Source organism: Ranitomeya imitator, chromosome 2 (assembly GCF_032444005.1).
Source record: "Ranitomeya imitator isolate aRanImi1 chromosome 2, aRanImi1.pri, whole genome shotgun sequence".
NCBI lineage: Eukaryota > Metazoa > Chordata > Amphibia > Anura > Dendrobatidae > Ranitomeya > Ranitomeya imitator.
The window spans coordinates 641,795,461-642,083,818 of NC_091283.1; the positions used below are offsets into that span (position 1 = coordinate 641,795,461).

At 45.1% G+C, this 288,358-nt stretch overlaps 2 protein-coding genes and 1 long non-coding RNA gene across 5 annotated transcripts; 2 read left to right on the top strand and 1 right to left on the bottom strand.

Moving 5' to 3' along the window:
• Positions 1 to 39,366: 39,366 nt before the first annotated feature.
• LOC138665382 (uncharacterized) lies at positions 39,367 to 101,411 on the bottom strand. Of its 3 annotated transcripts, none has more exons than XR_011318456.1 (4): positions 101,375 to 101,411; positions 57,337 to 57,419; positions 50,605 to 50,679; positions 39,367 to 40,591 (listed from the first exon to the last, which is right to left on the bottom strand). It is a non-coding gene; the product is annotated as an uncharacterized lncRNA (long non-coding RNA). The 3 variants fall into 3 exon arrangements; XR_011318455.1 differs by having other exon boundaries at positions 57,301 to 57,419; positions 101,375 to 101,396; XR_011318457.1 differs by lacking the exon at positions 50,605 to 50,679 and having other exon boundaries at positions 57,301 to 57,419; positions 101,375 to 101,396.
• A 21-nt stretch (positions 101,412 to 101,432) lies between these two features.
• On the top strand, positions 101,433 to 230,358 carry LOC138666771 (zinc finger protein 585A-like). Its single transcript, XM_069754944.1, has 14 exons — positions 101,433 to 101,514; positions 105,631 to 105,792; positions 149,358 to 149,504; positions 167,668 to 167,844; positions 167,925 to 168,048; positions 168,128 to 168,225; positions 168,889 to 168,958; positions 171,560 to 172,838; positions 207,949 to 208,027; positions 208,152 to 208,331; positions 208,413 to 208,536; positions 208,617 to 208,714; positions 223,810 to 223,900; positions 228,671 to 230,358. Exons 2-14 carry the CDS (start codon positions 105,775 to 105,777, stop codon positions 230,173 to 230,175), a joined length of 3,990 nt encoding a protein of 1,329 aa, XP_069611045.1. The 5' UTR covers positions 101,433 to 101,514; positions 105,631 to 105,774; the 3' UTR covers positions 230,176 to 230,358.
• On the top strand, positions 115,415 to 121,135 carry LOC138665376 (uncharacterized). The gene is made up of 6 exons (XM_069752805.1): positions 115,415 to 117,356; positions 117,417 to 117,506; positions 117,702 to 117,788; positions 117,870 to 118,080; positions 119,658 to 119,815; positions 119,931 to 121,135. Exons 1-6 carry the CDS (start codon positions 117,312 to 117,314, stop codon positions 120,015 to 120,017), a joined length of 678 nt encoding a protein of 225 aa, XP_069608906.1. The 5' UTR covers positions 115,415 to 117,311; the 3' UTR covers positions 120,018 to 121,135.
• Positions 230,359 to 288,358: the final 58,000 nt, after the last annotated feature.

Sequence of the window (288,358 nt, forward strand, 5' to 3'; positions counted from 1 at the left end):
ATATGAAAAAACACATGAGATTCTTAGCACAAGATTTGGCCAAAAGTTGTGAGCCCATCCACCAATCGTCAAGGTAATCTCAGAACGGATGGGTACCTGAGCTGACTGCCTAGTGTGAACACTTACCTATGGCTAATAACGTGGTAAAGCCTGCTTATATAGGAAGCTCAGAACCAACTGTGCTTGGATGTAATTAAAATCACAGCATGGTGAAGGGCGGAGCGTTCAAGTCAGAAAAAATAGTACATAGTAAATATGGCAGACGCGGTACTGTATAAGGTGCGCGTCTCTGACTGGGGAGCACATAGAGAGCAGCATGAAAAGGTGGTCTGTGCCAGATCCCCCCTAGCATCACTCCCCTTAGTGATGCATTAATGGGAAGACCCCCAGCCGGCCAGTGGGCACTAGAGGGGAGGGGTCCTACGGCCACTCCTACAGGGGTTAAATCCAGGTGTCCGGCCGAGAACTTTCTCTTTCACTCTCGGCAGGACACCTGGAAGCTTTTGTCTGTCCCTGCTGTGATGTCGGACCCCCTTCTTGTTGAGGCCTTGCTGAAGAGAGCGGTGCAGGAAGGTGAGTTCTGGCTTCAGGCCGTTTTCATAGGCATCAGGGCTCACCTCCCTGTGCCCTCTCCTGACCCCCTGCTCACTGTTCCCTTATCCGGTCCGGAAAATTTGTCCTCCCTCCCCCCCTGCGTCTCCGGGTCCCCCCCCTAGGCCTAGCTCACCCCCGCTGCGTGCCAGCCCGCCGGCTCCCGACGGGTTGGAGGTCGGAGCTGTCCAGAGCCATGTGCGAAGGCTCTCTGCTGCCGGCGGTCAGGTGGCCTCCAGAAGGCGGCCCTCAGGAAGCGGCGGGGGAGGGCCGGGCGCCGCACTCATCGCAAACGAGGGGTAATCCCCCGGGCGTCGCGGCCCGCGCCGTGCAGCTGGCAGCATCGCCTCCTCCCCCTGTGCCTCTGGTGGCCGGCGGTGTGCTGGCTAGCGGCGCCGGGCGGCGTGAGGCTTCGCCTCCTTCCCTGGCCGCTCCGGCGGGTGCCGCGGCTGTGCGGGGGGGAAGGCGGTCTGCCCGCCTACCCCGCGCCCCGGAGCGGCTCCAGGTCGGTGAAAGGGCGGCCTCGCCGCGGCCGGCGTCCTCGGGCACCGCTTGCTGCATCGGTCCGACGCTCGGTGGAAGCTCCGCCCACCGACTTCTTGTCCCCGCCCACGTCCGGTCACCGCCTCTCATCAGCGCTGGTAGCAGCGCCGGCCAGGCCTCTGTTACTTTCCCTGCGGGCACATAAATACCGCCCGCAAGGGGTAACCTGGAGGCTACCAATAGCGCCCCACGGTCCACAGATTTCTCACCAGGTCTGACCTCCTGCCCACCCCCGGCAGACGTCGCGCTGATGCCTGCTCGGGGGTATCAGGGGTCGGGACGAAGCGGTTACAGCGCAGCTGGAGAGCGCATTGTTCGGTCCCATAGGACCAAGCAGGGCGCTCAACAGCTGCACAACGGGAATCACTGCGTAACTAGGCCTGACCCCCAGCCTACCCCCCGGCAGACGTTGCACTAATGCCTGCACGGGGGTATCATGGGTCAGGCTGTACAAGGCTCAAGGCATCTGAAGAGCGCATTGTTCGGTCCAATAGGACCGAGCAGGGCGCTCAACAGCTGCACAACGCGAATCACTGCGAAATATCAGTAAAAGCACAAAAAACATGGACACATTCACACCTCCCCCCACAGCCCAAATTCATAATAAAGATTATCCGTTAACCGCTGCCCCGTCAAAGCCCAGCAATGGGATTGAATACAGTTATCTCTTAACATCCCCCCCCCCTCCTCCTTCTAATTAGTACTACGGGGCCATATACTGTCATTTAATCCCCCTTGGAATAATGTTAGAATCCCCCCCGCTTAGTGACGACGGAAGAACGTCTTCCCAATCCTCATATGATAACTCCCGTCGCCATCCGCTGTACCCCTCTAAACACCCCTCCCGGCGCAGACGCAGCTCCCATACGAGCCGCCGCAGATCGCGGGCCTCAGGATAGCTGTCATCAGCAACATCCGAGGGGTCCGAAGTATCGCAGAGCCCGTATAGGAGTTATCGTGCACGTGAAAAAACCCGTAAATCACGCTCACATGCTAGGGCTATCAGCCAGGGAAGGACAATCCCCCGCGGCTTCCAGCCACGACAACTGCAATGCAGTCGCTGAAGACAGAGCCATTAATCCGCCACCACGTGGTAGTAATCGGGCTCCAACGCACGATACTCAGTGCATCGGACAGCACATCGGCCAATCCCTCGCTGTAGCGGGAGCCAGAGTTTCCCCGTCCTGCGACATCACCCCGTCAACATCTGCGGGGGTTCCTCCAGGATCGGAGCACACTCGTCCAGAGTCACACAGCGGTGAGTGGGCCAAGGGTAACGAGGAAATCTTACGCTACAGGGTTAACATAAAGGAAATGGAGCTAACTTCAGCGGTAAAGGAGTTGAGCCTACAACTATCACATCCAAACGGAAAAGTGGTGAACAAATGATCTGGATCAAAAATAGCTTTAATTATAGATCAGGAAATTAGACAGAAAATCAAGGGCAACGATTATATTGACATATGGTCGCTGTTATCAGCGGACCAACAAACGGTGGATAAAGCTAACGATAGTGGTTTCGATAGGGGGAGATCAAAAATCGGATTAACCATGAATAATTGGCTCCAGGCCTTCGCAGTATTGGGCTGTATTATGGGTGGCCCCCTGGCTAAAGCTCTACCCCAATAAGGAAGCGGCTCAGCAACTGCAATCAGGCTTCTCCGACGGGTTCTTTATTCCCTTTAGACTAACAAGAACGCCAACCCTATCCGATAACCTAAAATCGGCTCGCGAATTCCCCAAAATTCTTAGACAAAAAATTGGGAAGGAGGTAGAATTGGGTAGGGTAGCAGGCCCCTTTAAGTCGCTCCCCTTCAAAAACATTAAAATTTCTCCGTTAGGCATCATACCAAAAAAGGAACCCGGTAAATACCGTTTAATGCATCATTTATCTCACCCAAAGGGCGATTCGGTTAACAATGCTATTTCCCCAGAAGAAGCTTCTGTCTCGTATGCGTCTTTCGATAAAGCGGTAGAACTAGTCCGGGCAGCCGGACCCGGCGCCCTGCTAGCAAAATCTGACATTGAATCGGCATTCCGTTTACTACCCGTGCACTCCGAATGTTTCCACCTTCTGGGCTGCAAAGTGGACCAACACTATTACTTCGACATGTGCCTCCCGATGGGATGTTCCATCTCGTGTCACTATTTCGAGCTGTTCAGCACCTTCCTAGATTGGTAGTTCAGTACGAGACGAACAGTAAATCCCTAATTCACTACCTCGACGATTTCCTGTTCGTCGGCCCCAGTGATTTTAATCTCTGCTCCGATTTACAAGAAAAATTCAAATCTATCTCACTCAAATTCGGCGTGCCATTGTCACCGAAAAAAACGGGGGGACCATGTAATGTATTGCCCTTCTTGGGCATCGAAATAGATACCAACATGATGGTGTTCCGCTTACCAGAGGATAGAATACAAAAAAAAACAAAAAAAAAACCAACAAATGTTGAAAGGCTTCCGCGAAGTTAAGAAGGTAACCCTACAGCAAATGCAGGCGTTATTGGGTCTATTGACGTTCGCCTGCCGTGTAATGCCTGTCGGCAGAGCATTCTCACGCAGACTATCTCTGGCAACAAAAGGCGCTTCTCAGCCCGGCCATAGAATTAGGCTCACTCGTTTGCTAAAAGCTGATCTGCTGGTATGGCAGACGTTCTTACAATCGTACAACGGTCACACGGGCGTCATGGTTAGAGAGATCACAAGCAAAGAATTAGGGCTGACATTAGGGTGGAACAAAACAGAGGGTTTTGGCAACAATCTATAAAAAACAATGGTGCCAATCTGGTTGGCCAGAGAAATGGACGACAACAAAGTGGGGGCAAGACCTGGCCCTACGGGAATTGTTTGCGGTAGTAGCAGCGGTGGAGATCTGGGCCGATCAGTTGAGAAACATGAACATTCGTTTCCAAACTAAAAATACGAAAACAGCGAAGAGTTTAAATCACATGTCTTCTTCATCCTTGCCCATACTCGCTCTCTTGCGCCGGCTAGCGATGATATGCCTTGAAAACAATATCTGGTGTAGAGCCACCGTGGTGGCGGAAGTAGACGATAATATCATTAACCCATTGTTGTTTTCCAATTGGCAGGCTTTCAGAATCCAGCAGCCCAACGCGCAACCCCGGGGTATTCTGTGTCCACTGTCCCTGCGGGACACAGTGGCCAAACATTGATGCCCTTAATCCGGGCCTAGCAGGTGTATGGTAAGGCTTGGGAGGAGTGGCGCTCACTAATTCATCCAGTTCAGCTGAAGGCTGAGTGGTTAAGCTCTTTCACTGAAGAGTGGGAAACATGGGTTCTATCCCCAGTGAAAGTAAATTTCTTCTTTATTTATTGGTAGGCCAGTCGACGAATGCGACAGAGCACGAAGCGCGGTTACAAGTGAATTTTTATTACGGATGAGGGAAGGCTGGGCGTCGGGTACCTCGGCACAACGGAAATTATTGGGGCTAGCATTTTTCTTTCAACTATTGGGATGGGTAGACGTAACTAAGTCCTTCTGCATAAGACAAGCCATAAAAGGTGGGAAAAGGCTTCAGCCAAGCCAGGAATGTCGCCGCCCCATTTCACTGAGACTATTGCAGGAACTGATTGCGATATCCCCGTCAGTCTGCTCGTCGCAATATGAGGCGGCCCTCACAGTGGCAGCTTTTGCGACCGTTTTTTTTTTCGGAGCACTGTGTATCAGCGAATTGCTACCGCGGTCAAAAGATGCGTCGGAAGGAGGCCTAATTAATGAGGGCATAGTTATATGCAGCGACGCCCTGCGCATCAGGGTTCGAAAGTCCAAATGCGATCCCACCGGTAGGGGCACATGGGTCCTAGTTAACTACAGATGGCCCAGCTTGTCCGCTAAAAATGGTTAGAAGATACGCCGTGATAAGACACGCTGGTAGATTTTTTCTTCACTCATAAAGACATGTCACCTCTGACCAAGTACCAATTCCAGGCGATGTTCAAGCTATGCTAATCCAAAGGAGTACGGAACACATTCGTTCCGCATAGGGGCGGCCACAGCGGCAGCTAAGGCAGGAGTGTCAGAGGCCGAGGCGCAGAGAATGGGTCGTTGGAAGTCCGCATACTTCGCCAGATACATAAGACCTGACTTGCTTAATTAACATGTGTTGTCTCTTACAGGGGTTGAAGTTTGGTTTGTAGGAGATTCCTACGTTTACTGGGCCAAGGAGAGGGCCAAACTGCGGCCAGGAGGAACAAATCTTTACCTCCTGGGCATAAAAGTTAACTGGAGGGGTATCAGAGGCCTCCAGTGGAAACAGGTGTTCAAGGAGATGGTTGGCATAGCAAGGAGGGCGGAAAGCCCTGTGGTAATGGTGATACACGCGGGTGGCAATGACCTTGGCAAACAAAAGGTGGCCGAATTGTACAAATGGGTGGCAACGGATATGCATCGGTTCAGCTGTCTTTACAGGAACATGATACTGGTGTGGTCGGATATAACACCACGGGCCGTCTGGCGAGGAGCAAGAGATAAAAAAAAAAAAGCCATAGAACGGACAAGGGGTTAATTCAATGCTCGGATTGGAAAATATGTGAGAGGAAGAGGCGATATCGTGATTCGTCACCTCCCGTTACAAGGGGATAACACGCCACAATTAAGACCGGACGGAGTTCACCTAACGGACATTGGCCTCGATATTTTTCTGTCTGATTTACAGGATGGGGTTGAACAGGCCCTAACATCGAGGGGTGGGGTCGGAGTCCCGCGTAGTTAATACACGGGATCCTCCGTGGCGGAAAAAGCGGAGGAGGGCAAAGATCGTAACTGCTCGTTGGGCCAATTACCCTGTCGATCACGGACAGGAGCTCGGCGCGAGCCGCTCGTTACGATATGTAATTGCCCTTTCTCCGATTATTTAATTAATAAACTGTGACCGACCTGTTCAACCCACCTAGGACTGTGTGTGTTTCATTACGGGGCTGATGGGAGGGGGGAAGGCACTGGTTACGACACCCAGGTCTCCACAGTCTGGCAGACGCGGTACTGTATAAGGTGCGCGTCTCTGACTGGGGAGCACATAGAGAGCAGCACGAAAAGGTGGTCTGTGCCAGATCCCCCCTAGCATCACTCCCCTTAGTGATGCATTAATGGGAAGACCCCCAGCCGGCCAGTGGGCACTAGAGGGGAGGGGTCCTACGGCCACTCCTACAGGGGTTAAATCCAGGTGTCCGGCCGAGAACTTTCTCTTTCACTCTCGGCAGGACACCTGGAAGCTTTTGTCCCACCCACCCTCCCATTTAAAGGCTGATTATGATACTAACCCGCAGGAGAATGTAAATGTGTGAATTATGTTGTAAGTTTATAAAAAAAAAAAAAAAATTATTACTCATGTTGATAGAACTAACCCCTGGTAACCTTTATTAAGTCACAGCGGAAAAAGCGGAGGAGGGCAAAGATCGTAACCGCTCGTTGGGCCAATTCCCCTGTCGATCACGGACAGGAGCTCGGCGCGAGCCGCTCGTTACGATATGTAATTGCCCTTTCTCCGATTATTTAATTAATAAACTGTGACCGACCTGTTCAACCCACCTAGGACTGTGTGTGTTTCATTACGGGGCTGATGGGAGGGGGGAAGGCACTGGTTACGACACCCAGGTCTCCACAGTCTAGAAAAACTGACTGAACAGCAATCTAATCTGAACTGGTGCATAACCAAAAAAAAGTCATATATCAAATAGATTAATGGCTGCACTCAAAATTAATCTGTGCTAGAGCAAGGAAATGTGCGATACATGAAATGGGAATAGCATAATGGCTTGTGAAATATATGAAAAAACACATGAGATTCTTAGCACAAGATTTGGCCAAAAGTTGTGAGCCCATCCACCAATCGTCAAGGTAATCTCAGAACGGATGGGTACCTGAGCTGACTGTCTAGTGTGAACACTTACCTATGGCTAATAACGTGGTAAAGCCTGCTTATATAGGAAGCTCAGAACCAACTGTGTTTGGATGTAATTAAAATCACAGCATGGTGAAGGGCGGAGCGTTCAAGTCAGAAAAAATAGTACATAGTAAATATAGAAAAACTGACTGAACAGCAATCTAATCTGAACTGGTGCATAACCAAAAAAAAGTCATATATCAAATAGATTAATGGCTGCACTCAAAATTAATCTGTGCTAGAGCAAGGAAATGTGCGATACATGAAATGGGAATAGCATAATGGCTTGTGAAATATATGAAAAAACACATGAGATTCTTAGCACAAGATTTGGCCAAAAGTTGTGAGCCCATCCACCAATCGTCAAGGTAATCTCAGAACGGATGGGTACCTGAGCTGACTGCCTAGTGTGAACACTTACCTATGGCTAATTACATTAATTACATTACATTAATTACATCCAAACACAGTTGGTTCTGAGCTTCCTATATAAGCAGGCTTTACCACGTTATTAGCCATAGGTAAGTGTTCACACTAGGCATTCAGCTCAGGTACCCATCCGTTCTGAGATTACCTTGACGATTGGTGGATGGGCTCACAACTTTTGGCCAAATCTTGTGCTAAGAATCTCATGTGTTTTTTCATATATTTCACAAGCCATTATGCTATTCCCATTTCATGTATCGCACATTTCCTTGCTCTAGCACAGATTAATTTTGAGTGCAGCCATTAATCTATTTGGTGGATGACATAGTGACTGACCCAACCCAGCAGGAGGACATGCATAGCGAGGACAGCAGCACAAATGGGGAAGGAGGCATATCCCTCCAACAAGCAGGAAGAAGCAGTGTGGTGGCCAGACAGAAGGCGTGCATCCGTTCCCTGTAACACCAACATGAGTGAAGTTCTCATTCCACCTGTGAGATCTTCCCAAGTCTGGTTATTTTTTAAAGACTCTGTCGATAACCCCAAACAGGCCATTTGCAGCACCTGCCATGCCCGCATCAGCAGGGGTCGTAAAACAACCAGCCTGACCACCAGCATGATCAGGCACATGCAAGAAAAGCACCCGACTGTGGGCTGAACCCCAGGCTCTGGGACCACTGCCTGCTGGTCACACCACTGCTTCCACTGTTTTGCGTAGAAGCCAATCCCCAGTACACCGTGCATGTGAAGATGCCTCTAGCCCTGCACCTGTTGTGGCCCACAGTCAAGCAGCACCATCAGCAATCCCATCCACGTACTTGTCCCAGTACAGCGTTCAATTGTCTATAACCCAGTCTTTGGAATGCAGGCGGAAATACCCAGCCAATGCCCGACAGGTGTTGTGAATTCTGCTCTTGGGCTCCCTCCGGTGGTTATGAGTGGTAGTGCTGCGATAGTTGGATCGCAGCATTTATCAGGTGTATCCATTTTTTGCCATTTGGGCTGGGCTATTTAAGTCCTGCTTTATCCTTTAGTCAGTGCCAGTTGTCCATTGTTTTTGGAGGATTCACATCCCTTCTGGTCTCTCCTGTTTGCGGTGCTTTTCTTCAAAGATAAGTCCTGGCTTTGTTTTTGCTGTCCACCTGCTGTGGACCTTATAGTTCTGTGCATTTTCATGTTTGGTCTTGTCCAGCTTTGTCTGTGAAGGATTTTTTTGCAGCCAAGCTGTGTATCTGGAGATGCAGATATACCCTCCATGTCTTTAGTCAGATGTGGTGATTTGTATTTTCTGTGGTGGATATTTTCTAGTGTTTTAATACTGACCGCATAGTACTCTGTTCTATTCTTTCTTTTTAGCTAGTATGGCCTCCTATGCTAAATCCTGATTTCATGTCTGCGTATGTTATTTCCCTCTCCTCTCACAGTCAATATTTGTGGGGGGCTATCTATCCTTTGGGGATTTTCTGTGAGGCAAGATAGGTTTCCTGTTTCTGTATTTAGGGGTAGTTAGTTCTTAGGCTGTGTTGAGGGGTCTAGGGAGTGTTAGGTACCCCCCACAGCTACTTCTAGTTGCGCTGCTAGTTCAGGGTTTGCGGTCAGTACAGAGACCACCTTCTCCAGAGTTCGTCTCATGCTGCTCAAAGGCCACCAGATCACAACAGTACAACTGGCCAACAATGAGTTAATTGCATCTCAGAAGAAGGGAGGAAAGGTTTTGAGCCATTTTTTTTTCCTTAGCCTGTTCCTCCCTCTTAATCTCTGGGTGGCTGCGGAACCTAGTAATAACATGAGTGTTCAGGAGTTAGTTTCTCGTGTGGATCAGCTTGCTGCTAGGGTACAGGGTATTTCAGATTATATTGTTCAGACTCCTGCCTTAGAACCTAGGATTCCCACTCCTGATTTATTCTTTGGTGACAGATCCAAATTTTTGAGTTTCAAAAATAACTGTAAACTGTTTTTTTGCATTGAGACCCCGGTCTTCTGGTGATTTCATTCAGCAGGTTAAAATCATCATATCTCTGCTGCGTGGTGACCCACAGGATTGGGCATTTTCCCTGGAAACTGGCAATCCTGCTTTGCTTAATGTTGATTCTTTCTTTCAAGCATTGGGGTTATTGTATGATGAGCCTAATTCTGTGGATCAAGCTGAGAAGATCTTGTTGGCCCTGGGTCAAGGTCAAGAAGCGGCAGAATCATATCGCCAGAAATTTAGAAAATGGTCTGTACTGACTAAATGGAATGAGGATGCCTTGGCGGTAATTTTCAGAAAGGGTCTTTCTGAATCCGTTAAAGATGTTATGGTGGGGTTCCCCACGCCTGCTGGTCTGAGTGATTCTATGTCTCTGGCCATTCAGATTGATCGGCGCTTGCGCGAGCGCAGAGTTGTGCACACTGTGGCGTTGTCCTCTGAGCAGAGCCCTGAGCCTATGCTGTGTGATAGGATTTTGACTAAAGCTGAACGTCAAAGATTCAGGCGTCAGAATAGGTTTTGTTTTTACTGTGGCGATTCTGCTCATGTTAATTCTGATTGCCCTAAGCGTACAAAGAGAATCGCTAGTTCTGTTATCAGTACTGTACAACCTAAATTTCTGTTATCTGTGACCTTGATCTGCTCATTATCATCATTTTCTGTCATGGCATTTGTGGATTCAGGCGCCGCTCTGAACTTAATGGACTTAGAATTTGCCAGATGTTGTGGTTTCCCCTTGCAGCCTTTGCAGAACCCTATTCCTTTAAGGTGCATTGATGCTACACCGTTGGCTAAAAATAAACCTCAGTTTTGGACACAGCTGACCATGCGCATGGCGCCAGCCCATCAGGAAGATTGTCGTTTTCTGGTGTTGCATAATTTGCATGATGATATTGTGCTGGGTTTTCCATGGTTACAAGTACATAATCCGGTGTTAGATTGGAAATCCATGTCTGTGACTAGTTGGGGTTGTCAGGGGGTTCATGGTCACGTTCCTTTGATGTCTATTTCCTCTTCCCCCTCTTCTGAAATTCCAGAGTTTTTGTCTGATTTTCAGGATGTATTCGATGAGCCCAAATCCAGTTCCCTTCCACCGCATAAGGACTGTGATTGTGCTATTGACTTGATTCCAGGTTGTAAGTTCCCTAAGGGCCGACTTTTCAACCTGTCTGTGCCAGAATATGCCGCCATGCGGAGCTATATTAAAGAGTCTTTGGAGAAGGGGCATATTCGGCCATCTTCTTCACCATTGGGAGCAGGTTTTTTTTTTGTTGCCAAGAAGGATGGCTCCTTGAGACCCTGTATTGATTATCGCCTCTTGAATAAGATCATGGTCAAATTTCAATACCCTTTGCCTTTGCTTACTGATTTGTTTGCTAGGATTAAGGGGGCTAGCTGGTTTACTAAGATTGACCTTCGAGGGGCATATAATCTTATTCGTATTAAGCAGGGTGACGAATGGAAAACTGCATTTAATACGCCCGAAGGCCATTTTGAATACCTTGTGATGCCATTCAGACTCTCTAATGCCCCATCTGTGTTCCAATCCTTCATGCATGATATCTTTCGGAATTATCTTGATAAATTCATGGTTGTATATTTGGATGATATTTTGATTTTTTCCGATGATTGGGAGTCTCATGTGAAACAGGTCAGGATGGTATTTCAGATCCTCCGTAATAATGCTTTATTTGTGAAGGGGTCAAAGTGCCTCTTTGGAGTGCAGAAGGTTTCTTTTTTGGGCTTCATTTTTTCTCCCTCATCTATAGAAATGGATCCAGTTAAGGTTCAGGCCATCCATGATTGGATTCAGCCCACATCTGTGAAGAGCCTTCAGAAATTCTTGGGCTTTGCTAATTTTTATCGTCGTTTCATTGCCAACTTCTCCAGTGTGGTTAAACCTCTGACCGATTTGACGAAGAAAGGCGCTGATGTGACGAATTGGTCCCCTGCGGCTGTTTCTGCCTTTCAGGAGCTTAAACGTAGATTTACTTCTGCTCCAGTGTTGCGCCAACCGGATGTTTCTCTTCCATTTCAGGTTGAGGTTGACGCTTCTGAGATTGGGGCAGGGGCCGTTTTGTCTCAGAGGAATTCTGATGGTTCCTTGATGAAACCGTGTGCCTTCTTTTCTCGGAAGTTTTCACCTGCGGAACGTAATTATGATGTCGGCAATCGGGAGTTGTTGGCTATGAAGTGGGCATTTGAAGAGTGGCGACATTGGCTTGAGGGGGCCAAGCACCGTATTGTGGTCCTGACCGATCATAAGAATCTGATTTACCTCGAGTCTGCCAAACGGCTGAATCCTAGACAGGCTTGATGGTCCCTGTTTTTCTCCCATTTTGATTTTGTGGTCTCGTACATTCCTAGTACTAAGAATGTTAAGGTGGATGCCCTCTCTAGGAGTTTTTTTCCTGATTCCCCTGGGGTTCTTGAGCCGGTCGGCATTCTGAAGGAAGGAGTGATTCTTTCTGCCATCTCCCCTGATTTACGACGGGTTCTTCAGGAATTTCAGGCTAATAAACCTGACCGCTGTCCAGTGGGGAAACTGTTTGTTCCTGATAGATGGACTAATAAAGTGATTTCTGAGGTTCATTGTTCTGTGTTGGCTGGCCATCCTGGGATTTTTGGTACCAGAGATTTGGTTGGTAGGTCCTTTTGGTGGCCGTCTTTGTCGCGGGATGTGCGTTCTTTTGTGCAGTCCTGTGGGACTTGCTGTTCCTCTGTAGTACATGCCTGCACAAGGTAATCTTGCCTTGCGCAGGCATGTACTATGGAGGACAGAGAATGAACTTCAATCCAATATTGCAGCCTGCATGCAGCCAGCGGGTAAGGAAAGGGTGAATCAAACACCCAAAAAACCCGCCTCCATGGCTGAAGATTGTTCCCTCCAAATTCAGCTGACAGTGTCCCTTTAAATTGAACAGGCTAATGTCACTCCTTCTCCCTTCTGAGCAGATTTCCAGGAGGGAATCCCTTGTGCCTATATCAACGGAGATCGGTATTGGTATGAGGGGCACTACGCAACAGGCTTCGCTGTGTGGTTCCCAGCCAAGCAGCTGCTGCTGCAGTATAGACTCCCAGGTCACTTCCCTGCCCACAGAGCTGAATTTGAAGCAGCTCTACTGGTTTTTTGTTTCCTCCCTCACTCTGTATCTCAATGTTTGGGCCCTGAGGGGGATGGCAGAGTCACAAAATAAGCCCTTACAACATGCAGATATTCTCAGACATATTGTGTAGCAGGGGCAAAGAATTCCCAAATTTATGGTCTTTCTGTAAAATTAAAAGGTCACCAGAAGCTCACTCCTGCCCCCCACATTCTTGGCAATGCATATGTGGATCACACAGCCAAAGCTGCCCTTACAGTCAGTGACAAATATCCCCTGTCGTTGCAGTCACTAAAAAGCCCCAAGAGCCCCCCGTGTTTTTTCTCCTTTTCAAAGACCTCACAAAGGCACAGGTGAAGGATCGAGACTCATCCCTATTCAATTCCTGTGAGTCCCTGCCCATTGAAAATGGGGAGTGCCTGTATTTCAAAAGGGTTAATGACAGGCTGGTGCCTTACATCCCCACAATGATCAAGCCTTTGATTAAATTTAGCCATTCAGTTTTTGCTCATCCAGGACCAGAGGCTTCACTGGAGCCACAAAATGTGGCATCCCCAATTACGAGCTTTGTGCCAGGAGATACATGATGAATGCCTTATTTGTTTACAGAACAATCCCAAAGGAAAAGGCAAGCCTCATATCCGCAGAATACAAGTAGCGGGGGTCCCTGTCAGTCTATCCAAATTGATTTCATTGGCCCCTTTCCTCCTGCTAAAGGTGGATTCCGATATGCCCTGGTCTTAGTGGATTTCTTTTTTAAATGGATAGATGCACTCCCGGCCACTAACAATACTGCCCTTACCACGGCCAGACTCTTGTTGAAAAATGTTTTTTCACATTGTGGTTTCCCTAAAATAATTGAAAGTGACAATGGCCCTCATTTTGTGGAGCAGGTTATGACGCACATTTGTGCTCTGTTGGGGATCCAGTAGTGGTTTCATGTCCCTTATCATCCGCAATCTGCAGGGATGGTAGAACGCATGAACTGGACCCTAAAGTCCAAATTGTCCAAAATGATTCAAGAAAAAGGTAATCACTGGGTTAATAACATCAAGTACAGCAGCACATTAGACACCTTCAACATTATGCTGCTTTTCAGATGGCAAAAAGCTGTGCAGATCCTACTGAAGAATCCTATGACTCTAAATTTGTTACAGGAGCTCAGGTCATGGTGAAAAATTTCAGAAAGACGGGACCCTGGAGCTAATTGGGAAGGTATCTTTGTTACTCAAAAGAATTGGCCTCACAGTTTTAAGGATGCGCAAGGTTAACAAATCAAGGCGCAAAGGTGTTAAAATTGTTCATTTTGATCAGGTGGTACACTTCCTGATTATCCTACTGAGATTTCTGGTAAGGACTGATACTCCACTTTTTTTCTATTTTCTCCAGGTGAGCCGAAGATTTTCATATTTGACTCCTGGGACCATTAACCTACTGGATGATCGAGGGAAGGAGCTTCACACTATACAGTGGGACTCTGCTAGTGTGAGAGGGGGAAAAGATCGAGAAAATCCAGAAACCAAAGAATGAGAAGAAAAAGACAAAGCATGGACCAAAATACTTAACTATTATGGGACTTTCATTTTTTAGACTAAAATTTGAATGACTTTTTATTCTGTTTTTGTGCTGTTTTAGGGATATTTGCCCTTATGCACACACATCACTGTAAAGGTTATACTCTGGACTTGTAAGAGAATAAGAATAAGAAGTCCTCATATCCTGAGCCGCCATGTTGGCTCTAGCAGCCATCTTGTGCAAAGTTAGAAACCAACTGATTCTGCTTCTAAAAAGCTAATAAGATGTACTTCTGGAAGCCCTAGACAGATTATAGACACCAGATAAGATCATAGCTATTAGCAGGTATAGTGGACATACACACAGGTTAAATGGATTAGCTGCAGGACAATGAGATAATAGAAAAATGGTAACATACGGTAATACATAAGTGTATTCATTGTAGTGATATTGGAAAATAGACATACAGTTAGGGCCAGAAATATTTGGACAGTGACACAAGTTTTGTTATTTTAGCTGTTTACAAAAACATGTTCAGAAATACAATTATATATATAATATGGGCTGAAAGTGCACACTCCCAGCTGCAATATGATAGTTTCCACATCCAAATCGGAGAAAGGGTTTAGGAATCATAGCTCTGTAATGCATAGCGTCCTCTTTTTCAAGGGACCAAAAGTAATTGGACAATGGACTCTAAGGGCTGCAATTAACTCTGAAGGCGTCTCCCTCGTTAACCTGTAATCAATGAAGTAGTTAAAAGGTCAGGGGTGGATTCCAGGTGTGTGGTTTTGCATTTGGAAGCTGTTGCTGTGAGCAGACAACATGTGGTCAAAGGAACTCTCAATTGAGGTGAAGCAGAACATCCTGAGGCTGAAAAAAAAGAAAAAATCCATCAGAGAGATAGCAGACATGCTTGGAGTAGCAAAATCAACAGTTGGGTACATTCTGAGAAAAAAGGAATTGACTGGTGAGCTTGGGAACTCAAAAAGGCCTGGGCGTCCACGGATGACAACAGTGGTGGATGATCGCCGCATACTTAATTTGGTGAAGAAGAACCCGTTCACAACATCAACTGAAGTCCAGAACACTCTCAGTGAAGTAGGTGTATCTGTCTCTAAGTCAACAGTAAAGAGAAGACTCCATGACAGTAAATACAAAGGGTTCACATCTAGATGCAAACCATTCATCAATACCAAAAATAGACAGGCCAGAGTTAAATTTGCAGAAAAACACCTCAAGAAGCCAGCTCAGTTCTGGAAAAGTATTCTATGGACAGATGAGACAAAGATCAACCTGTACCAGAATGATGGGAAGAAAAAAGTTTGGAGAAGAAAGGGAACGGTACATGATCCAAGGCACACCACATCCTCTGTAAAACATGGTGGAGGCAACGTGATGGCATGGGCATGCATGGCTTTCAATGGCACTGGGTCACTTGTGTTTATTGATGACATAAGAGCAGACAAGAGTAGCCGGATGAATTCTGAAGTGTACCGGGATATACTTTCAGCCCAGATTCAGCCAAATGCTGCAAAGTTGATTGGGCGGCGCTTCATAGTACAGATGGACAATGACCCCAAGCATACAGCCAAAGCTACCCAGGAGTTCATGAGTGCCAAAAAGTGGAACATTCTGCAATGGCCAAGTCAATCTCCAGATCTAAACCCAATTGAGCATGCATTTCACTTGCTCAAATCCAGACTTAAGACGGAAAGACCCACAAACAAGCAAGACCTGAAGGCTGCGGCTGTAAAGGCCTGGCAAAGCATTAAGAAGGAGGAAACCCAGCGTTTGGTGATGTCCATGGGTTCCAGACTTAAGGCAGTGATTGCCTCCAAAGGATTTGCAACAAAATATTGAAAATAAAAATATTTTGTTTGGGTTATGTTTATTTGTCCAATTACTTTTGACCTCCTAAAATGTGGAGTGTTTGTAAAGAAATGTGTACAATTCCTACATTTTCTATCAGATATGTTTGTTCAACCCTTCAAATTAAACGTTACAATCTGCACTTGAATTCTGTTGTAGAGGTTTCATTTCAAATCCAATGTGGTGGCATGCAGAGCCCAACTCGCAAAAATTGTGTCACTGTCCAAATATTTCTGGCCCTAACTGTATAATGGTCAATATAGTGGGAATTATGGGACAGGGTTAAGAAGTGTGATGTGATTAACGACAGTGGCTAAAGATACCTTCACACATAACGATTTCGTTAACGATATTGTTGCTTTTTGTGACGTAGCAACGATATCGTTAACGAAATCGTTATGTGTGACAGCGACCAACGATCAGGCCCCTGCTGGGAGATCGTTGGTCACTGGGAATGATCAGGACCTTTTTTTGGTCGCATCACCCGCTGTCATCGCTGGATCGCCGATCCAGCGATGTCTTCACTGGTAACCAGGGTAAATATCGGGTTACTAAGCGCAGGGCCGCGCTTAGTAACCCGATATTTACCCTGGTTACCATTGTAAAAGTTAAAAAACAAAAACAAAACAGTACATACATTCCTGTCACGTCCCCCGGCGTCAGCTTCCCGCACTGACTGTCAGCGCCGGCCGGCCGTAAAGCAGAGCACAGCGGTGACGTCACCGCTCTGCTTTACGGCCGGCGCTTACACAGTGCAGGGAAGCTGACGCTGGGGGACGTGACAGGAATGTGAGTATGTACTGTTTTTTGTTTTTTTTTAACTTTTACAATAGTAATCAGGGTAAACATCGGGTTAATAAGCGCGGCCCTGCGCTTAGTAACCCGATGTTTACCCTGGTTACCCGGGGACTTCGGCATCATTGGTCGCTGGAGAGCTGTCTGTGTGACAGCTCTCCAGCGACCACACGACTTACCAACGATCATGGCCAGGTCGTATTGCTGGTCGTGATCATTGGTAAATCGTTTAGTGTAACGGTATCTTAAGAGGAATATGTAGATTTACGAATTCTAATGAAGTTTAGGATAAAAAGCCTTAATATCATTACATTTAACCATTGTATGCTTTGTTCTTGAATATATTATTATTTATTTATATAGCACCATTAATTCCATGATGCTGTACATGAGAAGGGGTTACATACAAAGTTATAGATATCGTTTACAGTAAATACATTTATGATGACAGACTGGAACACAGGGGAGAGGACTCTGTCTTTGCGGACTTACATTCTACAGCAGGGGTCTCAAACTGCATTCCTAGAGGGCCTCAAACCATGCGTGTTTTCAAGATTTCCTTCTCATTGTACAAGGTGCTGGAATCATGTGTGTAGGTGATTAAATTATCACTTGTGCAGTACAAATAAATCCTGAAAACATGACCTGTTTGCAGCCCATGAGGAATGCAGTTTGAGACCAGTTCTACGGGATAATGGGGAAGAGACAAGGTTGGGGGTGCAGCAGCTCTGGTGGTGGTGAGGTGGCAGCTCGTGTGGTGGTGATGCAGCAGAATGGTTATTGCAGGCTGTAATCTTTCCTGAAAAGATGGGTTTTCAGGTTCCGTCTGAAGGATCCGAGCGTGGTGGATAATCGGACGTGTTGAGGAGTGGAATTCCAGAGCATGAGGGATATTCTGGAGAAATCTTGGAGGCGGTTGTGTGAGGAACGAATAAGTGTGAAGGAGAGTAGGAGGCCTTGGGAGGATCGAAGATTACGTGAGGGAAGATATTGGGAGATTATTGAATATATGTTTTTCTCCGAAGTATGAAGTTATCATGTACATGACATTTTGCTGCAATGTGCTTTCTTTGTATCATGTATAAAAAGCCCCAGTTACTGCTGTTTGGGGCCACAACATCGCCAGTCTGCTGCCAGGCCACAACATCACCAGTCTGCCGCCATGCCACAGCATCACCAGATATCTCAGTGTTAGTTTATCTGTCTGTTCATGCCTGCATTCTTTGTTTCGCTGACTTTTCCATGTGCTGTTCTGCTGCGTATCTCCGAATAAACTTCAGTCTCAGCTTGATAAGAGGATTGTCTACATATTTTTCCCGGCTCTTCCAGTTCTCAGTAAGGACTTTTCTTTACTGTGGGGATTTGCTTTGCACTGTTGGAACGCGTGTCTCATTAAGGCTGAGGTTGAAGGCGCAGGTGGAGGCCCTAGAGAAGGCAGAAGCAGTGGAGGAAGTGTGAAATATAGAGGTTTGTCCTGCAAGCCTTGGGGATTCCAAGACTTGAGCAGCACCTGCCCCCACAGCCACCAGACTCGCCCAGTGTCCAGTCAGCAAGATGTAACGCCCTTGGCCATGCTTACTCGTCCAAGTGGCTGTGGTGAAATGTACCCTGGCAAACATAGATTTAGTCAAGGAATGGGTGATGTTGTCTGCAACATGTTAGTGTAGTGCAGGCACAGCTTTCTTAGAAAAGTAATGGCGACTGGCCAATTGGTACTGGGGACTGCAACTGCCATTAGCTTTTGTAAACTGTCTGTATCTACCAGGCAGAAAGGCAACGCTTCCATGGTCAACAGATTGGAGATAGTGGAATTCAAGCTCTTAGCATTGTCATGTGTAGGAGGAAGCAATCTTTTAGGTGACAACTGTGGGACCATGGGCTCGCTGCAGTGCAGAGAGAGGGCAGAGTATGGTGAACTGGACAAACTACTGGACCGTGAGGGAGGTGCAGCTGGAGATGTTACAGTGGATTGAGAAAGTTATGGTGTGCTTGTTCTCTGAGATCAGTCAAAAAGAGCAGGCATGTCCGCTTCCATTACAGTTGACGGTGGGGTCTTGGTCAGCGTGACTGGAGCAGGTAAAGAACCCGAGGTTCTGCGATCAGAGACCTGCTTCATAGGAGGAGGAGGAAGAAGCAGCAGGTGCAATTGATGGGACAGCTGATGGTTGTTGAGGTCCCCTGGTCCACATTTTAACGCAGTGGGGTTCCCAGAGTAACGCATGTTCATTGCGCATGTGAAAATTCATACATGTAGTAAAATTATTGCACTTTTTCCCTCTACTCAGTTTTTTCTTACAAAGTTGGCAGATTATGTGAGTTGGTTTATCTTTTGCAGTGTCAAACAAGGTGCAGGCTAGGCAACGTTGCCACCCCTACAAGCTGCAGATCCACTAACGCTGCCGGTCACAGCCACAGTTGTGACTAAGGATGCATTGGTCAGCAGGTTGAGCACTGTTACTAGAATATTGGATGGTGCCCTTGTCTTAGTAGTTTACTAGTGTACTTTTTTGGGGTGGTTTTTGTGACCCCCGCTTCTTGAGTGTTGGCACATCTGTACTATACTATTATTGTAGCTATTGCACTGAGTAGAATCACATTATGGATCTGACAGCTAGGGAGGATGCTTGGAGCCAGCAGGCACATGGTATTTTTTCAACATCTTGTGATGGAGTTATGGCGTTTGGTGGTAATCCAGAATTTCAAACAGTTTCTTTGGAAATTACTAACTTGCATAAGACTTTGACCCGTGTATGGTGGAATCTGAGAAGCCTTGGGGAGTATAAGAAAACAGGTTTAGTGCCCAGGGGCCTGCGGGTGCAGATCTTTCCGGCTTGGGAGGTTACGGGGTCATTTAAAAAGGTCTGGGAGACAGGGCTTTTGCAGTGTTCTGGGATTCTTATGGACATGCTCATTGAACATGATCAAATGCTCCTAACAAAAATAAAGGAGGATATTAAAACTAGTGAAAGCAAACTGGAGGCTTTTGATAAAGAAACGTTGGTCAACCCTTTCCTTGTAAAATTAAAGAAGACACTGGACGAGTTTGAGAAAAATATCATCAGTGGGAAGAGGAACAAATTTTACAGGGATAAAATGGACTTCGGTAAAGATCAAGTTTTCAAGTGGGTACATCATGGTAACAGACGGTACACTGCCAAAGCCCAAGCAGGCCCTAGTGGCAATGGATCCGTGCAACTGCCCAGATGTGAACTGTCCTCCAGTGATTTTTTGTCCTTGGACATGAGCGACCTGGAGGGAGCCGGAGGCGGCGTAGGAGGAGGAGGGGGAGACGTAAGTCACGGACCCACACGACAAAAAGGCAAGAATCGCCACAATTGGTCACCAATACACAAGAGAGAGACGAGATTCAATCGGAGGCGATAGCCGTGGAGAGTACATCAATACACTCCAAGATTGAAGAATTACAAATTATTAATCTTTCCTCTCATGTTTTGTCGGACTCAGAAAAATCTGTTTTGATGAAAGGACTATCGTTTTCACCTACGAACCACTTGGACAAATTCACGCTAGTTAAAGACTTGTCCCTGTTTTGTCGGAAGATGACGTTTAAACTTCTGTATCATAAACCCTCTCTGGTGGACTCACTCCCTGAAGATGAGAGACAAACATTTAGGGATCTCCTGGAACTGCTACAGGAAAGCGACAGCACACCAGATCGGACTAGGTTTACTAGAAGGTCTTTCCAGCTGTACAGATTTTCTTCGAGAGTGTCTGCAGAGACATCGAAGATTTAAAACTGGACAACTTAAAACATAACAACTTAAGTGTTGGAGAAAGGAGAGCCTTGAAGGAGCTGAGTAACAACACAGAGTTCCTAGTCCGTGAGGCAGACAAGGGAGGGAATGTTGTTCTTTGGCCTCATGAAATGTATTCGACTGAAGTGCTGCGTCAATTAAACAACACGAACAACTACCATGTTCTTCCCTCAGACCCCACATGGGTATTCAAGGGCAAATTGGATCATCTCATAAAAGAGGCCACTAGAGAGGGTATTCTGAACAAGAGGGAAGCGGAGTTTCTCGTTACTCATTATCCGGTGGTCCCCACGTTCTATATATTGCCGAAAGTGCACAAGTCACTTGACAGGCCTCCGGGGAGGCCGATAGTATCCGGCATTGGGGGCATCATGGAAAGACCCTGTATCTATTTAGATCATTTCTTGCAACCTCTGGCCCTCTCCTTGGACTCCTACATAAGGGATTCAGCACATCTAATGATGCATCTTGAAGACTTGACGGTTCTGGAGGGTACCCTGCTGGTTGGTTTGGATGTTGAATCCTTGTACACGAGCATAGCCCATGATCTCGGTATTCAAGCGATCTCCTTCTACCTGAATAAACAACATGGGAATGGTGAGCATAATCTCTTCCTATTGGAATTGCTGCATTTTGTCTTGGATAAAACTATTTCGTCTTTGATAGAAAATATTATAGACAGATTTCCGGGACCGCGATGGGGGCGCGGTGTGCGCCCTCTTACGCGAACATCTTTTTGGGGTGGTGGGAGGAGACCGTGGTGTACCAACATGTAATGTTTTCGAGTAATGTTGCCACTTGGCGACGTTATATAGATGACGTGGTGTTTTTGTGGACAGGGTCACAATCTGCATGTGAGGAGTTTATTCAGGATCTGAACTCAAATATGCTCAACATTAAACTGACTTCTGTAATTTCCTCACAAACCATAGACTTTTTGGACATCAAGCTTACAATAGAAGAAAATCGTGTCTCCTCCTGTCTATATCGGAAATCGACAGCTACAAATAACCTTCTTCATTATTCCAGCTTTCATCCGGTGCATCAGAAGAAAGGTATCCCTAAAGGTCAGTTTTTGAGACTCCGCAGGAACTGTAGTTCTACTGATGATTTTTTAAGACTGGCGGGAGATCTCACTACACGCTTTACCAGCAGGCAATACCCGCGGAAAATTGTATCTCGGGGTTTTCAGGCGGCGAAGCAAAAGGATAGACCTAGCCTCTTTGGTCGACAGGAGCGTGAACTAACTCAACCACTTTGTTTGATTACCACTTATAACAATCAGTGGTCTGAGATATATAGAGTTTTGAATAAAAACTGGAACATCCTTCTCAGTGAGCCCAAATTGGCATTACACATTACACCATCCCCTAAAGTGGTGGCAAGAAGAGCCACTAATTTGAAAGATCAACTGTGCCATAGTCACTATCAACGCCCCAAAAGTAAACTAAGGACGGGTCAGAAGATTAGGGACACGTTTCCTTGTGAGGGGTGCAATGTGTGCCAATTTATGATTGCACAAGAGGAAATTTCAATTGATGTATTACCATCTCCGCTTAAGTGTAACTTTTATTTCAACTGCAGGTCAACAAATCTTGTGTATGTGCTACTATGCGACTGCCCCAAACTATATGTGGGCCAGACATCCCAACAACTGAGGAGGAGATGCCAGCAGCACATCTCGAATATCAATATGGCCAGACAGGACCTCTCAAGGGGGAAGAAACTGACATCAGTGGCGAGACACTTTTTGGAAGTGCATAGTGATAACCCTAGAGGCCTGAAAGTGATGGGACTTGAGAACGTGAATGCCACCATCAGAGGAGGCAATTTGACCAATCGTTACGTTGTGAATCCAAATGGATCTATAGACTGAAGAGTCTCGCACCGAGGGGATTGAATGAGGAACTGTTATTTACGGGGTTCTATAAACAACTTTAAGATGTATCTGTTCTCTCTTTTTCATGGTTACATTTTCTCATTTTTCAGTATTTTCACTTTTTTCATTTTTGTGATGTCTGATGCTTAAGACTCTGTTTGAACATGAGCATAATGACAAAACCCTTATATGAAGTAGTCTGGGCATGGTTGCACTGCTGTAATACCCTTTGAGATATGGTACAGCTGGGGAAAGATCTTTTGGTTAATTTTAACTATCGCCGCTTTGACATTATTATATGTCTTAGTGGTTTGGCCAGAAAAGTGTGAAGTTATATTGGTCTCCTGCCGCACCCTCTAGTACGGGATTTATAAAAACTATACAAGATAAGAAAAAGAAGGGTATGGGTTTTTGCCGGTCTGAGCTTACCTTACAGGGTTTTCCCGTTTAGGACCTCTATTCACACCCTGCGATAGTTAAGTTTTGTGGAGCAATAGGATTTAGTGAGGCAACTGGACCCACTTTGATGGGTCTCTGTATATCTCTTTATGTCTACTTTTTGGTTACTGGTTAGATACTAAATAGAGGGGCTGCAGTGGTTATGATTTAATGTATGCCCCACCTCCCCCATCAGTATTGTGTATGTGGGGCTTATACTTGCCTTTGTTTGGGGATTTAAGAGTCTGATGGGAGGAGTTTTTGCTAATAGGTTTTCCTATTGCATCCAGGGATGGATACTCAGCTGATATCTTTGAGGTTGGGCCAATTGTGGGCGGTGCGCATGCGCGATGGGGCCCCGTCGTAGCGGCGCACCGTCCCGATGTTTGTCCCCCTCTCTATGTACCAGTAGGTGGTGAGCTCGGGTGCTGGATTTGCGGCGAGGGGCTGGAGTTTGCGCACAAAGGGCTATTTGGTGTGTCACCATGGAAACTATTCCCCTGCGCTGCGGGGACATGGGACACTTCCGGTCTTGCGCAATGGTACCGTGTGCCCGGGGGCACTTGACTGGTAATACTTTGAGGCAATTTACCTCTAGTGGTGCGGTTGACTGGGTAGATATCGCCAGTTACCTGGGATATCGGTTTTCATTACATCTATATATGTGCGCATTGTATGGTGGAGTCATGTTGCCTAGGCGACCACCTGGCATGCGCAGTTAGGACTTCCGGGACGCTGGCAGTCTGTTACCGTGTGGTGGCGGCTGGTGCCTTGCAGGAATCCTTACACAGCTGTATGTGATCGTTAAGTAAGTAACTACTATATAATCTAGCGTATGCTAGCCACATTATCCTTGTTACCCCTGATGAAGTCACTATTGTGACGACACGCGTCGGGTTGACCACATGGGAACCGGCTCTCTCCTCGCTATATGTCCTCCTGAGCGGTATGATTGAACCTTGATCATGTAATATGAGCCTGTCCATTTAGGGTGTACTATGATTATGTGTATCGTGGGTTCTTTATAGTGATATGTCTACCTCCCTTCTGGCTCTGTAATAGCTTTGTCTTTACCTGCATTACTGCCTTATTAGTATCCCTTTCCTTGTATTGGAGATTTTTGCTCATGTTTGTATTTGTGGGTACTATAATTATAGGTATACCGGGGCAAGATATTGCTTGGTGATATTTGTTGCCAGATTATTAACAGGAAGGGTTTAGCTCTAGTGAGGAGTAAGGTGGGGCCTGGGAATTCTGTGTGGTTTTTCTTGGGCTAACTAGTATTATTTCTGTTTGTGTTGGTTTTTTAAGTGTTTTTAAATCTTTATATGTGGCTTAAGACATGTTATTAATAAACTTTGTTACATTTTTGTGATCCCTGCGTAGTTGCATGTTTCTTTTCTTTTTGTTTAACGACTAAGGATGCATTGGTCATCATGGCTGCATCACTATGTGTCTGCGACAAACAGCGCAAAGTGTTATGAAAGGTAATTCAGTACCACAATGGACATAGAGGTCAGCGCACATACAGTGACCTGGCAATAACCCAAAAAACAAAAACGAGCTCTGAGACGTGGGAACTCTGTTGACCGCAATCCCTAATCCTCTCCAACCACACTAAAGGCAGCCGTGGATTGCGCCTAACGCTGCCTATGCAACTCGGCACGGCCTGAGAAACTAGCTAGCCTGAAGATAGAAAATAAGCCTACCTTGCCTCAGAGAAATACCCCAAAGGAAAAGGCAGCCCCCACATATGACTGTGATTTAAGATGAAAAGACAAACGTAGAGATGAAATAGATTTAGCAAAGTGAGGCCCAACTTACTGAACAGACCGAGGATAGGAAAGGTAACTTTGCGGTCAACACAAAACCCTACAAAAACCACGCAAAGGGGGCAAAAAGACCCTCCGTACCGAACTAACGGCACGGAGGTACACCCTCTGCGTCCCAGAGCTTCCAGCAAGCAGAAAAAAACAAATTGACAAGCTGGACAGAAAAAAACAGCAAACAAATAGCAAAGAGGAACTTGGCTATGCAGAGCAGCAGGCCACAGGAACGATCCAGGAGGAAACAGGTCCAATACTAGAACATTGACTGGAAGCCAGGATCAAAGCACTAGGTGGAGTTAAATAGAGAAGCACCTAACGACTTCACCACATCACCTGAGGAAGGAAACTCAGAAGCCGCAGTGCCACTTTCCTCCACCAACGGAAGCTCACAGAGAGAACCAGCCGAAGTACCACTTGTGACCACAGGAGGGAGCTCTGCCACAGAATTCACAACAGTACCCCCCCCTTGAGGAGGGGGTCACCGAACCCTCACCAGAGCTCCCAGGACGACCAGGATGAGCCACATGAAAGGCACGAACAAGATCGGGAGCATGGACATCAGAGGCAAAGACCCAGGAATTATCTTCCTGAGCATAACCCTTCCACTTAACCAGATACTGGAGTTTCCGCCTTGAAACACGAGAATCAAAAATCTTCTCCACAATATACTCCAACTCCCCCTCCACCAAAACCGGGGCAGGAGGATCAACAGATGGAACCACGTATCTCCGCAACAATGACCTATGGAATACGTTATGTATGGAAAATGAATCTGGAAGGGTCAGACGAAAAGACACAGGATTAAGAACCTCAGAAATCCTATACGGACCAATAAAACGAGGTTTAAACTTAGGAGAGGAAACCTTCATAGGAATATGACGAGAAGATAACCAAACCAAGTCCCCAACCCGAAGTCAGGGACCCACACAGCGTCTGCGATTAGCGAAACATTGAGCCTTCTCCTGGGACAAAGTCAAATTGTCCACCACATGAGTCCAAATCTGCTGCAACCTGTCCACCACAGTATCCACACCAGGACAGTCCGAAGACTCAACCTGCCCTGAAGAGAAACGAGGATGGAACCCAGAGTTGCAGAAAAACGGTGAAACCAAGGTAGCCGAGCTGGCCCGATTATTAAGGGCGAACTCAGCCAAAGGCAAAAAGGACACCCAGTCATCCTGATCAGCAGAAACAAAGCATCTCAGATATGTTTCCAAGGTCTGATTGGTTCGTTCGGTCTGGCCATTAGTCTGAGGATGGAAAGCCGAGGAAAAAGACAAGTCAATGCCCATCCTACCACAAAAGGCTCGCCAAAACCTCGAAACAAACTGGGAACCTCTGTCAGAAACGATATTCTCCGGAATGCCATGCAAACGAACCACATGCTGGAAAAACAATGGCACCAAATCAGAGGAGGAAGGCAATTTAGACAAGGGTACCAAATGGACCATCTTAGAGAAGCGATCACAGACCACCCAAATGACTGACATCTTTTGAGAGACGGGAAGATCTGAAATAAAATCCATAGAGATATGTGTCCAAGGCCTCTTCGGGACCGGCAAGGGCAAAAGCAACCCACTGGCACGAGAACAGCAGGGCTTAGCCCGAGCACAAATCCCACAGGACTGCACAAAAGTACGCACATCCCGCGACAGAGATGGCCACCAAAAGGATCTAGCCACCAACTCTCTGGTACCAAAGATTCCAGGATGACCAGCCAACACCGAACAATGAACCTCAGAGATAACTTTATTCGTCCACCTATCAGGGACAAACAGTTTCTCCGCTGGGCAACGATCAGGTTTATTAGCCTGAAATTTTTGCAGCACCTGCCGCAAATCAGGGGAGATGGCAGACACAATTACTCCCTCTTTGAGGATACCCGCCGGCTCAGATACACCCTGAGAGTCGGGCACAAAACTCCTAGACAGAGCATCCGCCTTCACATTTTTAGAGCCCGGAAGGTATGAAATCACAAAGTCAAAACGGGCAAAAAACAACGACCAACAAGCTTGTCTAGGATTCAACCGCTTGGCGGACTCGAGATAAGTCAAGTTCTTATGATCAGTCAAGACCACCACGCGATGCTTAGCTCCTTCAAGCCAATGACGCCACTCCTCGAATGCCCACTTCATGGCCAGCAACTCTCGATTGCCAACATCATAATTTCGCTCAGCAGGCGAAAACTTCCTGGAAAAGAAGGCGCATGGTTTCATCACCGAGCAATCAGAACTTCTCTGAGACAAAATGGCCCCTGCTCCAATCTCAGAAGCATCAACCTCGACCTGGAACGGAAGCGAAACATCTGGTTGACACAACACAGGGGCAGAAGAAAAACGACGCTTCAACTCTTGAAAAGCTTCCACCGCAGCAGAAGACCAATTGACCAAATCAGCACCTTTCTTGGTCAAATCGGTCAATGGTTTAGCAATACTAGAAAAATTGCAGATGAAGCGACGATAAAAATTAGCAAAGCCCAGGAACTTTTGCAGACTTTTCAGAGATGTCGGCTGAGTCCAATTATGGATGGCTTGGACCTTAACAGGATCCATCTCGATAGTAGAAGGGGAAAAGATGAACCCCAAAAATGAAACCTTCTGAACACCAAAGAGACACTTTAATCCCTTCACAAACAAAGAATTAGCACGCAGGACCTGAAACACCGTTCTGACCTGCTTCACATGAGACTCCCAATCATCCGAGAAAATCAAAATGTCATCTAAGTACACAATCAGGAATTTATCCAGGTACTCTCGGAAGATGTCATGCATAAAGGACTGAAACACTGATGGAGCATTGGCAAGTCCGAATGGCATTACTAGATACTCAAAATGGCCCTCGGGCGTATTAAATGCAGTTTTCCACTCATCGCCTCGCTTAATACGCACAAGATTATACGCACCACGAAGATCTATCTTGGTGAACCAACTAGCCCCCTTAATCCGAGCAAACAAATCAGATAACAATGGCAAGGGGTACTGAAATTTAACCGTGATCTTATTTAGAAGACGGTAATCTATACAAGGTCTCAGTGAACCATCCTTCTTGGCTACAAAAAAGAACCCTGCTCCCAATGGCGACGATGACGGGCGAATATGCCCCTTCTCCAAAGACTACTTCACATAACTCCGCATAGCGGCGTGCTCAGGCACAGATAAATTAAACAGTCGACCTTTTGGGAATTTACTACCAGGAATCAAATCGATAGCACAATCACAATCCCTATGCGGAGGTAGGGTATCGGACTTGGGCTCATCAAATAAATCCTGGTAATCAGACAAGAACTCAGGAACCTCAGAAGGGGTGGATGACGAAATAGACAGAAATGGGACATCACCATGTACCCCCTGACAACCCCAGCTGGACACAGACATGGATTTCCAATCTAAAACTGGATTATGGACTTATAGCCATGGCAACCCCAACACGACCACATCATGCAGATTATGCAACACCAGAAAGCGAATAACCTCCTGATGTGCAGGAGCCATGCACATGGTCAGCTGGGTCCAGTACTGAGGCTTATTCTTGGCCAAAGGCGTAGCATCAATTCCTCTCAATGGAATAGGACACTGCAAGGGCTCCAAGAAAAACCCACAACGCCTAGCATACTCCAAGTCCATCAAATTCAGAGCAGCGCCTGAGTCCACAAATGCCATGACAGAATACGATGACAAAGAGCAGATCAAGGTAACGGACAGAAGAAATTTTGACTGTACCGAACCAATGGTGGCAGACCTAGCGAACCGCTTAGTGCGCTTAGGACAATCAGAGATAGCATGAGTGGAATCACCACAGCAGAAACACAGCCCATTCAGACGTCTATGTTCTTGCCGTTCAACTCTGGTCAAAGTCCTATCGCACTGCATAGGCTCAGGTTTAAGCTCAGGTAATACCGCCAAATGGTGCACAGATTTACGCTCGCGCAAGCGTCGACCGATCTGAATGGCCAAAGACATAGACTCATTCAGACCAGCAGGCATAGGAAATCCCACCATGACATCTTTAAGGGCTTCAGAGAGACCTTTTCTGAAAATAGCTGCGAGCGCACCTTCATTCCACTGAGTGAGTACAGACCACTTTCTAAATTTCTGACAATATACCTCTATTTCATCCTGACCCCGACACAGAGCCAGCAAATTCTTCTCTGCCTGATCCACAGAATTAGGCTCATCGTACAGCAATCCGAGCGCCAGGAAAAATGCATCGATATTACTTAATGCAGGATCCCCTGGCGCAAGGGAAAATGCCCAGTCCTGAGGATCGCCACGCAAAAAAGAAATAACGATCCTAACTTGTTGAACTGGGTCACCAGAGGAGCGAGGTTTCAAAGCCAGAAATAGTTTACAATTATTTTTGAAACTCAGAAATTTAGTTCTATCTCCAAAAAACAAATAGGGATTCTCGGTTCTAACATAGAATTCTGAACCACAAAGTCTTGAATACTTTGCACTCTTGCCGTGAGCTGATCCACACATGAAGACAGACCTTTAATGTCCATTGCTACACCTGTGTCCTGAACCACCCAAATGTCTAGGGGAAAAAAAAGGCAAAACACAGTGCAAAGAAAAAAAAATGTTCTCAGAACTTCTTTTTTCCCTCTATTGAGAATCATTAGTACTTTGGCTTCCAGTACTGTTATGAAAGGTAATTCAGTACCACAATGGACATAGAGGTCAGCGCACATACAGTGACCTGGCAATAACCCAAAAAACAAGAACGAGCTCTGAGACGTGGGAACTCTGTTGACCGCAATCCCTAATCCTCTCCAACCACACTAAAGGCAGCTGTGGATTGCGCCTAACGCTGCCTATGCAACTCGGCACGGCCTGAGAAACTAGCTAGCCTGAAGATAGAAAATAAGCCTACCTTGCCTCAGAGAAATACCCCAAAGGAAAAGGCAGCCCCCACATATAATGACTGTGAGTTAAGATGAAAAGACAAACGTAGAGATGAAATAGATTTAGCAAAGTGAGGCCCAACTTACTGAACAGACCGGGATAGGAAAGGTAACTTTGCGGTCAACACAAAACCCTACAAAAACCACGCAAAGGGGGCAAAAAGACCCTCCGTACCGAACTAACGGCACGGAGGTACACCCTCTGCGTCCCAGAGCTTCCAGCAAGCAGAAAAAAAATTGACAAGCTGGACAGAAAAAAACAGCAAACAAATAGCAAAGAGGAACTTAGCTATGCAGAGCAGCAGGCCACAGGAACGATCCAGGAGGAAACAGGTCCAATACTAGAACATTGACTGGAAGCCAGGATCAAAGCACTAGGTGGAGTTAAATAGAGAAGCACCTAACGACTTCACCACTCACCTGAGGAAGGAAACTCAGAAGCCGCAGTACCACTTTCCTCCACCAACGGAAGCTCACAGAGAGAACCAGCCGAAGTACCACTTGTGACCACAGGAGGGAGCTCTGCCACAGAATTCACAACAGCAAAGTAACCTCGTCTTCCTCCTCCTCAGATGACCTACTTGGCTGTGTGCCTCCATGATCACGCCAACTGGGATCTACCACCTCATCATCATTCTCTGTGTTGTCACATTCTTGCTCTTAGAGTCACCCTCTTCTTCCTGCGTTCCTGACAGCACAGTACAGTCCACGTGAGCCTCAGATATGAGTCTCATCAAGATCACCCCACCACCTCCTGAGATTAACATCTGGTGATGAGGGTTAGGATGCTGCTTGGACCCTACTTTATCCTGCTCGGATCCAAGCTAAAAAAAAGTTTGGCCATCAGTGCAGATTTCCTCTTGACTCTGTGAAGCTTTTGCGTACACTTCTGATGCCCATGGCATACAATGTGTGAATCGGTCTTCAGACTCACCCATCTGTGGTTCCTTACAGTCAGTTGTATGGTTGGAGAGTTGTGACGCGGGGGGAAGCAAGGGTAATTTGGGTGCCACCTCTGTGGACTGTACTGCGTGTGATGTTGAGGTGGAGGAAGAGGAAAGGCCACTTGAAGCTGCACTTGCCATCCACTCGAGCACATGCTCTTTCAGGGCCTCATCAGCCAGGTGTACTGCTGTGCTTCTGCCAAAGAAAAGTAATAGAATAGCCCATCCAGTAACAGAAGTTGTCAGTTTTCTTTGTATAGGACGTGACGTTGTTGGTTGACTAGTACTATCACAAAAAACGTTACCACCTACCCCACGTACACTTTGAACACCAAGCCTGATCCCTCTTCCACCACAACCTCGCTTTTCCCCAGTCATGTTGCTCAGTGTGGTAGGAGCACAGTATTAGAAACAAAACATTCAATTTTAACCCATTAATGACCGCCAACATGTCCTTGTACTGACCTGAGATATGAGAATAGAATGCCCATACAGGTGACAATCCAGCAGCTGTAGGCTGTACACTATAGCTCACAATTTGCTGCATTAGCCACAATGAGTTTTGGCACCGACCATACAGGGTGCATCTCCCAAAATTAGAATATCATAAAAAAAGTTAATTTATTTCAGTTCTCCAATATAAAATGTGAAACTCATATATTAGGTAGTCGTTACAAACACAGTGATGTATTTCAAGTGTGAAATGAAAACCCAAAAGTCATTATCTCAGTAAATTAGAATACTTTTATAATACTAGCTTGAAAAAAATGATTTTAAAATCTGAAATGTTGGCCTTCTGAAATGTATGTTCAGTAAATGCACTCAATACCTGGTCGAGGATACTTTTGCATCAATTACTGCATCAATGCAGCATGGCATGGAGGCGATCAGTCTGTGGCACTGCTGAGGTTTTATGGAAGACCAGGTTGCTTTGATAGCAGCCTTCAGTTCATCTGCGTTGTTGGGTCTGGTGTCTCTCATCTTCCTCTTGACAATACCCCATAGATTCTCTGTGGGGTTAAAGTCAGATGAGTTTGCTGGCCAATTAAGCACAGGGATACTGTTGTTCTTAAAACCAGGAATTGGTACCTTTGGCAGTGTGGACAGGTGCCAAGTCCTGCTGGAGAATTAAATTTCCATCTCCAAAAGCTTTTCGGCAGAGGGAATCATGAACTGCTCTAAAATTTTGCGGTAGACAGCTGCGCTGACTTTGGTTTTTATAAAACACAGTGGACCTACAACAGCAGATGACATAAGTCCCGAAACTATCATTGATTGTGGATACTTCACACTAGACCTTGGAAATCAAGGTCCCAGAGTCTGGAGGAAGAGTGGAGAGACAGATAATCCAAGCTGCATGAGGTCTAGTGTGAAGTTTTTCCACACAGCAGTTTTCAATATGTTTAGTGGTGCTGTTTTTAAAATGGTATAACTTTTGGGGGTTTCCAATATATATAGGTTCTCCAAAGTCCCTTCAAACCTGGATAAGCCCCATAAAAAATAATTTTGTACATTTCCATGGAAAAAAGCAAAAATGACTGCTACATTTTTAAATATCCTAAAATGCTAACAAAATAATATAACGTTTTACAAATGGTGAAGATGTAAAGCAGACATGAGGGAAATGTTATTTATTAATGTTTTGCTATGGTATATCTACCTGAATTAAAGGGACAATCATTCAAAGTTTGAAAATTGCAATTTTTGTTTACATTTTTGTCAAATTTCTGATATTTTTAGAAATAAACACAAAACATATCAACATAAAATTTACCATCATCATAAAGTACAATGTGTCATGAAAAAAACAATCTTCAAATCATTGGGATATGTTGAAGAATTCCAGAGTTATTACCACATGAAATGACACTGGTCAAATTTAAAAAAGTTGACCCAATCATTAAGCTCTGAATTAATAGCAACTGAATTTCAGCGGCAGTAAATAACAAGGTGAAATATGGTAAGCTGAATCGTGTTAATCACAGAAGAAAGAATTGTTTGAGTGTGGATGAGGCCTGCATGACAAAGAAAATATGCTCCAAATAATTTTAAAATTAAATTTCCCCTACTGTATGATGTTAGTAACAAGAAATATTTTTGGGCCCGTTTTAGAGGCCTGTATAACATAAGGCTAGATGCTACAAACAATTTAAAAGCGAGATGTCCCCTATTGTATGACGTTAGTAACAGAAGATTTTTTTTAGCCTGTGGAAGAAACCTATATAACAGGCTAGATACTACAAACAATTTGACATTGAGATGCCTGCTACTGTATGATGTTAGTAAGAGAAAAAAATATTTTTGGGCCTGTGGATGAGGCCTGTATCACAAACTAGATACTACAAATAATTTCAAAGTGAGATGTCCCCTGCTGTACAACGTTAGTAATTGAACACATTTATTTTAGTGTGGGTGAAGCCTGCATAACTTAGAAGATATGCTCCAAATAATTTCAAAATCAGACTTAGCATCACGTTTGTATCACGTTTGTAAACCCCTCAAATTATTTTTCTTAAGTGCAGCAGCTCTGCACACACAATTTCACCATAAAATTACAACATGGGATATGGCGGGCTGTATCATGTTTAGCAACAGTGCCTGGAACTTTTCCACCTTTTCCCACATATCATGCTTCAAACATAAGGATACCAAATGTAAATTTTTGGTGAAGAATCAACAACAAGTGGAATGCAATTGTGAAGTTAAAAGAAATTTATTGGTTATTTTAAGTTTTTGTGGAAATTCAAAAACTGAAAATTGGGGCGTGCAATATTATTCGGCCCCTTTGCTTTCAGTGCAGCAAACTCACTCCAGAAGTTCATTGTGGATCTCTGAATGATCCAATGTTGTCCTAAATGCCTAATGATGATAAATATAATCCGCCTGTGTGTAATCAAGTCTCCGTATAATTGCACCTGCTCTGTGATAGTCTCAGGGTTCTGTTTGAAGCACAGAGAGTATCATGACGACCAAGGAACACAACAGGCAGGTCCGTGATACTGTTGTGGAGAAGTTTAAAGCCAGATTTGGATACAAAATGATTTTCAAAACTTTAAACATCCCAAGGAGCACTGTGCAGGCGATCATTTTGAAATGGAAGGAGTATCATATCACTGCAAATCTACAAAGACCCGGCCATCCCTCTAAACTTTCATCTCAAGCAAAGAGAAGACTGATCAGAGATGCAGCCAAGAAGCCCATGATCACTCTGGATGAACTGCAGAGATCTACAGCTGAGGTGGGACAGTCTGTCCGTAGGACAACAATCAGTCATACACTGCCCAAATCTGACCTTTATGGAAGAGTGGCAAGAAGAAAGCCATTTCTCAAAGATATCCATAAAAAGTGTCATTTAAAGTTTGCAACAAGCTACCTGGGAGACACCAAACATGTGGAAGGAGGTGCTCTGGTCAGATGAAACCAAAATCGAACTTTTTGGCAACAATGCCAAACGATATGTTTGGCATAAAGGCAACACAGCTCATCACCCTGAACACACCATCTCCACTCACTGTCAAACGTGGTGGCAGCATTATGGTTTGGGCATGCTTTTCTTCAGCAGGGACAGGGAAGATGGTTAAAATTGATGGGAAGATGGATGGAGCCAAATACAGGACCATTCTTGAAGAAAACCTGTTGGAGTCTGCAAAAGACCTGAGACTGGGACGGAGATTTGTCATCCAACAAGACAATGATCCCAAACATAAAGCAAAATATACAATGGAATGGTTCACAAATAAACGTATCCAGGTGTTAGAATGGCCAAGTCAAAGTCCAGACCTCAATACAATCAAGAATCTGTGGAAAGACTTGCAAATTGCCTCTTCAGAGAAAAAGAGGACTTAAACTCTATAGCGCCACCTGTTGGAAGTTGCGATCTTACAATTCACAGTCAACCCTTTAACGAGTCGTGCAATATAACTTAGGATAAAAGCCAAATCAGTATCTCAATTCGCAGACTCTGTGTTTCGGGCTGTTGGAAAGAGTTGAAAACTGCTGTTCACAAATGATCTCCATCAAACTTCTCTGAGCTCGAGCTGTTTGCCAAGGAAGAATGGGCAAGAATTTAAGTCTCTCGATGTACAAAACTGATAGAGACATACCCCAAGTGACTTGCAGCTGTAATCGCAGCAAAAGGTGGCGTAACAAAGTATTAAGTTAAAGGGGCCGAATAATATTGCACGTCCCACTTTTCAGTTTTTGAATTTCCACAAAAATTTAAAAAAACCAATAAATTTCGAACAACTTCACAATTGTGTTCCACTTGTTGATTCTTCACCAAAAATGTACATTTGCTATCTTTATTTTTGAAGCACGATATGTGGGAAAAGGTTGAAAAGTCCCAGGGAGCCGAATACTTTCGCAACGCAGTGTGTTTGGGAGGTGATTTTAATTTGTTTTTCCCAGCATTAAGGGACAGGCTTTCTGTCTTGACTTTGACTAGACAAACAAAGGCGTTCCGTGTAGTGGAGTGAGCACTAAAATACTCGGATGCTTGTTGCTCGGGTCGAGCAAATTGGAATACTCGGGTACTCGACCCGAGCAACGAGCCCAATGTAAGTCTATGGGAAACCCGAGTATTTTTACCATGATCCCCCCGGGGGTCCTTTTAAGGTCTAAAAACGTCTGAAAATGATGGAAACACTGCTCAAATAACATGGGAACATGATGGGGATCGCCCCTGGAAGTATTTCTGACTCTAAGGCCACAGCTGTAAGCAATGTTGTCAGAGTTTTACGCCATTTGTACAGGTGCACTAAAAAACATACAAAAACAAAACCAAAATGGATTTTGCTGGGAAATATGTTAAGGTACATCCTTTCCAGGGTATTGACTTGTATATAAGGCAAAATAATTAACCCCAGACCAAAATGTTCCTCCACCACTTGGGCTGTGTTCAGACACAGCGTTTTTGATGCGTTTTTCAATTATAACATTGCTTTCAACCGATACAAATGCATTTACTGGGAAATGTTATTGTAACATTTAACAACCCTAGCTGGCCATGTGGTGTGTGACACATAAGGAGACACATCTTGTTTCATTTATGAAGGAGGTACTCTTAAATTCACAAAGCCTATTTTTAGAGGGGCATCAGGCGGCATTAATATACTTAATGGACCAATATTAAATAGTGGGTCTCCTATGCTGTTATTGCCTATGCAGTGAGTGGCTGGGCTGCGAAGAATTACATCGCACCCCAATACCCCTTTCACGAGAGGTACAGGAGTGCCTCCTGAAAAAATGTTGCACTGAATGCAAGGCCTGCCCTGCTATCAAGTCATATGCACCCCAATAAGCCTTTGAACCCAGGTACTGGATGGCCACAGGAAAACCCACTTCACATTCTTCAGTTGTCCTGCCATACTGTTTTCAAATGTATTACCTGCAAGGCCTGCCCTGCTATCAAGTCATGTGCACCCCAATAAGCCTTTGAACCCAGGTATTGGATGGCCACAGGAAAACCAACTTCATATTCTTCAGTTGGTCCTGCCATACTGGAAGAAACATGACAAACATTTCCCCATGGGGGCTAAATTTGTAAAAAAAATATACCATGGGCATCATAGACACTCTTGTCAAAAATTGACAGCATGGTGATCTAGTGGTGGACAATGATGAGACATTGCTGAAGGCCTCATTAAAAACTAGGCCCAATTTAAAGGAGCTGGTCTCCTAGACCATGGGGGGTACTATTTTAAAAATATACTATGGGCATCATAGACACCCTTGCCAAAAATGGACTACCTGTAGCGGCACAGAAGACATTAAGCCTGGTGATCTAGTGGTGGAGATTGAGGAGACAAAGATAAATAATAATTAAATCAAACAAATAAATAAAAAATGTGAATCCACCGATGAAAGTAAATAACAAGAGGCAAGGGCGAACACAGGTTCATAGATTTTAAGCCAGAATGTGTCCAACGAGATATGTTTGTCCTAAGCAACAGCTCAGAGACAGGGCTATAAATAAAAATATAATATAAAAGTCTTTGAATAATTTTCTATTGTAGAGGTATACACTACCTCATTACAGGACTGTCCAGAGATAGGGAAAATGGAAAATATAAGAATAAATGGGAATAATAGACGTACATCTCTTTTTTATGACATTTCCCCCTGTGGGAGTAACATTTGTTTTGGCTTCCAATTAGTAACGGGCATTCTAAAAACACCCTTGCACAAAAAAATTGTGACTTTGGCATCATGGAATCCGTTTACCCTGGTGTTCTTCTGGTTGTGGATGATGAGGATAAGGAGGAGGATAACAACAATCAGACCAAATCTGGAAGCGTATACCCATGTGTGGTTGTGAAGAGGTGCATGAGAATACACCTCCCCAAAAAAGAGAATGTATTAGAGGTTATGTTTCGCTTTTTTCACTTGGTGGTGTACAGAAGTCTTTCCCAATCCAGCACTTGTTCATTATTATAAGAATCAGCCTGTCAGTATTTTCAGTTGACAGGCGGATGCACTTATCTGTTATAATTCCACCAGCGGCACTAAAAACCCTGACTCTGACAGAACGCTAGTAGCAGAGCAGGCCAGGACCTCCAAGGTGCAGAGAGCCAGTTCAAGCCATGTGTCCAGCTTGGATACCCAATAATTAAAAGGCACAGAGAAATCCCGGAGGACATTACTTTGTGTGTCGCCGAGGATGGCTCAGTTGAAACTGATTTGTACCGTAAAGAATCTTCTGTCATCTCTCTGTTGCATGCCTCCTCGGCACACAATTATTCTATTATTAAAGCCATCCCAGTTGGGCAGTTTTTGAGGACGAGGCGGGTATGTTACACGGAGGCCCGCTTCGAGAGACAGTCCGCTATCCTTACGGAGCGTTTCCAGGCTCGGTGATATAGTCGCAGATGTGTTAGGGCAGGGTATAGAAGGGCTAGGTCCACACGGAGGGAGGATCTGCTTTCACAGCCAAAGAGGTCCAGATCGGACAATGAGTCTGAGGTAAGGTTTATTTCAACCTCAAACTGCCAGTGGGGTCGCATCCGGGAGGCACTCAACAAACACTGGTCTGTTCTACAGACAGACGGGATTTTGGCCTCACATTTAACAGAGTCCCCTCTGATGATACAACGGAGGGGTAGGAACTTGAGGGACACTCTGGTGAGAAGCCATTATGTGACGAAAAATACTGATAGAAGCCTCCTGGTTGCGACTAGCCCAAGACAGGGCTGTTTTCCTTGCGGCTCATGTGTCGCGTGTCCGAACATTCTCAGATATGGGACCTTCAAGACCTCAGATGGGAGCAGAGAATTTAAAATACGGGAATATATTTCATATAGTACAACATTTGTTATATATTACGCTACCTGCCCTTGTTCCTTGGTCTATGTCGGTCTCACATCTAGGGAACTTAAAGTTCAGACACGCGAACATGTAAGAGACATTCTAGCCGCTAAGGAAGCAGTAGACGTATCAAGTCTTAAAACCTTGCCAAGACACTTCCGGCTCTTCCATGGCTCGGATCCTCGAGGCCTCAAAGTTAGAGGCATCGATAGGATACACGGAGGTATAAGGGGTGGCAACATGATTAAATTACTAGCGCAACGAGAGTGTAAGTGGATCTTCACTCTTAATACCATGACTCCGAAGGGCCTAAATGAAAAATTGAGTTTCGCCCCTTTCCGTTGACTGATCTGGCCTTGTGGTACTGAGGTATTATGTTCCACCATTTCGTTGCCTCGTCGTGCCTGTGTGACATAGATATTATGGGGGACCTGTCTCCTTTTTCTTCTCTCTCTCTGGTGTCAATATATCCGCAATTCTTTTTATTATATGTCGTTATTAATTGTTTTGTGTCTTTCATTTTTAGTTCACTTCCTTATATGACCACGGCTTTTGGATGCTATATGGCTACATAGAACTCCTTTCACCACAGATGAACGTCACAAGACATTGAAGCCGTCATCTCTATTCATTTCGGCCGAATTTTTCAGCACATTAATTGTTGCACTGTCACTTTAAATGTTCACCTTATTGCTCACCATTATATTAGTGTTTGAATCCAATGAGGGGTAGATTTTTAGACTCCTGTCCGTTATATGTATGAATTATGATGCCTTTTAATGTAATATACATATTAATTTCACTGTTTTCTATCTTGAGCACTTATATGAAGATGTAGCGTTTTTATCTTCTTAAAAATGGCCGCTACTGTGGTCTTCTTAAAGATGGCCGCCGACAGTGCGCATGCCCGGTGTGGCCTGGGTCACTCGTCTTCGCTGCCGTCGTTGCTTAGCGCTGGGCGTGTGTGTTACATGATGTACGGCGGAGTTCCACCCACACACGCTTCCAGCCGCAGCGGCCTCGGCGATGACGCACGCCGGACGCCACGGCGCATGCGCCGATATGTCTGGCGCTACTTCCGGGTCTAGTATTATTTAAAGCAGCATAAGACAAGCTATAGACGAACCCTGTTGAAAAAGCCATTTGGCGAAACGTGCGTTCGGGGGCTGTGAGGAGGAGGTGGGCTTCCAGACACGTAAGATGGGTAAGCCTGCTCTGTGTTACCAGTGATATCCTGCTATTCATGCATATGGGATACCTGTGGAACCCTTTACAGCATATGTGCACTAGCGCTCTATAGCTATTTATGGATACATAGGGAGCATGTTCCCCTTCCCTTCTCATTTTTCCGTCATGTTTCTTCCTTATTGTTCCTCCTTAGCTTGCATGGTGCATACAGCACTTGGTTGCAGCATCTGACCTATTATGTATATGTTTTGTTATTTTTTGTCTTTAATTAAAATAAGATTGACATTTTTATAATAATTATGTCTTTGTGGACTTTATCACTATTTCTTTGTGTTAAAATGCTCTAGTAACAGTAGTACTTTTTTTTCTGAAATTAAAACCATTGCAAGTAAATTGAAAATTTTATTATTATATTTCTATTTTTTTAAAAACTCAGTCCGCTGAACAAGATTGATGGTGCAATCATTAGATTTCCAGTAGCATACTGGCCGATGTTTGGCTGTCTTTCAAAAATCTTAAATTTATGCCCATGGAAGAACTTACCACTCATTTTACAGAATGATCCCTCAAAAACTTTTTCAAAAAGGAATAAACTGTTGATTGACAGTTTGGATCATGTTGACATTTCTGATCAAATTATTGAGGCAGAATTCAAATAATAAACTTTTTCTGTCCAGGACAATCTGTTCCTTGGTAAAATTCTTCACTGTAACCGGATGTAAGTTAGACAAATCTTTGAAAAGAGGTGCACACGTCAGATTCTTCCAAGCTTTCTAGATGCGGTACGTGGTCAGAATCTTCAACCAATGGTGGTGGTTCTGTGGAATCTTCTAAGGTAGTATCCATAAAGTGAGGCACTGTGATTGGGTTAACCAAATCTTGAGATAATGAAGACTGAAATAGTAAGGTTCTCACATCTTGGATTTTTTTTCTTCAATGGTGAAGAGAATAAATTACTGAAGAAGAAAGTCCCATCTGCTTATTTTGGATTGGTGTTGAAGTACTTTGAGGGATTCAAAAACTGTGTGGAAGGTTTTCCGTTAATGCATCTCTGCCAGATTCTGTATTAACTTCTAACTTGATAAATGTTGAGTTTGTCAGCGAGCTGCTGGTTTGAGTACTAAGGTTTCTGAAGCCTGGTTTGCATACTTCATCTTCCTGAAAGTTCAATTGTTCAGGCTGTGCTGCTGCTGTATGGCGACCTTGGCTGGCAGAAGAATAAAACACTCTTTTTCTTTTGCCTCTGCTACGATCTTTATTAAAAATTTCTTCGATCATTATCTCTCCATCACTGACTATAGGAAATATTGTTGGCACGGCATTAGCTTTCAAAGTTTTCCCTTTACAGTGGTAATCATAACTGTCCGAACTAAAATGTCCTGAACATAGCGCATATTTACCTCTTTTTCTTAAAGCCATTATTTTCATTGCCAACGCCTGCAAGTCAATGAACTGCTGTCCGGTGTTCGCCAACCATGCAATTATTTTCTCAATCTAATTTGGGAATTTGTGCAACATTATATCTTTGCTTTGACCCTTGCGGCCTGTTTTGTTTGCACACTGGTTAACAATGCACGAAGGCATTTTGTAAGACAGCAAAAAAAGAACAAAAACCTAAAATAAAAGAAAAAGAAAAATTACATAAGTATATTGTTATCACCCATTTTAAGATATTATCAAGTCATACAGTTACAAATTGAAAGAATCACAGCCCGTTTCTATTGTGTCTATAAAATCTATATATACATATATATATATATATATATATATATATATATATATGTCTACGGGTCACTTCCATCTGTTTGTCTCTCTGTCTGTCTGTCACGGATATTCATTGGTCGCGGCCTCTGTCTGTCATGGAAATCCAAGTTGCTGATTGGTCGTGGCAAAACGCCCACGACCAATGCCACGACCAATCAGCGACGGGCGCAGTCCGGCAGCAACATGGCCGCTCCTACCTCCCCGCAGTCAGTGCTCATACAGGGTTAATGGCAGCGCTAATGGACCGCGTTATGCTGCGGTGTAACGCACTCCATTAACGCTGCTATTAACCCTGTGTGACCAACTGTTTTACTATTGATACTGTCTATGCAGTATCAATTGTAAAAAGATCTAATGTTAAAAATTATTAAAAAAATAAATCATCATATACTCACCTTCAGGCGCCTTTCCCGCTCCTCGCAACGCACCGGTGACCAGTCCATACATTGCGATCTCGCGAGATGATGACGTAGCGGTCTCGCGAGACCGCTACGTCATCATCTCGTGAGACCGCAAAGCACTCTTGAGACCGGAGCGCGCGAGGAGCATCGGTAAACGCTTCCTGGATCGAGGGGCCAACGGAGGGTGAGTATTTAACTTTTTTATTTTAATTTTTTTTAACAGGGATATGATGCCCACATTGCTATATAATACGTGGGCTGTGCAATATACTACGTGGGCTGTGCAATATACTACGCGGGCTGTGCAATATACTACGCGGGCTGTGCAATATACTACGCGCGCTGGGCAATATACTACGTGACTGGGCAATATGCTACGTGGCTGGGCAATATACTACGTGGCTGGGCAATATAGTACGTGACTGGGCAATATAGTACGTGACTGGGCAATATAGTACGTGACTGGGCAATATACTACATGGTTGGGCAATATACTACGTGGCTGGGCAATATACTACGTGGGCTGTGCAATATAGTATGTGACTGGGCAATATACTATGTGGCTGGTCAATATACTACGTGGCTGGGCAATATAGTACGTGACTGGGCAATATAGTACGTGACTGGGCAATATACTACGTGACTGGGCAATATATTACATGGTTGGGCAATATACTACGTGGCTGGGCAATATACTACGTGGGCTGTGCAATATAGTATGTGACTGGGCAATATACTATGTGGCTGGTCAATATACTACGTGGCTGGGCAATATAGTACGTGACTGGGCAATATAGTACGTGACTGGGCAATATAGTACGTGACTGGGCAATATACTACGTGGCTGGGCAATATAGTACGTGACTGGGCAATATAGTACGTGACTGGGCAATATAGTACATGACTGGGCAATATAGTACGTGACTGGGCAATATACTACGTGGCTGGGCAATATACTACGTGACTGGGCAATATACTACGTGACTGGGCAATATACTACGTGGACATGCATATTCTAGAATACCCGATGCATTAGAATCGGGCCACCATCTAGTTATGAATAACAAGCCAACAACCAATCATTGGTCCCAAATGGCCTTTTATAAAAATATATTTTTACACCATAATAATTTTAGTAATTAGCTTGATTTTACAAGGACTTTAAGTTCTCCCTATCATGCTAATCACTAAATGTGTTTTTTAACTTTACTTCATGTGATATTTCTCAAACAATTCATCATCAGGGGCAGAGATGGACACAAGCAACGTTTCACAGTTTCTAGTACTGTACCTGATGGAGATTGGTTTAAGGTTGGTGCCAGAAGCTGTGAGACGGTGCTGGAGTCACTCATTGCGTTTACTTCTGCCCCCTGATGACGTCTTGTTTCACAGTTAAAATTGCAACTGAGATGTCATTGCTATCACTCTGCTTTCATCTAAATTTCTATTACTTAAGGAAAAAGAATCCAGGGATACAAATGAAGTATCGGGATTGTGGTGGCTGTATCAGCACTGCCAATGGTGTGAATACGCAATCTCAAGGAAGATTAACATATGAATGAATCTTTATTATTGTGCTACATGTTTCAGAGCTGGTCAAGTGCCTTCATCAGGCAGGTATAGTGGATACAAAATACAATTGAATAGTTATATGCACTTCACAGAAGGTGGCACTGAATAGGCTTAACATTGCAATTAATTAGTTAATTGTCACCTGTGAGTTGCAACTGATGGATAGCAAGTCTAAAGGCCCCTTCACATTAAGCGACGCTGCAGCGATACCGACAACGATCCGGATCGCTGCAGCGTCGCTGTCTGGTCGCTGGAGAGCAGTCACACAGACAGCTCTCCAGCGACCAACGATGCCGGTAACCAGGGTAAACATCGGGTAACTAAGCACAGGGCCGCGCTTAGTAACCCGATGTTTACCCTGGTTACCATCCTAAAAGTAAAAAAAAACAAACACTACATACTTGCCTTCCGCTGTCTGTCCTCCAGCGCTGTGCTCTGCACTCCTCCTGCTCTGGCTGTGAGCACAGCGGCCGGAAAGACGCTCACAGCCAGTACAGGAGGAGTGCAGAGCACAGCGCTGGAGGACAGACGGCTGTAGGTAAGTATGTAGTGTTTGTTTTTTTTTACTTTTAGGATGGTAACCAGGGTAAACATCGGGTTACTAAGCGCGGCCCTGCGCTTAGTTACCCGATGTTTACCCTGGTTACCAGTGAAGACATCGCTGGATCGGTGTCACACACGCCGATCCAGCGATGTCAGCAGGAGATCCAGCGACGAAATAAAGTTCTGGACCTTATTCAGCGACCAACGATCTCCCAGCAGGGGCCTGATCGTTGGTCGCTGTCACACATAACGATTTCATTAACGATATCGTTGCTACGTCACAAAAAGCAACGATATCGTTAACAATATCGTTATGTGTGAAGGTACCTTAAGGCTGGGGTCACACTTGCGAGTGCAGTATGAGAATGTACAAGTACAAATTTATATAACAAAACTAGAACGCTATTCCTTACTTGTGTTATCTAAGCATTCATTTAGACCATCAGGTTTGAACGTTGCCAACTTAAAGATCCAATAAGACTCATGTATAATGCCACCAGTGGTCACTGTATTACCTGTACACTATATACAGAGCTCATGTGTATAATGTCATTGGTAATCACTGCTTTATCTGTACACTATACACTGTATAGTATATACAGAGCTCCTGTGTATAATGGTTCTGGTGATCACTGTATTACCTCTACACTGACACTATATACAGAGCTCCTGTGTATAATGTCACTAGTGATCACTGCATTACCTGTATACTATATACAGAGCTCCTGTGTATAATGTCACTGGTGATTACTATATTACCTGTACACTTACATGATATGTAGAGCTCCTGTGTATAATGTCACTGGTAATCTAATCACTATATTACCTGTACACTAACACTATATACAGAGCTCCTGTGTATAATGTCACTGGTGAGCACTGTATTACCTGTAAACTTACATTATATATAAAGCTCCTATGTATAATGTCACTGGTAATCTAATCACTATATTACCTGTACACTTACATGATATGTAGAGCTCCTGTGTATAATGTCACTGGTAATCTAATCACTATATTACCTGTACACTAACACTATATACAGAGCTCCTGTGTATAATGTCACTGGTGAGCACTGTATTACCTGTAAACTTACATTATATATAAAGCTCCTATGTATAATGTCACTGGTAATCTAATCACTATATTACCTGTATAATGTCACTGGTGATGACTGTATTACCTGTAAAAAAAGACACTATACACAGAATGCCTGTGTATAATGGCACTGGTGATCACTGTATTACCTGCATACTATATTCAGAGCTCCTGTGTATAATGTCACTGGTGAGCACTGTATAACCCATAAACTTACATTATATATAAAGCTCCTGCGTAAAATGTCAGTGGTGTTTACTAAATTACCTGTACACTGAAACTAAATACAGCGCTCCTGTGTATAATATCCCCAGTGGTAATATTAGTGTTATTAGTACTGTGGTTTTTATCAATGATCAGTATTGTAGCACTTGGTCACCATGTGGTGGTAATACGTGATCTTATCATGATGTGGTGATATTTCTCTCGCATGTGGTATTCGGTCACTATATGGTCTGGTCATGGTGTGACTGTATTTGTCCCTTTTATGTGGTATTATTTAGTCACTATGTGGTGGTAATATGTGGTCTGGTCATGGTGTGACTATTTGTCCCTTGTATTTGGCATTATTCGGTCACTATGTGGTGGTCTGGTCATGGTGTGTTGGTATTTGTTCTTTGTATATGGTATTATTTGATCACTATGTGGTGATATGTAGCTTGGTTATGGTATTATGTTATTTGTTCCTTCTGCGTGGTATCATTCAGTCACTATGTGGTGGTAATATGTGGTCTGGTCATGGTGTGGTTGTATTTGTTGCTTTCAAGTGGTATTATTGATCTTGGTATAGGGAATTGTGCTGTGTATGGAGGTCACGGTTAGCTCTGATATCAATAAGAAGATTCTTGATGTCCAATAGAGATTAAATACTTCGATGTTTAACCCCTCCCTGTCCTGTGACTATTACACAGTAGAAAATATGCACTTATAGGGGTTCTACGGTGAAAACAAATAATCACCAATTCTAAGGCTATGTTCACACATTCATTATTTGGTCAGTATTTTGTCTAAGTATTTGTAAGCCAAAACCAGTAGTGAGAGATAGAGGAAAAGTATGTCAGAATATTTATAAATAATGCACTTTTTATATGTCAGAATATTTATAAATAATGCACTTTTTATATTTGCCCTATTCTTATATTTATATAATTGTTGTATACTTTCTTATGTTTACGACAAATATATGTTAAAAGTTAGCACGTGTTGTATATCTATTTCACTTTTTATATTTTGGCACTAGGGTAAATATATATATAAATTTTTTTATATCATGGTGGTACTTTGATCCCAGTATGTTTATTATGCCATAAGATCCAGGCTCACCTTTTTGGATAGGCTTGCCCACACTGTTGCCCTTTTCAGATATGGTCTGAGCGGTGCTGTGCACGTCTTCTGTTCCCGTGGTGTGCACGCCTGGCATCCTGGGTCTCGCTTGCGGCGTCATTGGTCGTGCGTCGGCGCGGCTTTGTGACGCTGCCCCGGGATGCAGGATGGGGGCGTTGTCGCCGTGGCAACATGAGACGCGCCGTTATATATGCACAATATCCTTACATAGCTAATACAGTGCTAAGCGCGTCTCCTGCTCCAGTGGTGTGCGCGCCTCCTGTCCTGTGCCTCGCCTGTAGCGTCATGGATCGTGCGATAGCGCGTCTCTGTGACGCTGCCGCGAGATGCGGGGTAGGGGTGTTGTCGCCATGGCAACATGCGACGCACTGATACCAATGCACAATACTTAATATGGCCATTACAGTGCAGTGCGCATCTCCGGCTTCCCTGGTGGGCGCATGCTCCGTCACGTGCTTGGTTTGTGACGTCTCGGGTGGCGCGACGCGCCTCCTTGGGACGTCACTGTTAGGCATTGGGCGGGTTTGTTAACACCGGAGCGGCGTGCGATGCGCCGCCATGAATGCACCTTAATTGGATTGGCTCTAGCCCGGACCTTTTTTGGTATATAAAGCAGTAGCATAACCTCCCTCACATCACTCCCTGAAGAAGCAGAACGTGTGAAACGCGCGTTGGAGTGTGAGGAGGCAGCTTGGGCACATTCATCATGAGTACTGGTTAGTATTATATACACTTTTTGCACGATGCACTTTCTAATACCTGCGAAAAGCTACTTTACGTGGAGGATATGTGCAAATATATGAAAGGCCATTTACCGGTATATTGTTTTTTGTTAGGCATATATATTGGTTTGTTCTTTTCCTCATTAACGTCCCATTGTGGATATCGGCCAATGCGGTGTTGTAGCTATAAATGACTTTTTTTCTTACTGCTACCAGTACTTAAATATTACAGAAGGAAATCTTTCTTTATATGTATTTAGTGATACTATGAATGTCCAAGACTGTCCCTCTTGTTTTTAATTTATCTTTTTTTTGTGTATTGTTCTAGTGGTGTCAAATAAAGTATTTTGAACTTTTAGATATTTTCTCTTCAATTATTTATTTTCAAGTAGTTTCTTGATTGGTTAAAAGGTGTTGTACCTACTTGAAGTGTACTTATTGTAACTTTGGGATTTTTTCCTTGTTGGATTAAAGTAAACTCTCAGCAATAAACCTGAGCTATGTCCCTCTAGTACATAACACATGATCATGCAAATATATACATGGTTAATACATACAGAAGAGTGAACAACCAAAATGCCAGCTTTGTGAATATAGGATGCTGCCCTTCCCGTGGTTGTTCCTTCCCGGGGAAAGGCCTGGCTATTCACTGCTTGCGTCGAGAAACACGTGATGGTGTCTCCGCAGCTTCTTTACATGCATCTGCATATTTCCCACAAGGGATGGGGGCAGTGTTCTGGAATCACTGCGTTGAGAAACACGTGATGGTGTCTCCGCAGTGTTGGATGTTTTGGTCTCCCCGAGGCCAATCATCTGTGCCTTTATAGCTTTGTGAATATAGTCATATGAAAAATCTCATCCCATTTGCAGTCATGTTTGTGGGATTGTTCTGGCAAATTAGACAGTTGGCAGGATCATATAAGTACACATTTATATATGTGACCACAAACATATGTCCTTTGGGAAATAAAGGATGTACATGTCCAAATCACAAAATATGTAAACTTTATTGTAAACAATTTAAAAGATTGACAGATGAACAATGAAGAATAAAATTTCACAAAACTATGAAACTGCTGTTATGCAAGACGCAACCCCCGCCCCCCCAAAAGAAAAGGTTAGAGGGAACCCCACCAAAAAATATACTATCTCTAATATCCCATTATACAAATCCATAATAACACATATCAATCAGTGATTGCACATATAGCAAAACAGATATAGGGTAATAAAGATGTCACTATTGTTCAAAGATCATAATGGCATAATTTATTAGTTCCATTAAACCTAATTATGGACCATGCCATTAATCACAATCAACGGGGAAAATCTAATCCTATACCTACATGTAAAATGCAAAGTGGGGACCCAGCGGGAATGTGTGCCCGCCCCAACGCACATTTAGGTCTTGTCTTCGTCATTTATATATGTGACCAGACATTATGGGAAATCTGATAGTTCCAGATTCTAAAGGTTTCAGTAGGATGTGGATAATAATCATAGGTCTACTGATGCTCCATATAACCTCATGCAGATGATAGCATGGTGGTCTGATACCAGAAAGATCAGTATACAGCACTGATAACAAGGTGGTCTGATACCAGAAAGATCAGTATACAGCACTCATAACATGGTGGTCCGATACCAGAAAAATCAGTATACAGCACTGATAACATGGTGGTCTGATACCAGAAAGATCAGTATACAGCACTGATTACATGATGGTCTGATACCAGAAAGATCAGTATGCAGCACTGATAACATATGGTCTGATACCAGAAAGATCAGTATACAGCACTGATAACAAGGTAGTCTGATACCAGAAAGATCAGTATACAGCACTGATAACATGGTGGTCTGATACCAGAAAGATCAGTATACAGCACTGATAACATGGTGGTCTGATACCAGAAAGATCAGTATACAGCACTGATAACAAGGTGGTCTGATACCAGAAAGATCAGTATACAGCACTGATAACATGATGGTCTGATACCAGAAAGATCAGTATACAGCACTGATAACAAGGTGGTCTGATACCAGAAAGATCAGTATACAGCACTGATAACAAGGTGGTCTGATACCAGAAAGATCAGTATACAGCACTGATAACATGGTGGTCTGATACCAGAAAGATCAGTATACAGCACTGATAACAAGGTGGTCTGATACCAGAAAGATCAGTATACAGTACTGATAACATGGTGGTCTGATACCAGAAAGATCAGTATACAGCATTGATAACATGGTGGTCTGATACCAGAAAGATCAGTATACAGCACTCATAACATGGTGGTCTGATACCAGAAAGATCAGTATACAGCATTGATAACATGGTGGTCTGATACCAGAAAGATCAGTATACAGCACTCATAACATGGTGGTCTGATACCAGAAAGATCAGTGTGCAGCACTGATAACATGATGGTCTGATACCAGAAAGATCAGTATACAGCACTGATAACATGGTGGTCTGATACCAGAAAGATCAGTATACAGCACTCATAACATGGTGGTCCGATACCAGAAAGATCAGTATTCAGCACTGATAACATGGCGGTCTGATACCAGAAATATGATATATCAGTATGCAACATTATCAGCATACAGAACTATCAGTATACACCATGCAGGCTGATTAATACGCTGTATGCAGAAAGCTAGGCATGAGGAATAATGAGATGAGTAGATTCTCTATACAGGCCCATCGTCTATGTGGCATTTCCCTATCTCCTGGCCGCTCCTCTCCCACCAGTGTCTGTAACACGGGTGTCCTCCCTGCTACAGTTAGTGATGGGCCTTCTGGCTCTTATGCCGATCTGGCTCACTCAGCTCTGCTCATCAAAGAGTCAGCTCTTATGACTCAAAAAACATCTGCAAATAGTATTAGGCTATGTGCACACGTTCAGGATTTTTAGCGGTTTTTAGCGTTTTTTTGGCCGTTTTCAGCTAAAAAAAAACACTTGCATAAGCATCCCATCATTTTTAATGCATTCCGCATTTTTTGTGCTAATGCTGCGCTTTTTTCTGTGGCGAAATCGCATTTCAGAAAAAAATTCAGCATGTTCATTCTTTGTGCGGAGTCACGGGGATTCCGCGCACATAGGAATGCATTGATCCGCTTACTTCCTGCAAGGAGCTATGCCCACCATGCGGGAAGTAAGCGGATCATGTGCGGTTGGTACCCAGGGTGGAGGAGAGGAGACTCTCTCCTCCAGGGACTGGGCACCATGGTCATCCTGTGTAAAAAAAAAAAAAAAAAAAAAGGAATGATATTCTCACCTTCCAGCGGCCCCCGCAGCCTTCCCACTCCCCGCGATGCTCCCGTTCCCAGTAATGCCTTGTGACAATGCCTTGTGATGACGTAGCGGTCTCTTGAGACCGCTACGTCATCTGGGGTCATGCCGCGAGGCAATACTGGGAACGGGAGCTGCTGGGAGCACCGCGAGGAGCGGGAAGGCTGCGGGGGGACGCTGGAAGGCTGCGGGGGACGCTGGAAGGTGAGAATATCACGATTCTTTATTTTTTAAATTACTTTAACATTCTATCTTTTTACTATTGATACTGCATAGGCAGTATCAATAGTAAACAGTTGGTCACACTTGTCAAACACTATGCTTGACCAGTGTGACCAACCCGTCAATCAGTTTTCCAAGCGATGCTACAGATCACTTGGAAAACGCTAGCATTCAGCAAGCGAATTACGCTTGTAAAACGCTAGTGTTTAGCGGAAAAAACGCATGCCAATTCTGCATGCGCATTTCCCACGGCAGGAGTTGCAGAATTGCAACGCAAATTTCCGCGGCAATTCTACAACGTGTGCACATAGCCTTACTCTTCACACTGTTGTTGGAGCGCCCCCAGACACAGGGCCACGAGTTCTCGGTACCGGGCCTCTCTGGTTCGGTTCTGAGGCTGTCACGGTGGCTAGACCCGGTCCGTGACCCTGCTAAGGGGCGTCCAGTAAAGGGATTTGTACAGTCTGTAAATGGTTCGTGACGCCACCTGTGGTGTTCGGTCAGGGTGACCGGCGCTGCTGTGGGGTCCACTGGGGTGATGGAATGGCAGCTGGATGATATAACTTCCCACAGGTGAAGTATGTCCCCAGGGCTTCCCAGTAAGGTGGATGGTGATGGTGTAAGGCGCAGTCAATAACGAGGACACAAGGTTGCAGTCTCTTTACCTCTTTACTGAAGGCTTCAGGATCCTCAGTCCAGAGCACGTTCAACCGGGCTATCAGAGACCGGCCTGTTATGACCTGGTGGTAAGGACAATAATGGACCTGATGGTTAAAAGCACACAGAATGACCTGATAGTTACTAATAATATAGGACGAGCTCTGAGACGTGGGAACTCTGCTGACCACAATCCCTAATCCTATCACACACACTAGAAATAGCCGTGGATTGCTCCTAACACTCCCTATGCAACTCGACACAGCCTAAGAAACTAGCTAGCCCTAGAGATAGAAAAATAAAGCCTACCTTGCCTCAGAGAAATTCCCCAAAGGAAAAGGCAGCCCCCCACATATAATGACTGTGAGTAAAGATGAAAATACAAACACAGAGATGAAATAGATTTAGCAAAGTGAGGCCCGACTTACTGAACAGACAGAGGATAGGAAAGGTAACTTTGCGGTCAGCACAAAAAACTACAAAAAGACCACGCAGAGGGCGCAAAAAGACCCTCCGCACCGACTCGGTGCGGAGGCGCTCCCTCTGCGTCCCAGAGCTTCCAGCAAGCAAGACAAAATCAAAATAGCAAGCTGGACAGAAAAATAGCAAACCAGAGAAAAGCAAGCAGGAACTTAGCTTCTGCTGGGAAGACAGGTCACAAGAACGATCCAGGAGAGAACAAGACCAATACTGGAACATTGACAGGTGGCACGGAGCAATGATCTAAGTGGAGTTAAATAGAGCAGCCAGCTAACGAATTAACCTCGTCACCTGTGGAAGGAAACTCAGAAGCAGCAGCTCCACTCACAACCACCAGAGGAAGCCCATGGACAGAACCAGCCGAAGTACCATTCATGACCACAGGAGGGAGCTTGACAACAGAATTCACAACAATACCCCCCCCCCTTGAGGAGGGGTCACCGAACCCTCACCAGAGCCCCCAGGCCGACCAGGACGAGCCAAATGAAAGGCACGAACCAGATCGGCAGCATGAACATCGGAGGCAAAGACCAAGGAATTATCTTCCTGACCATAACCCTTCCACTTGACCAGGTACTGAAGTTTCCGTCTCAAAATACGAGAATCCAAAATCTTCTCCACCACATACTCCAACTCCCCCTCAACCAAAACCGGGGCAGGAGGATCAACGGATGGAACCACAGGCGCCACGTATCTCCGCAACAATGACCTATGGAATACATTATGGATGGCAAAAGAAGCTGGAAGGGTCAAACGAAACGACACAGGATTGAGAACCTCAGAAATCTTATACGGACCAATGAAACGAGGCTTAAACTTAGGAGAGGAAACCTTCATAGGAACATAACGAGACGACAACCAAACCAAATCCCCAACACGAAGTCGGGGACCCACACAGCGCCGGCGGTTAGCGAAACGTTGAGCCTTCTCCTGGGACAATGTCAAATTGTCCACCACATGAGTCCAAATCTGCTGCAACCTATCCACCACAGTATCTACACCAGGACAGTCCGAAGACTCAACCTGCCCTGAAGAGAATCGAGGATGGAAACCAGAATTGCAGAAAAACGGCGAAACCAAAGAAGCCGAGCTGGCCCGATTATTAAGGGCGAACTCAGCCAAAGGCAAAAAGGACACCCAATCATCCTGATCAGCAGAAACAAAGCATCTCAGATATGTTTCCAAAGTCTGATTAGTTCGTTCAGTTTGGCCATTTGTCTGAGGATGGAAAGCCGAGGAAAAAGAGAAATCAATGCCCATCCTAGCACAAAAGGCTCACCAAAACCTCGAAACAAACTGGGATCCTCTGTCCGAAACGATGTTCTCCGGAATGCATGTAAACGAACCACATGCTGGAAAAACAATGGCACCAAATCAGAGGAGGAAGGCAATTTAGACAAGGGTACCAAATGGACCATCTTAGAGAAGCGATCACAAGCCACCCAAATGACCGACATCTTTTGAGAGAAAAGGAGATCCGAAATAAAATCCATAGAGATATGCGTCCAGGGCCTCTTCGGGACCGGCAAGGGCAAAAGCAACCCACTGGCATGAGAACAGCAGGGCTTAGCCCGAGCACAAGTCCCACAGGACTGCACAAAAGAACGCACAAAGAAGGCCACCAAAAGGATCTAGCCACCAAATCTCTGGTACCAAAGATTCCAGGATGACCAGCCAACACCGAACAATGAACCTCAGAGATAACTCTACTAGTCCATTTATCAGGGACAAACAGTTTCTCCGCTGGGCAACGGTCAGGTCTATCAGCCTGAAATTTTTGCAGCACCCGCCGCAAATCAGGGGAGATGGCAGACAAAATTACCCCCTCTTTGAGAATACCCGCCGGCTCAGGAACACCCGGAGAGTCAGGCACAAAACTCCTTGACAGGGCATCAGCCTTCACATTCTTAGAGCCTGGAAGGTACGAAACCACAAAATCAAAACGGGAGAAAAATAGCGACCAACGAGCCTGTCTAGGATTCAACCGTTTGGCAGACTCGAGATAAGTCAAATTCTTGTGATCCGTCAAGACCACCACGCGATGCTTGGCTCCTTCAAGCCAATGACGCCAATCCTCGAATGCCCACTTCATGGCCAACAACTCTCGATTGCCAACATCATAATTACGCTCAGCAGGCGAAAACTTTCTAGAAAAGAAGGCAAATGGTTTCATCACCGAGCCATCAGAACTTCTCTGCGACAAAACAGCCCCTGCTCCAATCTCAGAAGCATCAACCTCGACCTGAAACGGAAGCGAAATATCTGGCTGGCACAACACAGGGGCAGAAGAAAAACGATGCTTCAACTCCTGAAAAGCCTCCACAGCCGCAGAAGACCAATTGACCACATCAGCACCCTTCTTGGTTAAATCAGTCAACGGTTTAGCAACACTAGAAAAATTACTGATGAAGCGACGATAAAAATTAGCAAAGCCCAGGAACTTTTGCAAGCTCTTCACAGATGTCGGCTGAGTCCAATCATAAATGGCCTGGACTTTAACAGGGTCCATCTCGATAGTAGAAGGGGAAAAAATGAAACCCAAAAATGAAACCTTCTGAACTCCAAAGAGACACTTTGACCCCTTCACAAACAAAGAATTAGCACGAAGGACCTGGAACACCATTCTGACCTGCTTCACGTGAGACTCCCAATCCTCCGAGAAGACCAAAATATCATCCAAATATACAATCAGGAATTTATCCAGATACTCTCGGAAGATGTCATGCATAAAGGACTGAAATACTGATGGAGCATTGGAAAGCCCGAATGGCATAACCAGGTACTCAAAATGGCCCTCGGGCGTATTAAATGCTGTTTTCCATTCATCGCCCTGTTTAATACGCACAAGATTATACGCACCACGAAGATCTATCTTGGTGAACCAACTAGCCCCCTTAATCCGAGCAAATAAATTCGACAGCAGGGGCAAAGGGTACTGAAATTTGACTGTGATCTTATTAAGAAGGCGGTAATCAATACAAGGTCTCAAAGAACCATCCTTCTTGGCCACAAAAAAGAACCCTGCTCCCAATGGTGACGACGACGGGCGAATATGACCCTTCTCCAAGGATTCCTTTACATAACTCCGCATAGCGGCGTGCTCTGGCACAGATAAATTGAACAGTCGGCCCTTAGGAAACTTACTACCAGGAATCAAATTGATAGCACAATCGCAATCCCTATGAGGAGGTAGGGCACTGGATTTGGGCTCATCAAATACATCCCGGTAATCCGACAAAAACTCCGGGACTTCAGAAGGGGTGGATGACGAAATAGACAAAAATGGAACATCACCATGTACCCCCTGACAACCCCAGCTGGACACAGACATAGATTTCCAATCCAATACTGGATTATGGACCTGTAGCCATGGCAACCCCAAAACGACCACATCATGCAGATTATGCAACACCAAAAAGCGAATATCCTCCTGATGTGCAGGAGCCATGCACATGGTCAATTGGGTCCAGTACTGAGGCTTATTCTTGGCCAAAGGCGTAGCATCAATTCCTCTCAATGGAATAGGATACTGCAAGGGCTCCAAGAAAAAACCACAGCGCCTAGCAAACTCCAAGTCCATCAAATTCAGGGCAGCGCCTGAATCCACAAATGCCATAACAGAATAGGATGACAAAGAGCAAATCAGAGTAACGGACAAAAGAAATTTCGACTGTACCGTACCAATGGTGGCAGACCTAGCGAAACGCTTAGTGCGCTTAGGACAATTGGAGATAGCATGAGTGGAATCACCACAGTAAAAACACAGCCCATTCCAACGTCTGTGTTCTTGCCGTTCAGCTCTGGTCAAAGTCCTATCACATTGCATAGGTTCAGGTCTATGCTCAGATAATACCGCCAAATGGTGCACAGCTTTACTATCACGCAAGCGTCGATCGATCTGAATGGCCAAAGACATAGACTCATTCAGACCAGCAGGCATGGGAAATCCAACCATGACATCCTTAAGGGCTTCAGAGAGACCCTTTCTGAAAATTGCTGCCAGGGCACATTCATTCCACTGAGTGAGTACAGACCACTTCCTAAACTTCTGACAATACATCTCTACCTCATCCTGACCCTGACACAGAGCCAGCAAGATTTTCTCTGCCTGATCCACTGAATTAGGTTCATCATAAAGCAATCCGAGCGCCAGAAAAAAGGCATCAACATCACGCAATGCCGGATCTCCTGGCGCAAGGGAAAATGCCCAGTCTTGAGGATCGCCACGTAACAAAGAAATAATGATTTTCACTTGTTGAACAGGGTCACCTGAGGAGCGAGGTTTCAAAGCAAGAAACAATTTACAATTATTTTTGAAATTCAGAAACTTAGATCTATCCCCAAAAAACAAATCAGGAATTGGAATCCTAGGCTCTAACATAGGATTCTGAACCACAAAATCTTGAATGTTTTGTACCCTTGCAGTGAGATTATCCTTACAAGAGGACAGACCTTGAATGTCCATATCTACACCTGTATCCTGAACCACCCAGAGGTAAAGGGGAAAAGAGAGACAAAACACACTGCAAAGAAAAAAAAAATGGTCTCAGTACTTCTCTTATCCCTCTATTGAGATGCATTAATACTTTGGGCCACCTGTACTGTTATGACCTGGTGGTAAGGACAATAATGGACCTGATGGTTAAGAGCACACGGAATGACCTGATAGTTACTAATAATATAGGACGAGCTCTGAGACGTGGGAACTCTGCTGACCGCAATCCCTAATCCTATCACACACACTAGAAATAGCCGTGGATTGCTCCTAACGCTCCCTATGCAACTCGACACAGCCTAAGAAACTAGCTAGCCCTAGAGATAGAAAAATAAAGCCTACCTTGCCTCAGAGAAATTCCCCAAAGGAAAAGGCAGCCCCCCACATATAATGACTGTGAGTAAAGATGAAAATACAAACACAGAGATGAAATAGATTTAGCAAAGTGAGGCCCGACTTACTGAACAGACAGAGGATAGGAAAGGTAACTTTGCGGTCAGCACAAAAAACTACAAAAAGACCACGCAGAGGGCGCAAAAAGACCCTCCGCACCGACTCACGGTGCGGAGGCGCTCCCTCTGCGTCCCAGAGCTTCCAGCAAGCAAGACAAAATCAAAATAGCAAGCTGGACAGAAAAATAGCAAACCAGAGAAAAGCAAGCAGGAACTTAGCTTCTGCTGGGAAGACAGGTCACAAGAACGATCCAGGAGAGAACAAGACCAATACTGGAACATTGACAGGTGGCACGGAGCAATGATCTAAGTGGAGTTAAATAGAGCAGCCAGCTAACGAATTAACTTCGTCACCTGTGGAAGGAAACTCAGAAGCAGCAGCTCCACTCACAACCACCAGAGGAAGCCCATGGACAGAACCAGCCGAAGTACCATTCATGACCACAGGAGGGAGCTTGACAACAGAATTCACAACACCGGCCGGTCCAATGGGCACATCCAGAGTTTCCCTCGCAGATGGAAATCGTTGCCTACCAATAGCGCCTGTGTGTTGTAGTCCTACCCTGCTGAGCATTCGGAATAGTCCTCACAACTGCTGTTCTCGTTCGTTCGTTCTCTACAGCTTTCTCTCTCTCTCTCTCTCTCTCGTTCTTTGGTTCCAGATGTTGCTAGTTTCTAACGTCCCCCAGATATGTTATGGCTAGGTCGCCACCCGTTTGACGGGAAGGCTTGGAGGTCTTCCGGGACCCTAGAGACGCCCCTCTCCCAATGTTGCCCCCTATGTCTTCGTAGGTGTAGAAGGTAGACAGCCAACCTATGATTAACTGTCCAGCGGAATTTGAAGCAAGGCCTGAAGTCAGTTACTCCTACGGTGATCCGGCCACCGACTACGCGCCTCAGTAAGATGTTGCCTTCCTCTCTCGGCGCGACTCTTACTGGCTCTCCTTTGTGCTGATCTCGTTTACACTGTTCCACAATATTCTTCCCTTCGTGTCTCTCTCTTAGGATACCGCCGCAAGGTGTGAAGGCGCGGTTCCGTAACGTTCTCTTCTGTTCGCTAGGCACCTGCCAGATTCCCACGCCTGACAGGGACCCCCCTGTGCCTTCTCCCTGCGACACCCCCTGCCACGGGATGTTGCCTGGTTCCAACCCAGTCAGCTTCTCACTAACTTCCTCCCCAGCCCCTAGTTTTACCAGTGTGAGGAGTGGCCCAATAAATAAAGCCCTTTTCTCCCCCTAGTGGCCGGAGTGTGAAGTGTAATGTGTTCTGGTGATACCTGGTCAGGAGAACTCTTTAGTGCCATCGGACGTACCGCTACTCGCCTTGGGGCCATACTGCAACGACCAGATCTCTGGAGCTCTGCACTCCCCCCCGGTTAAATCCAGTACTCCTGGACTGGGAAGAAGAACAACAATATATTGCAGTTAAAGACATACAAAATTTTGAATGCTAAGAACAAGTAAATAGAAAAGGTGCTTCCCTTTATGGGAGGTAAGGACACTTGAACGTTACAAACAAAAATAACAGTTAAATAGTTTTAAATAACATTATGACTATGAATAACTCTCAGTACCCAGCCGGGTATGCTACTAAGTGCAAATTTTTATATATTTTTTTTTTGAACCATAAACTAACTCTTCCTTTAAGGGCGTATAAGCTGAACCCACTAAAGGCCTACTATCAAGTACTACAACAACTCAACTTTCTTTTCCGTTCTCATTTCACCAATGCAGGACCTCCTAGCTCCTTGGCTGGGCCTACTGTCATTGTGCCGACCATCTTCCTACAGTTCTCAGGAGGAAGGATATAATGGAACTAGAGAGAGTACAAAGGAGGGCAACAAAATTAATAAAGGGGATGGGAGAACTACAATACCCAGATAGATTAGCGAAATTAGGATTATTTAGTCTAGAAAAAAGACGACTGAGGGGCGATCTAATAACCATGTATAAGTATATAAGGGGACAATACAAATATCTCGCTGAGGATCTGTTTATACCAAGGAAGGTGACGGGCACAAGAGGGCATTCTTTGCGTCTGGAGGAGAGAAGGTTTTTCCACCAACATAGAAGAGGATTCTTTACTGTTAGGGCAGTGAGAATCTGGAATTGCTTGCCTGAGGAGGTGGTGATGGCGAACTCAGTCGAGGGGTTCAAGAGAGGCCTGGATGTCTTCCTGGAGCAGAACAATATTGTATCATACAATTATTAGGTTCTGTAGAAGGACGTAGGTCTGGGTATTTATTATAATGGAATATAGGCTGAACTGGATGGACAAATGTCTTTTTTCGGCCTTACTAACTATGTTACTATGTTACTATGACTCCCTCTCTAACCCCTACGGGTTCACTTTAAGCTTTCCTGTCCTCAATCTCTATCAACATTATCTAAATTTGAACATCATTAACATTTTAACTTTTATTGCAATCATGTAAACATTCCCTTTAAGAGGGACCCAAGTCTCTAGTGCAGACTCTTTCTCTGTCTGCAAGTTCCCGGAAAGCAAGACCGTCTGCGTCACGTCCAGCAGCATTATCTTCGCAAAGTCTTCTTTCCCTTGTAAAACCAGTAGGGAGCACCTTTAAGAAGGTGCAAACTATATACAAAACAGTTCTGAATCATTCACCGTCCATGATCCGGTAGTCTTTAAACAATGATGAACTTGTACAAAAGTAGAAAAAGGAATAGAAGACAATAGGGATCCCGGGTAAACAAAGGGATGCCTAGGAGTTAACCCTGGACGGGTTTAAAGTAGCAGCAACAGCAGGAAACAGTTAACTATTTACAGTTGTCGGGGTTTCGAGGTTTGTTACTGTAACTCAGGGGGTAGCACCAGGTCGAAGTAGCCCAGCTTGATACTTGCGGCTACCAGGCACCACATAAGGGGCTCCCTCGCTCCAGATGGGGGCCTTATGGCTTTGCATATTTCTTTTCTCATCCGATGCAGTACCAATGTCACTAATCGGTTGTTCAGGTATAATCTGGGTTCGAATGTCAATTTTGGTAGTAGATTCAGTAGCGGCAATAATGCCCACTGTGGTAGTAGTATCAGGATTCGTCAGTTCAAAGTTAATCTTAGTCATGGCAGCAGGTGGCGCTGCTGCGGAGCCTATCAGTAGGTCTTCTGTCATTGGGGCAGGGTCGGCGTTCTTACCTGCCTACCACGGTGTCCTCGGGGTCGGCCGACTCTGCCGACAGCGGGCTCCGGAACGCTGACTGCGGGGCCTTGCGCTGTGGCGTTGTCTTCTCTGTTTGCAGTAGCTTGCTTTCCGGCAGGACCTTGCTTTCTGGCTTCGGAGCGCTGGAACTTCTTTCTTGCTCCGGACCATACGAGGCTGCCGACAGACGTCTGGTGAGGCCTCCTGTGACGGTCTCCTTCCGCCCGGCCTCAGTGCTCAGCTGCATCCGCCGGAGTCGATCACTGAGCTCGTCCACTCTGGCCTGCAGGAAGTCGGGGCTCACAGGTGACGCTTGGCCGCGGTATCTCCCTGGGTAGCTGGGGGAGTCCTCTGCTCCGACCTCATGCTCCGATCCCGATCCCGGTCGGCTGGCCATGGCGTCTCTCACGTGGTTCACTTCTTCTCCCTCCTTGTCCTTTTCCCGCTCTCTCCTTCGTGGGCGGTTTCGTTTTCTTTGTCTCCGCCCTCCACTGAGGATCAGGAGGCAGATCTCGGCTGCTGACGGACACGTCCTCAAAGTACAGAAATATTTAGACTGGGCGGCCATTACTTTTCGCGCTCTTCAGCTTGCTCACGCCCACTTCCACAACCTTCTTCTTCTCCTGCGCTCTTCGTGGCGCGGCAATGGCGGCGGTTTTGGCGGGAATCTTGCGGCAGATAGCAATACACATTCTTTGCAATAAATCACAGTCCAACACGTTTCAATCACAGTTCCCAGGCACACATGACCCAATTCTTCAGGTTTAAGTACGATCCTGTTCGTGACGCCAAGTTGGAGCGCCCCCAGACACAGGGCCACGAGTTCTCGGTACCGGGCCTCTCTGGTTCGGTTCTGAGGCTGTCACGGTGGCTAGACCCGGTCCGTGACCCTGCTAAGGGGCGTCCAGTAAAGGGATTTGTACAGTCTGTCAATGGTTCGTGACGCCACCTGTGGTGTTCGGTCAGGGTGACCGACGCTGCTGTGGGGTCCACTGGGGTGATGGAATGGCAGCTGGATGGTATAACTTCCCACAGGTGAAGTATGTCCACAGGGCTTCCCAGTAAGGTGGATGGTGATGGTGTAAGGCGCAGTCAATAACGAGGACACAAGGTTGCAGTCTCTTTACCTCTTTACTGAAGGCTTCAGGATCCTCAGTCCAGAGCACGTTCAACCGGGCTATCAGAGACCGGCCGGTCCGATGGGCACATCCAGAGTTTCCCTCACAACCACCAGAGGAAGCCCATGGACAGAACCAGCCGAAGTACCATTCATGACCACAGGAGGGAGCTTGACAACAGAATTCACAACACCGGCCGGTCCAATGGGCACATCCAGAGTTTCCCTCGCAGATGGAAATCGTTGCCTACCAATAGCGCCTGTGTGTTGTAGTCCTACCCTGCTGAGCATTCGGAATAGTCCTCACAACTGCTGTTCTCGTTCGTTCTCTACAGCTTTCTCTCTCTCTCTCGTTCTTTGGTTCCAGATGTTGCTAGTTTCTAACGTCCCCCAGATATGTTATGGCTAGGACGCCACCCGTTTGACGGGAAGGCTTGGAGGTCTTCCGGGACCCTAGAGACGCCCCTCTCCCAATGTTGCCCCCTATGTCTTCGTAGGTGTAGAAGGTAGACAGCCAACCTATGATTAACTGTCCAGCGGAATTTGAAGTAAGGCCTGAAGTCAGTTACTCCTACGGTGATCCGGCCACCGACTACGCGCCTCAGTAAGATGTTGCCTTCCTCTCTCGGCACGACTCTTACTGGCTCTCCTTTGTGCTGATCTTGTTTACACTGTTCCACAATATTCTTCCCTTCAGGTCTCTCTCTTAGGATATCGCCGCAAGGTGTGCAGGCGCGGTTCCGTAACGTTCTCTTGTGTTCACTAGGCACCTGCCAGGTTCCCACGCCTGACAGGGACCCCCCTGTGCCTTCTCCCTGCGACACCCCCTGCCACAGAATGTTGCCTGGTTCCAACCCAGTCAGCTTCTGACTAACTTCCTCCCCAGCCCCTAGTTTTACCAGTGTGAGGAGTGGCCCAATAAATAAAGCCTTTTTCTCCCCCTAGTGGCCGGAGTGTGAAGTGTAATGTGTTCTGGTGATACCTGGTCAGGAGAACTCTATAGTGCCATCGGACGTACCGCTACTCGCCTTGGGGCCATACTGCAACGACCAGATCTCTGGGGCGCTGTACTATCATTCCAGTCCCTTATTATACAGCTGTACAGGCATCTAGTGACGCAGTATAGATGGCTTTATAGCATTGCCATTCCCTCAGATTGTCAGCTCCTGTGCACAGGGCACTCACTCCTCAGTGTGTATTGCCGACCTGTTACTTTCTGATATCTAATATTGTTTGTCCTTTCTTAATTAGTAAGTGCTGTGATCTGTGCTGGCACTGGATAAGATTAGAATTCTTAACCTCTTCCCGACCAATGAGGTATATATATGTCATGACGATGGGCACAAGGGGCTGTATGTGGGCAATCGCCGCCGGGTGTCAGCTGTCAGAATCAGCTGACACCCAGCTCCAAGTGGCAGGAGCAGTGCCAGCACTGATCCCGGCAGTTTAACCCCCTAAATGTTGCGATTGCAGCATCTAACGAACAACTAGAGGGAAGAAAGCCCCTCTGCCCTTGGATCGGAGACCCCGTGACGTCATTGTGCTGTCCAGATCGTTGCCATGGTGACCCAATGTCAGCATGATGACATCCGGATCACCAGGCACTAGAAAGTTACTTAGATCATGTGCAGTGCATGATCTATTTAACTTGGGTCTACAGGGTTGACAGGTTATAAGGCATAGCAATGCTCCTAGCAATGCTCCTACATTGTTGTACCTTATAACTGAGATCAGCCTGCAGAAAGTGAAAGTCCCATAGTGGGAATCAGTTATAAAAAAATAATAATAAAACAAAAGTAAAAAAAATGTGTACCCATAAACAATAAAAGTATACATATGGAATCGCCGCATTCGTAATGATCCAACCTATAAAACTTTCCAACTAGTTAACCCCTTTAGTGACCACTAACTAAAAATAAATAAAAAACAAGGCAAAAAACAATGCTTTATCATCATACTGCCGAACAAAAAGTGGAATAAAACGCGATCAAAAAGACAAATGTAAATAAAAATATTAATCGCTGAAAACGTCATCTTGATCCGCAGAAAAAAACATGCCATACAGCGGAAAAATGAAAAAGTGATACCTCTCAGAATAAAGCGATGCAAAAAAATTATTTTTTCTATAAAATAGTGTTAAAGGGAACCTGTCACCCCCAAAATGGAAGATGAGCTAAGCCCACCGGCATCAGTGGCTTATCTACAGCATTCTGTAATGCTGTAGATAAGCCCTCGATGTAACCTGAAAGATAAGAAAAAGAAGTTAGATTATACTAACCCAGAGGCGGTCCCGCTGCGGTCCGGTCCGATGGGCGTCACAGTCCGGGACCTCCCATCTTCTTACAATGACGTCCTCTTCTTGTATTCACGCTGCGGCTCCGGAGCAGGCGTACTTTGTCTGCCCTGTTGAAGCAGTGCAAAGTACTGCAGTGCGCAGTCGCCGGGAAAGGTCAGAGAGGCCCGGCGCCTGCGCACTGCAGTACTTTACGCTGCCCTCAACAGGACAGACAAAGTACACCTGCGCTCGATCCGCAGCAAGAAGAGGACTTCATCCTGTGAAGATGGGAGGCCCCGGATCAGACCGCCCCCCAGGTGAGTATAATCTAACCTCTTTTTCTCATCTTTCAGGATACATCGGGGGCTTATCTACAGCATTATATAATGCTGTAGATAAGCCCCTGATGCTGGTGGATTTAGCTCATCTTCCATTTTGGGGGGTGACAGGTTCCCTTTAATTGTGTAAAAGTGCCAAAACATAAACTATATAAATGGGGTATCACTGTAATCATACCGACCCAAAGAATAATGCCGACTTATCAATTTTAAATAAAACCAATTCTTCACTTGCTGTTGATTTGGTCATTCTGCCTCACAATGATCGCAGTAAGGCTCGGCTTTATCCTGCGCTCTACACTGAGCACTTACACCAGGGTTTCCGTATAAATCTCTGAAATACGTGATTCAGATGGAACCCCAGTGCAAGATTCCCTATAATGAGGCAGATAGAGGCACTGTGGACGCCATCTGACCTGTGATCCAGTGGTGTCCATCATTTTATTAGGAGTGCATAAAATTGCCAACTGTCAGTTTTCTGCACCTCTGAAAAAAAAGGCAATGCTGAAATAAGGCCAGATGGAGTCGAGAGTAACTCTGCTGCTGCATTATAGTGAATGTCTCCCTCAGGGGTTTCATCTGAATTACGTCACTAGGAGATTTAAATGGAAACCCCAAAGTAACATATATACTCAAGTATAAGCCAACCCGAGTATAAGCTGAGGCACCCAATTTTACCACAAAAAAAACTGGGAAAACTTATTGACTGGTATGCATGGTCCCCTCATCCCCATCCTGGTATGCATGGCCCCCTCATCCCCATCGTGGTATGCATGGCCCCCTCATCCCTATGCTGGTATGCATGACCCCCTCATCCAGGGTCGGGTTTAGGAGGTGGGTGGCCCGGGGCCCATTTTGGAGGGAGGCCCATTTTTCAAGGTGCTGCAATATGTAATGCAAAAACACGAAATGAAATGAATGCAAGTTTATTTTCAAAAATCATTTACACAGAGTAATTCAAGAAAAATCATTCATTTTTTACAATTCGGGCACTTTTCTTGATTTTTGTGCTGCAAAATCACTAATGATGTCACTAAAGTCCAATTCACGCAGTATATTTGACCCTGTCAACCCTTAAAGTCCTGAAAGGGCGTTGAAGATTAAAATATGTACATATGTATGTATGTATGTATATTGTAGAAATCTGGGCTATCTATATCAAAGACTGCTGCTGGGCTCTATATGTATGAGAGGCTTCTGCTGGGCTCTATATGTATGAGAGGCTTCTGCTGGGCTGAATATGTATGAGAGGCTTCTGCTGGGCTGTATATATATATACGAGGGGCTTCTGCTGGGTTGTATATATATGAGGGGCTTCTGCTGGGCTGTGTATATATATGAGGGGCTTCTGCTGGGCTGTGTATATATGAGGGGCTTCTGCTGGGCTGTATATATCAGAGGCTGCTTACCTGTATATATCAGAGGCTGTTGCTGTACTGGCTGTATATGTATGAGAGGCTTCTGCTGGGCTGTATATGTCAGAGGTTTCTGCTGGGCTCTATATGTCAGAGGCTTCTGCTGGGCTGTATATGTATGAGAGGTTTCTGCTGGGCTGTGTATGCATGAGAGGCTTCTGCTGGGCTGTATATATATGAGGGGCCTCTGCTGGGCTATATATGTCAGAGGTTTCTGCTGGGCTCTATATGTATGAGAGGCTTCTGCTGGGCTGTATATGTATGAGAGGCTTCTGCTGGGCTGTATATGTATGAGGCTTCTGCTGGGCTGTATATATATATATATATATATATATATATATATATATATATATATTGTATATATATATATGAGGGGCTTCTGCTGGGTTGTATATGTATGGGTGACTTCTGCTGGGCTATAATATATATATATATATACTAGATTGTGGCCCGATTCTAACGCATTGGGCATTCTAGAATATGCATGTCCCCGTAGTATATGGACAATGATGATTCCAGAATTTGCGGCAGCCGATGCCCGTCGCTGATTGGTCGAGGCAAAGTTTATGACATCATCGTCGCCATGGCAACCATTATGACATCTACGTCGATACTGTGCCTGGCGGCCTCGACCAATCAGAAACGTGGGATGTCTACGTCCTTTATGACATCATCGTCGCTGTGCCCGTCGCTGATTGGTCGAGGCCTGGCGGCCTCGACCAATCAGAGACGCGAGATTTCCTGGACAGACAGACAGACAGAAAGGCAGACAGACAGACAGACGGAAAAACCCTTAGACAATTATATATATACTAGATTGTGGCCCGGTTCTAACGCATCGGGTATTCTAGAATATGCATGTCCCCGTAGTATATGGACAATGATGATTCCAGAATTCGCGGCAGACTGTGCGCGTCGCTGATTGGTTGAGGCAACCTTTATGACATCATCGTCGCCATGGCAACCATTATGACATCTACGTCGATACTGTGCCCGTCGCTGATTGGTCGAGGCCGCCAGGCTCTACGTCCTTTATGACATCATCGTCGCTGTGCCCGTTGCTGATTGGTCGAGGCCTGGCGGCCTCGACCAATCAGAGACGCAGGATTTCCAGGACAGACAGACAGACAGAAAGACGGACAGACGGAAAAACCCTTAGGCAATTATAGATATATATATATATATATATATATACACACACACAGTATATATATACATATATATGAGGGGCTTCTGCTGGGCTGTATATGTATGAGTAGCTTCTGCTGGGGTGTATATGTGTGAGAGGCTTCTGCTGGGCAGTATATGTATGAGAGGCTTCTGCTGGGCTGTATATATATGAGGGGCTTCTGCTGGGCTGTATATGTATGAGAGGCTTCTGCTGGGCTGTATATGTATGAGAGGCTTCTGCTGGGCTGTATATGTATGAGAGGCTTCTGCTGGGCTGTATATATATGAGGGGCTTCTGCTGGGCTCTATATGCCAGAGGCTTCTGCTGGGCTGTATATATATGAGGGGCTTCTGCTGGGCTGTATATGTATGAGAGGCTTCTGCTGGGCTGTATATGTATGAGAGGCTTCTGCTGAGCTGTATATGTATGAGAGGCTTCTGCTGAGCTGTATATACAGTTAGGTCCATATATATTTGGACAGAGACAACATTTTTCTAATTTTGGTTATAGATATTACCACAATGAATTTTAAACAAAACAATTCAGATGCAGTTGAAGTTCAGACTTTCAGCTTTCATTTGAGGGTATCCACATTAAAATTGGATGAAGGGTTTAGGAGTTTCAGCTCCTTAACATGTGCCACCCTGTTTTAATAGGGACCAAAAGTAATTGGACAGGTTCAATAATTTTAAATAAAATGTTCATTTCTAGTACTTGGTTGAAAACCCTTTGTTGGCAATAACTGTCTGAAGTCTTGAACTCATCGAAATCACCAGACGTTTTTCCTCCTTTTCGATGCTCTGCCAGGCCTTCACTGCGGTGGTTTTCAGTTGCTGTTTGTTTGTGGGCCTTTCTGTCTGAAGTTTAGTCTTTAACAAGTGAAATGCATGCTCAATTGGGTTGAGATCAGGTGACTGACTTGGCCATTCAAGAATATTCCACTTCTTTGCTTTAATAAACTCCTGGGTTGCTTTGGCTTTATGTTTTGGGTCATTGTCCATCTGTAGTATGAAACGACGACCAATCAGTTTGGCTGCATTTGGCTGGATCTGAGAACACAGTATGTCTCTGAATACCTCAGAATTATTGGCTGCTTCTGTCCTGTGTCACATCATCAATAAACACTAGTGACCCAGTGCCACTGGCAGCCATGCATGCCCAAGCCATCACACTGCCTCCGCCGTGTTTTACAGATGATGTGGTATGCTTTGGATCATGAGATGTACGACGACTTCGCCATACTTTTCTCTTTCCATCATTCTGGTAGAGGTTGATCTTGGTTTCATCTGTCCAAAGAATGTTCTTCCAGAACTGTGCTGGCTTTTTTAGATGTTTTTTAGCAAAGTCCAGTCTAGGCTTTTTATTCTTGATGCCTATGAGTGGCTTGCACCGTGCAGTGAACCCTCTGTATTTACTTTCATGCAGTCTTCTCTTTATGGTACATTTGGATATTGATACGCCGACCTCCTGGAGAGTGTTGTTCACTTGGTTGGCTGTTGTGAAGGGGTTTCTCTTTACCATGGAGATTATTCTGCGATCATCCACCACTGTTGTCTTCCGTGGGCGCCCAGGTCTTTTTGCATTGATGCGTTCACCAGTGCTTTCTTTCTTTCTCAGGATGTACCAAACTGTAGATTTTGCCACTCCTAATATTGTAGCAATTTCTCGGATGGGTTTTTTCTGTTTTTGCAGCTTCAGGATGGCTTGTTTCACCTGCATGGAGCGCTCCTTTGACCGCATGTTTACTTCACAGCAAAACCTTCCAAATGCAAGCACCACACCTCAAATCAACTCCAGGCCTTTTACCTGCTTAATTGAGAATGACCTAACGAAGGGATTGCCCACACCTGTCCATGAAATAGCCTTGGAGTCAATTGTCCAATTACTTTTGCTTCCTTCAAAAACAGGGGGGGGGGGGGAAATGTTAAGGAGCTGAAACTTCTAAATCCTTCATCCAATTTTAATGTGGATACCCTCAAATGAAAGCTGAAAGTCTGAACTTCAACTGCATCTGAACTGTTTTGTTTAAAATTCATTGTGGTAATGTCTTTAACCAAAATTAGAAAAATGTTGTCTCTGTCCAAATATATATGGACCTAACTGTATATATAGGGCTGCTGCCGGGCTGTATATATCAGAGGCTGTTGCTGTGCTGGCTGTATATAGAATAGAGGCTGAGGGGCTGTATAAAGTGTATACACAGCAATACACTGTAAACAGGTCCACACTACATACATACAGTATACACAGACACACTGTAATGCAGGATATAGTGTGGACTTGGATATACAGTATGGTACTATGTAGGACAGGAGCTGCAAGAAAGATACACAGACAGACAAACAGACACACACAGAGATCATACTCACCCACCGCGACACTGTGAAGACTGAACCACTTTACCTCTGGATCTTCAGTGACTGAATATCCAGAGTGAAGTCCTGCCGCGCTCCGCGGTGGAGAATCCTCTTCTTGCGCCCACCTCATGGCTCCACCTCCTTCCTCAAAGGTAGCTGAACAAACTCTCATCTGATCTAATCTGAGGGAGCGATAATATAGCTGAATAGGTAGCGCCTAGAAGCTTCTGTTGGGATTGGAGAAGGCTGCCGCATGCCATAAGCTAAGCATTAGGTACAGGGAGGGTACTAAGGAAGTCTGGCTAGGCTAGCCAGGTCAGTGGATGCTGACGCAGGTCAGGTGCCATGACTCTGCCTCTCTGCGCCAGCCACTGAGATATAGGACCGTAGCCAGGTCACTACACTTTCAATAGTTTCTCTTTTGTTAAATATTCCTTATCATTAGAAATGGTTCACAGCAAAGAGACGTGTATTTTACATGTTTTGAGATATTTATCCCTATATTGGTGGGAGGCCCCCGCTTGGTGGGTGGCCCAGGGCCCGGGCCCCTTGGGCCCACCCCTAAATCCGGGCCTGCCCTCATCCCTATGCTGGTATGCATGGCCCCCTCATCCCTATGCTGATATGCATGGCCCCCTCATCCCTATCCTGGTATGCATGGCCCCCTCATCAAAGTATTGCATATAGAACAGGTTTTAACATTGATGGCCTAGCCTTGGTATAGGTCATCGATGTCTGATCAATGGTGATGCGACACATGGCACACCGCCGATCTGCTGCAGCCTGTCCACCACAGAATCCACACCAGGACAATCAGAAGGCTCAACCTGCCCCGAAGAAAAACGAGGATGAAAACCAAAATTACAAAAGAAAGGTGAAACCAAAGTAGCCGAACTAGCCCTATTATTAAGGGCAAACTCGGCCAACGGCAAGAAAGCCACCCAATCATCCTGATCAGCAGACACAAAGCATCTCAAATAGGTTTCCAAGGTCTGATTAGTTCGCTCAATTTGGCCATTAGTCTGAGGATGAAACGCCGAAGAAAAAGACAAATCAATGCCCATCCTAGCACAAAAGGCCCGCCAAAACCTAGAGACAAACTGAGAACCTCTGTCAGACACAATATTCCGAGCGCTTGAAAGAATGCGTCTACATTCAGCAATGCCGGATCCCCTGATTCAAGGGAGAATGCCCAGTCCTGAGGATCACCACGCAGCAAGGATATGATGATTTTAACTTGCTAAATGGGATCACGAGAAGAACGGGGTTTCAAAGCAAAAAACAATTTGCAGTTATTTTTAAAGTTCAAAAACTTGGATCTGTCCCCAAAAAACAAATCAGGAGTAGGAATTTTAGGCTCCAAAGCCGGAGTCTGGACAACTTGGATACTCTGTACTCTTGCAGCAAGTTGATCCACACGAGAAAACAAACCCTGAACATCCATGCCAGAGCATAAATCCTGAACCACCCAGAGATCAAGAGGAAAAAAAAGACAAAACAGAGCACAGAAAAAAAAATGGCTCAGAATTTTTTTTTCCTTCTTTTGAGATGCATTTAATTCATTTTTGGCCACTTGTACTGTTATGAACTGGTGGTTTAGGAGCAACATGGGACGAGCTCTGAAGGAGGTGGTACCTGTACTGACTGCAGTCCCTAAGCTCAACACAACACTAGAAGTAGCCGTGGGATGCTCCTGTCACTCCCTAGGCACCTCGTCACAGCCTGAGAATTAACTACCCCTAAAGATAGAAACAGGAAAACTATCTTGCCTCAGAGAAAATCCCCAAAGGATAGATAGCCCCCCACAAGTAATGACTGAGTGGAGAGGGAAAAGACATACACAGAATGAAACCAGGATATAGCACAGGAGGCCAGTCTAGCTAGATAGATAGGACAGGATAGAATACTGTGCGGTCAGTATAAAAAACTACAAAAATCCACACAGAGTTTACAAAAATCTCCACACCTGCCTAAAGGTGTGGAGGGTAAATCTGCTTCCCAGAGCTTCCAGCTTAACTGAATTAATCCATACTGAGAAGCTGGACAAAACATAGAATGCACAGAACAAATAAGTCCACAACATGTGGACAGAAAAGAGCAAAGCAAGGACTTAACTTTGCTGAACTGGTCAGGATATCAGGGAAATCCAAGCAAAGATGTGAATCCAACCAGGAACCATTGACAAGTGGCACTGGCTGAAGGGAAGAGCCAGGCATAAATAGCCGAGCAGAAAGACAATCAGTGGAAGCAGCTGCAGACTGCTAAATCCAAGGAGCAGCCATTCCACTTAAAACCACCGGAGGGAGCCCAAGAGCAGAACTCACAAAAGTGCCACTTACAACCACCGGAGGGAGCCCAAGAGCGGAATTCACAACAGCTAACACCAAACACAGTTGATCAGGGAGTGGGCCGGATGTCACACCACCACCGGTCAGACATTGATGAACTATAATAAAGATAGGCTATCAATGTTAAATTCGTGGACCTCTTTAAAGGAACTGACAGAACAAAATGACTGTTCAAACCAAGTACCGGCTCTCTGTGCTTAACCCCTTAACGTCCAATGACGGATATATCCGACATTCGACACCTCCCGCTTTGGTGCTGGCTCCGGGATGAGCCTGCACCTTTTCCGGCACATAACAGCTGACTTGATTAGCTGTCATATGCCCCTAACAGCTGCTGGTGAAATCGTGATCCACCCGCGGCTGTTAACATGCTAAATGCCACTGTCAATCTCTGACCGCAGCATTTAACGTGCACGCGCAAAAAGCGTGTCAGATGAGCACGGGTCACCGATGGGTTGACATGACAACCCGAGGTTATTAAGATCCACAAAACATCAGGCTCAGCCGTGAACTCAAAATCTGCAAAAGAAACAAAACAAAAAAAAAACAATGTCATTTAGGGGGATGAATACAGTTTCCTGGCAAAAAAACACGGTGCTCCGGTGGATGTGGACATTACTGGGATCCAAAGCCGGCCATGCTGGACAGCTGTTGTCCAAAAGCGGGTTTAGCCACCAGTTATGTAGACAAATGCATGATAATGGTGTGATGGTTATACCTGTATAAACTGAACGGACACGATCACACTCTTGTTGCAACAGCTCAAGCCAGAAGCCAAGAATATAAGTTCTCCATCTTATGTTGTGCCAATGGAACTAAAGTTGCCCAAGGGGTTGATGCTCCACAAAATATCACGCTCATCAGTGAACTCAAAATCTGCATAACACCAAAAAAAACAGAAACAACTACGTCATTAATGGGAAGAAATGCAGTTTGCTGGCACTGCGTATAATGCTCACTGCTAGGATTCATCTGAGCACTACTCCTAGATGCATACTTGCAGTCATGAGCCAAGCACTTTCCTCTTCTGCTTTTCTCAGTAGTCCAAATTGAGAAGCAGAAGCTGTACTGCTGAATGCTGGGATTGCAGAAACTGATGAATCCTATCAGAAACTACACACTGTTAGGATTCCATTCTAGATGCTAGACTCCATGCCATATTAATAAATATCCTGGACAACACCTGTAACTAGGGTTGAGCGACTTTTACTTTTTTAGGATCGAGTCGGGTTTTCCAAAACCCGACTATCTGAAAAGTCGAGTCGAGTGAAATCGGCCGATTATTGCGAAAAGTCGGGGATCGACCGAAACACGAAACCCAATGCAAGTCAATGGGGAAGCATAGTCGGCAGTGAGTTGAGGCCAGGAAACACCTACAGAGCCCATTTAAATGGCAAAAACATCCATTCTTGGTACTGAAGCTTGTCAATCTTAATTTACCTTATAACAATAGTTAGGCATTGGACATTGGGGGTCATTTGGCTAAAGTTGTGGGGGGTATAGCTGGTTCAAGTATTTAGTGGGCCCAGGAAACGTGGACCACGTCACGGCAGTGGAGCAGGGAGAGGTAAGTATTTCAACTTTGCAAGGGCTGTAATCCTGAGCAAGCAGGGGGGGTCACTCGTTCGCATTGGCACTGGCACAGGGCCCCTCAAAGTACGGCGGTGTGTTTGCACGGCGGGGTCTGTTATGAACAGGTAATTCAGAACCACAATGGACCTTGAAGTTCAGAGCACTCAAAGTGACCTGACATTTACCAAAAACATATGACGAGCTCTGAGACGTGGAAACTCTGCTGACCGCAATCCCTAATCCTATCACACCACACTAGAGGTAGCCATGGATTGCGCCTAACGCTCCCTATGCAACTCGGCACAGCCTGAGAAACTAACTAGCCCTGAAGATAGAAAAACAAGCCTACCTTGCCTCAGAGAAATTCCCCAAAGGAAAAGGCAGCTCCCCACATATAATGACTGTGAGTAAAGATGAAATACAAACACAGAGATTAAATAGATTTAGCAAAGTGAGGCCCGACTTACTGAATAGACCGAGGATAGGAAAGATATCTTTGCGGTCAACACAAAAACCTACAAACAACCACGCAGAGGGGCAAAAAGACCCTCCGCATCGACTAACGGTATGGAGGTGCTCCCTCTGCGTCTCAGAGCTTCCAGCAAGCAAGAAAAACCAATATAGCAAGCTGGACAGAAAATATAGCAAACAAAAATAACATAAGCAGAACTTAGCTTATGCAGGATAGATAGGCCACAGGAACGATCCAGGAGGAAGCAAGACCAATACTAGAACATTGACTGGAGGCCAGGATCAAAGCACCAGGTGGAGTTAAATAGAGCAGCACCTAACGACTTAACCTCATCACCTGAGGAAGGAAACTCAAAAGCCGCAGTACCACTCTCATCCACCAAAGGAAGCTTATAGACAGAACCAGCCGCAGTACCACTCACGACCACAGGAGGGAGCTTGGCCACAGAATTCACAACAGTACCCCCCCTTGAGGAGGGGTCACCGAACCCTCACCAGAGCCCCCAGGCCGACCAGGATGATCCACATGAAAGGCACGAACCAGATCGGCAGCATGGACATCAGAGGCAAAGACCCAGGAATTATCTTCCTGACCATAACCCTTCCACTTAACCAGATACTGGAGTTTCCGTCTCGAAACACGAGAATCCAAAATCTTCTCCACAATATACTCCAATTCCCCTTCAACCAAAACCGGAGCAGGAGGATCAATAGATGGAACCACAGGTGCCACGTATCTCCGCAACAATGACCTATGGAACACGTTATGGATGGAAAAAGAAGCTGGAAGAGTCAAACGAAAAGACACAGGATTAAGAACCTCAGAAATCCTATATGGACCAATGAAACGAGGCTTAAATTTAGGAGAGGAAACCTTCATAGGAATATAACGAGATGACAACCAAACCAAATCCCCAACACGAAGTCGGGGACCCACACAGCGCCTGCGGTTAGCGAAACGTTGAGCCTTCTCCTGGGACAAAGTCAGATTGTCCACTACATGAGTCCAAATCTGCTGCAACCTATCCACCACAGTATCCACACCAGGACAGTCCGAAGACTCAACCTGCCCTGAAGAGAAACGAGGGTGGAACCTAGAATTGCAGAAAAACGGCGAAACCAAAGTAGCCGAGCTGGCCCGATTATTAAGGGCGAACTGTTATGAAATGTAATTCAGTACCGCAATGGACAAAGGGGTCAGTGCACATACAGTGACCTGGCAATAACCCAAAAAATAAGAACGAGCTCTGAGACGTGGGAACTCTGTTGACCGCAATCCCTAATCCTCTCCAACACAACTAGAGGCAGCCGTGGATTGCGCCTAACGCTACCTATGCAACTCGGCACGGCCTGAGAAACTAGCTAGCCTGAAGATGGAAAATAAGCCTACCTTGCCTCAGAGAAATACCCCAAAGGAAAAGGCAGCCCCCACATATAATGACTGTGAGTTAAGATGAAAAGACAAACGTAGAGATGAAATAGATTTAGCAAAGTGAGGCCCAACTTCCTGAACAGAGCGAGGATAGAAAAGGCAACTTTGCGGTCAACACAAAACCCTACAAAATCCACGCAAAGGGGGCAAAAAGACCCTCCGTACCGAACTAACGGCACGGAGGTACACCCTCTGCGTCCCAGAGCTTCCAGCTAACAGAAAAAACAAATTGACAAGCTGGAATAGAAAAAACAGAAAACAAATAGCAAAGAGGAACTTAGCTATGCAGATCAGCAGGCCACAGGAACACTCCAGGAGGAAACAGGTCCAACACTAGAACATTGACTGGAAGCCAGGATCAAAGCACTAGGTGGAGTTAAATAGGGTAGCACCTAACGACTTCCCCATATCACCTGAGGGAGGAAACTCAGAAGCCGCAGTACCACTTTCCTCCACAAACGGAAGCTCACAGAGAAAATCAGCCGAAGTACCACTTGTGACCACAAGAGGGAGCTCTGCCACAGAATTCACAACAGCGAACTCAGCCAAAGGCAAAAAGGACACCCAATCATCCTGATCAGCAGAAACAAAACATCTCAGATACGTTTCCAAGGTCTGATTGGTTCGTTCAGTCTGGCCATTTGTCTGAGGATGGAAAGCCGAGGAAAAAGACAAATCAATGCCGATCCTAGCACAAAAGGCTCGCCAAAACCTCGAAACAAACTGGGAACCTCTGTCAGAAACGATGTTCTCTGGAATGCCATGTAAACGAACCACATGCTGGAAAAACAACGGCACCAAATCAGAGGAGGAAGGCAATTTAGACAAGGGCACCAAATGGACCATCTTAGAGAAGCGATCACAAACTACCCAAATGACCGACATTCCCTGAGAGACGGGGAGATCCGAAATAAAATCCATAGAGATATGTGTCCAAGGCCTCTTCGGGACCGGCAAGGGCAAAAGCAACCCACTGGCACGAGAACAGCAAGGCTTAGCCCGAGCACAAATCCCACAGGACTGCACAAAAGAACGCACATCCCGCGACAGAGACGGCCACCAAAAGGATCTAGCCACCAAATCTCTGGTACCAAAGATTCCAGGATGACCAGCCAACACCGAACAATGAACCTCAGAGATAACTTTATTCGTCCACCTATCAGGGACAAACAGTTTCTCCGCTGGGCAACGGTCAGGTCTATTAGCCTGAAATTTTTGCAGCACCCGCCGCAAATCAGGGGAGATGGCAGACAAAATTACCCCCTCATTGAGAATACCCGCCGGCTCAGACAAACCCGGAGAATCGGACACAAAACTCCTAGACAGGGCATCCGCCTTCACATTTTTAGAGCCCGGAAGGTACGAAACCACAAAGTCAAAACGGGAGAAAAACAACAACCAACGAGCCTGTCTAGGATTCAACCGTTTGGCAGACTCGAGATAAGTCAAGTTTTTGTGATCAGTCAAAACCACCACGCGATGCTTAGCTCCTTCAAGCCAATGACGCCAGTCCTCGAATGCCCACTTCATGGCTAGCAACTCTCGATTGCCAACATCATAATTTCGCTCAGCAGGCGAAAATTTCCTGGAAAAGAAGGCGCATGGTTTCATCACCGAGCAATCAGAACTTCTCTGCGACAAAACAGCCCCTGCTCCAATTTCGGAAGCATCAACCTCGACCTGGAACGGAAGCGAAACATCAGGTTGGCACAACACAGGGGCAGAAGAAAAACGACGCTTCAACTCCTGAAAAGCTTCCACAGCAGCAGAAGACCAATTGACCACATCAGCACCCTTCTTAGTTAAATCAGTCAACGGTTTAGCAATGCTAGAAAAATTAGCGATGAAGTGACGATAAAAATTAGCAAAGCCCAGGAACTTCTGCAGACTCTTCAGAGATGTTGGCTGAGTCCAATCATAAATGGCCTGAACTTTAACAGGGTCCATCTCGATAGTAGAAGGAGAAAAAATGAACCCCAAAAATGAAATCTTCTGAACACCAAAGAGACACTTTGACCCCTTCACAAACAAAGAATTAGCACGCAGGACCTGGAACACTGTTATGGCTGGCAATCAGGCAACACAGCGTGCAGTAATCAGCGCACATACAGAGATCTGGCAATAACCAAAAACAATAGGACGAGCTCTGAGACGTGGAATCTCTGTAGACTGCAGTACCTGATCTATCCTCACACAACTATAAGCAGCAGTGGATTGCGCCTATTACTACCTATGCAACTCGGCACTGCCTGAGGAGCTGACTAGCCTGAAGATAGAAATACAAGCCTGACTTACCTCAGAGAAATACCCCAAAGGAATAGGCAGCCCCCCACATATAATGACTGTTAGCAAGATGAAAAGACAAACGTAGGAATGAAATAGATTCAGCAAAGTGAGGCCCGATATTCTAGACAGAGCGAGGATAGCAAAGAGAACTATGCAGTCTACAAAAAAACCCTAAAACGAAAACCACGCAAAGGGGCAAAAAGACCCACCGTGCCGAACTAACAGCACGGCGGTGCACCCCTTTGCTTCTCAGAGCTTCCAGCAAAAGTTAATAGCAAGCTGGACAGAAAAAACAGAAAACAAACTAGAAGCACTTATCTAGCAGAGCAGCAGGCCCAAGGAAAGATGCAGTAGCTCAGATCCAACACTGGAACATTGACAAGGAGCAAGGAAGACAGACTCAGGTGGAGCTAAATAGCAAGGCAGCCAACAAGCTCACCAAAACACCTGAGGGAGGAAGCCCAGAGACTGCAATACCACTTGTGACCACAGAAGTGAACTCAGCCACAGAATTCACAACAGTACCCCCCCCTTGAGGAGGGGTCACCGAACCCTCACCAGAACCCCCAGGCCGACCAGGATGAGCCACATGAAAGGCACGAACAAGATCTGGGGCATGGACATCAGAGGAAAAAACCCAGGAATTATCTTCCTGAGCATAACCCTTCCATTTGACCAGATACTGGAGTTTCCGTCTAGAGACACGAGAATCCAAAATCTTCTCCACAATATACTCCAATTCCCCCTCCACCAAAACAGGGGCAGGAGGTTCCACAGATGGAACCATAGGTGCCACGTATCTCCTCAACAACGACCTATGGAATACATTATGTATGGAAAAGGAGTCTGGGAGGGTCAGACGAAAAGACACCGGATTGAGAATCTCAGAAATCCTATACGGACCAATAAAACGAGGTTTAAATTTAGGAGAGGAAACCTTCATAGGAATATGACGAGAAGATAACCAAACCAGATCCCCAACACGAAGTCGGGGTCCCACACGGCGTCTGCGATTAGCGAAAAGCTGAGCCTTCTCCTGGGACAAGGTCAAATTGTCCACTACCTGAGTCCAGATCTGCTGCAACCTGTCCACCACAGAATCCACACCAGGACAGTCCGAAGACTCAACCTGTCCTGAAGAGAAACGAGGATGGAACCCAGAATTGCAGAAAAATGGAGAGACCAAGGTAGCCGAGCTGGCCCGATTATTAAGGGCGAACTCAGCCAACGGCAAAAATGACACCCAATCATCCTGGTCAGCGGAAACAAAACATCTCAGATATGATTCCAAGGTCTGATTGGTTCGTTCGGTCTGGCCATTAGTCTGAGGATGGAAGGCCGAGGAGAAAGATAGGTCAATGCCCATCCTACCACAAAAGGCTCGCCAGAACCTCGAGACAAACTGGGAACCTCTGTCAGAAACAATATTCTCAGGAATGCCATGTAAACGAACCACATGCTGGAAGAACAAAGGCACCAAATCAGAGGAGGAAGGCAATTTAACCAAGGGCACCAGATGGACCATTTTAGAAAAGCGATCACAGACCACCAAAATGACCGACATTTTTTGAGAAACGGGAAGGTCAGAAATGAAATCCATCGAAATATGTGTCCAAGGCCTCTTCGGGACCGGCAAGGGCAAAAGCAACCCACTGGCACGTGAACAGCAGGGCTTAGCCCTAGCACAAATTCCACAGGACTGCACAAAAGCACGCACATCCCGTGACAGAGATGGCCACCAGAAGGATCTAGCAACCAACTCCCTGGTACCAAAGATTCCTGGATGACCGGCCAGCACCGAACAATGAAGTTCAGAGATAACTTTACTAGTCCACCAATCAGGGACGAACAGTTTCTCAGCCGGACAACGATCAGGTTTATTAGCCTGAAATTTCTGCAACACTCTCCGCAAATCAGGGGAGATGGCAGACACAATGACTCCTTCCTTGAGGATACTCGCCGGCTCAGATAACCCCGGAGAGTCGGGCACAAAACTCCTAGACAGAGCATCCGCCTTCACATTTTTAGAGCCCGGAAGGTATGAAATCACAAAAACAAAACGAGCAAAAAATAACGACCAACGGGCCTGTCTAGGATTCAAGCGCTTGGCAGACTCAAGATAAGTAAGGTTCTTATGATCAGTCAAAACCACCACGCGATGCTTAGCACCCTCAAGCCAATGACGCCACTCCTCGAATGCCCACTTCATGGCCAGCAACTCTCGGTTGCCCACATCATAATTACGCTCAGCAGCAGAAAATTTCCTGGAAAAGAAAGCACATGGTTTGAACACTGAGCAACCAGAACCTCTCTGTGACAAAACCGCCCCTGCACCAATCTCAGAAGCATCAACCTCGACCTGGAACGGAAGAGAAACATCAGGTTGACACAACACAGGGGCACAGCAAAAACGACGCTTCAACTCCTGAAAAGCTTCCACGGCAGCAGAAGACCAATTAACCAAATCAGCACCCTTCTTGGTCAAATCGGTCAATGGTCTGGCAATGCTAGAAAAATTACAGATGAAGCGACGATAAAAATTAGCAAAGCCCAGGAATTTCTGCAGACTTTTTAGAGATGTCGGCTGAGTCCAATCCTGGATGGCCTGAACCTTAACCGGATCCATCTCGATAGTAGAAGGGGAAAAGATGAACCCCAAAAATGAAACTTTCTGCACACCGAAGAGACACTTTGATCCCTTCACGAACAAGGAATTAGCACGCAGTACCTGGAAAACCATTCTGACTTGCTTCACATGAGACTCCCAATCATCTGAGAAGATCAAAATGTCATCCAAGTAAACAATCAAGAATTTATCCAGATACTCACGGAAAATGTCATGCATAAAAGACTGAAAAACAGATGGAGCATTGGCAAGTCCGAACAGCATCACCAGATACTCAAAATGACCCTCGGGCGTATTAAATGCCGTTTTCCATTCATCTCCCTGCCTGATTCTCACCAGATTATACGCACCACGAAGATCAATCTTAGTAAACCAACTAGCCCCCTTAATCCGAGCAAACAAGTCAGAAATCAATGGCAAGGGATACTGAAACTTAACAGTGATCTTATTAAGAAGGCGGTAATCAATACACGGTCTTAGCGAACCATCCTTCTTGGCTACAAAAAAGAACCCTGCTCCCAATGGTGACGACGATGGGCGAATATGTCCCTTCTCCAGGGACTCCTTCACATAACTGCGCATAGCGGTGTGTTCAGGTACGGACAAATTAAATAAACGACCATTAGGGAATTTACTACCAGGAATCAAATCGATAGCACAATCACAATTCCTATGCGGAGGTAGGGCATCAGACTTGGACTCTTCAAATACATCCTGAAAGTCCGACAAGAACTCTGGGATGTCAGAAGGAATGGATGACGAAATAGACAAAAATGGAACATCACCATGTACTCCCTGACAACCCCAGCTGGTTACCGACATAGAGTTCCAATCCAATACTGGATTATGGGTTTGTAGCCATGGCAACCCCAACACGACCACATCATGCAAATTATGCAGTACCAGAAAGCGAATAACTTCCTGATGTGCAGGAGCCATGCACATGGTCAGCTGGGCCCAGTACTGAGGCTTATTCTTGGCCAAAGGTGTAGCATCAATTCCTCTCAACGGAATAGGACACCGCAAAGGCTCCAAGAAAAATCCACAACGTTTAGCATAATCCAAATCCATCAGATTCAGGGCAGCGCCTGAATCCACAAACGCCATGACAGAATACGATGACAAAGAGCACATTAAGGTAATGGACAAAAGGAATTTGGACTGTACAGTACCAATAACGGCAGAGCTATCGAACCGCCTAGTGCGTTTAGGACAATTAGAAATAGCATGAGTAGAATCACCACAATAGAAACACAGTCTGTTCAGACGTCTGTGTTCTTGCCGTTCTACTTTAGTCATAGTCCTGTCGCACTGCATAGGCTCAGGTTTACTCTCAGACAATACCGCCAGATGGTGCACAGATTTACGCTCGCGCAAGCGACGACAGATCTGAATGGCCAAGGACATAGACTCATTCAAACCAGCAGGCATAGGAAATCCCACCATTACATCCTTAAGAGCTTCAGAGAGACCCTTTCTGAACAAAGCCGCTAGTGCAGATTCATTCCACAGAGTGAGTACTGACCACTTCCTAAATTTCTGACAATATACTTCTACATCATCCTGACCCTGGCATAAAGCCAGCAGATTTTTCTCAGCCTGATCCACTGAATTAGGCTCATCGTAAAGCAATCCCAGCGCCTGGAAAAATGCATCAACATTACTCAATGCAGAATCTCCTGGTGCAAGAGAAAACGCCCAGTCCTGTGGGTCGCCGCGCAAAAAAGAAATAATAATCAAAACCTGTTGAATAGGATTACCAGAAGAATGAGGTTTCAAGGCCAAAAATAGCTTACAATTATTTCTGAAGTTCAGGAACTTAGTTCTGTCACCAAAAAACAAATCAGGAATCGGAATTCTTGGTTCTAGCATCGATTTCTGATCAATAGTATCTTGAATCTTTTGTACATTTACAACGAGATTATCCATTGAGGAGCACAGAGCCTGAATATCCATGTCCACAGCTGTGTCCTGAAGCACTCTAATGTCTAGGGGAAAAAAAAGACTGAAGACAGAGCTAAGAAAAAAAAAATGATGTCAGGATTTCTTTTTTCCCTCTATTGAGAATCACTGGGGGGGCTCCTTGTACTGTTATGGCTGGCAATCAGGCAACACAGCGTGCAGTAATCAGCGCACATACAGAGATCTGGCAATAACCAAAAACAATAGGACGAGCTCTGAGACGTGGAATCTCTGTAGACTGCAGTACCTGATCTATCCTCACACAACTATAAGCAGCAGTGGATTGCGCCTATCACTACCTATGCAACTCGGCACTGCCTGAGGAGCTGACTAGCCTGAAGATAGAAATACAAGCCTGACTTACCTCAGAGAAATACCCCAAAGGAATAGGCAGCCCCCCACATATAATGACTGTTAGCAAGATGAAAAGACAAACGTAGGAATGAAATAGATTCAGCAAAGTGAGGCCCGATATTCTAGACAGAGCGAGGATAGCAAAGAGAACTATGCAGTCTACAAAAAACCCTAAAACGAAAACCACGCAAAGGGGCAAAAAGACCCACCGTGCCGAACTAACAGCACGGCGGTGCACCCCTTTGCTTCTCAGAGCTTCCAGCAAAAGTTAATAGCAAGCTGGACAGAAAAAACAGAAAACAAACTAGAAGCACTTATCTAGCAGAGCAGCAGGCCCAAGGAAAGATGCAGTAGCTCAGATCCAACACTGGAACATTGACAAGGAGCAAGGAAGACAGACTCAGGTGGAGCTAAATAGCAAGGCAGCCAACGAGCTCACCAAAACACCTGAGGGAGGAAGCCCAGAGACTGCAATACCACTTGTGACCACAGAAGTGAACTCAGCCACAGAATTCACAACAGAACACCATTCTGACCTGCTTCACATGAGACTCCCAATCATCCGAGAAGACCAAAATATCATCCAAGTATACAATCAGGAATTTATCCAGGTACTCTCGGAAGATGTCATGCATAAAGGACTGAAACACTGATGGAGCATTAGAAAGTCCGAATGGCATAACCAGGTACTCAAAATGGCCTTCGGGCGTATTAAATGCTGTTTTCTATTCATCGCCCCGTTTAATACGCACAAGATTATACGCACCACGAAGATCTATCTTGGTGAACCAACTAGCCCCCTTAATCCGAGCAAACAAATCAGACAGCAGCGGCAAGGGGTACTGAAATTTGACCGTAACTTTATTTAGAAGGCGGTAATCAATACAAGGTCTCAGCGAACCATCCTTCTTGGCCACAAAAAAGAACCCCGCTCCCAATGGCGACGATGACGGGCGAATATGACCCTTCTCCAAAGACTCCTTCACGTAACTCCGCATAGCGGCGTGCTCAGGTACAGATAAATTAAACAGTCGACCCTTAGGAAACTTACTACCAGGAATCAAATCGATAGCACAATCACAATCCCTATGCGGAGGTAGGGCATCAGACTTGGACTCTTCAAATACATCCTGAAAGTCCGACAAGAACTCTGGGATGTCAGAAGGAATGGATGACGAAATAGACAAAAATGGAACATCACCATGTACTCCCTGACAACCCCAGCTGGTTACCGACATAGAGTTCCAATCCAATACTGGATTATGGGTTTGTAGCCATGGCAACCCCAACACGACCACATCATGCAAATTATGCAGTACCAGAAAGCGAATAACTTCCTGATGTGCAGGAGCCATGCACATGGTCAGCTGGGCCCAGTACTGAGGCTTATTCTTGGCCAAAGGTGTAGCATCAATTCCTCTCAACGGAATAGGACACCGCAAAGGCTCCAAGAAAAATCCACAACGTTTAGCATAATCCAAATCCATCAGATTCAGGGCAGCGCCTGAATCCACAAACGCCATGACAGAATACGATGACAAAGAGCACATTAAGGTAATGGACAAAAGGAATTTGGACTGTACAGTACCAATAACGGCAGAGCTATCGAACCGCCTAGTGCGTTTAGGACAATTAGAAATAGCATGAGTAGAATCACCACAATAGAAACACAGTCTGTTCAGACGTCTGTGTTCTTGCCGTTCTACTTTAGTCATAGTCCTGTCGCACTGCATAGGCTCAGGTTTACTCTCAGACAATACCGCCAGATGGTGCACAGATTTACGCTCGCGCAAGCGACGACAGATCTGAATGGCCAAGGACATAGACTCATTCAAACCAGCAGGCATAGGAAATCCCACCATTACATCCTTAAGAGCTTCAGAGAGACCCTTTCTGAACAAAGCCGCTAGTGCAGATTCATTCCACAGAGTGAGTACTGACCACTTCCTAAATTTCTGACAATATACTTCTACATCATCCTGACCCTGGCATAAAGCCAGCAGATTTTTCTCAGCCTGATCCACTGAATTAGGCTCATCGTAAAGCAATCCCAGCGCCTGGAAAAATGCATCAACATTACTCAATGCAGAATCTCCTGGTGCAAGAGAAAACGCCCAGTCCTGTGGGTCGCCGCGCAAAAAAGAAATAATAATCAAAACCTGTTGAATAGGATTACCAGAAGAATGAGGTTTCAAGGCCAAAAATAGCTTACAATTATTTCTGAAGTTCAGGAACTTAGTTCTGTCACCAAAAAACAAATCAGGAATCGGAATTCTTGGTTCTAGCATCGATTTCTGATCAATAGTATCTTGAATCTTTTGTACATTTACAACGAGATTATCCATTGAGGAGCACAGAGCCTGAATATCCATGTCCACAGCTGTGTCCTGAAGCACTCTAATGTCTAGGGGAAAAAAAAGACTGAAGACAGAGCTAAGAAAAAAAAAATGATGTCAGGATTTCTTTTTTCCCTCTATTGAGAATCACTGGGGGGGCTCCTTGTACTGTTATGGCTGGCAATCAGGCAACACAGCGTGCAGTAATCAGCGCACATACAGAGATCTGGCAATAACCAAAAACAATAGGACGAGCTCTGAGACGTGGAATCTCTGTAGACTGCAGTACCTGATCTATCCTCACACAACTATAAGCAGCAGTGGATTGCGCCTATCACTACCTATGCAACTCGGCACTGCCTGAGGAGCTGACTAGCCTGAAGATAGAAATACAAGCCTGACTTACCTCAGAGAAATACCCCAAAGGAATAGGCAGCCCCCCACATATAATGACTGTTAGCAAGATGAAAAGACAAACGTAGGAATGAAATAGATTCAGCAAAGTGAGGCCCGATATTCTAGACAGAGCGAGGATAGCAAAGAGAACTATGCAGTCTACAAAAAACCCTAAAACGAAAACCACGCAAAGGGGCAAAAAGACCCACCGTGCCGAACTAACAGCACGGCGGTGCACCCCTTTGCTTCTCAGAGCTTCCAGCAAAAGTTAATAGCAAGCTGGACAGAAAAAACAGAAAACAAACTAGAAGCACTTATCTAGCAGAGCAGCAGGCCCAAGGAAAGATGCAGTAGCTCAGATCCAACACTGGAACATTGACAAGGAGCAAGGAAGACAGACTCAGGTGGAGCTAAATAGCAAGGCAGCCAACGAGCTCACCAAAACACCTGAGGGAGGAAGCCCAGAGACTGCAATACCACTTGTGACCACAGAAGTGAACTCAGCCACAGAATTCACAACAGAACACCATTCTGACCTGCTTCACATGAGACTCCCAATCATCCGAGAAGACCAAAATATCATCCAAGTATACAATCAGGAATTTATCCAGGTACTCTCGGAAGATGTCATGCATAAAGGACTGAAACACTGATGGAGCATTAGAAAGTCCGAATGGCATAACCAGGTACTCAAAATGGCCTTCGGGCGTATTAAATGCTGTTTTCTATTCATCGCCCCGTTTAATACGCACAAGATTATACGCACCACGAAGATCTATCTTGGTGAACCAACTAGCCCCCTTAATCCGAGCAAACAAATCAGACAGCAGCGGCAAGGGGTACTGAAATTTGACCGTAACTTTATTTAGAAGGCGGTAATCAATACAAGGTCTCAGCGAACCATCCTTCTTGGCCACAAAAAAGAACCCCGCTCCCAATGGCGACGATGACGGGCGAATATGACCCTTCTCCAAAGACTCCTTCACGTAACTCCGCATAGCGGCGTGCTCAGGTACAGATAAATTAAACAGTCGACCCTTAGGAAACTTACTACCAGGAATCAAATCGATAGCACAATCACAATCCCTATGCGGAGGTAGGGCATTGGACTTGGGCTCATCGAATACATCCCGGTAATCAGACAAGAACTCTGGGACCTCAGAAGGGGTGGATGATGAGATAGACAGAGATGGAACATCACCATGTACCCCCTGACAACCCCAGCTGGACACAGACATTGATTTCCAATCTAATACTGGGTTATGGACTTGTAGCCATGGCAACCCCAACACGACCACATCATGCAGATTATGCAACACCAGAAAGCGAATATCCTCCTGGTGCGCAGGAGCCATGCACATGGTCAGCTGGGTCCAATACTGAGGCTTATTCTTGGCCAAAGGCGTAGCATCAATTCCTCTCAATGGAATAGGACACTGCAAGGGCTCCAAGACAAACCCACAGCGCCTAGCAAACTCCAAGTCCATCAAATTCAGGGCAGCGCCTGAATCCACAAATGCCATGACAGAATAGGAAGACAAAGAGCAGATCAAAGTAACGGACAAAAGAAATTTCGACTGTACCGTACCAATGGTGGCAGACCTAGCGAACCGCTTAGTGCGCTTAGGACAATCGGAGATAGCATGAGTGGAATCACCACAGTAGAAACACAGCCCATTCTGACGTCTGTGTTCTTGCCTTTCAGCTCTGGTTAAAGTCCTATCGCACTGCATAGGCTCAGGTTTATGCTCAGATAATACCGCCAAATGGTGCACAGATTTACGCTCGCGCAAGCGTCGACCGATCTGAATGGCCAAAGACATAGACTCATTCAGACCAGCAGGCATAGGAAATCCCACCATGACATCCTTAAGGGCTTCAGAGAGACCCTTTCTGAAAATAGCTGCCAGTGCACATTCATTCCATTGAGTGAGCACGGACCACTTTCTAAACTTCTGTCAATAAATCTCTATCTCATCCTGACCCCGACACAGAGCCAGCAAATTTTTCTCTGCCTGATCCACTGAATTAGGTTCGTCGTACAGCAATCCGAGCGCCAGAAAAAACGTATCAATATTACATAATGCAGGATCTCCTGGCGCAAGGGAAAATGCCCAGTCTTGAGGGTCGCCACGTAATAAAGAAATAATGATTTTAAATTGTTGAACTGGGTCACCAGAGGAGCGGGGTTTCAAAGCCAGAAATAGTTTACAATTATTTTTAAAATTCAAAAACTTAGCTCTATCTCCAGAAAATAACTCAGGAATAGGAATTTTAGGTTCTAACATAGGATTCTGAACCACTAAATCTTGAATGTTCTGTACTCTTATAGTGAGATTATCCATCAAAGAGGACAGACTCTGAAAGTCCATGTCCACACCTGTGTTCTGAACCACCCTGATGTAAAGGGGAAAAGAAAGACAGAACACAGTGCAAAGAAAAAAAAATGGTCTCAGAACTTCTTTTCCCTCTATTGAGAAGCATTAGTACTTTGGGCCTCCAGTACTGTTATGAACAGGTAATTCAGAACCACAATGGACCTTGAAGTTCAGAGCACTCAAAGTGACCTGACATTTACCAAAAACATATGACGAGCTCTGAGACGTGGAAACTCTGCTGACCGCAATCCCTAATCCTATTACACCACACTAGAGGTAGCCGTGGATTGCGCCTAACGCTCCCTATGCAACTCGGCACAGCCTGAGAAACTAACTAGCCCTGAAGATAGAAAAATAAGCCTACCTTGCCTCAGAGAAATTCCCCAAAGGAAAAGGCAGCCCCCCACATATAATGACTGTGAGTAAAGATGAAATACAAACACAGAGATGAAATAGATTTAGCAAAGTGAGGCCCGACTTACTGAATAGACCGAGGTTAGGAAAGATATCTTTGCGGTCAACACAAAAACCTACAAACAACCACGCAGAGGGGCAAAAAGACCCTCCGCACCGACTAACGGTACGGAGGTGCTCCCTCTGCGTCTCAGAGCTTCCAGCAAGCAAGAAAAACCAATATAGCAAGCTGGACAGAAAATATAGCAAACAAAAATAACATAAGCAGAACTTAGCTTATGCAGGATAGACAGGCCACAGGAACGATCCAGGAGGAAGCAAGACCAATACTAGAACATTGACTGGAGGCCAGGATCAAAGCACCAGGTGGAGTTAAATAGAGCAGCACCTAACGACTTAACCTCATCACCTGAGGAAGGAAACACAGAAGCCGCAGTACCACTCTCATCCACCAAAGGAAGGTTATAGACAGAACCAGCCGCAGTACCACTCACGACCACAGGAGGGAGCTTGGCCACAGAATTCACAACAGGGGGCGCCTCCCACCGGCAGTGACACTTTTGCGTACTATGAGGGGCGCTGTGCCAGTGACGTCGCCAACGAGTATTCCCCCCACCTGATGAAGGAACCTCCACTTTCATCTGCACCTTCCTCTTTGTCCCCGTGTAAGGTGGTATAGTATGCGCGAAGGGGAACCTCACTTTCAGCAGGGTCAGATGCTGGCTGTGTAGCGTGCAAGGGGAATGTAGCGGACTGGGTCAATGTACCAGCAGAGTCATCTAGCACTGGCTGGGCAATGGGCAGGATGAGGAGGAAACACAGATATAGGCCCAAATAATAAAGTGGGCTAAATGCATTTCAAAATTGGTAACAGGACTAACCAGGCGGCATTGCTTTATTCAGTGGAGGACAATTGTAATGAGAGGCTGACACAGTGAGTAGGCCCAAATCACTAAGTAGTCTAAATGCAGTTAAAAATTGGTAACAGTAGTAAACAGGCGGCACTGCTTTGTTCAGTGGAAAACAGCAAGGATTGGCAGACACCGTTACTAGGCCCCAACCAAACTGATAGGCCAAATGCAGTGTTATATTAAAAACTACTTAATGAGAGCCTGAAGATCGAAGCTCAGGACAGTAAACCAGGAGAAAACCTTGGAGCGGCAGACACCGTTAGTAGGCCCCAACGAAACTAGTAGGCCAAATGCAGTGTTATATTAAAAACTACTTAATGAGAGCCTGAAGATTGAAGCTCAGGACAGTAAACCTGGAGAACACCTTGGAGCGGCAGACACCGTTTGTAGAACCCAACCAAACTTGTAGCCCAATGCAGTTTTCAAATTCCGATAGGCTGAAAACTGACAATTGCAGCTCAGCTTTTTTAAGAGGAGGACAGCTGTATTGAGTGGCGCAGACACTGATAGTAGGCCTTACACCACAAAGTTGGCAGGAGGGACCGCAGACAGACTTACTAGGCCTAAAATAAAAAAGTAGGCTCGATGCAGATCTAAATAGGTTCCAGGGGTACACAGGCAGCATTGGCGTGGTCAGTGGAGGACAATTGGCAGGAGGGACCGCAGACAGACTTACTAGGCCTAAAATAAAAAGTAGGCTCAATGCAGTTGTAAATAGGTTCCAGGGGTACACAGGCAGCATTGGTGTGGTCAGCGGAGGACAATTGGAAGAAGTGTCTGACACAGGTAGTAGTCCAAAATAATAAATAGATGTTAATGTCTGGCAAAAAAAAAAAAACAAATTAACAAATAAACAGGTGGCATACCTAGGTACAGGGGTGGGCTCCTCTGTTGACTTGCAGACAGTGGTATTTTGCGCAAAGTATTATCTGGTGTAAATGTAGGACAGGGCCCCTGAATATTTTTGCTAGCATCATATATGTCAAGAAATTGTTATTGGCAGTGCCATTGAAGGATTTAACCGCATAGACTAAACAGTGGTGGAGCAGTGAGAGAGAATTTTGCAAGTGGTAGAGCACTGTTTGAGCTTGGGGGGACACTCTCGTGGCCGGCGGTACTGGCCCAGGGCCCCTCATGTTACAACGGTGTGTCTGACGTTGGGTGTGCACCACAACCACCAGAGACACTTCATTGTACTATGAGGGACCCTGTGCCAGTGCCGTTGCCCAAAAGTGGGCACACCCACCTCTTCAGACAAACGGCACTCTCACGGGTGCTTGCGCCAAGTGGTGACCACGGCCCCGTGGGGGGAGTCAGCCATTTAGGGAGGTGTAAAAATGTCGTATGCTGGACATACAGCAGCTGCAAATGGAGAAATTGGAACACTCAGTAAGACCAGTCCAAAAGCAAGACCTTTTTACAGGAAAGCTAGGTGTCAGCCGGGATAGGTGGGGCAAAATAATTAGAAATCCATGATTGGTTCATTTTAATGAAGGTTAGATCATCAACATTTTGGGTAGCCAGACGACTCCTTCTTTCGGTCAGTATTGAACCAGCAGCACTGAATACTCTTTCTGATAGCACACTAGGTGCTGGGCAAGCAAGCTCCTGCAATGCATATTCTGCCAATTCAGGCCAGGTGTCTATTTTGGATGCCCAGTAATCAAATGGGAATGAGGGGTGAGGGAGAACATCGATACGGGAGGAAAAATAGTAACCATACTGGACAAATGTTGTCTCCTGTCACTTTGAATTGATGCTGCAGTACCTGTCCTGTCTGCGGTCATTGCAAAATCACTCCACAACCTGGTCAGAAAACCCCTCTGTCCAACGCCACTTCTGATTTGTGCACCTCTAACACCTCTGCCCTGTTACCCCCTGCAGCTCATGTGAAAACCATCAGCGCCGCTGTGTGCTGGGAATGCCTGAACCAAACGGTCTACAAGAGTTGCTTGTTTGGTAGCCAATATTTGCTCAAGGTTCTCATGTGGCATGATATTTTGCAATTTCCCTTTGTAGTGTGGATCCAGGAGGCAGGCCAACCAGTAATCTGTTGTGAATTCTGCTTTTGGGCTCCCTCCGGTGGTTGTAGGTGGTAATGCAGTTGTCCCAGGGCTGCAGTCATGGTCAGGTGTTTCTGCTGATTGCAATTCTGACTGGGGTATTTAGGTTTGCAGGATTCATTAGTCCTTGCCAGTTGTCAATGGTTCTTGGGAGGTGTTGGACCTCTGTCTGGTTTCTCCTGCTTAGCTGCCAATTCAGCAAAGATAAGTGTCTGTTTTTTTTTCTATGGCACACATGCTGTGTGCAGGATTTTTTATTGTATTTCTGCTCTGTGTGTAGGATTCTCTGGGGTTTCAGATATACGTTCCACGTCTTTAGTTAGATGGAGGAATTTTTTGTATAATCTGCTGTGGATATTTTTGGAAGGGTTTTATACTGACCGCACAGAACTCTATCCTATCCTTTCCTATTTTAGCTAGAGTGGCCTCTTTTGCTAAATCCTGTTTTCTGCGTACGTGTGTCTTTCCTCTCCTACTCACAGTCAATATTCATGGGGGGCTGCCTATCCTTTGGGGTTCTGCTCTGAGGCAAGATAGTATTCCTATTTCCATCTATAGGGGTATTTAGTTCTCCGGCTGTGACGAGGTGTCTAGGGTTTGTTAGGCACACCCCACGGCTACTTCTAGTTGCGGTGTCAGATCAGGAATTGTGATCAGTACAGTTACCACCTACTCCAGTGAAAGTTATTCATGCGGCTCCAAGGTCACCGGAACATAACAGTAATCGTCATAGGTCATCATTTTTATAATGCGTGGGTCCCTTTTTAGGATGCGCAAGGCATAATCCGCCATGTGGGCCAATGTTCCAGGTGTCAATTCACTGCTTGTGCTGGGTTGAGGAGCACTTTCTGGCAAATCAACGTCACTTGTCTCCCTCAAAAACCCTGAACCTGACCTTGCAACGCCACCAGTTTCTATTGCCCCCTGAGAAGCTTCCTCATCCAAAAAATATTCATCCCCATCATCCTCCTCGTCCTCCTGCTCTTCGCCCGCCACCTCGTCCAGTAGACTTCCCTGACCAGACAATGGCTGACTGTCATCAAGGCTTCCCTCGTCCTCGGCTGCAGACGCCTGCTCCTTTTATGTGCGTCAAACTTTGCATCAGCAGATGCATTAGGGGGATGCTCATGCTTATGATGGCGTCATCTGCACTAACCAGGCGTGTGTATTCCTCAAAACACTGAAGGACTTGACACAGGTCTTGTAGCTTCGACTACTGCACACCTGACAACTCCATGTCTGCCATCCAACTGCCTGCCCGTGTATGTGTATCCTCCCACAAATACATAACAGCACGCCTCTGTTCGCACAGCCTCTGAAGCATGTGCAGTGTGGAGTTCCACCTTGTTGCAACATCGATTATTAGGCGGTGCTGGAGAAGCTTCAAAGATCGCTGATGGTTCTGCATATGGCTGGAGTGAACGGACAAACGGCAGATGTGCGAGCAAAGTCTGCGCACCTTCAGGAGCAGGTCGGGTAACCCCGGATAACTTTTCAGGAAGCACTGCACCACCAGGTTCAAGGTGTGAGCCAGGCAAGGAATGTGTTTCAGTTGCGAAAGGGCTATGGCAGCCATAAAATTCCTTCCGTTATCACTGACTACCTTGCCTGCCTCAAGATGTACACTGCCCAGCCATGACCGAGTTTCTTGCTGCAAGAACTCGGACAGAACTTCCGCGCTGTGTCTGTTGTCGCCCAAACACTTCATTCCCAACACAGCCTGCTGACGCTTGCCACTAGCTGTTCCATAATGGGACACCTCGTGTGCAACTGTGGCAGCTGCGGATGGAGTGGCTTGCGCGACTGTGGTCTGTGGACGAGCTCTCGCTTCTGCTGGAGGACGAGGGGGGGCGAACGCCTACAGCCAACTGTTTCCTAGACCGTGGGCTAGGCAGAACTGTCCCAATATGGCTGTCCCCTGTGGACCCTGCATCCACCACATTAATCCAGTGTGCCATGATGGACACGTAACGTCCCTGGCCATGCCTACTGGTCCATGCATCTGTTGTGAGGTGCACCTTTGTACTGACAGATTGCCTGAGTGCATGGACAATGTGGTCTTTTACATGCTGATGGAGGGCTGGGATGGCTTTTCTCGCAAAGAAGTGTCGACTGGCTATGTCGTAGCGTGGTACTGCGTAGTCCATCAGGGCTTTGAAAGCTTCGCTTTCAAATAACCGGTAGGGCATCATCTCTAACGAGATTAGTCTAGCAATGTGGGCGTTCAAACCCTGTGTACGCGGATGAGAGGATGAGTACTTCCTTTTCCTAATGAGAGTCTCTTCTAGGGTGAGCTGGACTGGAGAGCTGCATACGGTGGAACTAGCGGGGGTGGTGGTGGACATGGCAGACAGAGAGGGTTGGTGATGGTATTCTTGCTGTTGGCCTACATACAGTGTTTCCTACCAAGAACCTGGTGATTCCCTGACTGCTTTGGCCTTGCGACGATACCTCCACATTTGCTGCAGGTGGTGTGGTAAACGGTGTGCTTACAGTGAGGGAAGGAATGTAGCGTTGCTGACTAGCTTCATTGTGAGCGGGTGCAACAACGTTACGGGACGTTTGATAGTTAGTCCAGGCTTGCAAATGCACGGTGGTTAAATGTCTACGCATGCAAGTTGTATTTAGATTTTTCACATTCTGACCTCTGCTAAAGGTCCTTGAGCATTTCTTACAGATGACTTTGCACTGATCATTCAGATCTTGGTTAAAAAATTGCCAGACTGCACTCTTCCTACTATAGAATACCTTTGCAGGCATTGCACACTGAGCTACTTTAACCGGATGGCCACGCTGTCCTACAACTGTTTTTGGTTTTGACACACATTTTTGCCCAGATACGGGTCTGCCAGATGAAAGCTGTTGCGATGTTGATGCCTGCTGCGGCTCCTCCTCCTCCGCTTCAGAGCTACTGCCGGCGGCACCCTGTTCCCCCAATGGCTGCCAATCGGGGTCAACAACTGGGTCATCTATCACCTCCTCTTCTATGTCCTGTGCACCTTCCTCTGTGTCACCGTGTAAGCGGGTGCTATAGCGTTCGGGATGGGGCACCATAGTCTCATCAGGGTCAGATTCTGGCTCAGTACACTGCGAGGGCAATGTTCTGATCTGAGTCAATGGAACAGCATAATAATCTAGCTGTAGCTGTGCATCTGTGCACTCCATGTCCGATTCATCTTGTAATGGGCATGGCCTGTTAACAATTTCCCTTTCTAACCCAGGCACGGTATGTGTAAAGAGCTCCATGGAGTAACCTGTTGTGTCGCCTGACGCATCCTTCTCTGTTGTTCTGGGTGAAGGACACAAGGAAGCGACTTGTTCCTGACCGGGAGCATCCACTGACAACGCACTGCTTTTAAATTTTGCACTTTCCGGAGAGGAGGCGAAAGAGCTACAGGCAGAGTCAGCAAGGAAAGCCAAAACTTGTTCCTGCTGCTCCGGCTGTAAAAGCGGTTTTCCTACTCCCAGAAAAGCGTTCGGAGCGTTCGAGTCCTTGTGTAGCCAGACGATGACGCTGGCTCAACAACTCGAGACTTAGGTGCTATATTGCTTTTCCCACGACCACCTGATGCTCCACCACCACTACCATCATTACCAGCTGGCAATGACCGCCCACGGCCACGACTTCTTCCACCAGACTTCCTCATTCTTGGAAAAATGTAACCAAACTAACAAACGTTATATGGTACTGTAAAACCAGTTAGAAGGTGTACGTAAACTTGTTGTGAGTTTAAATCTCCCTTTATAGGTGTGTGAGACAGCAGAAAAAAAATCAGGCCCACTGTATTACACTACAGTTTGAGTGACAGAAAGTGGATGACAGATGCCACAAACAGGACTGACGCAGATCCACTCAGTGGCAATACAAATCTCCCTTTATTATGTGTGGGAGACAGCAGGAAAAAATCAGGTCCACTGTATTACACTACAGTTTGAGTGGCAGAAAGTGGATGACAGATGCCACAAACAGGACTGACGCAGATCCACTCAGTGGCAATACAAATCTCCCTTTTTTATGTGTGGGAGACAGGAGCAAAAAATCAGGCCCTCTGTATTACACTACATTTTGAGTGGCAGAAAGCGGATGACAGATGCCACAAACAGGACTGACGCAGATGCACTCAGTGGCAATACAAATCTCCCTTTTCTATGTGTGGGAGACAGCAGCAAAAAAATCAGGCCCACTGTATTACACAACAGTTTGAGTGGCAGAAAGTGGATGACAGATATATAAAAAAATACAAGGGCTGTAGTCGAATTTCAATCTCCCTACAATGATCAAAGGACAAGTATGGCAGCAATAAAAAGGACTGCTGCACACAAGAGTGTGGACAAAGAAACAAGAGAACTGTGCAGAAAAGAAGGAGCAACAGGATTTTTGCTTTGAAAAAAGCAGTTGGTTTGCACGGCGGCGTACAAACAGCAATGCAGCTATCAGGGAGCCTTAGAATGCAGCCTAATAAGCTACAGAGCTGATGCACCCAAAAAAAAACTCCACTGTCCCTGCAAAGAAAAGGTGGTGTTGGACAGTGGAAATCGCTACAGCACAAGCGGTTTCCCTTCCTAACAATATCCCTGCTTCAGACAAAGCTACAGCAACCTCTCCCTATGCTCAGTTCGGCAGAAGTAAGATGGCGGTCGGCGTGCACGCCCCTTTATAGCCCCTGTGACGCCGCAGAAAGCAAGCCAATCACTGTAATGCCCTTCTCTAAGATGGTGGGGACTGAGACCTATGTCATCACGCTGCCCACACTCTGCGTCCACCTTCATTGGCTGAGAAATGGCGCTTAACGCGACATATGAAACGCGACTTTAGCGCGAAGATCACCGACCGCGTGGCCGATCCCACACTGGGATCGGCTCGGGTTTCACGAAACCCGACTTTGCCGAAAGTTGGCGACTTATGAAATTGACCGATCTGTTTCGCTCAACCCTACCTGTAACCCCTTCATGACCTTGAGATTTTCCGTTTTTTCCCCATTTTTGTTTTTTGCTTCCCTTTTAACTTTTTTTTTTTTTTTTTTTTTCAGTCAAGATAAAAAGATGGTAGAGTAAGGTCTTGTTTTTTGCGGGACGAGTTGTACTTTTGAACAACACTGTTGACTTTACCATATATTGTACTGGAAAATGGGAAAAGAATTCCAATTGCAGGAAAACTGCAACAAAAAAAGTCCAATTCCACTATTTTTTTTTTTTACCATGTCCGCTAAAATGCTAAAACTGACCTGCCATTATGATTGTCCAGGTCATTTCTAGTTTGCAGATAAAAAAAAACACGTATAAATGTTTGGTAAGTGGTAAAGACAAAAAAAAAGTTGCCATTTTCAGACCATTAGAGTCTCCATTTTTCGGGATCTGGGGTAGGATGAGGGCTTATTTTTTGCATTGATACCATTTTGGGGTATATACACAATGTTTTCATTGCCTGTTATTGCAATGTTGGTAAGACCAAAAAAAATGAATTCTTGACTTTAATTTTTTTTCTCATTACGCTGTTTACCGATCAGATTACCGTATATACTCGAGTATAAGCCGAGATTTTCAGCCCAAATTTTTGGGCTGAAAGTGCCCCCCTCGGCTTATACTCGAGTCACGGTAGTGGTGGGGTCGGCGGGTGAGGGGGAGAGGGCGCTGAGGTATACTTACCTAGTCCCAGCGATCCTCGCGCTGTCCCTGCCTTCCTCCCCGTCTTCTGTGCTGCAGCGTCTTCCCCTCTTCAGCGGTCACGTGGGACCGCTCATTAGAGATATGAATAAGCGGCTCCACCTCCCATAGGGGCGGAGCCGCCTATTCATTTCTCTAATCAGCGGTGCCGGTGACCGCTGACAGGAAGATGCTGCAGCACAGAAGACGGGGAGGAAGGCAGGGACAGCGCGAGGATCGCCAGGACTAGGTAAGTATGTTATATTCACCTGTCCGCGCTCCATCTTCCCGGCGCCTCCATCTTCCCGGCGTCTGCGCTCTGACTGTTCAGGCAGAGGGCGCGATGACGCATATAGTGTGCGCGGCGCCCTCTGCCTGATCAGTCAGAGCAGAGACGCCGGGAAGATGGAGGCGCCGGGACCGGACGCTGGGAGCTGCAATCAAGGGAGGTGAGTATGTGGTTTTTTTTTTTTTATTGCAGCAGCGGCAGCACAGATTTATGTGCAGCATCTATGGGGGCAGTATGAACGGCACACAGCACTATATGGGGGCAGTATGAACGGCACACAGCACTATATGGGGGCAGTATGAACGGCACACAGCACTATATGGGGGCAGTATGAACGGCACACAGCACTATATGGGGGCAGTATGAACGGCACACAGCACTATATGGGGGCAGTATGAACGGCACACAGCACTATATGGGGGCAGTATGAACGGCACACAGCACTATATGGGGGCAGTATGAACGGCACACAGCACTATATGGGGGCAGTATGAACGGCACACAGCACTATATGGGGGCAGTATGAACGGCACACAGCACTATATGGGGGCAGTATGAACGGCACACAGCACTATATGGGGGCAGTATGAACGGCACACAGCACTATATGGGGGCAGTATGAACGGCACACAGCACTATATGGGGCATCTGTGCAGCATCTATGGGGGCAGTATGAACGGCACACAGCACTATATGGGGCATCTGTGCAGCATCTATGGGGCAGTATGAACGGCACACAGCACTATATGGGGCATCTGTGCAGCATCTATGGGGCAATATGAACGGTGCAGAGCACTATATGGCACAGCTATGGGGAAATAATGATCTATTTTTATTTTTGAAATTCACCGGTAAATGCTACATTTCCACCCTAGGCTTATACTCGAGTCAATAAGTTTTCCCAGTTTTTTGTGGCAAAATTAGGGGGGTCGGCTTATACTCGGGTCGGCTTATACTCGAGTATATACGGTAATTATTTTTATATTTTGATAGATCGGGCGTTTCTGAACGCGGACATACCAAATATGTGTATTTTTGGGCTTTTATTTTGAATGGGGTAAACGGAGGGTGATTTAAACTTTTATTTTTTTTTATGTTTTGTAAAACATTTTTTTTTTACTTCTTCAATGCCCTGCTATGCATAGCAAAAATCATCATCTGCTATGAACGCTGGCCAGAGCGGCAACAACAGGTGAAGACACCGTAGGATAAGAATATGACTGGGGCATGGGACTGAGGTTTACAGCAACCAATCCAGCTATGAAATGAGAAAAAAAAACAAAAAAACAAAGGATGATGGAGTGGTCTTTTAAGTACTCTATCTGACAGCTTTTCATGTACAGTGCTCCAACCCCTGTTCAACCTTACAGGGTCTAGTTTTTCAGGATAATATGGGAAATAGAATGGAAAAACAACCTATTAAAAAATAACTTTTACTAGTAATACATTTAAATTCTATGGAATTATTTGACCACCATTAAAGTGAACCTGTCAGCAGGATTTTAATAAGTAAACTACAGGCATTGTTATATTACCACAGTTACGCTGATTAAAATGATACCTGGGGTGAAGAAATCCGTCCTGTGGTTCTTGTGTAATTAGTGTTAGAAGTTTTCAGTTAATAAGATGCCTGTGTCTGGGGCATAGAGCTGCACCTCGTCGCACGCCCAGCTGTAGACAACCCCTCATGCCCTGTACAGACCACCCTGCTAATGATATGGTCTAATGACACATGGATAAACCTATGAGGGTAAAATTACACCTGAGGAACAGACCAGCAAGAAACTTCTAGTCGTACCTGAGAGCTTACAATAATCCCCATCCGACCATTCTGTCAGGGTATATTCCTTTGCTGGAAGTATTCTACAGGTTTTCCGTCATAGAGTTGTGAGCATGTTGGAAAGCCAACATGGACATTGCATGTATTATAAGAGCATCAGACTCCCAATCAGATCCATGAACCCAGGATAGCACCTAAAGCCTAAGGCTGCTGTCACACTATCAGTATTTGGTCAGTATTTTACCTCAGTATTTGTAGCCAAAACCAGGAGTGGAACAATTAGAGGAAAAGTATAATAGAAACATATGCATCACTTCTGCATTTATCACCCACTCCTGGTTTTGGCTTACAAATACTGATGTAAAATACTGACCAAATACTGCGAGTGTGAATGCAGCCTAACTGTAAAAGGGATTGCAAAAGTTGGGAGGCAGGAAGGCAATTGTGTCTTGTGGTATATGGTCCATTGTTCTGTTGATAGAATAAAGTGAGCACTTACATGTAAATGGACATTATGCCTTCAGCCTCTTTGAGGGTACATGACCCCTGTGGTGTTTGGAGTATAAACCATTGCTCTTAAATTAAATATCCAATCTCTGGCTTCTTTGAAGATACATTTGCACATATTCCCCTGTGAAACTGGATTACAAACAATTGTTTTTGAGGTGGACATCTAGCTTCTGACCCAAATAATGAATACCCTCAGGCCTTCTGACACAAGGACATTATTCCATATCCAAAGAAAATGATGACCACTGCAACCATATACTTTCTCATGTTAGCGGAGGATGATTGGACATTCTATCATAGAGGAAACCGGAGCGAGAGTGGAGTTGTGGGTTGCATGTGGGTGTGATCTTGTTTGGTTTATACGGAAGGATCAATTGCATCTCTCTCATGAAGGATTGCTGCTTGGACTATTGCCAATATAATAGACATTCGGGTTAGGATAGTTAGCGGAAAAATAGAACCAACAGGGCATAAAGTCCGTAGCGTATTAGAGTAGCAGCTTTGGGGATGAGATTTTACCAAATCACATTCTCACAGGTGTTAAAAATCAGTAGCATAAATTAACCGGCGGAGCAGATTTTAAATCAGTTACTCACAATTTTTAGAGCTAAAAAATCCACATTAAAAAAGAAAAACATAAAAATGTCAATGCGTATGCTCAATAGCAGCTATCGGATCTAAGCTATGTACATTATGAATATCTAATCAGAGTACCATATGAAGACCCCCCACAGGCTGCCCCGGAGCACAAGCATATCATTAACTCAAAACTGAAAATAAAGATTACACAACAACCACAAGATGGATTCCATCAACCAAGGTATAATTTTAATCAGTATAAGGGCTCATCTCCACTTGTGTGAGAAAAAAATGGTCCGATTTACGGACCGAAAAAACTGATGTAACGTCTGTGAGTGCCATGCGAGTGCCATGCGAGTGTCATGCGATTTTTTTTATCGCAACATCCGTATGACATCCGTATTGCTGTCCTATTTTTACGCACGGGTCTCCTTTGAAAAGCCGTTAATTCAGCGCAGAGTACAGTAAAATCACAGTGACAGGTTAGATGAGAGTAGATATATACACATAGAATAGGTATATATACATATATATATATATATATATATATATATATATATGTCAGGGAGACACCTATATATATATATATTTATATTTAATACAGCGCTAGATAGCTTAAAAGCTGGTAATTCAATTGCCGGCTTTTACTTTCTCCTTCCTAAACCCGACATGATATGAGACCTGGTTTACATACAGTAAACCATCTCATATCACCATTTTTTTTTGCATATTCCACACTACTAATGTCAGTAGTGTGTATATGCAAAATTTGGGCGTTCTATTATATTTAAGGGTTAAATGGCGGAAAAAATTGGCGTGGGCTCCCGCGCAATTTTCTCCGCCAGAGTAGTAAAGCCAGTGACTGGGGGCAGATATTTATAGCCTGGAGAGGGTCCATGGTTATTGGCCCCCCCTGGCTAAAAACACCTGCCCCCAGCCACCCCAGAAAAGGCACATCTGGAAGATGCACCTATTCTGGCACTTGGCCACTCTCTTCCCATTCCCGTGTAGCGGTGGGATATGGGGTAATGAAGGGTTAATGCCACCTTGCTATTGTAAGGTGACATTAAGCCTAATTAATAATGGAGAGGCGTCAATTATGACACCTATCCATTATTAATCCAATTGAATGAAAGGGTTAAAAAAAACACACACACATTATTAAAAATTATTTTAATGAAATAAAATCAAAGGTTGTTGTAATATTTTATTTAACGCCCAATCCAATCACTGAAGACCCTCGTTCTGTAAAAGAAAAAACATAATAAACCAACAATATACTTACCTTCCGCAGATCTGTAAAGTCCAACGATGTAAATCCTTCTGAAGGGGTTAAAACATTTTGCAGCAAGGAGTTCCGCTAATGCAGGCTGCTCCTCCCTGCAAAACCCCGGAGAATGAAGCTAAATATAGATCAATGAGCTATATTTAGCTTCATTTGCGGTGAGGCGCCCTCTGCTGGCTGTTCATAGATCGTGGGAACTTTCCTAGAAAGCTCCCAGGCTTTCTAGGAAAGTTCACACGATCTATGAACAGCCAGCAGAGGGCGCCTCACCGCAAATGAAGCTAAATATAGGTCATTGACCTACTTTACCTTCATTCCCTGGGGTTTTGCAGCGAGGAGTAGCGTTGCATTAGCAGAACTCCTGGCTGCAAAATGTTTTAACCCCTCCAGAAGGATTTACATCGTTGGACTTTACAGATCTGCGGAAGGTAAGTATATTGTTGGTTTATTATGTTTTTTCTTAGAAGCGGTGTTTGTCGCACTGTAATGCATATGACAGCGTGTCAAACACTATAATGTCGGACCCCCCATTCAAGTGAATGGGGATCGGGTCCGCTCTGCTGGATGACAGGCTGCATAGACACACCATGCAACCTGCCATCTAGATGTAGCAGAGCCGAGTGTGATGTCACATCCGGCTGCCATTGATTTTTCTGCAGCAAATACGCTACAAGAAAAGTCAGCCTGGGTATTTGCAGTGTTTTTTCACCATCTATTCATGTCAATGGGTGGAAAACACTGGAAAAACGCTGAAAGAAGTGACATGCTCTATGTCCAAAAAACGAAGCAAAGCACAAAATACTGATCACACAAAAAACCAATTTCTGAAATCTCATAGGCTTTGTTGGTACTGTAAAAAGAAGCTGAAAATTAGCATAAAAAAGCAGCAAAAAAAAAAAAAAAGGCAGCAAAAACACCCTGTGTGAACTTACCCTAAGGGCATGTTCACATGTGGTGTTTTTTCTGTGCAAGTTTTGGCTGAAATGTCAGAAATCTCATGCACACACAGGTTTTCTTTCCTCAGGATTTTGTGCTTTGCTTGGGTTTTGTCCAATGAAGCATGTCACTTCTTAGGCTACGTTCACATTAGCGTTGCGTCGGGCGCAGCCGCGGCGACGCATGCGTCATGCGCCCCTTTATATAACATGGGGGCGCATGGACATGCGTTGTCTTGCGTTTTGTGACGCATGCCTCATTTTTGGTGCAAGCGTCAGGGCGCAGAGGACGCAGCAAGTTGCTTTTTTTTTCCGTCCAAAATCAAGCCAAAAATGGACGCATGCATCACAAAACAATGCATTTTTGCATGCGTTGTGTCGCAGACGCAACACACAACAGCATTTGTCATCCATTGAAAGTAATGGGTGGTGAAAAAAAAAACACAAGTATCAGGTTTCGCTGCATTATTTTATGCCAAAACCTGATTAAGCAGAATATGATTTTATTTAAACGTTATCAGCATGCACAAGAGACGAATGTAGCATGACAAAAACGCAGTATGTACAAACAAAAAAGAATGCAAGAAAAAAAAAAAAGCAACATGTGAACATAGACTTAAAATTCAGGGAACATTATCGGAGATGGGGACAGCAGCCCCGCAGGAGTCGGTAACAGATATGACATTAGACAGTCCCCCTGATGAGCCTCACCACATACTCTGATGATGATCAGGGGGACTGTACAGCATAGGGCAGCGAGTCACCACAGAGACACAAGAACCTTGGACTGCCCAGACTTGGATGACAGAAGTGATGATGTCCAGAGAAGCCCCCACATTACTGAGCGCTCCCCGACAGAGGAATACACACAAAGAGCAGGCATGGGGCAAGCAATGGCCAGAGTCCTAATGGGTTAATGGTCTGTCCTGGAATGGTTACTGCCCACCTACCTGCACTGCTCCGGGGGGTGACGTCACAGGAAGGGGCAGCGCTCACATGTCTGAGTGACGTCACGCCTAGCAGGAGCCCCTACACTCTAGCATCTACCCTGACAGGAGCAGCTGTGCTGGGACCAGTGCGCGCTCTGCAGGTAGGTGGCACTCGGCATTAACCCCCTCAGCACATGAACGATGTGCGCTTACTGGGGTAGAGAGGGTCACCTCACCCTGACCTCGCTGCTTGGCCCCTCACTGGACAGCGCCATTCTCACAGTGTAGAAAACTGAGAGATGGCCAATAATGTTCCTGGGCATCGTAGAAATGGAAGGAACATGTGGCAGATCATTGTGAAAGGAGTTGACTAGTTTTCCTGCTGCCTGAGGCGATAATTGGAACTGTAACCCCATCCCCCCATACTTTCCTCATCTCCCCTCGTCCCCCTGTCTCCCCTCGTCCCCCTGTCTCCCCTCGCCCCCCTGTCTCCCCTCGCCCCCCTGTCTCCCCTCGCCCCCCTGTCTCCCCTCGCCCCCCTGTCTCCCCTCGCCCCCCTGTCTCCCCTCGCCCCCCTGTCTCCCCTCGCCCCCCTGTCTCCCCTCGCCCCCCTGTCTCCCCTCGCCCCCCTGTCTCCCCTCGTCCCCCTGTCTCCCCTGTCTCCCCTCGCCCCCCTGTCTCCCCTCGCCCCCGTCTCCCCTCGCCCCCCTGTCTCCCCTCGCCCCCCTATCTCCCCTCGTCCCCCCTCGTCCCCCTGTCTCCCCTCGCCCCCCCTGTCTCCCCTCGCCCCCCTGTCTCCCCTCGCCCCCCCTGTCTCCCCTCGCCCCCCTGTCTCCCCTCGCCCCCCTGTCTCCCCTCGTCCCCCTGTCTCCCCTCGCCCCCCTGTCTCCCCTCGCCCCCCTGTCTCCCCTCGCCCCCCTGTCTCCCCTCGCCCCCCTGTCTCCCCTCGCCCCCCTGTCTCCCCTCGCCCCCCTGTCTCCCCTCGCCCCCCGTCTCCCCTCGCCCCCCTGTCTCCCCTCGCCCCCCTGTCTCCCCTCGCCCCCCTGTCTCCCCTCGCCCCCCTGTCTCCCCTCGCCCCCCTGTCTCCCCTCGCCCCCCTGTCTCCCCTCGCCCCCCTGTCTCCCCTCGCCCCCCTGTCTCCCCTCGCCCCCCTGTCTCCCCTCGCCCCCCTGTCTCCCCTCGCCCCCCTGTCTCCCCTCGCCCCCCTGTCTCCCCTCGCCCCCCTGTCTCCCCTCGCCCCCCTGTCTCCCCTCGCCCCCCTGTCTCCCCTCGCCCCCCTGTCTCCCCTCGCCCCCCTGTCTCCCCTCGCCCCCCTGTCTCCCCTCGCCCCCCTGTCTCCCCTCGCCCCCCTGTCTCCCCTCGCCCCCCTGTCTCCCCTCGCCCCCCTGTCTCCCCTCGTCCCCGTCTCCCCTGTCTCCCCTCGCCCCCCTGTCTCCCCTCGCCCCCGTCTCCCCTCGCCCCCCTGTCTCCCCTCGCCCCCCTGTCTCCCCTCGCCCCCCCTCGTCCCCCTGTCTCCCCTCGCCCCCCTGTCTCCCCTCGCCCCCCTGTCTCCCCTCGCCCCCCTGTCTCCCCTCGCCCCCCTGTCTCCCCTCGCCCCCCTGTCTCCCCTCGCCCCCCTGTCTCCCCTCGCCCCCCTGTCTCGGAAAATACTAAAACCCTATGTGACATATTTGTCTATACCTATGCCCATACCTCCCAACTTTTGAGGAAGGGAAAGAGGGACAAAGTCAGCGGGGCGCGTAGCGCGCCGCGGCAAATTTTAGGCCACACCTCTGACCACACCCATTTCACAACTAGCCATGCCCCAACCACACCCATTTAGCACTTCTGATCACAATGTTTCGTAAACAATAATTATAAACAAAAAAATATGGCCACACACGATGCTCCATACTGTACAATGGCCACACACGACGCTCCATAGTGTACAATGGCCACACACGACGCTCCATAGTGTACAATGGCCACACACGACGCTCCATACTGTACAATGGCCACACACGACGCTCCATAGTGTACAATGGCCACACACTACGCTCCATACTGTATAATGGCCACACACGACGCTCCATACTGTACAATGGCCACACACGACGCTCCATACTGTATAATGGCCACACACGACGCTCCATACTGTACAATGGCCACACACGACGCTCCATACTGTACAATGGCCACACACGACGCTCCATACTGTACAATGGCCACACACGACGCTCCATACTGTACAATGGCCACACACGACGCTCCATACTGTACAATGGCCACACACGACGCTCCATACTGTACAATGGCCACACACGACGCTCCATAGTGTACAATGGCCACACACGACGCTCCATAGTGTACAATGGCCACACAAGACGCTCCATAGTGTACAATGGCCACACACGACGCTCCATACTGTATAGTGGCCACACACGACGCTCCATACTGGACAATGGCCACACACGACGCTCCATACTGTACAATGGCCATTGGCCACATTATGCTCCATACTGTATAATGGCCCCACATGATGCTGCGTACAGCATACTTGCCCCACGTGATGGTCCATACAGTATTATGGCGCCACATTATGCTTTGTACAGTATAATGGCCCCACACGATGCTGGGTATAGAATAATGGCCACACATAATGCTGGGTACAGTATAATGGCCACACATGGTTACCCCACCCCCATCATTGCCTTCTCCATCACTACACACAGACACCTTTCACCGCGCTCCCTCGCAGCAGCTGGATGACACTCACGGCGCTGAATGGTGTCATCCAGCTGCGCCGCTGACTGCTCACGTTGCTGCAGCTGTGATATGCCACTGATAAAGACCACCGTGTCTCCTGTGCCAGTCCGTGTCAGAGCGAGGAGCAATATTGCTCCGATCTGACACAGCCAGCGTCCGCTCCGTACACATGCGACGCCGCTCCATACACCTCGTACACAGACGACTCCGCTCCATACACCTTGCACATGCGGCTCCGCTCCGTACACACACGACTCCGCTCCGTACACCTCATACATACGGCTCCTCCCCATACACCTCGTACACAGACGACTCCGCTCCATACACCTTGCACATGCGGCTCCTCCCCATACACCTTGTACACACACGGCTCCACTCTGTACACCTTATACACACACAGCTCCGCTCCGTACACCTCATACACACGGCTCCTCTCCATACATCTCGTACACACATGGCTCCGCTCAATACACCTTGCACATGAGGCTCTGCTCCGTACACCTCGTACACACATGACTGCGCTCCATTCACCTTGCACATGCGGCTCCGCTCCATACACCTCGTACACACACGACTCCGCTCCATACACCTCATGCACACACGGATCCGCTCCGTACACCTTGCACACACATGGCTCCACTCCGTACACGTCATACACATACGGCTCCTCTCCATACATCTCGTACACACACGGCTCCGCTCCGTACACCTTGCACACACATGGCTCCACTCCGTACACGTCATACACATACGGCTCCTCTCCATACATCTCGTACACACACGGCTCCGCTCCGTACACCTCGTACACACGTGGCTCCGCTCCGTACACCTCGTACACACGTGGCTCTGCTCCGTACACCTCGTACACACACGACTCCATTCCATACACCTTGCACATGCGGCTCCGCTCTGTACGCCTCATACACACACGGCTCCACTCCGTACACCTCGCACACACACGGCTCCACTCTGTACACCTCGCACACACGCTGCTCCGCACACCTCGTACACACGCTGCTCCGCTCCGTACACCTCGTACACACGGCTCCGTACACGTCTTACACACACGACTCTGCTCCATACACCTTTCACACGCTGCTCCGATTCACACACCTTGTACACACACACGGCTCTGCTACATTACAGTGTCAGACTGTCACAGGGGCTTTGGTTTAGCCCTTTTTATGTGTGTGTGGGGGGGGGGGGTATAGGGGCGGGGGGAATAGCAGCCACAATAGGGTTGTGTTGTCACCCTCTCCCAGGGAGACAGACATGTCAGTCATCGATCTCACTCACACTGATCTGCAGATAACACAGCAGTGAGCAGCCCAGGCACACAGAGGCTGTGAGTGTGTCCGTCCCTCCCTGCTCAGCCCCACTCATTCCACGCACGATTACACTAGCCAGGCATTATAATCAGCAGCTCCAGTCCACTCACACTGCTCTGCTGCTTACATTGCTGCCGGCACCCAGGCTGTGTTTGGCTGTTACCTCAAACTAGAAGTGTCCCCTCTCTCTCCCTCTCTCACCAGTGACGCTGGGAGACTCAGGAACATGGGGAAGGGGCGTGGCCTAACAAAAGGGGGTGTGACGGAGTTCTCCTGCTGTCTCCCGGGATCAGAGCGTCCTGCGCTGGACAGCGGGGCAAAGAGTCAAATCCGGGAAAGTCCCGCACAATGAGGGACGGTTGGGAGGTATGCATATGCCTATGGTAGATTTTACCTATACCTATGGTAGATTTTTTTTAGTCATATTTGTCTATACCTATGGTAGATTTTTTTTTAGTCATATTTGTCTATACCTATGGTAGATTTTTTTTTTAGTCATATTTGTCTATACCTATGGTAGATTTTTTTTTAGTCATATTTGTCTATACCTGTCACGATTCCCCTGACCGCTGTCACCACTGGGTCAGGATTCACACCATGACCGTCACCCCTACGTCACGGATCAGGGTGACTTTAGGCCAACAGACGGCTATCACATGTGCAGGGGGGCTTATCTTAGTTATCCCTCCACTGCTAACAATGTGATGAAAAACCACACACAAGGCTATTGACCTCTTAGTTTACAGCAGGGGCTTATTCTAGGTATCCCACTGCTTTTCTATATACCACGAACTGCAGGGATTTATGTATATCCCGCTTACAGTTCCACTTAACACTTGCAGCTCTCTGGCGCCCCCCTTACTCTCAGGTCAGATTAGGTACTGCACCCTGGGTAATTAGTCGCCAGAAAGGCTGCCTGCTATGTACTGGCTATTGGGCACGCTGCAGCGACGCGATAACTACTCCCACACAGGCAGGAACAATAATTATCAAACCCGCAGTTGCTTCAGCATAATCCAACCGTCAGCACACTTTCGCTGCCACCAGCTTCGATTAAACGGGTCCGAAGCTAACCCAACTCAACAGTAACAGTAGCGAATTTTCCCTTCAAGAGACTTAGGGTACAGTTTAGAGCAGGAGAACGAACTAATATATAATAGTATATCCCATTCAAAATAACTAGGCAGTGCGTTATCAAAAATAGTTTATAAAGATGTTATACATGAGACAATTGCAAATATGTACAAGGGTAATTATAACATAAAGGGAATAAATGAGAAAAGATAACACTCACATATTAAAAGCGTTGCAGGCATCCAGGCTAGTGCAGTTTCCATACATCCCAGTCCATGGGATGTACCAGCTCTTCCAGGACAATAGGACAAAGCAGTCCAGAAGGAGAAATCAGCAAAAAGTGACTCCTCAGAGCCTGCCAGACCCTTAAAACATTAAGGCTGTGACATCACAGAAAGGCTGGTTTATCCAGACCCTCCTCTCTCTACATTCTGCCTAAACTTTAAACTATTCTCTCTGATTTCTATAACTTCACTACAAAACATGTCAGCGTCCTAAAAAACCCATCAATCATCTCGGATTAACGTGAGCATTCTAATGAGATCAAATATGTCCTAACTGGGATACATATTTACAGATAAATCCCTACCTCTTTACCAGATGAAGTTAGAAACCCGAGTTTAAAGGGATGGGTACCTACACCGAGTGAGACTACGAATATATATTTTCGTATTTCTAGCTTAAATCGTTTGCCTAATATCTAACAAAAACTAAACAAAGAATCTTTCCTGAATCTTGGAGCCACTTTTCCAGTTTGAACTAGAGAATGTGGGAGGGGTGAGGGACTTTCCTCTGAGCCTGGAATTTACGACCCCAGAGCAATAAAACCTCTCTTCCCCCATACTCTCAGAGAAGGAAAGCCAGGAATTTGCAGCTACAAACTGTTGCTCCAAGAAGGGGGGCTTAGCCCACACAGGCTAGAGAACTACTTATGATATTTCATACCATATCGTGACACCTCCCCCTTTTGGTGTGCGCTAGGGAGGCAGGACCTGATGGTTCTCCTCCATGCGCACCTCAGCAGGTTCACCCTGGTGGGCCAACCCATCACCATTGCCATGATCTGGCTCCATGGTGCCTTCGCCTACCCGGTTTCCCAGGTAGTGAACCTCCCTCATGCCCATCTGACACTTTCCCGGCTTGATAGTCAGTCCTGCTTGGTGAATTCGCCTGAGCACCTCCTCGAGATGCTGCAGGTGTTCCTTCCAGGAGGGACTGAAGATGGCAATGTCATCCAAGTACGCCACGGCGTACGTCTCCAGTCCCTGAAGCAGGAGGTTGACCATCCGCTGGAAAGTGGCAGGGGCATTCTTCATGCCGAAGGGCATGACCGTGGACTCGTACAGTCCGAAGGGCGTGATAAAGGCGGACTTCTCCTGCGCCTCGGGGCTCAGGGGAATCTGCCAGTATCCTCGACTCAGATCCATTATTGTTAGGTAATCTGCGCCAGCTAACTTCTCAAGCAGCTCCTCCATGCGCGGCATTGGGTGCGCATCCGAGGCTGTGATGGCGTTGAGCCCCCTGTAGTCCACGCAGAACCGGGTGGTCCGGTCCTTCTTTGGCACGAGAACTACAGGTGATGCCCACGCGCTCTTTGACCGTCGAATCACCCCCAGCTGTAACATCTCATCGATCTCTTGGCGCATAGTCTGCTGCACCTGGTCAGAGATTCGATAGGGTGTTCGCCGTAGTGGGGCGTGATTCCCGGTGTCCACCTCGTGGACTGCTAACTCAGTCCTCCCAGGTCGGTTGGAGAATACGACCCGGAAGGGTTCCAGTGTGGTTTGCAACTGCACCCGCTGGGGTTCAGTTAACAAGGCGCTTACCTCCACATCCTCGATGGACCCATTGGCCTTGGCTTGGGCCAGCAAGTCCAGGAGGGTGTCTTCCTCCCCGTCTTCGGGTAAGCTGCAGACCGGTAGGACGAAAGGTTCACGTTCGTGATGAGCCTTCATCATGTTGACGTGAAAGGCCTTTCGCCTACCCCGAGCGTGGTCAAGCGTGACCACGTACGTGACCGGGTTGAGCTGTTGGTGGACGACGTACGGGCCCTCCCAGGCTGCCTGAAGCTTATCCGTTGGTACAGGGACCAGCACCCACACCTTTTGACCCACGTGGTAGGTCCGCTCCCGGGCGTTCTGGTCGTACCAGTGCTTCTGATCAGCCTGAGCCTGCGTCATGTTGTCATGCACCAACTGCGTCAAGGTCTGCATCTTGTCACGGAAGCGCATGACATACTCCACTATGGACACTTCAGAAGGGTTCGGCTCCTCTTCCCAGGATTCTCTTACCAACCCAAGGGGTCCCCGAACTCGCCTGCCGTACAGGAGCTCGAAGGGGGAGAACCCCGTCGAGGCCTGCGGAACCTCTCGGTAAGCGAACAGCAGGTGTGGGAGGTACCGCTCCCAGTCGCGCCCTTGAGTCTCAACCAGCATGCGTAGCATCTGTTTGAGGGTACCATTGAAGCGTTCACACAAGCCATTGGTCTGTGGGTGATACGCACTCGATACCAGGTGCTTCACCTGCATTCTCTTACAGAGAGCCTCCATTAGGCGAGACATAAATTGGGTCCCTTGATCAGTAAGCATTTCCCTGGGAAATCCTACACGTGAAAAGATGGCCAACAGGGCATCCGCCACCTTATCTGCCCTAGTTGACGACAGAGCTACTGCCTCTGGGTACCGGGTAGCATAGTCTACCACAGTAAGGATGTATTGCTTTCCAGAGCTGCTGGGGACGGCCAGCGGGCCCACAATGTCCACCGCGATCCTCTGGAAAGGCTCCTCTATCACTGGCAAAGAGATCAGGGGAGCCTTAATAGCAGGCCCCGCTTTCCCCACCCTTTGACAGGTGACACAGGAGCGGCAGTAGTTTGACACATCTGTCCCCATCTTAGGCCAATAGAAGTGTTGAGACAGCCGGGCCTTAGTTTTGCTGATCCCCAAGTGTCCAGCTAGCGGGATCTCATGGGCAATCCGCAACAACTCACCCCGGAATTGCTGCGGGACGACCAGCTGTCTTTCCCTCAACCACTCCTTTTGTGATTCTCCGGGTACTGTCTCCCGGTACAACCTTCCTTGTTCCCAGAACACCTTCTCCTTATCAGTCTCGGAGAAGGGCGTCCCGGCAAGTTGTCTCAAACTCTCTAGGCTCGCATCTGTGTGCAGAGCGGCCTGAAACTCCTGGCTAGGGGAAGCCAGAAGCGACGTCAGGGTCCCTTCCCCACGGGAACCCTCTTGGACCTGCTCTGGGTCCACCTCTGGTTCAGTCACAGTGATGACTGAGGAGGGTCCGGAAGGCAGACAGTTATCTGCGTTCCGGGCACTCTGACTGCGTGTGACAGCAGCTACGTAGGCTGTCTCCCCGGGGGTTTCTACAGACCCATCAGCCGGCGCTGCTATGGGCTCTACCTCCCCATCCACCCCCAACACTCCAGGGGCAGTGCTACTTATGGGCCAGTTACCTTCCTCGGTGGCACTGGTCAATTTCATGGCATCACCTTTCTCACGGTTCCCATGCTTCTCCCCATTTCCTGTAGCACCGACACTTGCCCCTGCTAGGGGTTCCTCAGCCGTCTCACTCCGCAGAGCGACGGGGCTGGGCACGCCTGTACCTATGGACACATTAACCTTCACAGAAAAATCATTATCAGGTTCAGTTGGCACAGGTACAACATTTTCGCCATCAATCCTAGGGAAAAAATGGTTAATAGATGCATCATTACAAGGTAAAGCATGGTCAGGTAACACATGCGATTTCCCATCATCATCATCATCAGGGTTAACGTTACCCTTATTAGTAGATTGGGGAGGGGTGTCAGGAACGTAGTATGCAAACATCCTCCCCAAATCAGTCCCCAACAAAACATCAGTGGGCAAATTATCAGACAGCCCCACTTCCTTCACCCCGCTCCCAGCACCCCAATCAATAAAAACCCGGGCCATCGGTAAGGGACAGCTGATGCCCCCAATCCCAGTGACAGTTAGGGTTTTCCCCGGAATGATTTCTTCAGGGGCCGCCAGTTCGGGTCGGATGAGGGTTCGTTCAGCCCCGGTGTCCTTGAGGCCTGTAGCAACATGGCCCCCCACAGTGACGGGCTGTACGTTGTCACACACCCTCCCAACCACACCACCCACCAAAAGAACTGCTGCATTAGGCCCTGGGGCCTTGGCTGGGGGGTTCTTCGGCCTGTCTGGACAGAAGGTACTGATATGCCCAGGCCGCTTGCAGGTGTAACACGCGCGAGGTTCGGTGGTAGGTCTGGTGCTGTTGGCCACAGGGCCAGGACCTCGGGTGTGCTGGCTGGCAGGGGTACTGGCGTTGGTTGCAGGCTTACCCCCTCTCCAGCTGGTGGTGACTGGCTTCCGCACTTCCGATCTACGGTTGGCCTCATAGGCATCGGCAATCTGTGCTGCTTTCGTCACGTCTTTGGGTTCTCTGTCCATCACGAACTGTCGCACCTCAGCTGGGCAAAGATGAAAGAACTGGTCTTTGATCATCAGGTCTCGCAGCTGCGCAAAGGTGGTCACTGACAGTCCTTGGGTCCACTGGTCAAAGTGGGTCCCCAGTCCATGCACCACATCACTGTAACTGTCGTGTGGGCCACGTTGGAGGGTCCGGAACTTTCTACGGTACACCTCGGGTGTAAGCTGGTACTTGGCTATCAGAGCCTTTTTGATGGCCTCATAGTCACCATCTTGTTCTTGAGGGAGGGCAGCAAACGCCTCCAGAGCTTTGCCTCTCAGCCCTGGTGTCAGGTATCGTGCCCATTCATCGGTAGGCAGTCGGTACTGTCTGCAGGCTTTCTCAAAGGCCTGCAGAAAAGTGTCCAAGTCCCCGCCCTTCTCCATAACAGGAAAGTGATCGGGCCGGGGCTTAGGTATCTGAGCGCTGCTGGGCTCACGGCTGGACTGGGACGACCCCTGCATTTGCAGTTGGGCTAACTGCAGCTGGTACTCCCGCTCCGCTTGGGCCTCTCGCTCGGCTCGCTGGGCCTCTCTCTCGGCTCGCTGGGCCTGGGCCTCTCTCTCAGCTCGCTCCTGGTATTGCTGGATCAGCTGCAGACGTCTCTCTACCTCATCTGCGGAGCATTGTTGCAGAGCCAGCTGCAGGAGGAGGTCTGCGCCCCCCTGGTTGCCAGTAGGGCCCGTATTCAGTGGTTGGACCTCTGCTGCAGCCTCATGTTCGCTGGTGCTGGCTTCTGCGGCCTCTGAGCTCTGAGATTGGTCTCGAGCGGCTTCCCATTGCACCAGATCTGCGACCAGTTGGGCTTTGTTTTTGCTTGCAAAGTCAATGTGCTATGACTTGCATAAGGCAACAAGGGTGTCTCTGGTCTGCTGCTCATAGAAGGTTTCTCCCAGCACAACCATGGTTGCCAAATAAAAGATAGGATAGAAAAACGAAGAGAAAGGGAAGGGATAATTACCAGTACGCAATTGTCTCACAACTAAAAAGCACTGAGTTCGTTCTCCAAACTTATTTGCGCAGAGTCCTCGCAAGAACTTTCTGCAAGTTTTTAGTGAGAGGAATGATTATTCAAACCAAATCACTAATGCTCTAAGATATCCCACCGCCTTGCCACCAATTGTCACGATTCCCCTGACCGCTGTCACCACTGGGTCAGGATTCACACCGTGACCGTCACCCCTACGTCACGGATCAGGGTGACTTTAGGCCAACAGACGGCTATCACATGTGCAGGGGGGCTTATCTTAGTTATCCCTCCACTGCTAACAATGTGATGAAAAACCACACACAAGGCTATTGACCTCTTAGTTTACAGCAGGGGATTATTCTAGGTATCCCACTGCTTTTCTATATACCACGAACTGCAGGGATTTATGTATATCCCGCTTACAGTTCCACTTAACACTTGCAGCTCTCTGGCGCCCCCCTTACTCTCAGGTCAGATTAGGTACTGCACCCTGGGTAATTAGTCGCCAGAAAGGCTGCCTGCTATGTACTGGCTATTGGGCACGCTGCAGCGACGCGATAACTACTCCCACACAGGCAGGAACAATAATTATCAAACCCGCAGTTGCTTCAGCATAATCCAACCGTCAGCACACTTTCGCTGCCACCAGCTTCGATTAAACGGGTCCGAAGCTAACCCAACTCAACAGTAACAGTAGCGAATTTTCCCTTCAAGAGACTTAGGGTACAGTTTAGAGCAGGAGAACGAACTAATATATAATAGTATATCCCATTCAAAATAACTAGGCAGTGCGTTATCAAAAATAGTTTATAAAGATGTTATACATGAGACAATTGCAAATATGTACAAGGGTAATTATAACATAAAGGGAATAAATGAGAAAAGATAACACTCACATATTAAAAGCATTGCAGGCATCCAGGCTAGTGCAGTTTCCATACATCCCAGTCCATGGGATGTACCAGCTCTTCCAGGACAATAGGACAAAGCAGTCCAGAAGGAGAAATCAGCAAAAAGTGACTCCTCAGAGCCTGCCAGACCCTTAAAACATTAAGGCTGTGACATCACAGAAAGGCTGGTTTATCCAGACCCTCCTCTCTCTACATTCTGCCTAAACTTTAAACTATTCTCTCTGATTTCTATAACTTCACTACAAAACATGTCAGCGTCCTAAAAAACCCATCAATCATCTCGGATTAACGTGAGCATTCTAATGAGATCAAATATGTCCTAACTGGGATACATATTTACAGATAAATCCCTACCTCTTTACCAGATGGAGTTAGAAACCCGAGTTTAAAGGGATGGGTACCTACACCGAGTGAGACTACTAATATATATTTTCGTATTTCTAGCTTAAATCGTTTGCCTAATATCTAACAAAAACTAAACAAAGAATCTTTCCTGAATCTTGGAGCCACTTTTCCAGTTTGAACTAGAGAATGTGGGAGGGGTGAGGGACTTTCCTCTGAGCCTGGAATTTACGACCCCAGAGCAATAAAACCTCTCTTCCCCCATACTCTCAGAGAAGGAATTTGCAGCTACAAACTGTTGCTCCAAGAAGGGGGGCTTAGCCCACACAGGCTAGAGAACTACTTATGATATTTCATACCATATCGTGACAATACCTATGGTAGATTTTTTTTTAGTCATATTTGTCTATACCTATGGTAGATTTTTTTTAGTCATATTTGTCTATACCTATGGTAGATTTTTTTTTAGTCATATTTGTCTATACCTATGGTAGATTTTTTTTTAGTCATATTTGTCTATACCTATGGTAGATTTTTTACAGTGTGCGGGAAATCAGCGATTCCGCAAAATTAATGAACATGTTTTTTTTTGCGGAAAAAAATCGCAACATTTGCACAAGTTTTGCGGATTTACATTGAAATGATTGGGAACCATATGTAAGTATTTTTTTCACGTTTTTACTGAACGTGTGCACATAGCCTTACAACTCCCTTCTCTGTGTACCTGAACTGAGAGAGGGAGGGGGATGTTTTGAATGAGATAATATTAAGGCTAGGTTCTCATTTCGTTTTCGGGTGAGCGCTAACAGACAGCGTTGCACAGCGAAATTAACGCCGTGCAACGTGTCTGTTAGCGCTCCCATTGCCAACAATGTTAAAGCGCATTGCTAGCGCGTGCCATTTTCGGCACGCGCTAGCGATGTGCCGTTCTTTTGTGGCGCGCCTCGGACGCTGCTTGCAGCTAGCGCTAGCGGGGACGTTTAACGCGACCCCTAAAAAGACATTGCGTTAGCGCAATCCGCTAGCGCTTAGCGCTAAACGGATTGCCGTAACACAATGAGAACCTAGCCTAATATTGTCTACCATGAGATAGTTTATAAAGCCTCCTCTCACACATCCAGTACCCAGCAACCACAGAATGCAGAGTTAGGCCTCTTTCACACTTCAGTTATTTGGCGTCAGTCTAAAACCGCCATTTTCCTCAAATAACGGATCCGTCAATTTTTTTTGACGGATCCATTATTTTCCCATAGACTTGCATTAGTGACGGATGGTCGTCCGTTCCATCCGCCATGCGACGGATCCGTCGAAATTTGGCGGACGTTTTCTGAAAATAGACGGACATTGAAACATTTTTTGTCAACGCCGAAATGGCGGATCGCGACGGATCCGTCGCGTCCGCCATTCCATAGAATGGGCGACGGATCCGCCGCAACCGTTTTTTCGGCAGATCCGTCGCTCCAATCCGTTTTTTCAATTGCGCATGCTCCAAAAAGAAGATACTTTTCCCAGACAACCCCCAAGTAATGGATCCGTCAAAAAAACGGATCCGTTAGAACCGTTTTTACAACAATTGTGACGGATCCGTCAATCCGTCACTATGTCGGTAGTGACTGACGCCAAATAACTGAAGTGTGAAAGAGGCCTAAGTGGACATGCTAGCTGGGGAATATCTGAAGTCAAGCTGCAACACCAGGCTCTCCCATCATCACTTTGGTAAGTATTACGAATAACGGTTTTGAGCTCAGTTTTTTTTATTGGAATATGTTCATATTAGTACAACAACGTTCTCTTCCAAGTTTCATTAGGATCTTTTTAGGGATTCAGTCTTTATGCGCCATATTCTGCCATACCTATGCCTAGTGTGTTATCATGGTTGGAAACGGAAAAACGGTTTTGAGCTCCGTTTTTTTTATTGGAATATGTTCATATTAGTACAACAACGTTATCTTCCAAGTTTCATTAGGATCTTTTTAGGGATTCAGTCTTTATGCGCCATATTCTGCCATACCTATGCCTACAGTGTTATCACGGTTGGAAACGGAAAAACGGTTTTGAGCTCCGTTTTTTTATTGGAATAAGTTCATATTAGTACAACAACGTTATCTTCCAAGTTTCATTAGGATCTTTTTAGGGATTCAGTCTTTATGCGCCATATTTTTCCATACCTATGCCTAGTGTGTTATCACGGTTGGAAACGGAAAAACGGTTTTGAGCTCCGTTTTTTTTATTGGAATAAGTTCATATTAGTACAACAACATTATCTTCCAAGTTTCATTAGGATCTTTTTAGGGATTCAGTCTTTATGCGCCATATTCTTCCATACCTATGCCTCCATTGTTATCACGGTTGGAAACGGAAAAACGGTTTTGAGCTCCGTTTTTTTTAATGGAATTAGTTCATATTAGTACAACAACGTTATCTTCCAAGTTTCATTAGGATCTTTTTAGGGATTCGGTCTTTATGTGCCGCCATATTCTGCCATACCTATGCATATGGTAGTTTTTTTTCTAAAGTTGAATTTTTTGAATCTATTTTTCCTTTCCACTTCACTCTATTTAAAAATAAATTAGCGGAGGTTAAACTTTAATTGCGTTTTCAACAAAGTAAACCCATACATTTCTATATATACTGGACCCGTTGAAGCACATACCGTGCGAAACGGCCGTCGTCCACACTCCACCTCCGCACCCTCCTGCAGACCTGAAGTCCTAACGGATGTTTTATATATTTTTCTCCAATAAAGAGCACGATTACACAGCTTCAAAAGGGTGAGTGCCGCACTGTGTTCTTTTCTTGTTTCATTTAATTTACTGTGGATTGCTGATCAGTGCAAAGCACCGCACACCCAGAGCAGTCGTGCCACCTGTGTGTTTTTCGGATATCCTTCAAAGAGTCAAGGTCCATACTGATTTGTGCTTCTCTAGTGCCGTCCACTGTTCATTCTGTGTCTTGGTTGTAAAATTTCTATATAGTAACTTTAAATTTGAAATAAACACTGAATCCCTAAGAAGAACTTGATGCAACTCTGAAAATAAGTTTGTCATTAATATGAACTTTTTCCAGCAAGAAAAACAGAGCTTAAAAATGTAATTCTGTTTTCAACAATGTTAATTCATACATTCCTATATAATAACTTTATTTGAAATGTAAACAGTGAATCCCTAAGTTTATCTTTCTCGAAAATGTTTGCCTTAGGCCGGCGTCACACTAGCGTGTTTTACGGACGTATGAGAGGTGCAGAAAATACGGATTGCATACGGTACAATGATTCTCTGTGGCCCAGCTCCTGTCTGCCGTATTTTACTGATCCGTATTATACGGTCTTCTACGGCCGTAGAAAATCGCAGCATGCTGCGTTTGTCACCGTATTGCGCAAAAAATACGCCAATGAAAGTCTATGGGGGCCAGAAAAATACGGATTACATACGGACCAACAGTGTGACTTGCGAGAAATACGCAGCGGTGTAAGGCCGGCGTCACACTAGCGAGTATTACGGACGTATGAGCGCATAAAATACGTCCGTAAAACACGCCTAACAAATGTCCCAATTATTCTCTATGCCCCTGCTCCTATCTGCCGTATTTTACTGATCAGTATAAGGCTGCTTTCACACATCAGGTTTTTTGTTTCAGGCGAATTCCGGCTCTTCCGATAAAAAACGGAATAGAAAACCGGATTCGGCCAGCGTTCCTTCCGGTCTGATGCCAGATCCGGCGTCAAGTCGATTCCGGCGTCTGGAAAAAACGTCTACTGTAACGTTTTTTGTCTCTGGCGAAAAAGCCGGAAAGGCCGGATCCGGCCTTTCCGGCTTTTTACAACAATGCATGTCTATGGACGCCGGAAAGCGCCGGATCCGGAAAAAGTCGGATTCGGCAGCCGGATCTGGCTTTTTACAATGAGCATGCTCAAAAAACTTTGATCAGCCCCCTGGACTATATATAAAGCAGGGCCATGAGGCCTTCAGCCATTTCCAGCCCAAAAGCAGAAGAGCCAACACCCTGCCACGACGGAAGGAGCCAGAAACCTGCCAGAGAGCCAGCCACAGAGCCGAGAGCCTGCCACAGAGCCCAGAGCCTGCCACAGAGCCGAGAGCCTGCCACAGAGCCCAGAGCCTGCAGCCATGTCTTCGGGGAGCCCTCCTCCTCCTCGCCGTCAAAGCACAGAGGTAAGTATGAACCTAAGGTGTGTGTGTGTGTATCATGTATTTCTTTATCTTTCATCGTAGGAAGCTGATGAGGCTGACTCCCCAGGAGAAGAGGTGGTCCCCGAAGATGAGGGAAGGGGTGGAGAAACACACGGAGAGGGCTCACAATTGGTATGTATCTGTGATGTATTGCGGAAACACACCCTACACTACACACAAAACATAACACTAGATTCTTACAACAAAATACATAGAAACTGATACTTTCAAACCTCACACAACACATACAAAACATATATATCACATGGCACACAACACATAGAATGGCTACCAACAAGCACATCATTTTTTATTTTTCTCTTCTAGAGTTCTGAATCTGGTGCCCAAGCAATAGGTCCTTACAGTGGCTCCCAGGGTCGTCGGCGACATTCACGTGGTGGCGGCCGCCGTTGTGTAGGTTTTTTGTTATTTTTTGGGTGGAGGTTAGCAATGTTTCAAATTTGTTGTTAATTTTTTTTCCCCCTTTTCAAACAGGTTTCACAGCGTGCTCCAGATTCGGACGGTGAGGAGGTCGGCCTTGATATTGACCTCCTCATCGATCTTGTCAGAGACAGGGAGCCGTTGTGGAATATGGGTGACCGCCGCCATGCTGATCTCTCAGTGACCCGTCGACTCTGGGAGCAAATCTGCTGTGAACTGATACCGAGGTGGGAGGACCTTGATGTTCAGGCCCAGATTCAAGAACGTAAGTATCCTCAGTTCAGTTTTGGTGATGCATTCTAAAATGCTGTTTCTTTTTTTAATCAGATAAATTTTTATTAAGGAAAATCAATGATAACAAATGACATCAAGCTGTTATTCACAGATAATCATATATTTTATGAACATAACTCCCCCCCTTTTTCCCTCCCTTTCCCCCCCCTTCGAGACCCCTTTAATGCTTTCCCAAATTCCCATCCGATATTCCTTCCCCAATTCAAATACAATTGTATAGTATGAACATCATCTATACCATTATGCATCCTCCCCACAATTCTAATCCAATTCTATCCATGGCTGCCAAATCTTTTGAAATACATCTAGTTTATTTCTCTTAGTATAGATACTTTTTTCCAATAAAATTATATGGTCCGCCTGCGTAAGAGTCTCGTCTAGTCGGAGGGTCCTCCCTGATCCAGAACCGAGCTATCAATTTCCTTGCTATGAATAACAGTCTAGCAATCGCCAGTTTAACCATAGTTACCGCTGCTATTTCTTCCACATAACCTAATATACAGACCAAAGGGTCTCTGGGAATGACACACCTATATACCAATTCAATCCGATTCAATACAACTGTCCAGAAGGCGGACAATCTGGGGCAGTGCCACAGCATGTGCAACATGTCTGCCTGTTCCTGCGAACATCGTGGACACTCGGAATCAGACCTCAAACCCATCTTGAACAGTCTATCGGGAGTTCTGTAAGCTCTATGAATCACATATAATTGAGACATCCACCCAGGTTCGCTCATAGAGATCTTAGTCACATATTCTAAAATAGATTCCCATCTATCATCATTTATCTCTCCCAGTTCAGCTTCCCATTTCACTCTAGACTTGATGGGATGTTTGGCTAGAAAGGTGAATAATAAATCTCTATACACTTCTGAAATTGCCCCCCTTGTCCCGCTGTTCTCCAAAATGGAAGCCAGCGTGATATCAATCTGGATCTCAATAAGTTTTCTCCGACATTGCGACCGATACGTATGATGAAATCTTTTATAATGATATAAATTTAAATGTGATAACTGGAATTCTGTTTGTAACTCCACGAATGACTTGAGTCTCCCTTGACCCATTAGCTGACCCATCTTTCTAATTCCTGCCTCTCTCCATGGCCCATATCCTTCCATTTGCTTAAATTCTTGTAAGTTTATATTATCCCATATAGGTGAGTATTTGGTAAGGCCTGTGACACCCCTAATGTGTTTAACTTTTTCCCATACCTTATGAATTAGGAGAACAGTAGGAAACCGAGAACCCAGTTTCAAAAATTGCCCCCCTTCCAAACTCTCACCCAGAGGCCATTTTCCCATCAAATAACTCAAACTACTGGGCAATTGCCCCTTTCCCATCTCCTCCCCCCATCCTCCAATATGCTGGCATTGTGCTGATAAAAAATATACCCAAGGGTTAGGGAGCGCCAAGCCCCCTTCCGCCTTTGGCCTCTGCAAAGTTTCTTGTTTAAACCTTGGGTTCCCCCCCCCCCCATATTAGTTCGTCAAACAGCGATTTCTAAAATGCTGTTTCTAACCAAGTTGTCTTTCTCCTTTTTTAACAGGTGAGCGGATTGTGAAAAGGTGGCGGCCGATCAGGGATCGCTTTAAGAAGGAGTTCAATAAAGAGATGCGGGCCCCCGAGTGGATCTGGAGGACGCAGGAGCACGTACAAATACGCAAGGGCCCTGTCGTTCCTCAGGTCAACGATGGTCACCTGAAGGTAAATATTACCCACCACATGCACTAATGTTTTACATGTCTAACCTCTTTTGCTCTTTCAGCCAGGGCCATGCAATGACAGTATATTAATTGTTTGTTTCTCTCTTTTTCCACAGTACCGTTGGGAGCACTCGGGAGCCTGCAGCACAATTGAACACTTCTGGGGCGATCCCTCAGGAGGCCGCCACCGAGGGACACTTTGACAGTGAGGAACCCTCTGCACCTTCCCACTCTGCACCTTCCCACTCTGCACCTTCCCACTCTACTGATCCCTCTTTCCCATCCACGAGCGCTGGAGCATCCTGGCCGGTTCCATTGCATGTAGCTGCTGGTGAGAGCATAGCGTTTCCTGTACCCCACCCCTCTGCTGCAGCCACCTCTAGTACACCTGTAGCATCGGGGCGGTTTCGCCAGAGGGGTCAGGTACATAGTTATGCTCCCGAGTTCTTGCACCTGAACGCATCGTTCCAGAACTGTCTGAAAGTTTTGTCTGAGCAAATGGCTGCAGGATTCAGTTTCATAAATAAAAGTATGCTCGAGATGCATACACTTCTGGTAACGATGCGTTCAGAGGCAAAACAGTCACCGAACAACACTTTTTTTCAGTCGGTGCTTGAGCAAATGGAGACGCTATCTACTTCTCAGCAGATGCAAGTAATGGAATCCTGCCAGTCTACTCTAGCGCTAATTGCCTCTAGAGCAGATAGTCTTTCCAACCATCCTCCAACTGGCCCCCCTTCCTCCACTGTCCACCATTACAGCCAGTACCATCCTCCTGACCCGTATCGCCAAACTGACCTTGCCCCATCCTGCCCAACTCGCCATCATCCACATCGTGCCCCATCCCAACAGCCACAACACTTTCAGCGTTCCCGTGCCCCTTCCCACCAGCCACACCACCAGCCTCCCGCCCGTGCCACTTCCCACCCATATGATGATCCCGACCCATACAACTTCACATCTACTTCATCCTCGCCTCCTCTCCCTGCCCACTTCCAACAGACTCTATCACCCTCTTCCCAAACATCTTCTACACACATCACTCATTCTGCCACCCAGTCCTCACAAAACATTTCCTACACCCCTCCATCCTACCAAATTTCTAACCCCAATCCCACTTTCTTGTCCACCCACTCAATAGCTTTCTCCACTCCTTCACCCCTAACCGTTGAACATTCTCCACCACCATCACATTCCTCTTTCCACACTCCCACTGTCGAAGTGTCCCTATCAGACAGTGCCTCCGATAGTATCTCCACCCCGACGTATGAAAACATTTAGTTACCCCTTTTTTTAGCATGTTGTTTAATTATGTTAATAAAACTTTTTGGTTGAAAACTCTCTTGTATTTATTCATTAGGGACAAATAACACTTTTGTTAAACAAGGTTTATTGGTAACAGTAGTACTTTGGGTAAAACCCAAACAGATGCACATCTTGGTTTAAAAATAAACTCAAACAGGTACCCAACATTGATAAAAGGTAAACCCAAACAGGTACGCAACATGGGTAAAAGGTAAACCCAAACAGGTACGCAACATGAGGGTAAAAACCAAACTGGTACACAACATGGGTAAGGTAAAAACAACAGGTACACAACATGGGTAAATGTTAAAGTTATTACTAGGTACATACAAAGTGTTTAAACTCTATCATCCTGCCAGTGTATTCTTCCTTGGGGTGAAATAAAATATTCTGCAAAGTGATCCCGTATTCTGGAAACTGTGGCAGAACTTCTGTATGTCTGGTTGCTATAATCCATCAAGGTGGTTTCGGCAGAGTGGTCCTCAATGGAAAGCTGTTCCTCAGATATAACATAACTGTGTAGGACAACACACGCTTCCACTACCTCATCCACAGTGTCTGTCTTCAAGTTTATGGATGTCAGGAGAACTCTCCATTTGGCGGTTAGGATCCCAAGCGCACACTCCACCATTCTCCTTGCACGTGTGAGTCTGTAGTTGAAAATTCTTTTAGTATTGGTTAAACCACGGCTGGAGTAGGGTTTCAAAAGATGCTCTGAAAGCTGAAAAGCTTCATCCCCAACACATACAAATGGCATTGGTGGCACAGAGGTTTGAGGCAGTGGTCTTGGGGGGGGGGGGGGGGGGGAGGGAATTGAAAGGTTTGTCCATATAAATGCCGCCCCATAGAAGACAGTTTGAAAACTTGCGAATCATTAGAACGGCCATACGCCCCAATGTCCACCGCTACAAATTTGTAATCCGCATCGGCGATGGCCATCAGCACGATGGAAAAGTACTTCTTGTAGTTGAAATACGGAGATCCAGAACCAGCCGGTTTCACGATACAGATGTGTTTCCCGTCCACCGCACCCAAGCAATTTGGAAACTGGCACACTTCCAGGAATCTGTCAGCTACTTCCAACCATGTCTGCATTGTGGGATGTGGAATGTATTCTTCATGCAGACAGTCCCACAGTGCACTGCAAGTGTGCCTCACTATTCCTGATATTGTGGAAATGCCCAGTCTGAATTGAAAATGTAGGGAAGACAGGGATTCACCGGTTGCTAGGAATCTGTGAAGAAATGGAAGGCAGAAATTACTACAAATTCAAAATATCAAATAAAGAGTCCACAACAAAAGTTGATTCAAAAGAATGCTTACCGAAGAGTGACCATCAGACGCTCAGCCGGGGTAATGGAGAATCGGCAATAGGTATCACTCCTTCTTATCAGATGTTGAACCCGCTCCACCAATATATCAAAGTTCTCCGCTTTCATCCGAACATAGCTGAAAAACTTTTCAGGGTCACCTTGAAGCTCCATATACAACTTTGAAAAGACTCCCCAGGTCATTCTCTGTGCCGTGATGGGGTGGATCCACAAACGGCGTTGTCGCAGACGCATGACACGCTGTCTCTCTTCCTCTTTCTCAATCACAATAGCTTTTAATCGATTCGCCTCTGTAATGAAGTCCACGTTGTTCTGCAGAATCTTTGCAATAATGCCATCCATCTTGCTCTGTATCTTGCTCTTCTCCAACCCGTCACAGATGTTAAGAACACTGTATATATAGTTTTCAGCCGGCCAATCACCTTTTTAGCCTTTCAGGGGGCGTTTTTTAAAGCCGGATCCGTAAAAAAACGGAAAAACCGGAGGCAACCGGATGAGCCGGATCCGTTTTTTCGCCGGATCCGGACACCTGATCCGGGTAAAAAAACGGATCTGGCTCATCCGGTTGCCTCCGGTTTCTTTTAAAAAAACGGATCCGATGATGCGGCGCGACGCCGCATCCGGCATCCAGCAAAAAACCTGATGTGTGAAAGCAGCCTTATACGGCTTTCTACGGCCATAGAAAATTGCAGCATGCTGCGTTTGTCACCGTATTGCGCAAAAAAAAAAACGCCAATGAAAGTCTGTGGAAGCCCGAAAAATACGGATTACACACGGACCAGCAGTGTGACTTGCGAGAAATACACAGCGGTGTTAGAGAGAAAAGCCGGTAATTCAGTGCGGTGTACAGTAAAATCACACTGACAGCTTACAGTAGAATAGGTAGAATAAGTGTGTACACATAGAATAGGTATATATATATATATATATATATATATATATATATATATATATATATATATATACCTATTCTGTCAGTGAGACACATATATGTATATATATTATTATTTCATACAGCGCGAGATAGCTTTAAAGCCGGTAATTCAATTGCCGGCTTTTGCTATCTCCTTCCCAAACCCGACATGATATGAGACCTGCTTACATACAGTAAACCATCTCATATCCCCCTTTTTTTTTGCATATTCCACACTACTAATGTTACTAGTGTGTATATGCAAAATTTGGGCTTTCTAGCTATTAAAGGGTTACATGGCGGAAAAAATTGGCGTGGGCTCCCGCGCAATTTTCTCCGGCAGAGTAGTAAAGCCAGTGACTGAGGGCAGATATTAATAGCCTGGAGAGGGTCCATGGTTATTGGCCCCCCCCTGGCTAAAAACATCTGCCCCCAGCCACCCCAGAAAAGGCACATCTGGAAGGTGCGCCTATTCTGGCACTTGGCCACTCTCTTCCCATTCCTGTGTAGCGGTGGGATATGGGGTAATGAAGGGTTAATGCCACCTTGCTATTGTAAGGTGACATTAAGCCAAATTAATAATGGAGAGGCGTCAATTATGACACCTATCCATTATTAATCCAATACTAGTAAAGGGTTAAAAAAAACACAAACCCATTATTAAAAAGTATTTTAATGAAATAAAAACAAAGGTTGTTGTAATATTTTATTCTACGCTCAATCCTTCTGAAGACCCTCGCCCTTTAACAAATAAAAAATAATAAACCAACAATATACATACCTTCCGAAGATCTGTAACGTCCCACGCTCGAGGAACAACTAGCAGAGGGCGCCTCACCGCAAATGAAGGTAAATATAGGTCATTGACCTACTTTACCTTCATTCCCCGGGGTTTTGCAGCCAAGAGCACCGCTGCATTAGCAGAGCTCCTGGCTGTAAAATATTTTAACCCCTTCAGATGGATTTACATCGTGGGACCTTACAGATCTTCGGAAGGTATGTATATTGTTGGTTTATTTTTTTTTTCTTTGTTACAGAGTGAGGGTCTTCAGATGGATTGAGCGTAGAATAAAATATTACAACAACCTTTGTTTTTATTTCATTAAAATACTTTTTAATAATGGGGTTTTTTTGTAATCCTTTACTAGTATTGGATTAATAATGGATAGGTGTCATAATTGACGCCTCTCCATTATTAGTTTGGCTTAATGTCACCTTACAATAGCAAGGTGACATTAACCCTTCATTACCCCATATCCCACCGCTACATGGGAATGGGAAGAGAGAGGCCAAGTGCCAGAATAGGCGCATCTTCCAGATGTGCCTTTTCTGGGGTGGCTGGGGGCAGATGGTTTTAGCCAGGGGGGGCCAATAACCATGGACCCTCTCCAGGCTATTAATATCTGCCCTCAGTTACTGGCTTTACTACTCTGGCGGAGAAAATTGCGCGGGAGCCCACGCCAATTTTTTCCGCCATTTAACCCTTTACTAGCTAGAACGCCCAAATTTTGCATATACACACTACTAACATTAGTAGTGTGGAATATGCAAAAAAAATGGGGATATGAGATGGTTTTCTGTATGTCTCATATCATGTCGGGTTTGGGAAGGAGATAGCAAAAGCCGGTAATTGAATTACCGGCTTTAAAGCTATCTCGCGCTGTATGAAATATTAATATATATACATATATGTGTCTACTGACATATATATATATATGTTTTTTTTTGTTTTTTTTAACACATGGATCCCTTGTATATCCTTGTATGTTGGTTTTGCAAGCCTGCGAGAAAAACACGCAGTACGGATGCCATACGGATTACATACGGAGGATGCCATGCGCAAAACACGCTGACACACCCTGCCTACGGAGGAGCTACGGACCACTATTTTGGGGACTTTTCAGCGTATTACGGCCGTAATATACGGACCGTATTATCTTAAGCTGAGTGTGACGCCGGCCTAAAGCTCTGTTTTTCTTGCTGGAAAAAGTTCATATTAATGACAAAATTATTTTCAAAGTTTCATCAAGATCTTCTTAGGGATTCAGTGTTTATTTCAAATTTAAAGTTACTATATAGAAATGTATGGGTTTGCCTTGTTGAAAACGCAATTAAAGTTTAACCTCCGCTAATTTATTTTTAAATAGAGTGAAGTGGAAAGGAAAAATAGATTAAAAAAATTCAACTTTAGAAAAAAAACTACCATAGATATAGGTATGGCAGATTATGGTGTATAAAGACTGAATCCCTGAAAAGATCTTAATGAAACTTGGAAGATAACGTTGTTGTACTAATATGAACATATTCCAATAAAAAAAACGGAGCTCAAAACCGTTATTTCATTCCCAACCATGATACCACACTAGGCATAGGTATGGAATAATATGGCGCATAAAGACTGAATCCCTAAAAAGATCCTAATGAAACTTGGAAGATAACGTTGTTGTACTAATATGAACATATTCCAATAAAAAAAAGGAGCTCAAAACCGTTTTTCCGTTTCCAACCGTGATAACACACTAGGCATAGGTATGGAAGAATATGGCGCATAAAGACTGAATCCCTAAAAAGATCCTAATGAAACTTGGAAGATAACGTTGTTGTACTAATATGAACATATTCCAATAAAAAAAACGGAGCTCAAAACCGTTTTTCCGTTTCCAACCGTGATAACACACTAGGCATAGGTATGGCAGATTATGGCGCATAAAGACTGAATCCCTAAAAAGATCCTAATGAAACTTGGAAGATAACGTTGTTGTACTAATATGAACATATTCCAATAAAAAAAACGGAGCTCAAAACCGATTTTCCGTTTCCAACCGTGATAACACACTAGGCATAGGTATGGAAGAATATGGCGCATAAAGACTGAATCCCTAAAAAGATCCTAATGAAACTTGGAAGATAACCTTGTTGTACTAATATGAACTAATTCCAATAAAAAAAACGGAGCTCAAAACCGTTTTTCCGTTTCCAAAAAATGTAACCCCTACATTCATGTATTGCAACTTTATGTCAAATAAATACATATGTAAATAAATTGGTTACTCTGCTTCAAATGGAGTGAAGTGGAAAGGAAAACTAAATTAAGAAAATGAAATGGTAAAAAAAAAATCTAAAATAGGCATAGGTATAGATGAATACGACTAAAATATCTACCATAGGCATAGGTTAATTTGGCACATAGGGTTTTAGTATGCACCCCCTGTCTCCCCTCGTCCCCCTGTCTCCCCTTGTCCCCCTATCTCCCCTTGTCCCCCTATCTCCCCTCGTCCCCCTGTCTCCCCTCGTCCCCCTGTCTCCCCATCTCCCCTTGTCCCCCTATCTCCCCGCGTCCCCCATCAGCGTCTCCCCTTACCTTTCTACACATCCCCCCCGCAGCAATTCCCCTCATTGCTGTTAGAGTTTTTCTTTTAGATGGTGTTCATCATTTGGTAAAAATGATCTGTGAAGATGATTTTTCTGGTCAGTGGTATTACAGCAGCACCATACTTTCATAGATATATATATATATATATATATATATATATATATATATATATATATATATATATATATATATATAATGTTTTACAACATAAGAAATTTGTTCCTTTTTTTTTTACGCTTAAAGGGAACCTGTCACTCCCAAAATCGATGGTGAGGTAAGCTCACTGGCATCAGGGGCTTATCTACAGCATTCCGTAATGCTGTAGATAAGCCCCCAATGTAACCTGAAAGAGGAGAAAAAGAGGTTGGATCATACTCAACCAGGGGCGGTCCCGCTGCGGTCTGGTCAAATGGGTGTCTCAGGTCCACTCCGGCGCCTCCTATCTTCATTCCATGACATCCTCTTCTGGTCTTCACGCTGCCGCTCTGGCGCAGGCGTACTTTGTCTGCCCTGTTGAGGGCAGACAAAGTACTGCAGTGTGCAGGTGCCGGGACAAGTCAGAGAGGCCAGCGCCTGCGCACTGCAGTACTTTGCGCCCGAGGTCCGTTCCCCGCTCTCGCAGATCGGAGATCTGCGAGAGCGGGGACGTTTAACGCGACCCTATAAAACAACATTGCGTTAGCGCAATCTGCTAGCGCTAGGCGCTAAACGGATTGCACTAACGCAATATGAACCTAGCCTAACTCACCTCTTCCTCTCTCTGACCACAACCTTCTCACATTCTCTTCCCTCTCCACTCCATGTCTACAATCCCCACCCCACAAACTTTCACACCCTCGCAGAAATCTTAAACACCTTGACCTACACTCATTCTCTGAATCCCTCCTCCCTCTCACAGATATAAGTTCCCTACACAATGCGAATGACGCTGCCGCTCTATATAACACCACAATAGCTGCAGCTTTGGAATCTGCTGCCCCACTTACACATACCAAAGCTCGCAAATCAACAGACAGCCCTGGCACACCAGCCTGACCAAAGAACTGAGGCGAGCTTCCAGGGCTGCTGAGCGCGGAGCACTTCATTGCATTCAAACAGTCCCTCACTACTTTCAAGACCACACTTGCCACAGCTGAACAAACCTACTTCTCATCTCTCATATCCTCCCTGTCTCACAACCCTAAACAGTTATTCAACAACCTTCAATTCTCTCCTCTGTCCCCCAGCACCTCCTCCCTCCCCACTCATCTCAGCTGAAGACTTTGTCTCATTTTTCAAGCAGAAGATTTATAACATTAGAGACAGTTTGGTCAACAACCCCCAGAGCCCTTCCTCCCGACTTCCCAGCCCTCCACCTCCAAAACCAACTTCTCCACCATTACAGAAGATCGACTCTCCACTCTACTCTCAAGATCACATCTCACCACCTGTGCACTTGACCCGATCCCATCCCACTTCATCCCAAACCTCTCCACAGTCTTCATCCCAACCCTAACCCATCTCTTCAACCTATCACTAACAACTGGCGTTTTCCCCTCAAGCTTTAATCAAGCGTTTTGACCCATCCTCTGTATATAGCTATCGCCCTATATCACTTCTCCCCTATGCCTCCAAGCTACTGGAAGAACACGTCTACCTTGAACTGTCCTCCTGTTATTATCCGGTGACCTTGGAGCAGCATGAAAACTTTCACTTGAGTAGGTGGTAACTATACTGACCGCAAATCCTGATCTTAACACCGTAACTAGAAGTAGCCGTGGGGTGTACCTAACAAGCCCTAGACACCTCGTCACAGCCGGAGGACTAAATACCCCTAAAGATGGAAATAGGAATACTATCTTGCCTCAGAGCAGAACCCCACAAATATTGGCTGTGAGTAGGAGAGGAAAGACACACACAGTCAGAAAACAGGATTTAGCATAAGAGGCCGCTCTAGCTAAAATAGGAAAGGATAGGACAGAGTTCTGTTCGGTCAGTGTTAAAAACCCTTCCAAAAATATCCACAGCAGATTATACAAAAATTCCTCCATCTAACTAAAGACGTGGAACGTATATCTGCAACTCCAGAGACTACTAAACTCAGAGCAGGAATACAATCAAAAACAAGCACACAGCTTGTGTGCCATAGAAAAAGAAACAGACACTTATCTTTGCTGAATTGGCAGCTAAGCAGGAGAAGCCAGACAGAGATCAAATACTTCCCAAGAAACATAGACAACTGGCAAGGACTAATGAGTCCTGCAAACCTAAATACTCCAGTCAGAACTGCAATCAGTTGATACACCTGTTCAGGACTGCAGCCCAGAGACAACTGCATTACCACCTACAACCACCGGGAGGGAGCCCAAAAGCAGAATTCACAACAGTACCCCCCCCTTGAGGAGGGGTCACCGAACCCTCACCAGAGCCCCCAGGCCGATCAGCATGAGCCAGATGAAAGGCACGAACCAAATCAGTGGCATGGACATCAGAGGCAAAAACCCAAAAATTTCTGAAGGCTCTTCACGGATGTGGGCTGAATCCAATCATGAATGGCCTGAACCTTAACCGGATCCATCTCTATCGACGAGGGAGAAAAAATAAAGCCCAAAAAAGAAACCTTCTGCACCCCAGAGACACTTAGACCCTTTCACAAACAGGACATTGTCACGAAGGATCTGAAATACCATCCTGACCTGTTCCACATGAGACTCCCAATCATCGGAAAAAATCAAAATATCGTCCAAATATACAATCAAGAACTTATCAATCTAAGTCCAGAAAATATCATGCATGAAAGACTGAAAAACAGATGGAGCATTAGTGAGCCCGAATGGCATCACAAGGTATTCAAAATGGCCTTTGGGCATGTTAAACGCAGTTTTCCATTCATCACCCTGCTTAATACGAACAAGATTATATGCCCTCCGAAGGTCAATCTTCGTAAACCAACTAGCTCCCTTAATCCTAGCAAACAAATCAGTAAGCAAAGGTAAAGAGTATTGAAACTTGACCGTGATTTTATTCAAGAGGCGATAATCAATACAGGGTCTCAAGGAACCATCTTTTTTAGCAACTAAAAAGAACCTCGCTCCCAACGGTGAAGATGGCCGAATATGCCCATTCTCCAAAGATTCCTTGCCTTGCGCAGGCGTGTACTATGGAGGACAGAGAATTAACTTCAATCCAATATTGCAGCCAGAATGCAGCCAGCGGGTAAGGAAAGGGTGAATCAAAAACCCCAAAACCCCGCCTCCATGGCTGAAGATTGTTCCCTCCAAATTCAGGTGACAGTGTCCCTTTAATATAGCTGCGCATGGCGGTATGTTCAGGCACAGACAGGTTGAAAAGTCGACCCTTAGGGAACTTACAGCCTGGAATCAAGTCAATAGCACAATCGCAGTCCCTGTGCGGTGGAAGGAAACTGGACTTGGGCTCATCGAATACATCCTGAAAATCAGACAAAAACTCTGGAATTTCAGAAGAGGAAGAAGAGGAGATTGACATCAAAGGAACATCATTATGAACCCCCTGACAACCCCAACTAGTCACAGACATGGACTTCCAATCCAACACAGGATTATGTACCTGCAACCACGGAAAACCCAGCACGATAGCATCATGCAAATTATGCAACACCAGAAATCGACAATCTTCCTGATGGGCTGGCGCCATGCGCATGGTCACCTGTGTCCAAAACTGGGGCTTATTTTTAGCCAAGGGTGTAGCATCAATGCCCCTTAAAGGAATAAGGTTCTGCAAAGGCTGCAAGGGAAAACCACAACGCCTGGCAAACTCAAAGTCCATTAAGTTCAAGGCGGCGCCTGAATCCATAAACGCCATGACAGAAAATGATGACAATGAACAGATCAAGGACACATATAACAGAAATTTAGGTTGCACAGTGCTGATGGTAAATGAACTAGCGATCCTCTTTGTCCGCTTAGGGCAGGCTGAAATGACATGGGGAGCGTCGCCACAATAATAACACAACCTATTCTGACGTCTGAAACCTTGTCGTTCCTTTCTAGACAGAACCCTATCACACTGCATTGGCTCAGGAATTTGCTCTGAGGATAACGCCACAGCGCGCACAGTTCTGCGCTCCCGCAAGCGCCGGTCAATCTGAATGGCCAGAGACATAGAATCACTCAGACCGGAAGGCGTGGGAAACCCCACCATAACATCTTTGACGGATTCAGAAAGACCCTTTCTGAAAATTGCCGCCAAAGCATCATTTTTCCATTTAGTCAACACAGACCATTTTCTGAATTTCTGACAATACAATTCTGCCGCCTCTTGACCCTGAGACAGGGCCAACAAGGTCTTCTCAGCTTGATCCACAGAATTAGGTTCATCATATAATAATCCTAAAGCCTGAAAAAAGGAGTCTACATTAAGCAAAGCCAGATTCCAGGGAAAACGCCCAATCCTGCGGGTCGCCACGCGGCAGGGAGATGACGATTTTAACCTGCTGAATGGAATCACCAGAGGATCGAGGTTTCAGAGCAAAAAATAGTTTACAGTTGTTTTTAAAACTCAAAAATTTGGACCTGTCTCCAAAAAACAAATCAGGAGTAGGAATCTTCGGCTCTAAAACAGGAGTTTGAACAATATAATCAGAAATACCCTGTACCCTAGCAGCAAGCTGGTCTACACGAGAAACTAATTCCTGAACATCCATGCTTGCACAAGGCTCCTCAGCCACCCAGAGATAAAGAGGGAAGAGAAGATAAAGCAGACTGAAGAAAAAAAAATGGCTCAACACCTTTGTTCCCTTCTTCTGAGATGCATTTAACTCATTATGGGCCAGTTGTACTGTTATGATCCGGTGACCTTGGAGCAGCATGAAAACTTTCACTGGAGTAGGTGGTAACTATACTGACCGCAAATCCTGATCTTAACACCGCAACTAGAAGTAGCCGTGGGGTGTACCTAACAAGCCCTAGACACCTCGTCACAGCCGGAGGACTAAATACCCCTAAAGATGGAAATAGGAATACTATCTTGCCTCAGAGCAGAACCCCAAAGGATAGGCAGCCCCCCACAAATATTGGCTGTGAGTAGGAGAGGAAAGACACACACAGTCAGAAAACAGGATTGAGCATAAGAGGCCGCTCTAGCTAAAATAGGAAAGGATAGGACAGAGTTCTGTGCGGTCAGTATTAAAACCCTTCCAAAAATATCCACAGCAGATTATACAAAAATTCCTCCATCTAACTAAAGACGTGGAACGTATATCTGCAACTCCAGAGACTACTAAACTCAGAGCAGGAATACAATCAAAAACAGGCACACAGCTTGTGTGCCATAGAAAAAGAAACAGACACTTATCTTTGCTGAATTGGCAGCTAAGCAGGAGAAGCCAGACAGAGATCAAATACTTCCCAAGAAACATAGACAACTGGCAAGGACTAATGAGTCCTGCAAACCTAAATACTACTGTCAGAACTCCAGTCCCACAAGCTCGCTGCCTTGGGCTAATCCTTGACGCTGATGTCTCCTTCAAACCACATATCCAAGCCCTTTCCACTTCCTGCCGACTTCAACTCAAAAATATTTCACTAATCCGTTCATTTCTCAACCAAGAATTTGCAAAAACCCTAGTCCATGCCCTCATCATCTCTCGCCTTGACTACTGCAACCTCCTGCTCTGTGGCCTCCCCTCTAACACTCTCGCACCCCTCCAATCTATTCTAAGCTCTGCTGCCCGACTAATCCACCTGTCCCCCTGCTATTCCCCACCTTCTCCCCTCTGTCAATCCCTTCACTGGTTCCCCATTGCCTAGAGACTCCAATACAAAACCCTAACCATGACGTACAAAGCCATCCACAACCTGTCTCCTCCATACATCTGTGACCTCATCTCCCGGTACTTTCCTGCACGCAACCTCCGATCCTCACAAGATCTCTTTCTCTACTCCCCTCTTATCTCCTCTTCCCACAATCGTATGCAAGATTTCTCTCGCGCATCACCCCTACTCTGGAACTCTTTACCACAACATATCAGACTGTCACCTACCATCGAAACCTTCAAAAAGAGCCTGAAGACCCACCTCTTCCGACAAGCCTATAACCTGCAGTAACCACCGATCGACCAAACCGCTGAATGACCAGCTCTTCCCTCGCCTACTGTATTCTCGCCCATCCCTTGTAGATTGTGAGCCTTCGCGGGCAGGGTCTTCTCTCCTCCTGTACCAGTTATGTCTTGTATTGTTTAAGATTATTGTACTTGTTTTTATTATGTATGCCCCTCCTTACATGTAAAGCGCCATGGAATAACTGGCGCTATAACAATAAATAATATCTTTTCAGTTAGCCATTAAAAGGCATCAACCACTGAGGATTCTCAATTCTAAATATCTTTCTGTCCTGTAGAGTGGAATTCTACAGTATTGCATTATAGGAAATAAGTCACAATCTCCTATGAAGCTCAGATTCACAGGGCTGACAAAATGGCAGCAGCGGGGGTCTTTAAATACAAAGGTTTATAGGGAACTTGTCACCTTGGAAAATGTTATTTACCTACAGATATATGGTGAATTGGCAGGTAAGTAGTGTTACAGTGCTGTCCGGCTGTCTTATGGAAAGTGTGAATAACAGGAGAAAATAAAGAGCAGACAAGCGCCCATAGTGTGATATTGCATGGTATGTGGGGGTAGGGGATGTAGGGGTACAGGTGGGGGTGGGATGCTTCTTACCTGATGGAGTTGTGATTGAGACAACCCTAGGCCAGGCATCATTATAATACTGTTAATCTGCAAATTAACCCTATATCTACAGGTTAGTAGCATTTTCCAAGGTGACAGGTTTCCTTTAAATCTCCTAACATATACAGATGTAGTCAGCATAATACCGTACTAGCATAGCTATGTTATACGTCATCTGACCTGTTATAGATTTTTACATAGGTACTGAATCAGAAACAATAGCAGTACAGGAATCCTAAACCAACATTGGTTTGTGAATACAAAACCAGAGCCAACATTAGGTGACATCTATATTGATGCCTGCCCTCTTTGTCTCTGCTTCTGTCAGTGGGCAGCGCCACACTCTTGTTGCTGGTGACGCAATCTGACAGTTCTAGTTTTGCATCCTCATGGACTTGTAGTTCTGTCCATACTGGGAGATCGAGCGTTAAAAGGGATGATCTGTCTAAAACTACAGTGACTTTGTATTCTAAGTATTTTCCGAAACACATGCCAGTTTAACAACCCGTTCGGACAACCTAAAAAGCGGTCGATTCTTATACCTTGCCTTAAAATGCTCCTCAGACCACATCTGAGTTGAGATTCTCATCTAGCCTCATGGTAGGGGAGACCATTAACTAACACAGGCTCTCCATACATGTGTTGTGAGAGTCACACAGCCGAGACACATGCAACTGCGGCGTCGAACAGCTGATCATCGGGAGCGCTCCAGGTATCCAGGTTACTGCTATACACTGTGTGCAGAATTATTAGGCAAGTTGTATTTTGATCACATGATACTTTTTATACATGTTGTCCTACTTCAAGCTGTTCAGGCTTGAGCGTCAACTACCAATTATGTAAATCAGGTGATGTGCATCTCTGTAATGAGGAGGGGTGTTGTGCAATGACATCAAAACCCTATATAAAATGTGCTTAATTGTTAGGCCACTTCCTTTCCTTTGGCAAAATGGGTCAGAAGAGAGATTTGACGGGCTCTGAAAAGTCTAAAATTGTGAGATGTCTTGCAGAGGGATGCAGCAGTCTTGAAATTGCCAAACTTTGAAGCATGATCACCGAACAATCAAGCGTTTCATGGCATCTAGCCAACAGGGTCGCAAGAAGCGTGTTGGACAAAAAAGGCGCAAAATAACTGCCCATGAATTGATGAAAATCAAGGGTGAAGCTGCCAAGATGCCATTTGCCACCAGCTTTGTCATATTTCAGAGCTGCAACGTTACTGGAGTAACAAAAAGCACAAGGTGTGCGATACTCAGGGACATGGCCAAGGTAAGGAAGGCTGAAAAACGACCACTTTTGAACAAGAAACATAAGATAAAACGTCAAGACTGGGCCAAGAAATATCTTAAGACTGACTTTTCAAAGGTTTTATGGACTGATGAAATGAGAGTGACTCTTCATGGACCAGATGGATGGGCCAGAGGCTGGATCAGTAAAGGGCAAAGAGCTCCACTCCGACTCAGACGCCAGCAAGGTGGAGGTGGGGTACTGGTATGGGCTGGTATCATCAAAGATGAACTTGTGGGACCTTTTCGGGTTAAGAATGGAGTGAAGCTCAACTCCCAGACCTACTGCCAGTTTCTGGAAGACAACTTCTTCAAGCAGTGGTACAGGAAGAAGTCGGCATCGTTCAAGAAAAACATGATTTTCATGCAGGACAACGCTCCATCACATGCCTCCAACTACTCCACAGCGTGGCTGGCCAGTAAAGGTCTCAAAGGAGAAAAAATAATGACATGGCCCCCTTGTTCACTTGATCTGATCCCCATAGAGAACCTGTGGTCCCTGATAAAATGTGAGATCTACAGGGAGGGAAAACAGTCCACCTCTCGGAACAGTGTCTGGGAGGCTGTGGTGGCTGCTGCACAGATGCTGCACAGTAAACAGATCAAGCAACTGACAGAATCTATGGATGGAAGGCTGTTGAGTGTCATTATAAAGAAAGGTGGCTATATTGGTCACTCTTTTTGGGGGTCTTGTTTTTGCATGTCAGAAATGTTTATTTCTAAATTTTGTGCAGGTGTTGGTTTACCTGGTGAAAATAAACAAGTGAGATGGGAATATATTTGGTTTTTATTACGTTGCCTAATAATTCTGCACAGTAATAGTTACCTGCACAAACAGATATCCTCCTAAGATAGCCAAATCTAAAAAAAAAAAAAAACACTCCAACTTCCAAAAATATTAAGCTTTGATATTTGAGTCTTTTGGGTTGATTGAGAACATAGTTGTTGATCAATAATACAAATAATCCTCTAAAATACAACTTGCCTAATAATTCTGCACACCGTGTATTCAGTAGGGCTATCAGCTGTGTATCCACCAGACTTCTCAACACAACTGATGGTCCCAACCCCATTTATAAGGCAAGAAATGCCACTTATTAAACCTGACAGGGCACACCTGTGAAGTGAAAACAATTTCCGGTGACTACCTCTTGAAGCTCATCAAGAGAATGCCAAAAGCACTCATCAAAGCAAAAGGTGGCTACTTTGAAGAACCTAGAATATAAGACACTAGATGGTTGCCCGATTCTAACGCATATATTGGCCAGTCACGTAGTATATTGCCCAGCCACGTAGTATATTGCCCAGCCATGTAGTATATTGCCCAGCCACGTGGTATATTGCCCAGCCACGTGGTATATTGCCCAGCCACGTAGTATATTGCCCAGCGACGTAGTATAAAGCACAGAGCCACATAGTATATTGCACAGGCCATGTAGTATATTGCCCAGCCAGGTATGACACAGGTTAAAAAATAAACATACTCACCTTCCGATCCGAGGGCCCCTTGTAGTTCTAACATACTCAGCATACTTGTAGTTCTGTCGCCTGTGCGAGGTACAGGCGGCAGCTTCCGGTCCCAGCCTGCTCGCGCAGCGCCTATGATGACGTCGCGGTCACATGACCATGACGTCATGGCAGGTCCTGGGTGCGCAGGGCCTGTGATGACGGTGCGGTCACATAAGCGTGACGTCACAGCAGGTGCAGCTCGCGCAGGCGGGCGGGGCCTGTGATGACGTCGCGGTCACATGACCGTGACGTCACGGCAGGTCCTTCTGCCAGACGATCTGTGCCAACGGAACGTGGCGGTTGTATCGAGAGGAGCGGGAAAGGCGGCGTAGGTGAGTATATAATCGTTTTTTATTTTTTTAATTATTTTTAACATTAGATGTTTTTACTATTGGCGCTGCATAGGCCGCGTCAATAGTAAAAAACTTGGTCACACAGGGTTAATAGCAGCGGTAACGGAGTGCGTTACCCGCGGCATAACGCGGTCCGTTACCGCTGGCATTAACCCTGTGTGAGCGGAGGGGTGTATGCGGGCGCCGGGCAGTCAGTGTGGGGAGTAAGGAGCGACCATTTTCTTTCGGACTGTGCGCGTCGCTGATTGGTCGCGGCAGCCATGACATGCAGCTGCCGAGACCAATCAGCGAACGAATAACCGTGACAGAAGGACAGACAGACAGACGGAAGTGACCCTTAGACAATTATATATATAGATATTTTCAGTTGTTTCACACTTTTTTGTTAACCCATTATCTACCAATGTCCTTTTTTTGGACGCCTAATCTAACTTCTAGCAACTAAGATTTTATAATTGGGTCCAATTTTTTGTGTTGTGTTTGTAAAATGAATGTTTTCAAAATGGGAAATCATGTCATTGTCATTTTTAATTGAATATTGGGACGCCCTTTTCTGAAAAATCCGTACTTGTAAAAATTTTAATTTGGCAAGTAATGGGTTAAGTATATAATTCCACATGTGTTAGTTCATAGTTTTGATGCCTTCAGTGTGAATTTACAATTTTCATAGTCATGAAAATACAGAAAAATCTTTAAATGAGGTGTGTCCAAACTTTTGATCTGTACTGTATATGTCCTCCAACATTGTATATATCTGCTCCATCCTGGTATATATGTCTCCTTTCCTTGTCCTCTTTCTGGGATATTATATGTTCTCCGTTCTAAAAATAAAAAATGCCAAAATATTCTTCTCCCCCTCCTCTGCTCTCTCAATGTCAGGCATCATCTTCGGTTTCCTCTTCCGGGCCCATGTTTGAGTGCCTACTTCAGCTGGATGTGCGTCCGAGGGCTCACATTCAGCTGAAGTGTATTGCAGCGCAGGGACCCTCTGACTCCCTGCGCTGCACTACACGCCTGCAACCAATCAGAGACCAGCAGCGTTGGCAGCTGACGTGCCTGCTATGGTAACGCAAGATGTCACTGTCATGCAACGACAATGCCTTGCACGCCAGCATCAGCTGCCTGGCCTCTGTTTTATTTCAGAATCAATCCCAGTGATTCTGAGATAAAACAGTCTCAAAATCACCGGGATTTGTAAAAGCATTCCAAAGTTATTACCACAAAATGTGACACTTGTCAATGTGATGGCCCACACACGCACTTCAAAGCCTGTAATTGCGGTATATATCTTATGCGCTGGGCAAATAGTTCCTTCACCAGTGCGAATACTAGCGGGTATGTGAGACATCCCCTTACGTGTACCATTAGGGCTTGTGCACACGTTGGCGATTTGGTGCGTTTTTGGTGAGTGTTTGCCATGCAGATTTGCAGAAAAAAAACCTGATGTAATCCTGATGCCGGCAAAGTGAATAAGAATCCTGATGTGTCACTCACACGTTGAGTATTTACAGCATGTCAATTGCTCTGTGTGTTTTGCCCTGCGTTTTTTTTCCATGGACCTCACTCAAATCTGTCAAAAAATTCATAAAAAATGTGCGTGTGTAATTTTTGTAATACTGTGGATAGGTCGCCCCAGTGAACTTTATTGAATGCCTTTTTCGCTTCCGAAGATAGGAGGAGGGCAGGCATCTGATGACAATAAGCAATGTCAATAATGCGTCTAGGCCATCAACTGTCTGTTTCCCGTGGACCCGATCTGATCACAATGTGTATAAGAAGGGTGATTATGTACTAGTTTGTCAGCCAGTAATTACGTAAGGATAGTCTGTTGTTCCTCGGTGAGGGTTGAAAGTCTAATATTTTTTAAAAAAATTAATACATTCCTTCTTCCAAGGGTTGGGGGTCAACTTCAACCCAAACTTTTTATTTCCTAAACGTGTGCGGTAATATAGGTGATGGATCACGCTGGGGTCTGTGTGACCTAGAAGCTGCTTTTACAATCAGAACAAGTCCATAGACTTGAATTGTAAAAAGTGACCTCCGGCTCACAAGTAAACCCCAGTGTGATCCAGGAAGTCGGAATAAAAGTCATGTGACCCAGGAGGGGACTGGAACCGGTTTGGAAACCGAGGAAGATGACAATTGGTGGGATCGGGCTGTCACGTGACCATGCATGCTCCCAGCCACATTCTGACCAGACGTGCGCAATGTTGCTTAATACAGGTGAATTGAGCGAGGTCGCGCACCTCTAGACTGTGGCCATGAGGATGCATATACCTGTGGTCACTTGACCACTCGGTCTCGCTGCCGAACCACTGAATTCTTAAAGCGCACTGTGCACAATTTTAATTTATAAATATATGAGGGGACAGTACAAAGACCTTTCTGATGATCTTTTTAATCATAGACCTGAGACAGGGACAAGGGGACATCCTCTACATCTGGAGGAAAGAAGGTTTAGGCATAATAACAGACACGGGTTCTTTACTGTAACAGCAGTGAGACTATGGAACTCTCTGGCGTATGATGTAATGAGTGATTCATTACTTAAATTTAAGAAGGGACTGGATGCCTTTCTTGAAAAGTATAATGTTGCAGGGTATATATACTAGATTCCTTGATAGGGCGTTGATCCAGGGAACTAGTCTGATTGCCGTATGTGGAGTCGGGAAGGAATTTTTTTGCCTAAAGTGGAGCTTACTATTTGCCACATGGGTTTTTTTTTGCCTTCCTCTGGATCAACATGTTAGGGCATGTTAGGTTAGGCTATGGGTTGAACTAGATGGACTTATAGTCTTCCTTCAACTCAGGGACGGGATAGTACGTGATAGGCGATCGGTCGCGCTCACGGGGGTAGCGCGGCCGATCGCTGCCGGGTGTCAGCTTCTTATTACAGCTTACATCCGGCACTGCTACCGGCACATTAACCCCCGGAACACTGCGATCAAACATGACCGCAACGTTCCGGCGGCATAGGGAAGCATCTCGCAGGGAGGGGGCTCTCTGCTTGCTTCCCTGAGACCCACAGAACAACGCGATGTGATCGCGTTGTTCAGAGGGTCTCCTACCTCCTCCTCCCTGCAGATCCCGGATCCAAAATGGTCGCGGGGTTCCTTCCGGGTCCTGCAGGGAGGGGTGGCTTGCAAGTGCCTGCTCAGAGCAGGCGCCGGCAAGCCTCCTGCAGTGCCTGTCAGATCGCTGATCTGACACCGTGCATTGCAAAGTGTCAGATCAGCATTCTGATTATATATAGTGATGTCCCACCCTGGGACAAAGTAAAAAAGTAAAATATATATATATATATATATATATATATATATATATATATATATATATATATATATTTACATTGTGCATAAAAAAAATTCCTAAATAAATAAATAAAAATATTGTTCCAATAAATACATTTCTTTATCTAAATATAAAAAAACCCAATAAAAGTACACATATTTAGTATCACCTCAAATATAAAAAAACCCAATAAAAGTACACATATTTAGTATCACCTCGTCCGTAACGACCCAACCTATAAAACTGTCCCACTAGTTATCCCCTTCAGTGAACAGCGTAAAAAAGAGGCAAAAAACAACGCTTTATTATACCGCCGAACAAAAAGCGGAATAGCACGCGATCAAAAAGACGGATATACAGTACAGACCAAAAGTTTGAACACACCTTCTCATTTAAAGATTTTTCTGTATTTTCATGATTATGAAAATCGTACATTCACACTGAAGGCATCAAAACTATGAATTAACACATGTGGAATTATATACTTAACAAAAAAGTGTGAAACAACTGAAATTATGTCTTATATTCTAGGTTCCTCAAAGTAGCTACCTTTTGCTTTGATGACTGCTTTGCACACTCTTGGCATTCTCTTGATGAGCTTCAAGAGGTAGTCACCGGGAATGGTCTTCCAACAATCTTGAATGAGTTCCCAGAGATCCTTAGCACTTCTTGGCCCTTTTGCCTTCACTCTGCGGTCGAGCTCACCCCAAACCATCTCGATTGGGTTCAGGTCTGGTGACTGTGGAGGCCAGGTCATCTGGCGTAGCACCCCATCACTCTCCTCCTTGGTCAAATAGCCTGGAGGTGTGTTTGGGGTCATTGTCCTGTTGAAAAATAAATGATGGTCCAACTAAACGTAAACTGGATGGAATAGCATGCCGCTGCAAGATGCTGTGGTAGCCATGCTGATTCAGTAAGCCTTCAATTTTGAATAAATCCCCAACAGTGTCACCAGCAAAGCACCCCCACACCATCACACCTCCCAGGGCCGGCTCCAGGATTTTGTGGGCCCCGGGCAAAAGAGTCACAGTGGGCCCACATACCACGATTCATGATGTACAGATACGGCGGAGAAATAAAGATATACTACATAGGGCCTAGCCTGCCCCCTCATCCTTCACATAGGCAGACATACACACACATCTACAGTGCGCAGACATGTGCACTCACACACACACACACACAATACGCAGACATGCACACACACAATACGCAGACATGCACACACACAATACGCAGACATGCACACACACAATACGCAGACATGCACACACACAGACAATACGCAGACATGCACGCACACACACAATACGCAGACATGCACACACACAATACGCAGACATGCACACACAATACGCAGACATGCACACACACTACGCAGACATGCACATGCGCACACACACACTACGCAGACATGCACACACACACTACGCAGACATGCACACACACACACTACACAGACATTCACACACACACTACGCAGACATGCACACACACACACTACGTAGACATGCGCACACACACACTACGCAGACATGCACACACACACACTACGTAGACATGCGCACACACACACTACGCAGACATGCACACACACACACACACTACGCAGACATGCACACACACACAATACGCAGACATGCGCGCACACACACACCACGCAGACATGCACACACACACACTACGCAGACATGCACACACACTACGCAGACATGCACACACACAATACGCAGACATGCACACACACAATACGCAGACATGCACACACACACAATACGCAGACATGCACACACACACAATACGCAGACATGCACACACATACAGTATTCAGACATGCACACACACACAATACGCAGACATGCACACACACTACGCAGACATGCACACACACAATACGCAGATATGCACACACACACAATACGTAGACATGCACACACACACAATACGCAGACATGCACACACACAATACGCAGACATGCACACACATACAGTATTCAGACATGCACACACACACACAATACGCAGACATGCACACACAATACGCAGACATGCATACACATGCAATACGCAGACAAGCACGCATACAATACGCAGATATTTACATACATATATTTGAAGACAAATTCACAAAAATACATAAATATGTACAGTCAAACACAGATATACACAGATATGCACATCATACAGGCATACACAGACATACAGACAGACACAAGCCTCACTCACCTTCCCCTGGCTTGTCACCTATCAGGCTCCTCTGGCATGTGGCTGTGGAGGGAGCGCTGCTTGATCGATGGCCGTCACTTAAACAGACATGGCCACCCACAGTGCACGCTGCAGCTGTGTCTGCTGCTAATGATGCGGTCAGGCAGACACTGTGCCTTTAACTTTGCTTGTGTGTCTGCCGGCCGCGTCATTACTAGCAGAGACATCGCTGCAGAGTGCACTGTGCGCGGCCATGTTTAAGTGACGGCTGAGCTCAAATAGTGCCGAAGCTGCTGGGGGAGCGGTCCGGGCCCCCTGGTATCCCGGCCACGAGTGGGCCCCCCCATTTGTTCAGGGCCCCGGCACTTGCACCGGTACGCCGGGTGCTGACGCCGGCCCTGACACCTCCTCCTCCATGCTTCACGGTGGGAACCAGGCATGTAGAGTCCATCCGTTCACCTTTTCTGCGTCGCACAAAGACACGGTGGTTGGAACCAAAGATCTCAAATTTGGACTCATCAGACCAAAGCACCGATTTCCACTGGTCTAATGTCCATTCCTTGTGTTCTTTAGCCCAAACAAATCTCTTCTGCTTGTTGCCTGTCCTTAGCAGTGGTTTCCTAGCAGCTATTTTACCATGAAGGCCTGCTGCACAAAGTCTCCTCTTAACAGTTGTTGTAGAGATGTGTCTGCTGCTAGACCTGGTCTCTAATCTGAGCTGCTGTTAACCTGCGATTTCTGAGGCTGGTGACTCAGATAAACTTATCCTCAGAAGCAGAGGTGATGCTTGGTCTTCCTTTCCTGGGGCGGTCCTCATGTGAGCCAGTTTTTTTGTAGCGCTTGATGGTTTTTGCCACTGCACTTGGGACACTTGCAAAGTTTTCCCAATTTTTCAGACTGACTGACCTTAATTTCTTAAAGTAATGATGGCTACTCGTTTTTCTTTACTTGGCTGCTTTTTTTCTTGCCATAATACAAATTCTAACAGTCTATTCAGTAGGACTATAAGCTGTGTATCCACCAGACTTCTGCACAACACAACTGATGGTCCCAACCCCATTTATAAGGCAAGAAATCCCACTTATTAAACCCGACAGGGCACACCTGTGAAGTGAAAACCATTTCCAGTGACTACCTCTTGAAGCTCATCAAGAGAATGCCAAGAGTGTGCAAAGCAGTCATCAAAGCAAAAGGTGGCTACTTTGAAGAACCTAGAATATAAGACATATTTTCAGTTGTTTCAAACTTTATTGTTAAGTATATAATTCCACATGTGTTAATTCATAGTTTTGATGCCTTCAGTGTGAATGTACAATTTTCATAGTCATGAAAATACAGAAAAATATTTAAATGAGGTGTGTCCAAACTTTTGGTCTGTACTGTACATAACCATGGTACCACTGAAAACGTCATCTTGTCCTGCAAAAAATGAGCCACCATACAGCATCATCAGCGAAAAAATAAAAAAACTTATAGTCCTCAGAATAAAGCGAAAAATAATTATTTTTTTTATATAAATTAGTTTTTATTGTATGAAAGCGCCAGAACATAAAAAATTATATAAATGAGGCATCGCTGTAATCGTACTGACCAGAAAAACAAAACTGCTTTATCAATTTCATCAAATGTGGAACGGTATAAATGACCCCCCCCCAACGAAAAATAGCTGGTTTTTGGTCATTCTGCCTCACAAAAATAGGAATAAAAAACTATCAAAAAAAGTCACGTGCCCGAAAATGGTACCAATAAAAGCGTCAACTCGTCCCGCAAAAAGCAAGGCCTTGCGTGACTCTGTGGACCAAAATATGGAAAAATTATATCTCTCAAAATGTGGAGATGCAAAAACAATTTTTTGCAATAAAAAGCGTCTTTTAGTGTGTGACAGCGGCCAATCCTAAAAACCCGCTATAAAAGTAAATCAAACCCCCCCTTCATCACCCCCTTAGTTAGGGAAAAACAATAAAATTTAAAAAATGTATTTATTTCCATTTTACCATTAGGGGTAGGGTTAGTGTTGGGGCTACAGTTAGGGTTTGGATTACATTTACGGTTGGGATTAGGGTTAGGGGTGTGTTGGGGTGTGGTTGGGGTTAGGGGTGTGTTGGGGTTAGGGGCGTGGTTGGGATTAGGGTTAGGGGCATGTTAGGCTTGGGATAAGGGTTAGGGGTGTGTTTGGGTAAGGGTTGGAGTTAAAATTGGGGGGGTTTCCTCTGTTTAGGCACAACAGTGGCTCTCCAGACGTGACATGGCGTCTGTTCTCAATTCCAGCCAATTCTGCGTTGAAAAAGTAAACCAGTGCTCCTTCCCTTCCGAGCTCTCCTATGTGCCAAAACAGGGGTGTACCCCAACATATAGCGTACTCAGGACAAATTGGACAACAACTTTTGGAGTCCAATTTCTCTGGTTACCCTTGGGAACATAAAAATTTGGGGGGCTAAAAAATCATTTTTGTGGGAAAATAAATGATTTTTTTATTTTCACGGCTCTGCGTAAGAAACTGTAGTGAAATACTTGAGGGTTCAAAGTTCTCACAACACATCTAGATAAGTTCCTTGGGGGGTCTAGTTTCCAATATGGGGTCACTTGGGGGGGGTTTCAATGTTTAGGCATATCAGGGGCTCTCCAAACGTGACATGGCATCCCATCTCAATTCCAGTCAATTTTGCATTGAAAAGTCAAACGACGCTCCTTCCCTTCCGAGCTCTGTCATGCGCCCAAACAGTGGTTTATCCCCACATATGGAGTATCAGCGTACTCAGGACAAATTGCAGAACAAATTTGGGGTCCAATTTCTTCTGTTACCCTTGAGAAAATAAAATATTGAGGGCGAAAAGATCATTTTTGTGAAAAAATATGATTTTTTATTTTTAGGCTCTACATTATAAATTTCTGTGTAGCACTTGGTGGGTCAAAGTGCTCACCACACATCTAGATAAGTTCCTTAGGGGTCTACTTTCCAAAATGGTTTCACTTGTGGGGAGGTTTCAATGTTTAGGCACATCAGGGGCTCTCCGATCGTGACATGGCATCCCATCTCATTTCCAGTCAATTTTGCATTGAAAAGTCAAATGGCGCTCCTTTTCTTCCGACCTCTGCCATGCGCCCAAACAGTGGTTTACCCCCACATATGGGGTATCCAGGTACTCAGGACAAATTGTACAACAACTTTTGGGGTCCAATTTCTCCTGTTACCCTTGGTAAAATAAAACTAATTGGAACTGAAGTAAATTTTTGTGAAAAAAAGTTAAAATGTTCATTTTTTTTTTAAACATTCCAAAAATTCCTGTGAAATACCTGAAGGGTTAATAAACTTCTTGAATGTGGTTTTGAGTACCTTGAGGGGTGCAGTTTTTAGAATGGTGTCACACTTTGGTATTTTCGATCATATAGACCCCTCAAAGTGCCTTCAAATGTGATGTAGTCCCTAAAAAAAACATGGTGTTGTAAAAATGAAAAATTGCTGGACAACTTTTAACCCTTATAACTCCCTAAAAAAAAAAAAAATTTTGGTTCCAAAATTGTGCTGATGTAAAGTAGACATGTGGGAAATGTTAATTATTAAGTGTTTTGTGTGACATATCTCTGTGATTTAAGCGCATTAAAATTCAAATTTGGAAAATTGCGAAATTTTCAAAATTTTCGCCAAATTTCCGTTTTTTTTTCACAAATAAACGCAGGTAATATCAAAGAATTTTTACCACTATCATAAAGTACAATATCTCACGAGAAAACAATGTCAGAATCATCAGGATCTGTTGAAGCGTTCCAGAGTTATAACCTCATAAAGGGACAGTGGTCAGAATTGTAAAAATTGTCTCGGTCATTAACGTGCAAACCACCCTTGGGGGTTAAGTATAGGGGGATCCCACATCGGGTTTTTTTTGGGAGGGGGGTCCCCCAATTTTAATAGCCAGTAAAGGCTAAATATACAGCTGCCGGCTGATATTCATAGCCTGGGAAGATCCATGGCTATTAACCCCTTCTTAGGCTATAAACGTCGGCCCCCAGTCGCTGGCTTTCCCTCTCTGGAGCAGAAAATTGTGCGGGAGCCCACGCCATTTTTTTTCAATTTTTGTAAAAAAATTAAATAGTTATTGCGTTTAAGGCCGGGGTGACACTTGCTAGAAACTCGCACGAGTCTTGCACCTCAATACCCGACACTGCTGCCAGCACTCAGGACCGGAGTGTGCGGCTGCATGTATTTCTATATAGCTGAACGCTTCGGTCCCAAGTGCTGGGTACTGAGGTGCGAGACTCGTGCGAGTTTCTCGCAAGTGTGTCTCCGGCGTTAACTCAGATTTTGTGTGTGTGTCTCTTTATTTAGCTCTCTATGTACCATTTTATTATTATGTTTATTACTAAACATCGGGATTGGTATTTATCCATCCATCTCTAGATATATCTATCGATAGATATATTGATATAGTTGGATAGATCTATAGATAGATGATAGATCTATCTGTGTGTGTGTAAGCATTATTCTTCAATGAAGTATGTAAATGAAGAGGTTGGACAAGAAATGACATCACAATTCTTTTTTTTTTGTTAAATAATAGATCTTTATTTAGCTTACAAAAACACATACAAATCCGCATGAAAAAACGCATGAATATCCACATCAAATCCGCGTGGATTTTTCTTGCACTTTCTGCCAAGAGATACAGAATCTGCGCAGAAAATTCCACAGGCAAATCTGCAATGCGTGCACATACCGTTAGCTTGTCAATAACGCAAGGCCTTGGTTTTACGTTGATAGAACACATTTATTTTGCATTGTGAGGTATTATTGATGCCTGAGAGATTTAATATTTGAATATAATCATCGGAGAGGGTTTTGATTTATTTTGGTTTTCTCTTTAACTTATTGAGGTAGATCTTGAACTTTGTGCCACCCCAGCCTTCTTTTCTATAACTGCGATTTTTATGAAATAACCTGGTAACCACCTTATTGGCACACAACAAACTGGTTGTATAGACTTTTGTCATCGGGCGGCAGGTTGGGCCTTTACATCCAAGGGTTAACTCCCCCCTTCCCTGATGCTAGAAACAAAGTTCTCTTCACTAGAAGCTTCTGAATGCTGTAACTTGATTCCTGCAGCTCAGTGGTCAGGACAAATAGCTGGAAGGGTGCAGGGCTGTTATTGTGGAAGCTAAAAGAACATGTCCATGGTTCTCCTGTGCTTCACAAGCATGCACCTAGGAAATGTCCTGTAGTGCACTTCCTGGCATTCCTGCTCTTATATATCCAGCAGAAAGGTAGGCGGCTATTCATCCGTGTGTGTGTGTGTGTGTGTGTGTGTGTGTGTGTGTGTGTGTGCTTACATATAGCGAGTCTGTTGTATGTGTGACTATGTGATAAGTATGAGTTTATTCGTGGTCACCTGTGTGTGAGAGTCTCCATCTACGTGGTGGCGTGTGTATGAGCGCCTCCCTGTATGTAGTAGAGTGTGTATGAGCACCTCCCTGTACGTGGTAACGTGTGTGTATAAGCTCCTCCCTGTACGTGGTGATGTGTGTGTATAAGCTCCTCCCTGTACGTGGTAACGTGTGTGTATAAGCTCCTCCCTGTACGTGGTGACGTGTGTATGAGCGCCTCCCTGTACGTGGTGACGTGTGTATGAGCGCCTCCCTGTACGTGGTGACGTGTATGAGCGCCTCCCTGTACGTGGTGACGTATATGAGCTCCTCCCTGTACGTGGTGACGTGTGTATGAGCGCCTCCCTGTACGTGGTGACGTGTGTATGAGCGCCTCCCTGTACGTGGTGGCGTGTGTATGAGCTCCTCCCTGTACGTGGTGACGTGTGCATGAGCGCCTCCCTGTACGTGGTGACGTGTGTATGAGCGCCTCCCTGTACATGGTGACGTGTGTATGAGCGCCTCCCTTTACGTGGTGACGTGTGTATGAGCGCCTCCCTGTACGTGGTGGCGTGTGTATGAGCGCCTCCCTGTACATGGTGACGTGTGTATGAGCGCCTCCCTTTACGTGGTGACGTGTGTATGAGCGCCTCCCTGTACGTGATGGCGTGTGTATGAGCATCTCCCTGTACATGGTGGCGTGTGTATGAGCGCCTCCCTGTACGTGGTGACGTGTGTATGAGCGCCTCCCTGTACGTGGTGACGTGTGTATGAGCGCCTCCCTGTACGTGGTGACGTGTGTATGAGCGCCTCCCTGTACGTGGTGACGTGTGTATGAGCGCCTCCCTTTACGTGGTGGCGTGTGTATGAGCGCCTCCCTGTATGTGATGGCGTGTGTATGAGCATCTCCCTGTACGTGGTAAATGGTGGAGCTATAAACTGGTAACCACCACTCTCGTTTTGTAGTGGATGATGATTACCACTTTCCAGAATTACTTGGGGGGGCGGGGAGCGGAGATGAAAGGGTGGCCGAGGAAGGGTGCGAAAGATCCTCCCTAGGCAATAAGTGGAGATGTCAAGAACAGCAGCCATCTTTGTCCACTTTGCAACTAGGCACAGTCCTGCATCTTGCTGCTTTTTATATACAGTATGTATGGAGGATGTCTAAAAGGGGTTTCTGTTGTATCCTTATCTATATAATTCAGCTCCCCACTTCTGCTGTCTCAATCTCTGTGGATGTTCCCTGGAATTTAAAATTTAGTGTTGTAATTATTAAATATATATTTAAAAAAAACATTTAAATTATTTTTTTTTTGCTTCTTTGATTTTGGTGTTCAAATGGATGTATAATGTGATCAGTACAGTATATGTATGTGGACTGTATGCTATATCAGGGGGAGTATGGTGTCTGTAACCAGATGTAGGCATCATATGAAGCAGGTAACATACGTTTTTGTTTTTTTTCTAGTTTTGTGCCTTTCTTTTTTGCATCCAACTCATTATTGTTTTTGCGCCTGTTTTTAAATGTGCTTGCCTGTTTTTTATTTTTTTCACTTTGTGGACAGAGTTTATCAATTCCAGATGTCTTCACCTGATTCATCAATTGCAACTTCCTAAAAAGTGTCAAAACTTGGCGCAACTCTACTGCAGTCAACCCTGGTGTATTTTTGAGCCTGCAATGTTTGTGACTTTTGGGGTCAGTGTAACTTTTGGCTCCAAAAGTCACAGAAAGCCCATTTTTTGACTGCGTAAAATTTATCAATCATGTGTGCCATTTTGATAAACTTGGTACCAAAAATTGACAACTAATATCGCAAGACAAAAATGGAAAGTGACTTAACAAAAACCACAAATGATGATCTAGGGTCATTTTGTATATTTTGTCCATAGGAATCTTGATGATTTTACATCGTCTTGTCTTCTTTCCATTCAGGTTCCTATATCGGATCCAATTAGTGGATATCTTCTATATAAGAGAACGTTCCTGATTGACCCATCCAGGATGGATAGGGACAGGGACAAGATGGCGGAGAGGATACTACACCTTACCCTAGAGATTCTTTTTCGGCTTACTGGAGAGGTGAGAGATTCTGAGGAGGACACATTACACCAAGTCTGCACACACCTGTTAAAATGCCAGATTTTTGCCATGTAAAAAAAAAATATGTTAAGAAAAATAATTTCAGAACTTTTCCCACCTTTTAATGTCGACTATAATCTGTGCAAATCCATTGAAAATAAAACTTACATTTTTTTCAGGTGGAAAAAAAAAATTAAGAACTAAAATAATGTGGTTGCATAAATATGCACACTCTTAAGCTAATAACTTTAATAATTCGGTCTTTCTGGGTCGAAATGGCACATTTAGAATTGGCAATTTTTGCCTACTCTTCCTTACAGTGTCTGTGAGCTCGCACTTGCCACAGAAGCATAACTGACACACATAACACAGAGCACATGTCACACAAGAACCATGCATACTTCACACACGTCACACAAGCATAGCTCACACACGTCCTACAAAGCACAGAGCAGGGCCGGCGTCAGCACCCGGCGTACCCGGGCAAGTGCCGGCGCCCTGGCGAGACAGGGGGGCCCATTCAAGGCCGGCGTTAAGGGCAGGCAGCTGCCAGTGCCTAGGACCACCGCTCCCCCAGGGGCCCTCAGCTAGCGGCACATCACGGAGCTGACTCGGAAGGAGGGGGAGCGGCCGGGGGCTGTCTAATTATACTCACCTACTCCTGGCGGCTGGCGCAGTCCCTGCATGTCCCTGGCTCCCCAGCTTCCTCCTGTACTGAGCGGTCACATGGTACCGCTCATTACAGTAATGAATATGCAGCTCCACCTCCCATAAGGCTGGAGCCGCATATTCATTACTGTAATGAGTGGTAATGGTGACCGCTCAATACAGGAAGAAGGTGCCGGTGCCGGGAAGCAGGGACTGCACAGCGCCAGGAGCAGGTGAGGATAACGGGGAGGGAAGCGCAGCGCTGCGCGATATTCACCTGCTCCACGTTCCAGCCGCCGCTCCGTCTTCCACGTCCTCTGCAGTGACGCTCAGGTCAGAGGGCGTGATGACGTGGTTAGTGCACGCCCTCTGCCTGAGCGTCAGTGCAGAAGACGCTGAAGAAGATGGAGCGGCGGCTGGAACGAGGACAAGTAAAAGTGCCGGGCGCCTGAGCGACGGAGAGGTGAGTATGTGATTTTTTAAAAAATTTTTTAATCGCAGTAACAGCAAATGGGGCAAGTGTCTGTATGGAGCATCTTATGGGGCCATAACGTTTGTGCAGCATTATATGGGGCAAGTGTCTGTATGGAGCATCTTATGGGGCCTGTTATGGACAGGTGATTCAGAACCACAATGGACCTAGTGGTTAAGAGCACACAAAGTGCCGGCACCGGCAGCTTCTTCCTGTATTGAGCGGTCACCATTACCACTCATTACAGTAATGAATATGCGGCTCCAGCCTTATGGGAGATGGAGCTGCATATTCATTACTGTAATGAGCGGTACCATGTGACCGCTCAGTACAGGAGGAAGCTGGGGAGCCAGGGACATGCAGGGACTGCGCCAGCCGCCAGGAGTAGGTGAGTATAATTAGACAGCCCCCGGCCGCTCCCCCTCCTTCCGAGTCAGCTCCGTGATGTGCCGCTAGCTGAGGGCCCCTGGGGGAGCGGTGGTCCTAGGCACTGGCAGCTGCCTGCCCTTAACGCCGGCCTTGAATGGGCCCCCCTGTCTCGCCAGGGCCCCGGCACTTGCCCGGGTACGCCGGGTGCTGACGCCGGCCCTGACGCAGAGCACAGAGTATTTGTCACCCAAGAACCATGCATACATCACACGTCACACAAGCACAGTGCATGTCACACAAGCATAGCTCACACACGTCACACAGGGCACATGTCACCCAAGAACCATGCATACATCACACATGTCACACAAGCATAGCTCACACACGTCACACAGAGCACAAGGCACATGTCACCCAAGAACCATGCACACTTCACATATCACAGAAGCATAGCTCACACCCGTCACACAAAGCACAGGGCACATGTCACCCAAGAACCATGCACACATTACAGAAGTACAGCACACTAACCATGCTCATACCACATGTCACACAAGCACTATGCACATGTCAGACACGTGTATTGCACACAAGTACAGGATATACACCTCACAAACACATGTAGCAAACATGACCGTAAAGCTTCAGTCTTATTGTCGCTTACCTCATCCCAACTCTGCTGAACCTGCAAAGGGTGGCTCACCTCCTCGTCCCGAATCCTCGCACAGGGCTGTGTAGTAAGGAGTCTGTCCTTCCGGCCAGTGTCACTCACCAAAGCAGCATTTAGTTCGCACTGCACTCTCCTGTCAGTCAGGAATGAAAGGCTCCAGGAGAGGTTGCTGTGGGTAGCCCACCGGGAAGCTGCCCAGTTGGGAAGATACGCCTGACTGTGGCAGAAACAAGGAGGTTTTTCCAGCATCATGGCAAAAATAAGTAGTTTTTCCTCCAATTTTGCACAAGTTATAATAAAGGCGGCACAGTTTTGGCAAAATCTTTTGTCTCTTCTAATGTAATATTGTATAAATCATGGTAAAAACTACAGTGGTTCCGGTAAATAAGCATCTGCAAACTCTGGGCGTAGGGTTTCTAGGTTTTTTGTGACATTATGGTCCCATAATTAAGAAAGATGTTACAGAAGAAGATTGTGGTTAGTCTGTGTATTTTAGATATTGTTAACAGAAGAATCTGATCTGGTGACTCTGGCTACAGGACATGGGTGACACAAATCCACAGCTTCTTTTGTGGTGAAATCTTTGGAAATTCGCAGGAAAATCTCCATGTTCTACGTGCAGGCTTGACCTTTAACATTTTTGTAGAGTTCCTGCAGATTTCGCTAAGTACATTGCACAAAGTGAAGATGCTGACAATTTGCACCATATATCCCTTTATGTGCCTATAATATTCCCAATGAGTAGATGAGCTTTGTCACACCACATCTGCCTACATACTCTGTACCTGTAACAGGCGCAAGGCTAATATGGTTTTCTATGGGCTATGTCCTTTACAACACACTATATTTTAAAATGCATTTTGGGACACTAAATATGAGGAATTCAGTAGGAAATTAAGGGAGAAGTGCTTGCGCTTTCAACAACAAAAAACAATAGAAGAATGGAGGGAGGCCAGAAGAGAGTTTGACATATGGTGGGTAAAAAGAGAATTATTTAGAAAGACGCAAATGGAAATTGAGTTGAGAAGATATGGAGATAAGGCAGGAAAGCTATTGGCAAAGGGTAGGAAGGGAAAGAGTAATATATTAAACCTTAAGACTAGAGAGGCTTTAATGGTAGATAATCCCAGGGAAATAAACGCAACTCTGCGGGAGTTTTATGCTGATTTATATTTGGAGGAGGCAAGGGGCACAAACAGGGGATGGGGACTTTCTAAGAAAAATTAACATGCCTAATGTCACAGAGCCACAGTTAAAGGGAACCTGTCAGCAGATTTTAATGCTGTCAGCATCTATAATGCTGTAGATAAGCCCCCGGTCCGACCTGCAAGATAATAAAAATAAGTTATATTATACTCACCCGGGGTAGGCGGTCCGGCACCTCCCATCTTCTTATGATCACCTCCCTCCTGCTTCTTCATGGCCCCCCAGCGTTGCCCTCCTGCGCAGGCGTATTTATCTGCCCTGCTGAGGACATAGGAAAGTACTGCAGTACACAGGCACCGGGAAGGGTCAGAGAGGCCTGCGCACTGCAGTACTTTGCTCTGCCCTGTTGTTGAAGACGTCAAGGAGAGCGCTATGCATCAGCCACTGTTGTCACCAGACGAGCCTGTGTTCCTATTAGTGTGGACAAGAGTGTTTAGTCCATACACAACTGCCCTACACTTTGTGACTGTACAGTGACAAGCCCCTACTACGTGAATAACATCATTCTTCCCGTCATTGTGCCTCTACACGAGTAACACAGGCCTAATTTCATCTTCATGGATGACAATTCTCCAGCTCATCGGGGTCACATCACTAAGGAATGGATGCTGGAGACTGTGGTACCTCAAATGGAGTGTCCTGCACTTTCTCCGGACGTGAATTCTAATTCCTATGGGATCAGCTGAGTCGCCGTGTAGAGGCTCATAACTCTGTACTCCACAACATCAGTGACCTGAGGGTCGTCCTTCAAGAAGAGTGGGATGCCATGCCTCAGCAGACAATAACTCCACTTGTGAGCAGCATGAGACATCATTGTCATGTGGGCTTCAATTGCAGCTTGACAAGTTATTGAGACATTGACATTTTGGGGGGGCATATACCCACCACTGTAAACTTTTTTGCATGCTTCTACTTAAATGCCCTATCTTCATGATGAAATATTACTGTAGCCCGAACTTTTTACATTTTCCATAAATTTTGCCCAAAAGCCAAATATCCTTAACTTTTTGTGATTAGTGTATACACTCCCTTCTCACCTTCCTCCCTCTTGGACATAACGTTTGCTCCATTGGAGGTTGAAAACCTTTCCACTACCCCACACAAAACCACTAAATGTGTAAAAATACAAGAAAACAGCTACAGATTATTATCATCAAGATGGTACAAACAGTGATACATAACATTAGTAACTCTTGACATCTGCTGTATATGCTAGAAAGGGTTCACTCTCATGATCGTCTACATCGGACGAGTGCTATCTGATAGCACTTTTAGTAATGTTGTTCTATGGGGCAGTGCTGATCAGTGCAAGTCAGATGCCACTTGCCCATTCAAGTCTACGAGTGCATGGAAAACATCGGATTTCACTCAGATGACATCAGAGTGCAGGCTGATTTCCGCTGACTCACAGATTGGTAGCCCCTCCCCGAAGCGCAGATGTAAGGGGGGTCTCATGGTAACACAGACACTAGCTTAATTTTATATGGGTATTGGGTTTGTGTTATGTTTTGTTTTTTAAGAGTTAATTGCTTCATAGCTCAAGCAGTTAGCTGTGGAGTCCACAAGCAGGTTATTCCCAGTTTTAGATGCTGGTTTTTGGCGCTCTTTTTCATGTTTTTGATGGGCTGCTTTAAAAAAGGCCAGGAAGACAAAAGGTAGGAAAATCTGAGGTGCTGCCAGTTATTTCGTCATCCTGTCAGAACAAAGATTTACTATTTTATGTCTGGGTTTTGTGTTACCATGAAGAACATAGAGAGTTTTTTTTCTCAATCTTCTCCTGACCTGTGCATTGATTCTCACAGCACACTATGCTGTCACTCGGATCAAACGCTGTCATTTACATAATAATTTCTTTCTGAAGAGAGAATTTACACTTGTGCAACCTCGGCCAAAAAGAGACTCCTTCTTTAACCCCTTCCCGACCCATGACGCCACGTAGGCGTCATGAAAGTCGGTGCCAATCCGACCCATGACGCCTATGTGGCGTCATGGAAAGATCGCGTCCCTGCAGATCGGGTCAAAGGGTTAACTCCCACTTCACCCGATCTGCAGGAACTGGGGGAGTGGTAGTTTAGCCCAGGGGGGGTGGCTTCACCCCCTCCCCCCCCCCCCGTGGCTACGATCGCTCTGATTGGCTGTTGAAAGTGAAACTGCCAATCAGAGCGATTTGTAATATTTCACCTATTAAAACTGGTGAAATATTACAATCCAGCCATGGCCGATGCTGCAATATCATCGGCCATGGCTGGAAACACTAATGTGCCCCCACCCCACCCCACTGATCGCCCCCCCAGCCCTCCGATCTGTCCGGTACACTGCTCCGGCTCCCCTCCGTCCTGTGCTCCGCTCCCCCTGTGCTCTTGTCTGCTCCCCCCGTGCTCCAATCAACCCCCCCGTGCTCCAATCACCCCCCCTGCACTCCAATCCACCCCCCCCCCCGTGCTCCGTTCCACCCCCCCGTGCTCCGTTCCACCCCTCCCGCGCTCCGATCCACCTTCCATGCTCCGATTCCCCCCCTCTCCCCGTGCTCCCCCCCCACCCCATCATACTTACCGATCCTGCCGGGGTCCGTCCGTCTTCTCCCTGGGCGCCGCCATCTTCCAAAATGGCGGGCGCATGCGCAGTGCGCTCGCCAAATCTGCCGGCCGGCAGATTCGTTTCAAAGTGCATTTTGATCACTGAGATAGATTATATCTAAGTGATCAAAATAAAAAAAATAATAAATGACCCCCCTTTGTCACCCCCATAGGTAGGGACAATAAAAAAATAAAGAATTTTTTTCCACTAATGTTAGAATAGGGCTAGGGTTAGGGTTAGGGTTTCGGTATGTGCACGCGTATTCTGGTCCTCTGCGGATTTTTCCACTGCAGATTTGATAAATCCGCAGTGCTAAACCGCTGCGGATTTATGGCGGATTTACTGCGTTTTTTCTGCGCATTTCACTGTGGTTTTACAACTGCGATTTTCTATTGGAGCAGTTGTAAAACCGCTGCGGAATCCGCACAAAGAAGTGACATGCTGCGGAATGTAAACCGCTGCGTTTCCGTGCAGTTTTTCTGCAGCATGTGTACAGCTGAAAGGTGGCAGATGAGGTTTAACAATGATAAATGTAAGGTTATACACATGGGAAGAAGGAATCAATATCACCATTACACACTGAATGGGAAACCACTGGGTAAATCTGACAGGGAGAAGGACTTGGGGATCCTAGTTAATGATAAATTTACCTGGAGCAGCCAGTGCCAGGCAGCAGCTGCCAAGGCAAACAGGATCATGGGGTGCATTAAAAGAGGTCTGGATACACATGATGAGAGCATTATACTGCCTCTGTACAAATCCCTAGTTAGACCGCACATGGAGTACTGTGTCCAGTTTTGGGCACCGGTGCTCAGGAAGGATATAATGGAACTAGAGAGAGTACAAAGGAGGGCAACAAAATTAATAAAGGGGATGGGAGAACTACAATACCCAGATAGATTAGCGAAATTAGGATTATTTAGTCTAGAAAAAAGACGACTGAGGGGCGATCTAATAACCATGTATAAGTATATAAGGGGACAATACAAATATCTCGCTGAGGATCTGTTTATACCAAGGAAGGTGACGGGCACAAGGGGGCATTCTTTGCGTCTGGAGGAGAGAAGGTTTTTCCACCAACATAGAAGAGGATTCTTTACTGTTAGGGCAGTGAGAATCTGGAATTGCTTGCCTGAGGAGGTGGTGATGGCGAACTCAGTCGAGGGGTTCAAGAGAGGCCTGGATGTCTTCCTGGAGCAGAACAATATTGTATCATACAATTAGGTTCTGTATAAGGACGTAGATCTGGGGATTTATTATGATGGAATATAGGCTGAACTGGATGGACAAATGTCTTTTTTCGGCCTTACTAACTATGTTACTATGTTACAGCGATTTTTGTTTCCCATAGGTTTACATTGAACTGTAAACTCATGGGAAACTGCTGCGGATCCGCAGCGTTTTCCGCAGCATGTGCACATACCTTTAGAATTAGGCTATGTGCACACGGTGCGGATTTGGCTGCGGATCCGCAGCGGATTGGCCGCTGCGGATTCGCAGCAGTGTTCCATCAGGTTTACAGTACCATGTAAACCTATGGAAAACCAAATCCGCTGTGCCCATGGTGCGGAAAATACCGCGCGGAAACGCTGCGTTGTATTTTCCGCAGCATGTCAATTCTTTGTGCGGATTCCGCAGCGTTTTACACCTGTTCCTCAATAGGAATCCGCAGGTGAAATCCGCACAAAAAACACTGGAACTCCGCGGAAAATCCGCAGGTAAAACGCAGTGCCTTTTACCCGCGGATTTTTCAAAAATGATGCTGAAAAATCTCACACGAAACCGCAACGTGGTTAGGGTTGGAATTAGGGTTGTGGTTAGGGTTGTGATTAGGGTTATGGCTACAGTTGGGATTAGGGTTAGGGGTGTGGGGGGGTTAGTGTTGGAGGTAGAATTGAGGGGTTACAACTGTTTAGGCACATCAGGGGTCTCCAAACGCAACATGGCGCCATCATTGATTCCAGCCAATCTTGTATTCAAAAAGTCAAATGGTGCTCCCTCAATTCCGAGCCATGACGTGTGCCCAAACAGTGGTTTACCCCCACATATGGGGTACCAGCATACTCAGGATAAACTGCGCAACAATTACTGGGGTCCAATTTCTCCTGTTACCCTTGTGAAAATAAAAAATTGCTTGCTAAAACATCATTTTTGAGGAAAGAAAAATGATTTTTTATTTTCACGGCTCTGCGTTGTAAACGTCTGTGAATCACTTGGGGGTTCAAAGTGCTCACCACATATCTAGATAAGTTCCTTGGGGGGTCTAATTTCTAAAATGGGGTCACTTGTGGGGGGTTTCTACTGTTTAGGCACACCAGGGGCTCTGCAAACGCAATGTGACGCCCGCAGACCATTCCATCAAAGTCTGCATTTCAAAAGTCACTACTTCCCTTCTGAGCCCCGACGTGTGCCCAAACAGTGGTTTATCCCCACACATGGGGTATCAGCGTACTCAGGAGAAACTGGACAACAACTTTTGGGGTCCAATTTCTCCTGTAACCCTTGGGAAAATAAAAAATTCTGGGCTAAATAATTATTTTTGAGGAAAGAAAACGTATTTATTATTTTCACGGCTCTGCATTATAAACTTCTATGAAGCACTTGGGGGTTCAAAGTGCTCACCACACATCTAGATAAGTTCCTTTCGGGGTCTAGTTTCCAAAATGGGGTCACTTGTGGGGGGTTTCTACTGTTTAGCCACATCAGGGGCTCTGCAAACGCAACGTGACGCCCGCAGAGCATTCCATCAAAGTCTGCATTTCAAAACGTCACTACTTCAATTCCGAGCCCCGGCATGTGCCCAAACAGTAGTTTACCCCCACATATGGGGTATCACCGTACTCAGGAGAAACTGGACAACAAATATTGGGGTCAAATTTCTACTGTTACCCTTGGGAAAATTAAAAAATTCTGGGCTAAATAATTATTTTTGAGGAAAGAAAACGTATTTATTATTTTCACGGCTCTGCATTATAAACTTCTGTGAAGCACTTGGGGGTTCAAAGTGCTCACCACACATCTAGATAAGTTCCTTTCGGGGTCTAGTTTCCAAAATGGGGTCACTTGTGGGGGGTTTCTACTGTTTAGCCACATCAGGGGCTCTGCAAACGCAACGTGACGCCCACAGAGCATTCCATCAAAGTCTGCATTTCAAAACGTCTCTACTTCACTTCTGAGCCCCGGCATGTGCCCAAACAGTAGTTTACCCCCACATATGGGGTATCACCGTACTCAGGAGAAACTGGACAACAAATATTGGGGTCAAATTTCTCCTGTTACCCTTGGGAAAATTAAAAAATTCTGGGCTAAATAATTATTTTTGAGGAAAGAAAACGTATTTATTATTTTCACGGCTCTGCATTATAAACTTCTGTGAAGCACTTGGGGGTTCAAAGTCCTCACCACACATCTAGATTAGTTCCTTTGGGGGTCTAGTTTCCAAAATGGGGTCATTTGTGGGGGATCTCCAATGTTTAGGCACACAGGGGCTCTCCAAACGTGACATGGTGTCCGCTAATGATTGGAGCTAATTTTCCATTTAAAAAGCCAAATGGCGTGCCTTCCCTTCCGAGCCCTGCCGTGCGCCCAAACAGTGGTTTACCCCCACATATGGGGTATCAGCGTACTCAGGACAAACTGGACAACAACATTTGGGGTCCAATTTCTCCTATTACCCTTGGCAAAATAGGAAATTCTAGGCTAAAAAATCATTTTTGAGGAAAGAAAAATTATTTTTTATTTTCATGGCTCTGCGTTATAAACTTCTGTGAACCACCTGGGGGTTTAAAGTGCTCAATATGCATCTAGATAAGTTCCTTGGGGGGTCTAGTTTCCAAAATGGGGTCACTTGTGGGGGAGCTCCAATGTTTAGCCACACAGGGGCTCTCCAAACGCGACATGGTGTCCGCTAACGATGGAGATAATTTTTCATTCAAAAAGTCAAATGGCGCTCCTTCCCTTCCGAGCCTTACCATGTGCCCAAACAGTGGTTTACCCCCACATGTGAGGTATTGGTGTACTCAGGAGAAATTGCCCAACAAATTTTACGATCCATTTTATCCTGTTGCCCATGTGAAAATGAAAAGATTGAGGCTAAAAGAATATTTTTGTGAAAAAAAAGTACTTTTTCATTTTTACGGATCAATTTGTGAAGCACCTGGGGGTTCAAAGTGCTCACTATGCATCTAGATAAGTTCCTTGGGGCGTCTAGTTTCCAAAATGGGGTCACTTGTGGGGGAGCTCCAATTTTTAGGCACACGGGGGCTCTCCAAATGTGACATGGTGTCCGCTAAAGAGTGGAGCCAATTTTTCATTCAAAAAGTCAAATGGCGCTCCTTCCCTTCCAAGCCCTGCCGTGCGCCCAAACAGTGGTTTACCCCCACATATGAGGTATCAGCGTACTCAGGACAAATTGGACAACAACTTTCGTGGTTCAGTTTCTCCTTTTACTATTGGGAAAATAAAAAAATTGTTGCTAAAAGATAATTTTTGTGACTAAAAAGTTAAATGTTCATTTTTTCCTTCCATGTTGCTTCTGTGCTGTGAAGTACCTGAAGGGTTAATAAACTTCTTGAATGTGGTTTTGAGTACCTTGAGGGGTGCAGTTTTTAGAATGGTGTCACTTTTGGGTATTTTCAGCCATATAGACCCCTCAAACTGACTTCAAATGTGAGGTGGTCCCTAAAAAAAAAATGGTTTTGTAAATTTCGTTGTAAAAATGAGAAATCGCTGGTCAAATTTTAACCCTTATAACTTCCTAGCAAAAAAAAATTTTGTTTCCAAAATTGTGCTGATGTAAAGTATACATGTGGGAAATGTTATTTATTAACTATTTTGTGTCACATAACTCTCTGGTTTAACAGAATAAAAATTCAAAATGTGAAAATTGCAAAATTTTCGCCAAATTTCCGTTTTTATCACAAATAAACGCAGAATTTATTGACCTAAATTTACCACTAACATGAAGCCCAATATGTCACGAAAAAACAGTCTCAGAACCGCTAGGATCCATTGAAGCGTTCCTGAGTTACCTCATAAAGGGACACTGGAGGGCGTTAAACTAGAAGAAGAGGGGACGGGAAGAAAAACATTAGACTCGAACAAAGACGACCCAGGAAAACATATTCAGAAGGGAGGTAAGAACATTTCTAAAACAATCCACAGTGAGGAGATTGGAACAAAACAAAATCCTCTAAACTGCATGCTCGCAAACGCCAGAAGCCTGACAAACAAGATGGAAGAACTAGAAGCAGAAATATCTACAGGTAACTTTGACATAGTGGGAATAACCGAGACATGGTTAGATGAAAGCTATGACTGGGCAGTTAACTTACAGGGTTACAGTCTGTTTAGAAAGGATCGTAAAAATCGTAGAGGAGGAGGGGTTTGTCTCTATGTAAAGTCTTGTCTAAAGTCCACTTTAACCCTGCTGTTCTGTTGGTCAAAAATGACCGACTTTGAACTTCAATATTCTTTAAAATATTCAAGATGCGGCTCTGAAATCCGTGGCCGACCAACCCATCCTCATTTAAGTCAATCAACCACAAGTTTCAGAACCGCATCTTGAATACCCCAAAAAATACCAAAGTTCAAAATAGGTCTCCCCAAACAGAACAGCAGGGTTAAGGGAGGATATTAGCGAAGGGAATGAGGATGTCGAGTCCATATGGGTTGAAATTCATGGAGGGAAAAATGGTAACAAAATTCTCATTGGGGTCTGTTACAAACCCCCAAATATAACAGAAAGCATGGAAAGTCTACTTCTAAAGCAGATAGATGAAGCTGCAACCCATAATGAGGTCCTGGTTATGGGGGACTTTAACTACCCGGATATTAACTGGGAAACAGAAACCTGTGAAACCCATAAAGGCAACAGGTTTCTGCTAATAACCAAGAAAAATTATCTTTCACAATTGGTGCAGAATCCAACCAGAGGAGCAGCACTTTTAGACCTAATACTATCTAATAGACCTGACAGAATAACAAATCTGCAGGTGGTTGGGCATTTAGGAAATAGCGACCACAATATTGTGCAGTTTCACCTGTCTTTCACTAGGGGGACTTGTCAGGGAGTCACAAAAACATTGAACTTTAGGAAGGCAAAGTTTGACCAGCTTAGAGATGCCCTTAATCTGGTAGACTGGGACAATATCCTCAGAAATGAGAATACAGATAATAAATGGGAAATGTTTAAGAACATCCTAAATAGGCAGTGTAAGCGGTTTATACCTTGTGGGAATAAAAGGACTAGAAATAGGAAAAACCCAATGTGGCTAAACAAAGAAGTAAGACAGGCAATTAACAGTAAAAAGAAAGCATTTGCACTACTAAAGCAGGATGGCACCATTGAAGCTCTAAAAAACTATAGGGAGAAAAATACTTTATCTAAAAAACTAATTAAAGCTGCCAAAAAGGAAACAGAGAAGCACATTGCTAAGGAGAGTAAAACTAATCCCAAACTGTTCTTCAACTATATCAATAGTAAAAGAATAAAAACTGAAAATGTAGGCCCCTTAAAAAATAGTGAGGAAAGAATGGTTGTAGATGACGAGGAAAAAGCTAACATATTAAACACCTTCTTCTCCACGGTATTCACGGTGGAAAATGAAATGCTAGGTGAAATCCCAAGAAACAATGAAAACCCTATATTAAGGGTCACCAATCTAACCCAAGAAGAGGTGCGAAACCGGCTAAATAAGATTAAAATAGATAAATCTCCGGGTCCGGATGGCATACACCCACGAGTACTAAGAGAACTAAGTAATGTAATAGATAAACCATTATTTCTTATTTTTAGTGACTCTATAGCGACAGGGTCTGTTCCGCAGGACTGGCGCATAGCAAATGTGGTGCCAATATTCAAAAAGGGCTCTAAAAGTGAACCTGGAAATTATAGGCCAGTAAGTCTAACCTCTATTGTTGGTAAAATATTTGAAGGGTTTCTGAGGGATGTTATTCTGGATTATCTCAATGAGAATAACTGTTTAACTCCATATCAGCATGGGTTTATGAGAAATCGCTCCTGTCAAACCAATCTAATCAGTCTTTATGAAGAGGTAAGCTATAGGCTGGACCACGGTGAGTCATTGGACGTGGTATATCTCGATTTTTCCAAAGCGTTTGATACCGTGCCGCACAAGAGGTTGGTACACAAAATGAGAATGCTTGGTCTGGGGGAAAATTTGTGTAAATCGGTTAGTAACTGGCTTAGTGATAGAAAGCAGAGGGTGGTTATAAATGGTATAGTCTCTAACTGGGTCGCTGTGACCAGTGGGGTACCGCAGGGGTCAGTATTGGGACCTGTTCTCTTCAACATATTCATTAATGATCTGGTAGAAGGTTTACACAGTAAAATATCGATATTTGCAGATGATACAAAACTATGTAAAGCAGTTAATACAAGAGAAGATAGTATTCTGCTACAGATGGATCTGGATAAGTTGGAAACTTGGGCTGAAAGGTGGCAGATGAGATTTAACAATGATAAATGTAAGGTTATACACATGGGAAGAGGGAATCAATATCACCATTACACACTGAACGGGAAACCACTGGGTAAATCTGACAGGGAGAAGGACTTGGGGATCCTAGTTAATGATAAACTTACCTGGAGCAGCCAGTGCCAGGCAGCAGCTGCCAAGGCAAACAGGATCATGGGGTGCATTAAAAGAGGTCTGGATACACATGATGAGAGCATTATACTGCCTCTGTACAAATCCCTAGTTAGACCGCACATGGAGTACTGTGTCCAGTTTTGGGCACCGGTGCTCAGGAAGGATATAATGGAACTAGAGAGAGTACAAAGGAGGGCAACAAAATTAATAAAGGGGATGGGAGAACTACAATACCCAGATAGATTAGCGAAATTAGGATTATTTAGTCTAGAAAAAAGACGACTGAGGGGCGATCTAATAACCATGTATAAGTATATAAGGGGACAATACAAATATCTCGCTGAGGATCTGTTTATACCAAGGAAGGTGACGGGCACAAGGGGGCATTCTTTGCGTCTGGAGGAGAGAAGGTTTTTCCACCAACACAGAAGAGGATTCTTTACTGTTAGGGCAGTGAGAATCTGGAATTGCTTGCCTGAGGAGGTGGTGATGGCGAACTCAGTCGAGGGGTTCAAGAGAGGCCTGGATGTCTTCCTGGAGCAGAACAATATTGTATCATACAATTATTAGGTTCTGTAGAAGGACGTAGATCTGGGTATTTATTATGATGGAATATAGGCTGAACTGGATGGACAAATGTCTTTTTTCGGCCTTACTAACTATGTTACTATGTTACTATGTTACTATGGTCAGAATTGCAAAAAACGGCAAGGTCTTTAAGGTCAAAATAGGCTGGGTCATGAAGGGGTTAACACACTTTCATGTGACAAAATCATTCCCTGGTAGAACAAAATCTTTTGGAAATGCAATTTTATAATTGTACCACTGACCTTCTGGTATCTGCCAAGATTGCCTTTTCTCACCTTTTGTACCCTAGGGACTTGCAGAAATAAAATTACTTTGGTTAAAGTAAACCTGTCAGCAGTTTTGGCCTATATAAGATTCGGCCGCTTCCTTTCAGGGCTGATATACAGCATTCTATAATGCTATATACAAGCCCCCAACCCGACCTGTAACTGCTGCATACAAGCCCCCAACCCGACCTCTAAGAACTGAAAAATTCCCTTTTTGTTATGCTCACCTGTGGGGCGGTCCGATCCGAGGGGTGTCGCTGGTCTTGGTCCAGCGCCTCCCATCTTCTTACGATCACCGCCCTGCCGTTTGCTTCTTGTGGATGACACAACCCTGCATCATCCACACAGGCTCCCCGGCATTGCGCTCCTGCGCAGGCGTACTTCTCTGCCCTGTCGAGGACAGGGCAAAGTACTGCAGTGCAAAGGTGTCGGAAAAGGTCACCTGTGGACATCGTGTCGCGTTTGCAGAGGCCCTGATATGCCTAAACAGTAGAAGCCCCCCACAAGTGACCCCATATTGGAATTGGAATTGATCTAGTTCCTTCCTGGTATGTGAATTTTGTAATGTGGTAGCATATACTTAAATTGTATAGAGGGCATCAGGCTGCCAAACGTGAGTTGGGTAAGTTAGAAATGAATGTAGTAGTCCATGAATGTGTGGTACAGTCTGAAGAATTCTTTTATACACATGCCAGGTTTGTCGGGGCAGGTGTCACATTGCCAAATTGTGTCCTTGCATATTCCCCTTTTGTAACAGACGCTGCACCTTTTTTGCGACATTCCTTTATTTGTGGTTTGAGGGACCTCACTGACGAAATGTTTGCCTGGTACGATACGAGCACCTTCGGTTCCAGAAGTACTGGGGCCTGCTCCTTCCTGACTGCCAAATATCAGGGCCTTAATGACTATCTCCTGGAACTGAGGGTACTGGTCTCGCCTGCACATCGTGATAGCTCGAAAGCGTTGTACTCTGTACCACACCTTGGCATTTCTCATGGCACTGCACTGCTGGAGGAATTCATTAGACAGATCAACTCCCCCCATGCTCTTGTTGTACCCCAGTACACAGTGTGGTTTGTGGACCTCTGTAGAGGTACTTCGTATAGTGGTGATGCTGCAGTACCATAAACAGAAGAAAAGAGTAGCATGCATAATGAAGGGATCACCACAAAAATGTAACAAAGTGTAACAATTTTATTAAACCACACTTGAGAACACTACAAAAAGCCGTTAAAAACAATTAAAATTGCAACACATAGCAAATAGAGATGAAAACACGACCTATAATAAGGTCAAACCACAGTGCCACCCCACAGACTACCAAGTGAGTCCAGATATGAGAGGTTTTTAGGGATGCAATAGTACCCCAGATGAGAGACCCCCGTAGCTAAAGGTTACCGGACAAATAGGGCGTCCTATACTACCTGACAATATGTACCAGGCTTCCAAGGTAGCGTTCCTGTGCAATGTATCAGGGCAAATAGAAGGTGGCAATAATAGGGGGTGGCACCGGGCACAAATGCCCAACGCATGTCGCCAGTAAACTGGCTTCTTCAGGGGCAAGCCCCTGGTACATAATGTCAGGTAGTATAGGACGCCCTATTTGTCCGGTAACCTTTAGCTACGGGGGTCTCTCATCTGGGGTACTATTGCATCCCTAAAAACCTCTTATATCTGGACTTGCTTGGTAGTCTGTGGGGTGGCACTGTGGTTTGACCTTATTATAGGTCGTGTTTTCATCTCTATTTGCTATGTGTTGCAATTTTAATTGTTTTTAACGGCTTTTTGTAGTGTTCTCAAGTGTGGTTTAATAAAATTGTTACACTTTGTTAAATTTTTGTGGTGATCCCTTCATTATGCATGCTACTCTTTTCTTCTGTTTATGGTAATGTGTTCTTTTGTAGCATGCTATAGGTGATCCCTGGCGGTGGTGCCTGCCTATACTTTTTTGTTTATAGTGGTGATGCTGCAGTTACCAAGTATGGTGGTCAAGAAAAGAACATGCTCTCTTGTACTTGTGCTCGACCACCATCATGTTTTCGCCACATTGGGCTCTGCTCTTGCCCTTCCTTAGCAGCTTCCCAATTAGCCTTTTAGGGTGGCCTTTTTGATTTTTTTGTGGACAATACCGCAGGCCACGGTACGTCGTGCAGAGAGGGACTTGAACAGTGGGATGCTGGTATAAAAGTTAGAGGTGATAACCTTTATCCAGCTGTGGGTGCGTCAAATCCCACACAACTTTCACACTCACTCCCAGGATAGGGGGCATTCTAGGGCTTTCAATCCGTGTTTCCGTTCCTTCTTAAACCCTAAACTTGTGGGTGTACCCGGAGGTACTCTCACACAGTTTGTACAGCTTGATTCCATACCTGGCCCTCTTATTGGGCAGCTACTTTCGGAATTTGAACCTCCCCTTGCTTGAAATGGATTACGGACACATCCACGCAGATGTCCCTCTGGGGCATGTACACCTCATTAAACTTTTTGTTGAAGTGATCAATGACCAGCTGAACTTTGAAAGGTCGGTCAAAATTGCGGTTATCTCGGGTAGGACACCATGTATCATTGTAATGCAAAAATTTGTGGATGACTTCAAAATGTTTTAGGGGTCATGGCCAAGAGGAACTGTGGAATGTTATACAAAATGTCAACGCTCCAATATTGCCGAAGTTCTGGCTTCTTCCCTAACCCCATGTGAAGAACCAGGTTCCAAAATGTCATAATTTCTACTGTGTCTGCAGGGGTCCAGCTAGAAAATGATGCAGGGCGGTTTTGTGATAAAAATTTCTGGGTGTACAACTTTCTCAGCCACCATGAGGTTTACAAAACTTTGAAAAAGTCTATTTCTGTGTGGCCGGTGATGTCCCATTGGATTCCTGATTGCACCACAAAATCAGGAATCTGATTACGTCACTGAGCAACACTCAACGGCTGCAGGACGAACGAAAAAGAAAAAAAAAACTGCCACAAAACGAGCAATTGAGTACTGATCAGCTCTCGGTGGCAGAATGGGTGTGTGGTTGGGGAGAGTGGAGGAAAGGGGGGGAGAGGCGTGGAAATGGTCAGCACCACAGCAGTCGCAGTGCCGCATTTTAGCGAAGACGTACCCAGTATGTATAAAGTTAATAAGTACCTGCCGATCGACACGTGCTGGGTACGGCTAAGGTCGGGAAGGGTTTAAAGGGTTTTCTCACGAACAAAAGTTCATTTTAATCAATAGATATTGGAATAATAATATCTTCCACAATTGGATGTGTTTAAATAAAATGCTCCTGTGCTGAGATAATCTTATAAATGTGCCCCTGTACTGTAATGGCCGTGTCTGACCGTACAGGAACATGGTGTGATCATACCACAGCTCCTGGGCAGGGAAGAAGCAACAGTATACAGACATTACAGCACGGGATCACAGCTGATTCTTTCTTTTGAAGTAAAACATTGTTTAAAAACAGGCATTGAAATGTTTGCCTCATTATAATAGAATGATCTGCGATCCTGTGCTGTCATGTCTGTATACTCTTTTGTGTCTTCCCCTGCCCAGGAGCTGATTTGCAGCAGCTCTCACCCTTCCATCAGAGCTCTGACTTTATAGAGTCCAAGAAGACCTCTGAATCTCGTACTTGTTTTTTCATAGCAATTGAAGGCTTTCAAGTACTTTCAATTCTAATCAAATGAAATTTCCGGATCAAATTCAGCAAAGTTGGCGAATTAGAATTTTAGATTTGCTATTGAATATGCATCTCTCCATAAACAGAATTACACAGTAGTGAAGAAGACCACTGAGCGCTGTCAGACCCCTGTGTTTGAAGGATGGGGAAGAAATCTGAGCCCAATCATGGTGCCACCACTTCACCCCATGATACATGAGGAAATCAATATCCAGAAGATCCTAGAACTCACCTATAAGATGACTGAGCTGCTGACTGGAGAGGTGACATTGCTGGGACAACTGGGACATTATACATAACACTATGGAGGGATAGGGATGATGACTGTATCATTGTGTATCAGGTTCCTATAAGATGTCAGGATGTCGCTGTCTATTTCTCCATGGAGGAGTGGGAGTATATAGAAGAACAAAAGGAACTGTACAAGGATGTCATGATGGAGCACTACGAGCCCTTCACATCACTAGGTAATAGACAGGACTATATACATGTATTTTATACTTAACTTTTTGTAAGCAATTCACTCCCTATATGTGTTTCTTACAGTTCCATCCAATAAGAGAGCAACAAAAGAGAGATGGCCCAGTCCTCTTCTCCCACAGGACTGGTCAGAAGAATATCACAAAGTTTATTGGGATGATCAGGTAAATGCAGAGAAGGTTTCATGAAATGTTCCCTCTGATATGTAGAAGGCGGTGAAGGTCTTTTGTTCAGTCTTGTTTTGTCCACCGGTATTATACACTGAATTAGAGCCACAAACCAGTAGGGCAGCTTCAAATGAATTGATCCGTTTTCAGTGTTAATGCACATTAGATTGAACATTTTAGATAAGGAGAGTGCACCATCAGTTATTACATGTCTCACACTGGTAACTCACCCTTTCATTTAAAATAAGCTTTGGGGGCAGTTTCTCAGGGAGATCTATGCCCAGCCCTTAGCTCTTAACAGCTCATTTACATATAACAAAAATTTGGATTTCTCTACAATAAGACATTGGATCACTGATATCAAGGTATCATTTTATTCAACTTTCTATAACCTCCTGCACATGCCCACAGCATAATAATAATAATTTTATTTTTAGCGACAACAAAAGAAATTACACAGCACCTTACATATAGACTGTCTAGTAGTGTTGATGCTACTGAAAATGCCCTTTAAGAGCTAACAAGTTGGATTTATACAGGAGACATGCAGCTATCGTGTAACTTTAGGTCAACATGTTCATTTACAATCTTTTTGGTTTGTTTAAATCCTTTTGATGCAACTTTCCCAACTGTGTGTGAATTTTGCAATGTTTGTTTCAGGGTACAGATCTCAACCATGTGATGGGTGATGTGACGTGTAAAAAGGAGATAGATACAGATAGCTACACAGGTGAATATAACCTAAAAAACAATCAGTGCCAGAAACGAGCGTCGTTGTTGCCACCATCTTGTAAGAAACACACCTCTATTATTGGTATTTCTTGTTTATGCCCCATGATAGTACACGTAGTATATGATTATTATACTTGTGACATGTTCTTTTTCACCTTTTTTGCATATCTGGTAAGTTTACATTATCAGGCTTGACGCACATTATATGGAGATTTAGTGCTCTCTTCTGACTCTGATAGTATCTTATTTTTGTTAACCTGCTATCATCTACTCTCACCATTAATATAGTATATTTTTGCCCCTCATAAGGGACTTTGTTATTTTTTGAAACTTATTTTGGTTACTTTACTCATTTTTGTGCATTACACATTATATTGTGATCATCTTAGCCAGGTTTGACAGAGAATAGATATTTCTTAGTTCACAGACCTGTCATAAACCCAGGACAATATGCTCAATTGATGTCTGCAAATAGACTTTAGAAGCTTGTTAGTGTTGGAGATTCAAACTCTGGACCCCTGATATAATATGGAGACATCAGTAATGCGCTTCACTATTATGTACAAGAGCATTTTCTCAGCCTAAAATCCTCAATAGTATTTTTCTTTACAAGCATAATATACTAACATATATACAGATATTTATCCATGTCAGTTAGTAGAGTATTAAACACTAATCATTTTTCATTCTGAGTTTTGTTTTCCATATGTAAGAAAAGGACACAAAACCTGAATTGACGCCATAATAATCAGTGGGGCCGCTATACTTCTGTTTCCATAATTTTTGCAGCAGATCAGTGTTGGATATGAATTCTGTTTTCCTAAAATGGAACAAACAAAAAAATCTAAACGTGTATGCCAACACAGCCTGATGCTGGCTGCAAAAAAAATGACATCTGTGTCACCTGAGTGCTGTCTGTTCTTCACAGAACAGCTGATATGAGCAGCTTTGAAGAAATTCTTGTACAAATGGATCAATAAAGGGAAATTTTCACATATGAGCCCCCCCCCCCCCCCCCCCCCCCAAAAAAAAAAAAAAAAAAAAATAGAAACCCTATATCTGACTGAGGTCGAATGCTATGTTTACACTCTTGAGCACTCTATCTGGAGGTTACATTTTTTTCATGAAAGATGGCATACTAACAAGCCCCTGATGTGTTCATTTCTGCAGTGTGGCAAACCTAATCCAATGAGGCAAGCGTACACTGACACTAAAGCTCAGGGTCTGGTCCCACTGTGTTCTTAAGTGCATTGCTTTCTCCCCAAGGCCACTATCTTAATTTTCATAAACTGCATTCAAATGTCGTCCTGCCCAAAGAATTGAGTTCTGCAAGGCTCAGTTCAGCCTGGAATGTCAGAAATCATTTGCAAATTGCATAATTCTTTGGCCATATATGTGCAGTTCTATGTTTGCATTGCAGACGGGTGCAGGAACTACCTTCTATTGCATGCAGTATTCTGGTCCATTAACTGGATGCTGCAATGTTTTCCTTTTTGGACTATCAGACACCTTTTTCAGCCGTACAACCCCCAAGTGTGAATATGTGAACAGCTGAATGGAGGTGGAAAGGGAAAGAGGAGGATGACGGACAGATCTTGTACTCGTCTGGCCATGTGAGGGAGTGGTCATGGTAAACCATTTTAGCAAGAGTACAAAGGGTGAGAGAAGCTGAGCTTGTGCTGCACTAGTACTGACGAGCCAAAATGTACCATGTAATCAGTGCTGGGAAAATGCTCCCATATTAAAAAGTTTAAACATGTTAGAGGGGAAAAAACAGCTATGACAGTTTCTGATGAGAAGGAATGTATAGTTCGAAAAAAACAGATACAGAAACTAATGTGATCACTTATACTTTTGTGCAGAAAAGTGTCCATGGCCTTTAAACTAGGGGATGTACGAAAGTCAGGGACTGACAACTATGGCTTTCAGAGGTCACTCCTACAAATTCGTTTTCAGATCCCTTATTGCTCCCATACGCGTGATGGAAACCAATATTTCTATTTGCTGCCACAACGTAAAGAAAAATATACAGATATAAAGAACTTGTTCTCCTTTCTATTATCAACTGCGTAATTCCATTAAAAACAAAACAAAAAAACCCTACACTTGCTCGAAAGCCATGGTTTACACTGTATGTAATTGATAGTGATGAGCAAGTGTACTCGTTGCTCGGGTTTTCCCAAGCACGCTCGGGTGACCTCCGAGTATTTATGACTGCTCGGAGATTTAGTTTTCATCGTGGCAGCTGAATGATTTACAGCTACTAGCCTGCTTAATTACATGTGGGGATTCCCTAGCAACCAGGCAACCCCCACATGTACTCAGGCTGGCTAGTAGCTGTAAATCATTCAGCTGCTGTGATGAAAACGAAATCTCCGAACAGTCATAAATACTCGGAGGTCGAGCGTGCTTGGGGAAAACCCAAGCAACGAGCATACTCTCTCATCACTAGTAATTATTCATACTGCTGCTGCGTGCCTGGCTGGCTTTTTGATCTATTGTCTAATTGATTTCATAATTGGATTACATTACAATTTGTATTGAAATGTTATAAACATATATAAATATACTTATATAAATCTTGTTTTATTCTTGACAGATGACTATACCATAAGCTCAGAGGGATATCTGATGTTTTCAGGTTTTACAGCAGATGATTGTGATATCAAATCAGAAATAGATGAAGACCATGCCAGTATCCAAGATATACATCCAGCCCTCCTCAGAAAACAACTATCATCGGATCCTTTTAAAGGGGTCCTTTCTTCTGCTTTATCAAAGACTGATATAAAAAATGAAAGTCCCAGAATGGTTGATGAATATCAAACAGATTGTTTAGGCGAAAAATTATTTTCATGTTTAGAATGTGGGAAATGTTTTAAACGTAAAAAATATCTTGTTAATCATCAGGGCATTCATACAGGAGCGAAGCCGTATACATGTTCAGAATGTGGGAAATGTTTTCATCGGAAAGGAAATCTTGTTTTACATCAGATAATTCACACAGGGGTAAAGCCATTTCCATGTTCAGAATGTGGGAAAAGTTATAGCGAGAAATCCAAACTTGTTGAACATCAAAGAAGTCACACAGGGGAAAAGCCATTTTCATGTTCAGAATGTGGGAAATCTTTTAATTGGAAAGCAAATCTTGTTTTACATCAGAAAATTCATACAGGGGATAAACCATTTTCATGTTCAGAATGTGGGAAAAGTTTTATTCGGAAAACAAATCTTGCTTTACATCAGATAATTCACACAGGGGAGAAGACCTTTTCATGTTCCGAATGTGGGGAATTTTTTATTTCAAAATCAAATCTTGTTAATCATCAGCGAGTTCACACAGGGAAAAAGCCATTTCCATGTCCGGAATGTGGTAAATGTTTTAACTGGAAAGCAAATCTTGTTGCACACCAGAGAATTCACATAGGGGAGAAGCCATTTTCATGTTCTGAATGTGGTAAATGTTTTTTAGAGAAATCATATCTTGTTACACATCAGAGAACTCACACAGGGGAGAAGCCATTTTCATGTTCAGAATGTGGGAAAAGTTTTAATCATAAATCAGATCTTGTTAAACATCAGAGAATTCACACAGGGGAGAAACCATTTTCATGTTCAGAGTGTGGAAAATGTTACAAGAATAAATCAGATTTAGTTGCACACCACAGAATCCACACAGGGGAAAAGCCATTTTCATGTTCCGAATGTGGGAAAAGTTTTAAACAGAAACCCAGTTTAGTTGCACATTTGAGAAATCACACAGGGGAGAAACCATTTCCATGTTCAGAATGTGGGGAATGTTTTAGTCGGAAAACACATCTTAAGAAACATCAGAAAATTCATACAGAGGAGAAGCCATTTTCATATTCAGAATGTGGGTAACATTTTACATACAGTAGAAATGATATTTGTTTCATACCAGAGAATTTTCACAGGATAGAAGCTATATTAGTGTGCTTAGTTGGGAACTGTTTTTAAATACATCTGTTTTAGTCATACACCAAATAATTTACACAAGAGAACCTATATTCATGTTCAGAATGTGGGAAATGTTTAAGCCAGAAATCAGATTTTGTTAGATATCAGAGAACTCACACAAAGATGAAACCATTTTCATGTTCAGAGAGTGGGAAAGATTTTAAATCTGAAATCATGTCTTGTCAACCATAGCAAATTCACACAGGGAAGTAGCCATTGTCTTCAATTTCAAGAATTTTATTGACCATGTGTAGAAGAAAATTAACATGTTGTAGTCTAGTAAACTCACATGTTTACAAGAGGAAGGGAAAACGGTTTAGAGCACTAAATGATTATCAGAAAATATATACAATAATCAATTACCATTAAAATTAGTATCCAAATATTTCACCAATATATGAACCGTGTGTATAAAATATTCAACATATATATGTTGTATACATTGTATAACTGCAGCTTAAGTGGGTTGTCTGCAGCTGCTGTGTTCCTTCCTATTTGACATCAGCTATGGAGTGAAGCTGCTATAATTTACCAGGAGAGTTGGTAACCATCCATTCCCAGTTTGTGTACTTTGTGCAATTAATAAAATGGCCTATTAAACCAGGTGCCCCATAGTCAAAGTTTAATTAAACCTCAATAACTCAGTGGGGTCACAACATGTAGGTGCAGTCAGTCACGGAAAAGCATACCTCCCAATTTTAAGACTGGGAAAAGAGAAATATATACTGGCATGCACACAAAAATAGTTCTTCTAGTGATGCCCTTTAGTGTCCCCATCCACTGCAGTACTTCTTTCATACAGTATGATGTGACCATGATGGTCATACACGCTTCAAAGTTGCCTCTTACACAGTATGATGTCCGCATGATAAATTCCCCACACATTTTTCTCCTTTAGTAGACCCCACATGCATATTAAGATGCTTACCAAGGTGCATTCCCTCACACAATGCGATTCCACCACAATGCCCCAATACAGTATGATGCCACCATCCATGGTCTCCAATACGGTAAGAAGTCCCCCCAGTGCCCGTATTACAGCATGAAGTATGAGAAGGCTAATGTGATGCCCTCAGGCTCCGTAGTACAGTATGAATTCCCATTTACACACAAAAATAAGAAAAATTGACATAATGAAAAAAATACTCATCTAAATGCATTTCCAAAATACGATACTCTTGTCTGTACTGTGTGGACACCAGGCATAATATGATAGCCTTGAACCTGTTGGTATGAAACTGACTCAATGCTGAATAGTGGAGCAAGGAGCTGACAGTTCCCTGCCCCACCATTATATTAAGTTTAGTGATGAGTGAGTATACTCGTTGCTCGGGTTTTCCCGAGCACGCTCGGGTGGTCTTCGAGTATTTGTGACTGCTCGGAGATTTAGTTTTCCTTGCCGCAGCTGCATGATTTGCAGCTACTAGACAGCTTGATTACATGTGGGGATTCCCTAACAACCAGGCAACCCCCACATATACTCAGGCTGGCTAGCAGCTGTAAATCATACAGCTGCTTCAACAAAAACTAAATCTCCGAGCACTTACAAATACTCAGAGACCACCCTAACATGCTCTGGAAAACCCGAGCAAGAGTATACTCGCTCATCACTAAGTTATCTTACTCCTGATTATACAGTAATTATTGAAGTTGGAACGCATCTATGCTCCCCCGGCTCACAGGACCCATTGGCGTTCGCTACAGCATAAGACTAATTAAGAATTAAATAGGTGTCTTGTCAATAGTTCAGATCACATACAGTAGCGGCTCTCCAAGTCTGATTTCAGATTTAGTGAAAGAGAGGCTTCGGACAACCCCTTTGAAACTTGTTAACAATTATTAAATATCTACTTTTACAACTTAGAGCCTTGTGTTTGGATGTTTATTTATTAGATGTATTGTAATATCCCTCCATGTGTATTGCACTGCTGCTGCAATTAAGGTACCGTCACATTTAGCGACGCTGCAGCGATCTAGACAACGATCCCGATCGCTGCAACGTTGCTGTGTGGTTGCTGGAGAGCTGTCACACAGACAGCTCTCCAGCGACCAACTATGCGAAGTCCCTTAGTAACCAGGGTAAACATCGGGTTACTAAGCGCAGGGCCGCGCTTAGTAACCCAATGTTTACCCTGGTTACCAGCGTAAACGTAAAAAAAACCAAACACTACATACTTACATTCCGGTGTATGTCCCCCGGCGCTGTGCTTCTCTGCACTGACTGTGAGCGCCAGCCGGAAAGCACAGCGGTGACGTCACCGCTGTGCTCTGCTTTCCGGCTGGCGCTTACACAGTGCAGAGAAGCACAGCGCCGGGGGACAGACAGTGTTTGTTTTTTTTTACGTTTACGCTGGTAACCAGGGTAAACATCGGGTTACTAAGCGCGGCCCTGCGCTTAGTAACCCGATGTTTACCCTGGTTACCAGTGAAGACATCGCTGAATCGGCGTCACACACGCCGATTCAGCGATGTCTGTGGGTGTCCAGCGACGAAATAAAGTTCTGGACTTTCTGCGCCGACCAACGATGGCACAGCAGGATCCTGATCGCTGCTGCCTGTCAAACTCAACGATATCGCTAGCCAGGACGCTGCAACGTCACGGATCGCTAGCGATATCGTTCAGTGTGAAGGTACCTTTAGTGGCAAAACAAGGTGCTCTGACTATTGCCTGGTACCAAAGGTAGAAAAATAAAAATGAAAGTTGCAAACTGCTCTGTAGTACACATAAGTAGCAAGTTGTTCCCACCTAAAGATGGATCTGTTAAATATTCAATATATCCAGCCTTTAAGGGATAAGGAGTAGAGATCATCCGTACATCGTCTGTCAGTTGTAGCTCTTTGCTTCTGTGCAAGAGTTCTGTGATGTCTCTGATGGTGAGTCCAAGTCTTCTTACAACTTCGAGAATTACATAGCACCACGGTGCAGATGAAAAGTGGTAATTTTGAATGTAAATCTCTTTTCTTTCCGTCCCATCAACAGCACAGCAAATGTGGAAATTCCTCACTCTGAGAGCTGATAGGACAAGTAGAAATTTTAGTTGACACATGAACACAATATAAAGTGCCCCATACTTATCCCCTTTATGTATTTACACTGTACGTCATCACTTATGGATTGACTACAGGTTCTCGACAGAATCGAGAGCTAGGGAATTTCCTGGCCAGGGACCCAAAACTTGAATACTTTGTTCACTAGGCCACTTTATCTATTAAATATACCGTATTTTTGTTTTGTAAGACGCACTTTATTTCCCCCAAATTTGGGGGGAAAATGGGGGTGCGTCTTACAAAGCAGATATACCGGTACCGTTGCAGGCTGGGATGAGGGGTTGTCCGCTGCCCAGGGTGTCACCCTCTGCCCAGGGTGATGCTTGCATCTCTGGTGCTGCGGGGAGCTCTGCTGACATTTTGAGAAAGGCCAGAGCCCCCGGTAGTTCGTCCATGCTTTCCCGTGCCACGGACTTCGGGGAAAATGGCCGCCGGGAGGCGGCACATGCGCAGATAAAGTTCTCGGCACCAAGATCTCAGGAGATGAGATTTCAGCGCTGAGATTGAGATCTCATCTCTCGAGATCTTGGTCCCGAGATCTCCATCTGCGCATGAGTCGCGCCTCGCTGCGGCCATTTTCCCGAATTCCATATTCCATCTCACAGGAAAGCATGGATGAACTGCCGGGGGGCTGTGGCCTTTCTCAAAATGTTGACAGAGCCTCCAGCAGCACCAGAGATGCAAGCATCACCGGAGACGCCCCCCTGCAGCACAGAATCCCCCCGCAGCACAGGACACCTGCACACCCCCTCATCCCAGCCTGCAGCAACGCTCCACTCCTGCCTCCTCCAGCAGCGACCCTGGGACCCCCCTTCACCGCAGCCACCACCCAAACCCCCCCCCCCCCCCCCCCCGGTAAGCAATAAGACGCATGGATTATAAGAAACAACACCAATTTATTAAAAAAAGGGTTTTTTCCTCAAAATTTGGGGTGCATCTTATAATCCGGATCGTCTTACAAAGCGAAAAATACGGTATGTTATATGTATATATTGTGTTACACAAGGAGGACTTCACAATAATTTTTTTAATAAAATAGCAGTTTATTGGATTATCTTCATAAAGTAGTTGTAGAAAAATATTTGAAGAAGTTATAGGAAAATAGTTTATTTATTCACTTTGAGTCTATTTGGTTGAAGAGAATATTTCATCCATCTTTCTTTACTGACTGTGTGTCGCTAAAATACCCCACACATGGACAACATAGGTGTTGGCTCGTAATGCACAGGGTGGGCCATTTATATGGATACACCTAAATAAAATGGGAATGGTTGGTGATATCCACTTCCTGTTTGCGGCACATTAGTAGATGGGAGAGGGGAAACTTTTCGAGATGGGTGGTGACCATGGCGGCCATTTTGAAGTTGGCCATTTTGTATCCAACTTTATTTTTTCCAATGGGAAGAGGGTCATGTGACACATCAAATGTAATGAGAATTTCAGAAGAAAAACAATGATATGCTTGGTTTTAACGTAACTATTCTTTCACATTTCTCACATGTCTACTTTACATCAGCACAATTTTGGAAACATATTTTTTTTGTTAGGACGTTACAAGGGTTAAAAGTTGACCAGTGATTTCTCATTTTTCCAATAAAATTTACAAAACCATTTTTTTTAGGGACCACCTCACATTTGAAGTGAGTTTGGGGGGGTCAATATAACAGAAGATACCCAAAAATGACACCATTCTAAAAACTGCACCCCTCCCCCTTCCACACACACAAAATTTACTTTGGAACCATTTTTTTTTCACAAGGGTATCAGGAGAAAGTGGACCACAAAATATGTTGTGCAGTTTCTCCAGAATACACCAATACCCGTATGTGGGGCAAAGCCACTGTTTGGGCGCATGGCAGAGCTCAGAGGAGAGGGAGCACGGTTTGACTTTTTGAACGTAAAATTGGCTGGAATCAATGGTGGCGCCATGTCGCGTTTGGAGACTCCTTGAGGTACCCAAACGGGAAACCCCCCAATTCTAACTCCAACCCTAATCCCAACACACCCCTAATCTCAACCCTAACCCCAACACTCCTAACCCTAATCCCAACCCTATCCAAAACCCTAACCCTACACACCCTTAACTGTAATCCCAACCATAGCCACAACCCTAACCCTAGCGCAACCCTGGCTTTAGCCCAACTTCCTTTAGCCCAACTCTAACCCTAATGGAAATAAATATATATATTTCTTCATTATTTTTACCGGGGGTGATGAAGGGGGGTTTTATTTACTATTTTTAATTTTTTTATCCAGCCTATGGCAGTTTTAATTGCAGCAGGATCCTACCTACCCATAAATTCTGGATTTTGGGCTCATACTCACCTGCGAGAAACTTGGATGAGTCTCGCACGTCAATGCCTGGCACTGCACCCGGCTCTCGAGAGCGGAGCATGCGGCTGCTTGTATTGCTATGCGGCCGCATGCTCCGCTCCTGAGTGCCGGGCATTGACATGCGAGACTCATCCGAGTTTCTCGAAGGTGAGTATGAGCCCTTAGGCTGAGCGAGGTATTCACAGTAGACACATTAGTTCAAGGCAAACTGGAGATCTCCTTGTCAGTGGTTGCTGGGCTTGCATGAATTGGTTGAATTATGTGCTAAATATCTCCATTTTTTTCTTATGAATAGCATTACTGCTCTAGATAATATTTCATACTCGTATGCTTTAGCATTACAGAGTGCAACTTTGTTATATATAGAGATGGCTACTCCTAGTTAACACCTGTACACACCAGTTTTCTGATTTGGAAGTGCCAGTTTTTTGTTATTTGTATATTTCACCTACTTAATGATCCCACCTCTCAATCATCCAATCTAATTCAGGGGGGTGCTGGGCTCTCGGTAATTTGATTTACAGCTCAGCTGTCCAATCTGAGATTTGGTGGTGCTAAGCTTCCTGCAGGTGTTCCTTGTTCCAAGTGATTACCCAGCTACTTAACCATGCTGTCAGGCCCAGATAGCTGCCAGTCATAGCTTTGAGCTCAGTATGGTGTGTTCTCTGTGCTTGTGCTCTGAATGCATGCAGACATTCTGATCTTCTATTGCTGGACCCTGGATTTGCCTATTGATTACCAGTTTGTATTACCCCTTTTGCCTTGACAGTCTGACCTTGGTATTTTGACTGTGACCTGACTAAACCTTTGTTTCTTCCCTCTGTTTATGACGTTCCCTCCTGGCTCTTGACCTCTGACTCCTTGACTTCCTTGACTCACAGCTTGTACGTGAGAAGTGACTCAGCGTCACAGCTTAGGCTACTTTCACACTAGCGTCGAAATCTCCCCGTCGCAATGCGTCGGGCAGAGATTCCGACGCTAGCATTTGACGCACTGCACAACGGGTGCAGCGGATGCATTTCTCCGGCGCATCCGCTGCCCCATTGTGAGGTGCGGGGAGGTGGGGGCGGAGTTCCGGCCGCGCATGCGCGGTCGGAAAAAGCGGTCCGTCAGGAGCAAAAAACGTTACATGTAACGTTTTTTGCTCCCGGCGGTCCGCCACAACACGGCGCAACCATCGCACGACGGTTGCGACGTGTGGCAAAGTGTCGCAATGCGTCGCTAATGTTAATCTATGGGGCAAAAACGCATCCTGCAAACAGGATGCGTTTTTTGCCATAAACGACGCATTGCGACGTCTGGCAAAAAACGCCAGTGTGAAAGTAGCCTTACTGCTGTGAGGATACAAATGAGTGATCCAGGGAGGCTAAAGAGCAGCTGTGGGACATAACACTACATCATTTGTGAGAGTAGTGGGTGGAAGGTAGGGTAGGCTTTTCAAATTCTGCATGAAAGGAGGGCTTATGATTCGTATGAATAAGCAAACATGAAGGGCAAGCTGGGCTGGCAAGTGCTCCAGAAATTAAACCATAGAATCCGAGAGGGTGGCCTAGATCAAAGACTGGACCTATTCAGATTTCTCTATTACTTAAGGCATTGGCTGCAGAGGAAGCTCAGCTGACCAACTGGTATGTGTTTATCAGAGCACAAACGAAGTGGGTGACCAATGCCAAGAGAGGCTGCCTGTGGAGAGGGGAGGTGGAGGGAGTCTTCCCTGAAAGAGGTCTAGAGAAAAAAAAGGCAAAAGGGGGGCATGAGTGTGCTTACCGGTACAATGAAGAGCTGTAAAACTACTGATTTAGGCTAAGTTCATACTTGCATTTGGCTGGTCTGCATGTGGCTCCGTACTTCCTCCCTTAATCTCCGCCTACTTCCACATGCATCCTGCGTACCTATCTTTAGCATTGGGTTCGTAGGGACAAGCGTTTGCGGATGTGCCCACATGCGGCGTTTTGACGTGCCCGCCGACCCCACGGAAACGCAACATGTAGGTATGCAGGACGCATGTGGAAGTAGGCAGAGCTTAATGGAGGAAGTACGAAGCCATACGCAGCCCAGCCAAACGCAAGTGTAAACCCTGGCCTTAGAGCAGCAAAATGGAGGCTTCTGAGATGCAGGATTTTTGAATGGCAGGAGAGGAGTCCTCAGGTCAGAAGCCCTTCTGACCCAAGTGTGATAGCATGTATTTCTGTGCAGCTATCACGCTCGGGTCAGGAGAGCCTCCGGCCAGTCCGAAGCATTGCATTACGATATTCGTCCGAGCTAAACATCTGTCTGTTTCCGAAGAAGGAGGTCTGCACACTGCAGGCAGGAACACAGACAGATGGGGCTGGAATATAGGAGCTGGCTTACTTGGTAAGAGGAACAAGGACCACAGTGGAAAGTTAAGAACTCCATACGTATGCTACATGGTTAAAAATTCATAGAAAATACCATAAAAATTTTCACTACCAATTTTACATTTTTTTAATATGGTAATAACATACAGACAACATGACAGCCCAAACTGCAGAAGTAACTTAACGGTGCCCTATAATCATGGTGCAAGATTCTTCTCTGAGAATGTTAGGGTAGTGAATGGCTGGCCTTAAAATGAACCTGTCATGTTAAATTTGGGGCTAATCTACACAATTAGCTGGCTGCCAGGAGGGAATTATGGCAACTTTATTCCTTCCACCAACCTCCCGTTTTCCATCATAGAAGTGTGGCCAACGCTACTTTAGTCACTGTTCAGTATATAGTGAGCGACAGCTGTAACCACTGACTGATAGCTAGCTCTGCATTGCAGCAGTACAGAGCCAGCGATCAGTCAGTGTCAATGCCTAATGATAGGCTAGATACAACATCATGACGACACAATGCTTAGTCAGTACAGGAGGCGGTGAAGATGCCTTTGAAGAAGCTACATCGGTGACTGGACAGACGAAGACAACTGGACCAGGGCTTTGTGGTGGGACAGGTAGGGCCAGGTAAATATTTTTTTTTTTTATTTTGTCTTACCTATATTTTTTAATACTTTGATTTCTGGAAAGACCGCAGAGTGTGATAATGCTCATTCAATTCACATTAAACAGATAAAATACTGATCAAATTTTCTGGCCTAATTCAAGTGTATCTGAATTTCTGTCCTAGCATTTAGTATTCATAGGCCCCTTCAATTTTTGTGCTGAGGTGTAAGTTTTCTTAATAAATTCATAAAAAAATTCTTAGCAGCAAAAATTGTGACCCAAGCAGAAGGGCAGCTGCACGACATCCGCCAAACATCAAAGTTCAAGCTTTGAGATCAGAGTCGTCCGATCTATCAATATATAAAGAGAATGAATCCATTCAGTAAACTGCGTACTGAGAAAAAAAATGGAAATGCCAGAATTAGTTTTTTGGTCCTGGCAACATTGTAATAAAATGCAATAACTGGAGATCAAAAGATCGTATACACACCATAATTTTATCAATAAAAACATCAACTTGGTGCGCAAAAAATAAGCCCTCATCTAGCCCCAGATCCCGAAAAATGGAGACGCTACAAGTATCGGAAAATTGCAAAAAAAAAAATAATTTTTTTTTTAAATTTTGCAATTTTTTTTCACCACTTAAATAAAAAAAAAACCTAGACATGTTTAATGTCTATGAACTCGTAATGACCTGCAAAGAATCATAATGGCAGGTGAGTTTTAGCATTTAGTGAACATGGTAAAAAAAATTCCAAAAAACAATTGTGAAATTGCACTTTTTTTTTCAATTTCACCAAATTTGGATTTTTTTTCTCATTTTCCAGTACATGATATGGTAAAATCAATGATGCCATTCAAAAGTACAACTCGTCCCGCAAAAAAAAAAAAAAAAAGCCCTCACATGGCCATATTGATGGAAAAATAAGGGTATGTGCACACGCTGCGGATCTGCAGCGGTTTACCATGAGTTTACAGTACCATGTTAACCTATGGGAAACGAAGTCTGCACTGCACATGCTGCGGAAAAAACGCGCGGAAACGCAGCGGTTTACATTCCGCAGCATGTCAAATCTTTGTCCGGATTCTGCTGTGGTTTTACACCTGCTCCAATAGAAAACTGCCGGTGTAAAGCCGCAGCGGAATCCGCAGTAGAAACTGCAATAAATCCACAGGGAAAAACGCAGCGATTTTGCACTGCGGTTTTTTCAAATCCGCTGCGGAAAAATCTGCAGTCCACCAGAATACGTGTGCACGTACCCTAAAAAGAGTTATGGCTCTGGGAAGAAGGGAAGCAAAAAATGGAAATGCACAAATGGAAATACCCCTGGTCCTTAAGGAGTTAATGCCTTGTGATTGTACCTTTTCTTTATAAATTTAATAAAGACAAAGTTAACAAAAACCTCAAGTGATGCAGAATCAATATTTGTCTCTTAGGCCGGCCTCACACTCAGCGTATAAAAATACGATCCGTAATTTACGGCCGTAATACGCAGATAAGTCCCCAAAATAGTGATCCGTATCTCATCCGTAGGCAGGGTGTGTCAGCGTATTTTGCGCATGGCATCCTCCGTATGTAATCCGTATGGCATCCGTACTGCGAGATTTTCTCGTAGGCTTGCAAAACCGACATACGGACATACAATGGATCCATGTTCTCAAAAAATCGTAAAAACAAATATACTGTATATATATATATATATATGTATATATATATATATATATATATATCTATCAGTGAGACATATATATATATATAGTATTTCATACAGCGCTAGATAGCTTAAAAGCCGGAACTTTTCAGAATATTTTCCCACGCTCGAGTTCATATGAGGACATCCAGCAGAGGGCGCCTCACCGCAACTGAAGGTAACTACAGGTCATTGACCTACTTTCCATTCATTCCCTGGGGTTTCACTGGTTGGAGCACAGCTGCATTAGCAGAGCTCCTGCTTGTAAAATTAGTTAACCCCTTCAGATGGATTTACAGCGTGGGACGAGACTGATCATCAGAAGGTATGGGATATTGTTTTTTTATTTTACCTTTTTTACAGAGTGAGGGTCTTCAGGTGAATTACCAGTATAATAAACTATTCCAACAACCTGTGTATTTATTTCATTAAAAGACTTTGTAATAATGTGTGTGTTTTTTAACCATTTTATACTATTGAATTAATAATGGATAGGTGTCATAATTGACGCCTCTCCATTATTGATCTGGCTTAATGTCACCTTACAATAGCAAAGTGGCATTAACCCTTCATTACCCCATATCCCACCGCTACACGGGAATGGGAAGAGAGTGGCCAAGTGCCAGAATAGGCGCACCTTCCAGATGTGCCTTTTCTGGGGTGGCTGGGGGCTGATGTTTTTAGCCAGGGGGGGGGGGGGGGGGCAATAACCATGGACCCTCTCCAGGCTATTAATATCTGCCCTCAGTCACTTGCTTTACTACTCTGGCGGAGAAAATTGCGCGGGAGCCCACGCCATTTTTTTCTGCGATTTAACCCTTTAAATTAATAGCTAGAGCGCCAAATTTTTGCACATACACACTACTAACATCAGTAGTGTGGAATATGCAAAAAAAATGGGGATATGAGATGGTGTACTGTATGTAAACCATGTCTCATATCATGTCGGGTTTGGGAAGGAGATAGCAAAAGCCGGCAATTGAACTACCGGCTTTTAAGCTGTCTAGCGCTGTATGAAATATCAATATATATACATATATGTGTCTCACTGACATATATATATACCCCTATACTATGTGTAGACATTTATTTTAGCTATTCTAGTCTAACCTGTCGGTGTGATTTTACTGTACACACACTGAATTGCCGGCTTTTCTCTTTAACACCGCTGCGTATTTCTCGCAAGTTACACTGCTGGTCCGTGTGTAATCCGTATTTTTCTGGCCCCCATAGACTTTCATTGGTGTATTTTTTGCGCAATACGGTGACAAACGCAGCATGCTGCTATTTTCTACGGCCGTAGAAGACCGTATAATACGGATCAGTAAAATACGGCTGATAGGAGCTGGGGCATAGAGAAGCATTGTACCGTATGCAATCCGTATTTTCAGCACCTCTCTTACGTCCGTAAAACACGCTAGTGTGAGGCCAGCCTTAGGCCGATGTCTACATGCACATATCTTCATAAAATTACAGGAACCATTGCTTGATGGCCGCACAATAACCATAAGTTCACATTATATGTTATTTTAACTTTACCATTTTGTTCTTTTTCTTGTATTATACAAATATTCTTAATAGAAATAGGAAATAAATTGCCAGAACTGGAGAGATCAAGAATCTGGTATTAAGTTGGAAATATATATTTCTGTGACTATTGACGTTAGCTATCTAGAGCATGCATATTCATATTGTGCTTTGTGATTGTTCACACTGGAAATCTTTTTACTTGGATGCAGCAGGCACACATACTGTAGCTTAGTACAGGCTCTGCGTGAGACAGAACGACAGTCAGCTCTTCGTACTGCTGAGTGATTATTTGTGCTGGAGCACAGTAGACCTGAGTGTGGTTCACAGGAGGAAGGGGCAGTACAGCAGCGTTGGCAGCGCTACACTCGATTTGTCAATGCTAATGTTTTTTTGGTCCAGCTAATAATTCTCATTTGAATTGATAGTCTTGAATTGCAGCCTGTTTGCGAATACATCTCATACTGTGCCTGTTCTAAACTATTGTGGCGTGTGATATTCTTTCCCCTGTGGGTTGCTGCCTACTTATGATTGTTGAGCATCTTACAGGGGAAGAAGTACACGCCTCCAGTGAAATCTCACTGGTAATGCCCACTTGGACTTTTAAAAAAATGAAGTATTTAGGAGCAAAATAATTTGATCACTAATATTTCGGCAATGGAGAGGCAAAATCAAACGTTTTATCCTACTCTGCAGCACCTATTACATAATGTGTCCAGTTCAACATGAAATATTTGGTGAAAGGTTCTTTATAATGGATTCAACGGTGATTGAGGAAATGTTGGGTGCTCTGCCTCACGATAAATTTTAGATTCTCAACCGAAATTATTTCTTGCAAAAACATTTAACCAATGCATGCCCTCAGGTGCAGAAGAACGTGGGCTGTTTCCTGATTCTTGCAAATGTTCACTGTACCCTGACTTTCAAGGCCCACTGGGTCAGTGGTTTGGCCCCTCAGCAGCCATGCAAGACTTTAGTTAAGTCAGGTGGTGACAACTCCACGATTGGGCACTTGGTCTGGTTGCAACATCAAGATTCACTTCTCCATCTGCTGCTACACATCATTCTCAATGGGTATCTTCCTTCACCAGTAGTAAAAGGGCAGAATGTTTCCTCCACTTTCTACCTTCAGGCTATGTGCCCCCGTTGCGGATTTACCTGTGGATTAACCGTGGACCACAGGAGGCAGTAATGGCAGACACTAACAGCTTTTAGAAAAAGGGCTGGGAGATTTCTTTGACACACATAACATTGAGGGTTACAGTTAAATTAGTGATGAAATGTACAATTGGTGGAGAAAGGTTGGATTTGATGAACCGGGGTCTTTTTACCACCTATGTAAGTGCCTGATGAAGATTTGCCCATCTGGTCCCTTCCCACAGAAGAGTAACTACCCCAAATTACTGATAAATGTTCTGCCAAGTATGATAGAAAGGGGTCAGAACATAGACTGGATTGTTGTACATTGTTTTTGTGTAGACTGTAAAGGTCATATTACATATGATGACCACTGTCCACTGCCAACATTGTACCAACAGTTGTGCTGGCCCAAGTCTTCAGTTTGGCTTTAGTGCCTTCTATTTTGTACATATAGGGTGCTGCCCCCTGTTGGGCTGTGCAGCCATCTATTTAGTTTTCCATAGGCTGGTGTGGAGCAGTTGTGTACGGATCTTGCTCTCCCCCACTAATGTTGAGACCTGCTGACACATAGGGAAGTGAACTACTAGAGTTCAGCACCATCCTGATGGTGTACACCATTTTGTGGTGTAATGGCTGGTTTTGATCATAAGTGTCAGCTATGTATCCTATGTTAGTTACACGTACTATTACTATTTATTTACTGCAGGGTATCTATTCAATGTTTTTACTCTAGGTTTTGTCTGTTACTGGCCACAGTGTGAATGTACACCTACACATTGCACTTATTCCAGCATGTATGACGGTTTATTTCTTCAGTTTAACATGATGTAACGAGAATGATCGATATAGATAACATATAGCTTACATTACATCATGTATAGCAATGTAATAAGTGCTAGCGGTACGCCGGCAGCTCTGCTCCATCCGCGTCCTACACCCTCAGCTCTGCTCCATCCGCGTCCTACACCCTCAGCTCTGCTCCATCCGCGTCCTACACCAGCAGCTCTGCTCTCTCCATGTCCTACACCCGCAGCTCTGCTCCTTCCTATGCCTGCAGTTCTGCTCCATCCGTGTCCTACACCCTCACCTGTGCTTTGTCCGCGCCCTACACCCGCAGCTCTGCTCCCTCCGTGTCCTACACCCGCAGCTCTGCTCCCTCCGTGTCCTACACCCGCAGCTCTGCTCCTTCCTATGCCTGCAATTCTGCTCCATCCGTGTCCTAGCTCTGCTCCATCTGCGTCCTACACCCTCAGCTCTGCTCCATCCGCATCCTACACCTTCGGCTCTGCTCTGTCCGTGTCCTACACCCTCATCTCTGCTCTGTCCGTGCCCTACACCCGCAGCTCTGCTCCTTCCTATGCCTGCAGTTCTGCTCCACCCGTGTCCTAGCTCTGCTCCATCCGCGTCCTACACCAGCAGCTGTGCTCCCTCCGTTTCGTACACCCGCAGCTCTGGTCCTTCCATGTCCTACACCCTCAGTTCTGCTGTGTAAGTGTCCTACCCCCGCAACACAGCTCCATCCGCGTCCTACACCCTCAGCTCTGCTCCATCTGCGTGCTACACCAGCAGCTCTGCTCCCTCCGTGTCTTACACCCGCAGCTCTGCTCCTTCCTATGCCTGCAGTTCTGCTCCATCCGTGTCCTACACCCTCAGCTCTGCTCCGTTCTCGTCCTACACCCTCAGCTCTGCTCCATAAGCGTTCTACGCCCGCAGCTCTGCTCCATAATTGTTTCAGGCCCGCAGCGTTCTCCAGTCCGTGTTGTCCACCAGCAGCTCTGCTCCATCCGCATAGCACATCCTAAGCTCTGCTCCATAAGCGTTCTACGCCCGCAGCACTGCTCATTCCGTGTTCTATACCCGCAGCTCTGCTCCATCCGCATGGCACACCAGCAGTTCTGCTACGTCCATGTCCTAAAACCGCAGCTATGTTCCTTCCTACGCCCGCAGTTCTGCTCCGTACAAGTCCTACACCCATAGCTATGCTCTTTCCTATGCCCGCAGCTCTGCTCCGTACACATCATACACCCGCAATTCTGCTCTGTACACATCATACACCCGCAATTCTGCTCTGTACACATCATACGCCAGCAGCTCTGCTCAGTACACATCATACACCCGCAGCTCTGCTCCGTACACATCATACACCCGCAGCTCTGCTCCGTACACATCATACGCCCGCAGCTCTGCTCCGTACACATCATACGCCCGCAGCTCTGCTCCGTACACATCATACGCCCGCAGCTCTGCTCCGTACACATCATACGCCCGCAGCTCTGCTCCGTACACATCATACGCCCGCAGCTCTGCTCTGTACACATCATACACCCGCAGCTCTGCTCTGTACACATCATACACCCGCAGCTCTGCTCAGTACACATCATACACCCGCAGCTCTGCTCTGTACACATCATACACCCTCAGCTCTGCTCTGTACACATCATACACCCGCAGCTCTGCTCTGTACACATCATACACCCGCAGCTCTGCTCAGTACACATCATACACCCGCAGCTCTGCTCTGTACACATCATACACCCTCAGCTCTGCTCTGTACACATCATACACCCGCAGCTCTGCTCTGTACACATCATACACCCGCAGCTCTGCTCTGTACACATCATACACCCGCAGCTCTGCTCTGTACACATCATACACCCGCAGCACTGCTCTGTACACATCATACACCCGCAGCTCTGCTCTGTACACATCATACACCCGCAGCTCTGCTCAGTACACATCATACACCCGCAGCACTGCTCTGTACACATCATACACCCGCAGCTCTGCTCTGTACACATCATACACCCGCAGCACTGCTCAGTACACATCATACGCCCGCAGCTCTGCTCAGTACACATCATACACCCGCAGCTCTGCTCTGTACACATCATACACCCGCAGCTCTGCTCTGTACACATCATACACCCGCAGCTCTGCTCTGTACACATCATACACCCGCAGCTCTGCTCTGTACACATCATACGCCCGCAGCACTGCTCAGTACACATCATACGCCCGCAGCTCTGCTCAGTACACATCATACACCCGCAGCTCTGCTCTGTACACATCATACACCCGCAGCTCTGCTCAGTACACATCATACACCCGCAGCTCTGCTCTATACACATCATACACCCGCAGCTCTGCTCAGTACACATCATACGCCCGCAGCTCTGCTCTATACACATCATACACCCGCAGCTCTGCTCAGTACACATCATACACCCGCAGCTCTGCTCAGTACACATCATACACCCGCAGCTCTGCTCTGTACACATCATACACCCGCAGCTCTGCTCTGTACACATCATACACCCGCAGCACTGCTCAGTACACATCATACACCCGCAGCTCTGCTCAGTACACATCATACACCCGCAGCTCTGCTCTGTACACATCATACACCCGCAGCTCTGCTCTGTACACATCATACACCCGCAGCTCTGCTCTGTACACATCATACACCCGCAGCACTGCTCAGTACACATCATACGCCCGCAGCTCTGCTCAGTACACATCATACACCCGCAGCTCTGCTCTGTACACATCATACACCCGCAGCTCTGCTCAGTACACATCATACACCCGCAGCTCTGCTCTATACACATCATACACCCGCAGCTCTGCTCAGTACACATCATACGCCCGCAGCTCTGCTCTATACACATCATACACCCGCAGCTCTGCTCAGTACACATCATACACCCGCAGCTCTGCTCAGTACACATCATACACCCGCAGCTCTGCTCAGTACACATCATACACCCGCAGCTCTGCTCAGTACACATCATACACCCGCAGCACTGCTCTGTACACATCATACACCCGCAGCTCTGCTCTGTACACATCATACACCCGCAGCTCTGCTCAGTACACATCATACACCCGCAGCACTGCTCTGTACACATCATACACCCGCAGCTCTGCTCTGTACACATCATACACCCGCAGCTCTGCTCAGTACACATCATACACCCGCAGCTCTGCTCTGTACACATCATACACCCGCAGCTCTGCTCAGTACACATCATACACCCGCAGCTCTGCTCTGTACACATCATACACCCGCAGCTCTGCTCTGTACACATCATACACCCGCAGCTCTGCTCTGTACACATCATACACCCGCAGCTCTGCTCTGTACACATCATACACCCGCAGCTCTGCTCAGTACACATCATACACCCGCAGCTCTGCTCTGTACACATCATACACCCGCAGCTCTGCTCAGTACACATCATACACCCGCAGCTCTGCTCTGTACACATCATACACCCGCAGCTCTGCTCAGTACACATCATACACCCGCAGCTCTGCTCAGTACACATCATACGCCCGCAGCTCTGCTCAGTACACATCATACGCCCGCAGCACTGCTCAGTACACATCATACGCCCGCAGCTCTGCTCTGTACACATCATACACCCGCAGCTCTGCTCTATACACATCATACACCCGCAGCTCTGCTCTGTACACATCATACACCCGCAGCTCTGCTCTGTACACATCATACACCCGCAGCTCTGCTCAGTACACATCACACACCCGCAGCTCTGCTCTGTACACATCATACGCCCGCAGCTCTGCTCTGTACACATCATACGCCCGCAGCTCTGCTCTATACACATCATACACCCGCAGCTCTGCTCTGTACACATCATACGCCCGCAGCTCTGCTCTATACACATCATACACCCGCAGCTCTGCTCTGTACACATCATACACCCGCAGCTCTGCTCTATACACATCATACACCCGCAGCTCTGCTCTGTACACATCATACACCCGCAGCTCTGCTCTATACACATCATACACCCGCAGCACTGCTCCGTACACATCATACGCCCGCAGCTCTGCTCCGTACACATCATACACCCGCAGCTCTGCTCTGTACACATCATACACCCGCAGCTCTGCTCAGTACACATCATACACCCGCAGCTCTGCTCTGTACACATCATACACCCGCAGCTCTGCTCAGTACACATCATACACCCGCAGCTCTGCTCTGTACACATCATACACCCTCAGCTCTGCTCTGTACACATCATACACCCGCAGCTCTGCTCTGTACACATCATACACCCGCAGCTCTGCTCAGTACACATCATACACCCGCAGCTCTGCTCTGTACACATCATACACCCTCAGCTCTGCTCTGTACACATCATACACCCGCAGCTCTGCTCTGTACACATCATACACCCGCAGCTCTGCTCTGTACACATCATACACCCGCAGCTCTGCTCTGTACACATCATACACCCGCAGCACTGCTCTGTACACATCATACACCCGCAGCTCTGCTCTGTACACATCATACACCCGCAGCTCTGCTCAGTACACATCATACACCCGCAGCACTGCTCTGTACACATCATACACCCGCAGCTCTGCTCTGTACACATCATACACCCGCAGCACTGCTCAGTACACATCATACGCCCGCAGCTCTGCTCAGTACACATCATACACCCGCAGCTCTGCTCTGTACACATCATACACCCGCAGCTCTGCTCTGTACACATCATACACCCGCAGCTCTGCTCTGTACACATCATACACCCGCAGCTCTGCTCTGTACACATCATACACCCGCAGCACTGCTCAGTACACATCATACGCCCGCAGCTCTGCTCAGTACACATCATACACCCGCAGCTCTGCTCTGTACACATCATACACCCGCAGCTCTGCTCAGTACACATCATACACCCGCAGCTCTGCTCTATACACATCATACACCCGCAGCTCTGCTCAGTACACATCATACGCCCGCAGCTCTGCTCTATACACATCATACACCCGCAGCTCTGCTCAGTACACATCATACACCCGCAGCTCTGCTCAGTACACATCATACACCCGCAGCTCTGCTCAGTACACATCATACACCCGCAGCTCTGCTCTGTACACATCATACACCCGCAGCTCTGCTCTGTACACATCATACACCCGCAGCACTGCTCAGTACACATCATACACCCGCAGCTCTGCTCAGTACACATCATACACCCGCAGCTCTGCTCTGTACACATCATACACCCGCAGCTCTGCTCTGTACACATCATACACCCGCAGCTCTGCTCTGTACACATCATACACCCGCAGCACTGCTCAGTACACATCATACGCCCGCAGCTCTGCTCAGTACACATCATACACCCGCAGCTCTGCTCTGTACACATCATACACCCGCAGCTCTGCTCAGTACACATCATACACCCGCAGCTCTGCTCTATACACATCATACACCCGCAGCTCTGCTCAGTACACATCATACGCCCGCAGCTCTGCTCTATACACATCATACACCCGCAGCTCTGCTCAGTACACATCATACACCCGCAGCTCTGCTCAGTACACATCATACACCCGCAGCTCTGCTCAGTACACATCATACACCCGCAGCTCTGCTCAGTACACATCATACACCCGCAGCACTGCTCTGTACACATCATACACCCGCAGCTCTGCTCTGTACACATCATACACCCGCAGCTCTGCTCAGTACACATCATACGCCCGCAGCTCTGCTCTATACACATCATACACCCGCAGCTCTGCTCTGTACACATCATACACCCGCAGCTCTGCTCAGTACACATCATACACCCGCAGCTCTGCTCTATACACATCATACACCCGCAGCTCTGCTCTGTACACATCATACGCCCGCAGCTCTGCTCAGTACACATCATACGCCCGCAGCACTGCTCAGTACACATCATACACCCGCAGCACTGCTCCGTACACATCATACACCCGCAGCTCTGCTCAGTACACATCATACGCTCGCAGCTCTGCTCTGTACACATCATACACCCTCAGCTCTGCTCAGTACACATCATACACCCGCAGCTCTGCTCTGTACACATCATACACCCGCAGCTCTGCTCTGTACACATCATACACCCGCAGCTCTGCTCTGTACACATCATACACCCGCAGCTCTGCTCAGTACACATCATACACCCGCAGCACTGCTCAGTACACATCATACACCCGCAGCTCTGCTCTGTACACATCATACACCCGCAGCACTGCTCAGTACACATCATACACCCGCAGCTCTGCTCTGTACACATCATACACCCGCAGCTCTGCTCTGTACACATCATACACCCGCAGCTCTGCTCAGCATTATGACTTCCGGCACCAGATGCTGCATCCAGAGCCACGTGATCATGTGATCCCTTCACTCCTCCCATCCATGTGACTGATCACATGACTGTGACCCCATGGCAGGTCCTGTGAGCACACAGTGATGTAGCCAGACCCCAGCTGTCTCCCTGTGTATCGGCCCCAGCCCTGCAGCGCCTCTTCTCTCACACTAAATCGTGGGTGCAGTTTCTAGGTAAGATTCACATACTTTAGATTGGCTTCTTTGTGTTTGATGGTGGAATGAATGTCTTGTGTGATAAATATACACAGTGGATATAGAAAGTCTGTGCACCTCTGATAAAATGCCAGGACTGTGTAACATAATCATGCCAAGAAGAATCCTCAGGACTTTTCCCACTTTTAATGCCTCCTGTAATCTGTACAAATTCATTGAAAACTAAGCTGAACTCTTTAAGATGGAAAAAGAAAAAGAACTAAACCAATGTGGTTGCATAAATCTGCACACCCTTAAACTAACTTGGTTGAAGTACCCTTAGAATTAATGACAGCATTTAGTCTTTTGGGTAGGAGTCTATCAGCATGGCGCATCAAGAGTTAGCAATCTTTACCCACAATTCTTGCAGTGGCTCCAAATCTGTAAGATTATCAGGGTATCTCCCATGTACAGCGCCCTCTTCTGGTCGTCCACAGATTTTCAATTGAATGCAGGTCTGCGCTCTGGTTGGTCCATTCCAAAAAAAACGTTGATCTTCTGGAGAAGCCATTCTTTTGTTGATTTGAATTAAGGTCGTCATCATGCTAAAATTCTTCTGCGGCCTCCACCATGTGTTTCCAGCAGCTAAAATACAGCCCAAAACTATAATGCAGCCTCCACCATGGTTCATTGTGGGTATGTTGGTCATTTGGTGTTGCACAATTCTGAAATTATGGAAAAATAGTTCAATCCTGGTCTCATCAGACAATAACATGTTTTCCCACAGGCTTTTGGCAGACTTGATGTAATTTTTGGCAAAACGTATCCAGGATTTGATTTTGTGATGTATAAGAACAGGCTTCCGTATTGCCACCCTACCCTGCTACCAGACATATGAATTATGCAGTGCATGACCGGTAACTACCAGAAACTTCTGCAGCTCCTTTACTGTTGGTGTAGACATCTTAGCAGACCAGACTAATTTATTTTTTTTCATTTCATTGATTTTTGAGGGATGCCCAGTTCTATGTAATGTAACTGTTGTACCAACTTTAAATAAGATATACAGTATAAAAATTAGAGGGCAGAGCAATGAGAGATCAGTGATCTGTCATAAACCATACAGATGAATTCCCTAATCAGAGCACCACATGAAGACCCCCCAGAGGCCACCCTGGGGCACGGGCAGATCATTAACGGAAAACTGAAAATAGAGATTAAACAACAACCACAAGACAGATTTCATCAACCAAGGTATCATTGTAATCAGTATAACGGCGCCGACCTGACACTGTCTGTAGGTTACTGTGCACAATCCTGCTGACAGGGGCACTTTAATGAACGAACAAACGGCATAATCATAAAAACAATTGAAAAATCAACAAAGACTAAAAATGACCCCTAGAAGGTCCGTGTAAGGACCAGTAATCCTCCTCCAATGTGCTTGCCTAAAGGATCCACAATAATCTAGTTGTAAAGTCACAAGGTTGTGAATAAAATCACAATACAATTCCCTAAAGGAGACTATAACCCAAGCGGAATTGATCTGATAAATGCTTATTGTGAAGAAGAATGTGCAAAAATAGAAACAAGGTGTATTAATTATCCTGAATACTGCTCAGGAGAATTATGATCACAACCTCTCGATAAATATCTTCCAAATGATCATAAAGATGTTTAATATGAGAACGTGGAGAAAATATATAGAGGGTACCTGGATATATAAATAAACAAAACCAAGTTAGCTGAGCCTAAGTGAGTCTGCGTAGAGTCAGTACGAGATTGCAACGCCACGGGATGTGCCTGCGTTACCCTCTACTATTCCCCAGACGGATGGACCCTGCTAACATATGCTGCGATCTTGTGATAAAGAGCCAGGACGAGTCTTCTTTATTTTGACGCTAATCTGTTTCAACTGGTTCATGGCTCTTTGATGTATACCAATCAATAAAGTATCTTGAGTATATCGACTTTGAGAGTACAGTGGATATTCCTCTCTAGAGTTTGTATGAGCTTAGGATGCAAATTGTCTCTTCAAAGAGGAAGAGGACTAGAACTCTAGTGCCACCTATTGGAAGTAGCAATCCTACAAGTCATTGTCGACCCTTTAACGAGCCTTGTCACATGACTTAGGATGAAAACCAAACCAGAATTTCAATTTGCAGACACTGAGTTTAAGGGGACTGCCCCTCGTCAGTACAAAATGGAGATCTGGTTTGGCTGTGTGAGAGGCATCTGACCGGGATCCAAGAAGTATCGTTCCTCCTTGCGGAGAGTGACATGTTAAGCATGTCAAGATGAGGAGACTTAAAGCCGCAAGGCTCCTCTGGGAAATAGGCAAATTGTCTCTTCAGAGAGGAAGAGGACTAGAACTCTAGTGCCACCTATTGGGAGTAGCAATCCTACAAGTCAATGTCGACTCTTTAACGTGCCTTGTCACATGACTTAGGATAATAGCCAAACCAGAATCTCAATTTGCAGACACTGTGTTTTGGGGTACTGCCCCTCGTCAGTACAAACTGGAGATCTGGTTTGGCTGATTGAGAGGCGTCTGATCGAGGCGTCTTACCGTTGTTTACTGTGCCACACGAAATTCCAGTTGGTAATGGGTTAGACTTAATGACAGGAAGGAATTGGTTCGCAACGCGCCCCATATGCCATCACGTGACTGCTGAAGTCACGTAGGTCCTGCCGGCCCCACACACGCCACAGGTCCTCACCGCAAGCTACCCTTGCTAGCACACCGTTGGAGCTGGGAGTGCTTGGAGCTTCTGTCACCGGCCAGGACAGCTCTCCGGAAGAACCCTGTCATTAAGTCTTCACCACTACCAACTGGAATTTCGTGTGGCACAGTAAACAACGCTTCATTCAGAGGTTTACCTCAGAGCTGTGTTTACAGCTATCAGAATGAGGTAACTCTCTATTGTCCCTGATTGTGTTAGGACTATAGTTTTTATTTTGACTTTACTAATTGGATGTGATAAGATAACAGCCTAATTGAGAGTTTTATACTGACCATTTTGAGAAGGATAATCATAGCGCAAACATTTATTTTTAACTATATTTAATTTCTGAAAACTTGTGTGGTGTGTCATTCTGCTTGCAGCTGGTGTCCCTTTCTATCTCTTTTTTACTAGTGCCTCCTAATATTAATTCGAAACCTAGAAGTTACCTGAATCCTAATGCACAATTTGGTATCGTCGAGAAGGCTTTCTCTTTGTTGTTCTCTCAGCCTCATGCTTATGGTAAGACATACACTATGTTCCAAATTATTATGCAAATGATATTTTTCTTGGATTTTCCTAAATGGTCGGTGCAAATCACAGTCAGTCTAATAAAAGTCATCACCCGTTAGATTATACATCGAATTTTATTGAAGAAACCTCCCAATGATAACAGTATAATCTCCAAAATTAATAGAAACTCAAAATGCACTGTTCCAAATTATTAGGCACAGTAGAATTTCTATACATTTGACATGTTTTAAAGGACTGAAAATGCTCATTTGTGGAATTTGCAGCATTAGGAGGTCACATTCACTGAACAAAAAAGCTATTTAACTCCAAAACCTCCTAACAGGCCAAGTTACATGTTAACATAGGAGCCTTCTTTGATATCACCTTCACAATTCTTGCATCCATTGAACTTGTGAGTTTTTGGAGAGTTTCTGCTTGTATTTCTTTGCATGAAGTCAGAATAGCCTCCCAGAGCTGCCTCCCACTTTCATAGATCTTTTGCTTGATAATACTCCAAAGGTTCTCTATAGGGTTGAGGTCAGGTGAAGATGGTGGCCACACCATGAGTTTATCTCCTTTTATGCCCATAGCAGCCAATGACTCAGAGGTATTATTTGCAGCATGAGATGGTGCATTGTTGTGCATGAAGATGATTTTGCTCCTGAAGGCACGTTTCTGCTTTTTATACCATGGAAGAAAGTTGTCAGACAGAAACTCTATATACTTTGCAGAGGTCATTTCACACCTTCAGGAACCTTAAAGGGCCCTACCAGCTGTTTCCCCATGATTCCGGCCCAAAACATGACTCCTCCACATCCACCAACCATCCACTACTCCATCCATCTGGACCATCCAGAGTTGCTTGACACTCATCATGTATGTCTGGGCCCACTGCAACCATTTATGCTTGTGAACACTGTTTAGGGGTGGCTGAATAGTAGGTTTATGCACCACAGCAAGCCTTTGAAGGATCCTACACCTTGAGGTTTGAGGGACTCCAGAGGCACCAGCAGCTTCAAATAACTGTTTGCTAATGGTAATGGTATTTGGCAGCTGCTCTCTTAAGGCCCTGTCACACATAGCGACGCTTGAGCGATTCCGACAACGATACGACCTGTCAGGGATCGCTCAAGCGTCGCTATGTGGTCGCTGGTGAGATGTCACACAGTGCGATCTCCCCAACGACGCAGCAGCGATGCGGTGAACTGTAGCGACCTGTAGAACGATGCTATTTCATGATGATTCAATGGGACGTCCTGTGAGCGAGGTCGTTGGTAAGGTGTCAAACACAGCGATGTGTGCTACCCAGCGGGACCTCAACGATCAAAAAATGGTCCAGGCCATTCCGACACGACCAGCGATCTCACAGCAGGGGCCTGATCGCTGCTACGTGTCACACATAACGAGATCGCTATTGAGATCGCTGTTGCGTCACAAAACTTGTGACTCAGCAGCGATCTCGCTAGCGATCTCGCTGTGTGTGACGGGGGCTTTAATCCAATGAATTTGTCTGGCAGAAACCTTCCTCATTATGCCTTTATCTGCATGAACTCCATCTGTGCCCTGTTTCAGTCACAAATCTCTTCACAGTATGATGATCACTCTTAAGTTTTTGTGAAATATCTAATGTTTTCATACTTTGTCCAAGGCATTGCACTCTTTAACGCTTTTCAGCAGCAGAGAGATCCTTTTTTTCCCCATATTGCTTGAAACCTGTGGCCTGCTTAATAATTGGGAACATCATTTTAAGTAGTTTTCCTTTAATTACAATCACCTGGAAAGCTCATTATCACATGTGTTTAAGATTGATTTCAGTGATCCCTTGAGCCCTGAGACACAATCCCATCCATGAGTTTATTTGAAAAGCAAAAAAATTAAATCTTTATGACACTTAAATCCAATTTGCACAATAATTTGGAACACTGTAGATCGAAACCTGTTAGCGGCATAGTGATTAGATTACCTTATTGTTCGGGTCGGTGCAATTACAGCAATACCAGATTTCTATAGTTTTTCTGTTTGGCTGCTATTACACACTAAGAGACACTTTTTTATGCACGAGAATTACTGTACTTTATAAATTGTCAGTGCTGCAATGACGTACAAGCTTGATACACCATGCTCTGAGCTAATGACCCACTGTCGCATCCAGGTCACAGCCTTCTATAGACTACTAATTCTTTTGAATCATATCACATTACGTACACTATCCCAGGAACTCGCAAATAACCTAAATTAATCTTTCAATGCAATAGAAGTATCTAGGATTATCGAACGTGTTAAAAATAATCGATCACCAGGTACAGATGGGGTAATTAACCCCTTCACCCCAAAGCCTGTTTTCACCTAAGTGACAGGGCCAATTTTACAATTCTGACCACTGTCACTTTATGAGGTCATAACTCTGAAACGCTTCAACGGATCTTGGTGATTCTGACATTGTTTTCTCGTGACATATTGTACTTCATGAAAGTGGTAAAACTTCTTCGATATGACTTGCATTTATTTGTGAAAAAAACAAAAATGTGTCAGAAATTATGAAATATTAGCAATTTTGAAACTTTTAGTTTTTATGCCCTTAAATTAGAGAGTTATATCACACAATATAGTTAATAAACAACATCTCCCACATGTCTGCTTTACATCAGCACAATTTTGGAAACATAATTTTTTTTTGTTAGGGAGTTATAAGGGTTAAAAGTTGACCAGCGATTTCTCATTTTTGCAACAAAATTTGCACAACCATTTTTTTTACGGACCACCTCACACTTGAAGTGACTTTGAGGGGTCTATATGACAGAAAATGCCCAAAAGTGACACCATTCTAAAAACTGCACCCCTCAAGGTACTCAAAACCACATTCAAAAAGTTTATTAACCCTTCAGGTGCTTCACAGGAATTTTTTGAATGTTAAAAAAAAATTTAACATTTAATTTTTTTTTCACAAAATTTTTACTTCAGGTCCAATTTGTTTCATTTTACCAAGGGTAACAGGAGAACTTGGACCACAAAAGTCGTTGTACAATTTGTCCTGAGTACGCCGATACCCCATATGTGGGGGTAAACCACTGTTTGGGCACATGGCAGAGCTCGGAAGGGAAGGAGCGCCATTTGACTTTCCACTGCAAGATTTGCTGGAATTGAGATTGGAGCCCATGTCACGATTGGAGAGCCCCTGATGTGCCTAAACAGTGGAAACCCCCACAAGTGACACCATTTTGGAAAGTAGACCCTCTAAGGAACTAATCTAGATGTGTGGTGAGCACTTTAAACCTCCACGTGCTTCACAGAAGTTTATAATATAGAGCCGTAAAAAAAAATTCTTATTAATTTTCACAAAAAATTATCTTTTTTCCCCCAATTTTTTTTCCCCAAGGGTAACAGGATAAATTGGACCCCAAAAGTTGTTGTGCAATTTGTCCTGAGTACGCCGATACTTCATATATGGGGATAAACCACTGTTTGAGCGCATGGCAGAGCTCGGAAGGGAAGGAGCGCCATTTGACTTTTCAATGCAAAATTGGCTGGAATTGAGATCGGAACCCATGTCGCATTTGGAGAGCCCCTGACGTGCCTTAACAGTGGAAACCCCCCACAAGTGACCCCATTTTGGAAAGAAGACCCCCTAAGGAACTTATCTAGATGTGTGGTGAGCACTTTTAACCCCCAATTGTTTCACTAAAGTTTAGAATGTAGCGGTGTGAAAATTAAAAAATCATTTTTTCTTTCCACAAAATGATGTTTTAGCCCGCAATTTTTTTTTCGCCAAGGGTAACAGGAGAAATTGGACCACAAAAGTTATTGTCCAATTTGTCCTGAGTATGCTGATACCCCATATGTTGGGGGGAACCACCGTTTGAGTGCATGGCAGAGCTCGGAAGGGAAGGAGCGCCGTTTGAAATGCAGACTTAGATGGATTGGTCTGCAGGTGTCATGTTGCATTTGCAGAGCCTCTGATGTACCTAAACAGTAGAAACCCCCCACAAGTGACCCCATATTGGAAACTAGACCCCCCAAGGAACTTATCTAGATGTGTTGTGAGAGCTTTGAACCAACAAGTGTTTCACTACAGTTTATAACGCAGAGCCGTGAAAATAAAAAATTTTTTTTTTTCCACGAAAATGATATTTTAGCTCCCACGTTTTTATTTTCCCAAGGGTAACAGGACAAATTAGACCCCAAAAGTTGTTGTCCAACTTGTCCTGAGAACGCTGATACCCCATATGTTGGGGGGAACCACTGTTTGGGCGCACAGGAGAACTCGGAAGGGAAGGAGCAGTGTTTTAGTTTTTCAAAGCAGAATTGGCTGGAATTGAGATCGGACGCCATGTCGCGTTTGGAGAGCCCCTGATGTGCCTAAACAGTGGAAACCCCCCAATTCTAACTGAAACCCTAATCCAACAACACCCCTAACCCTAATCCCAATGGTAACCCTAACCCTAGCCCTAACCCCAACCCTAGCCCTAACCCTAGCCCTAACCCTAATGGGAAAATGGAAATAAATACATTTTTTTTACATTTTATTATTTTTCCCTAACTAAGGGGGTGATGAAGGGGGGTTTGATTTACTTTTATAGTGGGTTTTTTGGCGGATTTTTAGGGTTGGCAGCCGTCACACACTAAAAGACGCTTTTTATTGCAAAAAATAGTTTTTGCATCACCACATTTTGAGAGCTATAATTTATCCATATTTTGGCCCACAGAGTCATGTGAGATCTTGTTTTTTGCGGGACGAGTTGACGTTTTTATTGGTAAGATTTTCGGGCAGATGACATTTTTTGATCGCTTTTTATTCCGATTTTTATGAGGCGGAATGAACAAAAACCAGCAATTCCTGAAATTCTTTTAGGGGGGGCGTTTATACCGTTCCACGTGTGGTAAAATTGATAAAGCAGTTTTATTCTTCAGGTCAGTACGATTACAGCGATACCTCATTTATATCATTTTTTTATGTTTTGGCGCTTTTACACAATAAAAACTATTTTATATAAAAAAAATAATTGTTTTTGTATCGCTTTATTCTGAGAGCTATAACTTTTTTATTTTTCTGCTGATGATGCTGTATGGCGGCTTTTTTTTTTGCGGGACAAGATGACGTTTTCAGCGGTACCATGGTTATTTATATCCGTCGTTTTGATCGCGTGTTATTCCACTTTTTGTTCGCCTGTATGATAATAAAGCAATGTTTTTTTGCCTTGTTTTTTTTTTTTTTTTTTTGCGGTGTTCACTGAAGGGGTTAACTAGTGGGATAGTTTTATAGAGCGGGTCGTTACGGACGCGGCGATACCAAATATGTGTACTTTTATTGTTTTTTTTAATTTACATAAATAAATGGATTTACTGGGAAATTTTTTTTTTCTTTATTTGGCGATTTTTTTAAAAAATTTTTTATACATTCTATTTTTTTTTTTTTTACTTTCTACCATTGTCCCAGGGTGGGACATCACTGTATTAGATCAGATCGTTGATCTGACAGTGTGCATAGCACTCTGTCAGATCAACGATCTGACAGGCAGCTTAGCTGGCTCTCCAGCGCCTGCTCTCAGCAAGCGCCGGCTAGCCAGGTCATTTCATGACCCGTAAGGAGTCCGGCGGCCATCTTGGATCCGGGGACTCCTTCCGGGTCACCGGAGCAACGCGATCTCATCGCGTTTCTCCGGTGGGAGAGCGCAGGGAGCCCCCGTCCCTGCGCGATCCCCCTCTATGCCGCTGTCACTACTGACAGCGGCATCAGAGGGGTTAAATGCCCGCGATCGCCGCTACCGCCGATCGTGGGCATTGCTGCGGGGTGTCAGCTGTCATATACAGCTGACACCCGCACCCGATCACCGCGGCGCTCAGCGCGAGACCGCGGTGATCGGTGCGCCGTACTAGTACTGCTGCTGGCACAAATGCAGTGCCGGCAGCGCAGTACTAGTACGGCGCATGTCGCGAAGGGGTTAATGAATATTAGAAAACATTTTGCCGTATTATATTGCCCTATTTCACCAATTAAAGAATTTACTCAAGTAGGTGAAATTAACCCCCTTCAGACCTTAGATGCACTCAGTAGGTCATGGTCGACTGGTACTTACCGACATTAGACGTACTGAGTATGTTCTGGGGATTTTGCACGCAGTGGCTGTGTGCGCGATCGCCACTAGGTGTCAGCTGATTATGACAGCTGAAACCCGATACTTTAACCCCCGAAATAGTGGGATCGCTAGCAATTGCAGCAGTCATGCAGAGGGAGGGAGACCCCCTGCACTCCGATCCAGTGACCCTTGCCATGGAGGAACAGCATAAAAAATAAATAAAACAAATTCTTCACATGCTGTTGATTTATTTATTTTTTTTCATTTTGCCTCCCAAAGATCGCAGTAAAGGCCCCTTCACATTAAGCGACGCTGCAGCGATACCGACAACGATCCGGATCGCTGCAGCGTCGCTGTTTGGTCGCTGGAGAGCTGTCACACAGACCGCTCTCCAGCGACCAACGATGCCGGTAACCAGGGTAAACATCGGGTAACTAAGCGCAGGGCCGCGCTTAGTAACCCGATGTTTACCCTGGTTACCATGCTAAAAGTAAAAAAAAAAACAAACACTAGATACTTACCTACAGCCATCTGTCCTCCAGCGCTGCGCTCTGCTTCTCTGCACTCCTCCTGTACTGGCTGTGAGCCGGAAAGCAGAGCGGTGACGTCACCGCTCTGCTTTCCGGCTCACAGCCAGTACAGGAGGAGAGCAGAGCGCAGCGCTGGAGGACAGACAGCGGTAGGTAAGTATGTAGTGTTTTTTTTTTTTTACTTTTAGCATGGTAACCAGGGTAAACATCGGGTTACTAAGCGCGGCCATGCGCTTAGTTACCCGATGTTTACCCTGGTTACCAGTGAAGACATCGCTGGATCGGTGTCACACACGCCGATCCAGCGATGTCAGCAGGAGTCCAGCGACGAAATAAAGTTCTGGACTTTATTCAGCGACCAACGATCTCCCAGCAGGGGCCTGATCGTTGGTCGCTGTCACACATAACGATTTCATTAACGATATCGTTGCTACGTCACAAATAGCAACGATATCGTTAACAATATCGTTATGTGTGAAGGTACCTTAAGGCTCAGCACACATTTATCCTGGGCTCTGTGTTAAGCACACACACTAGAGTTTACGTGTTTACAGCTGCCAGAATACTCACCGCTCCCCACGCCAGGACTGTGAGCGCAGAGAACAGTGAGTATCCATTTCTCGTAAGTAGCAGCACACGTGACCGCCGGCAGCAGTAGGAAGTTGGTGGCTGACACTGTGCGTGCTACTGAAGAGCAATGAATACTTACTACTTTCTGCGCGCACAGTCCCAGCGTGAGGAGCAGTGAGTATTCCTGTAGCTGTGCTCTGCTTGTGAGCAGCGCATGATGTCCCTGCTATGCGCTGCTTACAAGCATAAAGTAGCTGCTGACAACTGAGCAGGATGCGAAGGAGCACTGTGAAGGTAAGTGTAATTTTTTTTAATGTTTTCTGATGGGGGCCATGCATAGCAGGATAAGGGTGGGGGCCCTGCATACTAGGACGAGTTGGCGGCCCTACATACCAGGATAGAGATGGGCCCTGCATGCTAGGACGAGATGGGGGCCCTGCATACCAGGATGGGGATGGGGCCATGCATAGTAGGAAAATATGGGGCCCTGCATACCAGGATAGGGATGGGCCCTGCATGCTAGGACGAGATGGGGGCCCTGCATACCAGGATGGGGATGGGGCCATGCATAGTAGGAAAATATGGGGCCCTGCATACCAGGATAGGGATGGCCCATGCATACTAGGATAGTGATGAGGGTGATTATTCCTGCCAGGATAGGGATGAGAGGGACCATTCCTACCAGGATAGGGATGAGGGAGCCATGCATACCAGGGTAGGGATGAGGGGGCATGCATACCAAGATAGGGATGAGGGGGACATGCATACCAGGGTAGGGATGAGGGGGCCATGTGTATCAGGATGGGGATGAAAGGACCATATATACCAGGATAGAGGATATTAAGTACATAATTTACAACATTTTTTGCTTCAATTTTTTTTCTCCTAATTTACTCCTCTAAAACCTAGGTGCGTCTTATGGTCCGGTGTGTCTTATAGTCCGAAAAATATACCCACGCTGGCTGCATTGGTGGAGGAGGGGCCTCAGGCCACTTCCTCCACCAATCAGCATGTGAAATAGCTGATACGATGACGTCATTTCACTGCGTCAGCTGTGTACCGTGGAGAGTCAGCGCATCAGAGACACCTCATATGCTGGACATGGGGAATGGGGAGGCTGTGTGGGCCTTATATGCTGGACATGAGGAGACTGTGTGGGCCTCATGCTGGACATGGGGAGGCTGTATGGGCCTCATATGCTGGACATGGAGAGGCTGTGTGGGCCTCATATTCTGGACATGGGGAGGCTGTGTGGGCCTCATATGCTGGACATGGGGAGGCTTTGTGGGCCTCATATGCTGGACATGGGGAGGCTGTTTGGGCCTCATACTGAACATGGGGAGGCTGTGTGGGCCTCATATGGTAAACATGGGGAGTCTGTGTGGGCCTCATACGATATATAGAAGAGGCTGTATTCGGGTTCAAATGGTATATAGGGTAATATCGGCATACTTAATTCTGCTCAATATTGAATAATTAATATTAATTATAAATATTATACTAATAATTCTATATTGATATTAATATTGAGCTTAATTCATTTCAGCCTATTGATTCGGCCCTCCACAACAGTCACGATGTGTCATGTGGCCCCCTCAGGAAAATTCATTGCTCACCCCTGGTTTAGAGGATTCCTGTTCGGTGGTCCCTCCCAGGAGAGCAGAAGACTCACCCCCGAATGACTCCCTTTCCCAGGTTGGTGGGAGGTTCTCTCCCTTCCTTCCAGCCTGGGGAAAAAAATTCCTCCATCTCTTGGGTCCTCAGCATAGTAAAATCAGGCCTAAGGATGGAATTTCTAATGCATCCCCCAGATAAATATGTGATAACCGGCCCACATGCATCTCCACGAGAACAACAGGCGTTCAAGTCGGAGATCGTGAGTCTGTTGAACAAAAACGTTCTGCTAGAGGTTCCTCTAGAGCAGTGGGGGAAAGGTTTTTATTCACCCCTGTTCCTGATGAAAAAAAAAATGCACGATTCTTAAAGGGTGATAACCAACATGAGAATTATTATTATTACCGTAATTATTATTATTACGTGCCAATGCAAACCGACTTCTAAACATTTCTCAGGGTAGCAGTAACAATAGAGGGGGTGACACCACACTTCCAGTACAATGCCCTACCCTTTGGCCTAGCAGTGGCACCTCGGGTGTTCACAAAATTGGTATCAGAGGTCACCACGCACCTCAGGGAAGAGAACAGTGTAATTGTCCCCTATCTAGACGATTTCCTCATAGTGAGAAATTCATATAATCCCTGTCAATGTCAAGTAATGGCAATATGTAATACGTTTTAAAAGGGTTCGGATGGCTTTTGAATCTGGAAAAATCAATATTGGACCAGCAAAGAAAGCAGACTTTCTTAGGGCTCATCCTGAATACTGACCATCAAGAGTGTTGCTTGGCAGCGAGAAAAGATAATTGGTCTGGTGTCCATGGCACTACAGAAGCCAGTGATGACCCTCAGACGAGCAATATCCCGGCTAGGTTCTCTCACCTCCTGTATCCCAGCAGTGAAGTGGGCAAAGGTTCATTCAAGACAAGAGAGTTACAGTGGTACATTCTAGAGAGTGAGAGAGCCTTACGGGGTAAACTAGAAGGCTTTCTGGTGCTACCTCTGCAGGTGATACACTCCTTTCTGTGGCGGACAAGGTTGGACGCAGCCTGGGAAGACATCCCTTGGGCTCTCAACATCTCCAGGGTGGTCACCACAGATACCAGTCCCATAGGGTGGGGGGCCCATCTAGACATCCAGGGGAATTGGTCACTGGGCAAAAGAAAGGAGTCCTCAAATGTTTGGGAACTTCTGGCAGTGGAGAGAGCACTACAGAAGGTTTTTACCATGTTTGCAGGGCTACCATGTAAGGGTAATTTCGGACAACCAGCTCACGGTGGCTTATGTGAATATCAGGGAGTTACCTGCTTCAAGACCTTGATGCAGATTTGAGGGTGGATCTGAACAGCAGAGGTGAACATCTAGACATTGTCTGCCCTTCACATCAAGGGGAAGGACAATGTCAAAGCAGAATTTCTGAGCTGCGTCAAGGAGAATAGTCCGTAAAAGGGGTCAGTTTTCAGTCAAATTGTGGCCTGTGCTAGCATTTCTTCTGTAGTGTTGCTATCAGTGTGTCAAGAGTGGGAGAAGAGGGTTGCATTGACAATACAACACAATGGGCAGCACTTTTATATGTGGTCATAAACTTGTAAATAACTCATGGAAGAATAAAGCTACGTTAAAACCAAGCACACCACTGATTCTGTTGTGACATTCTCAATAAGTTTGATGTGTCAAATGACTTTCGCAAGGCACTGTAGTTTATTATTGTAAAAAATCTGAAGTACCATCACTCATCGAAATTGTCAGTAGAATCGGTGAACATTGCTTACTTGATAACTTATAGCCCCAAGTTTAAATGTGTTCACAAAGTTCTTATTTAGCTGGGATTTATGGTTTCTAATATCATTATAGGGTCCGGTACTGCGTGATGGCATTGGGATGCCAATATAGGATTATATAGGTCAAAACAGCTGGGGCGAGATTTGGTGGTTTTAGGGGCAGGTACACATTCTGAGCGTTGGCACATATATAAGGGAAGCTCTAACACAGAGCTTCAACCCTGACGAAGAAGGGCACATCACTTCGAAGCGCGTTGGTAGCCTTTTTTGTCCCTTACGCTGCTCCGCAGCTCTGTGACGTCACTTCTGAGCACACGCCAGCAGATGCTGGCGGCCATTTTTTTCCAGCCGTAACCAGGGACGCCACCGGTCGGGGCTCCTCTGGTAAGGCTCAGCCGCCTGTACCCCTCGCCACTCCGCCTCTGCTCTCCCGGCTTCCAGCTGTACAGCCGAACGCAGCAGTCGCATCATCCAGGCACTGACACAGCCTTGGTGGGGTAAGTGCCCTATCATTCGTATGCACACTTCTACACCATTCTTGCAGTTATTAGCCGTGTAAGGACGTTTTATACTACACTGCTTTCTTACCACTGATTAGCGTGCTGCTGCATTTATTTGGTTAGTGGGAACACGTGTTGGTTGTGCCTGTGGGTTTAGTGGCATCCTTGTCTATATCCCCTAAGCGCGGTATCTGTTATTTGACTATTGTTCTTTTTACATTAGTGGCACATATTCTGGTGATTCCAGCAGCTGGGGGATCTCACATCTTATTTCTACTTACATAGTGGGTATCTAGTGGTGAGCGCCAGTGATATTTATTTTGCCTAATAACAATTTTGTGCCTCTGTAACATTAATCCATATTTGGACATCTATTACATTGATTCAGGAAGTTTCTATTTTCTTTTCTTTTTGAATGCACCAACTTTTTTGTATTTCATTACAAAATGATATATTTTTGTAGTTCTTTTTTAAAACTTTTATAAAAATAATATGAAAGATATACCAGGGGCAAGATGATGCACATGACTGGATGTAGGGATCATGTGAAGCAGCTAACATTCCCTTGAAATTTCTTACATGGGATTCTTCCTGATTTTACATTGTCTAATCTTTTTTCCATTCAGGTTCCTACAATATCGGATTTTCTCAGTGGATGTCTTCTATGTAAGAGAACTTTCCTAATTGAATAATCAAGAATGGATAGGGACAGGGACAATATGACAGAGAGGATATTACACCTCACCCTAGAGATCCTCACTTGGCTTACTGGAGAGGTGAGAGATTCTGATACACATAACACCATTCTTAGCTATGGTAACACCAGATGTACAGAACCAGAGAGGTGAGGACTCTGGAAATGACTATAGTGAGATTTATTAATGTGTCTTTTATAAATAGGATTACACAATAGTGAAAAACACCTGTAGTGAGCAATGTCAGACCTCAGCGTTTGAAGGCACAGGCAGAACCCTAAACCCAACCATGGGGCCTCCATCTCATCCCCTGATACATGAAGGAAACAATCACCAGAAGATACTAGAACTCACCTACAAGATTATTGAGCTGCTGACTGGAGAGGTGACATTGGTGGGAATGATGGGACATTATACAGTAACAATATGAAAGAATCAGGATGATGATTGTATCGTTGTATGTCAGGTTTCTATAAGGTGTCAGGATGTCACTGTCTATTTCTCCATGGAGGAGTGGGAGTATATAGAAGAACACAAGGATCTGTACACGAATATCATGAAGGAGGTTCCCCATCACTTAACATCACCAGGTAATAGACAGGACTATATACATGGCCTATAATTTTTTGTATGTAAAGAATGAATTTGTTCCTGTATGTGTTTCTTACAGTTCTATCCAATAAGAAGCCAATACTAGAGAGATGTCCCAGTCCTCTTCTTCCACAGGACTGGTCAGAAGAATATTTCAATGTTCCTCAAGATTATAAGGTAAAGGGAGAGAATGTTTCGTGGAATAATAATAATCTTTATTTATATTGCGCCAACATATTCCGCAGCGCTTTAGAGTTTAACAGTTTCAAACACAACAGTCATAAGTAACAACGTTAACAATACAATAATTAAAGCAAAATAAGACGACCCTGCTCGTGAGAGCTTACAATCTACAATGAGGTGGGGGAGATACAAAGTACAGGTGTGTATTTACAATGGTGTATTCACAATGATGGTCCAGCCATCTTCAGGGGGTGTGGGATAGATGGAGATAGTGAATGGGACACACACACACACACACTGACTTTGATTAATGAACGTGGTAGGCTGCTCTGAACAAATGTGTTTTGAGCGAGCGCCTATAGCTATGCAAATTGTGGATGGTCCTAATATCTTGGGGTAGAGCATTCCAGAGGATTGATGCAGCACGGGAGAAGTCTTGGAGTCGGGAGTGGGAGGTACAGATAAGTGCAGAGGATAGTCGAAAGTCATTTGCAGAGCGCAGCGAGAACAAGTGCTTTGAATTGGATCCTATAATGAATGGGCAAGCCAGTGTAACGACTGGAAAAGAGCGGACGCGTCTGAGTAACGATTAGCTAGATGGACAACCCTGGCTGCTGCATTAAGGATAGACTGGAGAGGGGAAAGTCGAGTAAGGGGGAGGCCAGTTAATAGAGCATTGCAGTAGTCCAGGCGGGAGTGGATCAAGGCGACAGTGAAGGTTTTTGTTGTTTCTATAGTGAGAAAAGGGCGGATTCTAGAGATGTTCTTTAGGTGTAAGCGGCATGAGCGGGCAAGAGATTGTATTTGAGAGGTGAAGGAGAGATCGGAGTCAAACATAACACCCAGACAGCGTGCCTGCTGCCGGGGTGTTATTATGGTGCCACCCACAGAGAGGGAAATGTCAGATTTAGAGAGGTTAGTAGATGTCGGGAGTAGAAGAAATTCAGTTTTGGAGAGATTGAGTTTCAGATTGAGAGCGGACATGATGTTGGAGACTGCAGACAGACAGTCAGTGGCGTTCTGTAATACAGCGGGGGGTAAGGTCAGAGGATGACGTGTATAGTTGTGTGTCATCAGCATGAAGATGGTACTGAAAGCCAAATCTGCTGATGGTCTGTCCAATTAGGGCCGTGTAGAGGGAGAATAGAAGGGGCCAAGGACTGAGCCCTGAGGTACCCCAACATTGAGAGGAAGAGGAGATGAAGTGGAGCCAGAGAACAGAACACTGAAGGAGCGGTCAGAAAGATAGGAGGAGAATGAGGAGAGAGCAGTGTCCTTAATGCCTAGTGACTGGAGCATAGAGAGTAGGAGAGGGTGGTGAACAGTGTCGAAAGCTGCAGAAAGGTCGAGAAGAATGAGCAGAGAGTGGTCACTGTTACATTTTGCTGTCTGAAGGTCATTGGTAACCTTGATGAGTGCAGTTTCTGTCGAATGTAGGGGGCGGAAACCGGACTGTGAAGGGTCTAGGAGGGAGTGAGTGGAGAGGTAACGGGTAAGGCTGGAGTATATCTGTTGCTCCAAGAGTTTAGAGATGAAGGGGAGATTGGAGACCGGTCTGTAGTTATTATTGGAACGTTCCCTATGATGTGTAGAAGACTCTGAAGGTCTTGTGTTCATTCTTGTTTTATCCTCCAGTATTATACACTGAATGGCCAATTAGAGACACAGTCCTCTCCCAATTGAGAATATACTATACAGAAATAAGACCTGTAATTCCTGAGTGCAGCAGAAAATCTGTCAACTATCATGTCACGTACCCACTTCTCAGCAAGCGACTTGGGGTTGAGCCTGCAAGGGGTTAATCTATCTCTCTCAGTCCAGCATTCAACCTCTGTCCTATGCTGTAATGGGAGCATAAATCACACACCGACCCAGGCCACACACCCGCTCATACAGACTCATACACGCTCCCACCACTCACCGAACACACGGGCGATGAGTCCCAGAAATATTACCACTACTGTCTGCCAATCATAAGGCTCACACACCTTAAGGCTGTGGATTCTTTAGAACATGCAAGGTTCAACTAATTAAAGTTTTATACTTTAATACAAAATGTACAGTTAAAAGGTATAAAAATATGGTATTAAAAAGACATACAAATATGCAAAACAGTTATAAAAATAAACTGGAGAAAGTCTTCTTTCTGCTCCCTGAGGGGGAACGAATATGGATTGGAACACATCAGCTTGTCTGCCCCTTAATCTGTGAACACCCCCCCTTTGTGTGTAGGTCTAATTTATAGAGTCACCATGGAGGTCAGATTTCTATACCAGCCTCCCAGGTTACTATTATAATTGCTTGTTTGTGACTGGACCGTGAAAACTCCACCAGTGAATATATTATTTCCTCTTAAATTCACTGTGTAAGTTTCTCACAGATAGATAGTGTCGGGCTGTAATTGACATCTCTCTTCAAAAGAGACAAATGGTGTGAAACGCTTCCCCTTCCTGGTTCTTTGCAAGATCCCCTGGCAAGATTGGAGACAGTAGACTGCTTTCTCAGGATAACATATGCTGTGACCCCTGTGAGACCTGCAGTCTCAGGACAGATGTTAAATTACTGCTAGTCACACATATATACCTGTACATATTTCGCTACACCTCCCTCCTTATGAACATGCATGGGGGTTGACTTACAGGTCAGCTCCAGAGCGCGTATCTGGTTCCGGCCCACCATGGCTAGATAGGCCATCAGCATTGCCATGATCGATTCCCTTCTTATGCTGAATTGTAAAATCATATTGCTGTAATATCAGACTCCATCTAAGCAATTTCCCGTTGTCCCCAACAACTCTGTTGAGCCAACTCAATGGGTTATGATCTGTTATCACGGTGAAGTTGGGCCCATAGGGGTATGGTTGCAGCTTCTGCAGAGCCCACACAATTGCCAAACATTCCTTCTCAATGGTGGCATAAGCCACTTCTCTGGGCAGGAGTTTCCTGCTTAGGTAAAGAATTGGGTGCTCCTCACCTTGCTGGTTCACTTGGCTAGCCCATAGGTGCTGACATCTGTCTGCACTACAAACCTGCGAGTGAAATCTGGGGCGTGAAGGATGGGTGAACTAACCAATGCTTACTTTAGAGCAGAAAATGATTCCTTACACTGAGGACTCCAGGAGACAATTTTGGGAAGTTTCCTCCTGGTCAGATCAGTTAACGGTTTGGCCAGAGCACTGTAGTTTGGTACAAACCTATAGTAGCCATCCGTACCCAGGAAGGACAGTACCTGCTTCTTGGTTCGTGGGATGGGCCAGGCTGTAATGGCTTCTACCTTCCCTGGCTCAGGTTTTAGCAGTCCTTCCCCCACCCGGGGTCCTAGGTATTGTACTTCCCACATGGCTACCTGACACTTCCCCGGCTTAACAGAAAGACCTGCGGTTTTATCCTTTGCAACACCTGAGAAAGATGTACGAGGTGCTCCTCCCAAGAATTACTAAAAATGGCTATATCATCGAGATAAGCAACGGCAAAATCATCACATTCTTCCAATAAGTGATTGACCAACCTCTGGAAGGTGGCAGGGGCATTCTTCATACTAAATGGTATCACCAGAAACTCAAACAGCCCAAATGGCGTTATAAAGGAAGACCTCTCCTGAGCTTCTCTGGTCAGGGGTATCTGCCAATATCCCCTACTTAGGTCCATGATGGTGAGGTACAATGCTTTAGCTTGCTGTTCTAACAGCTCGTCTATCCTCAGCATGGGGTTGACCTCACATGTAGTTAGTAGATTTAATTTCCTGTAGTCTACACAGAACCGGTTAATACGGTTCTTTTTCAGGACAAGAACCACAGACGAGGCCCAGGCACTCTGGGATTTTTGTATTACCTTGAGGTTTAGCATCTCCTCTACCTGTTCCCTCATGTTTGCCTTCATTTCTGCTGACACCCGGTGTGCAGACTGCCGTACTGAGGGATTAGTACCAGTGTCCACATGATGAGTTGCTAAGTGCGACCTCCCAGGCTCCCCTGTGAACACTTCGGTGAACTCGCTGAGCACCCCCATCAGCTCAGACCTCTGGCTGTGGAAGAGCTCAGGGTTAAATTCTGCTGACTCCAAGGACTCCATGTACTGAGTCCCAGTCCCCACATATGGTAACAGATCAGCATCCCCCTCTTCAGGCATGCTACAGACAGGTAAGACACAGGTCAGTCTCCCTGTCATGATGAGCCTTCAACATATTTACACAGAATATTTTCTGATGCTTTGCATGTTCATCTAGAGTCACCACATAATTAACATCATTTAGCCGCTTGTGTACAGTGTATGGTCCCTCCCATGTGGCCTATAATTTATTCTGTAACTTAGTGACCAACACCCAAACCTTCTGCCCCTCCTCGTAGGCCCTCAGTCTGGCATTACGGTCGTACCAGACCTTCTGGTTGATTTGGGCCTGGGTCACGTTCTCATGGGCCAGGTTGCTCAGTTTTTGCATTCTTTCTCTGAGCCGCAGTACATATTCAACCACTGAGACTCCCGTAGTTTTGGGGTCATCCTCCCAACAGTCCTTAATCAAATCAAGTGGCCCCCTGACCTTCCTCCCATAAACCAATTCAAAGGGGGAGAATCCTGTAGACACCTGGGGTACCTCTCTGTAGGCAAACAACAGATGGGGGAGGTACTGCTCCCAGTCTCTCCCTTCAGTCTCCACCAGTATTTTCAGCATTTGTTTTAATGTTCCGTTAAAACGCTCGCAGAGTCCGTTGGTTTGGGGATGATAGGCACTGGCCACAACATGCTGCACTTGTATTTTCTCGCAGAGGCTTTCCATCAGATTGGACATGAACTGGGTTCCCTGATCGGTTAACATTTCCCTGGGGAAACCCACACGAGAGAAAACAGTCAGTAAAGCATCCACCACTTTGTCTGCTCGGATGGAGGACAGTGCCACAGCTTCCGGGTATCGTATAGCATTGCCACCACTGTGAGGATATACTTTTTGCCAGAGCTGCTAGGGATTGAAAGTGGCCCTATGATATCCACAGCCACTCGCTGGAAAGGCTCATCGATCAATGGCAGTGGTATCAATGGAGCTTTCTGTATATTCCTGGACTTTCCAACTCTCTGACAAACTACACATCGACAGTAATTGGCAATATCTGTCCCCATCTTGGGCCAATAGAAGTTATGTGTCAGGCGAGCTTTAATCTTTTGTATTCCAAAGTGTCCGGCCAGAGGAATCTCATGAGCAATTCTCAATAATTGTTCCCTAAATAGATAAGGAACGACCAGACGCTTTTCACAGTCCCAAGGTTCTGTAGTATCCGTGGGGAGAGTCTCTTTCTGCCCTGGTCCCAGTATACTCTCTCTTTGTCAGAAGCAGCAGGGGGTCGGTCTGCAAGACATCTGAGCTTTTCCAGACCGACATCTGTCTGCTGGGCCTCCTGGAAGCTCTGACCGTCAGTCTACAGCCCCTGGCCTAGTGTCAATGCTAGGCCCTAGTCTGAAGCTGAGTCTTCAGTGTTGGTTATCAGGGACCTTGTTGGGTCTGCCATGTGAGGGGGCTTCGGGGTCACAGTATGGGCCTCCTGTTCTGGCAGTTCTGTCTGAGACTCATCCTCGATTCTCTGGGGTTGAGTCTGATCCGCAGCCTGACTCCGGGTCACAGCTGCCACATACCTCCAATCCTGTGCATTGGTACATTTTCTGTCCTCGCACGGGATCTCAGGTGGGTCACTTGCTTACACCTTCTCTGCAGCATTTATTTGCAAGGGAGAAATATAGTGGGATACCACCCTCCCAAGGTCTGTGCCTAGCAACACATTGGTGGGAATAGCCTCTGATACTCCCTCTTCTCTCAGTCCTTTCCCTGCTCCCCAGTCCAGGTACACACGGGCCATAGACACGGCAGGACTGACCCCTCCAATCCCGGTTATAGACATATTCTTTCCTGGTTTGATATCGGCCGGGGTTACCATTGCTGGACGCACCAGAGTCACCTCTGCCCCAGTGTCTCTGAGACAAATGGTAACTTTAGTGCCAACAGTGAAAGATTGACAGTTCTCATTAGTCCTCGCATCAGAGCCGGCCACAAAGAGGACAGATGGTGGAGACACAGACGGCCTTGCGGTTGTGGTTGGGCATTTCTCACTATCAGGGCAGACAGCGCTAACATGTCCTACTTTGTTGCAGGAGAAGCACCGGTGTGCATCACCTAAAAAATGTCTAGTCCCCGGGATCCCATAGAAGGTAGGCTTGGACAGCACTGGTGATCGGCCAGCAGAGGGAGAAGGGTCCCCGTTTGGCTTACCTCCCTTCCAGCCGAATCCCAATGGCTTCCACACCTTAGGCATCCAGTTAGCCACATAGCAGTCCGCAATCTTTTGAGCCTGAACCGCAGTTTGTGGCTCCCTATCACACTCAAATTGTCGTATATCCGTGGGGCACATGTAAAGAAATTGATCCTTGACCATAAGATCCCTTAAGTCCTCAAAGCTGTTAACAGAAAGTCCCCTGATCCATTGGTGGAACGTGGTCCTCAAGGTGATCACAATATCCGCATAGCTGTCAGTTGATCCACGTTGTAGGTTCCGGAACTTTCTCCGATACACTTCTGGTGTTAGGTTGTATTTCTCAGAGCCTTTTTTATGGCTTCATAGTTCCCATCTAGCTCTGGCGGGAGGCCAGCAAAAACTTCTAGGGCTTTTCCTCTCAACCCTGGGGTTAGATACTGCGCCCACTGCTCACGGGGTAGATGGTATGGCATGCAGGTTTTTTCAAACCCCTGAAGGAAAGTATCCATGTCCATATCCTTCTCCATCACAAGGAATTTTTCCAGCTGTAGTCTCCTTGGATTTATGTCCTGTCTCTATTTGAGTCATCTGAAGCTGGAAAGCTCTCTTCTCCCGGCGTTCTGCAGCCTCTCTCTCAGCCTGGCATTCTGCAGCTTGTCAGTACTATAGAATAAGCTGCATGCGCAGATTGGGATCACTTGTCCCAGCTGTTGTAAGTCCAATTGTCAAGTAGAGTCCATAGGCTCCTCAGCACTGGCATTGCTGGCACTTCCAGAAGGTACCTCCGGTGCAAGAGCTGGCATTGCTGGGTCTCTCTGAGTTGGACTCTCCCCTTGCCTGGAGGTTCCAGTACTTTACTCTATGTACTGCTCGACCAAGGCGCGTATCAGCAGTTTCTTGGATTTGTCGGCCGTCTCTATACCTCTCTGCTCACAGAGGTGGGTCAGTGCCTCATTGTTCTGCTTCTTGTACTGGGCTGCCATATCGATGAACAGCCTTTGCCAAATAAAAGATAGAAAAGAAAAACGGGGAAGGGAAACTGTTTGCAAGTATGTCTAAGTATGTCTAAGTAAGTGCAATTCTCGCAATGATACCAATTCTTTAGTACAGGGAATAATTGCTTAAACCCTGCACTAATGCTCTAATAGAAATAATTCTATCCCACTGCTCTGCCACCAACTTGCAAGGTCAACTTATTAAAGCTTTAATAGAAAAGGTACAGTGCTTACAATAAAACGGGTATAAAAATATGGTAATAAAAAGACATACAAATATGCAAAACAGTTATAAAAATAAACGGGAGAAAACTTACAGAAATATCTAACTTTGTAGTCTGCTTTCTGCTCCCTGAGGGGGGGGACGAATATGTACTGGAACACATCAGCTTGGCTGCCCCTTAATCTGTGAACACCCCCCCCCCTCTTTGTGTAAAGGCCGCTTCACATTTAGCGACGCTGCAGCGATACCGACAACGATCCGGATCGCTGCAGCGTCGCTGTTTGGTCGCTGGAGAGCTGTCACACAGACCGCTCTCCAGCGACCAACGATGCCGGTAACCAGGGTAAACATCGGGTAACTAAGCGCAGGGCCGCGCTTAGTAACCCGATGTTTACCCTGGTTACCATCCTAAAAGTAAAAAAAACAAACACTACATACTTACCTACCGCTGTCTGTCCTCCAGCGCTGTGCTCTGCTTCTCTGCTCTTTTCCTGTACTGTCTGGGAGCCGGAAAGCAGAGCGGTGACGTCACCGCTCTGCTTTCCGGCTCACAGCCAGTACAGGAGGAGTGCAGAGCGCAGCGCTGGAGGACAGACAGCGGTAGGTAAGTATCTAGTGTTTGTTTTTTTTTACTTTTAGCATGGTAACCAGGGTAAACATCGGGTTACTAAGCGCGGCCCTGCGCTTAGTTACCCGATGTTTACCCTGGTTACCAGTGAAGACATCGCTGGATCGGTGTCACACACGCCGATCCAGCGATGTCTCCAGGGAGTCCAGCGACGAAATAAAGTTCTGGACTTTATTCAGCGACCAACGATCTCCCAGCAGGGGCCTGATCGTTGGTCGCTGTCACACATAACGATTTCATTAACGATATCGTTGCTACGTCACAAATAGCAACGATATCGTTAACAATATCGTTATGTGTGAAGGTACCTTAAGTCTAATTTATAGAGTCACCCTGGAGGTCAGATTTCTAGACCAGCCTCCCAGGTTACTATTATAATTCCTTGTTTGTGACTTGACCGTGAACCCTCCACCAATGAATATATTATTTCCTCTTAAATTCTCTGTGTAAGTTTCTCACAGATAGATAGTGTCAGGCTGTAATTGACATCTCTCTTCAAAAGAGACAGAAGGTGTGAAACGCTTCCCCTTCCTGGTTCTTAGCAAGACCCCCTGTTGAGATTGGAGACAGTAGACTGATTTCTCAGGATAACATATGCTGTGAGACCTGCAGTCTCAGGGCAGATGTTAAATTACTTCTAGTCACACATATATACCTATACATACAGTACAGACCAAAAGTTTGGACACACCTTCTCATTTAAAGATTTTTCTGTATTTTCATGACTATGAAAATTGTACATTCACACTGAAGGCATCAAAACTATGAATTAACACATGTGGAATTATATACTTAAAAAAAAAGTGTGAAACAACTGAAAATATGTCTTATATTCTAGGTTCTTCAAAGTAGCCACCTTTTGCTTTGATGACTGCTTTGCACACTCTTGGCATTCTCTTGATGACCTTCAAGAGGTAGTCACCGAGAATGGTCTTCCAACAATCTTGAAGGAGTTCCCAGAGATGCTTAGCACTTATTGGCCCTTTTGCCTTCACTCTGCGGTCCAGCTTACCCCAAACCATCTCGATTGGATTCAGGTCTGGTGACTGTGAAGGCCAGGTCATCTGGCATAGCACCCCATCACTCTCATTCTTGGTCAAATAGCCCTTACACAGCGTGAAGGTGTGTTTGGGGTCATTGTCCTGTTGAAAAATAAATGATGGTCCAACTAAACGCAAACCGGATGGAATAGCATGCCGCTGCAAGATGCTGTGGTAGCCATGCTGGTTCAGTATGCCCTCAATTTTGAATAAATCCCCAACAGAGTCACCAGCAAAGCAACCCCACACCATCACACCTCCTCTTCCATGCTTCATGGTGGGAACCAGGCATGTAAAGTCCATCCATTCACCTTTTCTGCGTCGCACAAAGACACGGTGGTTGGAACCAAAGATCTCAAATTTGGACTCATCAGACCAAAGCACAGATTTCCACTGGTCTAATGTCCATTCCTTGTGTTCTTTAGCCCAAACAAGTCTCTTCTGCTTGTTGCCTGTCCTTAGCAGTGGTTTCCTAGCAGCTATTTTACCATGAAGGCCTGCTGCACAAAGTCTCCTCTTAACAGTTGTTGTAGAGATGTGTCTGCTGCTAGAACTCTGTGTGGCATTGCCCTGGTCTCTAATCTGAGCTGCTGTTAACCTGCGATTTCTGAGGCTGATGACTCGGATAAACTAAATCCTCAGAGGCAGAGGTGACTCTTCATCTTCCTTTCCTGGGGCGGTCCTCATGTGAGCCAGTTTCTTTGTAGCGCTTGATGGTTTTTGCCACTGCACTTGGGGACACTTTCAAAGTTTTCCCAATTTTTCGGACTGACTGACCTTCATTTCTTAAAGTAATGATGGCCACTCGTTTTTCTTTTCTTAGCTGCTTTTCTATTGCCATAATACAAATTCTAACAGTCTATTCAGTAGGACTATCAGCTGTGTATCCACCAGACTTCTGCTCAACACAAATGATGGTCCCAACCCCATTTATAAGGCAAGAAATCCCACTTATTAAACCTGACAGGGCACACCTGTGAATTGAAAACCATTCCCGGTGACTACCTCTTGAAGGTCATCAAGAGAATGCCAAGAGTGTGCAAAGCAGTCATCAAAGCAAAAGGTGGCTGCTTTGAAGAACCTAGAATATAAGACATAGTTTCAGTTGTTTCACACTTTTTTGTTAAGTACATAATTCCACATATGTTAATTCATAGTTTTGATGCCTTCAGTGTGAATGTAAAATTTTCATAGTCATGAAAATACAGAAAAATCTTTAAATGAGGTGTGTCCAAACTTTTGGTCTGTACTGTATTTCGCTACATATCAATAAGGCATGATCATCAATGCTAGAGTCGGGGACAATATTCTAAAATTTGCCACCCTTAAGGAGATTTTATGTGCAGTGGTGTCAAGGGTATACTGAGAATGTTATAATTGAGGAAAATCATCAAATGAAAGGGACATAAGCAACTCCTCAAGGAAGATAGCAAGAATCATCCTGAGGAACAAGTGGAGCTGAATACAGCATTAATACTCCAAATAATATGTCTGAATGTACTTGGTCTTCCTTAGCACAGGTGGACTGTACTATTAGATGACCAGGTTCCAGTGCTATTGTCGTCTATAGGAAATGGAAAGAAAAAACTTCATTTGTCAAAAAAGCACAAAAATTATATCACTGAGCAGTGGAAAAACATTGACTGATCAGATGAATCCAAATTTACGTTGCCCTTGCAAAATACAGCATGAATTTATGTAGCTTTCTTGTCAGATGTCAACATTTCTGGTGGAGTAATTGTGCAAGGAGTGTTTTCTATACACATTCTGGGTCCTCAGATACCTATTGTTGGATGTTTGGAAAACCAATTTTTGTAGAGACTACATCACATTTGTAGTGACTTTGGGGGTCCTATATGACAGGAAATACAAAAAAGTTACACCATTTTAAAAACTGTACACATCAAAGTGCTCAAATCCACATTCAAAGTTTGCTAACCCTTTAGGTACTTCACCGGCATTAAAGCAATATGGAAACAAAAAAAATAATATTTTAATTTCTCCCACAAAAATGTTGCTAAACCCCAAATTTTTCATTATCACAACAAGGGTATCATGAAAAAATCGACCATATAAGTTGTTGTGCAATTTTTCCTGAGTACACTGATGCCCCATATTTGGTGGAAAACTATTTATTGGGTGAGGGGCAGGGCTTGGAAGGGAAGGAGCACCATTTAATTTTTGGAGTGCAAAAATGGCTAAATAGCTGAAGCCATGTTGCTTTTGCAGAGCCCCTGATGTGCCTGAACAGTGGAATCCCCCACAAATGACCCCATTTTAGAAACAACACCCCTCAAGGAATTTATGTAGAGGTTTGGTGAGCACTTTGAATTTTATGACATTGAGCTGTGAAAATGAAAAATTAGCTTTTGCTAATAATACACCGATACCCTGTATGTGATGCAAAACTACTGTTAGGGTACACGGCAGAGCTCAGAAAGGAAGGAGTGCCAACTTAATTATAGAGCACAATTTTGGCTGGAATAGATTGCAGACACCATGTCACATTTGAAGAGCCCCTGACATGACAAAACAGCAGAAACTCCAATAAGTGGCCCCATTTTGGAAACTGCACCTCTCGAGGAATTCATCTAGGGTATTGAACATTTTAATTCCCAGGCAATACACACAATTCTATAGCATTTGGCTAAATTAAAAGTTACAATTTTTTCCATTAAAAGGTTGCTTTTGGCCTCAAGTTTTTAATTTTCAAGCTGGAAAATAGAAGAAAATGAATGGTACAATTTGTTACCCAATATCTCCTGAGTGCGCCATATGTGGTTGAAAACTACTTTTGAGGCTCCGTACAAAACTCAGAAGGGAAGAAGCGCCATATTGGCAAATTTTGCTGGAATGGTTTAAGGGTGCCATGTCACATTGGTAGAACTTCTGAGGTGCTAGAACAGCAGGACCCCCCCCCCCCCACCCTTCATAAGGGACCTCATTTTACAAACTATAGCCCTCAATTAATCTGGGGGTGCAGTCAGCATGTTGACACCACATGTGCCTCCAAATTTTATACCATTGGGTGGTGAAGAAATAAGGAGAATAATTACTAAAATGTTGTTTTAGCCCCAAGTTTTTATTTTTTTTATAAGGGCTAATAAGAAAAAACAAACTTTACAGTTTTTGCAATTTCTCCTGAGTGCGCCAATACCTTACATTTAATCGGGAGCTACTTTTCAGTCACAGTGCGAAGCTCAGAAGGGAAGAAGTGCCAGATTATTATGCAGATTTTGCTAGAATGGTTTGAGGGTGCCACACCCACTAGAAGAGCCCCTGAGGTGCCAGAACAGCAAAAAAAAAACATGTGACCTCATTTTGCAAACTAAACTTTTTAGTGAATTCATCTATTGATGCAGTGATCATATTGACACCACAGGTGTGTCAAGTAATTTTATACCATTGGGTAGTGAAGAATAAATAAATATATTTTTATCTAAAAATTTAGCCCCAGATTTTACATTTTCACAAGGGAAAATGGGTAAAAATGGTACCAAAAGTTGTTACACAATTTCTATATGTCCCGTAGTTGTACAGTACTGCTTAGCAACACGGCAAGACTCTGGAGGGAAGGAGCACTATTGATTCTTGAAGAACAAATTTTCGTAGAACAGTTTGCAGACTCCATATACAGAGCCCATAAGTGCCAGAAGAGCAGAGTCCCACTCAAGTGACCCCATTTAGGAAATGACACACCTCTGGGAATTTACCTTCGGATGTAGTGAAGATTTTGACTCCATGGATGTTTTCCAGAAACAAGCAACAGTGGATGCTACTGAGTGAAAATAGCTAATCTGCTGTTGTAGTGCCCATAAATTGTAGTGCCCAGTACATTGTAGTGCCAATATATTGTGTCCAGATCGTGCTTCTGGAGACATGCACCTGTAAATTAAGCGGGCTCTCGTACCTATAGAAATGCCAAACAAGTGGATGCTAAATGTGGTTTAAGCACACTGGGGCTTAGAAAAGAGGGGGAGGCTTTTGGATTTGAGATGGCAGATTTCACTGGATTTCTTTGGGGGTGGGGGTGGGGGGGGCATTTCGCATCCATAGGTTTTATATTACAAGTAATATGGAAGTGCCCTATATTTCCATTGATAGATGATGGACCTTAGTGAGGACTTGCTTTTTTTATGGATTAAGTTGAAGCTTTTGCAGGGAACATTTTACGTAATAGTGGGATCACATTTATCCTGTGCTCTACACCAAGCATTTACATCAGGGTTTCCATCGACATCTCCGAATAAGATGATTTGGATGAAACCCCCGGGGGAGCCATACACTATAATAAGGCAGCAGAGTTACTTCAGGCTCTGTATGGCCTCTCAGCGTTGTCCGTCTTTTCACAGGTGCATAAAATTGTGGAGTCGACTGCGCTTTTATACACGCTTAAAAAGATGAACACTGCTGGATCATAGGCCAGACAGAGTCCACAGTGCCTCCATCTGCATCATTATAGGGAATAATCCACTGGGTGCTTCCATCTGAATAATGTATTTCAAAGAATTACTTGGAAAGCCTGCTGTGAGCACTCGGCGTAGTGTGCAGCATAAATGTGAGCCGAGCCATACTGCGATCTTTGGAGGGCAGGATGAACAAATCAACAGCAGGTGAAGAAATTTTATGCCGTTCCTCGTACGATATAAGTGATTAGACAATATTGTTAGTGATATTGTTAATAAAGGGTTTATCCAGTCAAAACCAATAAGTCTGCAGTCACTCTGTGACGCAGTGCGTGCGCTGTGGGGATTCGCCAGTTTCAGACTGGGAACTGGAGGGTATGTATGCATTATACATATTCCCGACCAGTGAGCATGGCCTCGCTCCATACACTTGTATAGAGCAAGATCTTGGTCCATACAAGTGTATGGAGAATGAGGCTGCACCCACTGACTGGGAGTTTATATAATGCATACATACCCTCCAGTCCCGGGTCTGAAACTGGTGAATCCCCACAGGGTGACTACAGACTCATCGGTTTTGACTGGATAAGCCCTTTATTAACAATATGATACTATGAGCCCTCAGACTATAAAGGAAATGGTTATACCCTTAGTGACAACCTCTATAATATAAATAGTCCACCTGAACATAATGCTGGTATTCATATACAGATAAATATAAGGTACAATGCATAGCCATAAAATAAATAAAGATGCCATGAATGGTATAATATCTGTTGAACATGAATAAAGGAGAACATGAGCAGATAGGCTGGATAGAATGGCGTCCCCCTCACCCCAACGCGTTTTTCGCCTCTTGCTTCTTCAGGGGGGGGGGGTTAATTTGATGATTCTTTTCCTTACTTCGTATGATTATCTTTGTACTGGAGCTTGTGTATTAGTGGGTCTGAAGAAATAATCCTAGTTTCAAGTGCACAGAAGCTCCTGAATCATGGAGTTATAGTAATGAATCCAAAAAGTTTATAAACTTCCACGGTCTGGTATAAAAATGACATTCCTTTATTCAAACATGGTTAAAATGCATATAGCAATGGGACACGGTCATGAGCACATCCTATGCAGTTCAGATATTTCCACCTTTTAATAGCTACATGTGTTTTAACCATGTTTGAATTAAAGACTGTAATTTTTGTACCGACAGCAGAACTTTTATCAACTTTTTGGATTCAACGTGCTACTACATGGGTGTCTTTAATAAGTTGGCCATGCAGTGTATGTTTTATACTTGGTGGAGAATGCAGGATGAAAATTGATCGTAGATATTAGATGTTGTTTGGCTCTTCTCAGAGTTTTCTGGTTATGTAGACCGCTGTTTAGAATTAAGAGCCAACAGGTATAATTTATATATGACCATTGTGGTATGGTGCTCTGTCCCTCTTTGATACTGCTGTAATTTTATTTTCGGTGTTCATGTTAGTTTATGATCTTTTCTTCATCTGTTCTTCAAAATAATTTCTTACATCTTCTCCATCTCTCTGTGACTTTTACCATATTTGTTTCAGGGTAAAGATCTAAACCATATTAATAGTACCGAGACATATGTGTGGGGTGATGTGCATTGGAAAGAAGAAATTCCTACAGATAACTACACATGTGAGTAATGACCACTAAATACAGATAAGTCACAGATGGAACTCATTCACTGGCTGCTACAGTGGTGTTGACTAATTTGTAGGGTTTATTCACGCATTTTTTTAGGTGGATTTTACACCTAAAGAGCAAAAAAATATCTTTTTACTCTATTTGTAAAGTTGTCTTTCGACTTCAGAAGACATTTTTCTGTTTTCATAGTCCTATCTAACCCAGGACACTGTGTTCAGTGAATCTGTCATCTGGGACATTTTAAGCTTGTCAATGGCAGGGATTTGAACTAAGGAGCCATGAAATTAAAAGGAAGAAACATTACCAGTGAGCCACAGGCTACAATGTTTCATACAAAGAATATTTTCAGTCGTAAAACCTCAGTAGCATTTGTTAGCCAGCGGCTTTCACGACAGTGCATTAATAAGGCGGTGACCCAGAAAAGTTCAACTTAAATGACTTTATTTTGGCAACTTACAAAAATGACTCAAATGTTATCCTTCGGTTCGCAGCTATATTGTTCGTTACAGTCCATATCAATCCATTGCGACTGCACCACCATATCACTTGTGGGTGCATCAATGGCTTTGCTTTCCCTGGTTCTGGCCTGTGTTCAATCTCACACAGACCTGTCCTACACAGAGCCCCTGCTATGATGCTTAGAAAACTAATACTGACACAGCCAAACTCTAGTTGAAAGTTTAAATGGGAATCGTGGACATGGGCCACTCCCAAGACCCGGAGTGGAGGGAGATCCGTCCCACTACCTTCCTGTAGATCTCTTCAAGAGTAAAAGCCGTGTCAGGTTATCCTAAATCAGACTTGGTCAAATAGCTTGACCAAGTCCACACTCTTTTTTTTTTTTTGCGCTGTAACCACATCTATGGCTGTAAATAACAATGCTCTCCAGTGGGTTCAGTATGTTTCTATGCACATCCTGGGGGACACGTAATGACCTCGTATGATCCCCCTTGCTACCTCCCACATTCTTCTTTTCAAGTATAACATGCTGATATATTAATGCCTCAATTGCGCTTATTCTTTCGCAATAGCATTCTTGTAAGTTCTAGAGCTGTAAAAACATGAATCATTTAGAACTTTTTTCTCCATTCTAAAAAAAGGACTCTAGCAGAACCTAGATGTACCTCATAATAATCAATGGGTCCACTCTGTTTCCATTTACGTCAGTTATGCAACAGATTAGTTTTGGATGTAATTTGCTGTCTGTTCACAAATTGGAACAGACTAATTAAACTCCCAAACGCAAAAAGCTGACCATCAAAAAAAAATAAGTTGGAATTTGATCCATAGGTACTGTATATTAGAAAAAAAAGCATGACAAATGGCTTATTAAAAGTGACACTTGGACCAAAAAATGGAAAAATTGATCCAGCACATTTAAAAAGATTTGTAAAACATTGGAATACCGCTCCTGCACAGGCGTACTTTTCTGCTCTGCCCTCAACAGGGCAGAGAAGTATGCCTGCACAGGAACACAATGCCAGGGGAGACTGTGTGAGGTAGGTTGGTGAGACAAAGAAAAACATCCAAGCCTGGCTATGTTTTGCCAAAAGCATGTGGAAACACATGTTATGTTCTGATGAGACCAGAGTTCATTTTTTTTCCATAATCTCAAAAGTTATGTTTGGCTCAACCGTAAGCATACCTCCAAATATCACAGAATGGCTTAGACAGAAGAAGATCAAAGTTTTCGAATGGACCAGCCAGAGTCTAGACCAATTGAAAATCTATCGGTGATCTGAACAGGGCTTCACAGTGGAGATACCCTTGCAATCTGGCAGATTAGGACCTCTACTGCAAGGAAGAGTGGCCAAAAATTGCCATTTATAGATGTGCCATGTTTATAGACTCCTACACAAAAATACTGAATGCTGCCATAAATTCCAGATGTACTTCAAAAAGTATTAGTTTAATTTTGTGAATATTTATGCAAAAACAGTATTTTAGTTTGTTTTTGTTTTTTTCTTCCACCCAAAAATATTTCAGTTTATTTTTTCAATTGAATTATTACAGATTATGGGTGACATTAAAAATGAAAACCGTTCTGAAATTATTCTTCTTGGTATGATTTTTTACATGAGAAAAACTTGGCATTTTAACTTGGGTGTGTAGACATTTTATAATCACTGCAAGATCAACTTCATTATCTACAGAAACTTAGCCACTCATGTGATTACTTGTTTTTGGTGCACAAAGATGTCCATAACTTTTAAACTAGGTCTCTTTTTATAAATAGGATTATACAATAGTGAAAAACACCTTTTTTATTTAATTGTTGAATTTTGTGGTGACCTCTGTCACGCACAATGTAGGGAAGACTTAAGTGCAACACAAAGGGATGAGGGGAAGGGAGCCCAACACTAGGGGAGTGGATACCCCTAGGCAGATCTAACGTTACCCTTTCTGCCCTAAGCGTATCTATATTGGTTCCGTACCTATCGCTGAGCAGGATCCCTAAACCCTGCCTGACCCTAGCAGTAAGCCCTGCTTAGGGAAGGAAGGGGTGGCACTGTTCGAGCCCCGCTGTAACTAAATACAGATGGCATAGACAAACAAAGAGAACACTTAGCTTTGAGTGGACTCAGAAACACAGATGTCCTCCAAACTCCAAAGAGGAAAATAGACGACTGCTATAGCTCCAAGCCACAAAAGTGGCAAACGGAAACATCACCGGCAACTTCCAGCAGCAAGCTGGGAGTCTATAAACTTCCCAGTCCAGTTGTGTCAATTAGAGCTGGGGGAAGTTGCCACTGGGTCCTAAAGTCAGAAGGACTAGGAAGGAGAGTGCAAAGCCAACCGCTGAGACCTTCTGCAGCTAGATGCAGTACGACTGTCTGCGGTCTCTGACAGACCCATGACAACTTTTTGCTAGGAGATTAGCTTCACTTGAGAGTCTTCTAGCTGTCAGTACTCACAGGTAACTTGAGACTGTATTTGATCATCTTGGAGCTGATCATTGTCTGAGTCTTTGACATTCTGGCTATTCTTGCATCCATTTGAATGGTAGTCTTCGGTTTCCTTCCACTTCTCTCTGGTTTGGCTTTCCATTTTAAAGCATTGGAGATCATTTTATTTGAACAGCCTATCATTGTCTGCGCTTTTTTATAAGTTTTACCCTCTCAAATCAACTTTTAATCAAAGTACGCTGTAATTCTGAACAATTTCTCAAACGACCCACATTTCTCAGGCTTTTAAGGAGAAATGCAGGTACAACATGTCCTGGCTTCACCATTAAATAAGGGCCACCCGATTCACATCTGTTTCTTCACAGAGTTATTGACCTCACTAATTGAACTCCACACTGCTATTATTTTCAACACACCCATTTTCGATTAATTATTCTAATACACTGTTAGGGCTGGCGGAACGCACCAAATAATATAAAGGGAGATATGAGGTGCGTTCGCAGCCTAGGGTCCACCGTGCAGAGATAGAACGTGCTGCTAAGTAATGGTGGAACAAGATGGCGGATGAACACTTGCTCACACGTGGGTTAGACTTCACCCAGTGTGAATGGAAGTGAACTCTGTTGCTTCACAGAGTCACTAATGGAACGCTGTGCCCTGTTAGCAGTCACAGGGTGCAGCTGGTAGACGCTAGTGGGATCCCTATGGTTCACCCCCGCTATACTGGTGATTGGACTCGCTCTGACCCTCGGTGGCTTTTGAGCCCGCGCCTGAGGACGCCCTGAGTCAGATGCTGAGTCCAAGCGGGAATTCTCACCCTACGCTGACCGGAGGTATAAACGCGGCTGTGCCGCCTAGATATGGCGCTGACGGTTTGTTCCACTCACCCTAATACCCAAACAACAACAAAAGAAATGGGTATCATTAAGGAGCTTTCACCAGTCTCAAACACACAGCACTCACGTACCTATTCAGGTTTATACTAGCGCATGGCTGAGCAGCCATGCAAACCTTTTATAGCTGTAGCTTTCTGGGACCTTCCTGGTGGTCCAATCGGAGCTGCTACAGGACCTCAGCATGTGACCTCTGACCTCCAATGAGATATCGTCCCACGGGCAAGAGAGGTCGTCCCACGGGCATGCTCCGTTGACGAAAACCAGGACTTAGTTCCTGGAACGTCTGCTTGCCGCTGATCAATGCTGGTTACAAAAGCTGAACCTGGAATGGCAGTTGTAACCAGATGCACAGCATCAGCTTGAGTCAGACGCTGGGACCGACGTCTCTCCTGAGCAGACTCCACTGCAGCCGGAGAAGAATGGGAGACCACAGACGACATAGTTCGAGATTCCCCCTGTGTAGCGGCGGGAACTCGACACCTAACATACACATACTCAAAAAAACATGCAGATCATGAATGCTGAGTCTGTTGGTTTTCTTAGAATCTACTGCAGGAACTGGTAAATTGTTTTACATGGGGTAATATAATTTATAACAAAAACAGTGATTAATCTGGTTAGTCATATTGGACTTCTATTAAATTGAACACTACTGTACCACCTAGTAGAACCGACTTTCAGATACCTTTATGAAATTCCACTGAAAATGTAATTGTTGGTGACGAGGCATGGTGAAACATGAACGTACGAATAACATGGATTCAACAGAAAAGTGAAATTCAACCTGGTGGCCTAACATCATAATGTTTTAGTACCTACTTTATCGTCTACTTTCTTAGTTGATAATTGATATGCATAACATTTTATATGGAAATGTTTTAAAATATATAATAATATTAATGTTAATATTTCAAGGCAGCGTTATTAAAAGATTATAAAATAAATTTTATTTTTGACAGATGAATGTACCAGGAGCTCAGATGGACATCTAATATTTTCAGGTTTTACAGAAGATGAGCTTGATGTAACATCAGATACATTTGAAGAACATGCCTTTATCCCAAATACACCTCCAGCCCTTCACAGTAAAGAACTATCATCTGACCCTTTTCAACAGGTCTTATATTTTACTTCAAAGAACAAAATGCAAAACAAATGTCAGAGAAGGGCTGATGAACATGAACTATCTGACAAAACGGGGAAAACATTGTCATGTTTAGAATGTGGAAAATGTTTTAGTCAGAAATCAAATCTTGTTAGACATCAGAGAAGTCACACAGGGGAGAAGCCATTTTTATGTTCAAAATGCGGGGAATGTTTTAATCAGAAATCAAATCTTGTTAGACATCAGAAAAGTCACACAGGGGAGAAGCCATTTTCATGTTTAGAATGTGGGAAATGTTTTACAGAGAAATCACATCTTGTTACACACCAGAGAAGTCACACAGGAGAGAAGCCATTTTCATGTTCAGAATGTACAAAATCTTTTACAGAGAAATCATATCTTGTTACACATCAGAGAATTCACACAGGGGAGAAGCCATTTGAATGCTCAAAATGTGGGAAATGTTATAGCAAGAAATCCAAACTTGTTACGCATCAGAGAATTCACACAGGAGATAAGCCATTTTCATGCACAGAATGTGGGAAATATTTTAAATCAAAATCAAATCTAGTTACACATCAAAGGATCCACACAGGGAAGAAGCCATTTTCATGTTCAGAATGTGGAAAATGTTTTACAGAGAAATCACATCTTGTTACACATCAGAGAAGAAGTCACACAGTTGAGAAGCCATTTTCATGTTCAGAATGTGGGAAATGTTTTAGTGAGAAATACAACCTTGTTAGGCATCAGAAGATTCACACAGGAGAAAAGCCCTTTTCATGTTCAGAATGTGGAAAATGTTTTAATGAGAAATCACATCTTGTTATACATCAGAGAACTCATACTGGGGAGAAGCCATTTTTATGCTCAGAATGTGGGAAATGTTTTAACTGGAAAACTAATCTTGTTACACATCAGAGAATTCACACAGGGGAGAAGCCATTTTCATGTTTAGAATGTGCAAAATCTTTTAAAGAGAAGTACAGTCTAGTTACACATCAGAGAACTCACTCAGGGGAGAAGACATTTTCATGTTTAGAGTGTGGGAAATGCTTTAACAAGAAATCAGATCTTGTTAGACATTGGAGAATTCACACTGGGGTGAAGACATTTTCATGTTCAGAGTGTGGAAAAAGTTTTAATGAAAAATCAGACTTTGCTAGACATCTGAGAATTCACACAGGAGAGAAACCATTTTCATGTTCAAATTGTGGGAAATGTTTTAGTCAGAAAATCAATCTTGTTAGGCATCAGAGAAGTCACACAAAGGAGAAGCCATTTTCATGTTCAGAATGTGGAAAATCTTTTACAGAGAAATCAAGTGTTATTAGGCATCAGAGAACTCACGCATGTTAGTAGACAGTTTCTTTTTGTATCATTTTATTGACAAGTGCAAGAAAAAAATACAAGTTATAGTCAAAGCCACGTGTCTACAAGATAATGAGAAAACTATTTAGAGCACTAAATGAATTATTAGAACATGTATACAATTACCATTGATTATTTATTAGCCATTAAAAAGCAATTAGTATCCATATAGTATGAATCATGTACACTGTTTTTACAGCATCCTAAATGGATTGTCAAGTTATGCTTTCTTCCATCCGATTTGAGATCATGGCTTACATAGAAATCATAGTAAAAGTACGAATTGCATCCCAACCCCTTACAAAAAACACGGAGAAGAGAAAAACGTATAAATGTATTGTTATGAAAAAATGCAAAAGCACAATAGGATCTTATCTAATGTAAACAACTGGTACAGAAGTATTAGAACTGCTCACCTAATAGGGTTGGAATACAGATGCTGCAGCTTCCTGGGGATATGTCAGAAATAGAAAGAAAGTTATTCTCCGCTTGCTGGAGTCATGACAAACCAGTAGTAAGGATGAAAATGTAGGTTTATTTGTCTACGAGTTTATTAATAACAAACTTTTATCCACTAAAGCCAGGAAAAAAAAAAAAGCTCCACAGAGGGTGCAGAGCTGGCAAATCACAGCAAAAAGGGAAAAACAGGATCACCCTTATTCTGAACTAAGGCTACAAACAAAATCTAAACATATTTTTAACCCATCCAACCATCACCTTACTAAGGATGAGACAGCTCCAAAGGTCTATAATTTTGTCCAACTTATGAATCCAAAGACGTTCATTTATTTTTGGATTTCCAAGCTTTTATTAGAAAAACTAGATGGTGGCCCGATTCTAACGCCTCGGGTATTCTAGAATATGCATGTCCTCGTAGTATATTGCCCAGCCATGTAGTATATTGTCCAGCGACGTAGTATATTGCCCAGCTACGTAGTATATTGCCCAGTCACGTAGTATATTGCCCAGTCACGTAGTATATTGCCCAGTCATGTAGTAAATTGCACAAGCCACGTAGTATATTGCCCAGTCACGTAGTATATTGCCCAGCCACGTAGTATATTGCCCAGCCACTTAGTATATTGCACAGCCCACATGGTATATTGCCCCGTCACGTACTATATTGCCCAGCTACGTAGTATATTGCCCAGTCACGTAGTATATTGCATAGGCCACGTAGTATATTGCCCAGTCACGTAGTAAATTGCCCAGCCACGAAGTATATTGCACAGCGCCGAAGTATACAGCACAGAGCATATTGCCCAGCCACATAGTATACTGCCCAGTTACGTAGTACATTGCCCAGAGACATCGTATACAGCACAGAGCCACGTAGTATATTGTACAGCGACGTATACAGCACAGAGCCATGTAGTATATTGCCCAGCCACGCAGTATATTGGCCAGTCACTGTTATGACCTGGTGGTTAAGAGGCCACACTGATATGACCTGTTGGCTAAAACGCAACATGGAGCGAGCTCTGAGAAGGTGGTATCTCTACTGACCGCAGTCCCTAATCCTAACAACAACACTAGAAATAGCCGTGGGATGTTCCTGACTCTCCCTAGACACCTCTTCACAGCCTAAGAAATAACTACCCCTAAAGAAGGAAATAGAAAGCTATCTTGCCTCAGAGAAAACCCCCAAAAGGAAAGATAGCCCCCCACAAATATTGACTGTGAATGGAGAGGGAAATGACATACACAGAAATGAAATCAGAATTCAGCAAAGGAGGCCAATACTAAACTAGATAGACAGAAAAGGATACTGTGCGGTCAGTATAAAAACTACAAAATCCACGCAGAGTTTACAAAAATGAACTCCACACCGACTCACGGTGTGGAGGGGCAAATCTGCTTTCCCAGAGCTTCCAGCTAGCCTGAATAACACAGTGACATGCTGGACAAAAAGAGACATATTTGCAAAGCAATAGAGTCCAAACAAATGGACAAACAAAAACTAGCAAAAACTTATCTTTTGCAGACAAGGACTGGCCATATGAGAATTCCAAGGAGAGAACCAAATCCAACCAAGAACATTGGCAGCAGGCATGGACTAAAGCCCAGAGCAGGTTTAAATAACAAACCCAGGCCAGGCGATTAGTGAAGGCAGCTGCTACAGCTACCTAAAGGAGCAGCAGTTCCACTTGAAACCACCAGAGGGAGCCCAAGGGCAGAACTCACAAAAATACCATTAGCAACCACAGGAGGGAGCTCCAGAATGGAATTCACAACAGTACCCCCCCCCCCCTTGAGGAGGGGTCACCGAACCCTCACCAGAGCTCCCAGGCCGATCAGGACGAGCCAAATGGAAAGCACAAACCAAATCGGCAGCATGAACATCGGAGGCAACAACCCAAGAATTATCCTCCTGGCCATAACCCTTCCACTTGACCAGATACTGAAGCTTCCGCCTCGAAAAACGAGAATCCAAAATCTTCTCCACCACATATTCCAATTCCCCCTCAACCAACACCGGAGCAGGAGGATCAACGGAGGGAACCATAGGTACCACATATCTCCGCAACAAGGATCTATGGAACACATTATGAATGGAAAAGGAAGCTGGAAGGGCCAAACGAAAAGACACTGGATTGATAATTTCAGAAATCTTATAAGGCCCAATAAAGCGAGGCTTGAACTTAGGGGAAGAAACCTTCATAGGAACATGACGATAAGACAACCAGACCAAATCACCAACATGAAGCCGGGGACCAACACACCGACGACGGTTAGCAAAACGTTGAGCCTTTTCCTGAGACAACGTCAAATTGTCCACCACATGAGTCCAAATTTGCTGCAACCTGTCCACCACGGAATCCACACCAGGACAGTCAGAAGGCTCAAGCTGCCCTGAAGAAAAACGAGGATGAAAACCAAAGTTACAAAAGAAAGGCGAAACCAAGGTAGCAGAACTAGCCCGATTATTAAGGGCAAACTCGGCCAACGGCAAAAAGGTCACCCAATCATCCTGATCAGCAGACACGAAGCATCTCAAATAGGTTTCCAAGGTCTGATTGGTTCGCTCCATTTGGCCATTTGTCTGAGGATGGAATGCTGAAGAAAAAGACAAATCAATGCCCATTCTAGCACAAAAGGACCGCCAAAACCTAGAAACGAACTGGGAACCTCTGTCAGACACAATATTCTCCAGAATACCATGCAAACGAACCACATGCTGAAAAAATAATGGAACCAAATCAGAGGAGGAAGGCAACTTAGGCAACGGCACCAAATGGACCATCTTAGAAAACCGGTCACAAACCACCCAGATGACAGACATCTTCTGAGAGACAGGAAGATCAGAAATAAAATCCATGGAAATATGCATCCAGGGCCTCTCAGGAATAGGCAAAGGCAAAAGCAACCCGCTGGCATGGGAACAGCAAGGCTTAGCCCGAGCACAGGTCCCACAGGACTGCACAAACGAACGCACATCCCGCGACAAGGAAGGCCACCAAAAGGACCTAGCCACCAAATCTCTGGTACCGAAAATCCCAGGGTGACCAGCCAACACCGAACAATGAACCTCAGAAATCACCCTACTAGTCCATCTATCAGGAACAAACAATTTCTCCACAGGACATCGGTCAGGTTTATCAGCCTGAAACTCCTGAAGTACCCGCCGCAAATCAGGGGAGATGGCAGAAAGAATCACCCCCTCCTTGAGGATCCCAGGCGGCTCAAGAACTCCCGGAGAATCAGGCAAAAAACTCCTAGAAAGGGCATCAGCCTTCACATTCTTAGAACCCGGAATATACGAGACCACAAAATCAAAACGTGAGAAAAACAGAGACCACCGAGCCTGTCTAGAATTCAACCGCTTAGCAGACTCGAGGTAAATCAGATTCTTGTGATCAGTCAAGACCACCACGCAATGCTTGGCTCCCTCAAGCCAATGTTGCTACTCCTCAAATGCCCACTTCATAGCCAACAACTCCTGATTGCCGACATCATAATTACGCTCAGCAGGCGAAAACTTTCTGGAGAAGAAAGCACACGGTTTCATCAAAGAGCCATCAGAATTTCTCTGAGACAAAACGGCCCCTGCCCCAATCTCAGAAGCATCAACCTCAACCTGAAAAGGGAGAGAGACATCTGGCTGACGCAACACAGGGGCAGAAGTAAAACGACGTTTAAGCTCCTGAAAGGCCTCAACAGCCGCAGAGGACCAATTCACCACATCAGCGCCCTTCCTCGTCAAATCGGTCAGAGGCTTAACCACACTAGAAAAATTAGCAATAAAGCGGCGATAAAAATTGGCAAAGCCCAAAAATTTCTGAAGGCTCTTTACAGATGTAGGTTGAGACCAATCATGAATGGCCTGGACTTTAACAGGGTCCATTTCAATAGCCGAGGGGGAAAAAATGAAACCCAAAAAAGAAACCTTCTGAACTCCAAAGAGGCACTTAGACCCCTTCACAAACAATGCATTAGCACGAAGGACCTGAAATACCATCCTAACCTGCTTTTCATGAGACTCCCAATCATCGGAGAAAGCCAAAATATCCAAATACACAATCATGAATTTATCCAGATAATTCCATAAGATATCATGCATAAAGGACTGAAATACCGATGGAACATTAGAGAGCCCAAATGGCATCACAAGATATTCAAAATGGCCTTCGGGCGTATTAAATGCTGTTTTCCATTCATCACCTTGTTTAATACGCACGAGATTATACCCCCTCGAAGGTCGATTTTAGTAAACCAACTGGCACCCTTAATCCGAGCAAACAAATCAGAAAGTAAAGGTAAAGGGTACTGGAATTTGACAGTGATCTTATTGAGAAGTCGATAATCTATACAGGGTCTCAAAGAGCCATCCTTCTTGGCAACAAAAAAAAATCCCGCTCCCAACGGTGACGAAGACGGGCGAATATGCCCCTTCTCCAAGGACTCCTTTACATAACTCCGCATATCGGCATGCTCTGGCACAGACAGATTGAAAAGTCGGCCCTTAGGGAACTTACAGCCAGGAATCAAATTAATGGCACAATCGCAGTCCCTATGAGGAGGCAGGGAACTGGACTTGGGCTCATCAAATACATCCTGGAAATCCGACAAAAACTCAGGAACTTCAGAAGAAGGGGACGAGGAAATGGACATCAAAGGAATATCACTATCTATTCCCTGACAACCCCAACCAGTTACAGACATAGATCTCCAATCCAGCACTAGGTTATGTACCTGTAACCATGGAAAACCCAGCACAACAACATCATGCAAATTATGCAACACCAAAAAGCGAATATTTTCCTGATGTCCTGGAGCCATGTACATGGTTAACTGAGTCCAATACTGAGGTTTATTCTTGGCCAATGGCGTAGCATCAATCCCCCTTAAGGGAATAGGACTCTGCAAAGGCTCTAAGGAAAAACCACAGCGCTTGGCAAATTCTAAGTCCATTAAGTTCAGGGCAGCGCCAGAATTCACAAATGCCATAACAGAAAAGGACGACAATGAGCAAATCAGGGTAACAGACAAGAGAAATTTAGGCTGTACAGTACTAATGGTAACAGACCCAGGAACCCTCCTAGTACGCTTAGGGCAATCAGAAATAGCATGAGCAGAATCACCACAGTAAAAACACAGGCCATTCTGACGTCTGAATTTCTGTCTTTCTGCTCTAGTCAAAATCCTATCACATTGCATAGAGTCAGGACTTTGCTCAGAGGACACCGCCATGTGGTGCACCACCTTGCGCTCACGCAAGCGCCAATCAATCTGAATGGCTAGAGACATAGATTCGCTCAAACCGGTAGGCATAGGAAAGCCCACCATAACATCTTTAAGGGTTTCAGAAAGACCTTTTCTGAAAATAGCAGCCAGAGCCTCTTCATTCCACTTAGTGAGCACAGACCATTTTCTAAATTTCTGGCAGTATAACTCTGCCGCTTCTTGACCCTGACACAGGGCCAACAGTGTTTTCTCAGCATGCTCTACTGAGTTAGGTTCGTCATACAACAATCCGAGCGCTTGAAAAAATGCATCCACACTCAACAATGCCGGATTCCCTGTTTCAAGAGCAAAAGCCCAGTCTTGAGGATCATCACGCAGTAAGGATATGATGATTTTTACTTGCTGAATGGGATCACCAGAAGAACGGGGTTTCAAAGCAAAAAACAATTTGCAGCTATTTTTAAAGTTCAAAAACTTGGATCTGTCCCCAAAAAACAAATCAGGAGTAGGAATTCTAGGCTCTAGAGCCGGAGTCTGGACAATATAATCTTGGATACTCTAGACTCCTGCAGCAAGTTGATCCACACGAGAAAACAAACTCTGAACCTCCATACCAGAGCATATATCCAGCACCACCCAGATATCAAGAGGAAAAAAAAGACAGAACAGAGCACAGAAAAAAAAATGGTTCAGAACTTTCTTTTCCTTCTTTGGAGATGCATTAAATTCATTGCTGGCCTGCTGTACTGTTATGACCTGGTGGTTAAGAGGCCACACTGATATGACCTGGTGGCTAAAACGCAACATGGAGCGAGCTCTGAGAAGGTGGTATCTCTATTGACCGCAGTCCCTAATCCTAACAACAACACTAGAAATAGCCGTGGGATGTTCCTGACTCTCCCTAGACACCTCTTCACAGCCTAAGAAATAACTACCCCTAAAGAAGGAAATAGAAAGCTATCTTGCCTCAGAGAAAACCCCCAAAAGGAAAGATAGGCCCCCACAAATATTGACTGTGAATGGAGAGGGAAATGACATACACAGAAATGAAATCAGAATTCAGCAAAGGAGGCCAATACTAAACTAGATAGACAGAGAGAAAAGGATACTTTGCGGTCAGTATAAAAACTACAAAATCCACGCTGAGTTTACAAAAATGAACTCCACACCGACTCACGGTGTGGAGGGGCAAATCTGCTTTCCCAGAGCTTCCAGCTAGCCTGAATAACACATAGTGACAAGCTGGACAAAAAGAGACATATTTGCAAAGCAATAGAGTCCAAACAAATGGACAAACAAAAACTAGCAAAAACTTATCTTTTGCAGATAAGGACTGGCCATATGAGAATTCCAAGGAGAGAACCAAATCCAACCAAGAACATTGACATTGACAGCAGGCATGGACTAAAGCCCAGAGCAGGTTTAAATAACAAACCCAGGCCAGGCGATTAGTGAAGGCAGCTGCTACAGCTACCTAAAGGAGCAGCAGTTCCACTCGAAACCACCAGAGGGAGCCCAAGGGCAGAACTCACAAAAATACCATTAGCAACCACAGGAGGGAGCTCCAGAACGGAATTCACAACAAGTCACGTAGTATATTGCTCAGCTACGTAGTATATTGCCCAGCCACGTACATCACAGGTTAAAAAAAAAAATAAACATATACTTACCTTCCGATCCGAGGGCCCCTTGTAGTTCTGTCGCCAGCTTCCGGTCCCAGGGTGTGATGACGTTGCGGTCACATGACCGTGACGTCATGGCATGTCCTTCTCACGTAGGCGCGCAGGACCTGTGATGACGTCGCAGTCACATGACCGTGACATCATGGAAGGTCCTTGTCGCATACCATCCTTGGCACCGGAGCGTCGCGAGGAGTGGGAAAGGCGCCGGAGGGTGAGTATATGATGATTTTTTATTTTTTTAATTATTTTTAACATTAGATCTTTTTACTATTGACGCTGCATAGGCAGTGTTACGGAACCCCACCACACCAAGAATATGTTGTGCAGTTACAGTATATGTATGTATAATAGGTTCCATGTGAGACACATATCCCTAATGCATCAACCCACAGGCTGCGCCCCTGGGCAGAGGGGACACGATATTCCCCTTTTGTCCGCTTCCCCCACCTTTGTAATTCCCACAGTAAATATCGGCAGGCTCCGGCCACCTGCGGCTATTGTAATGTATGTCTGGCCTGCCCTCTGTATCTGTGTTATATATTCTGTGTCATGTGAGTAAAGTTTTGTCAGACTGGAAATACGTGGAGAAGCAGTGATCTTTTATATGCGCCCATGTAATCAAGCAATTCAAGCCAGCGTCCTTCATTCAGACTCCAGCCAAAGCAGAGTGGACCTCCGAAAACACGGGGTGGTACTGAAAGAGGTACCCCAGATTGGTAGACCCCGTTACAATGGTGGCAGACATCGGGATATGATACACCTACAGGAGGAAAAGAATGAATGGAAAACAACTACCAGAAGTTAAAGATGACTACATTAAAAGATCTGGTGGAAGCCCGAGGGTTGATCGCCAGCAACAAAACAAAAGCGGATTTGATAGCAACCATCATGGAACACGACAGTGCAGCACCAGCACCCCCAAATGTGAACGTGGAGGAGACTGAATTCCAGAGGGAGGTAAAGAACAGACTGGCGTTCTATGGCCCAAACCCTGCAGTAGAGATCATACAAGAGGTGATGGCTGATGTGCGTACTGATCTGCAGGAAAAGATGGCTGAGCAGACCAGGATAGAGCTAGCCAAGATGGAGATGGCAGAGAGGACCAAAGTGGAGCTGGCCAAGATGGAGATGGCAGAGCGGAGAGAGGAGGGTCAGCGAACAGGGGGAGCTCTGGCCTTCGACCAGGTACCTTCAACAGTAAGCCACAAAAAGATCCAGTATAATGCCTTCCGACAGTTGGGGAAGGCAGAGGAAGACATTGATGGCTTTCTGCAGGACTTTGAGCGGCAGTGTGCGCTTCATCAAGTGAAGCCGGAGGAACGGGTTCAGATTCTGGCCAGCAAGCTGACAGGCCGGGCAGCGGACGCCTATCGCACGGTACCTGATGAGGACTGTATGGACTATGAGCGGATCAAAGAAGTGATCTTGGCCTGGTATGCGCTGACACCAGGGGCATACCGCCCAAATTTCCGCTGACTTATAAAACGCGTAACCGATACCCACGCTGAATGGGCCTGTAAATTATGGCGGTCACTGCTACAGTGGGTACAAGGGAGCCAAGCAACCACTAAAGAGGACGTCCTCCAGCTCTTCTTGTTAGAACGATTCTTTAATGGACTAACCCCCGAGACAGGAATGGCTTCGGGACAGGCGGCCAATGATTCTTGAGGAAGCCGCTCGTCTGGCTGATGAACATCATGATTCCAGGAGGCCGCAGTTGTCTGGATCAAAGATGGTCACTAGGGGCCCGCCCATGGACCTAGAGGGCCCCAAATCACCGAAGATTGTAGGGGGACAAGCTTGAAACCCGGCCTGCCACAGTCCCCCTGGGGCGCGATGCCACACCTGCCATCAGCTGGGCCACTTGCAAAGACAATGTCCCAACCGGACTCAGCATACCCAGTGGCCAAAGGCATGAACAGCTACCTTCAGCCGGGCTGCTGTACACTGCTACCAAGGCGAAGCTGACCCGGCATTGGGGGCTACGACTAACCAAGGGGTGGAAGAGATGGAGGATTTGCCTGCAGACGTCTTGCTGGGAAATTACTTGGGGCCCATGTTGTCTGCATTCTCGGTTGCCCCACTGGCTGAGACATATCCTGTGACCACTTGGAGACAAGCTTGAGCTGCGAAGGCGGAATGACACTCAGAGGAGGCCCAGGTAAGATCCCAGCCCTACACGTATTCCCATAGCCAGACACATTTCTTGGGCCACCCCAGATGAATTTAAGAGGGAGTTACTTGAGGATCCTTCATTGGAGGGATATCGTGGGAAGGCACAGGAGGGGAGGGGTACTGGAAGGGGAACAGTTTGCATGGAAGCAGGGACTCCTCTACCGGATCACAGAGCAGCACCACACAGGGACGAGCCCCACTATAAAACGACAGCTGGTAGTTCCCAAGAAGTATAGGCAGGAATTACTGCGAATCTCTCATGACATACCCTTGGCCGGGCACTTCGGCATCAGTCGCACCAGGCATCGTCTGACACAAAACTTCTTTTGGCCGGGAGTAACCTATGATGTTCGTCAGTACTGCCAGACCTTTGACAGTTGCCAGCGCATTGGCAAGAGGGGCGATCGATGCAAGGCAAAATTACGCCCCCTCCCCATTGTGGAGGAATCATTTAAGCCGGGTAGCGGTCGATCTGATAGGGCCGTTAGCCAAACCCAGTCCGTCAGGGAAAAGGTATACAGTGGGGCAAAAAAGTATTTAGTCAGTCAGCAATAGTGCAAGTTCCACAACTTAAAAAGATGAGAGGTATCTGTAATTTACATCATAGGTAGACCTCAACTATGGGAGACAAACTAAGAAAAAAAAATCCAGAAAATCACATTGTCTGTTTTTTTAACAATTTATTTGCATATTATGGTGGAAAATAAGTATTTGGTCAGAAACAAACAAGCAAGATTTCTGGCTCTCACAGACCTGTAACTTCTTCTTTAAGAGTCTCCTCTTTCCTCCACTCATTACCTGTAGTAATGGCACCTGTTTAAACTTGTTATCAGTATAAAAAGACACCTGTGCACACCCTCAAACAGTCTGACTCCTAACTCCACTATGGTGAAGACCAAAGAGCTGTCAAAGGACACCAGAAACAAAATTGTATTCCTGCACCAGGCTGGGAAGACTGAATCTGCAATAGCCAACCAGCTTGGAGTGAAGAAATCAACAGTGGGAGCAATAATTAGAAAATGGAAGACATACAAGACCACTGATAATCTCCCTCGATCTGGGGCTCCACGCAAAATCCCACCCCGTGGGGTCAGAATGATCACAAGAACGGTGAGCAAAAATCCCAGAACCACGCGGGGGGACCTAGTGAATGAACTGCAGAGAGCTGGGACCAATGTAACAAGGCCTACCATAAGTAACACACTACGCCACCATGGACTCAGATCCTGCAGTGCCAGACGTGTCCCACTGCTTAAACCAGTACATGTCCGGGCCCATCTGAAGTTTGCTAGAGAGCATTTGGATGATCCAGAGGAGTTTTGGGAGAATGTCCTATGGTCTGATGAAACCAAACTGGAACTGTTTGGTAGAAACACAACTTGTCGTGTTTGGAGGAAAAAGAATACTGAGTTGCATCCATCAAACACCATACCTACTGTAAAGCATGGGGGTGGAAACATCATGCTTTGGGGCTGTTTCTCTGCAAAGGGGCCAGGACGACTGATCCGGGTACATGAAAGAATGAATGGGGCCATGTATCGTGAGATTTTGAGTGCAAACCTCCTTCCATCAGCAAGGGCACTTAAGATGAAACGTGGCTGGGTCTTTCAACATGACAATGATCCAAAGCACACCGCCAGGGCAACGAAGGAGTGGCTTCGTAAGAAGCATTTCAAGGTCCTGGAGTGGCCTAGCCAGTCTCCAGATCTCAACCCTATAGAAAACCTTTGGAGGGAGTTGAAAGTCCGTGTTGCCAAGCGAAAAGCCAAAAACATCACTGCTCTAGAGGAGATCTGCATGGAGGAATGGGCCAACATACCAACAACAGTGTGTGGCAACCTTGTGAAGACTTACAGAAAACATTTGACCTCTGTCATTGCCAACAAAGGATATATTACAAAGTATTGAGATGAAATTTTGTTTCTGACCAAATACTTATTTTCCACCATAATATGCAAATAAATTGTTAAAAAAACAGACAATGTGATTTTCTGGATTTTTTTTTCTCAGTTTGTCTCCCATAGTTGAGGTCTACCTATGATGTAAATTACAGACGCCTCTCATCTTTTTAAGTGGTGGAACTTGCACTATTGCTGACTGACTAAATACTTTTTTGCCCCACTGTATATTGACAGTGGTAGATTATGCCACACGGTATCCAGAGGCAGTTGCGTTACCTAACATACTGGCCGCCCTGCTCCAGGTTTTCTCACGGGTTGATTTTCCCGGGAGATTATCTCGGACCAGGGTACCCAGTTTACAGCAGAGGTGACCAACCAACTGTGGAAGCTGTGTGGCGTAAAGTCCATTAGAAGCGCCCCGTACCACCCGCAAACCAATGGGTTGTGTGAACGCTTTAATGGGACGTTAAAACAACTCATTGGGACTTTTACCAGGACCTACAGGGACTGGGAGAATTTTTTGCCACACCTCCTGTTTGCCTATCGGGAGGTGCCCCAAGAATCCAGGGGGTTCTCCCCGTTCGAGCTGGTATACGGGAGACGGGTAAGGGGACCCCTAGACTTAGTGCTAGAACATTGGGAAGGGGAGGGCCTCATAGAAGGGGTACCTATTGTATCCTATGTGCTGGAATTCCGGGACTGCCTACAGGAGCTGACCCAGGCTGTACGTGAGAACATGCAGGTGACCCAGCGGCGCCAGCGCAATCGGAGGGCCAGAGAGCGCACCTTGGAAATAGGACAGAAGGTCCTAGTGTTAGAGTCCACTAAGCAGAACAAGTTCCAAGCTGCATGGCAGGAGCCCTACCAGGTAGTGGGGAAAATAGCCGACACAACCTATAATGTCGCGAATTGTGACGACCCCAGGGTTATCCGCATGTTCCACGTGAAGATGTTGAAGCCCTACCGGGAGCACCCTGAAGGGGTAGTGGCCATCTGTGCACCTGAAGCAGAGGATTTAGCCGGACTTCCCTTGCCGGATGTCTTAGGGGAAACGACTCAGTCTAAAACATGGGACCAGGTACACTTGGGTGAAGACCTAGGCCCCCAGGAGAGACAGCAGGCGTAGGAGTTATTGAGGCAGCAACAGAGGATGTTTTCGGGGAGACCAGGGTACACTCGCCTGGCACAACACAAGGTTGAGACCCAGGATCAGACCCCCCTGCAACAAAACCTTTTCCGCGTCCCTGAGTCTGTACGAGAGGGGATGCGAAAAGAGATACAAGAGATGTTGCATTTAGGGGTCATTGAAGAGTCAGTCCCTGGGCATCCCCCGTAGTGTTAGTGCCCAAGAAGGATTTGCACTACATGGTTTTGTGTAGACTATAGTAAGCTCAATGAGAAAACAGTGACGGATGCATATCCCATGCCACGTGTGGATGAGTTGTTAGACAGGCTGGCGGGGGCAAAGTATTTGACCACCATCGATCTATGCAAAGGCTACTGGCTGATTCCCCTTAGTCCTGACGCTATTCCCAAGTCGGCATTTGTCACTCCGTTCGGCTTATTCCAGTTTTGAGTTATGCCATTCGGGATGAAGAGTGCCCCGGCGACCTTCCAAAGGCTTGCTGACCGGTTTCTGGATGGTCTCCAGGACTATGCTTGTGCCTACCTGGACGACATCGCCATCTACAGTGCGACATGGGAAGAGTATCTAAATCACCTAGAGACAGTATTGGACAGGATCCACCAGGCCGGAATCACCCTGAACCCAAACAAGTGTCACGTGGGCAAAGCAGAGGTTCAGTACTTAGGGCATTAGGTGGGAAGTGGGAAACAGCGACCAGAACCAGCCAAAATTGAGGCCATAGCGAAATGGCCCACCCCACGCACTAAAACCCAGGTCATGGCGTTTCTAGGGACAGCGGGGTATTACAGGAAATTCGTTCCCAATTGCAGCAGCGTAGCCAAGCCCCTCACTGATCTGACCCGTAAGAACCAACCCCGCCAGGTAACCTGGACCCCAGAGCAGTGTCGGACTGGGGTGCCTAGGGCCCACCAGTGAAACCGACTCCAGGGGCCCACTCTAAATTTCAGCACCCAGGCTAGGTACACCTTTGTGTTGTAGTATTTTTTTAGGAGGCTCAGTAGTAAGTTTCATCATATTCACTAGAACAGGTACAACATGCTGCACATTTGTTTCTGCTAAAAAGATGGACACTCTAAGGGTATGTTTCCACAGTCAGGAAATGCTGCATGTTTGACGCTGCGTAGAGCCGCAGCGTCAAACACGCAGCGTTCAGATGTTACAACATAGTGGAGGGGATTTCCTGAAATCCAGTCTCCACTATGCGGTAAAACACGCAGGCGGCAGACCCGCATAAATGGACATGCGGCACGTCTTTCCAGAACGCAGCATGTCTGTTTACAATGCGGCGACGCTCCGTCGCCGCACCGTAAATTTACCATAGACTATCATTAGATGTAGTAAAACCGCATCTAATGATTAGTCACATGCGTAATAACTGCGTAAACACAGCTTACTACGCATGTCTACAAATTTAAGTAAGGTCTTACCTGTCCCGCCGCCGGAAGTCCCTCGTCCACTGCAGTTCTCGCGATAACTTAGCTTACCACGAGAACTACCGTGCAAGTGACAGGGGGTTATCTCCGGTCACTAGTCTGGTTCTCACGGTCAGCCGATTGTGAGAACGATGCAGTGTAGGTGATCGCTGGAGAGTTATCTCCGGTGATCATCTACAAGCTCTGCTATGTCTGGATGTCAGGCATCCAGATGTAGCAGAGCTGAACTCGTCATGGGACACTCGTTATTCAGGACTACGACTAATCAGGGAGTATACTGTTGGTTTATTTATTTTTTTCAGAAGATCGATGGCTTCCCTTGGATTACCAGTATAATAAAGATGACAAAACTGTGGTGGTTTATTTCATTAAAATACTTTGTTCTGCATGTGTGTGTTTTAGTAATCCTTTCACAACTATAGGATTAGTAATGGATAGGTGTCTTATCGACGCCGCTCCATTACTAAGTCGGCTTAATGTCACCTTACAAAGGTGACATTAACCCCTTATTACCCCATATGCCACCGCTACAGGGCAAGTGGGAAGAGAGAGGCTAAGTACTGGAATTGGTGCATCTTACAGATGCGCCATTTCTGGGGCGGCTGGGGGCTGGTATATATCCATGCTCCCTTCCTAGGCTATGAATATCAGCCCGCAGTTGTCTGCATAGCCTTTCTGGCTATAAATTATTGTTCGATCCCATGTCATTTTTTTGGGGGGGTCCCCCTATTTTAATAGCCAGTAAAGACTATATATACAGCTGCGGGCTGATATTTATAGCCTGGGAAGATTCATGGGTATTAACCCCTTCCCAGGCTACAAACATCAGTCCCCCAGTCGCTGGCTCTCCCTTTCTGGTGCAGAAAATTGCGCAGGAGCCCACGCCATTTTTTTTAAAATTAAACGGATATTGCATTTAAGGCCGGGGTCACACTTGCGAGAAACTTGCCTGAGTCTCACACCTCAATACCCTGCACTGCTGCTGACACTCGGACTGGAGCGTTCAGCTACATAGAAATACATGCAGCCGCACACTCTGGTCCTGAGTGCCAGCGACAGTGCCGGATATTAAGATGCAAGACTCGTCCGAGTTTCTCGCATGTGTTATCCCAGCCTAACTCTTTACATACCATTTTATTACTAAACATCGGGCTTGGTATTATCTATAGATATATTTATCTACCTATCTATTATCTATCTATAGATATATCTTATCTATCAATCTTTTTTATCTATCAAGCAATCTATCAATATATCTATCTATCTATGGAAACATACCCTAACGGAAACAACAAAGACCTGATTAATGTATTTAATTGGTTCTGTCCATCACGATTTTTGTCTATTTTTAACTGATCCATTTCTTTAAGGCTATGGTCACACTATGGCTATGTGCACACGATGCGGATTTGCTACGGATTCGCAACAAATTTTTCCGCATAGAAACGCTGCAGATCCGCACTGTGATGTACAGTACAAGGTAAATCAATGGGATAAAAAAATAGCTGTGCAGATGGTGCGGAAAAATCAGTGCGGATTTGCTACGGATCCGCAGCAAATTTTTCCGCACAGAAACGCTGCAGATCCGCACTGTGATGTACAGTACAATGTAAATCAATGGGAAAAAAAAATAGCTGTGCAGATGGTGCGGAAAAATCAGTGCGGAATTGCTGCGGATTTCAAAGAAGTGCATGTCACTTCTTTTGTGCGGATCTGCAGCGTTTCTGCACCCCTCCATGATAAAAATCCACAGTGGCAAAACCGCAGAAAATCCGCACAAAAATCGCACAAAATCCGCATAAAAACCGCAGCTGCGGATTCTGCCAGGAGATGCGGATTTTGTGCATAAAATTCTGCACCTCTTTTCCTACGTGTTCACATAGCCTTACAGTATTTTACGTCAGTATTTGGCAGCCAAAACCAGGAGTGGGTGAAAAATACAGAAGTGGTGATGTGTTTCTATAAGGCTAAGTTTACAGTGGGCGTTTTTGTTGTGTTTTTTTCTGCAGCAAAACCCAAGTGCTTGGCAGGAAAGAAGTTGTGGCAAAAACGCAGGTTTTGCTACATTTTTGGTGTGTTTTTTCCATTCAATTGCTAAAAGAAGTGACATGCTCTACATCCAAAAAAACAAGCAAAGCACAAAATACTGATAAAAAATAAACCAATGTGTGTGCAGGAGATTTCTGAAATCTCATAGGCTTTGCTGGTACTGTAAAACGCAGCTGAAAATTAGCATAAAAATGCATTAAAAATACAGCAAAAACGCTCAGTTTGAATGTAGCCTTATACTTTCCCTATGTTTGTTCCTCTCCTTATTTTGGCTACAAATACTGAGGTAAAATACTGACCAAATACTGTTTGTGTAATCGTAGCCTTAGTATAAGGCCAGTCTCACACGTCAGTGGCTCCGGTACGTGAGTTGACAGTTTCCTCACGTACCGGAGCCACTGACTCACGTAGACACATAAAAATCACTGCATCTGTTCAGATGTCATTGATTTTTTGCGGACCGTGTCTCCGTGTGCCAAACACGGAGACATGTCAGTGTTCGTGGGAGCGCACGGATTACACGGACCCATTAAAGTCAATGGGTCCGTGTAAAACACGTACCGCACACGGACGTTGTCCGTGTGCAGTCCGTGTGCCGTGCAGGGGACAGCGCTACATTAAGCGCTGTCCCCCCCACTGGTGCTGAATCCGTGATTCATATCTTCCCTGCAGCAGCGTTTGCTGTAGAGAAGATGTGAATAATAGTGTTTAAAATAAAGATCTATGTGCCCCCTGCCCCCCCCACCCCCTGTGCGCCCCCCCCCCCCCCAACGCAAATGTGAACGTAGCCTTAATTGTTCATTCTGCATATCAAAATGCCAGGTATCTTTTTAAAAGGATAGGTAGGATTTCGGGCAGCAAGTGCCATGAAGACGATGGGGGCCCCTTGTCAGCATCACAGAACAGCAGTGGGGGAAGGTAAAGTGATATGAACAACTAGAAGGCAGAAAGGGTAGAGGGGGCAGAGAGAGTGCAGCTTTTCTTGGGATGGAGGACAGGAGAGAGTCAGGACAGAGACATAAACAGGAAGCTCCAGTACTCACTTCAGGCCACTGTGTTCCTCTGGAGCCTCCCCTCCCCCTCCTGACAGTGCTAAGCGCTTGGCTTGGAGCAGTGCAGGAGCCATAGAACACCACTTCCAGTAGCACTTTCTTCACTGCTAGCAGTAGCTTCAGCAGTGACTGCACAGCTCTCCTGGCCACATGCTGCAGCAGCATGACCCCTCTGTGCTGGTGGGCGGGGCTTACTGTGGTCAGGCTCCAGTGCAGGTCAGTGAAATGTCTGTGCTGAGCCTCCCTCCTCCCATCTTACTAGCCAGAGACTCCGGGGAGGGAAGCGATCCATGCTGCAGTCTGAACCAATGATCCCCACCATTATACCAGGCAATGCAGGAGCTCAGCTTTTCTCTCTTCTTCTGATGGGCGGGGAGAGGCGGAGCTTAAATCGGGCATGCAGCGATGCTCAGAAGAGAGAGACTGAGTCAGGGGCCCACCGGGGAATCCTCCGGTACCCCGGTGGGCCAGTCCGAGCCTGCCCCAGAGTGTGAGGAAGCCTTCTGCCAACTAAAGGACGCCCTCACCAATACCCCTGTATTGGCCGCACCCGATCCAACTAAACGTTTCCTTGTTCACACCGACGCTTCTATGTTTGCATTGGGGGCAGTACTGAGCCAAGTCGGGCCGGACGGCCAAGAACACCCGGTAGCTTACCTGAGTCGGAAACTACTGCCCCGTGAAGTAAGCTATGCGGCCATCAAGAAGGAGTGCCTGGCGGTAGTATGGGCACTCAAAAAGTTGCAGCCATATTTGTATGGACAACAGTTTTCCTTCCTATCGGACCATAATCCCCTAGTCTGGCTTAATCGGGTCTCCGGAGACAACGCCAGATTGCTGCGGTGGAGTTTGTATATGTTGAATATGTTGTGCAGTTACAGTGTATGTATGTATAATAGGTTCCATGTGAGACGCATGTCCCTAATGCATCAGCCCACAGGCTGCGCCCCTGGGCAGAGGGAACACGATATTCCCCTTTTGTCTGCTCCCCCCACCTTTGTAATTCCCACAGTAAATATCGGCAGGCCCCGGCCTATTGTAATGTATGTCTGGCCTGCCCTCTGTATCTGTGTTATATACAGTTATATGAAAAAGTTTGGGCACCCCTATTAATCTTAAGATTAATGTTTTATAAAAATTGTTTTTTTTTGCAACAGCTATTTCAGTTTCATATATCTAATAACTGTTGGACACAGTAATGTTTCTGCCTTGAAATGAGGTTTATTGTACTAACAGAAAATGTGCAATCTGCATGGGCACCCTTATCATTTTCTTGTTTTAAATACTCCTACCTACTTTTTACTGATATACTAAAGCACTTTTTTTGGTTTTCTAACCTCATTGAGCTTTGAACTTCATAGCCAGGTGTATGCAATCATGAGAAAAGCTACTTAAAGTGGCCACTTGCAAGTTGTTCTCCTGTTTGAATCTCCTCTGAAGAGTGGCATCATAGGCTCCTCAAAACAACTGTCTAATGATCTGAAAACAAAGATTATTCAACATAGTTGTTTAGAGGAAGGATACAAAAAGCTGTCTCAGAGATTTAACCTGTCAATTTCCACTGTGAGGAACATAGTAAGGAAATGGAAGAATACAGGTACAGTTCTTGTTAAGGCCAGAAGTGGCAGGCCAAGAAAAACATCAGAAAGGCAGAGAAGAAGAATGGTGAGATCAGTCAAGGACAATCCTCAGACCACCTCCAGAGAGCTGGAGCATCAACTTGCTGCAGATGGTGTCACTGTGCATCGGTCAACTATACAACGCACTTTGCACAAGGAGAAGCTGTATGGGAGAGTGATGCAAAAGAAGCTGTTTCTGCAAGCACGCCACAAGCAGGGTCGGCTGAGGTATGCAAAAGCACATTTGGAGAAGCCAATTTCTTTTTGGAAGAAGGTCCTGTGGACTGATGAAACCAAGATTGAGTTGTTTGGTCATACAAAAAGGCGTTAGGCCAAGAAAAACACTTGCTACCCACAGTAAAATTTGGTGGAGGTTCCATCATGCTTTGGGGCTGTATGGCCAATGCCGACACCGGGAATCTTGTTAAAGTTGAGGGACGCATGGATTCCTCTCAGTATGAGCAGATTCTTGACAATAATGTTCATGAATCAGTGACAAAGTTGAAGTTACGCAGGGGATGGATCTTTCAGCAAGACAATGATCCAAAACACCGCTCCAAATCTACTCAGGCATTCATGCAGAGGAACAATTAATGGCCATCCCAGTTCCCAGACCTGAATATCATTGAACATCTGTGGGATCCTTTGAAGAGGGCTGTCCATGCTCGGCGACCATCAAACTTAACTGAACTGGAATTGTTTTGTAAAGAGGTATGGTCAAAAATACCTTCATCCAGGATCCAGGAACTCATTAAAAGCTACGGGAAGCGACTAGAGGCTGTTATTTTTGCAAAAGGAGGATCTACTAAATATTAATGTCACTTTTCTGGTGGGGTGCCCATACTTATGCACCTGTCAAATTCTGTTTGAATGCAGATTGCACATTTTCTGTTAGTACAATAAACCTCATTTCAAGGCAGAAACATTACTGTGTCCAACAGTTATTAGATATATGAAACTGAAACTGAAATAGCTGTTGCAAAAAAAAAAATTTTTATAAAACATTAAGCTTAAGATTAATAGGGGTGCCCAAATTTTTTCATATAACTGTATTCTGTGTCCTGTGAGTAAAGTTTTGTCAGACTGGAAATACGTGGAGAAGCAGTGATCTTTTATATGCGCCCATGTAATCAAGCAATTCCAGCCAGCGTCCTTCATTCAGACTCCAGCCAAAGCAGAGTGGACCTCCGAAAACATGGGGTGGTACTGAAAGAGGTACCCCAGATTGGTAGACCCCGTTACAGGCAGCATCAATAGTAAAAGTTTGGTCACACAGGGTTAATAGCGGCGGTAACGGAGTGAGTTACCCGCGGCATAACGTGGTCCGTTACTGCTGGCATTAATCCTGTGTGAGCGGTGACTGCGGGGAGTATGGAGCGGGTGCCGGGCGCTGAGTGCAGGGGAGTAGGGAGGGACTAATGGGACTGTGGCCATCGCTGATTGGTCGCGGCAGCCATGACGGGCAGCTGGCGAGACCAATCAGCGACTTGGATTCCATGACAGACAGAGGCCGCAACCAATGAATATCCGTGACAGACAGAAGGACAGAAAGACGGAAGTGACCCTTAGACAATTATATAGTAGACTAGCTGAAGAGCCCGGCGTTGCCTGGGCATAGTAAATATCTGTGGTTAGTTATAGCACCTCACTTCTCTTATTTTCCCATCACGCCTCTCATTTTCCCAATCACATCTTTCATTTTCCCCCTCACATCTCTCATTTTCTCCCTCACACCTCTCATTTTCTCCCTCACTCCTCTCATTCCCCCCTAACACTTGTCATTTCGACCTCACATCTGTCATTTTCCGATCACTCCACTATTTTCCCTCACTCCTCTCATTTTGCACTCACACCTTTTCATTTTCACCGCACACCTCTCATATTCACCTCAGTATATACATGTTTGTCATCTCCCTTATATATAGTATACACCTGTATGTCATCTACTGTATATAGTATATACCTGTATGTCATCTCCCCTGTATATAGTATATACCTGTGTGTGTCATCTCCCCTGTATATAGTATATACCTGTATGTCATCTCCTCCTATATATAGTATATACCTGTATGTCATCTCCTTTTATATATAGTATATACCTGTATGTCATCTCCTCCTGTATATAGTATATACCTGTGTGTCATCTCCTCCTGTATATAGTATATACCTGTGTGTCATCTCCTCCTGTATATAGTATATACCTGCTGTGTGTCATCTCCCCTGTATATAGTATATACCTGTATGTCATCTCCTCCTATATATAGTATATACCTGTATGTAATCTCCTTCTATATATAGTATATACCTATATGTCATCTCCTCCTGTATATAGTATATACCTGTGTGTCATCTCCCCTGTATATAGTATATATCTGTGTGTCATCTCCTCCTGTATATAGTATATACCTGTATGTTGTCTCCTCTTGTATATAGTATATACCTGTAGGTCATCTGCTCCTGTATATAGTATATACCTGTGTGTCATCTCCTCCTGTATATAGTATATACCTGTATGTCATCTCCTCCTGTATATAGTATGTAACTATGTCATCTCCTCTATATAGTATATACCTGTGTGTCATCTAACATCTCTGCTGTATATAGTATATATCTGTGTGTCATCTCCCCTGTATATAGTATATACCTGTGTGTCATCTCCTCCTGTATTAGACCTCGTTCACACGTTATTTGCTCAGTATTCTTACCTCAGTATTTGTAAGCTAAATTGGCAGCCTGATAAATCCCCAGCCAACAGGAAGCCCTCCCCCTGGCAGTATATATTAGCTCACACATACACATAATAGACAGGTCATGTGACTGACAGTTGCCGTATTTCCTATATGGTACATTTGTTGCTCTTGTAGTTTGACTGCTTATTAATCAGATTTTTATTTTTGAAGGATAATACCAGACCTGTGTGTGTTTTAGGGCGAGTTTCGTTTGTCAAGTTGTGTGTGTTGAGTTGCGTGTGGCGACATGCATGTAGTGACTTTTGTGAGATGAGTTTTGTGTGGCAACATGCGTGTAGCAACTTTTTGTGTGTCGAGTTGCATGTGACAGGTTAGTGTAGCAAGTTGTGTGCAGCAAGTTTTGCGCATGGTGAGTTTTGCGCGTGGTGAGTTTTGTGTGGTGCCTTTTGAGTATGTGCAAGTTTTGTGTGAGGCAACTTTTGCATGTGTTGCAACTTTTGTGCATGCGGCAATTTTTCCGCGTGTGCAAGTTTTGCGTGTGGCGAGTTTTCCATGAGGTGAGTTTTGCACTTGTGGCGAGTTTTGCGTGAGCCTAGTTTTTGCATGTGGCGAGTTTTGCGCATGGCGAGTTTTGAGCGGCGACTTTTGTCTTTCGACTTTTATGTGGCGAGGTTGGTGTATGTGTGGTGAAATGTGTGCTGAGGGTGGTATATGTGTTCAAGCATGTGGTAGTGTGTGGCGCATTTTGTGTGTGTGTTCATATCCCCGTGTGTGGTGAGTATCCCATGTTGTGGCCCCACCTTAGCAATTGTACGGTATATACTCTTTGGCGCCATCGCTCTCATTCTTTAAGTCCCCCTTGTTCACATCTGGCAGCTGTCAATTTGCCTCCAACACTTTTCCTTTCACTTTTCCCCATTATGTAGATAGGGGAAATATAGTTTGGCGAATTGGAAAGCGCGGAGTTAAAATTTCACCTCACAACGTAGCCTATGACGCTCTCAGGGTCCAGACGTGTGACTGTGCAAAATTTTGTTTCTGTAGCTGCGACCCCTCCAACACTTTTCCTTTCACTTTTTTCCCCATTATGTAGATAGGGGCAAAACTGTTTGGTGAATTGGAAAGCACGGGGTTAAAATTTCGCCTCACAACGTAGCCTATGACGCTCTCAGGGTCCAGACGTGTGACTGTGCAAAATTTTGTTGCTGTAGCTGCGACGCTTCCAACACTTTTCGTTTCACTTTTTTCCCATTATGTAGATAGGGGCAAAATTGTTTGGTGAATTGGAAAGCGCGGGGTTAAAATTTCACCTCACAACGTAGCCTATGACGCTCTCAGGGTCCAGACGTGTGACTGTGCAAAATTTTGTGGCTGTAGCTGCGACGCCTCCAACACTTTTCATTTCACTTTTTCCCCATTATGTAGATAGGGGCAAAATTGTTTGGTGAATTGGAAAGCGCGGGGTTAAAATTTCACCTCACAACGTAGCCTATGACGCTCTCAGGGTCCAGACGTGTGACTGTGCAAAATTTTGTGGCTGTACCTGCGACGGTGCAGATGCCAATCCCGGACATACACACATACACACACACACACATACACACACACACACACATACACACATTCAGCTTTATATATTAGATAACACTAAAAAGGCATTTCCTTGTAAATAGTAAAAAAGAATTACCCTTTAACACTTGGGATATAGCTAATAATTATTTACATGTGGATCTCAACACAAAATCTTTTTACCCTTCTAGTATAGTAAATGGCAGTACATCAGCATATTTTATGATCTGGTACTAAATAAATTTAAGCCATCCCTTACACTAAAAAATAAAACCAAAAATTTGACTGTCCGGAATAATACAGACAATATTATCAGAATCTGCAGATAACGGTTAGGAAGCGAGCAGAATCCTGTACTATCCTTTATATTTCCAAGAGATCACAACTGACCCCTTTCCCCATATAACCAGTCAATAAAATTCTCTAATTGAGAAGTCAATAACAGTGAATAATGTAAATAAGAAGGAAAAGAAGTCTTTGAGTAACAGATGCCCTCCAACCCCATTTTACTACCTAAGATTGCCTAAGATTCACAAAGATCTTCTGAATCCTCAAGGCCATCCGATCATCTTGGGTATTGTGTCCTTAACAAGTAATTTGTCTGCCTATGTACACAAAATCATGAAGCCACATGTATGTAATTTATCTAGTTGCATTATGGAATTAATTGGCCTACTTCGTGATCTCGAATGGAAAAATTTGTATGTCTTTATAACAAAGGATGTATCAGCCCTGTATTCCAATATTGAACATGACATTGGTCTTCTTTGTTTTGAAAAATGTGTGCATAGTGATCCTAGACTTCTAGCAGCCAAAAAATATTTCATTATGCAGGGACTAGCTTTTGTTTTAAAGAACAATTATTTTAGTTTTCTTGATGTGAATACTTTTCTGCCCAATGATGACAGAAGTATTCTGGGAGTGATACCTTTATTGGCTAACCAGAAAATAAGTTTTCTTGGAAATTTTTAGCACCAGAAATGGGGGACTACAATGGGATCGAGGGTAGTGCCTACCTATGCAAATTTGTTTATGGGTCTATTTGAACAAGTGTTTATACATCATAACTCTTTAGCCAAAAATATTGTAATTTACAAACATTTTATCAATGCCCTATTTCTTATTTGGGACAATACATCCCATAACATGGGAGAATTCATTGAGGGGCTTGATCAAAACAAATGGGGTATTTTGTTCTCTTCAATCTTTAACACCAATAATATTGATTTTCTGGACATCACCATTTTTCATACTGATCAGCACTACAAGACTTTTTTCAAGAAAGTAGATTCAAACAGCTATATACACTATAAAGCTAGCCTATACTATAAATGGTTAAAAAACATACCTGTTAACCAATTTAAAAGAATCATAAAAATTGTACCTCCAGATTCTGATTTCCTATCCCAGGCTAACACTTTACAAAATAGGTTTGTTGAGCAAGAATACCTGTGGAAACTAATAAAAGCAGCATTTAATGTTACAAAGGGCATTAGTCAGGACCGTATGTTGCATAAGGCATCTGTACCTCCTAAGAAGAAACATGAATTTAACATCTGAGTCTTTACAACCTTTAAAAGTGCAGCAATAAATTAAATACACAATATTCTAAAAGAACACTGGTACTTAATATTACATCAGGGGTGTCAAACTGCATTCCTCGAGGGCTGCAAACAGGTAATGTTTTCAGGATTTCCTTGTACTGCACAGGTGATAATTTAATCACCTACACACATAATGATTGCAGCACATTGTGCAATGCTAAGGAAATCTTGAAAACATGCATGGTTTGCGGTCCTCGAGGAATGCAGTTTGACACCCCTGTATTAGATGACCCAATCCTTGGTTCTTACCTGCCAAGAAATCCTAGTGTTATATGTTGTGAATTCTGTGGCTGAGTTCACTTCTGTGGTCACAAGTGGTATTGCAGTCTCTGGGCTTCCTCCCTCAGGTGTTTTGGTGAGCTCGTTGGCTGCCTTGCTATTTAGCTCCACCTGAGTCTGTCTTCCTTGCTCCTTGTCAATGTTCCAGTGTTGGATCTGAGCTACTGCATCTTTCCTTGGGCCTGCTGCTCTGCTAGATAAGTGCTTCTAGTTTGTTTTCTGTTTTTTCTGTCCAGCTTGCTATTAACTTTTGCTGGAAGCTCTGAGAAGCAAAGGGGTGCACCGCCGTGCTGTTAGTTCGGCACGGTGGGTCTTTTTGCCCCTTTGCGTGGTTTTCGTTTAGGGTTTTTTGTAGACTGCATAGTTCTCTTTGCTATCCTCGCTCTGTCTAGAATATCGGGCCTCACTTTGCTGAATCTATTTCATTCCTACGTTTGTCTTTTCATCTTGCTAACAGTCATTATATGTGGGGGGCTGCTTATTCCTTTGGGGTATTTCTCTGAGGTAAGTCAGGCTTGTATTTCTATCTTCAGGCTAGTCAGCTCCTCAGGCAGTGCCGAGTTGCATAGGTAGTGATAGGCGCAATCCACTGCTGCTTATAGTTGTGTGAGGATAGATCAGGTACTGCAGTCTACAGAGATTCCACGTCTCAGAGCTCGTCCTATTGTTTTTGGTTATTGCCAGATCTCTGTATGTGCGCTGATTACTGCACGCTGTGTTGCCTGATTGCCAGCCATAACAGTACAAGGAGCCACACCAATGATTCCCAATAGAGGGAAAAAAGAAATCCTGACATCATTTTTTTTTCTTAGCTCTGTCTTCAGTCTTTTTTTTCCCCTAGACATTAGAGTGCTTCAGGACACAGCTGTGGACATGGATATTCAGGCTCTGTGCTCCTCAATGGATAATCTCGTTGTAAATGTACAAAAGATTCAAGATACTATTGATCAGAAATCGATGCTAGAACCAAGAATTCCGATTCCTGATTTTTTTTTTGGTGACAGAACTAAGTTCCTGAGCTTCAGAAATAATTGTAAGCTATTTTTGGCCTTGAAACCTCATTCTTCTGGTAATCCTATTCAACAGGTTTTGATTATTATTTCTTTTTTGCGCGGCGACCCACAGGACTGGGCGTTTTCTCTTGCACCAGGAGATTCTGCATTGAGTAATGTTGATGCATTTTTCCAGGCGCTGGGATTGCTTTACGATGAGCCTAATTCAGTGGATCAGGCTGAGAAAAATCTGCTGGCTTTATGCCAGGGTCAGGATGATGTAGAAGTATATTGTCAGAAATTTAGGAAGTGGTCAGTACTCACTCTGTGGAATGAATCTGCACTAGCGGCTTTGTTCAGAAAGGGTCTCTCTGAAGCTCTTAAGGATGTAATGGTGGGATTTCCTATGCCTGCTGGTTTGAATGAGTCTATGTCCTTGGCCATTCAGATCGGTCGTCGCTTGCGCGAGCGTAAATCTGTGCACCATCTGGCGGTATTGTCTGAGAGTAAACCTGAGCCTATGCAGTGCGACAGGACTATGACTAAAGTAGAACGGCAAGAACACAGACGTCTGAACAGACTGTTTCTATTGTGGTGATTCTACTCATGCTATTTCTAATTGTCCTAAACGCACTAGGCGGTTCGATAGCTCTGCCGTTATTGGTACTGTACAGTCCAAATTCCTTTTGTCCATTACCTTAATGTGCTCTTTGTCATCGTATTCTGTCATGGCGTTTGTGGATTCAGGCGCTGCCCTGAATCTGATGGATTTGGATTATGCTAAACGTTGTGGATTTTTCTTGGAGCCTTTGCGGTGTCCTATTCCGTTGAGAGGAATTGATGCTACACCTTTGGCCAAGAATAAGCCTCAGTACTGGGCCCAGCTGACCATGTGCATGGCTCCTGCACATCAGGAAGTTATTCGCTTTCTGGTACTGCATAATTTGCATGATGTGGTCGTGTTGGGGTTGCCATGGCTACAAACCCATAATCCAGTATTGGATTGGAACTCTATGTCGGTAACCAGCTGGGGTTGTCAGGGAGTACATGGTGATGTTCCATTTTTGTCTATTTCGTCATCCATTCCTTCTGACATCCCAGAGTTCTTGTCGGACTTTCAGGATGTATTTGAAGAGTCCAAGTCTGATGCCCTACCTCCGCATAGGAATTGTGATTGTGCTATCAATTTGATTCCTGGTAGTAAATTCCCTAAGGGTCGTTTATTTAATTTGTCCGTACCTGAACACACCGCTATGCGCAGTTATGTGAAGGAGTCCCTGGAGAAGGGACATAATCGCCCATCGTCGTCACCATTGGGAGCAGGGTTCTTTTTTGTAGCCAAGAAGGATGGTTCGCTAAGACCGTGTATTGATTACCGCCTTCTTAATAAGATCACTGTTAAGTTTCAGTATCCCTTGCCATTGATTTCTGACTTGTTTGCTCGGATTAAGGGGGCTAGTTGGTTTACTAAGATTGATCTTCGTGGTGCGTATAATCTGGTGAGAATCAGGCAGGGAGATGAATGGAAAACGGCATTTAATACGCCCGAGGGTCATTTTGAGTATCTGGTGATGCCGTTCGGACTTGCCAATGCTCCATCTGTTTTTCAGTCTTTTATGCATGACATTTTCCGTGAGTATCTGGATAAATTCTTGATTGTTTACTTGGATGACATTTTGATCTTCTCAGATGATTGGGAGTCTCATGTGAAGCAAGTCAGAATGGTTTTCCAGGTACTGCGTGCTAATTCCTTGTTCGTGAAGGGATCAAAGTGTCTCTTCGGTGTGCAGAAAGTTTCATTTTTGGGGTTCATCTTTTCCCCTTCTACTATCGAGATGGATCCGGTTAAGGTTCAGGCCATCCAGGATTGGACTCAGCCGACATCTCTAAAAAGTCTGCAGAAATTCCTGGGCTTTGCTAATTTTTATCGTCGCTTCATCTGTAATTTTTCTAGCATTGCCAGACCATTGACCGATTTGACCAAGAAGGGTGCTGATTTGGTTAATTGGTCTTCTGCTGCCGTGGAAGCTTTTCAGGAGTTGAAGCGTCGTTTTTGCTGTGCCCCTGTGTTGTGTCAACCTGATGTTTCTCTTCCGTTCCAGGTCGAGGTTGATGCTTCTGAGATTGGTGCAGGGGCGGTTTTGTCACAGAGAGGTTCTGGTTGCTCAGTGTTCAAACCATGTGCTTTCTTTTCCAGGAAATTTTCTGCTACTGAGCGTAATTATGATGTGGGCAACCGAGAGTTGCTGGCCATGAAGTGGGCATTCGAGGAGTGGCGTCATTGGCTTGAGGGTGCTAAGCATCGCGTGGTGGTTTTGACTGATCATAAGAACCTTACTTATCTTGAGTCTGCCAAGCGCTTGAATCCTAGACAGGCCCGTTGGTCGTTATTTTTTGCTCGTTTTGATTTTGTGATTTCATACCTTCCGGGCTCTAAAAATGTGAAGGCGGATGCTCTGTCTAGGAGTTTTGTGCCCGACTCTCCGGGGTTATCTGAGCCGGCGAGTATCCTCAAGGAAGGAGTCATTGTGTCTGCCATCTCCCCTGATTTGCGGAGAGTGTTGCAGAAATTTCAGGCTAATAAACCTGATCGTTGTCCGGCCGAGAAACTGTTCGTCCCTGATAGGTGGACTAGTAAAGTTATCTCTGAACTTCATTGTTCGGTGCTGGCCGGTCATCCAGGAATCTTTGGTACCAGGGAGTTGGTTGCTAGATCCTTCTGGTGGCCATCTCTGTCACGGGATGTGCGTGCTTTTGTGCAGTCCTGTGGAATTTGTGCTAGGGCTAAGCCCTGCTGTTCACGTGCCAGTGGGTTGCTTTTGCCCTTGCCGGTCCCGAAGAGGCCTTGGACACATATTTCGATGGATTTCATTTCTGACCTTCCCGTTTCTCAAAAAATGTCGGTCATTTGGGTGGTCTGTGATCGCTTTTCTAAAATGGTCCATCTGGTGCCCTTGGTTAAATTGCCTTCCTCCTCTGATTTGGTGCCTTTGTTCTTCCAGCATGTGGTTCGTTTACATGGTATTCCTGAGAATATTGTTTCTGACAGAGGTTCCCAGTTTGTCTCGAGGTTCTGGCGAGCCTTTTGTGGTAGGATGGGCATTGACCTATCTTTCTCCTCGGCCTTCCATCCTCAGACTAATGGCCAGACCGAACGAACCAATCAGACCTTGGAAACATATCTGAGATGTTTTGTTTCCGCTGACCAGGATGATTGGGTGTCATTTTTGCCGTTGGCTGAGTTCGCCCTTAATAATCGGGCCAGCTCGGCTACCTTGGTCTCTCCATTTTTCTGCAATTCTGGGTTCCATCCTCGTTTCTCTTCAGGACAGGTTGAGTCTTCGGACTGTCCTGGTGTGGATTCTGTGGTGGACAGGTTGCAGCAGATCTGGACTCAGGTAGTGGACAATTTGACCTTGTCCCAGGAGAAGGCTCAGCTTTTCGCTAATCGCAGACGCCGTGTGGGACCCCGACTTCGTGTTGGGGATCTGGTTTGGTTATCTTCTCGTCATATTCCTATGAAGGTTTCCTCTCCTAAATTTAAACCTCGTTTTATTGGTCCGTATAGGATTTCTGAGATTCTCAATCCGGTGTGTTTTCGTCTGATCCTCCCAGACTCCTTTTCCATACATAATGTATTCCATAGGTCGTTGTTGAGGAGATACGTGGCACCTATGGTTCCATCTGTGGAGCCTCCTGCCCCTGTTTTGGTGGAGGGGGAATTGGAGTATATTGTGGAGAAGATTTTGGATTCTCGTGTCTCTAGACGGAAACTCCAGTATCTGGTCAAATGGAAGGGTTATGCTCAGGAAGATAATTCCTGGGTTTTTGCCTCTGATGTCCATGCCCCAGATCTTGTTCGTGCCTTTCATGTGGCTCATCCTGGTCGGCCTGGGGGTTCTGGTGAGGGTTCGGTGACCCCTCCTCAAGGGGGGGGGTACTGTTGTGAATTCTGTGGCTGAGTTCACTTCTGTGGTCACAAGTGGTATTGCAGTCTCTGGGCTTCCTCCCTCAGGTGTTTTGGTGAGCTCGTTGGCTGCCTTGCTATTTAGCTCCACCTGAGTCTGTCTTCCTTGCTCCTTGTCAATGTTCCAGTGTTGGATCTGAGCTACTGCATCTTTCCTTGGGCCTGCTGCTCTGCTAGATAAGTGCTTCTAGTTTGTTTTCTGTTTTTTCTGTCCAGCTTGCTATTAACTTTTGCTGGAAGCTCTGAGAAGCAAAGGGGTGCACCGCCGTGCTGTTAGTTCGGCACGGTGGGTCTTTTTGCCCCTTTGCGTGGTTTTCGTTTAGGGTTTTTTGTAGACTGCATAGTTCTCTTTGCTATCCTCGCTCTGTCTAGAATATCGGGCCTCACTTTGCTGAATCTATTTCATTCCTACGTTTGTCTTTTCATCTTGCTAACAGTCATTATATGTGGGGGGCTGCTTATTCCTTTGGGGTATTTCTCTGAGGTAAGTCAGGCTTGTATTTCTATCTTCAGGCTAGTCAGCTCCTCAGGCAGTGCCGAGTTGCATAGGTAGTGATAGGCGCAATCCACTGCTGCTTATAGTTGTGTGAGGATAGATCAGGTACTGCAGTCTACAGAGATTCCACGTCTCAGAGCTCGTCCTATTGTTTTTGGTTATTGCCAGATCTCTGTATGTGCGCTGATTACTGCACGCTGTGTTGCCTGATTGCCAGCCATAACAGTACAAGGAGCCACACCAATGATTCCCAATAGAGGGAAAAAAGAAATCCTGACATCATTTTTTTTTCTTAGCTCTGTCTTCAGTCTTTTTTTTCCCCTAGACATTAGAGTGCTTCAGGACACAGCTGTGGACATGGATATTCAGGCTCTGTGCTCCTCAATGGATAATCTCGTTGTAAATGTACAAAAGATTCAAGATACTATTGATCAGAAATCGATGCTAGAACCAAGAATTCCGATTCCTGATTTTTTTTTTGGTGACAGAACTAAGTTCCTGAGCTTCAGAAATAATTGTAAGCTATTTTTGGCCTTGAAACCTCATTCTTCTGGTAATCCTATTCAACAGGTTTTGATTATTATTTCTTTTTTGCGCGGCGACCCACAGGACTGGGCGTTTTCTCTTGCACCAGGAGATTCTGCATTGAGTAATGTTGATGCATTTTTCCAGGCGCTGGGATTGCTTTACGATGAGCCTAATTCAGTGGATCAGGCTGAGAAAAATCTGCTGGCTTTATGCCAGGGTCAGGATGATGTAGAAGTATATTGTCAGAAATTTAGGAAGTGGTCAGTACTCACTCTGTGGAATGAATCTGCACTAGCGGCTTTGTTCAGAAAGGGTCTCTCTGAAGCTCTTAAGGATGTAATGGTGGGATTTCCTATGCCTGCTGGTTTGAATGAGTCTATGTCCTTGGCCATTCAGATCGGTCGTCGCTTGCGCGAGCGTAAATCTGTGCACCATCTGGCGGTATTGTCTGAGAGTAAACCTGAGCCTATGCAGTGCGACAGGACTATGACTAAAGTAGAACGGCAAGAACACAGACGTCTGAACAGACTGTTTCTATTGTGGTGATTCTACTCATGCTATTTCTAATTGTCCTAAACGCACTAGGCGGTTCGATAGCTCTGCCGTTATTGGTACTGTACAGTCCAAATTCCTTTTGTCCATTACCTTAATGTGCTCTTTGTCATCGTATTCTGTCATGGCGTTTGTGGATTCAGGCGCTGCCCTGAATCTGATGGATTTGGATTATGCTAAACGTTGTGGATTTTTCTTGGAGCCTTTGCGGTGTCCTATTCCGTTGAGAGGAATTGATGCTACACCTTTGGCCAAGAATAAGCCTCAGTACTGGGCCCAGCTGACCATGTGCATGGCTCCTGCACATCAGGAAGTTATTCGCTTTCTGGTACTGCATAATTTGCATGATGTGGTCGTGTTGGGGTTGCCATGGCTACAAACCCATAATCCAGTATTGGATTGGAACTCTATGTCGGTAACCAGCTGGGGTTGTCAGGGAGTACATGGTGATGTTCCATTTTTGTCTATTTCGTCATCCATTCCTTCTGACATCCCAGAGTTCTTGTCGGACTTTCAGGATGTATTTGAAGAGTCCAAGTCTGATGCCCTACCTCCGCATAGGAATTGTGATTGTGCTATCAATTTGATTCCTGGTAGTAAATTCCCTAAGGGTCGTTTATTTAATTTGTCCGTACCTGAACACACCGCTATGCGCAGTTATGTGAAGGAGTCCCTGGAGAAGGGACATAATCGCCCATCGTCGTCACCATTGGGAGCAGGGTTCTTTTTTGTAGCCAAGAAGGATGGTTCGCTAAGACCGTGTATTGATTACCGCCTTCTTAATAAGATCACTGTTAAGTTTCAGTATCCCTTGCCATTGATTTCTGACTTGTTTGCTCGGATTAAGGGGGCTAGTTGGTTTACTAAGATTGATCTTCGTGGTGCGTATAATCTGGTGAGAATCAGGCAGGGAGATGAATGGAAAACGGCATTTAATACGCCCGAGGGTCATTTTGAGTATCTGGTGATGCCGTTCGGACTTGCCAATGCTCCATCTGTTTTTCAGTCTTTTATGCATGACATTTTCCGTGAGTATCTGGATAAATTCTTGATTGTTTACTTGGATGACATTTTGATCTTCTCAGATGATTGGGAGTCTCATGTGAAGCAAGTCAGAATGGTTTTCCAGGTACTGCGTGCTAATTCCTTGTTCGTGAAGGGATCAAAGTGTCTCTTCGGTGTGCAGAAAGTTTCATTTTTGGGGTTCATCTTTTCCCCTTCTACTATCGAGATGGATCCGGTTAAGGTTCAGGCCATCCAGGATTGGACTCAGCCGACATCTCTAAAAAGTCTGCAGAAATTCCTGGGCTTTGCTAATTTTTATCGTCGCTTCATCTGTAATTTTTCTAGCATTGCCAGACCATTGACCGATTTGACCAAGAAGGGTGCTGATTTGGTTAATTGGTCTTCTGCTGCCGTGGAAGCTTTTCAGGAGTTGAAGCGTCGTTTTTGCTGTGCCCCTGTGTTGTGTCAACCTGATGTTTCTCTTCCGTTCCAGGTCGAGGTTGATGCTTCTGAGATTGGTGCAGGGGCGGTTTTGTCACAGAGAGGTTCTGGTTGCTCAGTGTTCAAACCATGTGCTTTCTTTTCCAGGAAATTTTCTGCTACTGAGCGTAATTATGATGTGGGCAACCGAGAGTTGCTGGCCATGAAGTGGGCATTCGAGGAGTGGCGTCATTGGCTTGAGGGTGCTAAGCATCGCGTGGTGGTTTTGACTGATCATAAGAACCTTACTTATCTTGAGTCTGCCAAGCGCTTGAATCCTAGACAGGCCCGTTGGTCGTTATTTTTTGCTCGTTTTGATTTTGTGATTTCATACCTTCCGGGCTCTAAAAATGTGAAGGCGGATGCTCTGTCTAGGAGTTTTGTGCCCGACTCTCCGGGGTTATCTGAGCCGGCGAGTATCCTCAAGGAAGGAGTCATTGTGTCTGCCATCTCCCCTGATTTGCGGAGAGTGTTGCAGAAATTTCAGGCTAATAAACCTGATCGTTGTCCGGCCGAGAAACTGTTCGTCCCTGATAGGTGGACTAGTAAAGTTATCTCTGAACTTCATTGTTCGGTGCTGGCCGGTCATCCAGGAATCTTTGGTACCAGGGAGTTGGTTGCTAGATCCTTCTGGTGGCCATCTCTGTCACGGGATGTGCGTGCTTTTGTGCAGTCCTGTGGAATTTGTGCTAGGGCTAAGCCCTGCTGTTCACGTGCCAGTGGGTTGCTTTTGCCCTTGCCGGTCCCGAAGAGGCCTTGGACACATATTTCGATGGATTTCATTTCTGACCTTCCCGTTTCTCAAAAAATGTCGGTCATTTGGGTGGTCTGTGATCGCTTTTCTAAAATGGTCCATCTGGTGCCCTTGGTTAAATTGCCTTCCTCCTCTGATTTGGTGCCTTTGTTCTTCCAGCATGTGGTTCGTTTACATGGTATTCCTGAGAATATTGTTTCTGACAGAGGTTCCCAGTTTGTCTCGAGGTTCTGGCGAGCCTTTTGTGGTAGGATGGGCATTGACCTATCTTTCTCCTCGGCCTTCCATCCTCAGACTAATGGCCAGACCGAACGAACCAATCAGACCTTGGAAACATATCTGAGATGTTTTGTTTCCGCTGACCAGGATGATTGGGTGTCATTTTTGCCGTTGGCTGAGTTCGCCCTTAATAATCGGGCCAGCTCGGCTACCTTGGTCTCTCCATTTTTCTGCAATTCTGGGTTCCATCCTCGTTTCTCTTCAGGACAGGTTGAGTCTTCGGACTGTCCTGGTGTGGATTCTGTGGTGGACAGGTTGCAGCAGATCTGGACTCAGGTAGTGGACAATTTGACCTTGTCCCAGGAGAAGGCTCAGCTTTTCGCTAATCGCAGACGCCGTGTGGGACCCCGACTTCGTGTTGGGGATCTGGTTTGGTTATCTTCTCGTCATATTCCTATGAAGGTTTCCTCTCCTAAATTTAAACCTCGTTTTATTGGTCCGTATAGGATTTCTGAGATTCTCAATCCGGTGTGTTTTCGTCTGATCCTCCCAGACTCCTTTTCCATACATAATGTATTCCATAGGTCGTTGTTGAGGAGATACGTGGCACCTATGGTTCCATCTGTGGAGCCTCCTGCCCCTGTTTTGGTGGAGGGGGAATTGGAGTATATTGTGGAGAAGATTTTGGATTCTCGTGTCTCTAGACGGAAACTCCAGTATCTGGTCAAATGGAAGGGTTATGCTCAGGAAGATAATTCCTGGGTTTTTGCCTCTGATGTCCATGCCCCAGATCTTGTTCGTGCCTTTCATGTGGCTCATCCTGGTCGGCCTGGGGGTTCTGGTGAGGGTTCGGTGACCCCTCCTCAAGGGGGGGGGTACTGTTGTGAATTCTGTGGCTGAGTTCACTTCTGTGGTCACAAGTGGTATTGCAGTCTCTGGGCTTCCTCCCTCAGGTGTTTTGGTGAGCTCGTTGGCTGCCTTGCTATTTAGCTCCACCTGAGTCTGTCTTCCTTGCTCCTTGTCAATGTTCCAGTGTTGGATCTGAGCTACTGCATCTTTCCTTGGGCCTGCTGCTCTGCTAGATAAGTGCTTCTAGTTTGTTTTCTGTTTTTTCTGTCCAGCTTGCTATTAACTTTTGCTGGAAGCTCTGAGAAGCAAAGGGGTGCACCGCCGTGCTGTTAGTTCGGCACGGTGGGTCTTTTTGCCCCTTTGCGTGGTTTTCGTTTAGGGTTTTTTGTAGACTGCATAGTTCTCTTTGCTATCCTCGCTCTGTCTAGAATATCGGGCCTCACTTTGCTGAATCTATTTCATTCCTACGTTTGTCTTTTCATCTTGCTAACAGTCATTATATGTGGGGGGCTGCCTATTCCTTTGGGGTATTTCTCTGAGGTAAGTCAGGCTTGTATTTCTATCTTCAGGATAGTCAGCTCCTCAGGCAGTGCCGAGTTGCATAGGTAGTGATAGGCGCAATCCACTGCTGCTTATAGTTGTGTGAGGATAGATCAGGTACTGCAGTCTACAGAGATTCCACGTCTCAGAGCTCGTCCTATTGTTTTTGGTTATTGCCAGATCTCTGTATGTGCGCTGATTACTGCACGCTGTGTTGCCTGATTGCCAGCCATAACAGTTATATTCCGGAGGGCATCAACCATCAGGAAAATTATAGCGCCTAGTGGAATACGTACAAATTCAAACAATAATGGGATCAATTATGTCTGAGGGAACCTATTCACAGTGTCTTCAAATGTAATTAAACGATGCCTCTGTTGATGGTCTATTATGCACAAAACTTCCTCCTTCGTGTCCTCAAGAAGTAATGAAATATTCCCAATAAAAAGCTTTTTAACTTGTCAATCTAGCTTTGTTATCTATTACAATGCCCCTGTGACAAACAGTTTGTAGGGAGAACAATCAAACCCATACATGTGCATGACAACATGGCAATCACTGCTTCTGACGAGCCGTAAAATCATTACTGACAGTCGCAGTTTCCATGCTGTCATAAGACAGAGTAAGCCTGCAGTTGTGTTCAGAGGTAAAAACTACCTCCAGTCACTGGCGTCATCTTATTGGACTACTGCTTCCAACAGCCTACACCTTCTGCCGCTATTAACCGGCAGCTAATGGGAGTATTCATCAGCTTGTGCTTTAAATAATTAAAAAGCAAAACGGTGTGGGTTCACCCGTATTTTTGAGAACCAGCCAGGCAAAACTGACAGCTGGGGGCTGCAACCTGGCCCCACAAAAGCTCTTTCTTATTAGAGGCTTGGAGATTTTTTTTAAAAAGTATAGGTCTCCTGTCTTTTACAGTTAGGACTTAGGATCCGGTTCCTCCTCTCCAAAGAAACTGAGGAGATGTCTGTCATGTAATGCTAAATTGCCAGAAACACAGAATGAACAATTGTGTGGATTGTATAATGACATTCCTTAAAGAGAAACAATTCTCATATATGCCCAATATGTGGTCTATGATCAGAGCACAGTCTCTGGGCTCATACAACCTCAGATGGTTTAGAGTACATCCTGTCATAACAAAGCTAGATGGGAGACGAAAGAATCGTCAGAGGAAGAAGTGTATTCATATTCATCAAGACCTAGCAGGCTAAGAAGATTCTCCCAGGCTCCCTCAGAAGAGAGAAAGAAATACTTTTTATTGTCCGAAAATACTGATTATTTGTTACGAGCGGTGCGGAGTACCATTAAGATTGAAGATACTGGGTTGCCACACTCCGTACAGGATGAGATGTTTGGAGGTCTGAGGACCCAAAGAAGAAGTGTTTTCAGTCAACAACCACATAAAACAAATGATCATGGATGAATTGTAAGATAAGGAGTCAAGGCTCTTCATTCCCAGGGATTTTTAGGCTCTGATCCAGAGGAAGTCAAAGTTTGTGAAGAAATCCCAAAAACTGACATTCCTATAGCCAGAGAGGCTAAGAAAACCTCAATACCCTTTGATTATTCTTTATGTCTCCAAGACACCTTGGATAGAAAGGCTGAGGGGTGCTAAGGGGAGCTGGGAGGCATCAGCCGCCATCATTTGGGCCAACATAGCCGCCACCTCGGTAGCTAGGTCCATGTGCCTGTGGATAGATGAGCTAACAGCACAATTAAAATTTAAACTCCCAGAGTAGTGGTTTTAGAATCCCTTCTTATTTTAAAAACAGCGTCACAGTTCATGGCGGACGTTTCAGCAGAATCTGTGAGGTTTGCAGCCAGAAGTAATGTTTTGTCTAACTCAACGAGGTGAGCTATCTGGCTGAAAACATGGTCAGGGGATATCCACTCTAAAAATAAACTGTTCTATCCAATTTTCAAGTGTACATGTCTTCAGGCCCGTCTTAGACTAATTTCTAGAGAGGGCCTCTGATAGCAAGGAAAGTTTTCCAGAGGAAAAAATCAGGAGGTATAATTCCTTTCCCAGACCTCGTCCATCCCACAGACAGGATTTGAAGGGGAAGGGTAAAATAGGAAGGTGGAGTTACCCCAAGGGAGGTAAGGGTAGAGTTACCCAATTTACTTCAGGTCCACTAGAGATAACCTGGCATCAGGAGGGCCGGGAGAAGGCTTTGTTTTTTTCTGGAGGGTTGGCAGGCCATCACAGAAAATTGGTGGATTCTACAGACCGTAGGGGAAGCTTACAAGATAGTACCACCTCACCATGTCTCAGTCCTTTTCCTCCTTAAAGAGACTCTGGGGAGATGTCAGAGATCTACTAGAATCCGGAGCAGTCAGTTCGGTACCCCTCTCAGAAATAGAATAGAGCCATTATTCCTCTCTTTCCTCTATAAAAAAAAGCCTTCTGGAAAATTCTTTACCATCATAAACCTTTGTAAGGTTGGTCTCAAATAGACCATAAGGTATATTGGATGGCTGTCAAATTGTGATCGCTCGAGCAAGTGATGGATAGAGACGGAGTGTATCTGTATCAAATGCCATAAATTTATTCAGTCATATCTTGCCTTTATGTACTCTTTTGAGTGGGTGTTTACATCCTTGTTTTACATCCTGTTTTACATCCTGTTAAGCGCATGTCAGCTGTTTATTACAAATGAGATCATTATTATTGATCAGGTGATTTTTAATTAAAAGTGCAATATGAACACATGTTTAATTATGTAAGTTACCAATGTCCATGTAATTAGCCTTATCCCAACAAAGTTTACAACCCATTATCTGTATAAGCTGGCTATTCGTAGCACCACCATCCATATTATTCATCTAAGGTCAACGTAACTCTGGGCACAGTCTGTAATGTCGGCAACTTGAATCAAATGTCAGAATGACATAGGAAAGCTAACATGTCTTGTAACAATTCTTGATATATAATATATATATATACTGTACATATATAGAATCTCTTAGGCTATGTGCACACGCTGCGGATTTTGCTGCGAATCGGCAGCGTTTCCGCAGCTGCGGTTCCGCAGCGGTTTCCCATGCGTTTACAGTACAATGTAAACCTATGGGAAACGCAATCCGCAGTGCACATGCTGTGGAAAAAAACGCGCAGTAAGGCTACGTTCACACTAGCGTTGTGCGCCGCTGCGTCGGCGACGCGACGCACAACGCACCGAAAAACGCGTGCAAACGCACGCAAAAACGCTGCGTTTTTCGACGTGTGCGTCGTTTTTTGACGAAAATCGGACGCAAGAAAAATGCAACTTGTTGCGTTTTCTTGGTCCGACGCTAGCATCAAAAAAGACGCACGTGTCGGAAAACGCAACAAGCAAAAACGCATGCGTCCCCCATGTTAAACATAGGGGCGCATGACGCGTGCGTCGCCGCTGCGTCGCCCGACGCTAGCGCGACGCACACTAGCCGAACGCTAGTGTGAACGTAGCCTAACGCAGCGGTTTATTTTCCACAGCATGTCAATTCTTTGTGCGGATTCCACAGCGGTTTTACACCTGCTCCATAATAGAAAACCGCAGGTGTAATACCGCAGTAGAAACTGCACAAAAACCGCGGTAAATCCACGATAAATCCGCTGTTTTTGCCCTGCGGATTTATCAAATCTGCTGCGGAAAAATCCGCAGTGGACCTTTCTACGTGTGCACATTCCCTTAAGGTGGTCTCTGACTTCCCTATCACTTTAAACCGCTAAATCGGTGGGTCAGGTACAAACATTTCAAGATGGAGATGATAACAGTAACTATTCCGTTAATGTGGAGGAATTCAGTAATGTGCACATTAGATCTAAGAGATGAATATTATGTGGCCAGTCATCTTGCCTGCCAACTGTTCCTGAGATTTGCACTGGAGAATCATGGAATAATCCACAATTTCCAGTTGCATTGCCTACCATTTGGCCTGTCCTCAGTACTATGTATCTTAATAAAGATAATGACAGAGGTGGCTGGCTTCTTGAGAAGTGAAGGGATAATTGTCATCCCGTACTTGGACAATCTCCTCTTGGTGGACTCAGCAAATCGTCTTAATCAAAATTTTGCCAAAATTATCTACAAGCTAAAAAATGTAATGTGGTGCATCAACTGGGAGAAGTCCAATCTACAACTGGACACAGAATATATTTTTTTTGAGCCCTCCTTGACTAGCATAGTGCAATATCCTCTCTTCCTCTTGTAAAAAGGGAAGAAATCAAAATTAGGATTCGATCCTTTCAGAGGAAGAGAACAGTATCGGTCAGGCACACTATGAGAATCCTAGGATTGATGACCTCTTGCAACCCAAGTGTGCGGAGGAGGAAGGCACACTCAAGAGGACTGCAGGAAGCAATTCTGTCAACCTGGAGCAGACATTCATCTGGACTAGACATGACAATTAATATATCTACAAGTCTAAAATCCTCCCTGTCATGGTGGACGTCCCCAATAAAGCTCCAGAAAGGGGTACCATGGATCCTATCCCCATTCATCCGGGTTACTACCAATGCAAGCCAACTAGGTTGGGGAGCAGAAGTAAAGGATCAATACCTTCAGGGTACATGGTCCCCAGAAGATCGCAGGAGGTCATCCAACTACAGAGAATTAAGAGCAGTGAGAGACACGCTCTAGCAATAACAGACCATTCTCAGAGATCAAAATGTGAAGATCTTTTCATACATTATAACTGTCTCCTTTATCAGGCATCAGGGAGGTCCGAAAGGCCAATTCCTGCAGACCTTGTCTGGGCAAATATATCAATGGGCAGAGAAGACTGTACTTTCCATTTCTGCAGTCCACTTGAAGACTTCCCAAAACAAAGTTGTGGATTTTCTTAGCAGGAAAACGGTATGGTCCTCTGAATGGGAGTTAATCACAGTAGTATTTCATCAGTTAACCCAGAGATGGCATACCCCAGAGGTGGATCTATTTGCGTCTCGAAAAAATATGAAAATTACATGATTCTTCTCCATAGATCCAGAGGACAAACCGGATGGGGTGTATGCCTTATCTCAGAGATGGAAAATAAATCTTCTATATGCGTTTCCTCCTTTGCCTTTGATCCCAAGAGTCCTAAGGAAGATCCAAGAAGATCATTTACTCTAAGGTATGGAAAAAATTCTGCTCCCATGTCAGAATCCATGAGGATGTCTTTCCAGCCTGACATTCCTAAAATTCCAGAGTTCCTCCTGCTGGGATTTGAAAAAGGACTAAACCTAGAACACTGAAAGAGCAAATCTCCGCTCTTAGCGCCTTTTTAGATTACCAACTAGGGGAGCATCCCTGGGTGGCTAGATTTGATGGACCAGTCACCAGATTGAAACCTACAAGTAAGGAGTCAGGACCATCATTAGACCTAAATCTAGTGCTAGTTGCTTTGTGCAAATCTCCCTCTGAGCCTCAAGAGGAGACCAGTATCAGATTCTCCATGAAGACAGCATTCCTAGTAGCAGTTACTACCTCAAAAGAAGTGGGAGACATTCAGGCGTTGTCAGTAAGAGGTCTTTATCTGTGCATTAAGGATGATCGACTAATACTCAAACTTGACCCATCTTTTCTTCCAAAAGTAGTATCCAATATGAACTTTAATCAGGAGATCAGTCTACCTTTCTTTTGTCAACACCCAAGGAATGAAAAAAAGACATTATTCCATACACTGGACATAAGAAGGTTGGTGATGAGTTATGTCGAAACTATGGAACACTGGAGACAATACTAAAATCTCTTTGTTCAGCATTCAGGAAGAAAAAAGGCCAAAAATATGCTGTGAAAGTGACATTAGCCAGGTGGATCACTTCAACCATATCTCTGGCATTTGAATCGAAAGAAAGAGAACCTCAGGTTAACATCAAGGAGCATGCTTTCCGTTTCTTGGGCAGATAGGGCAGGAGCCACTGTGGACCATGACCTTTTCTAGTTTTAACACCTTCTGTAGACACTACTCAACTTTCAGAGTGCGAACTCTGGATTTAAGTTGGAGAGAGGTATACATTTTAGATTCTGTCTCTGCTACCTCAAGTTGTGATTGTAAATGGTTGTCCTGTTATTTCTAGTTGTTCCTAATCTTTGGGATGTGTGAGGCAAGCCCAATCAGTTGGATTCTCCTGGTGACTTTGGCAACCTCTCACAGAGGGGAGAGGAAACCAAGCTTCTTTTATGTTTAAAGAATGCTTTAACCATATTCCTGATTAACTCTGAGGTAGTACCACAAGAGAGTAGTGAGTCATTTAAGCGCCATGTAAGAATGGATGTGGTCTGGATGATGGTACATCGTGTCACCGAGTAATCATCTCAACCTGTGATTAATAGAATTGACGCACAGGTGAATGAGGGAAAAGAGCAGTAGTGGAAAAGAAATTGTCTATGCAACAGAAAACGGAATGAAGATTGTAATAAAAAGTGGAATCCTCCATGGTAAGATGACGTTCTTGCCAAACGTTGCACAGGCTGTAACTTTGGAAACGATCTGAGAATATAGATACTCTAGTATATACAGTTAAGTCCATATATATTTGGACAGAGACAACATTTTTCTAATTTTGGTTATAGACATTACCACAAAGAATTTTAAACAAAACAATTCAGATGCAGTTGAAGTTCAACCTTCAGCTTTCATTTGAAGGTATCCACATTAAAATTGGATGAAGTGATTAGGAGTTTCAGCTCCTTAACATGTGCCACCCTGTTTTAAAAGGGACCAAAAGTAATTGGACAATTGACTCCAAGGCTATTTCATGGACACATATGTGCAATCCCTTTGTTATGTCATTCTCAATTAAGCAGATAAAAGGCCTGGAGTTGATTTGAGGTGTGGTGCTTGCATTTGGAAGGTTTTGCTGTGAAGTAAACTTGCGGTCAAAGGAGCTCTCCATGCAGGTGAAACAAGACATCCTTAAGCTGCAAAAACAGAAAAAACCTATCTGAGAAATTCCTACAATATTAGGAGTGGCAATATCTACAGTTTGGTACATCCTGAGAAAGAAAGCACCGGTGAACTCATCAATGCAAAAAGACCTGGGCTGTTATGAATAGGTAATTCAGAACCACAATGGACCTTAAAGTTCAGAGCACACAAAGTGACCTGACAATAAGCAAAAAACATAGGACGAGCTCTGAGACGTGAGAACTCTGCTGACCGCAATCCCTAATCCTATCACACCACACTAGAGGTAGCCGTGGATTGCGCCTAACGCTCCCTATGCAACTCGGCACAGCCTGAGAAACTAGCTAGGCCTGAAGATAGAAAAATAAGCCTACCTTGCCTCAGAAAAATTCCCCAAAGGAAAAGGCAGCCCCCCACATATAATGACTGTGAGTTAAGATGAAAGTACAAACACAGAGATGAAATAGATTTAGCAAAGCGAGGCCCAACTTACTGAATAGACCGAGGATAGGAAAGATAGCTTTGCGGTCAACACAAAAACCTACAAACAACCACGCAGAGGGGCAAAAAGACCCTCCGCACCGACTAACGGTACGGAGGTGCTCCCTCTGCGTCTCAGAGCTTCCAGCAAGCAAGAAAAACAAATTAAAGCAAGCTGGACAGAAAATATAGCAACAAAAGTAACACTAGCAGAACTTAGCTTATGCTGAGCAGACAGGCCACAGGAACGATCCAGGAGGAAGCAAGACCAATACTAGAACATTGACTGGAGGCCAGGATCAAAGCACTAGGTGGAGTTAAATAGAGCAGCACCTAACGACTTAACCTCATCAAATGAGGAAGGAAACTCAGAAGCCGCAGTACCACTTGTGACCACAGGAGGGAGCTTGATCACAGAATTCACAACAGTACCCCCCCCTTGAGGAGGGGTCACCGAACCCTCACCAGAGCCCCCAGGCCGACCAGGATGAGCCACATGAAAGGCACGAACAAGATCGGCAGCATGGACGTCAGAGGCAAAGACCCAGGAATTATCTTCCTGACCATAACCCTTCCACTTAACCAGATACTGGAGTTTCCGTCTCGAAACACGAGAATCCAAAATCTTCTCCACTATATACTCCAACTCCCCCTCCACCAAAACCGGGGCAGGAGGATCAACAGATGGAACCATAGGTGCCACGTATCTCCGCAACAATGACCTATGGAATTTGTTATGGATAGAAAAAGAATCTGGAAGGGTCAAACGAAAAGACACAGGATTAAGAACCTCAGAAATCCTATACGGACCAATGAAACGAGGCTTAAACTTAGGAGAGGAAACCTTCATAGGAATATAACGAGATGACAACCAAACCAAATCCCCAACACGAAGTCGGGGACCCACACAGCGTCTGCGATTAGCGAAACGTTGAGCCTTCTCCTGGGACAAGGTCAAATTGTCCACTACATGAGTCCAAATCCGCTGCAACCTGTCCACCACAGTATCCACACCAGGACAGTCCGAAGACTCAACCTGCCCTGAAGAGAAACGAGGATGGAACCCAGAATTGCAGAAAAACGGCGAAACCAAGTTAGCCGAGCTGGCCCGATTATTAAGGGCGAACTCAGCCAACGGCAAAAAGGACACCCAATCATCCTGATCAGCAGAAACAAAACATCTCAGATATGTTTCCAAGGTCTGATTGGTTCGTTCAGTTTGGCCATTTGTCTGAGGATGGAAAGCCGAGGAAAAAGACAAATCAATGCCCATCCTAGCACAAAATGCTCGCCAAAACCTCGAAACAAACTGGGAACCTCTGTCAGAAACGATGTTCTCTGGAATGCCATGTAAACGAACCACATGCTGGAAGAACAATGGCACCAAATCAGAGGAGGAAGGCAATTTAGACAAGGGTACCAAATGGACCATCTTAGAGAAGCGATCACAAACTACCCAAATGACCGACATTTTTTGAGAGACGGGGGAACTCTGCTGACCGCAATCCCTAATCCTATCACACCACACTAGAGGTAGCCGTGGATTGCGCCTAACGCTCCCTATGCAACTCGGCACAGCCTGAGAAACTAGCTAGGCCTGAAGATAGAAAAATAAGCCTACCTTGCCTCAGAGAAATTCCCCAAAGGAAAAGGCAGCCCCCCACATATAATGACTGTGAGTTAAGATGAAAGTACAAACACAAAGATGAAATAGATTTAGCAAAGCGAGGCCCGACTTACTGAATAGACCGAGGATAGGAAAGATAGCTTTGCGGTCAACACAAAAACCTACAAACAACCACGCAGAGGGGCAAAAAGACCCTCCGCACCGACTAACGGTACGGAGGTGCTCCCTCTGCGTCTCAGAGCTTCCAGCAAGCAAGAAAAACAAATTAAAGCAAGCTGGACAGAAAATATAGCAACAAAAGTAACACTAGCAGAACTTAGCTTATGCTGAGCAGACAGGCCACAGGAACGATCCAGGAGGAAGCAAGACCAATACTAGAACATTGACTGGAGGCCAGGATCAAAGCACTAGGTGGAGTTAAATAGAGCAGCACCTAACGACTTAACCTCATCAAATGAGGAAGGAAACTCAGAAGCCGCAGTACCACTTGTGACCACAGGACGGAGCTTGATCACAGAATTCACAACACTGGGCGCCCATGGAAGACAACAGTGGTGGATGATCGAAGAATAATCTCCATAGTGAAGAAAAACCCCTTCACAACAGCCAACAAAGTGAACAACACTCTCCAGGAGGTAGGCGTATCAATATCCAAATCTACCATAAAGAGAAGACAGCATGATAGTAAATACAGAGGGTTCATTGCACGGTGCAAGCCACTCATAAGCATCAAGAATAAAAAGGCTAGACTGGACTTTGCTAAAAAACAGCTAAAAAAGCCAGCACAGTTCTGGAAGAACATTCTTTGGACAGATGAAACCAAGATCAACCTCTACCGGAATGATGGAAAGAGAAAGGTATGGCGAAGGCGTGGTACAGCTCATGATCCAAAGTATACCACATCATCTGTAAAACACAGCAAAGGCAGTGTGATGGGTTGGGCATGCATAGCTGCCAGTGGCACTGGGCCACTAGTGTTTATTGATGATGTGACACAGGACAGAAGCAGCCGAATGAATTCTGAGGTATTCAGAGCCATACAGTGCTCAGATCCAGCCAAATGCAGCCAAACTGATTGGTCGTCATTTCATACTACAGATGGACAATGACCCAAAACATAAAGCCAAAGCAACCCAGGAGTTTATTAAAGCAAAGAAGTGGAATATTCTGAAAGTCAGTCAACTGATCTCAACCCAATTGAGCATGTATTTCACTTGTTAAAGACTAAACTTCACCCACAAACAAACAGCAACTGAAAACCACCGCAGTGAAGGCTTGGCAGAGCATCAAAAAGGAGGAAACACAGAATCTGGTGCTGTCCATGAGTTCAAGACTTCAGACAGTCATTGCCAACAAACTGTTTTCAACCAAGTACTAGAAATGAACATTTTATTTAAAATTATTTAATCTGTCCAATTACTTTTGGTCCCTTTAAAAACAGGGTGGCACATGTCAAGGAACTGAAACTCCTAAACCCTTCATCCAATTTTGATATGGATACCCTCAAATGTCTATAACCAAAATTAGAAAAATGTCTCTGTCCAAATATATATCAACGTAACCGTATCTGGGTACCAGATTAGGGTGTCCAATAGATTTAGGTATAAGTGGGTTAATAATGAGATTTGAATCTCCTGCTAATAGTGGAAAGCCCTTCTGTGATGCCGAGGTCAATTTAAGAACATGGGAAAAGAAGTGCTCCTGATGTGTGCTGGGGTTGTAGTAGGAAACAGTAGTAAGGCCAATATCAAACAAGTAACCCTGAAGTAAAATATACCTGTAGGGGCAACTACCCAATAAATATCCCAATCTGTGATGTTCCCCCGGAGCACCATCAAATCCATTATCATCAAATGGAAAGAACATGGTACCACAACAAATCTGCCAAGAGAGGGCAGCCCACGAAAACTCTCAGCCTGGGCAAGGAGGGCATTAATCACCTGCAGAGTTCTCAAGCAGAAACTGGAGTATCTGTCCATACGACCACAGTAGGCCCAAATGTATGGAGGAAGGAGCAGTGGTCAGATGTGACCAAAATTGTAGTTTAAGTAACCGATGTAAATGCTATGTCTGGTGTCAAACCAGATCACCATGCCCACAGTTAAATATGTTGGTGGTAGCATCATGCTGTGGGGATGTCTTTCGGCACCAGGGACAGTGAAAATGGTGCAAGTCAAGGGAAATACAGGGATATTCTTCAGCAAAACCTGTTTCAGTCTGTCAGTGATTTGAGACTGGGTAGGAGGTTCACCTTCCAGCAAGACAATGACCCAGTGCATACAATGCATACTGGTAAAGCAACACTTCAGTGGTTTAATGGGAAACATGTAAATGTTGTGGAGTGGTTCAGTCAAAGCCCAGACCTTAATCCAATTGAGAATCTGTGGTCAGACTTGAAGATTGCTGTTCCCTAGGTGAACCTATCTATCTTGAAAAAGTTAGAGCAGTTTTACTTTGAGGCATGTGAATGTCCAAGCTCCTGAACAAAGAAGATTACAATGAGCTAAGTGTACAAGAATAAGCTAAATGTCATGTCAGCAAATATACCCAGCACAGAGTTCAGAGTAAAAAATGAATAATCTAATTAATATTTAACATACAAAAATAGAAGAAAAAATTGCACTCATTGCCTCTTTAACCCCCGGGGCTTTTTTCGTTTTTCGCTCCCCTTCTTTCCAGAGCCATAACTTTTTTATTTTTCCATCAATATGGCCATATGAGGGCTTATTTTTTGTGGGTCAAGTTGTACTTTTTATTATTTATTATTATACATTTTTATAGCGCCATTTATTCCATGGCGCTTTACATGTGAATACGGGGCAAATATACAGTTAGGGCCAGAAATATTTGGACAGTGACACAATTTTCGCGAGTTGGGCTCTGCATGCCACCACATTGGATTTGAAATGAAACCTCTACAACAGAATTCAAGTGCAGATTGTAACGTTTAATTTGAAGGGTTGAACAAAAATATCTGATAGAAAATGTAGGAATTGTACACATTTCTTTACAAACACTCCACATTTTAGGAGGTCAAAAGTAATTGGACAAATAAACATAACCCAAACAAAATATTTTTATTTTCAATATTATGTTGCAAATCCTTTGGAGGCAATCACTGCCTTAAGTCTGGAACCCATGGACATCACCAAACGCTGGGTTTCCTCCTTCTTAATGCTTTGCCAGGCCTTTACAGCCGCAGCCTTCAGGTCTTGCTTGTTTGTGGGTCTTTCCGTCTTAAGTCTGGATTTGAGCAAGTGAAATGCATGCTCAATTGGGTTTAGATCTGGAGATTGACTTGGCCATTGCAGAATGTGCCACTTTTTGGCACTCATGAACTCCTGGGTAGCTTTGGCTGTATGCTTGGGGTCATTGTCCATCTGTACTATGAAGCGCCGTCCAATCAACTTTGCAGCATTTGGCTGAATCTGGGCTGAAAGTATATCCCGGTACACTTCAGAATTCATCCGGCTACTCTTGTCTGCTCTTATGTCATCAATAAACACAAGTGACCCAGTGCCATTGAAAGCCATGCATGCCCATGCCATCACGTTGCCTCCACCATGTTTTACAGAGGATGTGGTGTGCCTTGGATCATGTGCCGTTCCCTTTCTTCTCCAAACTTTTTTCTTCCCATCATTCTGGTACAGGTTGATCTTTGTCTCATCTGTCCATAGAATACTTTTCCAGAACTGAGCTGGCTTCTTGAGGTGTTTTTCTGCTAATTTAACTCTGGCCTGTCTATTTTTGGTATTGATGAATGGTTTGCATCTAGATGTGAACCCTTTGTATTTACTGTCATGGAGTCTTCTCTTTACTGTTGACTTAGAGACAGATACACCTACTTCACTGAGACTGTTCTGGACTTCAGTTGATGTTGTGAACGGGTTCTTCTTCACCAAATTAAGTATGCGGCGATCATCCACCACTGTTGTCAACCACTGTTGGACGCCCAGGCCTTTTTGAGTTCCCAAGCTCACCAGTCAATTCCTTTTTTCTCAGAATGTACCCAACTGTTGATTTTGCTACTCCAAGCATGTCTGCTATCTCTCTGATGGATTTTTTCTTTTTTTTCAGCCTCAGGATGTTCTGCTTCACCTCATTTGAGAGTTCCTTTGACCGCATGTTGTCTGCTCACAGCAACAGCTTCCAAATGCAAAACCACACACCTGGAATCCACCCCTGACCTTTTAACTACTTCATTGATTACAGGTTAACGAGGGAGACGCCTTCAGAGTTAATTGCAGCCCTTAGAGTCCATTGTCCAATTACTTTTGGTCCCTTGAAAAAGAGGACGCTATGCATTACAGAGCTATGATTCCTAAACCCTTTCTCCGATTTGGATGTGGAAACTATCATATTGCAGCTGGGAGTGTGCACTTTCAGCCCATATTATATATATAATTGTATTTCTGAACATGTTTTTGTAAACAGCTAAAATAACAAAACTTGTGTCACTGTCCAAATATTTCTGGCCCTAACTGTAGACAAATACATTAAACATGAGCAGATAACAAGGCACACGGGTACATAAGGAGGGAGGACCCTACCCGCGAGGGCTCACAGTCTGCAGGGGATGGGTGATGAAACACTAGGAGAGGGTAGGGCAGGTTCCTTTTGAATGATACCATTGGTTTTACCATGTCGTGTTACAGAAAACAGGAAAAAAATTCCAAGTGCGATGAAATTGCAAAAAAGTGCAATCCCACACTTCTTTCTCTTTGGCTTTTTTGCTAGGTTCACTAAATGCTAAAACTGACCTGCCATTATGATTTTCCAAGTGATTACGAGTTCATAGACACCAAACATGTCTAGGTTCTCTTTTATCTAAGTGGTAAAAAAAAATTCCAAAATCTGCTTAAAAACAAAAACAATAAAGAGGGCACTTTTCCGATACCCATAGCATCTCCATTTTTTGTGATCTGGGCTTGGGTGAGGGCTTATGTTTTTGCATGCCGAGCTGACGTTTTTAATAATACAACTTTTGTGCAGATACGTTCTTTTGATCGCCTGTTATTGCATTTTAATGCAATGTCGCTGCGACCAAAAAAACTTAATTTTTGCGTTTTGATTTTTTTTCTCGCTACGCCATTTAGCGATCAGGTTGATCCTTTTTTTATTGATAGATCGGGCGATTATGAATGCAACGATACCAAATATGTGTAGGTTTGATTTTTTTTTTACATTTTATTTTGATCGGGGTGAAAGGGGGTTGATTTGAACTTTTATATTTTTTTATTTTTTTTTAATTTTTAAACACTTTTGTTTTTTTCAATTTTGGCAGGGTGGCGCTTATAGCAATCTGCCATCAACAACCATAGAGGTCTCAAGGAGACCTCTGGTTGTGATCGCAACGCACCGATGACCCCCGATCATGTGACGTGGGTCAGCGGTGAGAGTACTTCCGGCCATGCGTCCGGGAGCGCTTGTTAAATGCCGCTGTCAGTTTGACAGCGGCATTTAACTAGTTAATGGGCGCGGGCGGATCGCGATTCCGCTCGCGCCGGTTGCACGTACATGTCAGCTGTTGAAAACAGTGAAAACAAAGAAGAGAACAGACTGGGCCAATAACGGTATGCACACCCATGAATTGTGTAAATATATCAAACAATTTTAATTTTTAATTACACCTCAAAACAGGACATATACAAGATAAAACCAATTAAAAAGGTCTGGATACAGGACCATACGCCATCACCCCTGAACATGCATGGCATAAATTAGCCTAACACATGAAAAGAATGTTAGTAGGTAGATACAGAATATATACAGTATCACTTGTCCACATAGATAATATCTCAGATCACAGGAACATATTATGTGCATGCACAAATATACGGAAAATGAACAAAACCAGACATACAAAAAGACAAGAAATATTATAATTTTCCAGTCTATGATGATGCGGTCACAATTATCATCCTAAATACCAAAATTCTATCTCAAAAATAAACATGTTCATTTGTGGCCGTAGAAGTACTATCAATACATCTGTCCCTAATATCCCTGGTAGGGCTAGATCTATTCAAAGCCCCAATCAGGTGTGTGGCGAATATCCCACAGTTATACAAGAGAATAGGCAAAGCGTACTATGTCTAAAAAGCCATAAGCTCCAAAATAGGAGCGCACTGAGACCCGGGTATAATACCCCAAAAAGTGTATCAATGGCACCAATGCACAATAAAGATATGCCGTGGATAACGGCGCCAGGTGAGGACAGGAGACAAGTGGAGGGGTGAGGCAGCAAGCCCCACGCGTATCGCTGCAAGCGCAGCTTCGTCAGGGGAAGTGAATCAATAAGTCCCCCTTGAGGTCTAATATACATGAACATAAATAGATTAAATACAAACCGGTGTGCAGTTAACGAACGCCGCGCCAGTGGAGGTCGCCGCATACAGCGTGCCGGAAATGGCTATAGCCGGAAAGTGTTTACCGTTGTCATAGTGCAGCTGCACATGCAGAACGGTAACACTAGAGGGGGAAAGATCGCGCGTGCGCAGATCAGATACAAGGAGTAAGCAGCAAGTGTCCATTGCCGGAAAGAAACCTGCATACCTATGAGAGCATATAACATACACACATCCCAGGGGGCAAATGGAGCATATAAACACTCAAATGAGGATATATATAATAGCACCTTAGAGAAAAAAGAAAGAAAATAAGGGAGAACAGGTAAAGCTGATGGTGCCACTCACAGCACAATAGCAACTTAGATGGCAACGAATGGAAGTGATGGCCAAGGGTTAAAGTCAGCCTGCTATTGTACGAACAAATACGCAGCCACACTATCCAAGTAGGGGAGAAATAATATTTACGAGGTATGCCAAAACAAGTGATGATGACCATACTTAACAGTGAACTGGGCTGTGGACCTAAAAATAGGAACATATAGAAATACCCATCTCTTATTATCGCTAAAGTCATTCAAAATATCAATATAGCGTCCATTCATCTTCATAGTCCCAAATGGGGAAAGCAGTCCTCATAGTATGTATCCCCAAGGAGAATTAGTGGCAATGTCCAAATCGGGCATAAATCCTCATAGATGGAAAGCAGTATGCAGGTATAACTTCCCACACTCAGGACCCCAGTTATAATCCATAGATATAACCTCTCTGAAGATTAACAGCCCAAGATGTATACAGTCTTCTTTGATAAGAGAAGGATCTTAATATGCCTCATCATGCCTCATCATGGTCCTAGTCCGTAACAGGGGTATGTATGCCCGTGCATTGACATCACCGGAGACCAGGGTACCAAGAACCATAGTACGTTGTCCTAATGGCAATAACATCATGACGCTCCTCCAATCGCACCCAGGATGTATAGGCTCATAAGCCTGGATATTTCCAGTGTCCAATTGGTCCCCAAGCCGTGTATCCCATTTGGAACAAGAAATCACTTGATCCACATAAAGCAACATGGAGCTCTAAAGAATAAAAAACAGGCATATAAGACAGGTATGCAGATAGCCCAATTTTTGGAAGGGGAGATGAAAGGAAAGTGGCAAAATGAAAGAATGTGTATAAAAGATGAAAATCATACATATATGCACATATACACATATATACATACATATACATACACAGACATGCCTGCCCCACCTATCTCAACCCAAAAACCCAGTGAATAGGAGTTCTTCATTGAGTCCCTGTGGTGCTGTGGACCAAAGATTGAAGATCCACCTAGATTCTATCTGAAGGAGCTGGTTATGTGAACTGCCACCCCTACCCCTGTACAGTATCCTCTGCAGCCCCACAACCCTAATATTGGAAGTGGAGCCCCCGTGTGTTGCCAAAAAATGTGCTGCCACCGGGGTGAGGGGCTTACCCTTACGTTGGTCTGCAGCTGCCAAATGAATAGTCGACATGTGCTTCTGGATTCTCTTTCTAAGCTCCTGGGAAGTTTGTCCAACATACGGTTTGCCACATGGACAGATAATGACATAAATGACGTCCCTCGTCTTACAGTTGATGTAATGTTTGAGCCGATAAATAGATGAATCTAAAGGATTAGAAAAAACATTCCTGGTGGGTATCATGAAGGGACATATACTGCAATCCCCACAGGGAAATGACCCTTTGAGATTGAGCCCTCTATTAAGCCTAGTGGTTGGTCTTGAAAAATGACTGTTTGTTAAAAGATCTCGCAAGTTCGGGGCTCGTCTTGTCGCAAGCAGAGGTCTTTCACTCGTTACCTCTGCCGTCTGAGAGTCGGTCCTAAGAATAGACCAATGTCGAGTGATAATGGTCTTTACCTGGTCCCAGCTGCTGTTATAATCTGTGACGAATCTGGTGACTTTATCCAAGTTGCGAGGTCTCGGAGTCAATAGTGACGTTTGGTCTTCCCGTCGTGCTCTCTGAAAGGCAGATGAAATTATTCGTTTCGGGTAACCCCTTTCTTTGAAACGACTTGTGAGCTCACGGGCCTGTGACAAAAAATCAATGTCATGCGTACAGTTCCGCCTGACCCGCAAAAATTGGCTGATAGGAACACCCACCTTGGTGTGTGTAGGATGAAAACTACTGTATTCCAGTAGTGCATTAGTAGCTGTTGACTTGCGGAAGAGATCCGTTACCAAATGGTGGTCTTCCACAGTAATCTTTAAATCCAAGTAGGTGACCGAGGCAGTTGACATAAAATGTGTGAGAAAAATATTATGGGAGTTAATATTGAGATCCTGCAGAAATTGAACACACTCCGATTCGGTGCCAAGCCATAGAAAAAACACGTCATCGATATATCGATGCCAGTGGCGCACCTTCTCCTGGAAGGTCACGGAGGGGTAAACTACAGTCTCTTCCCACCAGCCTAAGAAGATATTGGCATAGGCTGGCGCACATTTGGCCCCCATGGCCACACCGGACACCTGGAGGTAGAAAGTCCTGTCAAAAAGAAAAAAGTTGTGATGCAAGACAAATTTAAGAAGTTCCAGAAGAAACATATGGTGTCCAGAGTCCTCATGTTGTCTCAGATTCAGAAAAAAGGACAATGCGTTAATGCCATCCACATGGCTAATATTGGAATATAATGATTCCACATCGCACGTAACTAGGTGGAATGCAGTCGGCAAATTGATGTCCCGAATAATTTCAATAAAATGGGCCGAGTCCCTAACGTATGAGGGTAGCATTGTCGCAATAGGCTGCAAGAAAAAATCGATGTAGTGACAAGCTTTTTCGCATAAGCTGCCAATACTAGAAACTATTGGTCGACCGGGGGGCTGTTTGTCGTCCTTATGAATTTTTGGCAGCATATAAAATGTTGCAACGATGGGATCCTCCACCCACATGTACCGCTTTTCATTGGAGGTAATAATGCCCAGTTGGTTGGCCCTGCATAATAAAGTCTGCAGTTTGGACATAAAAACTTTTGTGGGATCCGATGGTAATTTGTTATAAAACCGCCTGTTGTCCAATTGCCTAGTGGCCTCCACCTGATACATGTGGGTGGGCCAAAGGACGACATTGCCCCCCTTGTCTGCTTCCTTAATAATAAAGGTCCCATTGTTTCTTAGGTCATAAATGGCCCGATTTTCCGCAGTGGACAAATTAGGAGATGTACTGACCTTGGGAACCATAGCCATGATGTCTCTCTTCACCAGTTCATAAAAAATCTTGACCGCGGGGACCAATGTGAAAGAGGGCGCCCTGGAAGATTTTTTCCTATGTGGAAATCTGCTGTTAGAGGTCGCTACTTGATTTTCCTCCAATAAATCCAGTAAGTCCTGAAAGGCCTGGCGCTCATCATGAGGAACATTCTGTAGAATATCGGGTTTCTGATACATAACTTGAAAGGTGATGTTCCTGCAAAAAAGGTATAAGTCCTTAACAAGTGTAAACTTGTCCACCTTGTGTGTAGGAACAAACGTCAGCCCCCGCCGGAGAACCGACAGTTCCACCTGTGATAAGGAATGGTTAGACAAGTTAATAACTTGTAAAGTGTTGTTTGGTACCTCCGAATCAGATGCTGGAACATCACAAGTGCCGGTATCCTCTACTTGCGTCTGGTTGGATATTTGTGTCGGTATGGTGATGTCTTTCCCCGGTAATATGGTTGACGCTTTCTTATTGGAATTCTTCTTTCGTCTTCCACGTCTGGTCCGTGATCGAGCTCGCTCCCCGTAGAAGATAAAAAATCACTGGAGCTTGCCCCTCTAAGTGAGGGCTCAGTATTTACAGGGAGAGTAGTGTTCCTACTATTATGAGGGGCACCAGTTCTAGCATTGCCTCTATGTTTCCATCTATAGACTTTATGTTGTTCATAGTCCATTTTGTCTCTCAGGAACTTTTTGCGCTTGCCTGCAATAATATCTGCCTCATATTTGTCTAATGTCTCCTTTAATTTGATCCTAAATGCCCCCACCTGTGTCTCCTCAAATTTAGTTAGCTTGCCCTCAAATTCCTTAATATGTATTTTGACGGCGGAGAACAACTCCTTATCATGTTCAATAAGCAAGGAAATAAGCATGTTAGAACAGCGTGTGAGGCCCTGCTCCCAAGTTTGTTGGAATGAGGCAGAAGGCTCCCAAGCTGGGAAGATAGAAATGCGAAGACCCCTAGGCACAAACCCAGCCTTGCAATATTCCTCAAGGCTTCTCATATTCCACCATAGCTTGATTCCAGATCTGTGAGCCTTGGTAAGATCTAAACACAATACTGAAAAATCCGAATCTGGGGCAGGTACCTCTGCTGTTTGAAACATGCTGGAGGACTGCGCCAACCATGCGGCCTCCCTGGCGTCCCAGTCCATAACTGCACACAAGGAACAATTCTACCAATATATGTACCAAAAAATAAATCAGTACTACTTACTATAATAAGACAGCAGGATATGCCAAAATATGCATGTGCTACCACTAGGAAAAAACCCCTAAACAGGGCAAGGAAAAATCTATAGTAATATATGTAAGTGGTGCACCCCTGCACTAATCATAGAAATAGGGTGCAAAACCTGGCCCGTGAAATGACCATGAAAACAAAGAAGAGAACAGACTGGGCCAATAACGGTATGCACACCCATGAATTGTGTAAATATATCAAAAAATTTTAATTTTTAATTACACCTCAAAACAGGACATATACAAGATAAAACCAATTAAAAAGGTCTGGATACAGGACCATACGCCATCACCCCTGAACATGCATGGCATAAATTAGCCTAACACATGAAAAGAATGTTAGTAGGTAGATACAGAATATATACAGTATCACTTGTCCACATAGATAATATCTCAGATCACAGGAACATATTATGTGCATGCACAAATATACGGAAAATGAACAAAACCAGACATACAAAAAGACAAGAAATATTATAATTTTCCAGTCTATGATGATGCGGTCACAATTTTCATCCTAAATACCAAAATTCTATCTCAAAAATAAACATGTTCATTTGTGGCCGTAGAAGTACTATCAATACATCTGTCCCTAATATCCCTGGTAGGGCTAGATCTATTCAAAGCCCCAATCAGGTGTGTGGCGAATATCCCACAGTCATACAAGAGAAGAGAACAGACTGGGCCAATAACGGTATGCACACCCATGAATTGTGTAAATATATCAAACAATTTTAATTTTTAATTACACCTCAAAACAGGACATATACAAGATAAAACCAATTAAAAAGGTCTGGATACAGGACCATACGCCATCACCCCTGAACATGCATGGCATAAATTAGCCTAACACATGAAAAGAATGTTAGTAGGTAGATACAGAATATATACAGTATCACTTGTCCACATAGATAATATCTCAGATCACAGGAACATATTATGTGCATGCACAAATATACGGAAAATGAACAAAACCAGACATACAAAAAGACAAGAAATATTATAATTTTCCAGTCTATGATGATGCGGTCACAATTATCATCCTAAATACCAAAATTCTATCTCAAAAATAAACATGTTCATTTGTGGCCGTAGAAGTACTATCAATACATCTGTCCCTAATATCCCTGGTAGGGCTAGATCTATTCAAAGCCCCAATCAGGTGTGTGGCGAATATCCCACAGTTATACAAGACTGGATTTATTGGAGGAAAATCAAGTAGCGACCTCTAACAGCAGATTTCCACATAGGAAAAAATCTTCCAGGGCGCCCTCTTTCACATTGGTCCCCGCGGTCAAGATTTTTTATGAACTGGTGAAGAGAGACATCATGGCTATGGTTCCCAAGGTCAGTACATCTCCTAATTTGTCCACTGCGGAAAATCGGGCCATTTATGACCTAAGAAACAATGGGACCTTTATTATTAAGGAAGCAGACAAGGGGGGCAATGTCGTCCTTTGGCCCACCCACATGTATCAGGTGGAGGCCACTAGGCAATTGGACAACAGGCGGTTTTATAACAAATTACCATCGGATCCCACAAAAGTTTTTATGTCCAAACTGCAGACTTTATTATGCAGGGCCAACCAACTGGGCATTATTACCTCCAATGAAAAGCGGTACATGTGGGTGGAGGATCCCATCGTTGCAACATTTTATATGCTGCCAAAAATTCATAAGGACGACAAACAGCCCCCCGGTCGACCAATAGTTTCTAGTATTGGCAGCTTATGCGAAAAAGCTTGTCACTACATCGATTTTTTCTTGCAGCCTATTGCGACAATGCTACCCTCATACGTTAGGGACTCGGCCCATTTTATTGAAATTATTCGGGACATCAATTTGCCGACTGCATTCCACCTAGTTACGTGCGATGTGGAATCATTATATTCCAATATTAGCCATGTGGATGGCATTAACGCATTGTCCTTTTTTCTGAATCTGAGACAACATGAGGACTCTGGACACCATATGTTTCTTCTGGAACTTCTTAAATTTGTCTTGCATCACAACTTTTTTCTTTTTGACAGGACTTTCTACCTCCAGGTGTCCGGTGTGGCCATGGGGGCCAAATGTGCGCCAGCCTATGCCAATATCTTCTTAGGCTGGTGGGAAGAGACTGTAGTTTACCCCTCCGTGACCTTCCAGGAGAAGGTGCGCCACTGGCATCGATATATCGATGACGTGTTTTTTCTATGGCTTGGCACCGAATCGGAGTGTGTTCAATTTCTGCAGGATCTCAATATTAACTCCCATAATATTTTTCTCACACATTTTATGTCAACTGCCTCGGTCACCTACTTGGATTTAAAGATTACTGTGGAAGACCACCATTTGGTAACGGATCTCTTCCGCAAGTCAACAGCTACTAATGCACTACTGGAATACAGTAGTTTTCATCCTACACACACCAAGGTGGGTGTTCCTATCAGCCAATTTTTGCGGGTCAGGCGGAACTGTACGCATGACATTGATTTTTTGTCACAGGCCCGTGAGCTCACAAGTCGTTTCAAAGAAAGGGGTTACCCGAAACGAATAATTTCATCTGCCTTTCAGAGAGCACGACGGGAAGACCAAACGTCACTATTGACTCCGAGACCTCGCAACTTGGATAAAGTCACCAGATTCGTCACAGATTATAACAGCAGCTGGGACCAGGTAAAGACCATTATCACTCGACATTGGTCTATTCTTAGGACCGACTCTCAGACGGCAGAGGTAACGAGTGAAAGACCTCTGCTTGCGACAAGACGAGCCCCGAACTTGCGAGATCTTTTAACAAACAGTCATTTTTCAAGACCAACCACTAGGCTTAATAGAGGGCTCAATCTCAAAGGGTCATTTCCCTGTGGGGATTGCAGTATATGTCCCTTCATGATACCCACCAGGAATGTTTTTTCTAATCCTTTAGATTCATCTATTTATCGGCTCAAACATTACATCAACTGTAAGACGAGGGACGTCATTTATGTCATTATCTGTCCATGTGGCAAACCGTATGTTGGACAAACTTCCCAGGAGCTTAGAAAGAGAATCCAGAAGCACATGTCGACTATTCATTTGGCAGCTGCAGACCAA

Excerpts from the sequence above, each read along its gene's own strand:
- LOC138666771 (XM_069754944.1), top strand. Across the intron at positions 172,839-207,948 it reads TTTTCATATTCAGAATGTGG|AATGGATAGGGACAGGGACA; the intron begins GTAACATTTTAC and ends TGAATAATCAAG. Across the intron at positions 208,028-208,151 it reads TCACTTGGCTTACTGGAGAG|GATTACACAATAGTGAAAAA; the intron begins GTGAGAGATTCT and ends TTTTATAAATAG.
- LOC138665376 (XM_069752805.1), top strand. The coding sequence starts at position 117,312 with ATGTCTTCGGGGAGCCCTCCTCCTCCTCGCCGTCAAAGCACAGAG. Across the intron at positions 117,357-117,416 it reads CTCGCCGTCAAAGCACAGAG|GAAGCTGATGAGGCTGACTC; the intron begins GTAAGTATGAAC and ends CTTTCATCGTAG. Across the intron at positions 118,081-119,657 it reads TCAGGCCCAGATTCAAGAAC|GTGAGCGGATTGTGAAAAGG; the intron begins GTAAGTATCCTC and ends CTTTTTTAACAG.